This window comes from Mirounga leonina, unplaced genomic scaffold (assembly GCF_011800145.1).
Source record: "Mirounga leonina isolate KUSES-001 unplaced genomic scaffold, KU_Mleo_1.0 Mir_53, whole genome shotgun sequence".
NCBI lineage: Eukaryota > Metazoa > Chordata > Mammalia > Carnivora > Phocidae > Mirounga > Mirounga leonina.
This window is the reverse complement of record NW_023270807.1, coordinates 10,032,344-10,291,034: the sequence shown is the minus strand read 5'-3', so window position 1 is coordinate 10,291,034 and position 258,691 is coordinate 10,032,344. Positions and strand designations below refer to the sequence as shown.

The 258,691-nt window shown below is 48.8% G+C and overlaps 13 protein-coding genes and 1 long non-coding RNA gene across 42 annotated transcripts; 7 read left to right on the top strand and 7 right to left on the bottom strand.

Moving 5' to 3' along the window:
• Positions 1–16,117: 16,117 nt before the first annotated feature.
• Positions 16,118–33,714, bottom strand: LOC118001031. 2 transcript variants are annotated; one of them, XR_004676612.1, is made up of 4 exons: positions 33,633–33,714; positions 30,710–30,978; positions 16,416–16,642; positions 16,118–16,232 (listed from the first exon to the last, which is right to left on the bottom strand). It is a non-coding gene; the product is annotated as an uncharacterized LOC118001031 (long non-coding RNA). The 2 variants fall into 2 exon arrangements; XR_004676613.1 differs by having other exon boundaries at positions 16,541–16,642.
• Positions 33,715–33,754: 40 nt separating this feature from the next.
• Positions 33,755–49,621, top strand: MRPS18A (mitochondrial ribosomal protein S18A). 2 transcript variants are annotated; one of them, XM_034990473.1, is made up of 6 exons: positions 33,755–33,890; positions 40,911–40,942; positions 43,340–43,447; positions 45,814–45,937; positions 46,179–46,248; positions 49,221–49,621. In XM_034990473.1, the coding sequence occupies exons 1-6, from the start codon at positions 33,779–33,781 to the stop codon at positions 49,363–49,365; spliced, it is 591 nt and encodes a 196-aa protein (XP_034846364.1). In that variant the 5' UTR covers positions 33,755–33,778; the 3' UTR covers positions 49,366–49,621. The 2 variants fall into 2 exon arrangements, with proteins under 2 accessions (XP_034846364.1, XP_034846365.1); XM_034990474.1 differs by lacking the exon at positions 43,340–43,447.
• Positions 39,402–63,390, bottom strand: RSPH9 (radial spoke head component 9). Of its 2 annotated transcripts, none has more exons than XM_034990472.1 (5): positions 62,756–63,390; positions 59,565–59,730; positions 57,429–57,558; positions 56,803–56,949; positions 39,402–40,073 (listed from the first exon to the last, which is right to left on the bottom strand). In XM_034990472.1, exons 1-5 carry the CDS (start codon positions 62,980–62,982, stop codon positions 40,054–40,056), a joined length of 690 nt encoding a protein of 229 aa, XP_034846363.1. In that variant the 5' UTR covers positions 62,983–63,390; the 3' UTR covers positions 39,402–40,053. The 2 variants fall into 2 exon arrangements, with proteins under 2 accessions (XP_034846363.1, XP_034846362.1); XM_034990471.1 differs by lacking the exon at positions 39,402–40,073 and adding an exon at positions 49,866–50,217 and having other exon boundaries at positions 62,756–63,384.
• LOC118000660 lies at positions 50,289–53,700 on the top strand. The gene has a single exon (XM_034990469.1). The coding sequence runs from the start codon at positions 52,041–52,043 to the stop codon at positions 52,977–52,979; it is 939 nt and encodes a 312-aa protein (XP_034846360.1). The 5' UTR covers positions 50,289–52,040; the 3' UTR covers positions 52,980–53,700.
• Positions 63,391–65,258: 1,868 nt separating the features above from the next.
• Positions 65,259–69,420, bottom strand: MAD2L1BP (MAD2L1 binding protein). The gene is made up of 3 exons (XM_034991061.1): positions 69,279–69,420; positions 68,497–68,762; positions 65,259–66,462 (listed from the first exon to the last, which is right to left on the bottom strand). The coding sequence occupies exons 1-3, from the start codon at positions 69,322–69,324 to the stop codon at positions 65,950–65,952; spliced, it is 825 nt and encodes a 274-aa protein (XP_034846952.1). The 5' UTR covers positions 69,325–69,420; the 3' UTR covers positions 65,259–65,949.
• Positions 69,421–73,177: 3,757 nt separating this feature from the next.
• GTPBP2 (GTP binding protein 2) lies at positions 73,178–81,769 on the top strand. 2 transcript variants are annotated; one of them, XM_034990569.1, is made up of 12 exons: positions 73,178–73,390; positions 75,147–75,173; positions 75,461–75,645; positions 75,996–76,104; positions 76,285–76,482; positions 76,782–76,956; positions 77,115–77,334; positions 77,751–77,886; positions 78,024–78,082; positions 78,632–78,803; positions 79,212–79,376; positions 79,612–81,769. In XM_034990569.1, the coding sequence occupies exons 1-12, from the start codon at positions 73,205–73,207 to the stop codon at positions 79,786–79,788; spliced, it is 1,809 nt and encodes a 602-aa protein (XP_034846460.1). In that variant the 5' UTR covers positions 73,178–73,204; the 3' UTR covers positions 79,789–81,769. The 2 variants fall into 2 exon arrangements, with proteins under 2 accessions (XP_034846460.1, XP_034846461.1); XM_034990570.1 differs by lacking the exon at positions 76,285–76,482.
• Positions 81,770–84,252: 2,483 nt separating this feature from the next.
• On the bottom strand, positions 84,253–117,545 carry POLH (DNA polymerase eta). 4 transcript variants are annotated; one of them, XM_034991184.1, is made up of 11 exons: positions 117,285–117,545; positions 111,667–111,807; positions 111,298–111,432; positions 108,453–108,670; positions 94,258–94,427; positions 92,892–92,995; positions 91,310–91,429; positions 90,620–90,743; positions 90,008–90,100; positions 87,422–87,591; positions 84,253–85,645 (listed from the first exon to the last, which is right to left on the bottom strand). In XM_034991184.1, exons 2-11 carry the CDS (start codon positions 111,801–111,803, stop codon positions 84,751–84,753), a joined length of 2,166 nt encoding a protein of 721 aa, XP_034847075.1. In that variant the 5' UTR covers positions 111,804–111,807; positions 117,285–117,545; the 3' UTR covers positions 84,253–84,750. The 4 variants fall into 4 exon arrangements, with proteins under 4 accessions (XP_034847075.1, XP_034847076.1, XP_034847079.1 ...); XM_034991185.1 differs by having other exon boundaries at positions 90,035–90,100; positions 117,285–117,543; XM_034991186.1 differs by lacking the exon at positions 84,253–85,645 and having other exon boundaries at positions 87,340–87,591; positions 117,285–117,544.
• A 147-nt stretch (positions 117,546–117,692) lies between these two features.
• On the top strand, positions 117,693–168,372 carry XPO5 (exportin 5). Of its 2 annotated transcripts, XM_034991181.1 has the most exons (32): positions 117,693–117,968; positions 119,397–119,518; positions 120,426–120,498; positions 121,426–121,563; positions 121,703–121,885; positions 125,366–125,392; positions 125,794–125,979; positions 126,828–126,904; positions 130,308–130,407; positions 131,618–131,701; positions 132,421–132,546; positions 134,169–134,259; positions 135,662–135,790; positions 137,126–137,244; positions 141,034–141,189; positions 142,551–142,592; positions 142,922–143,011; positions 143,752–143,951; positions 144,506–144,605; positions 145,449–145,630; positions 159,516–159,616; positions 161,572–161,668; positions 162,427–162,563; positions 163,438–163,535; positions 164,117–164,163; positions 164,568–164,665; positions 165,717–165,779; positions 166,557–166,639; positions 167,104–167,211; positions 167,345–167,482; positions 167,670–167,834; positions 168,214–168,372. In XM_034991181.1, the coding sequence occupies exons 1-32, from the start codon at positions 117,864–117,866 to the stop codon at positions 168,349–168,351; spliced, it is 3,603 nt and encodes a 1,200-aa protein (XP_034847072.1). In that variant the 5' UTR covers positions 117,693–117,863; the 3' UTR covers positions 168,352–168,372. The 2 variants fall into 2 exon arrangements, with proteins under 2 accessions (XP_034847072.1, XP_034847074.1); XM_034991183.1 differs by lacking the exon at positions 125,366–125,392.
• Positions 168,373–170,616: 2,244 nt separating this feature from the next.
• On the bottom strand, positions 170,617–174,636 carry POLR1C (RNA polymerase I and III subunit C). Its single transcript, XM_034991190.1, has 9 exons — positions 174,444–174,636; positions 174,259–174,330; positions 172,711–172,818; positions 172,337–172,469; positions 171,923–172,042; positions 171,682–171,834; positions 171,354–171,503; positions 171,119–171,235; positions 170,617–170,970 (listed from the first exon to the last, which is right to left on the bottom strand). The coding sequence occupies exons 1-9, from the start codon at positions 174,510–174,512 to the stop codon at positions 170,852–170,854; spliced, it is 1,041 nt and encodes a 346-aa protein (XP_034847081.1). The 5' UTR covers positions 174,513–174,636; the 3' UTR covers positions 170,617–170,851.
• A 51-nt stretch (positions 174,637–174,687) lies between these two features.
• On the top strand, positions 174,688–178,880 carry YIPF3 (Yip1 domain family member 3). Its single transcript, XM_034991189.1, has 9 exons — positions 174,688–174,905; positions 175,534–175,731; positions 175,912–176,018; positions 177,116–177,161; positions 177,300–177,392; positions 177,544–177,675; positions 177,887–178,000; positions 178,173–178,296; positions 178,393–178,880. The coding sequence occupies exons 1-9, from the start codon at positions 174,825–174,827 to the stop codon at positions 178,539–178,541; spliced, it is 1,044 nt and encodes a 347-aa protein (XP_034847080.1). The 5' UTR covers positions 174,688–174,824; the 3' UTR covers positions 178,542–178,880.
• A 1,988-nt stretch (positions 178,881–180,868) lies between these two features.
• LRRC73 (leucine rich repeat containing 73) lies at positions 180,869–183,699 on the top strand. Its single transcript, XM_034990802.1, has 6 exons — positions 180,869–181,140; positions 181,770–181,930; positions 182,255–182,377; positions 182,768–182,868; positions 183,015–183,225; positions 183,372–183,699. Exons 1-6 carry the CDS (start codon positions 180,869–180,871, stop codon positions 183,440–183,442), a joined length of 939 nt encoding a protein of 312 aa, XP_034846693.1. The 3' UTR covers positions 183,443–183,699.
• A 447-nt stretch (positions 183,700–184,146) lies between these two features.
• TJAP1 (tight junction associated protein 1) lies at positions 184,147–208,577 on the bottom strand. 18 transcript variants are annotated; one of them, XM_034990431.1, is made up of 14 exons: positions 208,523–208,577; positions 207,928–208,020; positions 205,335–205,454; positions 198,863–199,726; positions 198,642–198,770; positions 191,854–191,951; positions 190,994–191,119; positions 189,150–189,178; positions 188,261–188,422; positions 187,948–188,014; positions 187,665–187,694; positions 186,783–186,890; positions 186,597–186,680; positions 184,147–185,926 (listed from the first exon to the last, which is right to left on the bottom strand). In XM_034990431.1, exons 7-14 carry the CDS (start codon positions 191,090–191,092, stop codon positions 184,829–184,831), a joined length of 1,677 nt encoding a protein of 558 aa, XP_034846322.1. In that variant the 5' UTR covers positions 191,093–191,119; positions 191,854–191,951; positions 198,642–198,770; positions 198,863–199,726; positions 205,335–205,454; positions 207,928–208,020; positions 208,523–208,577; the 3' UTR covers positions 184,147–184,828. The 18 variants fall into 18 exon arrangements, with proteins under 18 accessions (XP_034846322.1, XP_034846324.1, XP_034846319.1 ...); XM_034990433.1 differs by lacking the exon at positions 208,523–208,577 and adding an exon at positions 208,187–208,341 and having other exon boundaries at positions 207,928–208,069; XM_034990428.1 differs by lacking the exon at positions 208,523–208,577 and adding an exon at positions 208,187–208,341.
• An 18,307-nt stretch (positions 208,578–226,884) lies between these two features.
• DLK2 (delta like non-canonical Notch ligand 2) lies at positions 226,885–231,577 on the top strand. The gene is made up of 6 exons (XM_034990413.1): positions 226,885–227,004; positions 227,504–227,634; positions 227,903–227,966; positions 228,999–229,129; positions 229,591–229,735; positions 230,663–231,577. Exons 1-6 carry the CDS (start codon positions 226,901–226,903, stop codon positions 231,396–231,398), a joined length of 1,311 nt encoding a protein of 436 aa, XP_034846304.1. The 5' UTR covers positions 226,885–226,900; the 3' UTR covers positions 231,399–231,577.
• Positions 231,454–250,969, bottom strand: ABCC10 (ATP binding cassette subfamily C member 10). 4 transcript variants are annotated; one of them, XM_034990409.1, is made up of 22 exons: positions 250,821–250,969; positions 250,283–250,454; positions 247,030–248,248; positions 245,306–245,533; positions 244,555–244,711; positions 244,172–244,281; positions 242,823–242,902; positions 242,006–242,177; positions 240,767–240,865; positions 239,972–240,161; positions 239,139–239,216; positions 238,808–239,002; positions 238,216–238,369; positions 237,848–238,037; positions 235,638–235,981; positions 235,178–235,347; positions 234,525–234,685; positions 233,960–234,213; positions 232,829–232,974; positions 232,633–232,730; positions 232,284–232,396; positions 231,455–231,984 (listed from the first exon to the last, which is right to left on the bottom strand). In XM_034990409.1, exons 2-22 carry the CDS (start codon positions 250,441–250,443, stop codon positions 231,831–231,833), a joined length of 4,473 nt encoding a protein of 1,490 aa, XP_034846300.1. In that variant the 5' UTR covers positions 250,444–250,454; positions 250,821–250,969; the 3' UTR covers positions 231,455–231,830. The 4 variants fall into 4 exon arrangements, 3 of the variants coding, with proteins under 3 accessions (XP_034846302.1, XP_034846300.1, XP_034846301.1); XM_034990410.1 differs by lacking the exon at positions 250,821–250,969 and adding an exon at positions 250,703–250,792; XM_034990411.1 differs by lacking the exon at positions 250,821–250,969 and having other exon boundaries at positions 231,454–231,984; positions 247,156–248,248; positions 250,283–250,629.
• Positions 250,970–258,691: the final 7,722 nt, after the last annotated feature.

The window sequence follows — 258,691 nt, the reverse complement described above, 5'->3', positions numbered from 1 at the left end:
TGAGATAGAGAGCATGAGAGGGGGGAGGGTCAGAGGGAGAAGCAGACTCCCTGCTGAGCAGGGAGCCCGACGCAGGACTCGATCCTGGGACTCCAGGATCATGACCCGAGCCGAAGGCAGTCGCTTAACCAACTGAGCCACCCAGGTGCCCCAGAGTCTCAATTTATTTTAGACGAAGTACATGCCTTCAGTGAAAGTGGCTCAGAGGGAGATGACTCCGCCCCCTAGCTCCAGGGGGAATCACATGATTCAAGCCCGTCCACTCAGAGCACCGAATCGCCCTGGCTATAGTGATTGGTTCAGGAAGGACATATGACCCAAACCAGGCCAATAAAGCTAGTCCTGGGAGTTCACTGGGGGAGTCACTGGTTTTCCACTAGGAGTTGCTAACTGGGTATGTGTCTAGCAGGATCTCCCAGGAGTGCTGCCCGAGGAGATGATGCCTGAGAAGAGAGCTTAGAGACCAGGAGAGCAGAGACCAGACCTGATGACATATTCGCACTGTGCCAAAGACAGGTCCACCCCTAGACTTTTCAGTGATCATGAGCCAGTAAATTACTTTTATGTTGTTCTTGTCTTAAGCACGTATGAGTTGGGTTCCTTCCTTTGAAACAGAGATCTAGCAAAAGCTCCCCACCATTGTTAATCATTGCTAACAACTGTGTCTCCTTCTTGCCTTTTCCTCCTATGCTTATTTAGACATACTGGACATTTTTTAAATAAAAATTGACACCACTGGATACTCCTTCCTTCAAGATAGACTCTTTTGCTTATTTTTGTGAAACCTCACTCTCCCAGCTTTTCTCGGGCCCCTCTGAAGTCCTGTCCGGCTCATTTTCCTTTGCTGGCTCCTCTTTGTTTTCAAGTAACAGAAACCAACCCCTGGCATTTACAAGCCAAAAAAATTTTTAAAGAATTTATTGGAAAAATATTGAGGAACTAGCTAGGGAATTGGCTGGAAGGCTAGAATACCTCGCTTGGAAATGGGACAGAAATTACTTGGCTGAACTCCAAAGGCGTCTTCCATGCTAGCGTCAGGTGCTCAAGATGCCCGGTCCCAGGAGAGAGTCTGTCCAGCTGAGCTTAAGGTCACATGGCTTCCCCTGGGCCATCCCATGGAGGTGAGAGGGAGGGTCTGGCGGAACAGGTCTCTAAGGATCCTTCCAAACTCTGGAGTGGGAGAACGGATCATCTGATTTATCATTCCACAAGATGGTGGAAAGACAACGCTCCAAAAGGGAACCAGAGACCAGAAGACCACAAAATGCGGGTGAACATCTTCCCTGGGTTCTTGGGATTGTGCCCTAGGTGTTTTCTCTTCTCTACACTGCTCCCTGGGCCTTCTCATTCCCTCGCATATTGGCTGCAGTTGCCACTGATATGCCAACCATTCCCAGTATAGACCTGTCTCTTGTGTAATGATGAGCCTCCCTCATGGATAGCTCACAGGAGCTTCAACTCAATGGGTCTAACCCGGAACTTGTCCTGATCACCAAATCTGCTCCTTCTTCAAGGTCCCTTAGATCAGCAAATGCAATCACCAGTCAGCTGACCACACCAGGAACAGGGAGTCACTGAGTCATTCTCAATGCCTGCTTAACAGGCTTCTAACATGGCAACCCTCTTTCTGACACTCTCGTCTTTATCACCCCCATATTTCACCCAGCTAATTCCTTGTGGCATAGACTTTTATCCATCAACTCCTCTTCTTCTTTACTAAGAGAACTGATGATCTGTAGCTAGATCCATGGCTGCCCATAAAGACAAATTCCCCAGCCTCCTTTCTAGCTAAGTATATAACCAAGCTCTGGACAGTGGTATATAAGTAGAAGTGATGTGTGCTACTGACTAAGATATGGCCTTAAAAGAAGGAGCATGCCTTCTCCCTCTTCTTTTCTCCTCCCCACTGACTGGACTGTGGGCATAATGACTGGAGTTGGAGCAGCCATTTTGGGCCATGAGATGAAAGCTGTGTATTTGAGAATGGCAGAGTGACATCATTAGATAGAAGAAACCTGAGTTCCTGATGGTTATGGAGATGCCCTACCAGACCTGGAGTACCTAGCTCTGGCTTCATTTATGTGAGAGATAAATAAACTTTTACCTTGTTTACCCCCACCATTATTTGTGGAATTCTTCTGTCACTCACAGCTGAACCTGACCCTAACACACTGTTCTCATTCTACAAGTCTCAGCTTAAATGTCATTTCCTCAGGGAAGTTTTCTCCAGTCACAAAGACTCAGATAGGATGAACTGTTATAAATTCTCGTAGCATAGCATCCTGTAGTTCTCTCTAATACTTTTCAAATTTGTATCAAAGTCAACTGTTTGTATAGTAATCAGTATATTGTCTTTCTCTCTACTTGAACACAATTTCCAAGGGGGCAGGAACTGAATCTTTTCATCACTAAATCCTTGGTTCCTAATACAGTGCCTGGAAAAAGGCAGTCACTGATGAAATGAATGGATGAATGACCTTAATAGTATAAATGAGATTATTGCCCATTTCACAAGTCTCTGGAGTTGCTTGCCATAACAGATTAACGCACCCAGATCCAACTCCTCAAGCTCACCAGCTTCTCTAATGAAGTCTACTCCCCTACATAGAAATTTGCCCTCCCCTGCCTCCATCCCAGCCTCTGTGACTCTACTTCTCTTTCCCTTAAAGAGGTGATCATCTGGGATCATCTGTTCAAGTTGGCCCTAACAGGTCTCAGAATTCCAGCTCGGCAAACAGGTTATTGTCTTGCAAGAAGCCTCCTCCAGCGAGGAGGAAGATGGCACCCACCATCCTCCTCCCACTCAGGCACCGGCCCAAGTAGCTGTCTAAAGAAAGGGGTTCCAGGGCCTGGTACATCTGTTGTGGGGCCTGCTGTCTCCAGCTCCCACTCTTGCTGCTTGCTCTGGTGCCCCCAGATCTTCTCTGATCTCCAGACCCGCGAAAAGTCCTTCTCTCCACCTCTGATCTCCACCTCTGGTGATCCTCCAAAGGCATGAAGGTGTGTCTCAGTGATAAAGTATAGAGAGTAAGGAATGAAGAACTGGTTTGAGCTCCTTAGGGCAGAACTCAAGCTGTATCCATCCCTGTCTTCTCACACCCGGCAAGTTACCTGGCCCATAGGGGACACTTAGCAAACATCTACTGGATAAATAGATAAAGGCTTTCCAGGGTGGGGTTTGGAAGGGAAGAAAGGGCTTAGTGCATGAGGAGGATAATTTGAGGTGCTGCTCGGGAGGTGCTCTGAGGACTGGAGGAGAGGGGATGGAAGGGTAGTGAGAACTAAGGGCTGACCCTATCGCTCCCACTGCCTTTGTGGGGGTGAGCACAGGCAGGGAAAGCCAGAGGGAGTCCAGGGCTGGTAGGAACTGGATGCCAGCAGACCCTCTTCCTGCCCCCACCCCACACCCAGATGGGGTCTGGGTAAGTGAGCAAATTTGACTATTGTCTCTGATCTGAGACACTGCTGCACCTCTTGACAGAGAAGAATTGAAGAGCGGCTGCCACACGGACACACAAGAGTTGTCCAGACACACGGGTCTTTCAGGCCATTGTCTTCTCCCCACCCTGGAGTAGAGAAGAGCATAAGCTCTGGAGTTCAGACAGACTAGGCACAAATCCCAGGCTCACTTCTCAACACTATAACTTCAGAAAACATTGGAACCTATCTGTGCCTCAGTTTCCTCTACTGTAAAATACAGATAACAGTAATTATACTAATCTCACAGAGATGTTGGGTGACTAAATGAGTCGAAATGCACTTGGAAAGGGACTGATATGTAGTAAGTGCCCCATAAACACCTGCTGTCACTATTGTGTGGACCTCAAAAGGTCCTCCTGATCTGCCAAGGTCTTTCCTAACCCAGCAAAAAGCCTTCCCCTGAGGAGTGATTTGCAGTGGCAAGTGGGCAGTGGCTCAGCCACACCCACTTCCCAGGGTTAGGGGCAAGCCGTGGCCCCTCCCCAGTGTTCACTGACCCCACCCTCCAATCCCGTCTCTGGGACTCCGTGGCCCCTCAGCCCCTCCAGTCGCCAGCCTGTCTGCCGGCCTCTCACGCCTGATGCAGAGATAAATGCATCCCACGATAGTATTGTTTCTCACTTCCAGAAGCTCTCAAGCGCAATCCTAGAGGGTAGGATTAGCCAGGCATTTGGACAGTTCAGGGGTTTGGAAGGATGGAGAGAGGCTGTTCTCAGAGTCGGTCAGTCCCATCCTTAAAGGTGGTGGAAGTGGCTGGGCATGCAGGGAAGGGGCAAGGGGAGCAGCTGTGGCCTGAGCTTCTGGAATATTCTGCCACACCCCCCACCACACACAGACACACACGCGCACACACACACACACTTGGCCTAAGGTGGAAGGAAGGGCTGCACAGCTGAGTAGAGAAATGGGACATCCTTCTCTCATAGTCCATTCTCTCCCTGCCCCCAGCTCAGAGCTATCTGGTTCAGGTACTCCCTCGGGTGGCTGAACTGAATAGCCAGGTGTCTCTGGGGAGAGAAACTCAGAGCCCATAGCACCAGGGGCCTGTGAGGAGGAGGCAGGCAGAGGAGAGGGGAATCTAGGGGAAGGAGCATCAAGACGTGCTTACTTCATCATTTTTGATAGGGTCAGCCTGGGGAGAGAGGCCTTCTTCCCCTCCCAGCCAGGGCAGGCCCCCTCCTCCTGACCCTGCTCCCCCATGCTCCCAGTACAGCCACTCGCATGACCTCACTGCCATGGCCAGGCCAGGCAGGTGGCCAGGAGCCAGGGACCCGCCAAAATCCATGTCCCCAGAGACGCGCACGAGCCAGGCAGGGCCTAGATGTGTCACTCAGACAACCTCCACCCGCTGAACCCACGCCTGTGAAGACAGCCTGTCCGGCTAAGTGTTTACTCCAGCCAGGCAGGCTCTCCTCCTCTCTCAACAAGCCTGGACTCAGAGCAGTCCTTCACTCCCGATCACAGCTGTCAGCCAGACACATCCTGACTCTGACTTCCCTCCCCTGCTAACTGCTGCTCAAGCTGCCCCATCACAGCACATCCCCGCCGAGTTCCCTGCCCCACCTCCAGCCTCTCCATTACCTCACGCGGCAGAGGCAGTCATGGTGGTGGTGGCAGGGTAGAGCGGAAGTAATGGAGGTGATGACCCGGAAGCAGCAGTGCTGCCTCTGAGAGTGGTTCTAGAAGTTCCGGTGGTCGTGATGGGGATGGAGGTGGTGGTGATGGAGGGGTTGGCGATGGCAGCAGCAGCGGGAATGAGGCGAGCGAGTAGGGGCCGGTGTCTCCCTCCCGTCCCTAAGGCTCAGGGACGTGAACAGACCCTCAGGAGTGTCCCCGAGGGCTACAGCAGCCGCGGTGAATAGAGATTGTCCGGTTACCGAAGGCCCCAGAATAATGGGGTAATGACCCTTTGCCCTGTTCCACGGTGAGGCCTACTCGGCTCCCCTCCTGGACCTCTGGAGGCCATCCCCTGCCACGTGAAGCACGTATCATCTGACCCAGAAACGGCTGAGGCTCCCCTCGAGAGAAAGTGGGACGAGGCCAGGCTTGCGAGACAGAGGATGCAGTGCTGGAATCCCAGCTATTAGAAAACAAACCTGGGTCTGAACCTCACCAAAGAATGGGAACCATAATTCTTCTTGGCAGGATCATTGTAAGGTCTGAGATAAGCATCTTTAAAAGTGCCTGGCACAGAATAGTAGCACATTAAATAATAAATCTTTTTCATTCTGTTTTCCAGGCCTTTCTTAGCGAGCTTTGGTATACCCACCCACCCCCAACCCTTTTCCCATATGCACCCCCCCATACTAGTTTGCTGGAACTGCTATAGCAAATTGCCACAAATCTGGTGGCTTGAAATAACAGAAATGTACCCGCTTGTACTTCTGGAAGCCAGAAGTCTGAAATCAAGGTGTCAGCACAGTGGTGCTCCCTCCGAAGGCTCTAGAGGGAGAATCCTTCCTTGTCTCTTCCAGCTTCCAGTGGCTCAAGGCGTTCCCTGGCTCGGAGCTCCAACCTCGGCCCCTGTCTTCATGTGGCTCTTCTTCACATGGCCTTCTCCCCTGGGTTTCTGTATGTTCTTTTCCTGTTTCTTATAAGGATTCTTGCACTAGATTGAGGGCCCGCCCTAATCCAGCATGATCTCATCTCAATCCTTACCTTCATTACATCTGCAAAGACCCTATTTCCAAGTAAGATCAGACTCTGAGGTTTCGGGTGGATATAACTTTGGGGGGGGGGGACTATTCAACCCACTACACACACCTCTCACCTCTGAGTGAGCCAAACCTAATTCCCCCACCCCTGCTCCCACCTGGCACAGTCATGGCCCCTGTCCCTCTCTCCCTCCCCAAGCCTACTCCTGGACACCCCTGCCCCACCCCCACCTCCGTAGCAGCCCAGGTCCTCAGGTCCTGTGCCCCGGGCTCCCTGGTGCCACGCGTGCATGCCTGTATGCATGTCTACAGACTCTTTCTCACTTGGCGGTGACAAAGGGGGATTCTAGGCTTGAGTCGGAGTCCGCAGGGGCCTCACTGCTCGGAAATGCTTCTTCCTCTCCCCCTGGCAGCTGTTTGGCTTGGCGGGGTCCCAACTGGCAGGCTGTGCAGCCAAGGAGCCCTGGGGGGCAGGGGGAGGGAATGGTGAGGGGAAGGCAGGCCCTGGGAGCTGAGCCAATCACGGGCCTCCCTGCTGGCCAGCTCCAGCCCCCTCACTCCTGGTTCTCCTCCTCCCTGCTCTCCCATCCTCCCCATCTGACAAAGGGGAATTCTGGAGACCCTCCACCGCCCGCCCCAGCCAAGGAGAAGACGTGCTGAAGGGGAGCAACAACTGGCAAAGCTGGAAACACACACACAGGGAAAGAGCAATGACGGACCCTGGGGCTTTGCTCAGGGGGGCTCCGGGTCCTCTTTGAGGCCAGCCTAGGACAACCTGGATGCCTTCCAACCTTGGGACACCCTGTCCCCTGCTTCTTCCACGTTCCTGAAATCTGTTCTTAGTGCCCCCTTCTAGGGCACTTACTTTCTCCTTCTGGGGCCCCTCTGAACCCCCAAACCCTTGCCAATGTTTCCAAATCAGTCCTCTCTTCAGATAAGCGAGAATGAAAATGATGCCCCCCCACCCCGGCCCCTAGCAGGTCCTACAACCTTTTTTTCTTTACCACTGATGGAAAAACAGTAAAGAAACACGCAGGGAGGGACGCAGTACACTGAGCCTGGGTTTTAGGATCTAACTGGCCCGGCTTGATGTCGCAGCCCTGCCACTTAACACCTGCGTAAACCTGGACAGGTAATTCAGCCTCTCCGAGCCTTGATTTCCTCTCATAAAAACGGGGGTACTCACAGCTAACTTGCAAGTTGCACGGCTAAAATGGCATAGCTTCTGAAGCAAAGAAGGTGTCCTCTAAATGGTAAGAAGGGACGGCATGCCAGGCAACGCCTTACATGTTTTGCATAGATTGTGACATTTCACCCCTAATCATAACCTCAAGAAGTAGGAACCACTGCATGGCTAAAGGAGCTGGGCGGTTTACCTTGAGAGTCGGAGCTGGTGAGCGGCTGAGCAGGGACGCTGCCCTCCAAGCCGCTGAGCTCTGTGCGTCCACCACAGGCAGGGTAACCAAGGTGGACAGGGTTGGTACTAACACTGTTAGGGAAAAGGTGTGTTTTGTGTACGTTTCGGATGGCAACTGCGAGAAGTTTTATACTTATTTGGGCTTCATTTTACACTTACTTGGGCTTCGTTAAAAAAAAAAAATAACCTTTTAACCCAATTATTTCCCTTGATTTGCTAGCTTCAGAGAAGAGATCCAAATGTTCGACGAGTGCTGAAGGTTCGGTGTTGGCATGGCTGGTGCTGGCCGTGCTGCTGTGGTCCTGTTGGAGATGAACCGTGGCATCAGAGGGCACCCTCGCCTTGTCTGTCTAGACCCAGAGATGTCACCGTTCCTGGTTCTTTGTCACCGCTTAATTGGTGTTGATTGGAAACTCTTCCTGAAATGGGGCAGAGCTGCTTAGTTGTCTTTTCCATGTAACTTAAGCATAGCGGTATAAATAAAATAATAGTTGGATGTTTAAAAAAAAAAAAAAAAACCCACCAGGCCGCAGGAGCAGCCAGCCGCAGGGGCTTTCCCATGGGCCCCTGCAGGTGCAGCATGGAGGGCTCCCTCACGCTGCACACATGGGTGTGCATGCCCTTTTCCAGGAGGGGATCTGCCCAGCTGCCTTGGTAACTCTGAAGTCCTGGCCATGGAGGCCAGCCCATCCTGGCCTCCCAGTCACGGCAGGAGACCATTGGACTGGAGGCTCCCTTGGCTCACATGCCCTGGCACATCTGGAAGCTGTTAGCTCCCATCCCTTCTCCCACTCCCCCCTCCCTGCTCCAGCTGTTCTTGATGGCTAATTCCGGGAAGTACCCCTCGGTCGAGGATGCTTGCAGAGGACAGGGTGGGAGGAGGGGGGGGTCCTCACCACTGTTTTGGTAGGTGGGAGGGAGGTGGGCAGGCCGCAGAGGGTTCATGTGAGTCACCCAGAAGAGCCGGTCTCCTCCTCCCCTGGCCCTGCCGGACAGCTGGTAGGGTTACTAGGGGTTGAGTAATGAGGAGGGAAAGACAGGGAGGAGGCAGGGGCAAGTGTGGAGGGAGACCAGGGAGCGGAGACTGCGAGAATGTTTCTGCCGGAAGAGATTGCCAAAGGGTCATCTGATAGTGTCCATCCCCCCTGCTGCCTGGGGTTCTCGATGTCCACGTGGTGTGGTGGAGAGAAGGCAGGCTTTGTGGTTGAGCAGAGCTGGGTCACAAGCCCAGCTACATCACTATTGGTCTATGTGATCTTGAGCAAGGTCCTTATTCTCTCCAGGCCTGAGCAGCCTCAGCTAGGCAAGGGAGGGATGGCACCTCCCCGGCAGGCAGAAGGGTTTGGTGGTCTGGCCGGCACTTACAAGCACTCCCTCCCTCCTCTCTAAGAGCTGCTGTTAGCTGCTCAGGACACCTTCCCCTCGCTCGCTCCCCGCCCCACTTTCTCAAGTCTCACTCTCTAGTGCCTCCACCCCACACCTGGACCTGCTATGGAAGACACGCCCTCCCCAGGTGGAGTCTGACCCTCCCTCCTCTCTGCTCAGCTCTGCCCTCCTCGCTTCCTAAACTTGCGGAAGATGCCCCCCTGAAGGAGACTGCCTCTACCCCCAGCACCTGCGGCCTTAGGGAAGCTATTGAACATCTCTCTGAGACTGTATCCCAGGGGTTAAATGTCATCACTGTGCAAAGATGCCTCCTTATACGCTTCTGCGTGCCATCTTCACAGCAATTCTGGAAGATGGGTTTCTCAGCCACCCTCTTATAGATGTGGAGGGAAGGGCAAATATAGCATTCATCGAAGGCTTCCTGCACACCAGGCCACGTGCTGAGCCTGAAAGAAAAGCCGAGGAAATCCTATAGCCTCCCCTTAGAACATATGTGTCTTCAAAAGCCGAGGACTGGTTAATAGCTCCTACAGGTAAAACTGTAAAGGGGCAGTGCCCCCAGGCAGCCAAAAAGCCTGCCGCTCATCATCTTGGCTGGGACACTCAGAGAACGGTCACTCAGTCCCCAACCCAAGGAACCGTTGTCAGCTGCAGTTGGATGGCCCCCATACCCCCTTCCAGAGTGGTTCCCCTTCTTGTTGCCCCACAAGCCCCAATCCATCTGATGACTGGTGTGCAGGAGCTGATCCAAGTTGGTTCTTCAGTATATTTTCGCTACCATCTGAGAGCTAAATGCTTTATGGCTGCTATCTCATTCGAGCCCCCACAACAACCCCCAAAATGAGTATTACTGCACCAATCTTGCCAAGGAGGAAACCAAGCCTTAGAGAGAGGGCCACCGCATCTGCTGTGGGGTCTCAGTCTGTGGGAACAGCACCCTCCGTGCCTGGCAGCGGCCCGCACAAGTGCTGAAGGACAGACTCAGGTCCATTCATAGCAAAGGATTCTAGGCCTGAATAATCAACTGCCTATGCCTCAGCACCACCAGGTGCCCACCGGACTGCTCAAAACCCACATGTCCAAAACCAAACCTCTGACCTTGCCCTCTAGTGGCCCTTCACGCACAGCTTCCCCACCACAACGAATAGCAACTCCATCCTTCCAACCCCCTGGGCCAGAAATCTTGGAGCAACCACTGACACACGTCCCCAAGATCTCACCTTCAATCATCCGAAAGCCTTGTCAGCTCTACCTTCAAAATATATTCAGACCCAGCACTCCCAAACTCTGCTCGCACCAACCTGCCATCTCCGCTCCCTGGATCACTTCAATGGCCTCTCACAGGTCGCCCTTCTTCTGCCGTTGGGCCCTACAGTCTACACAGTAACCTGAGTTAGAGTTGACCTTTTAAAGCCAACCTCATCCCTCTGCTCAACACCTTCCAGTGTTATTTCCCACTCAGAGCAAAAGCCAGGGCCTCACAATGGGTTCCAGGACCCACCGCATCTGACCTCTGCCCTCTCCCCGCAACTCTTCCTTCCGCTCCAGCCCCACTGGCCTCAAACACTCTGGATACACTCCTGCCTCAGGGCCTTTGCTTCAACTGTTTTCCTTCCCCCAGATTTCCCCATGGCTCCCTCCTTTAATCATAAATCTCACCTCAATTAGGCCAACTCTGACCAAGCTATTTTTTTCTGTAACCACTCCTCCCTCAATACTCTCAATCTTCTCCTCTTATCCTATTCAACTTGATGTCCAAAGACTTTATTGGTTTCTAATATACCTTATGATTTACTTATTTTTATATTTTCTTCTTTATTGTCTCTCTTGCCCACTAGAATGTCAGCTCCATGCCGGCAGGCAAATCTGTTTTGTTCACTGCTGCATCCCAAGTACCTAGAACTATGGTTGGCACATAGTAGGTGCTTAATGAATATTTCTTGAATGAATGAGACAACTGAGCTGATATATATATCCTCAAGATACCTTTGGCACAGCACATCTTAGGAGATTCTTTTGGTCAATGCTTTTGGAGGGCTGCCATGTGTCAGCTCCTGTGCTAAGTAAGTCTAGGAAAGTGATCAGGGACAGATGTAATCCCTGCTCTGGAGACTCTTTACCCAGAAGAGGATACAAGTATACCTCTGCTATCTCTAGCAACGGGCTGTTGCAGGGGGAAGGGCGGTCATTCAACTTAATGCAAATAGTAATCATTGAGCACACAACATATGGTTGTGTGGCTTAGACAAGTTTTACTTTGCCCTTAAAATACATTTCACAATTGAAAACACCTTTGCATCCATATCTCCTGAGATCCTCACTATCATTACCACCATATCACCCCCACATTCTTCCTTCCATCTTGCTTGCCTGCCTGCCTGCCTGCCTTCTCTCTTTCCTTTCTGCCAGAACACTTCCTTAGTACCTGCTCCTTCCATGACACAGCAAGGTAGGGTGGTAGGCTGCCCATGTGGTTCCAGAATCCCAGGAGATTTAGAACCACACCCATGACAATTTCAACAAGACCAAGCTGTTAGATAAGGAACAGGACAAGCTATAGCCCCCCAGAGCAGGTAGGCTTGATCAAAGATACAGCGAGTTCTCATGGAGAAAGTAGATCTGAGCCAGATCTTTTAAAAAAGGATTTTCAGATATTCCAACACCGAAGGGAGGAAGGAAAAGGATGCCCAGTGAAAGGCACAGCTTGAACAAAGTCTTGGAGAAAAGAATGAGCCTGGCATAAAGGGCATGAATCTGGTTGCACCAGCAAGGTCATTTGAGGAGTGGTGGGATTCAAGAAGCACCTCACCCAAATGATGAATGGGCAGGTCAGCAGGTCAACTGTGCAGCTGGATTTTGTAGCACGGATGGTATGTAGCTGGACAAAGCACCAACTCTGCATTCATGCAGACCTGGGTTCAAATCCTGCCACGCCCCTTGGAAAAGTCACTTCTCCGTCTTGGATTTCTTACCTCTAAAATAAGATAATTCCCAGGTCATGCAGAATTTGAAGATTAAGTGAGATGATATATATGAAAACCTCTGGCTTAGCACTTTGTAGATGCTTTTTAAAAATGTTTATTGAATCTGAGAAAATTAAGGCAGTGGGTGTGAACCACTCATTCAAGAAGTTTAGTCATGAAAAGAGGGAAACATATTGCACAATGGTCACAGAGTTCAGAGCAGGGTTAAGAGAGCCTTTTTTTTTTTTTTAAGCTGAGGAAGACCTGTGGGTGTTTGAAAGCTGAGAGGGTGGGTGCTGCCAAAAGACAGGCTGGCTGGTGATGAAAATGCTCTAAAACTGATTGTGGAGATGGTTGTACAACTCTGCGACTAGACTAAAACCACTGGATTGTCACTTTCAGTGGGTGAACTGTATGGCATGTGAATGACATCTCAATAGACCTTTAAAAAAAAAAGAAGGCAGGATAGATAGAACCGCGAGCTCCTTTGGGAGTCAGGAAGGGGGGTGCTCAGCAGGGGCCAGACTTAGAGAACAGAGGGGATGCAGGGTTCCTCCAAAACCCAGTGGCAGGCTGGAGGACTTACTCATCACTTGCACGGGCGTTAATGAGTGCCTACTAAGTGCCAAGTGCTGTGGTGGGGGCTGGGAGACTCAGCTGCCCTCGAGTTGCTCACAACACTTGGGCGAGTCCAACATGAGCAGAGCTATGGAAGGGCACACGGAGCATGTTGGGAGCAGGAAGAACAGGCGGAAGCAGAGATGGGGTGGTCGCCCTGCTACCATCACAGTCTTCACCAACCAGAATGGGCTTGATTTCTCAATCACAGATAGACTCGCAGGCGAGCTCAGAGCTGCAGACAGACAGATGCTTGGGCTGTGACTGGGGAGCAGGGATCAGCAAGGTGGGGAGATCCACAGCCTAACTAGGAGAGTTGTTAGAAGTGCCCCATTGTGGAAGAGGTCAGAGAGTCCTGAAGCTATCATCTCCAACCCCCAAGTCACTTCCATTAGACCTCGATGGGGGGCGGGGGGGCGCTGAGAACATCAGGAGTCTTCACGGTGTTGTACACTGTTCTAACCTGCACGTGGTTTCTTTACTTCCTTGAGTGAATGCCTCCCACCCCCAAAACCACTGTAGGGCCTGCTCATGTGGTAAAGTGATACCACTGATGATAGGTGCAGAGAGAGGGACCTGGTAGGTTTGGGGACAGGGCAAGGAGCCAGTTTGGGCCACAGAGAAGCCACCAAATGGACAAACCACAGTTGGAAGAGCACTGAGAGTCAGATATATCTCTTGAATCAATAGTAAGGGTCTTCGGGACACACCCCGGACCCACCTGTAATGTCAGGTATTCAACATGACCCCAAGCACCAGGACGTCCTCTTGACCGCCACCCAGAATGAATCACAGCCTTTCTCTTCATCCCCACAGAGCCACACCCCTGCTGGCCCTCTCCCTACACCGCCCTGCTCCCCAGTACATCAGGCAAACTGAGGCAGTGTGCTGGAGAGACGGTCCTAAAAGGGGTCGTGGATTCTAGACCCCCAGGCTCTGCCCTCAACTTGCTGTGGAGCACCTGCTCTGGGCTCAGTCTCCTCACCTGTGTAAGAGGTAGAATGTGTGACGCTTCAGAGCCTGGGCTCCCCACCAGACTCCCGGGTCTTGATTTCCGGCTCTTCACTCACTAGTTTTGTGAACCTGGGACTGTTATGTATCCACTTTGTGTCTCACTTCCTTTATCTGAAGCGGGGATAGTGGTAGCATCCACCTCAAAGTTTAGTGTGAGGATTTAATGGGTTAATCAGCACAAACACTTGGAATGCTGCCTGGCACAGAGGAAGGGCTCAATAAATATTAGGTATTTGTGTTATTATGACCATAAGGGAGGAGTGCTCAGTGGTCTCCAAGGGCCCTTCTAGCTCCAGTATTCAACCTGTACTATCATATTTGGCTACATTTCTAATTATGTGACCATTATTTGAGTAACCCAGGCATCTCAAATCCGAATGCTTGCTTGACCTTGGGCCTCCTTGATTTACCTTTTCCCATGACATCCTGGAGGAAGCCTCGCGCCCCCTTCCACACATTGTGGGGAGTCAGAGCCCTTCCTAGCATCTTTGAGGGCTGGGCATGGGGCGTCCTCTCACACCTTTCCTCGTGAAGCCCTCTGCCTCGTGAAGCCCTCTGCCGTGCAGCTACTTAGATCCACTCCTAAGCCTCACCAGGCCCACGTCTGTGTGGCTGACTTTCCTGAAGATTCAAGGGTACAAGGGGAAATTATGGCACAGAGCAGGAAGTGACTTGACCATGGAGGTGCGACAGTAGGACTCTGGGTAAATAAACCTCTGTACACAAACCCAGTGGAGCACAGCATAGCTGTCAGAAAACCAGAAAGCCCTGCTGCTCCCGGGCTGATCACTAAGGAAATGCAAAGCTAAGCAAATGCTGAGTAAATACAGAGTGAGGTGCAGGGTCCTGTGAATGACATATTTGCAAAAGAAAGGGGGAAAAGCAGGAAGGAAAATATGTTTACATAGAGTTGCCCTATATACATAGAAGATCTCCAGGAAGCCACATGAGAAACTGGCGGTAAGCTTAATGGCCCAGGGGCAGGGGTGGAGGGAGAGCTTTCATTGTGCGTATACACCTCTGTGTGCTTCATTTTTTTTTTTTTTAAGATTTTATTTATTTATTTGAGAGAGAGAACACAAGCAGGGTGAGGGGCAGAGGGAGAAGCAGACCCCCCGCTGAGCAGGAAGGCTGGGGCTCCATCCCAGGACTCCGAGATCATGGCCTGAGCCACCCAGGCACCCCCGTGCACTTAACTTTTTGAAATATGCAAACATATTCCCTACTAACAAAAAACAATTTTTTAAAAATTGAGATGAGACTTCTCCCTGGAGATTTCTTTGCTGGTCCTCACCCACTGGCCCTCTTTGGAGGACCCTACCCCCAGCGCTCTCCTCCCAGCTGCCCCAGACGTGACAGTTTTCTGAACACCTCAGGTCATGCGAAACTTTCACTCTCCTTCACCTCATCTTCACCCACTCAGGCCATTCCTTTCTCACCCAAGGGGCCCATTGCTGTGTGTTCCCCACAAAAGAACCACTTCCCTAACATGAAACATAGCACATTTCTAGAAAGCCGAAAGAGCAGCTACTTCTGCATTAAACGGCCCTTTCGTTTCTTTGCCGGATCTGTTTTGGTGCCAGCCTCCCATCTGGACTGTGAGTTTCTGGAGGGCAGGCACCTGTCTCGTCCACCCTTAACCCCCGAATCACAGGTGCTTGCATGCACACCACGTCAAGTCTCCGGGAAGACAGCTGCTGTGGAATAAGAACAGCTCACCTTTTTTGAGCATTTTACTACGTGCTGGGTACTCCTCTACATGCTTTTCATGCATTAACTCCTTCAATCTTCGCAATGACAGCCTTACTATCATTCCCATTGTATAGACAAGAAAACTGAGACACAGAAGATTGAGGGACTTGCCCGACATCACAGCTAATAGGTGGCAGAGCTGGGATCTGAACCCAGTCTGAGCCCAGAATATATGCTCCCAATTATTCAAATTGTCTCACGTGGCCACAATATAAGCCACACTATCCAGCCCAGCCACTGCACAAATGAGATGGGGAGGGTGGAGCCCAGCCAGAGCTTGGGACTGAGAAGTGGGGGAAGGCCTTATGGAGACTCCCTCCAGAGACTTTTTTTTAAAGATTTTATTTATTTATTTATTTGAGAGAGAGCAAGAGTGAGAGAGCACAAGCGGGGCGGGGAGCAGCAAGAGGCAGAGGGAGAAGCAGGCTCCTGGCTGAGCAGGGAGCCCCATGAGGGGCTTGATCCCAGGACCCTGGGATCATGACCTGAGCCGAAGGCAGATGTTTAATCGCCTGCGCCACCCACACACCCCCAGAGACTTTTTTTTTAAAGATTTTATTTATTTATTTTAGAGAGAGCATGGGGGGAGGGGCAGAGAGAGGGAGGGAGAGAGAGAATCTCAAGCAGACTCCCCGCCGAGTGTGGAGCCCAACTCAGGGCTCCATCTCACAACCCTGAGATCACGAAATCACGAGTCAGACGCTTAATCGCCTGCGCCACTCAGGCACCCCTCCAGAGACTTCCAAAGGAAAGGGCAGACCGCTCTCAGTCCAGGCCTGCTGGAAGCAGTAAGCTGGACAAGATCACCTTCCAAGATTTTCACCGTCTTCTGGCTCTCACCTACGCCGAGAGCCTTAACAGCAGAAGTCTACGGGTGGCGTCCCTCACTGGGTCCAGCATGGAGCCACTGCCAATGCCAGAGGTTCAAGGTAGGGAGCAGGGCAGCTCCTGAAGAAAGACAAATATTGATCTGACCCCAAATCCCTGCTTAGCCGTCAGAGGCCCCCGGTGAGGCTATCGGGAAGCAGGCAAAGGGCAGAAAAAGGCAGGGCCTTTCCAGCTCCCAAAGGGCCAACCCCAAAGGGGCCTGGCCCCCTTCCCCACTGCCCGTGCTCCCAAGTGTGTGCTCACAGAAGTCCTGGCCCAAGCATAGGTGCTCCCACGTCCCCTGAGGGTGCAACAAGCCTCAGCTGTGCAGGTACAAGGTACCAGTGAGTCCACGGGCCAGCAAATCCACCCATCTATCCGTTCTTCACCTCACAAACTTTCACTGAGCTCACGAAGCCGCAAGCCCCACGCCGGGCACCAGAGACACAGGCCCACTTAGCAGTTACCCTTCTGGTGGACAAAAGCAGCACCTGAATGAGGAAGCACAATAATTAAATAATCCGTGAGCCCAGTTGATGGAAGAGTCAGCAAAGGATTCTTAAAAGAGGCAACATTTGTACGGAACCTTAAAAGAAAAGTGAATGAGGGCAGGGGGGCAGGGGCGGGCATGAGCTTTCCAGGCCTCGGCCAGAGCCCACCTCTCCCCGGACAGAATATGTTTCCTGTTGTGGGAGACTGTGGGTCATCTGGGCTGACTGGCATATGAAGTCCAAGAAGTACAGCCACAGATGAGGGATGGAGAGAGGAGGGAGACAGAAGGCTGGGCACCACACAGGCCCCTGCAGGGCCCCAGGCTCACGCTGCAAGGGCCAGAGAAGCACGGAGGCATAGTAAGCAAGAGAGTGACGTGGTCTTCTTTCTGGCTTAGAAAGACCATGCTGGCAGGGCGAAGAAGGATCTGAAGGAGAGAACTCTGGGCCTTGTCGGTCAACGTCATGGTCTGCAAGCCCCTCCTGCCCTTTGTACCAAACAAGACTCTGTCTACATGTTTTACATGTTAAGGGAAGGGAAAGGGTGATGACCTCCTGCATGGCTGGTCCAGACACTGCCCTAGGCCCCAAAGATGTGCAATGCTGGATCCAGCTAGCCCCCACTAGTATCAGCTGTAACCCCAGCAGGGGCACAGAGGAGAGTAAGAGAGAGCCTTTCATGGGGGAGGCGGGGCCCGAAAATAAGGTTAGAGATTTAAAATGGCAGCAAACTTTTATGGAGTGCTTAGCGTATGCTAGTCACCGTCTCGAGGCTTCATACATATTAATCCTATGAAGTAAGTTCTATTCACTGTCCCCATGTTGCAAAACAAAGCAAGTAGAGCAAAGAAAGTTCCCACGCTGTCTCCCATGCAGATTCAAACCCAGAGTCTGGCTCTTTTTGGTTATTCAATAAACGCTTACTGAATATCTACTATGTGCCAGGCACTGTCTAAACACTTATTACACAGTAGTGGGTAAGTAGTCAATTCACAAATGGGCCATGTAGTCAACAACTAGGCTGCACTACCTCCCCGAGGTTGCACTTATCTAGAACGGTCATTCTCCAACTTGGCTATAAATACGAATCACTTGAGGATCATCTAAAAATCCTGATGCTCAGGCCACAAACTACGCCAAATAAATCAGCATCTCTGAGGCTGAAAACAAGTCAAGAGTAGTTTTTAAAGCTCTCCAAAGGGCAGTTTGAGAACCAGTGATGTGGACCAAACCCTTTATAACCCAGGGAGGAGAACGGCCCAAGGTCACACAGCAAGGCAGCAGCTAACCTGTCTTCCAGGGCCCAGGGCAGGCCTCCGTCTTCCAGGGCCCAGGGCAGGCCTCCATCTGCCGGGGCCCCAGCCCCCACCCTGCATGTTGCCGTGGGAACTGAGCTGACCCACTGCTACTCCCACACGGACCTTGGAGTTCTTGGCTCAAGGCTGGCTCAGAGGAAGGAATCCAGGACAGGCTGACAGAGCCCAGAGCCCCCTCACCCCAATATGCTCTCCTACAAGCAGCCCCTTAGGCTGGATACCTTAGGGTAGAGCCCAGCCTGGAAATTCTCTAGACCAGGATGCCAGCCTGGATTTCAAGGGCCCTCAGGGAGACTGGGGGAGGTAGGGGTGGGGGTGGGGAGATGATGAGTGGGACTTGGGGCAGGGACATCAAGGAGAGACATGCTATAGTCACAGGGGAGAGCTGGGGGTGGGGATGGATGATGACTGCCCTGACCCCACCCTGTGGGGCCCCAGGACTCCCCACTCCCTCCGCTCCCCACCCTCCTAATGACGCACTGACCCGTGCCCTCCACCTCACTGCCCTCACCCTTGATGGGGAGGCAACAACAGAAATGCCGGCAGCCTGAAGGCTATCAGATGCTCTTTCATTCTGGGGTCTGCCTGGGCTTCTTCATAGGTCCATCCAGGGCCCCACAGGGTCCTGTGTCCAGGCTGCCCTGTCTGGGGCAGGAGGATGGAGCCTCTCACTGGGAAGAGGGTCGGGGACAGAGTCTGTCCTTCATGGGGCTGCAGGACTGGTAATAATACCCTGAGACTCCTTCTTGAAGTCCATTATCAACACAGTGCAGTGAAAGGCCATGGCTAGAAGCATGGACAGGTACTGGTCCTCGCTCCCCCTTTCTCTGCCTTGAGCAAACTGGCTTCTCAGAGCCTCAATTTCTTCATCCATAAAACAGAATAGTTGCCACCTGGCAAGTACTTGTGATAATTAAGTGATTAAGTCTGCACACTTCTGAGTGTATAGCAAGCAAGCAATACAAGGTAGCCTTTTATCATAAAAAAATAAAAGCCGATTTGTACACCTGTGTTCACAGCAGCATTAGTCACAACAGTTAAAACGTGGGAGCACCCCCAATGTCCGTGATGGATGAATGGAGGAGCAAAATGTGGTCTACACACAACGGAATATTACTCGGCCTTCCAAAGGAAGGAAATCCTAACCTACACCGCAACATGGATGAACTTTGCGGACATTATGCTAAGTGGAATAAGCCAGGCACAAAAAGACAAATTGTACTGTGTGACTCCCCTCATATGAGGTACTTGGAGTAATCAACATCATAGAGACAGAAAGTAGAACATACTCACCAGGGACCGAGAGGAAAACAGAATGGGGAATTAGTATTTACAGGGAGGGAGTTTGAGTTTTATAAGATGAAAAGATTTCTGGGGATGGATGGTGGTGATGGTTGCACAGGATCAAGAATGTATTTGAGGGCACCTGGGTGGCTCAGTTGGTTAAGCGACTGCCTTCGGCTCAGGTCATGATCCCAGGGTCCTGGGATCGAGCCCCGCATCTGGCTCCCTGCTCAGTGGGGAGCCTGCTTCTCCCTCTCCCACTCCCCCTGCTTGTGTTCCCTCTGGGTCTTTCTCTGTCAAATAAATAAATAAAATCTTAAAAAAAAAAAAAGAAGAATGTATTTGATACAGCTGAGCTTTACACTCAGCTGTGACATTTTATGTTATGCATACTTTACCACAATAAAGCAAAACATGGGGGAAAAACATTCAAAGTCAAACTTGGTCATACAGCTGAGGACAGGCCTGAGGGAGGCTACTCCCAGGGAAGAGCAGACACGTGGCCCTCTCTTTGGGCCTCCCCTTCTGAGATAAGATACAGCAGGACAGATGCACAATGAATGAGCCCAGGATTTACACCACTAATAAACAGGAAGTAATAGATGGGTTTAAATATTTACACAGCATGCAGGCTTCTGGGTGGGGACATGATCAGGGAGGGCAGAGAGGAAGGGATAGGAGCCAGAAGGACAATGGAAGGCTCGGTAAAAAATGGGGGTTGAAGTTGCCCACCGGTGTTTCAAGCACACCCAGGAAAAGAGGGACAGCGACAGGAGGGGAAACCCCTGTCCAGGCTCAGGGGAGTGTGACAGAAGCCTGGGTCCTGCTGCCCCTTCCCTCCACGGAGAACCTTGTTTACTCTGCGAGGCTGGAAGAGAATGTAATCAAATTATGACTCGTTATTCTAAATTACTGTCTCTAGTGGGGAAGGCAGGCAGGCAGGGCTCCTGGAAGGGGAAACAAGTTGTTTTCCAGGACACTGTTTGCTCACTCTCCAGCTCCCTCTGTCCCCAAGCCCTTTCCCTCCCTTTCTGCCTCCCCACCCCACCCCACCCCCCCAATCCTGGCCACTCCCTCCCTCCTTCCTGGGCTCTGCTCCCTATGCCCCCAGCTCCTGGGCAGACTCAGGGCAAGGGGAACTCAGCCGGTGCCCACAGGAATATCCCGTACCCCAGGACTACCTAACCAGCCAAACAGAATTTTTCCAGCCCCTCCCGCCTCCCAACCAGAGAGAACAAATACAATCTATTTCTAGATGGCAGGTCACTGGATTGACTAGGACTCTGACTCTAACTGGCTACTACTCACTTTAAGCAAGTCATTTGTCCTATCTAGAGCTGGGAGGTCATTCCAGAGAGGGGAACACCCTCTGCTGCCACTTCCTGCCTCCCAGGCCTGGGATGAGACAAGGGGGGACTCCACCATCAGAGACCCTGGGAGCCTAGGAGCCTGAGGTGGATGATACACACAGGCCTTCAAGGGCAAGGGCAGGGGGAGCCAGGGGTCAGAGAATGGCCCCGTGCCCTTCCCCCGCCCCCAGACCCCAGGACCAAGCTGGCCTGGAAGGCATGAGTTCCATGCTCCCCACCCCCACCCCAGGGAGAATCCCATCTATCTCCCTCCTCTGCTCAGGGCAAAAGAGAGGAGGGGAGCAGGACACAGGTCCCACTGAAAGGTCAGATGGGCTAGAAAGGGAAAAGGAAAGAAAGCAGTCTCCCTTTCCCTCTGCTCGGTGCCTTCCAGCCACCCAGAGGAGTGAGCAGAGTTTGGCTCCACTTCCTCCCCTGGGTTCTCACGTTCCAAGGCTGGCAGCTGTATGGTGATAAATACAACCAAAAATCTTCTCAGGGGTCAAAAGGAAACTGTGAGCAAAGGGGAAAAGTGGCATTTTTTCCAAACATCAAGTCATATTTTTTGAAGATTTTATTTATTTGTCAGAGAGAGCGAGCCAGCACAAGCAGGGGGAGCGGCAGGCAGAGGGAGGAGCAGGCTCCCTGCCCGATGTGGGGCTCCATCCCAGGACCCTGGGATCATGACCTGAGCCAAAGGCAGATGCTTAACCCGACTGAGCCATCCAGGCGTCCCCCAAACATCAAGTTATGAGAGATCTCCCTCTTTCATTCTCATTCTCTTCATCTCACACACACACACACACACACACACACACACCAGCCATGCACAGAGAACATACCACGTGGTTATGAGTATCCGTGTCACAGATAAAATCTAGTTTATATTCTTTTATTATTAATACCCTTAACTTTAATAAATTCACCCTGAAACTGTCAGATCCAAAGCTCACCCAGAAGTTGCCACAAGCCAGGAAGGACAATACTGAGGGAGGGTTGTGACCCTGGGCCCCAGAGTCTTCTCATCTCCCGCACCACCCTCCCACCTCACCCAAAGACAGCCTTCCCGGAAAGGCTTCTGCAGGAACAGCAGGGCCAGAGTGCAGGAAAAGAGGAGAAAGCTTGCTCCACTGGCTCCCAGTCTCTCCCCTCTGCCCATCCTAGCCCCGGCGACAGAAAAGCAATGGAAGGACATTAGCTCTCGAGTGATGGAACCACAAAGTTAGAGATGAGCTCAGAGACTTTCTACCTGACCTCATTCTTCAGAGGAGGTCACTGGAGTCGACAGTGGTCCAGGGACACGCCCCAGGTCACACAGCCGGTGAGGGGCAGACCTATCACGGAGACTCAGGTCTCCTGACTCTAATTCTCAGCGGTGACCCCCAGGGGTTCTCCAGCCGCTTCCTTCTTCCCCTCCCACCACCAGGGTCTTCATCAGCTCGGCCTGCTGCTGGGTGGGTTCACACACAGACATTCCTTTCTCACAGTTCTGGGGGCTGGGAAGCCCAACATCAAGGTGCCAAAAGATTTGGCTCTTGGTGAGGGTCTGCTTCTTGACTTGCAGATGGCTTCATTCTCACCAGGTCTTCCCAAGACAGAGGGAGGAAGCTCTGGTGCCTCTTCCTCTTCTTATAAGGGCACTAACGTGAACACTGGGGCTCCACATTCCTGACTCATCTAAACCTAATCACCTCCCAAAGGCCCCTACCTCCTAATACCATCATACTGGGGGGTTAGCACTCCAACATATAAATTGGGAGGGAAAAGGTGGAATACAAAAATTCAGTCCCGGACAACCACTCTGTGACTTTTGTCCCCTGCCAGGCCTTTCCAGGACTCTGAGGAAAACCATTCCAAATAGTAGAGCTCCCCAGGGGCCCCTGCCAGCTGGTCCCTCAGGCAGCCCCCCTCTCATCTCGATGCCCATCCCCAGCCTGGGACCCTAGTGACCTCCTGGCCCTTGGATAATGCCCACAGTAAACCAGAGAAAGCCAGAGATTAGGGGAGGACATGGAAATCACCTCTGGATTCAGAGCAGGCCTTTTAGGCAGAGTTCCGGCCACAGCTGGAACCTGGCCCACCCTCAGCCCATGCCACCTGCTAACACCCCAGACATCATTTTTTTATGAGAGGAGAAACTGAGCCTCAGCAAGGTGAAAGGACTGGTCCGGGCTGACCCAGTTGGTCAGCCGCAGTTCTAGAGCCCCCAGCTCTTCCATTCTGGGGTAGATGCCATGAGGCCCTGTTCAGACCCCATTTCAAGATAAAGGACCTATTTTTCCAGCTGCTTAGAGGGCAGCAGGCCGAAAGCCCTGAGCTGCCAACTCCTGTGGAGAATGTCTAGCGGAAAGGGACCTACATCCAATGGCTCATCATCATTCGAATACAAAGACCTGGCCGTCTTGGGGTGCCTGGGTGGCTCAATCAGTTGAGTGTCTGACTTCGGCTTGGGTCATGATCTCAGGGTCCTGGGATGGGGACCCCACATCGGGCTCTGTGCTCAGCGGGGAGTCTGCTCCCCCTCTCCCTCTCATCCTCTCTCTCTAATAAATACAATCTTAAAAAAAAAAAAAAAAAAAAGACCTGGCCCTCTTGTCCCTACGTGAGACAATCCTGAAGGGTCATCCCAGCTTCAGAGCTCCCTGTAGGAGGCTGGGACATTTCACTGAGACCTCATTGCAGCTTGCCCCCTCCCTCTGTCTGATCCTCCTTCCTTCCCTCCCTTTAGCAAACATGGGTCCTAAGAGCACTCCCTAAAAAACCCATTGCGTGCTAACCTCTGCCTCAGAGTCCACTTCTAAGAAGCCCAATCTGCAACATACTCTGAAGTCAGGGTGCTTTCCATTGTTCTGAGAGACCCTGCACCTTACTTAGGAAAATAACCTTACCCAAAGAAAGACAAAAAATAAACAGCTCCATGGGAACATGAAAGATGGCTCCTGACCCTGGCAGAAGTCAGAAGGAAAAGCAAATCCACCAGCTGACAGTCACGGTATTACATGAAGGCTCTAGACACTTGTAAAGACCTGCTATGGGCTCAGCTGGCCGGGGGAGCACAGTGTGGAATGCGAGCATTTTGGCAGCATGATGACCATGGGGGTAAGTGTGAAGTTAGTCAGCAATTAGCCCACCAGACATGAGATACCACATTCTCCCTCAATCTTGGGCACATTGACAGATGTAGGGTGTTGAGATGGGGGGCACCAAAAGCCCAGTTATATCCTCTACAGATCACAGAACATCTGGGGCACTGAGCCCCACTGAAGGATCCACATTTTTAAGGAAGATACTGACCAGCCTCAGCCGCACACCAGGGTCTGGAACTTATGAGAGAAAAACAGAATTTAAGGGTGATAGGACCAAAACTGACTTGGATGCCAGTGTTGTCTTCTAAAAATGTAAATACTATAGTGTAGAAAAGAGAGGGCATAGGGAGACCCGGCAGGTATAAGTCACAGATGGGTGGATGTGGGCTGTCCAAAAATGGAGCCGGTCACCTTACCTAGCAGTGTGTTCCCCATGGGCTGGAAATGCCCTCTTCAAGCACCTCAGGGATTATGGTCACGGCACAGGCTAGTTGCCTAAGATCCATCCCACCCTTCTTCCTCAGCGTGTAAGAACACCTCTGATTTTGAGCTGTGCGTGTGGCTGCCCAAAATTAAGGCATCTCTCAGAAGCTCTCACCGCTGAGTATAGCTATAGAACTAAGTTCTGGCAATACAAGGGATATAAGCTGAAGTGCGTGCAACTTCCAGGAGGCATCTTTAAAGGATAGCAAGTCGGGCCGTTCTTCATTCATTTCTCCTTTCTGCTCCCTAGACTGTATGGGCAGAGTGGCTGGCGCTCAAGCAGTCTTCTAGAACTTACGAGATGGCAGAGCAACAAGCTAGACAAAGCCTGGGTCTCTCTCTCCAGAGTCCTTTGCATCTTATTTAAGTCACTGCTCTTGGGGGTTTTCCTCATGCATAGCTCACCCGAATCCTAACTAACACAGTTACTGTGACAAATGGGTGACCATTGACTAATTTTTCTGTCCAGCATTTTCCCTTAATCTTGAAACAGTACTCCCCCTTCTTTGGGGAAACATATCCTCTTTTGCCTTTTCTGCAGCTTCTCCATAGCATTCCCCTGGGGCCTGCCAATCTTAGGATCTCCACCCTGTCCCAAGCCTAGGAACCACCAGCAGCCTTACAGAGAGAAGGAGTGAATAATGGCACAATGCAGAGAGAAATAGAGACATGAGAGAAGGGGAGGATGGGCCCCATGTTTCTGAGTTTCTGGCTCCAGTTGCCCTGAGGCCCCACGGAACCCTGCCTGTCCTGGGTTGGTTATAAGAAGTAGCAAATGGGGGCGCTTGGGTGGCTCAATTGATTAAGCAGTTAAGCACCTGCCTTCGGCTCAGGTCATGATCCCGGGGTCCTGGGATCGAGCCCCACATCGGGCTCCCTGCTCAGTGGGGAGCCTGCTTCTCCCCTTCCCTCTGCCACTCCCCCTGCTTGTGCTTGCTCTCTCCCTCTTTCTCTCTCTGTATCAAATAAATAAAATCTTAAAAAAAAAAAAAGGTAGCAAATGTCCTCCTGTAAGTTTGATGACTCACTTACAGCCCAGAGAGTCCTGGCTCGTGTGGAATAGCGTGGAATCAAGTCACCAGAGGTAGGAGCAGCCTAGCACTGGAGGGGCGGGTAGGCAAGAGAGAATACCCAGAAAGCTCAGATACAGGAAATCTGGGGAGGAAGGAGGGGAGAAGTGGGCCGGGCCTTGAAAGAAGGGAAGGCACCCCTGAAGAGGAACATAGTGACAGTAAGGGGACTGGGGGGGGGGGCGCCTGGGTGGCTTAGTCGTTAAGCGTCTGCCTTCGGCTCAGGTCATGATCCCAGGGTCCTGGGATCGAGCCCCGCATCGGGCTCCCTGCTCCACGGGAAGCCTGCTTCTCCCTCTCCCACTCCCCCTGCTTGTGTTCCCTCTCTCGCTGTGTCTCTCTCTGTCAAATAAATAAAATCTTTAAAAAAAAGGGGGGGGGACTGGAGGGGTGGGGAATGGGCACAGGGGAGGCTTTGAGAGTCCCTGTGGGAAAAGAGAGGGAAGACGGAGAGGGGGGGCCACCTCGAGGAAGGCCCTTTGTGTGAAGCTGGGACTTTACTTCCCTTGGTCAGCAATTCTCAGATGTTAGTATTCCAGGACTTCTTTAAAAATGCAGATTCAGAAGCCAGTTGCAAGCGACAAGATGCCATCAAGCCGGGAAGAGACCAGGCGTGTTTGGGAAAATTAGACGGGGACAGCCAAGTAGATTGGAAAGGGAGGCACAGGGCAAGGGGCAAGGCAAACGGAGGTACTGGAAAAATGACAGAAATGGAGATGGTGAGGAAATCAGGAGGTAACTTTGAAATGTGCAAAATGTATGAAAACTTTGGCGATTGGATGGGGACAGTAGATGGTGACTCTGTGAGCCACAGGGAGACTGAGAGAAGTGCTGATAGTTATCAGGAAGGCGGCGGTGGCCTCACTTAGACATGGTGCACATTTATGCTCCTTCAGAAGAACCAAATAGAAATCTCTATAGAGAGTTGGAGACAGGCTGGAGCTCAGGCTGGAGCAGGGCAATGGATTTCGGACTTACCAGCGTCAAGGTTGAGAGCCAAAGGGTCAAAATGAGTGAGATCTCTGAATGGCAGCAAAAAGGGGAGGAGGAAGCTGAAGACCAGACACTCTCACTCTGTGTCTTTATGGAATCAGAATTTTAGAACTAGATGGGACTCCTTACTGAGGGGGAAACTTAGGCCCACAGAGCATTACTGACTTAAGGTGGCCAGTGGGTAGAGCAGAGCCTCATTTTCAGGCTGCAGCTCTTCCATTTTACTTTTGTATGTGTCCCTCATGTGCAAGCAGGGGACAACATCTGCCTAGGGTGCCATTTTGTCCCTATTCACAAAAATATGCCAATAGCTCCAAAGTGCTCTAAGAGGTAAAAATCTCCCCCCCTTATGTAAGAATTGGATTCAGGCACCCAGAGAAAGCAATCTGACGAGTTCCTTAACCTGACAGGGATGTGAAGACCCTTTCCAAAGGGGCACCCAGCCCTCTGCACAAAGGTCTAGCCACAGCCAGGATGACTTAATTTGCGAGGACACGGAGTTGAGCGGGTGGCACTGACCCCAACCATTGGCTGAAGCTAGAGTGAGGCTAATGCCAGGTGAGCTCTGGGGGTCCCTACCAGGGTGCACTTGCTTGGAGAGGACTCTGGCCTGTGCCTGGGGAATACACACAAAGGGCATGGCAGCCTCTCTCTCCTTCAGCAGTTTTGTCTGGGGCCTCCCTTCCTCTGGCCTCACTTTCCTGAAAGGTTTTGAAGGCCCCTAAAGCCACCTCTCACCAATTTCACTTCTCTTTCATATATCCCCCCTCCCTCCAGCTGTTGTTCTGGCAGCAGCATGCCCTAGTGATCCAGCATAGAAACGAATCCATTTTGCCCTTGTATGGTACGTTGAAGTTATATGATTTTTCTGAACATATTTTATTTTACTAATAAAAAATGCTTTTTAAAAAGGGGGGGAGGGGGCGCCTGGGTGGCTCAGTTGGTTAAGTGACTGCCTTCGGCTCAGGTCATGATCCTGGAGTCCCGGGATCGAGTCCCGCATCGGGCTCCCTGCCCGGCAGGGAGTCTGCTTCTCCCTCTGACCCTCCTCCCTCTCATGCTCTCTGTCTCTCATTCTCTCTGTCTCAAATAAATAAATAAAATCTTTAAAAATAAATAAATAAAAATAAAAAGGGGGGGAGGAAGCAAATAGATCCCAGGGCAATCATCCAGTTCACATGTTTTTTTGTCAGACAAGAGCTTCTACCCCTGAGAGTCTCCCCTGGTGCATGTAATCATTTGTTTGCAAAAGGCACACAGTAGCTGTTCAGTGGATACTTGCTGGCCCAATGAATCCATGAACAAATGAGGGGATAAGATGAATAACTTGGACAGAATAAAAGTCCCAGCAAGGAAGAGGAGCAACTCTTGAAAAACCGATGGAAAACCCTGAATTGCCCAGGACTCTAGACATAGCCTAGTTGTTTCCAGGCCCATTGAGTCAAACAGGGCATGCCTGTAGAGAGGCCACCACCAAGCAAGGGGTTCTTTGCCCAAGGTCTCCTCACCCGCCCCCATTCATACCTGTTTGGAGGCAGCAGCCCTGCCAGACCAGCAAGAAACTGCCCTTTTTTAAAGGTCACCGGAAACACAGGTGAGCAGCCAGGCGAGCCCAAAGCAAGCAGTCCCTGGCTGTCCCCCGCAACCTCTCACGCTCTCCGTTGAGGTGTTGTCCCTTCCCTCAACTGCACAAAGCCAGTTGGGGAGGAGGGGCAGCTGCTGCAGATGAAACCAGACCCTTCTTGGGAGGCTCACAGCCTGGGCTCCTGGCCTGGGCAGGGCAGGCCACGTGTTGTTATGGTTGAGTCAACTAGCTGGGAATCAGCAGGGGTTTGTAAGGAAACCACATTAATTAGGAGAAAGCAAACATGACAGTCATTCACTCTGTCAGCCTTTTCCCCTGGCTTCTCTTGCAGCCCCCTCCCACCCTGGTCTCTAGCAGATCAGCTGCCTCCACCTTCCCGCGCCTTTTCACTGCCTCTGTCATTCACAGGGAACATCTGTGTGGCTCTTGGCTCTGACCCATTCTTCCTGGGCGAGGTAGGAGGAAGGCTGGAAGAGCGTCTTCATCCACAGCTCAGACCAGAACTTCCTCAGCCCCGAAGCCATAGACAGGCTGATCCACCCATGGCTTCCCAGTTTCTTGTCTTTGCTCTGGCCCCAGCTGGCTGGCCTGGTGGCTGGGAGCAAGTCTCTAGACCAGACTGTTTCTGCTGCTAGTTTAAGTTTCTCTTGGCAAAATGAGCATTTCTGGTCTCATCCCTTGTGAATGTTTCCCCAAACATCTTCATTAGGAGTTTATTGGGGATGTGAGCTATCTCCAGAGTTAAGATATAGGATCCAGGACAAGTAATGGACAAAAGAAGGAAGATTTCCCTGGCAGATGGGGTGGAAGCAAGGGGGCTGGGCTCCTCAGAAGAAGGGATGGATAGGAAATTTTGTCAAGCTAAGGAGTGGCTGGTTCAGCAGCCTCCCTTCTCTCATCTCCATGTATCCCAGGGTCACTGCTGCTCTTCAGGGTCCAGAACTGCTAATGTAGATGCACACAGCTCGCCCCAGGCACCAGAGTGACTCTGCCAACAGCCCCAGAGACTCTGGCTCTTGAAAAGACCCTTCCTTTGCACAGCAGCTATCATTCTGCAGCCCCCAGAGAAGGGCCCTCACTCCCTCTTATTCCACAGCACGGTTTTACTTTAAAAAAAAAAAAAAATCCAGGGGCGCCTGGGTGGCTCAGTCTTTAAGCGTCTGCCTTCGGCACAGGTCATGATCCCAGGGTCCTGGGATCGAGCCCCGCATCGGGCTCCCTGCTCAGTGGGGAGTCTGCTTCTCCCTCTTTTACTCCCCCTGCTTGTGTTCCCTCTCTCGCTGTGTCTCTCTCTGTCAAATAAATGAATAAAATCTTTAAAAAATTAAAAATTGAAATTAAAATTAAAAAAAAAAAATCCATGGGCGCCTGGGTGGCTCAGTCAGTTAAGCATCCAACCCCTAGTTTTGGCTCAGGTCATGATCTCAGGGTCATGGGATCAAGCCTTGAGTCTGGCTCCATGCTCAGTGCAGAGTCTGCTTGAGATTCTCTCGCTCACTCCCTCTCCCTTCTCCCCCACCCCTCCTTGAGCTCTCTCTCTCTCTCTCTCTCTCAAATAAATAAATAAAATCTTTTTAAAAAATTCCATAACACACCCAACTGGGAACGGGGTATGTAAGACTCACTGATGAAATAGAAAATACTATTTTTGGAATAGGGAGATAGGTCTTAGAAAATATGTTTGAAGTAAAAGCAACTTAAATTCCTAGCAACTGGGGATATGACACTTCCAGACAATGAAATAGTATACAGCCATTTAAAATAATGCTAAGGGACAGAAAAAGAGACCAAATAGAAACTCCAGAAACAGATCTAAACCAGATAAAATGCAATGAGGGAATATGTGATGTTTTTAATAAATGGTGCCAGGTCAGTTAAATATTCCTAAAAAAAAAAAATGAACCTTAATCCCAATCTCAGATCATATAATAAAACAATTCTAGGTGAGTTTTGATCTAATTAAAAGGTAAAACAATACAGTTTTTGGAAAAAAAATAGAACATCTTCATGATTTTGAAAAGGAAAAAATTTAAATAAGAAACCAAAGGGGCACCTGCTGGCTCAGTTGTTAGTGTGTGACTCTTGATCTCTGCGTCATGAGTTCGAGCCCCAAGTTAGGCATGGAGCCTATTTAAAATACCAAAAATGCCAACCACAAAAGAAAAAACTGATAAATTACACTATATTAAACAATTTAAGGGGTGCCTGGGTGGCTCAGCTGGTTAAGCGTCTGCCGTCAGCTCAGGTCATGATCCCAGGGTCCTGGGATCAAGCCCCACATTGGGCTCCCTGCTCAGCAGGGAGTCTGCTTCTCCCTCTGCCCCTCCCCACTGCTCATGCTCTCACTCACTCTCTCTCTCAAATAAATTAATAAAATCTTTTAAAAAATTTAAAATACTGCTCATCAAAACAATATATTACAGAAGGCAACTCAGCAAGGAAGATGACATTTGCTGTACTTATATCCAACAAAGGACAAGTATCCAGAATATATAAAGAACTTCTACAATCAATAAGAAAAATACAGGCAGGGGTGCCTGGGTGGCTCAGTCGGTTAAGCATCTGCCTTCGGCTCAGGTCATGATCTCAGGGTTGTGGGATCAAGTTCTGCATTGGGCTTCTTGCTCAGCAGGGAGTCTGCTCCTCCCTCCTCCTGCTGTTCCTCCTGCTTTACACCCTCTCCCCCCCCCCATTACAAAAAAATAAATAAAATCTTGAAAAAAAATCACTTCATTGAAAAAAAAATAAAGGGAACCCAATATAAAATGGGCCAAAGACTTGAACAGACATTTTACAAAAGAAAGTATCTAAAGGACATAAACATATGACAAATGATTCATCTTCATTAGGCATCAGAGAAATGTAAATTAAATACACAATGAAGTCCTATGACATACTCACCAGGATGGCCAAGATGAAAAGCACAAAAAATATCAAATATTGATAAAGCTGTGGAGCAACAAGAACTCTTATACACAACTGGTACCAAATAAACTGTTTGGCAGTATCTACTATCTAGTATCTAAGTACATATATACCCTATGATCCAACAGTTCCACTGCTAGATATATTCCTGAGGGATGTCTGTTCTTGTGTTCACCAAAAATCATACAGAAGAGTGTTCATCGCAGCACAATTTATAGTAGTCCCAACTGGAAAGTATCCAAATCCTATTAACAAGAGAAAGGATAAATTGTAGTATAACCACACTGGAACATTATATAGCAATGAGAATGCATAAATAACAAGTACACATAACAATATGGGTGAATCCCACTCATGTTGTTGATGAGTAGATGAAAGCAGACACAAAAGAGCACATGCTATGTAGATTCTATTTATACAAAGTTCAAATGCAGGAAAAAGTAAATTATGATGCCAAAAATTAGGATAATGATTACCCTTGAAGAGGGGATAATGTCTGGAAGGGGACACCACGGGGTCTTCTGAATTGCTATTAATGTTCTACTTGGTGGTGTGGATAGTGTATTCCCTTTGTGAAAATTCATCAAGCTGCACACTGATAATTTGTGTACTTTCTTATACAGGTTATTCTTTGTCTAAAAAAAATTTTTTTTTATTTTTTTTAAGGTTTTTATTTGACAGAGAGATAGAGAGAGAGCACAGGTAGGCTGAGCGGCAGGCAAAAGGAGAGGGAGAAGTGGGCTCTCTGCTGAGCAGGGAGCCCGACACGGGGCTCGATCCCAGGACCCTGGGATCGTGACCTGAGCTGAAGGCAGCTGCTTAACTGACTGAGCCACCCAGGTGCCCCTAAAAAAAATTTTTTTTAAGCTAGTCTCCTGAGCAAAATCTGGTCTCAAAGAATTTTTTTTCATGTAGGGACTAATAATAAATAGGTTCAGAAAAATAAGATATTGCAAAGTATTATTTCAGTATTATTTCATTTTGCTAAATGTAAATAATGTTTAACTCTGGATTATGGATGATATATATTTACTTTTTACTTTACTGTTTTATTTTTTCTACAGTAATCACATTACTTGTCATTGTATAAAATATAAGTTGTTTCTTAAAATAAAATTTGATTATAATAAGTCAGGATAAGATAATGAAGAGAGGGTTGGCACTCAAATACTTTAGCTCATTGTGTCCAAAATAAGCTCTGGGTGGAAGCTCTCTTACTGCCCTGGTTGCTACTGGATCATCAGAAGCTGGGGACTTGTAAAGAAACAGGGGATATGGTATAAGCAGGAAGGGCTCAAGGTCATCATACAGAAGGAAAGTGGAAGCTATAGGAAAAGCCAAGGCTTTCCTGATCCTGGCCAGGACATCTTGAAAAATACCCCCCCAAAACCCTCTCCACGACTCCTAATTCATGTGTCTGTCTCATTCACCCATACTGATCTTTCTCTCCAGGATCTGCCTTTGCTGAATGTGATGTTTTATGGTAACCCGATGCCATATTTCTACTGTTTTCCTTGTCTATGGCGATTATCACTCAAGCGCCCCATAGAGCAGCTGTTCTGCATCTCCTTAGTCCACCAGGGTGACAGTCCCAACTGGAAGATGGGCTCCTTCCCTCCCCTTTATCAGGAAACATTTAATACTCTGCCATTTATTTTTATTTTTTTTTTAAGATTTTATTTATTTGCGAGAGAGAGAATGAGAGACAGAGAGCATGAGAGGGAGGAGGGTTAGAGGGAGAAGCAGGCTCTCTGCTGAGCAGGGAGCCCGATGCGGGACTCGATCCTGGGACTCCAGGATCATGACCTGAGCCGAAGGCAGTCGCTTAACCAACTGAGCCACCCAGGCGCCCAATACTCTGCCATTTAATGAGCCTGATTTTTCCATCTATGAGTCAGGGTAGGATAACTAGAAAATCCCCCTTCAGGTTTATTTTGGAGGGTGGAAAAGAATATCCTATTCACCAAGTGGAAGAATTGAGCTGTGTATATTTCTTATGTAGCTCTAGGGGAGCATCCTATATATCCTGCAAATCCAAAAGAGGAAAAACTGGGCAGTTGTGTTTTCTTTATAGCACTACAAGCTTCTCATTATGAAAGTACATCAAACTTATGAAAAGTACCTAGCACGAGAGCCATCTCAGTAATTGCCTTATTAATTAGCTTTTGTTTATTGAGCACTTAGGTCTTATCTAATCTTCACAACCCTATGAGATAGATTCTACTCATTCATTGCACTTATTGTGTTTCAGCACTGCTGAAGATATAAGTCAACAAAAAAACAGTATTTCTGCCTTCATGGAGTTTACAGTCTGGTGAAGAGACACGTATTATACAAATAGAGGTAAAACCCCATTATGCCAAGTACTAAAATGGAGAGTTATCTGGTGCTGAGAGCCAGTAACAGGGAGGTTAAGGAAGACTCTAATGTGGAAGTGAATTTTGAGCTGAGCTCTGAGAAATAAGGAGTTTAGCAGGTGGCCAAAGAGCATGTAGAGGAAATAGCTATGCAAAGGCCCTGGGGCCAAAGGTAAGTGTTAGGTATAGGAGAATGAAAGACAAGTGTGTTTGGGGGGGGTGGGGAGGACACAGATTGGTGGAGAAGTTAGGAATTAATTCTATCCCAGGTCTGCCTGATACCTGACGTTCCAGAACTAGAGTCCTAACAATCTCAAACTCTACTGTACAGGTCTAGTCTTAGCCATAAGAGGCAGAAAATCCACATCTGACCTGAAGAAAAAGCTTTTAAGTAAATAGGGGTGGTGTATGTGATTTTACAAAGGAAGCCTGTGAGGGTACGAAAGCGACCTGACACTTCGAGGACCCGCAGACGGGAGCCAGAACACCTGCCCTAGACCCTCAGAACGAAGCACAGGCTAAACACAAATCTCTAGGCTTACCCCTCCGTGGGACAGACTACGGAAGACGAAGCGCGAGAGTATCCGAGCCAGAAGCCCACAGCCGCACACTTCCTGCTCACCACTGCGGCTGCGCGCGCGCCGTTCCGGAAGCGGAAGTGCACAAGAGGTCACCGTTGGTTTTCAAGATGGCGGCCCTCAATGTGCTGGTGTATCCCTCTGGACGGCTGCTCCGAGGGCTCCTGGCTGGCCCGATCGCGACCAGCTGGGCTCGGCTTCCAGCTCGCGGGTTCAGGGAAGGTTAGTCCTGGGTCCCGGTTATCTCCCAAGGTTGAGGAAAAGATCAGTGGAGTTTGCTTTCTCCAGCCCCCGTGTGCTCCCCTCCCTCCCTTTCCTTCGCGCGGTTCTGAAACCCGGGAGATGCTGGCGCTCCCGGGGTGCTTGAAAGCCCTTTCCAGACCTTGATGCTATTGTCTTGACCTCCCACCGCTCGCGAGTGTTCTTACTGGTGGGGGCGGGGAAGGACGGAAAGAAAGCCCTGCTTAGTTAGCAGGGGCAGGAAGAAACCTGGCCCGGGATTCAGAAAAGTTTTTGGTAAAGGTTAGCGTGTTAGTTTTGCTTTCCGTATTCTCTCAGCCGCCGCCTCCTTTGTTAAAAAAAAAAAATCCCTGGACCATGAGAGAAGGACATGTGGCTATCCTTCTCAGGGCCTCCCTTTCCAGTTTCTCATCTGAAAATGCTGTGCTCTGATGGCGTCTTTTTCTGCCCCGGCCCCTAGTCTCCCAGAGAGGTGGAAGCTAAGGTGGAAAAGCCATCGAACAGCTGAAACAGACAAATGCTGTATGGTGGTTCTCCTTTTCATTAATCTTAAGCCTTGAAAGGCAGCCTGATTATAGCCTTGAACTGGGAGCTTACTGAAGGCCAGATACTGTACTTCAGACTGTCAAAGGATTCTGGAAAAAGAGAAAATTCAGCCCTTTTCCTGAGAAGTTGGGTTCTAAAGAGATGATATGTATACTGTCCAATAAATGCAAGTTAGGTATTTACATGATTAACTACAGGGAGATTTGGTTACCAGAAACAGAAACCCAATTGGAAGTTTTAATGAGGGGAATGTGTCTTGAACGGGCTTTTTTTTTTTTTTTTTTTAAGATTTTATTTATTTGACAGAGAGACAGCGAGAGAGGGAATACAAGCAGGTGGCAGTGGGAGAGGGAGAAGCAGGCTTCCCGCTGAGCGGGGAGCCCGATGCGGGCCTCGATCCCAGGATCCTGGGATCATGACCTGAGCCGAAGGCAGACGCTTAACGACTGAGCCACCCAGGCGCCCCTGAACGGGCTTTTAAAAGGATGGAATCTCATCCTCGCAAAGAGTGAAAAGGTCTGTCAGGACGCAGCCTTCCTTTGTGCACTGCTGGAAGCCAGAATGGATGAATGATGTGCAAAAGAAGTGATGTGGGTTTGTTTGTTTTTAAGATTCTGCCATGGTATTGGCCAGCGTATCCTTTAAAGTTGAGAGGTGCCGAGAGGAAAAGAGTGATCATTGTTGTCAGAGGGAGCAGAAAAGTCCAAAGAGAGGAACCTAAAGAGGAGTCCATTGGATGTGTCTCAGAAAGAAAGCTGTTTTGGCTTTCAAACAGCAGTGGCAGACAGGGCTCCTTGTAGGCCCAGGCACAGCCCAACCAGCTGGACTCGACCTCCATCTGGCAGATTCAGGGGAAGGGAGGGCTGGATCCCAGTTTGGGGAAATCAAAGAGATATTTCATGAAGAAATGAAAATAGGTATATTAGAAGAATTTAGCTATGAAGGGAAGATGGAACATATAGTAGAAAGAACGACAAAATCCAGATACTGCCTGGTTAATATTAGATAAGCTAATCCATTAATAAAGAAAGGTACCAAAGAGATCATGCTGATGATAGGAAGGACATGGTAAGATGTTTCATCTATACCCTGCTGCAAAGTAAGCATATACCCTTAACATTTTTGAGGGTGTCTCCGAAGTGTCAAGCTCTAATAGCTGTAATTTACATATCCATTGTGAAATTCAGAGTTGAAAACAGTTCTTTGCTATGTTCCCAGAGAATGGGGAAGAGGAATAGTTTTTGTTTGTTTGTTTGTTTGTTTGTTTACAAAAGAACATTTGAGATTGGAATTTTTTCAGTTGGAGATTTTGTGAAATGATGGACTGTATGGTCAGATGGGTCTTTGAACTTCTTTCCATAAATACCTGGGTTGGTAACTCTTCTGTTACTTGCTGTCAGACCTAAAAGCTAAATAATTGAATTGATGTGATCTTACATGAAGGCAGTACTGTATTCTTTATTCTGCTTGAGAACCACCTGTCTTCAAAGCCTTTAAATGAAAAAACTTTGTCTTGATATACTACCTTCTATGTGTAAGGTGTAAAATATTAAATATGTAGTTAATTTTGACTGCCCGGTCCCGGCTGGTATATTTGACACCCAAACAATATTGTACACACAGAATTTAAAGTTGTGGGCAGGAAACTGGATGTTTGCTGAAAATATTCAAGAGTATCAAATAGCATTACTTAATTTTAGTCAGAGTTTATGAGCACCCAGCATTCCATGCTCTTGCCTGTAGAGACTCTCAGGCTAAAGCAATGGTTCTCAGTTGGGGGGCAGTTTTGTCCCCCGGGAACATCTGGCAATGTCTAGAAGCATTTTTGGTTGTCACAACTGGTACTCCTGGCATCTGGTGGGTAGAGGCCAGGGATGCTGCTCAACATCTTACAGTGCCCAGGACGTCCCCCCCCCCCCCCGCCCCCAAACAAAGGACCACCTGGCCTGAAACGTCAGTTGTGCTGCTATTGAGAAAGCCTGGTTGAAAGTTTGATAAGAGGGACACACAAAAGCAAGAAGGATAGTGGAAGGAACAAAAGTGAAGGAAGACAAAAATGGAAATTGGGGTTTAGTCTGTGCCTGCTGCAAGCACTGTGCTAGGTTTTCCACATACATGTATTCCGTCTTCTCAACAGTCTTTAAAGGCAGATATTACTGACAAATTACTGAAGAAATCTGGCCCAGAGGAGTTCAGTAGCTGCCCCGGATCACCCAGCTAGTAAGTGGTGGCATTGGAAGTAGAACCAGCACTCCTCCCTCTCCACCACCAAGACTGCCATGGTACGCCATGGGAGAGCTGCCCTGTGGTTCTCCCACCTGAAAGCTTTCATCATTTAACTTGCTGAAGACGGTGTAGTGCTTTCTATGGGAAAGATTGTGTTAGAGCTCATTCCTGCCTTCTCACTCTTGGGAAGGAAATGTATTTAAAACAAAAACACATGTGACTCTGAATTAACAGGGCACATCTATCGGAAACTAGTGCAGAGCGTGTTGAAATGAGTAAAGGCTGAAGGGAATTTTCTTCATCTCTTCCAGTTGGCTGAGGGGCTTTCTGGAGGACCTAGCATTTCAGACAAGGACGCACCTGGCAGGATGGGCAGCCCTGTAGCTAAAAGCTTTGAGAGGGGAGTGTGTGAGTTGGGGACTTCAAAGACTTCAAGGGACATAGTCCAGAGGAACCTGCTAGTGGAAAAAGCCTAGTGCAGAGGGACATTCCCTCAGAGGTCCAGGGGAAAGAACCGGTTAGATGACTGGAGAATCAGAAAACTTGAGTAGTAGAATTAAAGATGAACAGAGGGAAGTGGGGAAGGAGTTTGAGAAAAGTAGTCAACGGCCGGAAGTGCAGCCACATGTCCCAAACACACACTCCACTCTCTGGTCCTCCGCCAAGACTTGTGAGTGGTGCCTTTTAGCCATCAGTGACTCTGTTCTGTCATTCTCTGCTTGGTACTTGGTTTCCATGGATCCTTTCCAAGAAGGACTTGGTTTCTGGGCACTTCCTATAGCAGCGCCCTCCACATCATTCATGAGTCCTGCCTTTCTCCTTCTCGAAACAGTTGGGTCTTGGTACTGCTGCATTTCACTGTGTGTGTGTTTGTGTGGCCCTCGAGGTCCTTCTGCGCTCACTACGATCTCAGCCCAGCACTGTTTGCTCTAGACTGTTACAATTCAGTTATCTTGGACTCCATCCTAAGCGAGTATTTATTGAAGTACTCAAAGGACCTCTTTACGAGGCGTAGACTTTTATTGTACTGAAGTTCCCATACTTGGTTTCGTTCCCTTTTCTCCTCTAGGGTAAAGACTGTCTTCCTATTCTGTTGTAGCCCTCCCAGTGGGTGGGGCCGGGCTGTACTCCCTGGGGGCTCAGCAAATGTGTTGTCTCATGTGGGACGGGTTATTTGATGTGTATGAGAGAAGTGCCAGTCTTAGAAGATTTGGCCCCTAACTCCAGTTTAGAAACTCCAGTTTTGTGTTTTTCCTTAGTTTACATCATAATAGCCATATTTCAGAACACAAGGGTGATTCCACCTTTTTCTAAACAAGTTGTCTGTCAGTACCTAAATGTCTTAGTCCAGTTTTTCATGGTTACCCCCATCTTGAGTGGTGAGGAGGCCAGGGACAAAATGGATCTCAGGTTTGGTTTGGTTTGGTTTTGACCTGTTTTTGTATGCACACTGGAAAGCAAAACTATTTTGATTCCTATCTCCTGTTTTCAGAGGCTTAAAATCTAGGGCCTTCTTGAGGTTCCACCCAGGCCTCCTGCCCCTGCACTGAGACACCGCCCTGATCACTCTCAATCTTGTAAGAGTTCTCAGGTCATTCTTTCTGGTTTGACAAATTGTCTGTAGTAGATAAGCATCTGCCTATTGTCTTACCCCCTGGCATATAGTAAGATGATTCACTGGCTCAGGGTTGCCGTGTGGGGAGCTGGCAAACAGTGGAGGTGGCCATAAGCTTTGATCTCTTTTCCAGGGGCCAATGGAATGACTTCAGGGTTTGGTTCTTTGCCGGGAGTGATGTGTGTTTTGTTAGATTTGTTTACCTCATGGTTAGGACCCAAGTGCCTCCACAGAGAGGGGAACCACATGTTTATCCGCTTTTTGTTTCAGGCCCTCTTCTCCTGCTGGCTCAAGTGGTACCAGGAATGTGTCTCTCCTTTTGTTTCCTCCCCGAATTCTTAGAAACTTCCCCCTCACCTGTTGCCGCCTAGATTTGGTTGCCTTCCATCCCTCTCCCAGGTTGGTTTTTTGCAAATTTTCCGGGGTGCCTGGAAGCCCCGCTGAGCTGGGGCTCTGCCCTGCTTCTGCTCCTGCACGTCTGTAGGTTGACATATTCCAGTGACTGTCCCCCCGCAGCTGTGCAGGCCTCCCAACTGAGCACCAGGCTGAGTCTCACCCACATCCCGTTTAGGCTGGTCTGCGTTCCGAACAAGTAGATCCGTGTGTGGGGTGACGCATTTTCTTTTACAGGGAGAAAACTAGTTTGTCTTTGAATTGATTAGTTAACTACAGTGTTCTGGAGAAAGCCTCAGGGCCTTTCTGGCCATCGTGGCTTCTTTGTGTGTATCTGGAGTTGGAACACTGAGGGGCTCTCAGGTTGGTTGTTTTGGAGTAATGAGGCTTTATGAATGGCCTTGCGCAGAAAACAAATGGGGGACAATTCCAGGCAGTCTGTGTCCAATTAGGTGTTGGTCACAGAGCTCAGTGATCACAGATGCTGCCAAGGGCCTCCGGTTGGGTTAGAGTTGCCTCACTTTTTTCTTAGACATTCATTCTCTTTCTCTCTTTTTACTGTTTATTTTTTATTGCAGAAGCAGTACATGTTTATTTTAAAAACTTCAGAAAATCCAGGCAGGCATAAAGAACAAAGTAAAAATCACGTACTGCCACCACCTAGAGCATTACCATTTAGGTACCAGCATTACCATTTAGGTACACATGTTTGATTGTATGTGTGCTTATGAATATATTTCCAGGAAAAGGTCCATAACTTTCACTAGATTCTTAACATTAAGAATCTTAGGCTCTTTCTTTTTTTAAGATTTGTTTATTTATTTTTAGAGAGAGAGAGCATAGGGGGAGGGGCAGAGGGAGAGAGAGAATCTCAAGCAGATTCCCCGCCGAGCATAGAGCCAGACGCAGGGCTCGATCTCACGACCCCGAGATCATGACCTGAGCCAAAACCAAGAGTCCGACGCTCCACCAACTGAGCCACCCAGGCCCCCCGGAACCTTAGGCTCTTTCTAAGCTGCACTACTTCTTGCCTCGCTGAAGCTGAGTAAAACTACTTGTGGGAGCCCGGCTGCTGTTTCGATATGGTGTTTGTACGTAAGGAGACAGTTTGCAGTCTAGCTCTGCAGACCAAGGTTTTGTGTAGCAGTGATTAGCAGTCAGAAGGGGCCGTGCTGACCGTTTCACGGTCTTGGTGCTAGCTCGCATTGACTGAGCATCTGCTGCGTGCTGGTTCCCACGCTAACCGCAGTGGCTCCTCTCTTTCTAAAGACCCTGGAGAACAAGGGGGAAGGAAGCTCCAAGAACTTGGTTTGATTATATTGGCCAAACGTGCGCCATTGGCTTGGTTCTTCCTTGGAATATTCTTCAAGTTGTCATTCTGTATCCTGGTGAAATAAGCGAGGAAATACATACAGCCTGAGGGATGTGTGCGACTTACCGCCCTGCCCTTGAGTTCTCCTCCGGGCAGAGCGCTGAGGGAGCCCCCCTCCGTTTGCACTTGCAGCGCTCTCCTGAGAACTCAGCCCAGGCGGCGTCTGCAGGCCCCTCTCCCCCACCCCTGCCCCCACCTGCTCCCACGTACATGCGTAGCACAGTGCACCCTGCACGAGCCGCGTGCAGAAGGGCAGAGGATTTAACTCACACAGCTGCCTCTTAGAGCTTTAGCACGGCTCCCCGAGAGCCAGGTTCTGTGGGTGAGCTGCTCTCACTCCTTATCTGCCCTGGGGCCACTGGAGCAGCCTTAGTTCAAGCCTGTATCAGAGACTGCACATTCTTCAGGGTCAGAAGCCATGTTTGTGTGATTCTCGTCATGAAAGGACACACGCAATGGGTACTTTTGAAGGTCTTTTAGATGCTTCCACTCCCACCCAGCCTAACTCTGAGGTCATTATTGCTAGCCACGGGAGGGCAGGATCTTGCCAATTCCCTTGGTTTAGAACCAAGATGAATCTTGGCTTAGAAAGACAAAAACAGTGTAGAGACCCTTAATCCCAGAGAGATGGTATTACTTGGGCATCTAGGCTTGCCCCCACCCAGCCTCGAGGGCATAGAGCCTTGGCACTTGGAGAGGAACCCCGCACGCTTTCTTTCCCAGGTGGGGACCGTGGGAGAGTGCAGACTGAAGGCTCCGATTTTCTGCATGTGTAGAATTTGAGCTGTTATTTGAAACTCCCTGTTCCTTATTAAATGGCTGACCTGATTTTTCCCCTTTATCTCTGTAGTGGTGGAGATCCAAGAAGGGAAGACGACTACAGTAAGTATCATCAAATTGGCCACTTACAACCTCTGTAACTCTTGGAGCTGCCGGGGGGCAGAGAGGGGGGAGGAGGAAGGCCAACCCAAACTGGACTCCTGGCATCAGGAGCAGCTCCCTCTGTCACCATAAATCCCACAGTCTAACGTTTTTCAAGCTGTGTGCTGTCATGTGGTTGAATCAGGAACAGTCATCGCGCCTGGACTGAGGCATCCGTTGTTTGATTAAAGTGGCCTTTTGTATGATAAGGAAGGTCTCAGAGGTCTTTGGTGGGGATAAATCAGTTTTCCAAAGGAGAAACCAAGGCAGTGGTGAGAGTAGAGAGCCCAAGTAAGTTGACCCATGGCCGGGAGCCTGGACCAAACTACTTCTTAAGTGATGCCATTAAAAGGTGACACTCTCTGGGCCCTGGGCTCACTGGCTGGCACCCTGGCTTGTCTGTTGGTTAAAAAGCTAGAATGATTCTTCATCCACCTACTCCCCCCTTTCCCTTGTTGGGCCCATCTCACCTCCCTTCCTCGGGGAGTCATGGGGCCTAGATTATCCTATAATCCCTGAAAGACAACGTTGTTTTCACATGGCCTTCCATGCTTCCAGGAAATCTCAGCCACTCCACGGAGCTCCCAGAAGCCTCCGTAACTTCCATGTCAACCAGGGATTTAACCCTTCTGGCAGCCAGCCAAGCTCGGTCCTCCCCCCAAAGCAGTCTTAACCCCAGGACGAGCCCTTAGGGTTCCCTCTTTGAGTCTTCCCCAGAATACTCCTCAGCCTTTTCACTGCTTAGCCTCAAAACGGTTCTTTTTAGGGGGCCCCCATCCCCTTTGGGCACCTCTTTTGGTTCCCTTATTCAAAGCCAAAACAAGCATTCACCCTAGGAACTCCATGCTGGTGGAGAAAAATATATCTGCCTTTTGAGTATGGAGTGTTTCTCATGTGAGGCGTCAGTCTGCTATTTGCAAAATGAACATGGAGACATCGTGGCACCGTGAGACCCACTGGGGGAGGGAAGGCCATCCGTGCCTCCAGGGAGAGCTATCGCTGCAGCTAACCGGGCATTGTTCACTCTTTGGGGTCTCACTTTCTTCATCTATAACATAAGATCATGAATCCTCCTTCACGAGGTCTTGGGGGTGAAATGAGGTGATACGTTTGAACCGTTATTAGCACAGAGCCAGGCATGCAATGGGGAGTCAATAAATGTTAGCCCTGTCCCCCGCCAGGCCCACCGTAACCCCCTCCCAAGACCCAGCGTGCACCTCCACATTTTCCCTAGTGCACTTCTCCGTTTCTGGCATGGCTGCGGTGGCCTTGGCAGAAAGTCAAGTAGCAGGACCCTGCACAGCCCCCTTTCCCTTTTGCCAGTTTCTCCCCCAGGAGACAGTATTACTTCCCTCCCAAAGCCTCAGACCTGTCCCAACTTCCCTCTCATAATCCCTGGCCTCAATCAGCAAGGCTTTCTAAACTCCCCCTCTTGTAATCAGAGCCGCCTCCCAGATCATTGGCTTCTTGCACTTGGTAATTCCAAGGCTGTGTCACAGGATACAGAGCAATGGCGGAGGTCATTGCACACGTGGCCTCAGCAGGATTTGAAAGGTGGCATCCAAAATGATAAAAGTGAGGAGGGCAGGCAGATATATCTTCCCATGTGTGTTTCTAAAAGCGAGCAAGGAAGCAGGCATGCACATGGTACCTGCTTGGAAGGGCGTAGAGTGGGCTCTCTCAGCCTCGAAGCTGCTGGCCTTTGGGGCTGGCTAGGGCTTTGTCGTGGGAGGTAGCATGGTTAGCAGCTTCCCTGCTGGATGCCCGGCGCACCCCATCCCCCAGCCGTGACAGTCAGAAATGTCTCCGACATCGTCCAGTGTCTGCCGGGGGGAGGCGGGAGGTGGCAAAATCCTGCCTGGTTGGGAACCACTGCTATAGACTGGCCTCTGTCACGTGAAGCTGGAAAGGGCAGTTTCCTCTGAGAAGGACATGGTATGTGGGATGGGAGGGAGACTTTTCACTGTGTATCCCTGCACCGTTGGAAACTTTCTACCTTGTGCAGGTATTACTTTTTTCCAGAGCGGGAAGGATAATGTTCTGGTGTTTTGTTTTGTTTTTGAGGAAGGAAAGGTAGCATTCAGCTGATAGAACAAACCACTGCCTCTTGCCCCCAGCATTGTCTAATTGCCACGACGCTTGCATGCCACCAGGTCACGGCTCTGTGGCCACCCCGAGGTCCAGTATGCAATGGCTGCAGAACCACTGCCGCAGGGGAGGCGGAGAGACCTATTAGCCACTCCCACAGAGGCCCCCACAGATGAACTCTCCCCGGCATCTCACCATTTGGGGGACTGCTCAAGGATCTGAGGCTCCACATGCCCTCTCCCTCACTGGCTGTCTTTCTCTTCCTCCTAGATCGAAGGCCGGTTAACGGGGACTCCCAAGGAAAGCCCAAACCCCCCTAACCCCTCTGGCCAGTGCCCCATCTGCCGGTGGAACCTGAAGCACAAGTATGGCTATGAGGTGAGCTGAGCTGCGCGCAGACGCCGGCTCTGCATGTCGTGGAGGTTGCAGTCCCTGGTTCACTTCAGCGGCTTCCCCACCCCCCAGCCACTGCTGCATCTCAACCCCGGCTGCCCCAGGGAGCTTTAAAATCCTCCTCGGGCCCCACCCGCAGACACTGACTGCTCTTGGTCTGGATGGAGCCTGGCCATCATTCATTTGTAAAGCTCCCCAGGTGATTCGACAGTGCCGCCAGGGTTGAGAGTCACTAATCCAGATCATGGCGCTGGTTGCATGCAGTTCAGACCACCAGGGCCCTGTAACCCCGTCTTGCAGGGTGTGTTCCCAATGGATGGAATCAGGCTCTGGATTTGGCTTTCCTCCTTTTATAAGGAGGGTATATTTGGAGAGTCCTCACTGTGACCTGAGGACACATTACTGTCTCCCTCCATACTGAAGCTACAGAGACTCCTGTTTGCTCCAGCTCCTGTTCTCTCTGTTCTCTCCACGGAAAGATGCTGATGGTGACTAAGAATGGGAACCCCCACAGTGCAGGCTCTGTGTCAGGCACTGTGGTACGCATTTACAGGCCCTCATTCACTTGGTTTTCACAATATCCCTATGAAGTAGGTACTGTTTTCATCCTTGATTTCCAGACGAGGAACTTCGAGGCATGAAAAGTTGATGAACTTGCCTCAGATCACCCAGCTAATATCAGAGCCAGGCTATAAACTCCAGGGATACAAAACCCAGGCAGAGCCTACTATCCTGACGACTGCTCTCCATCCTCGCTAGAAACAGGGTGGGCTTGGGGGAAGGACGCAGACCTAGAGAAATCCATACTTGTCCTTCAGGGTTCTATTGGTGACATTAAGCACCCTATTTTTAGGTTTCAGGTGATTAGGCTCTGGGCCAGTTTGACCTGCAAGTTGTCCCTGTACCGCTCTGTGGAATGGGATGACTAAAGGCAGAGGTCCCGGTCAGGTGGTGGGAGCAGGAGCGGCCACATGCCCATGGGATCCGAACAGAATGACCCAACTAATCTCCTGGGCTGGGAGCCTTGGCTCCGGGCCACCAGGCGGGGAGGAGGGTGCTCCTTTCACTCTGCTCCCAGCCCGTCTGCTCATGGCTGCCCGGACTAATAGGAAACCTATAGGCCACAGGACAGTGTTCACAGCTTCTTGTGACATAGAAGTTAGGTGGGGTCGTGGCCCCACTTAGAATCCCAGCTGAAGATGGGGAAGTGAAGTCCACACCTGCCTAACCACCATGGGGCACTCCTTCTACCAGCCATTTCCAGGAAATGGACTTGGCTGTGTTTATCCAACAGACGAAATCCAATCCCCCCCGAGGTAAAGGCTACAGTTGTTTTCCTTTTACCCCTTTCCACTCAGGACACCGTTAGCCTGAGCTGCACAAAGCTGTCAGCTTGCTTGGCAGCCTACGGTGGGGGGCTGGGGCTGCGGGCCCAGTTTATTAGTACTGGATAATCCAATCCAAGTTCTTTTCACCAGATTCTAAAGATTACAGGGGTGGGAATTGGGGGCCCGGGTCCCTCAGGAGCTGTCCAGTGATTAAAACAAATCTGCGGTTATACAGCGAGGCGCCTGCCAGGGCAGCAGATCGGTTTGTGGGACAGGACTGCGAAGGTGGGCGGGGCCCCCCTCTCCTTGGGGAAGCCGTGGCTTTTGTTTAACCCCCTCAGCCACCCTATGAAAGCTGGAAGGGGAAGTGGTCTCTTGGCTTGATTTTGGCTGTGTTTATCCTTGTGCCCTCGACTCGTCCAAAGCAGTCTGATGGTCCAGAGGAAGCCGGAGAATCCATTCACATCTGGCCACGGGGGCTTAGAAGATGTGGCTCTTAACTTCACCACCCCGATCCTCTCCTCCCCAGCTCGTACACTGCCTGCACTTGCAGGGGAACTGCAGAGGTGGAGGGGCTGTCTGTGTGGATTCTGGCCTGTAGGCTATAGGGGTAGAAACCGTAGTGGTTTTTCCCCCTTGTGTGGAAATCTATGACACGCCCCCTACCTCGCCCAAGGGGAATAACAGGCCTTTCATTACCAGGAGAGATGCTGCCCGTGCTCTAAAGATGAACGCTTTTTGAAGAGTTTCTGTTCTGTAATCTCTCAAAGATTCTCATGGAGATGCTGGGAGCCCTTGGGGTTGGAAAATCTTACCAACTTGGGATTTAGGTTTTGTTAGGGCAAAAATAGACCAGTGTGCAAAAGCTCTGTGTAGAGGGTGTGGTCCCTGGTTGGTTCCCGAGGGAGACATCAACCCCTTGGGGTGCTGGGGTAGGACGGCCTCCCCTGTAAGCCACGAGGCCCTGGTGCCCCGTTTCAGACGCCCACCGGCTGGCTGACTGCAGTTTTCCGTTTCCCCTAGGATGTTCTGCTGCTCAGTCAGTTCCTCCGGCCTTGTGGAGGCATGCTGCCTCGAAGGATCACAGGCCTGTGCCAGGAAGAACACCGTAAGATTGAGGAGTGCGTGAAGATGGCCCACCGAGCAGGTAGAAGGCCCTCTCGGGGTGAAGAGGAGGGCAGAGGGCTACAGGCGCCATCCCCCCATCCCACCCCTTGCCGGCTGCCCCCTGGTCCAGCCCCTCCTGGAAGAGATAGGAACATCCAGAGTCTTCGCTGTACTCACCCCCCCAGTGCCAGCCTCCCACTCCCCTTGGGCTTTCCATCTACCCCTGAGAGCTGCAGAGGGAGCTGCAAGACCATCCCATACGTGCTCTTGTCTCTACTCAGGTCTCTTCCCAAATCACAGGCCTCAGCTTCCTGAAGGATTTGTTCCGAAGAGCAAACCCCAACTCAACCGGTAAGCAAAGCCAGGTATCGCCACCCAGAGCATTCTGCAGGCCCTCAGCTCTCACTGGCTGGAGCTCGTCCCACAGCCCAGGAAAGCTAGAGTGCTCCCTTGGCTGTCTGTTCCATCCCTCCCCGCGTGAGCACCCACCCCCTTCAGTCCCAGCACTGCTGGGTGGATCCTGTGCACACTTCTGTGCGTCTCCCCTGCTGGCCTCAGACTCTCTCCTCTTCCCTTCCCGGCTGGGCACTTGGCACAGGGGCACGAAGGGTAAGAAGGTCTGCCGGTTGGGCATTAGAATGTGCTAATCCCCGGTTTATGACATCATACTGGGTTGCTATGGGAATGTCAGAGCACTTCTACAAACTTTTCAGTATCCCAGCACGGGGTTATTAAAGGGCAAAATGAGGCCTTAGAAAGGGGAGGGCTCTTTGGGGTAGAGCCACCGCACAGAGCTGTGCCCGTCTCGCACTGCAGAACTTCAACCTCCATAGCGCTCCCTAGGGTCGTGCGGTTAATCTGCACAGCTGCCCCGGAGCGGGCTGGGAGGTCCTGGGCTTTTGTAGAGTGGAGGAACGCCCCCAGACCCTGGCATCAGTCAGTCTGCCTTCCAGCCAAAGCAGGGGGCCCCCTCTGGTGTAGGAGCAGATTCCCATCTCACCCTCAAACAGCCGTCCTGCCGTGAGCTCCCTGTCCCCCCGGCCCGGCCCCAACAAGACCACACTCATGTCCTCCCAGATCTGCAATAGCCCCTGCTCAAGAGTAGATCCAGGTCTATAAAATTGATTCTGGTCTTGTCTTCTTGTTCGCCCTGTCAACGGCCCCTCCCCTCTTCGGTCTGTCCAGCTACTACTGTAACTGCTCTCTCTAGGGGACCCAAGATGGCTGAAGCAGGGCAAGACAGCGCCTCCGCAGCCAACCTCCAAGGCTGATCCCCAACAAAATGCAGGCACGGAGGGTGGGGGGCCAGGCAAGTCCAGCTTCGGATGGCTGGACTGGGGGTGCAGGGCCAGAGCTGGGTCTTCACTGACACCTCGCCAGCACCCTGGCCCCATGCCCATCTCCACCTGAACCTCCCACATGGCTAGCTGGGCCATCTGCCAGCAACCTGGGGGAGCAGGACATATTAACCTCTTCCTGTCTTTCCCGCTTGTGCTCTGGACCATTGGAAGTTGAGCCCACCCTCCCTTCTGACTTATAAAGAGACAGCAGCAGGCCTAAGGACATAATCCATCCTGCCCTCAGGCCTTTGAAGCAAGGCCAGGCTCCCTCCCATATATCCGGTGTCCTTTAACGTGACACAGGATTGATGATGTGTGGGGGCTCTTGGGTTGCAAAAGGCCACTCTAGGGGGGAGGGGGAGTCCTGGCTACGAAGGAGTGTGATTCTCTTGCATCACGGGACTTTATGATTCCATCCAGAGGTCCTTGAGCTGCCGTGGACCGGCCCAGGCTCCGCTGGGCCCTAGGGAGCCACACTTCCTCCTTTCCCTGCCCCTTCAGGAGAGGTATGAAGGAGCCTTGGTTCTTCCTAGAGCTGGAGGGTTGCCCCGAGAGCTAACTGGAGGCCACTAACCACCGCCCCCTCCCCCCCCAGCTGGCTGTTTTGGGTGGCACAGCCATCAGGCCCAGGGCTAGCTGAAGCCCAGCTTCCCTCCGCTCTCTCCGGGGCAGGGGGAAAACAGCCTGAGGGCAGCAGCTTTGGACAAGCTGGTCAGCCTCAGGCTCTCCCGGGGTCTTTGATCCCACTGCGCGTTTCTTTTAGGGAGCCTGCTCCCGCTCTCTGTTTCTTCCCCCACCCCCTCTGAAAACTGGGAGATGCTGGCTCAGGGGCCTGCCAGGTGCTCCCCTCACTTCACCTTCACCTTCACGCTTCTGTTAGCCCGGCACCACCATAGAGAAGCCAGCCGTCGGCCCCACCCACCGCACAGAGGCCTCCCTGTTAGGGGGCATTGACACAGTACACGTGGAGAGCACCCCCTCCCTGCCCACCTCATACTTGGAATGTAGGCTAGCACTTCCCACAGCTTTTTACTTCCTCGCAGAGCTCCTTTGCTCCTTTCCCCTTTGCTCAGGACTAAGAGCAGGAAACCAAGGTCCAGGGAAGGGGAGCTCAGTTGAAATATGTAAATCAGTAATCATTTTTTTTAGTTTTATCTAAAAATTCTCAACCAAGGTGATTAATTTTTTAAATGAAAAAGTCTCTCATGCGAGGGTCTCTAGCGGCTGCTGGGTTGAGCCCCAGCCTAGAATGGAGGCAGGAGAGGAGCCTGGCTTTGCCATAGCTGAGCTTTGAGGACGAAGGGTGGGCCTCTCTGGACAGGATCCAAATTGCATTCTGGATGGAGTAAACCCCAGTCCCAGCCGGCATGAGCCACTTTTCCGGGAACTGTCAGGGCCCTGGCCATCCCCAAAGGAGGCCAAAGGACTGTGGGCGGCAGCCATCTTTCCCCACCCCCCTCCTACTTACAGGAACCTTCCTGGGCTAGGTCTGTACCACGGGCCCTCACCCTTGGCTCCCATTATGAGGGTGAGGGGCAGGGGCCCTACACCAGTGATGGCCGCCCAGGGGAGCTCCTGGAAGGCTGGGGTGACAGAGTGAGCCAAGTGGGGAAGAGGGAAGGATCTCTCCAGGCCTTACATCAGCCTCTCCTCTCCCCATGACTGAGGCCAGAGAGGAATGATCTGCTTTCTGGGCAGCCTCTTCCTCCGCCTCCCCCAGCAAGTATACACACAAACATTGACAACTCATAAAGATCAAGGGAGCGCGTGGCCCTGGGCTGCCTGACCCTGGCCACACACGCTTGCGGCCGCAAGAGCCCAGCCCATCTGTTTACGGCACACTCAGCCATTGCTCCCAGGAAAAGCCCCTGCTCCTTGAGAAGGGAAACTGGTGAACGGCTTTGGCCCGAGGAGACGCGACCCATTGTCCCAGCTGCAGCATGCACCCCCCAGCCCTCACAGCCACCTCCCTACCCTCCACAGGTACCTCACGCGCTGGTCTCCACGCTCTGTCAAGCCCATCTATAATAAAGGCCACCGCTGGAACAAAGTGCGCATGGCCGTGGGGTCACCCCTCCTGAAAGACAACGTCTCCTACTCAAGAAAGCCTCTGATGCTGTATCACTGACTGGGAGCAGGGCTCCCGGAGAACGTGACCAGAGTGCCCGCACTCCAGCCCCATCCCGCCACGGCGGCCCAGCTCCTCCGGCAGGTGCAAGAGGCGGTGGGACCGACTTCAGTGTCCCCAGCCCGCCTGGCAACAGCACCGGGAAGATGGCTGGGTCCCTGAGCAGCAGCGGTGGTCTCATGACCGCCGTGGGCCGTGTTCAGTGCGGGGGAACAGGACTTCTCCCCAATGTCATAAACCAGGCTCATGGACTCTTGCCGCTGGGTGTGTGCTTGCTGCCTGGGAAGTGCAGGGGGCCTGAGCCCATTTCTAGCCAGTTCTTGAGCACTGAGTCACTCATTTCTTGTGATAGGCCACATGAATGCCACCAGACGAAGTTTCCAGGCCAAGTGGGTTCCCATGCCCTGTGTTGACAAGCCCTCAGCTCTTCAGCTTCCTCCGAGGACTCCTGGCTGTCCCCGCCTCCCCCAGCCCCTTCCACCCACCATCATCTCCCTCATGAGCACATTCCAGCCCTCCACTGCTTGCTCTAGAGCTGGGTCCTCTGGCACAGCGGCCTGTCCTCAGAGCCTGGACACCAGACGGGGTCAGAGGTGTGGAGAAGCAGTGGGACAGAACAAACAGACCAAATTCACAGCCATTTATGAAAGTAACATTTAGACTCTAATACACTCCCCCTGGCCGGCCCCTGCTACAGCATAAAGGGGAGGTCTATGTTCTTCTCGCCAGTGCCCACGTAGATCGAGCCACAGCTCTTGGTGCGGGGAGCATGGAAGAAGGTGAGGCCTGGCCAGAGTAAGCTGCGCAGCACCACCAGGGCGTTGCCCCTCTCCATCTGGATGCTCCAGGACCCTGCGAGGAGGCGGACAGGAGGGGAGGCCTGGGTGCTACGGTTCCACTGGGAAAGGGAAGACAATTTAATTATCCGGCACTTTACTCCTCCTGATTGCCTTTTAGCCGTTTCACTGCTCATTAAAACCACTTCCAGAGGGAGGGCAAAGGAAATGAAAAGAGGTGAAGCCCACCCCGCTTCATTTTGTTCCTGTCAGCAAGGCTAGTTAAAGGTTGAATGGGGGAGGAAGCGGGAGTCCACAGGCCGGAGAGATGGGGCCCGGCTAGGAGAGGCTCTCTCCAGGCTTCCCCACTCAATACGAGGGGCAGCCCGTCATTGGTGACCTGCAGTCCTGACGCAGTTTGCCCTTCTTGCCCCTTTACTCTCTCGTCCCCAGTCCCAGAAGCCTCTGCTCTGAGATGGATTAGACCTGACCAGGGGCGCACAGAAGTTGAGCTGTTTCAGGCCTCCCAACTCAATAGCCCGACCTGGCAGCCGGTGGACTGGGAGCCATGCTTGGCAGGAGGGGACTTGGGCTGCAGCTAATGAGCCTTTGTCCATGCTGGGTTCTGCCCTGGATTTTTGCTCCCCAGACAGGAGCAGCCCAGCCTGGGGCTGAGTTGTGCAGCCATGAGGACTTGGCGGGAAGGGCCTGATCCGGCTCCAGAACCAAGGGAGGGAGACCCTGTGTGGGAGGAAGGAGCCTGGGAAAATCGCCTCTGGATGCAGATCTGGAGCTTCTATTCCCCTGCGCACTGAGGCCTCTCCCCAGCCCAGCCGCAGCTCTGCTCCAGGCCCTGCCAGAAAGGCAAAGGCTTTGAAGGTTTTGGTGTTGGAACAGCCAGTGATGTGCCGAGGCCTTCATCCGCTGCCAGCTCAGCCCGGCTGCTTGGCTCCCACCACCCCAGCTTCCCACAGGCCTCCTCCCGCCATGGCCCACCCTGGTCACTCCACACCCAACAGCCTCACGGCTCTGTCCCCACCCATCAGGGGCCACCCTGCATCTGAGAGACCTGACCCCTAGGCGCCCTGGGGCCCCATAGCAGCTCAGTCCTGCTCAGGGTGCCACCACCTGCCCGGGTCAAAGCCAGAGCTTTCCAGGTGCATGTAGGTCAGCCGGCACCAAGTGCCACCACCACCTGTTCGGGAGAAGGTGCAGTGGAAGCCACAGTGTGGCCTTCATCCCGCTCCCAGGCCCACACAGTGCCGGCCAGATGGCATCGAGAGAGAAGAGGGCCCCTGGGTTACCAGAGCTCTGGCTGGGACACTGGGAAGAGGGGGCCCTTTCCTGGCCAGAGAAGAGGGTAGTGTTTCCCCTGGCTCCTACAACTTTCCTCTCTGAGCACCTGAGGTCCTCCACCTCCCAGACCTGCCCTCAGAGTTCTAGAGGCCCTAGCCTGCTGCTTTCCCAGTCGCTCGTTACAGAAAACAGATTGCCTGGGGGGAATGGGAGTGAGGGTGTGACAGAACAAAGTGTCCCCAGTGCATGGCATTCAGCTTTTGGCCAGAAGAACAGACCCCAGGAAGGTACGTTCCCAACCCCCCCCCCACCATCCAGTCACTCCCACCAGTGCCCAGAGCATCATCTGGGGACAGTCCCTGCCCTCGGAGCCCACAGCCACACAGCTCTCTTGAACTGAAAGCAGGTCAGGCTCTGCCTCACTTCCCTCTGCCCACCCAGGAGGGCAGCTTACAACCTGCCTGGGCCCAAATGCCCTGAAAGAAACGAAACCCTGGAGGCCTCACTCTCAAGTTCACAGTCACCAGCACCTTGGCACACCCTGGCGAGGGCTGACCTTCCCTCGCACAACCTTGGCCACCTCCTACCTCCTGCCTCCAGTAGATGAAGGGGCCCAGACTGAGCAGGGCCCCCCCAGCCCCCACCGAGAGCAAGGGGGAGCTGGCAGGGATGCCAGAGAAATGCAGTACCCCCACCGGGGCAAGGGGGCGCGCCAAGCAGGCTGAAGGGTGCTGGCGGCGGATGGAAGTGGCATGTGAGGGGCCGGCCAGCCAGCAGCACTGCCTCCCTCCCTCCCTCGCATTCCTGTCACACTCCTGTCCTCCTCTCCTTGTCCCTGGCTCAGCTGGTCGCCCAGGAAACACACACACGCGCACAGACCTTCAACGTGCCAGGAGTCACGTAGCGTCTACCTGGAGAGCCCGGCACTCACTGTCACCTTCACCCACTTGTATTGCAATTGCTGGAAAGGCCGGGCCCAGCCACTGCCACCGCCTCCTCTCAGACTCCAGGGGAAGCAGCCTCCTGTGGCCTTGGTCTCTCCTAAGTCTCCCCAAAACTTCCCTCCTGCCCTCTGGCAGCCACTCTTCTCTTAACGAGCTGTGTTTTGAGGATGTGGTGGGGGGCAAGCAGGTAAATCAGGGATGGAGCCTCTTGTCAGGAAGTCCTCCTGGGTTGCGTGGGCCCCAGGGGTCTCATAGGGCTAGTGGAAGCCTCAGGCTAGCTTCAGGCAGGCATGCGCATCATGATTACATTCGCGTGCCCTCCTGGAAGAAACGCAACAAAGCTCTGAGATGGCGTTTGAGGGAGAGAGTGGGCCAGACTGGGGGTCGGGGCTCTCCAGCCACAGCAGATGATTTTACACTTTGTCTTCAGACCAGCCCCACACAACTGGTCACACACACAGAAATGGCCATCGGTCACTTCTCTCAGGGTGGTCACTCCCCCCTCCCCCCACCAGGGCCACAAGTTATGGTCAAATCCCCTGATGGAAGAGTGCCCTACTCGATGGGCAAGGCCGGGCCTCCTGGTCCAGAAGGCTAAGCACCTGTCAGCCAGGCTTCCAAGGGCCTGGGTGGGAGGAGCCACCTGCACACACCCCCAAGAGAAAGCTGATCTGCCACGGTGTTCCCTTCCTGTTTCCAGTGTTCCTGACTCCCCCGTCGCCCGCCTCCTCCTCACCAGGCCGGCAGGCAGGCCCCATGCTGCCCTCTGCTGCCTGAACTGGGCATTGCTGCCTGGGTCCGGAATGCGGCAGCCGCGCAGCCCCGGGGGCCGGCGGTTCCTGAGATCCGTGGGCTCCAGCCCCTGAGTGGAGTAAGGAGAGAGCCTCTGCCCTCCAGCCCCCCACACCCGGCTCTGCTTCCCAGGACACCAGTGACCTTGTTCGTGAGGCACCTTCTATTTCACATTTCCACTTCCCATCCTGTTTCATGTGATCTTCCCAAACCTCTGTGAGGCAAGGGCAGTGTCTGGTGGGCGAGGGCATCCTGCTGCCTGGCACGCAGTACCTGCTCAGTGGCCATCTGCTGAGGAGCACTGAACGGAGTGCTGCCTAGAAATCTGGCCCGACCTGGTGCTCCATCTGCCTCAGCTGACTGCAGACAGGCTCAGAGAACTCCTGGCTGGCCCTTCGTCCACCAGGATGATGGTTCTGCCCCCACAGCTACCCACTCCCACAAAACTCTGCAGACCCCAGGGCAAGGCAGGATGGCTCAGGAAGGCATTGGTGGTAGTAGGCAACATCCCTCCCCATCCTGTCTGCAACCATGGCTGGTCCAGGAACAAGCTGCTGAGTTGGCCTACCTCCACGCACACAGAGAACAGGAGTCCCCGGGGCAGGCCCAACCTAAACCATCCCTGCTAACAGGTGACCCAAAGTCCCCCTGAACAATTGCCTCTGTCCCAGAAAGGAAACAATTATCCTACCCGGGCAGAAAACGACTGTCAAATTCCACTCCTCCAGCCAGTGCTGGTGTCCCAGGGAACCCTTCCCTGGGATTTTGGCCCTACTTCGCAGCCAGGCCCATTGAGGCTGCTGTCTGCCTTGCAGGCAGCCTCCCAGCAGCTCTTTCTGCTCCTTCACTGGCAGGTAAGGAAGGGAGTCCGGAAGCAAAATCTGAGTGTGCGCTCTTCCCTGGACCACCCACACTTCCACCACCACCCCCCAACACCACAGCCCCAACCAGGTCATCATGAGGAAAAGCTGGGCCTGACTGCCTGGAGGTTTTCTGATAGTGGCTCTGGGAGGCAGGGAGCTGGAGGCCCAGAAGCTGTCATGTTCCCCAAGGTGAGGCCAGGAGCATCCCCCCTCAGGCCCACACACACAGATGCCAGGAGCCCTCAGCCACGAAGTCTCCAGCACTGAAGGCAAAGCCATACGCCAGGGCAGACTGAACCATCAGTTGATCCTTCAGCCCTGAGGCCCGCCGTATGGGCAGGATGTCTAGGGCCTCAGGCCACTGCAGCTCACCTAGCTCCCAGGCCCAGGTTCTTACCTCCTGATGAATTCACTTGCCGACTAGACACATCAGGGTGGCCCCAGCATCCTTTAGGAACATCTCCCAAATTTCCATAGCTTACAACCCCACCTGCAGGGAGAGACAGCTACCTCCTGTGTCCCCTTTATCCAAAATGAAAGGGCAGACAGGGTTGCTGGGGTTCCCTTAGGTAGACTTTGCTGGGTCCCCACACCCCATCTAGCTGGCTTTGGTCTTGGCTGCAAAGGCCCTAGCACACCCCTCCCTGCTCCCACCGCAGAGGATGAAGCTCCAAAGGGAAGGAGGCACTCTTGGGTCAGTCCCCTAGTCAGCCAGCACTGCGGAGGGAGTGCAGCATCCCTGGACCCTGGAGCATCCGGCTGCAGGTGAGCCCTGGAGCAGGGCTTTCCAGCCATGCCCAGATTCAGCAGAGCAGGGCTACAGCCCCCAGATTAGCAGTATGAAGAGGACTTTTCTCAGCCCGCCCCTCAGACCCTGGTGCTATGTCCCACCACCACAGTGTTGCTGGCTTCCTGTATCCACCAGGGATGTGCAGGCCACTCTGGCTTCCGGCCAGGCTGGGAGCACAGAGTTGGGGGAGATAACGGGAGTCTGGAAAGCGTGTCTTGTGGGGGAGAAGTGCCCCAGCCCCTACCAACCTTCTTTATCTCCCCTGCAGGTCCAGGAGGCCCGTGCTATGCTCAGGGAGGTTTGACTTGGGACCCCCATGTGGCAGAGGCCAGAGTGGCCATTCCTTGCTGGCAGCCCTTAGCCGCTTGGGACCATTGCCTGGCCCCTGGGGCACTGCAGGAGCCATGAAATGGCCTCCAGATCCCTACCTGGCCCCATTCCGTCCTTCTGTGCACCTTATTGTCACAGTTCCCACCACCTTGCTGTAGGCCTCCTACCCCTTGGCTTCCTCGGTCCTCTTGGCCTGCTCTGACTCCCCTCTAAGGCCTTTTTGCCACTAAAAATAACACTAGTAATAATGACTAATTTTCATTTGAGTCCTTACTATGTGGTAGGCCCTGCTAGAAACATCTTGTATATCCATTAACCCATTCCATTCTCAGAACAGCCCAATGAGGTGAAAAATACCATTATTCCCTTTTAGGAATGAGGGAATGGAGGCACAAGGAAAGTGGGGGGCCTGCCCTGGGATCACACAGCTAGCGAGTGGCAGATTTGGGATCCCAGCCAAGGCCGTCTGATGCCAGAGTCCCTGCCTCCGCCATCCCATCCCCTCCCCCTGGCTGGGAGTGCACATGCTCCCCAGAAGTGGTCCCCCTCATGGTGGGGGCAAAGATTGTCCTGCCGTCCCCACTGTCCACTGAAAAGGAAACACTCATCTACCTGACACCACAGTTCATGCCAGAGCCCTGGAGACTAAGGCTCACTGTGTCTGTCCTTGGTTTCACTGTCCGAGCCTGCTTCCTCACCTGTAAAACAGGGATGAAACAGTAGCACCCCCAGGGTGGCTGTGAGGGGGAACGTGAGATAAGGCATGGAGGGGGCTGAGCACAGCGCCCTGTGCACAGCAAGCAGGGCCATCACTCTCAGGAGTCGCCATTCCTGTCATTATCCTCATTAGCACGGCCGGCATCCATAGCGGGTCCCTGCAGTGCTCAGAAACCCCAAACGTGGGGAGGGAACGAGGCAGGGTGCTGTGTCAGCACCCAGGGCCTCGGCCCCACTTGCCCAGAGCCTGGCACCTGTTCTGGCAGACAGCCTCCAAGCAAGAGCGTCTTCCCAGGACACACACTTCTCTATGGCACAGCTCGGGGGAAGAAAATGGGGTCCCTGGGACCCCACCCCCCAACTGCTGGGGGTGTGCCTGGGCCGGCTGGGCCCTGAAAGACCTCTGAGGCTGCACGTTTTAAGATTAAAACCTACCATGCACATAGCGGGAAGCAAATGTACAGAACTCATTTCCTTAGCAGGTGGTTTGCCCTTCCGTCGCTCAGCACCCACTCCCCGAGCACCGGCTACGTGCCGAGCACTGGATCTATCCCCAAAACTGACAGTTAGGATAGACGTGTGGCTAGTATTTGCAGGGATGTTTTCAGCGATGTTTGGGAGAGGATCCCCAGCCTGCCTCCTTCAAGACTGGTATGGAAATCAAGAGAGGCACTGAGAGACTTCCTGTGTGTGGAATCACATGGAAGACAGTGCCTCCTTTTGTCTGAAGACATGTACCAACTGTTTATTATGAGCTGAGCCCTGGATTGGGCCCTGGGGAAGCCCCCACCCTCAGAGAACCCCAGTGAACCACCAGTTCCCACTCGGGCCCTTGGTTCCAATCTCAGAGGAGAATGGCAGGTGGCATGACCCACTGCTCTGACCTGGAGGCAGATCCAATGTCCTCCAAGTCATAGGTAGGCTATTACCTTTGGGGATGTCATGCTCTAAGGAGTCCATGAAGTCCAGGGAGGGGTCCAGGTCAGCCTTCTCAAGCAAGGTCTTGTTCTTCAGCTCAACAGGCTCCCTGAAGTGGAAGTAGGAACTAAGCTTCTTGGCTTCAGATAAGGACAGTCCTAAAAAGAGGTGGTAGGTAGGAAGGGATGGTCGTGCCCAAACCCCACAGCCTCCCTTTCTCCCTGCATGAGGACCACATGGAGAGGCCTGCAAAGGACTCAGTCAGATACTGACAGAACTAAAGGGAGAAAAAGGAGTTGTGTTTTGTCAGCCCAGCCTTGCTCCAGACCCTGCAATGAGAAGACACCAAAGAGGAAGAAGGTGGGAAAGGCAGGGAGCCCAGATGGCCAAGCCCTGGGACCCAGATGGCCAAATGCTCTCCTACCCTCAGGCAGAAAAGAGTCAGGGTCCAGTGACTGGGCAGCCCATGCCAACCCACCAATGCCAGGCCATGGAGCACATCCTCCCAAGTGATATGGCCACAGCTGGTCTTTCTCTGAGGAAGTGGGACCGGTTCCCCAGGACTCCCAGAAATGTGTCTGACTATGCTTGGGAAGAGATGCCCTCCTGCCCTTGAGAGGGGCCCTGGAGACCTCACCTTCAAAGGTCCGATTGACGTGGGTAGGTCCAAAAGGGGTCTTAAAAAGGGCTCCTCGGGGGATGACTGCCACAGCCTTGTCAATCTGGTCAATGACAGACACCAAGCGGGTCTCTTCCTTGATCTGGACCTGAGGAGACAGGAGACAAGCCAACCTGCAAGAGTGCTGTGCCCACTCACCCCTGGTGCAAGGGCCCTCTGCATGACCACCTGACCTGGATCACCACCACGTAGATGCCAAGACCATGGAAAATCACGTTGGGCAAGCCCTCGCCTTTCCTCCTCTCAAGATTCCCTCTCTCACTCCCTCCCTTCCTTCTCTTCCTTCATTCCTCTCTCTTTTAAACTGGTAATATATACTGATGGTGCAATATTTAAAACTACAAAAAAAAAAAAAAAATAGCAGTCTCTCTCACCCCATCCCTGACCCTCCAACTGCCCTCATCGGAGGCAACCACTGTTAATGGTTTTTTATGTACTCTTCCAGAAACATACCATCCTATCATCATATGTAAATGTTGCTTATTTTGCCTTTTTAAAATATAAACGCAATCCTGATCACTGTAGAATATTTAGGTAATATAGAAATAGTTTATAATATACTCCACAAAGAATTAAAACCATTCATCATCCACCTCCTAAAGATAATCACTAATAACATATTGGCATACTTCCTTCTATTCTCTTTTCTGTGCATATATTTAAAATAAGAGTCTCAGTTCATATAGTTTCAGATCCTATGCTTTGACTTAACACCTCTCAAGCACCACCCCATATTATAACATTTTCACGCGGATGAAATTGGTTACAATCAATATCAAGGGCAACCCTGAATAAAAGGACTTCGCAGCAATGTCTAGAGAAAAGCAGCACTTGACAGGGAAAACGTGTCACCAGAGGCCCTGAGAGTCACTCCGCCACCTATTTCCCAGGAGCTGCCCACTGGAATTTTTACACATTAGATGGAAACGAATGCTTTACACATGCCTAGCCCAGGGCCTTCACATAGGTTGCTTCATTTAACCTGTACAAGATTATGAAGTAGATATAATTATCCCATTGTTTGAGAAAATACACCTCAGGGAGGTCGAGTTTGTCAGGTGGGGTGGGGGAGAGGGGTGGGGACGGAAGTTGAGGCATCATAGGCCTCGACTGAGACTTTTGGCCTCACCCAGGTTCAAGGGCACAGGCTGTGCTTTGAACTCCAGGTTTGTCTAGTTTCAAAATTTGCACTCCGTATTTTTTGACCCAGCAGTTCCATTTCTAGGAACTGAAACTTCAGAGAGCATACACACGTTGGAAGTGACACCACATACAAGGTCATTTGGTGTGGCACTACCTGTCAGAGCTACAACTCGGAGACGTCATGCATTTCCACGACGAAGACACTGGTCCGACTGTGGGATATTCACACACAGTAAAAACAATAGGGGAGGCTCTTTAGAGTACTGACATAGAAAGAGCTCCAAAACATATTAGGTGAGAAAAGCAAGATGCAGAACTGTGTGCGTAACGTCTGCCATTTGTTTTGTCTTAAGATCAAAAGAGACTATGTAGAGGTCAGGTATTTGCTGAGGCTTGTATTTGCATCAAATATCTCTGGGAGTAGAGCTTCTGAAACTTTAATGTGTATTCGAATCCCCTGGGACTATGTTAAAAATTCCGATCCCGATACCAGCTGGAGAGTGTGCATTTCTAACTCCCAGGCCGTGGTGATGCTTCTGATCCAGACAGCACTTTGCGTAGCAAGACGTGGGCATGCACACACGTGCAAAATGGGTTACGTTAATGTCCCCCAAAAAGAGGACCTGGGGGACTGGCAGACAGGGATGAGAGGGGCACTTTGCTAAATTCCTCTTTGTGCCTTCAAATTGCAAATCATGTGGATATATTATCCAGTAAAATAAAAACTGATAGATACAAGAGCCTGTGCACATCCCATTACCCCATAGCACAACACAGACCCCCTCCCCCAGCCCCTGCCCAGAGCCAGGCTCCCGACAGAGCGGCCCGTCCACTCTCCACCCTGTCACACAGGAGCTGTGTGGCTTTATGCTATTGTCCCCGTAATTTCTATTGGGCTGGGCTTTGGATGGCCCAGGCTCTCTCTGTCCTCCTGCTCTCGTCTTCACTCACCACTACTTCTTCTTCAAAGACCTTTTCACCCTCACTCATCTTCTGCAGCTCGGTGTGTTCATATTCATGCGAGGGGTCCCCCATGAAGCGGCCCTTCACCACAGACGTCTGCAGCACCATATCCTCCGTGGCCGGGGGCAAGAGGCTCCACTCCATGCAGTTCAGGCTGCCAATGACATCCCCATGATCCTGGTTTCCAGGCTTCCTGCCACCACCCCTTCTCTTGAGGATGAAGCCCAAGAAAAATGTTGGGAGTCACACCTCTCCCCTTCCAAGGCCTAAGTGCCTATGGTGCACCCTACCCCCGTGTGTGAGGCAAATTCAAATTTATTTCATAAAAAGTCAAGGTCACAAAAGCTTTGTAAATACCAAAATTCCAAAAAGCTTTTTCCTAGATAACTGCACTGTGAAATTCCTGATGAGCTTCTAGAAGCTGAACTTTCCTCAATTAAAAGCGCTTCTGTTTTGGTAGGCCCCAAATTCATGCTCCGCCTGCCTACTGAGCCAACAGCATGGCCACATTCCCCCATTTCTCAGGAAAGCCGGTCCCAGGCTCCAGGACCTGTCCTCTGAGGTCTCCAGCACTGACCAGCCCAGTCCCTTCTTCCCCACTCCTGCCAGGAGAGGGCATCCCCCCACTCCTCTCTAACCCACTCAGCCTGTTGGGGTAGGCCTGCTCACCTTTCCACCCTTCTAGAACTCTCCACGGGCTCCTTTCTCAACATCAAAACTTCTCAGCTTTCTAAAACAACAGCCCTGAAAGGCATGCCCTGCTAGAAAATAGTCTTTTCCCGTCCCTCACTCCTCTCCTCCAGTTCTAAACAATAATCTCAGAACAACTGGCCCCGTGGAAGCCTTTCTTCCCCTCACCTTCACTCTGCCCATTACACGGTCAGTTCTGCCCCTGCCACCCCACAAAACTGCTTAGGAGGACATCCTCAGGACCTAAAAACCAACAAATGCATCTCCCTTCTCTCTCCTCCACTGCCCTAAGCATTCCCAGGGATCTATTCTCACCCCTCTTTTCTCTCTGCAGGCTGGCCCACCTGACTCCCAAGGCCCTAGCTACTGCCTAGTTGGTATCCAGAACCCAACCACCTCTCACCACCTCCACTGCCCCCTGCTGGTCCAAGCCCCTATCTACTCTTACCTAGATACAACGGTAACCTCCTAACTGGTCTCCCCAAATCCATACCTGCTCCCCTTTCAGTCTAGTTCCCACCCAGCTGCCAGATCATGTCTCTGTGTAGAAGCTTCCAAAGACTTCCCATTGAGCCAAGTCCTTGCAATGCCCCACAAAGCCCTCTGGTCCCTTACCTCTCTGACCTCATGTCCTATAATGTTCCCTCCTCTCCAGCCACACTAGACTCTAAGGGTTTCGACCAACACTAAGTACACATCTGCCTCAGGGCCTTTGCACTTGCCTGGAATTCTCTTCCCTCAGATGAACACAGAGCTCACTCAGTTGCTTCAGGTCTCTTCACATATGTTACCTTATCAGAGAGACTATCTCTGACCATCCTATTTAAAACAGTACCGCATCCTGTATTCTCTAGATCTGCGATCTTTGTGTTTATTTATTGTCTCCCCTCCCCCCCACCCCCACACACTATAATACAGACTCCATGAAGACAAGGACTTTGTCTCATTTACCACTGAATTCCTCGTGCCTGGATCAATGCCTGGCACATCGTAGGTGCTGAAGAAATAAAAACTTATGGAATAAAATGAGTCCCAAATCTCTATCTTCAGTCCAGATGTTTTGTCTGGACTCTGGGTTTGTACTTTAATATGCCTCCTTATGACCCTGCCCCGCCCCCCAGAGTCACCTCATACCAAGTTCAATGAGGCTTCCTGAATTCTGTTCCAGTGAGTGGCACTAGGACTAACCCAGCCGCCTTAGCTTCTCCACCTCTCCCATTCAGGCCCAAGTCTGGCCAGTGCCACCACTTATATCTTTCCAACCCATCCCCTGACCTACAGTCCCTCAGCTACCTCTCCCTTGCAGTCTCCTTCATTTGGACACTGCAACAGTCTCCTGGATGCTCACCCACTTCAGGCTGGCCTGAGCAGGCTCTTCTTGCTTAAGGCCCCTGAATGGCTCTCCAGCTCTCCATAGCCCCTGAACAAATCCCCAGACTCTCCATCCAGTCTACGTAACACCCTGGCCTGCCATTGTCAGGTTTACCTACCTGCAGTTCTCCCAAACACTCCAAGCCCACTCCAGCCAAGTTTGCAGAACTCTTCCCTCTAACTGGCATGCCTTTCCCCCACACCTTCCTGGGGAACTCCGGATCAACTTTCAGATCTCTCTTAGCAATTTTTATTTCATTGCTCTCTAGAAGGCCCCCCTCGGTCCCCCTTTGCATACCCCTCTATCCTGGGATTAACACTTTGCTTTAATTGCTGGGTTACATATCGGTCTTCCTTCCTAGGATGTGAATAACCTGGAGACAGGTGAGTCTTAGCCATCTTTGTAACCCCAAGTCTACAAAGAATGCCTCCAATCAATGTTGGATTGATGCATGGACAGATAAATGAAGTCTCCAACTCCCTGCGGCTCGAATGGCTTGTTTTGTAAGGTGGTGAGCTTCCCGACGTCGCTGGGGGTAGTCAAGAAAGAGGCGGGGTGGCCTTGCAGGGAAGGTAGCGTCTGGGGAATTTCCCCCAGTTCTAAATCCCTCCTCTCCCTTTCTGCATTCGTTCTCTACTTCCTAGAGCGCCTCCTTTTGTGAGCCAACTCCTCCACCGAAGATACTTCTGGACCCGCTTCCAAACAGCACCTTTAGGGCTTCTGACCCTTCTCCAAGCTGTGCTCTTCAGAATGCCAGGCCTGCACCCGGCGTCTACTCCAGGTCCCCATTCTTCGGGACCTTTCACCTTGCTCCGCCTCCGTTCTTGACCCTGCCTGTATTATAAGCCCACCTACGTCCAAATTTCTCTTCCCCCGCCCCTGCTCCGCGATGTTCTCAGGTCCCGGCCCCTTAATCCTCACCAGCTTAGTTGCGTCCCCGGCCCCGCCCCCTGGGCCCTTCTCCAATTGGGTCTCCCCAGACCCTGTCCACCCGCCGCCCGGAGCCCGTCGGCCCCACCCCTTTCGAGTCCTACCACGCCCACCCCTTCCCGGCCGCCCGGTGGCGCCCCCTTCAGGAGCCAGGGACCGCCGCGGCCTGCTAGGGCGTCGCCTCAACCTGTAGAGAGTCTTGCGTGGTGCGAGCTGGTCCTCACTCAGGCCCTGCGCGATGTAGTAATCGGCGACGAGGCCGAGGATGCGGCCCCAGAAGAGGACCCGATCGTAGCGGTAGTCGCGCTTCACCAGCGTAAGGGAGGTGAGCAGCGAGGCCCGACGGTCGGGGCTGAGGCCCTGCCCGCTGCCGGACGCCAGCTCCAGCGACAGCAGGAGGCTCTCCGCGTCCATTGCGCCCACGGCTCTGATCAACGCCCGCCAGGTTGCCTGGAGAAGCTGTCTCCATGGAGACCTAAAGCTCTGCCCTTCCGTCGGGCAGGAAGGATTCCACCCACCCGGCCGCCCCCGGCCCCGCCCTCCCGGAACCTCAGGCCCGCCCTGCTCCCGACACAGCCCTTCCTTCCCCAAGTCAGGGCACACACTGGCTCCTGTCCTCGGTCCTTCCCGCGTTGGGGACCGCACGTGTTCTGCTGTCACGGTAACGGCGTGGTTTCCCCTAACATAGGTAGCCTACCGTGTGGGATTGAAGGTCCCCAGTTCCATGGATATTTTTGCCTTTTCTGAGCCTTTCCAAGAGTTGAAAAATTGAGTCCTCACCGTATATGCAATGAGGGCTTGGGAAGAAAAATAACCCAACAGTAACGTTAGCTGTATTATTTCACTCCAGTTGTGTCCCTTCTTGGCCTCAGAATTGTGTGAAGAAAAGAATTTGAGATCTTGGCTCTAACAGTCTAGGAATCTAAGACAATTAACCCCCACCCCAAGCCAGGTCCTACAGAGTGGGGGGGGGGTCCATCGTTCCATTCTCCTCAGTCTTCATGAGATGTCTCTCTTCACCCCTTCCATAGGACTATTCCACCCAAGTGACAAATGGAGACCTAGGCACTGGGGCAAGGCCCACACCTTGGGGGAGCAGGGTGTGAAGAGAAGTACAAAAAGGATGACATCACCTGCCACCTACATTTAGCTACCTCGGCCCTACAACTGTTGCTTTTAGGCCCAAATGGTAGCAACATAGAAAAGGCCAGAACCCTACTGCAGCTGGGGCTTTTCACTCCCTGGGTTAGAGACTACGTCACATCCAACTCCAGAGTCCCCAGCCAAGGTCAAACAGGTGAACAGATGCCTCAGCAAGCCTGTTGTCAAGGAAAGAGATGGGATGTGTTGAATTTTTTAAGATTTTATTTATTTATTTGAGAGAGGGAGAGAGAGAGAAACAGAGAGAGGGCATGAGCAGGGGGAGAGGGAGAGGGAGAAGCAGACTCCCTAGTGAGCAGGGAGCCCAACAGCCTGTTGTTAATATTAACTGACCTTTTCATTTCTGGATTCCTTTGGAGAGGACTCATGCAATCAGAATGATGTGGTCCCCCGTGCCAAGCCAAGAGAGAAATAAGTGTCTAAATTACCCAGATAATTACTTTGTTTTGATTATCTGGGCATTGCTTATGAAGGCTTTTACAATTTGAGGGAGCTGACTTGGCCTAAGGTGTTTTCCATCTCAGAACAATCTGTAACTCCCTTGTCCAAAACTCTTCCTCCCCGTAGAGTCCTCACCCTGTCCATTCCCAAGTAGGATATGGCCCCAGTTCCTCTTTTGTAATGCAGTATCCTCAAACCAAAAACCAGCTGAAATTCTAACTGGTGGAATATGCTTCAAGTGGTCACAGCACCAAAAATCACCCAAACCTTTTGTCCTCACTGATTCCAGATGTACTAACCACTTATTACCGGCAGCTTCCTTGTCAGGAACCATGGTCTGAAGCCAGGGAAGGGAGTCCTGCAGATTTCCAATGCTACCACCTTTGGCAGAGTGAGCCTGCTTATTTCAGAGTAAAACCACACAGGCCATACAGCACAATGTACAGTACTCAGCCTCTGGAGCCGGGTGGACTGGGTTAGAATCCAGGTTTCACCACATAGGCAAGTTATTCTATTTCCCAACCCTCATCTGTAAGATGGGAACAACACATACTATGGAAGGTTGTTACATGAGACCATGTATGTAAAGTGCTTAAAACAGAGTGTAAAATTTAAACCATGTTTTATGTTTTCTTACCATAAAACATTCTTCGTAAAACATAAAAAATAGTATATATTTATACTGTCCCCATTTACACACATACACACACACACACACACACACAAACCTGCCTATCTCCAACACTCTGTCTTCAACTTGCTTCTAAGAAACAAGCAGGTGTTCTCAGGGACAAAGAGCATCAATGCTTAGCAGTCAGGATGGCAACAAGCCAGAGAAGAGCAAAGATCAGGATGGCCAAGTCAGAGGCACAGCTGAGGGGAAGTGCTGCAGGTGGGAGAGTGGGGTGTGCCTAAGGACAGTGTGGCCAACAGGGACTGCCCGCGGCCACCAGACGACGGCAATGCAGACAGGGTAGGCAGAACCCCCGAAGGGACAGCTGGCCTCGGGAGCTGTTCTCGCGGGTTTGCAGCTTTGCAAAGGCCCTCTCAGTTTTCCTTTCTCAGCCCAATCTCTCAGCCCCTTTTCCCCTGTGTGACCTTTGGCACATATCGTAATGATCACAAAAACCCCTATGTGGCAAGGAAAGGAGGTCAGGCTAGCGGGTAGCTGATGAGGACTCTAGTCCCAACTCTGACATCAAAGTGTTACAGAACCTTAGCCAAGTCCCTTCACTTCCCAGATGGGCCTAGGGCTGATGAAGAGAAAGAACCATCAGTAAAAAAAAAAAAAAAAATCCTAGAAGCCCTGAAGCATAAGAGGCCAAGGAGAAAGACAAAATAATCTTAACCCTGGACATCTTTAAGCCAAGAGTTACAGGATAATTTAATGCAAATCCATTCATTTTTTTTATATTCAACTTCATTATGTCCCTAGTGAAAATTCTGAAAGACCACAGCAAAAAGCGTAATAGGGCCACTTCCATAAGAGTGCCTGTGGGCCCACATTTGCTTTCCAACCCGAACAGAAATGCCTGACCCAGCACCTTCTGGGAAAACCAACCTTCGATTCAAAGAGATGTGTTCAGTGATAATTATGACAGCCACAGCCACAAAACCAGCCCACCAGGAAGTCTAAGGAGGGGAGGCAGGCAGCTGGAAGGACAGAACATTCCTCTCACCAGGAAGCAACTCCAGCTCCAAGCAAGAGATGGGTGACTTGATGCCACAGGGGCAAAGATCATTTAAGCCATTGTGTTCACGATGAAGAAGCACCCCCATTCACTCATGGAAGCCTTTAAGTGTCACCGGTGCCTGGAACCAAATGTAATCCTCCCAGGCCGTGGCTGGGATAGAGGGTCTGCCACAGGACAGGGTCACAGTCAGTTTGTGGCCACGGGTGGGCACTCGGTAGTTGAGCTTGGGTCGAAACCAATCTTCTCCACAGTCCCGGTGCCCCTGTGCCATGACAATGGTGCCCATGAGCGGAGGAGCCTGGAGCTCACTGAAGGCATCAGCCATGAAAATGGCTCGGAAGAGGCGGCGCAAACAAGCTGCTGTGCTCAGGCTCTGGTCCATGCTGTTGGGGGCCAAGCGGGACAAGTCAAGCTCGTAGAACTCCTTGGGACTTAAGGCACTGCCACCAAGGAGGATAAGCACGCGGGGTACTAATGTCCGGGCAAAGAAACCCTCCAGATGGCTGAGGACACTCTCCAGTTCTGCCAGGGCTTGTTGGCATTTCCTGCTGCTCACCTCAGCGGTGGCCCGAGCTTTCTTCTTCATCGCATCTTCGGCCTGTGAGGACAAAGACCAGTGAAAGGGAAGGACGAGATGGGGGAAGCTAATGCCCTTTGAATAACCCTGTGGGGATGCAGTATACTTCTGGGACTGGGTTTCCATGGCCATGACACTGGGTTTTTATCAGAGGGCAATATACTTAAAAAGGAAAATGCATTCTTTGTACAAAATCATACCTTTCCCATGCTCAGAACAGCAAAGACAGTACTCTGAAGCAGGAGGGCATCCAGAAATAAGCAACTAAAATAGTCAAGGAGATTTGGTGGCATGGCAGGTGGCAAACTTTGCTGTGCCATTAGTGACAACAGGAAATGAGGATAATCTGGATTAATAAAGGTGATTCTGGAGTTGGTCTTCCAGTTAAATGTGGAAAATTAAACACATGCTTATTTGTGGTCCCATCTAAAATACTACTAAATGAGATAAAAAGGAAGGGAGGGAGGGGAGAAAGAAAGGGAACTCCCAAGGGCAAAGAGAACTGGGAAGCAGACAAAGGTAACCACAATTTCTGGAAAAGAGAAGGCAGATGGAAGAATTCAAGGGAGCTGAATACCAAGTGCTAAAAGAGGGAACCCCCCATGAAAAGCAAACCGATTCACACTGCAGAACCCCAGAAGGGCTCAGGAATTGACAATTTAGGTACCACAGAAGAATGAACAGAGAGGAACTGAGTGAAAACCCATGTGAGGACCCTTAGATCATCTCCCAATTTCCTCCACCCAGTCTTCTCCAGAGAGAAGACTTTCCATACTGATGTTTTGGGAGTCCTCCAAAGAGACCACTAGGTTCCTACCCAATATCCTCAGAGTGAAGTCTATAGCTCACAAGGCCCAGCCATGCACACAGAGCTTTCATTAATTTATTCTTAAATATTCATCAGACACAGAATAAAAGCCTCTAACATGAAAGTCAGAGACCAAAACAAATAGGAAACTGAGAAACTGAACAGAGTAAAAATTCAAAAATACAATAATGAATATCCTCAAGTAAGAGAAGATCATATAGACATGAAACAACAGGATGGTATAAAAAAGAAACATGGAAAAAATTAGAAAGAGCTCTTAAGACTATGATCACAGGGGCACCTGGGTGGCTCAGTTAGTTAAGTGTCTGCCTTTGGCTCAGGTCAGGATCCCAGGGTTCTGGGACTGAGCCCCATGTCAGGCTCCCTGTTCAGCGGGGGTCTGCTTCTCCCTCTGCCCCTCCCCCACCCCGACTCATTCTCTCTCTGTCTCAAATAAATAATCTTTTTTTTTTTGAAGATTTTATTTATTTATTTGACAGAGAGAGGGAGAGCAGGAACACAAGCAGGGGGAGTGGAAAAGGGAGGAGCAGACCCCCACTGAGCAGGGAGCCCGATGCAGGGCTGATCCTAGGACCCTGGGATCACGACCCAAGCCGAAGGCAGACAGACACTTAATAACTGAGCCACCCAGGCACCCCATAAATAAAAAATCTTAAAAAAAAAAAAAAGATTATGATTGCCAAAGAAAATTATAAAAGTGTTAGAATATAAAGTCAAGGAAGTCCCCCAGTAAGTAAAACATAAAAATAAAGATGGGGGGTGCCTGGGTGGCTCAGTCAGTTAAGCGTCTCCCTTGGGCTCAGGTCATGATTCCAGGGTCCTGGGATCAAGCCCTGCACGGGGCTCCCTGCTCAGTGGGAGGCCTGCTTCTCCCTCTGCCTGCCGCTCCCCCTGCTTGTGCTCTATCAAATAAATAAAATCTTAAAAAAACCCCACAAAGACAAAGGGATGAACATCTGGGGAGAAAAGACATTAAAATTAAAAGGTCAGTTCATCAAGTCCAAATGCAACACAATAGCAGTTTCAGAAAAAGAAAATGAGAAAATGCTGGAGGGTTAGACTATCAAAGACTAGGGTGGGGAGAAACTAAAGCCATGCAGCTGAAACACATTCCTTACAGCTGTTGAGGCTGACAGGGGCTGAAGATTCCTCAGAACCCCCTTTCACCTGCCTACCGTGTACAGTCACAGTCTCCTCACCAGCTTTCTCCCAAAGCCTGTGCCTACCTGCGTAGAAGGTTTTCGATAGAAGTGCTTAAGCTGTTCATAGGGCAGAGGCAGTTGTTGGCGCTGGTACATGATATGCTTTAGAAGTTCACAAGTAAACCGACAGCAGCCTTCCTGGCTCACAGGCCCGGGAAACACCACTGGCACCATGCAGTCTCTGGGGCGAAAGGGCTCCGAAAGGTTGGGAGGTTCTTGAGTAGAGGTAGTCTCAAGTAGTTCTATCTGGGGGGCGTGGGTTTCCTCTGACTTCTCATACCATTCCAAATCTAGTAGGTGCGCAGAGGGACAGAAGAGAGACAAAAAATTTAAAAGCCAGTCAGTCTTCTCATTCCCCTGTACTGGGGAGGGGACAGCCCGACACATTCCCTCCGCAAACTCCTTGAGGGTGGTGGCGGGGAGATTCCAGACCCCAGTCGCCTAAGATGATTTCAGTGACGGCTGGATGGGGAATGGGAATGGGGGAGGGAGAATTTCGGACGCCGTGACTAGGGCTCCGCTCAGAAAGTGGAGGCCCTAACCCGGGGAAATTCGTTTACACTAAGAGTAATCAAGCGGGATCCAGAACGCCGCGGAGAGGAAGACAGAGTAGGGACGAACCAATGGGATCCAGGACCGAGGGGGCGATGGAGTACCTGGAGCCGAGCGGGAGCCAGGAGGGACGCCGGCAAATGGGGGCAAGGAAGACGGGCCAGAGAAAGGGTCATGGACTCAAAGACTGGATAGCGGCGGTAGGGAAGAAACAGGTCCCCAAGGCTCCCCGAGCTCCGAAGCCCAGGCCTTACCAGGTACTGCAGGCCGGCACAGCACTTCCGGCTCCGGAGCCGCCATCACGACCTCCTCCCGCTGCTCCGTGCGGTTTGAATAGGCGCCTCGCGGGGTATCATGGGAAGCCCTTGCCTCCACTTCCGGCTCGACTGGGACGAGTGGGGGCGCGGCGCCGCCGCAGTGGTGGAAGCTGGGCGGGGTTGGGATTTGAGCCCGGTGCTCTCTCCGAACAGTCCTGCACGGGTTCCGCCGAGCCCTTCCCCCACAGGGAACCCACGCTCTCTCAGCCACTGAGGTCTGCCTTCCAGAGGACACTCATCCTCACGCACCCATTCTCTCCTGCGTTCACTCTTCGCTGTGCACCTACTTCGTGCCAGGCCCTGTCCTAGGTGCTGGAGCCTCTGGCAAACAAGCAGAAGGCGGTTGCTGTCCTAAGGGGTTTGCTGCCTAGAAATACGATACCATGTGATGAATTATATACCGTGGGGTGTGCACGGGCTGTGGATAGAAGAACCGGCCACCTAAGCTAGCGGGGTGGTCCCAGAGGAAATGTGCCCAGGAAACTGTGACCTATAGGATGAGTAAAAGTAAAGAGGAGGGCTTAGGTATCCTGGAGACCTTGAGAGACAAGAGCATCCTCCATTCAAGGAATGAAAAGAGTTCAAGGGCGCCTGGGTGGCTCAGTAGGTTGAGTGAGGGACTCTTGATTTGGGCTCAGGTCATGATCTCAGGGTCAGGACATTAGCTCTGCAAGGGGCTCTGCGCTCAGTGCCAGAGTCTGCTTGAGATTCTCTCCCTCTCCCTCTGCTCCTCACCCACTCACGCTCTCTCTCTCTAAATAAATAAAAAAATTTTAAAAAGGAAAGAAAAGAGTTCAAATTATAAAGAGTTAAGGCTGTGGCAGACGAACAGGATCCAGATCATGGTAAAGCTTTACATGAGCTTTACTCAGCGCCCCAAATAAATCTTTTTTAAAAATGGATTGAAGGGGTGCCTGGGTGGTTCAGTCGGTTAAGTGTCTGCCTTTGGCTCAGGTCCTGATCCCAGGATCCTGGGATCAAGCCCCGAGTCAGGCTCTCTGCTCAGCAGGGAGCCTGCTTCTCCCTCTTCCTTTGTGCCTCCCCTCCACTTGTGCTCACTCTATCTCTCTCTATCTCTCAAATAAATAAATAAAATCTTTTAAAAAATACAATGGATTGGGGCATCTGGGTGGCTCAGTTCGTTAAGCGACTGCCTTTGGTTCAGGTCATGATCCTGGAGTCCCAAGATCGAGTCCCACACTGGACTCCCTGCTCGGCAGGGAGTCTGCTTCTCCCTCTGACCCTCCCCCCTTTCGTGCTCTCTCTCTCAAATAAATAAATTTTTTAAAAATAATAAAATGGATTAAAGATCTAAACATAAAAATAAACCTCCAAACTCCTTGAAGAAAATATTGGGGAATAATTCATAATCTAGCAGTGGGGTTACCCTAGGCATGACACAAAACCAAGAAAGTATAAATGGAAAGATTGCTACTTTGAATTTATTTTTAAATTTTTTTTATTTTTTATTTCATTATTTATTTGTCAGAGAGAGAGAACAAGCAGGTGGTGTGGCAGGCAGGGGGATTGGCAGGCAGAGGGAGAAGCAGGCTCCCCGCTGAGCAAGAAGCCCAACTCGGGACTCAATCCCAGGACCCTGAGATCATGACCCGAGCCGAAGGCAGACGCTTAACCAACTGAGCCACCCACGTGTCCCTGAATTTAAAACTTATGTAAAGGTACTCTACACAAAGAATAAATGACTAATTATATACCAGGAAAAATTGTGTGTGTGTGTGTGTGTGTGTGTAATCCCATAGCCAAACACCTCATAAGCAACCCCTCCAGGAAGCCAAACACATCTACTACCTTCTATCTCCCAGGACCCTGATCTCCTCCTAGACAGTCATCCCTGTTTAGTCTACTCCTCTGCCAGCCTTCACTCCTGTCCGTGGTAAGCTAGGATTCAAGAATGGGATATCAGAATAGGTTATCCCCTCCCATTTCTTAGAAGAAATTCTCCACTTAGGAGAAAAGAGGATTGGGATGGACGAAGTGAAATTTTGTATGTTGGGTCATTGAAAGACACAAGGAGATGAGAGGATGAGTGTTATCAGGCAAGTGCAGCAGGCCCTGGTTATCAAGGGAACACAGAGTTGGTGGTGGTGAGAATGTTGGGGGAATAGTCTTGGCTCTCCCTTCCAACTTCCATCCTTCTTGCGATCTCTTACTGAATTCCTCAGTCTCAGCCTCTAAATAGCAGTTTTCCTGGCAGGGTCGTGCCCCTGGCTGGAGTTGACCTCTGCAGCATTACCTTCCTTTCGCTGAATAGGGTCGAAAAGAGAGAAATCATGCGTGCTTTCAACCACTGAAGACCGCAAAATTGGCTGGATCTGCTGGGCCCTTTTGCAGATTTTGGTCCTTCTGCTTCCATGGCTTTGGGGAGTTATGCCTTGTGGAGAGCAACTGAATGATAAGTAACCCACCTCCCTCCTTGTAGTCTTGAGGGGAAGCCATGGACTCCACGAGGTCTGAACCCCTGAAAGGATCACCAGAGGTAAGTCACTGTTGCGGCTTCTAGTTTTCCAAGGAAAACTGAGACCTGGAGGGAAGGGTCGTTTTATTTCCTGGCTGTGTGAGAGCATCTCGATGTTTGTGAAAGAGGGGAAGTGGACATAGGGTGAATGGTGAATCATGGGACAGCCATGGGGCTAGGAATTGAACCCTGGCGTCCTGACTCCCAGCCCGGCAACACTAATTGCTTCTCCACTCTGCCTTTCCAGTGTCTTGTGCGCTGGTTTTCTGTCGCTGAGTGTTTATTCTTTGCCGACTGCAAGAGCCCTAAAGAGCAAGAGAGATGGCTTGGCGAGAAAGTCAAAAGTCAGTAATCCCGGGCCCTTGGCCAAGTTTCTATTGCCAGCCACTTCTCCCAGCCACAGCCCTAGCAGTGGCTGACGTAACCCGAGCCCCAGCCCCGCCCCAAGTAGGGGCCAGGCGCCTCCTACCGGCCTGGCTATTTTAAAACTAAACTCGCAGTGCCGGGATTGGTTCGGCTTCAAAACAAAGGGGAGGGGTAATACTCGCTAAGGGCATCCTTGTAGCCCTCGGGCTGCAAGGCTGGTTTATAGGTTCGGGCCTCGTGTTGGTGGCACCGCGGTGTCTCGGGTTGCTAAAACCAGCCCCCGGAGGGTACCAGCCTGGTAATAAAGTAGTGACTACTGGGTAAAGGTGGCATAATCATCGCAACAATAACAGCCGTAATTAGGCTAACCACCATCTGCCTCCGCCCTGGCATTCGCCCTGACTCACCCCGACGGCACGCCAGCTGTCGGGGAAGAAACTGAGGCAGGGGCGGAGCCAGCCGGCTGGAGGGACCAGTCGCCCTGAATTTTGCAGCTCTCCAGGTCCAAAACCTGTTGTCTGGGATCTCGCTAAGGGGCCAAACCAAGGAGTGCAAAGCTTGATTCTGATGTAAGCTCTCCACCTCGGGTGACTGCCCCACCCCCAGGCTGCGGGTCCCTAATCTTTTCCCCCAAGGAGGCCCGAGGAAAAGACCCGCTCAGAGCAAGGAGATTGGGAATCAGACTACAGCTCCCCTAGGCCTTTGCGTGCAAAGGCGCACTCCTTGCCTACGCCCCGAAGTCTCGCCGCGGCCCCTTGAGCTGCAATGCCTCCTGGGAATTGTAGGGCATCGGCAGCTCATTTAGGGGAGGTCCCAGGCTTGAGGACTCTATCTCCCGTGGTGCCCCGCGGCTGTTTCTGACGCGACCCCGGGCCAGAGAAGGGCGGGGGCGTGGCCTGCGGAGGGCCCCACCCCGCTCTCCTCTGGCTGGCCCGACGCGGCGGTGGCAGTAGGGGCGGCGGCGGCGGTGGCGGTGGCGGTGGGGGGGAGGGGCCGGGCGGGGGGCTGGTGGCAGCGGCGGATGGACTCGCGGGTATCGGAGCTGTTCGGCGGCTGCTGCCGGCCCGGAGGGGGCCCGGCCGTGGGCGGAACCCTTAAGGCTAGGGGGGCCGGCGGCAGCAGCGGCTGCGGGGGCCCAAAGGGGAAAAAGAAGAACGGAAGGAACAGAGGGGGCAAAGCCAACAATCCTCCGTACTTGCCCCCCGAGGTGAGCCCCATGAGAAGTGGCGGGTGAGGAGAGGAAATCACTCTTTCCGGTCCTGGGACTCCAGGGAGGCGGAGCAGAGGGAATTGATACCCCCTTCCGGTGTCAGAACACTGTGGGGAGAAGGGAACCCTTCCTTCCGGTCCCAGGACCCCTGGGAGGACTTTCCTTCTGGTGTCAGGACCCCAGGGAGGAAGATTGGGGAGGGAGGATTTCTGGAAGAGGATTCTGATCCAGTAACCTCAGGAGGAGAAGTGGCGAAAGGGTATCCCACTTTCATCCCCTTGGAGAAAGCAAAGTAGAATGCCCTGGCTTCATCCTTCTGCAACAGAAGGGAGACTGCATCCTGGGATGAGAAGGCAGCAGAGTTTTCTAAACTTGTTCCACAGGGGAGGAGGGGAGTACTGGGGAAAAGAGCAATATGTTCCGCCTCTGTCCCTGAGTACACATATACACACGCATAAAAGCAGACAACAGTCAGGCTTAAGTCCTCTTGCCCTTTGTCCTATGAGGAAGTGGGGATGGCTTCCTGCCCCATCTATCCCTAAGGCAGAGAATAACTGCTGTTTTGTCCCTCTTAGGAAAGGAGGACCCAGGGGAAAGAGCCTAAGCCAGTGGTTATCAAACTTTAGCATGTATCAGAATCACCTGGATTGCTGCCTCACCCCTGGAGTTTCTGATTCAGTAGGTCAGAGGTGGGCCTGATACTCCGCATTTCTTACAAGTTCCCAGGCAGCGCTAATGCTCCTGGTCCTGGGATCACACTTTGAGAACCATTGGCCTAGACCGTCATCCTTGTACCACTTTTCTGAAGCCACCCATCCTAATTCTTCACCTTTAGCAAAATGATAAAAAGGAAGATCTTTGTTAATGGGACAAGATCTCCCTTTTACTCCGTGAGGTAGAGATTGTGGGTGAAGACCTGTTAAGAGCCTGGAAGTCAGAGGGCCTTGAAGAGATGGAATGATGACAGGAAGGGAAAAAGAAAAATGGCCAGGGAGGAGGAGTGCCAAAATGCAGGACAGGCACAGGAAGCAAATCTCTTATCCTGTTGCACCCTAGAGGGGAAGGCTCAGGCAACAGGTTGCTTCTGTGGTGGGTCACCTGATAGAGGGAAGATGTAGAGGAGGTTGTGTGGGTGGATTCAGGATTTCATCTCATCTGAAGCATGTGAATCTGGTTTGTGGAGTCTGTCCCCTTTATTGCATTTCCTGAGTTTCTTCTCTTCATCTCAGCCCCAGCTTTGGAGCCCTGCCCCTCATTTTACCTGGGCTAGTCTCTCATCAGGCTTATAGTGACCAGCGCTGAGCTCACCCTTTGGCCCTGGTCCAGAACCTCTTGCAGACTCTTACGCTTGGTGACATCAGCTGAGAGGGGTGGGCCGGAAGGAATGGTGTCTCCCAGACCAGTGGCAGAGAATGACCTCAGCAACCTGAACACAGGAAATCTGGACTTCTGGGGACAACAGTTTGAGGCCCCAGGGAGAAGGAAGGGGTGATCTTGCATCTAGGAAGAGTATACCACCAGTAATCAAAGAAAGGAGGGACTAGGTTTTTGTTTCTGGCTCACATGGGTGACTCACTGTATTCTTAGAGGCCTTCAGAGAGGTCCATTGGGAGTGAGTAGAGGGTTTGTGTCTAAGCAGGTGCCACTGAGGTTCCTGCTCTCTCAAGTTAGCTGCCTGGGCCCCAGCAGGAATCAGAAGGAAGTAGAAGTTGGTCAGGACAGTGTGTCAGAACTGCTTTCTGTTTCTTTTCAGGCTGAAGATGGAAACATCGAATATAAAGTGAGTCTTAGGCTGGGGAGGGGCAGGTTGTCCTTGCTGGTATGGGGTGATTTTTTTCTGAGATCCCCCCAACCCCATGATGTATAGCAATTTAGGGAAATGATTCAGGGTAAAGGCTCCATACCTCATTCTGTTGGAGGGGGACTCACTGTTTGAGGAGACCAGGGATGAGGGGCTTTAAGTGGGAAGGAAAGGTCCTAGTCCTTACAGCAGGACAGGTGGGAGCATGTGGGTTTAGGAGGAGCATCTCTGACTTGATTTTCTTATGACACCTCACCTGTCCTAAGCTGAAGCTGGTGAATCCATCCCAGTACCGCTTTGAGCACCTGGTGACACAGATGAAGTGGCGGCTCCAGGAGGGCCGCGGTGAGGCTGTCTACCAGATTGGGGTAGAGGACAATGGGCTGCTGGTGGGGCTGGCTGAGGAGGAGATGCGGGCATCCCTCAAGACCCTGCACCGGATGGCAGAGAAGTATGCTTCCCAATCCCTATTCTCTTTACCTAACTGGAGAGGACCTGTGAATACCCAGTCACCTTGGGCCTGAGGGGCCAACGCGGGACTTCCTTCTGCTGCCTGCTCTTGACAAAGGGCTGAAGTGGGAAGGGCTAGTGTTCTGGGTTCCTCCATGTTGGACCGAGGCTTTTTTGCTCCTTGATTTAAGATTTGTGTGTTTAAAAGGATGTGGGATAGGCTGGAGGGCGGTAGGAAGCGAAGTCGCGTGTTGGGAGGTGTTGAAAGGCCATTTGGTCCAGAGCCAGGTTGGAAGGTGGGGGGCAGGAGAGTCCAGGTGAAATGTGGCAGCCGTGGCCTTGCTCTGACAGGGTCGGGGCAGATATCACTGTTCTCCGGGAGCGGGAAGTGGATTATGACAGCGACATGCCCCGGAAGATTACCGAAGTGCTGGTACGAAAGGTCCCTGACAACCAACAGGTGAGCATACACCCTTCCCTTACCTCTCACACCCTTGCTCCCCAGGAGGGTCACTGGCCTGGGAACCTGGGGGCGTCCAGGTCATTATTTGGTCCCCAGGGAGTGTCACTGCCCTTAACCCACCTGTCCGTGGAGAGACGTAAGGGATTGGAGCCCTTACCTCTCGCAATTCATCCACAGTTCCTAGACCTCCGTGTGGCCGTCCTGGGCAATGTGGACTCAGGGAAGTCGACTCTGCTTGGAGTCCTGACCCAGGGAGAGCTGGACAATGGGCGGGGCCGGGCTCGGCTCAACCTTTTCCGCCACCTGCATGAGATTCAGTCTGGCCGAACCTCCAGCATCAGCTTCGAGATCCTGGGCTTTAACAGCAAGGGAGAGGTGCATGCAATCAGCGGGACCCAGTGGGGCCAGACTCTGAGGATGGGATGGTAGTGGTGAAGGACAGAGCCCGAGGACAGAGCCCAAGGGCAGACTTTTTGGAGTAGTGTAGAAGACCCTGAGGGCAGGGAACAAGCTCTGTCTCCTTAGAAAACAAATGGGGAATCAGCTGAGTTATATCAGATACGGGGCTCAGGGGTAGGAGGCAGGGTCACCCAGTGACTGGTTTAGGTCCTGGCGACTCTTAAAGGGTTGGGGAGGCTGACAGGGGGCACTGAGAGCCCTGGGCTCTGGGCCAGGTGGTGAATTACAGTGACTCACGGACGGCAGAAGAGATCTGTGAAAGCAGCTCCAAGATGATCACGTTCATCGACCTGGCAGGCCACCACAAGTACCTACACACTACCATCTTCGGCCTCACCTCCTACTGCCCCGACTGCGCCCTGCTGCTCGTCAGTGCTAACACTGGGATTGGTACGGGGCAGGGGGGCAGGGACGGGGCTGGTGGGGGGTGCTGACTCTCCTACCCTGAGTCTCCTCGAATCCGGGAGTCAGACGAACTCTCCTGTCCCCCCTGCGCCCTCCCACATTCTCACCCCTCTCCTGCTGCCCGCCTTCCTTCTCTGAGGCAGCTGGCACCACAAGGGAGCATCTGGGGCTGGCCTTGGCCCTGAAAGTGCCCTTCTTCATCGTGGTCAGCAAGGTGGACCTGTGTGCCAAGACCACAGTGGAGAGGACAGTACGCCAACTAGAGCGGGTCCTCAAGCAGCCTGGCTGCCACAAAGTCCCCATGCTGGTCACCTCCGAGGATGACGCTGTCACTGCGGCTCAGCAGTTCGCCCAGTCACCCAAGTAAGCTTTCCTCACTCCAGAGCCCTGATCATGGGGAAGGCTGCCGCGTGGCGTCCCACCCCAGGACAAGACCAGTTCTGGCTCAGTTCTGTGTTTTTTCCGGTTGGGATTGTGGGAGGGAGTCTGCTAGCCAGCCTGGAGGCTTGCTGGTGCCTGGGATGCAGGAGACAAAGTGCTATGCCAGGCATTCGCTGTCTCCCTTGGGCTTCGGGGTGAGCCTTGTGAGCCACATTCCTTGGCTGGCTCACAGAGAAAGGACTCAGAGCTCCTGACAAGGTCAGCAGATAGGAGAGAGGTGCCCCTGCCCACTCCCCCCCACCCCCGCCCCAGAAGCTCCCCATTGCATGCAGGGAGCTCTAGCCTCTGCTTCCTATTAGAAGCTTCCTCATCTGTCCATTCCATGCCTCCCTCTACAGCGTCACTCCTATCTTCACGCTGTCCAGCGTATCTGGAGAGAGTCTGGACCTGCTTAAAGTCTTTCTGAATATCTTGCCACCACTCACCAACAGCAAAGAGCAGGAGGAACTCATGCAGCAGCTGACGGAATTTCAGGTAATTTGCCACCTGAACGGGCAGTGAGTTGGAGAACTGGGAGGGACTAATTCTGACCGAGCCCTGAGCCTGTTTCAAGATTTTGGACTTGCCAGCCCTACTTGGCTGGCTGTTGATAGCGTTTTCTTTGGCCTCAGGTGGACGAAATCTACACAGTACCGGAGGTGGGGACAGTTGTTGGAGGGACACTTTCCAGGTGAGTTGCTTTGCTTGCTCCCCATCCCCTCCAGCCCTCACATACCCATACACTCCATCATGGCCTTAAGGAGACCTTGGAGTTGTACAGACCGATCTAAACGACGTGCTTGTTTCCGGATTGGGCTTTCACCATGAGAAGAGCTGGAGAAGCCTAGTCTGTTGACTCAGGAGGGAAGAACTAGTATTGCCGCTAACTAGAAATCTCCAGGCTCCTGAGGGAGAAGTGTGGGTCTTGAGCCCCAGTTGTATTCACCTGACATCATTTCCACATAGGGAAATGAGAGATCCCTTAAGGCTTTTTTCAAAGCAGAGGGTGTGTTTAGTGTCAAAGCTGCAGATACCTCTCACCATCACTACTGGCCTTTCCAGGTATTAGCCGTTAGAGTCTGAAGCTTGAACTGGGGCCTCCTCCCCTGCGCCCCACCCCGCAACCGAGGGAGTCAGCTTAGAAGGGAAAGAATGTTCTGGGTGACCCTCGCAGAGAAGGAGGCTGTTGGGGGTAGGGGGTGCTAAACTGACACCGTGCCACCTGCCCTCTGGGCCGCAGTGGGATTTGCCGTGAGGGGGACCAGCTGGTGGTGGGCCCCACGGATGATGGCTGCTTCCTGGAGCTGAGAGTGTGCAGCATCCAGCGCAACCGCTCTGCCTGTCGTGTGCTGCGAGCTGGTCAGGCTGCTACGTTGGCCCTCGGGGACTTTGACCGTGCACTTCTTCGCAAGGTAAGGTGGGAGGATGGGTTGGAGAGGGAACCCAAAGAGAAGTGCCTGGGAGACTGACTGCTTGAATGAGAAGCACCTAAGATGCTTCAGAGGAACTCAAAGGAAATAGTCTCTAACCCAAGAAGGTGGTTACATAGACTGTATGAAAAAGGCTTGGAATACTGAGAATACTTAAATATGGATCATTGTCGTCCAGGAGCCTAGAAATACTAAGCATTAGAAGGATTAGAGGACATGGCAGGGATGAGGAAGAGTTCTAAGTGGAGAGTTTTGAATATTGTCTTCTAAGGTCTTTGTGTTCGAAGTCCTAGAGGAAGAGGTTCAGGAGCTGGAGAGGGTGTGACGGTGGTGGGGGAGGGAGAGACTAATGCCAGGTCTGCCCTTGGTCTGGGGGCTGTGCCTCCGCAGGGCATGGTGATGGTGAGCCCCGAGATGAATCCTACCATCTGCTCAGTGTTCGAGGCAGAGATAGTCCTACTGTTCCATGCCACCACGTTCCGGCGAGGCTTCCAGGTGACAGTACACGTGGGCAATGTACGTCAGACAGCAGTGGTGGAAAAGATCCATGCCAAGGTGAGAGGGACCCAGCCGTGCCGTTTTTCCAGGGAAAAGTTAGAATTCTTGTGCCTCCAGAAAGGAAGGAGGCCTGACCCCAGACTCACAGAGAACTCCCTGATCCCACAAAGGGGACAGAGCCCCACTCTGGGTGGGTAGAAGCCTGATAGGCCCCTGAGGGTGGAGAGCCAAGGCTCGTAGAGAATGGGATGGGAGGCACTGTCCAGGACGAGTGATGGCGTATCTGCTGCAGGACAAGCTGCGGACAGGGGAGAAGGCAGTGGTACGTTTCCGCTTCCTGAAACACCCAGAGTACCTGAAGGTGGGCGCCAAGCTGCTGTTCCGGGAGGGTGTCACCAAGGGCATCGGCCATGTCACCGATGTACAAGCCATTGCAGCAGGAGAGGCCCAGGCCAACATGGGCTTCTGAACTCCTCCAGGCAGGCACAGCTCCATTGCTGTCCCTACAATACATGAGGTGACTTCTGGCCATGCTGCCCACTGTTGGCGGCTCTGTGTGTTAATAGGCAAGGGAGAGACCGGTGCTCTCTGCCCCATGCTCCCTGCCACCTTTCTGGAGAGGTGCCAAGCTCGGTGTGGCCAGGGAGGGGCAGTCCTGAGGGAGAAGACAGGAGAATTCAGGGCAGTGCTCAGCAGCTGTGTGCCCACCTGGTTGGCTCATCAACCCTGGCAACCCCATGGCCTGTCTGCTGGAGGGAGCTGACCACCGCCACCTTGGCCCCACTGTCGAGACTGAGCATGATTTGCCGGTGTGGTCCCTGCACTTCAGGAATTGTCACAACAACTGGGGGTGGTCCTCGAAAGCACTCCTTTTTCTATACCTCTTCTCAAGGCCATGTAAGTTGCCCATCTCTACTTGACTGTGGACAAAAGACATTTGCTCCTGGCCATCTGGTGGCCCAGGGTCTGAAGAAATGGCACAGGGACAGAGCTCCCACCTTGTGCTGAGACATGAGGTCTGTTCCTCAGCTTTGTCTCCTTTCCCTTCTTCACTCAAGGGCCATTTCCCATTTCTCTGCTCATAGGCCCCACAGGTGCTATTTGTCGTGCTGGCCCAGGCGTGGGGCTGCCAAGCTCAGGTTTGGCATACCGAAGGTCAGCTGCATGTCAATCAGTCTTGTCCCCTCCTCTGCAGTGATTTGTTGGTTTTAATGCTGGATCAAACAGTGTTTTACTTTCCCAGACGAGTGACTGGGGACCTGACCCACAGCTCCTCATCCTGCCACCCTTTCCCCCCCCTTCCTGCTCCCATGTAAGTCCTCCCTCTGTTGCAGGGAACCTAGAGGAAAGGGAAAGATGTTGCCATATTTCCTACTCTTAGGGCATGGACTCCCTCCTTTCCCTTTGTTAATGTCCTGGGTTCCCCGGACTCAGGGATTTGTTGGTTCAGGTTTCTCTGCATATATGTGTGTGTGTGTATATCTATATATATACACACACACACATATACACACACACACATATATACATATATATATATATTTAAATACACACATATATATTGTACAGAATAAAAAATGTTTTATTGAATACACTGTGCTTATGCTTAAGATACGGGCTCAGCTTCCAGAGCTAGATTCCTCTTCAGGATCAGACAAGTGAAACCCTAACACTGCTGAGCCCTGAATGGGGAAGGAACCCATCTGGTGTCTCATTCACCATTCTTCCTTTCCTCTCCCTCCCATGCGGATCAGTGTTCTGGTATCGTGACCTGGCTATTCTGGCCTATTTGCATAGTTCTCAAGTGAGCAGAATAGAAAGTGAAACTGCCGCCTTTTCAGCTGAGATAGGTAACCACGCCCCCTGCCGAGGTCACAGTGGTGAGGAGACCGCTCCGTGCCTGTCAGAGGTTTGGAGATTAGTGTGCCAGCTACTTAATGAAGAATGGATCTTAGAGTCTTGGCAATCTGGCCCTCGGACTTTCCCTAGCAATGCAAAATAGCCTGAAGTGAAGTTTACGTAGCCTAAACTGGCTTCTTGGAGCTCTGAGGGCCACCCAGCGAAACCTTAGTCCTTTCTTCCTGTTTCTGTGTTCAGAGTACCTGTCATGTTTTATAGGACTGCGTTTTGAGTACTGATCCTTACAAAAGAAATTTGATGATAAATGTGGCCCAAGGTCCCATGAGGCATTCTGTCTACAGGGTTTTTTGTTTGTTTGTTTTTAAGAGGGAGAGTGCGTGCCAGCGAGCAGCCGGGTTGGTGTTGGGTGGGCGGGTGGACAGAAAGAGAGAAAATCTCCCAAGCTGGGCCTGACACAGGGCTTGATCTCAAGACCCCAAGATCATGACGTGAGCTAAAATCAAGAGCGGGAAGCTGAACCGACTGAGCCACGCAGGCGCCCCCATCTCCAGGGTATTAAAGTAATAGCTTCCCTAACTATTCAAGCTCTGCTGTTTTTAAAAAATATCACTGGCTTAACTTGCTACCGTAAGAAGCCTGTGGTTGAAGAACTTCCTCTTCCTCCTGTGTTGGGGACTAAGAGCTATTTACTTCCTTCTGTGCAGTTGCTGATAAACAGCTCAGAGAGTAGGTTGTATTCAGCGAAAACGTACTATAGCTTTCACCCAACGCTGACTTTTGCATGTCTGTCTGCTGTCCCCTCCACAGGCTAATTGTCAGTATGCTGGGGCAGGGTTGGCATTTCCAAGAAAACAGAAGGTGTGCTCCTGGTATGGTCGTGACTAGTTACCCATTCCCCCCGTCTTGGCCTCTAGAAGTCCAATGAAACCCGAGTTTCTACCACATTGCTTTTCTATATGACTCTTTCCAATCAAAGTGTTCAAAAGTTGTTCCACTTAATCTGTATAGTACCCGAAGGAGAGTATTGCTTCATTTTAGGGTTGTTTTTTTTTACTTTTCACTGGATTAAGAAAGGAAATTTTAGAAAATGATCTCAGTACTTTTTTAAAGATTTTATTCATTTATTTGTCAGAGAGAGCGAGCGAGCACACACAAGCCGGGGGGCGGGGGGCAGGCAGAGGGAGAAGCAGGTGGGACTCGATCCCAGGACCAAGGGATCATGACCTGAGCCGAAGGCAGGCGCTTTTACCGACTGAGCCACCCAGGTGTCCCATGATATCAGTATTTAGTAAAACATCTTCAGGAACCAGTGAGCTATACCTTGCTACGTTAATGGAACATTTAGGAGGATAAAAAGATGTGTAAAGCAGCCCCTCCCACCACACCAGTGGCATGTACATTTTTACTCCCAGTTCCAGTAATCATCTAAAATTATTTACTACGTATTTTTCATCCAGTGAATCTCAAGCACCTATTATGTGCAAGGCAGTGTGAAGAATTCTTGCCCTCAAGAAACTACAAATCTAGTAGGAAAGGGCCATGTACACAGTATTCAACTGCTACAAGAGGAAAATATTTTTGAAGGAAGAAGTAATTTTCTGCTACACTCAGCGTTTTTCAAATGCTGCCCCCTTCTTCAAACTAAATACAGACCCCCCCAATTTATAAATAAGTTTGAAAAGCAGTTCGTTTGTGTATTATGTATGAGAGGAGGGATACGTACACCATTCTTCCTACTCACTTCCCCTAACACCACCTAGTTCAGTTCATCTTCAGTTGGGTTCTCTGTGTAACACAAGGTTTCCCATATCAAAAAAGCTGATTTTCCACATAGAAGAATGCAGATTAAGAATACAGTACTATAAACACGGATAAGTGCAGAAAGCTACAATAAACCCTAAGCTAAATATTCAAACATCAGAAGGGAAGACAGGAACATGCCAGTGACCCTGAAAGCCAAGCACTACCTCTTAAGTTTGTACTTTAGGGTTTAAGGAAATGTCATTGCCCTCTACAAACCTGGCTGGCCACGCCATCTTCTAGATCAGTATTTCTCAAACACCCTGGAGAATCCTGTTAATATACAGATTCTGATTCAGTAGGAATGGGGGTAAGATTGAGACAATTTTTTTTTTTAAAGATTTTATTATTCGACAGAGAGAGAGACAGTGAGAGAGGGAACACAAGCAGGGGAGTGGGAGAGGGAGAAGCAGGCTTCCGGCTGAGCAGGAGCCCAATGTGGGGCTCGCTCCCAGGACCCTGGGATCGTGACCAGAGCTGAAGGCAGACGCTTAACGACTGAGCCACCCAGGCGCCCCAAGGCTGAGACAATTTCTTTTTTTTTTAAAGATTTTATTTATTTTATGTATTTTTAAAGATTTTATTTGAGAGAGAGCACATGAGAGGGGCGAGGGTCAGAGGGAGAAGCAGACCCCCTGCTGAGCAGGGAGCCCGATGCGGGACTCGATCCCGGGACTCCAGGATCATGACCTGGGCCGAAGGCAGTCGCTTAACCAACTGAGCCACCCAGGCGCCCGAGACAGTTTCTAACAAGTTCCCTGATGACCCTGATGCTGCTGTTCCTCAAAATCACACTCAGCCTAGGAAGATTCTAGAGATGATCTCGTTCTGAGCATGACTTACCCAATCTAAACAGAGTTCCTGAACTGGTCCATTAACAATCTCATTCTACACTAGACCAAATGCAAGAGGTAGAAGGGCCGGTGGCTAAAACTGTGGCCATAACAGGATTTACTTGTTTGAAATGCGGTATTTATTGAGCAGCTTCTGTGTACAGAGCGCTACCCTAAACTAGTTACCACTTTAGGGTTTCAGGTCTTCACCTCATGTTCTCAAACCTCACATTTCGGTCAAAGCATTATCTGAACTGCCCCCATCACAGAGCTTGGGGAAAATTTTTTTTTTTTTTAAAGATTTTTTTTTTCTTTTTAAGATTTTATTTATTTGAGAGAGAGAGAATGAGAGACAGAGAGCATGAGAGGGAGGAGGGTCAGAGGGAGAAGCAGACTCCCTGCCGAGCAGGGAGCCCGATGCGGGACTCAATCCAGGGACTCCAGGATCATGACCTGAGCCGAAGGCAGTCGCTTAACCGACTGAGCCACCCAGGCGCGCCCGCTTGGAGAAAATTTTTTAAAAAAAACGTTTTTTTCTCAGTTCCTATTTTGTGCCGTCTTTAAGCCACGTACTTTAAATACACTGTCCTTAATCTCCCATAATCTGTAAGGTTTATCAGTTGTACAGATAAGGAAAGTGCCTCTCCTAGGCTTCGAGGCCCACACATTTGTACTCTGACACTGCCTCCCTAAACTCTGATGATTAAAAACTCAAAGCAGTGATATCTGCAAGATAAGTTAGTTTTTACATCTCTGTCAGCAATGGAATTGGGATCCATGCATGTGAAGAGATGGGAGTTTTAACTCCGCATCTAACTGGATTATTTCTCTTACTAAAAATTTCATAAAGTTACAGATTTCCTTGCGAAGTGAGCATATTTCCATCTCCTAGTTTCCAGGTAAAATATTAAAACCCTGCAACAAGCCTGAGGGCAGCACTAGTGTGTTAATGGCTTAAAAAATGATTCCAATGTCCGCATGCCCTCAGGCCTAGGGCGTTTATTACTGGAGGCTGAAGGGCTCTTGGGATTTCTTTTGCTTTGAGGAGAACCGGCAGGAACAGCCTGTGAGTTTGAGGAGTGGGGCTGCAAAAAGGATTTCTGCAACTCCAGTGCAAAATGATAGTCCATATGTTCTGGCATCTCCCAGACAGGTACCAGAGAGCCACACTTCTCACAGGGCACTTGGTCCTCAGCTGCCATAGGACTTGGGGTAGTAGTTGATTTCTGAGCCACCTCCAGAGCAGAGCTGGAAGTTAGAGAAGCAAGCCTGCTTGGGCTGTTCTGGGCCAAATCCATCTCTGTAGGAGTTGTTTTAGAGGATCCTAGCTTCAATGCTGCTTGACAGACAGGGGTGCAGTCTGGATACTCTGCTGGAAGACAGTTTGTTAACTCTTCACGGCTGGACTGTGGATTTTGTGGAGTGAAGAAAACTGAAGGATTATTAAGCTGTTTCTGCTTTAGAAGTAGACTCTTCAGCTTAAAGAAGGGCTCAGTTCCCGTAGTATGACTGGTTTGGAAAGGTAAGGAGGGCTTGGATGGTGAATTGCTCATGGGGGCCTGGGTAGTGGCAGTAAGAGATGACAGTGAAGTTTCTTTGACTTTCTGCTTTTCTGCAGCTTTTTGGAAGAATGATTCCAGAGAAGTGGTTGCTCTCTTAGTGGCTGTCACTGCTGGGCCACATCCCTGGGTCTTAGCTTCTGGACTGGTAACTGGCACCTTTGGCAGGGAACTTGGGTCATTGCTCAAGAAGGTGGTGATGTCTGTGCAAGATGAAGGGGCAGGGGCGGAGAATTTGGTAGCGCAGAGAAAGAGCATTGTGAGGGGAGGGGACCTATACAGAAAGTAAAGGAACAAGATTAGCACTAGGTCACATATGCAGTTTGTAAATGACTGGGATTATGATTCTGCCACAAGAGGAAACTATTACTGCAGTGTTCTTAAATATTAGGGCATCAGATTAGTACAGATTCAGTAGACCTGGAATACGCAGAGAATATGCCTTCCTAACAAGTTCCTAGGTGATGCTGATATTGCTGGCTTAGGACCACATCTTGAGAACTGCTGACTTGGTGAACACCTAACCACGTCAGACATACACAAAATGGATCCCCTGACAGCTAGGTATTCATAAGGTACATCAGAAGATACATAAGAGCAGTTATAATTTAGGACTGAGGCAAGAAATGTTAGTCAGGGCAACAAAAAAACTTTAGAATATTTAGATTGGGAATTCTCTTGAAAAAAACCCTGTTAACCCCATTCTGTTTTTAAAGAGGGCACCACCATTATAACCCTCATTCTGACAGACTTGCAACTCGAATTTCTAGAGAATGAAATCCCACAACTGGAATGACCTAACCTAGTCTCAGAAACATTTCAAGAAATTCCTGCCATAGAGTTACTCGTTATGTCTAATTACTCAAATAATTTTCACATGAGTTGAATTTCAGATGATAAAACATGCTTTTATATACAGATTAGTCTCTCGATAAGGTAAAGAGTAAATGCCGTTTTAAAACTGTTACGACAGTATCTCACTATCCCCTGGTTTCATGCTTTTGGACACTCTTATAATCAGATCATTTTGATGCTTCCTGTCAACAGATTTCACATTCCCGATAAATTATTAGAGTCTGTCAATTTATAAGGCTTCATATGAACACAGTATCATATTTATCTTTTAGTTCAATGAAACTGTTCAATATTTGAAAATAAACACATATACCAGGAAGTAAAAGTTAAATAAACTATTCCACACAAAGAACAAAGATTCCAGCTTTAGAGACCCCATCATATTGTAGGTCTGCACATACAGTAGTACCCACAGAGTTAGATAAGCAATAACTTAGGTGTTCAATGAATATTTATTTATTTATTTGTAGTTGACACAATGTCACATTAGTTTCAGGTTAAATTTTATTTTTTATAATCTTCAGTATAGATCTATAAGTAAACAACCAATTTATGTTTCTCACATAATTATATTTCCATTGTGAATTAGGAATACTTTTTTCAATGTAACAGGCTATGTTAAATAAAGGATTCCCATACTGAAAATCATTAATATCTGAGCAATAAATAAACATATTCCAATGATATATTTGGTTATTTTTCATTACCAAATGAAGTGAAATTTAATATGACATTCGGTATTATGCCAGTGGAGCTTGTAATTGGGTTGGGATGTTAGATTGAGATTATCAATAAATACAGGTCGCTTTCATTATCAAGGAAGATAGTTTTAAGATAGAACAATCAAGTGTTGAGAGAGAAGTTCCCAAGTGTATCCTTGAAACTTGACTTCCATACTCACACATGCAATTGGTTGTTCCCTCTGATTGCAGCAAAGGTAGGGATAATATTGGTTTACTTTGCCTCTGAAACCCATCCCTCAGAACTGGAATGCACCAAATGTCAGCACAGAAGCTGTAGTTGAGCTGCCTTATTTCTGGTGTTTCTGTTGTGTTCTGCCATTCCTCTCTGGGATAGGTCCTCCTAGCAAGAGTCACCAAGAACCTACCCCAGCTGGAAAGCTATGTACCCACGAATTTTAGACCAAGTCAGGGTTCAAGTGTCTTCTAAGAAGACAGGCTAGAATTCAACTCACCAGTCAGTTTTGATTCCTGAGGTGTTACAGTTCCTGATGACAGCAAACGCATCATGGCTCATCTTGTGAGCATCATAGAGGGTAAGGGCACAGCAGCGGCGCACGCTGCTGAGACGTTTGTCTCCTTGTACACGAATGCTCACAGCCAACTGGGTGGCCACCCTGTCATTCTGTGGGTATAAAAGGATTGAGACCAGAACTAAAGTTCTTGTGAGCATCTGGATTTTATATATACTGAACTCGTGTGAGAGGAAATTAAGAACCAGGGTGACAGAATGGTTTGGAAATAATCACCCTTAATTAATACTTTAAACAGTGATATGACAAGGATCTTATACATCCAGAATTACTTTTGGCATAAAGTCCTTTTAAGCTTAAAGACAGATCAATTTCCAGGGATCCTTACTGTGTTGCATTAGATACAAAGTGGGAGGAAAAGCCCCACTTTAAGGCTTTTAAAGCCTTATGAAGCCTTATAAAGATAAATGAGGACAGAGCGACACCTAGTGAGCAAAGGCAAGTAGGCCCATAACAACTGGGATCCTCTCCCTCTTTATGTGGCCCACCAAAGAACAAACATTCACCACCACCAATTCAGCTAACAAGGGGCAAACAGGTAGTTGTGGATGATTTCTGACAGTGTACAGTTGACTTGTAGGACTCCTAGATGTGGAAACACGAGAGAACATACCAAACAATACCATCAGGAAAGTGAAAAAACCCTCAGAATGGGAGAAAATATTTGCAAATGATTTGTCTGACAAGGGACTTACACCCAGAATATAGAGAGAACTCTAAAAACTCAGTGATGAAGACACAAATAAACCACTTCAAAAATGGGCAAAGAATCTTGACAAATTTCTTCAAAGAAGATAAGAAAATGGCCAATAAGCACCTGAAAACCATATGCACTCGTCTGCTAAAATAAGAAAGGGGCAGTAACAAGGACATAGTGAAATTAAACCCTTTTTACATCGCTGGGAATGTAACATAGTACAGCAACAGTCTGGTAGTTCTTCAAAATGCTAAATATAGTTACCATGTGAACCAGCAATTCTAATCCTAGGCATATACCCAAGAGAAAGGAAACATGTCTACACAAATATCTGTACATGGATGTTCACAGCAACACTGTTCATAATAGCCAAAAAGTGGAAACAACTCAAATATCCATTCACTGATGAATGGATAAACAAACTATGGCATATCCATACAAGAGAATATTATTCATTCATAAAAGGAAAAAAGATACTGAAACATGTTACAATATGAGTGAGTCTTGAAACTATTGTTAACCAAAAGATCTGAAGCCAGCCAAAAGGCCACATATTGCCTTAGTCCACTTACACGGAATGTCCAGAATAGTAAGTCTATGAAGACAAAGCACACTAGCAGTTGCCTAGAACGGGGAAACTGCTAATGGGTATAGGATTTCTTTTCTGGGTGATGAAAATGTTCTTGATTGTGGAATGGTTGAAACAATTCTGGAATATACTAAGTTCAAACTACTAGCTGTATACTGTAAATGGGTGAATTTTATGGTATGTAAAATATATACTAATAAAGCTATTTTTTAAAGTTTTTTTAAAAATTTACTTATTTGAGAGAGAGAACGAGAGAGATGGAGAGGAGAAGGGGCTCGATCCCAGGACCCCAGGATCATGACCTGAGCTGAACGCAGATGCTTAACTGAATCAGCCACCCAGGCACCCCAATAAAGCTATTTTTTTTTTAAGGAAAGGATAAACTAATCATCAGATGTCAAATCTTTGACTTCATACTCTATCTCTAAAACTGCCAGTAATTTTCTGTCACTTGGACTATATTTAAATTGCAATAATTTACAGTCTAATCCCTGAATGCCCTTTTTAATGGCTCTGTATTCTGATGAAGATCCACCAGATCTTCATCAGATTGCAGGGGGGTTTAGATAAGAAATATACAAAAGAGTAGAGGCAAATAGTAATGAGGGGGATGAGGTAGTCATATGTTCACAGTTCTAGGCTTTCAAAGATCATGTTGAGGTTTTTGGTTTTTTTTTTTTAAAGATTTATTTATTTATTTAACAGAGAGAGAGAGAGAGAGAGAGAGCACAAGCAGGCAGAGCGGCAGACAGAGGGAGAGGGAGAAGCAGGCTCTCTGCCGAGCAGGGAGCCGGATGCGGGGCTCGATCCCAGACGCTGGGATCATGACCTGAGCCGAAGGCAGCCACTTAACCGACTGAGCCACCCAGGTGCCCCGATCATGTTGAGTTTTATGGGAGTTCTATGGAAGAAGATAAAAGATTTCTCAAAATTTCCCAGTCTAGGGGTGCCTGGGTGGCTCAGTCATTATGCCTCTGCCTTCAGCTCAGGTCATGATCCCAGAGTCCTGGGATCGAGCCCCACATCGGGCTCCCTGCTCCGCGGGAAGCCTGCTTCTTCCTCTCCCACTCCCCTTGCTTGTGTTCCCTCTCTCGCTGTGTCTCTGTCAAATTTAAAAATATATATATTAAAAAAAAATTTCCTAATCTGGGATCTTTTTGTATCTTTGTCTCTACTCCTCTTTCAGGTAATTAACAACTGGTAATTAAATCCCAAAGCTCACCCCAAGAATAAAGAAAGAAAATCTTACATCATTTCGGTCCTTGGTTAGTCTCTCCTCTAGTTCATGGGCTAATTGCAAAAGCCACCATTGGACCTAAAAAAATGTTGAGACTTTAATCTTTCATTTAAAAGTTCTAGGTTTGTTATAATACTAGATGGAGGATTTGTTCAGTTCTCCCACAAATATAAGTGTACAATAAAATCTCCCCCATAACCAAGGGATCACCAGATTATAGAAATTTTCTGACCTGCTCTAGCTCAAGATTTTCATTTTCTTTTCTGGCTGGCATGCCATCAGGTGAACTTCAGGCATGTTTCAGCTCTGAGAAAAAAGGACACACACAAACTTGGGGCATAATATCCCAGGCCTTCCAAGTTACCACCTACTCAAAAACTGAGTAATTCCATTTCGAACTTCAGTTAGTTCCATTTTATTTCTTTTTGGGTGGAAAAAATAATAAATCAAGCTCCATTTTCAACACACACAAAAAAAGACCTTCATACTTCACAACCGAAAGGTCCCATCTAACTTATTAAACTTTCTGCAGTTATCAAAACCTATCCACTAACCCCTGTAAAAGAGGCAATGTTCTCGTCAAGAATGCCTGCCTACCTGTTCGCAAGTAGCCAGGGCCGTCTTTCCTGGGAAGTTCTTGCCACAGCCAATGGTTTTAGGTAGTTTCCTGGGTTTAACTGGATCATGTTCAATCCCACGGCACATGGCATATAGCCAAGATCTAATAAAAGCAGCAAAAAAACTTTAAGGTGAAAGCAAACGCTTATTTTTGTTAAAATAAAATACCTACCTTGCGCTACCCTTTTATCTCCTTCATGGAAAAGGAAAAATATGTCCAAAATTAAGTATACTTCACCTCTGACAGAATCCCTGCCCTTCCCAAATAATTCTAGTGCAATATATTGCCAAGGAGAGGAACACCTGGTTATGCTTTTTAAAGTCAAGTCATCATTTGTATTTTTGGAAAAGTGCCAAGCAAACCACTGATTCATATCCCCAAGTTTTTTGGTACTTACTTAAAAAGATTTTAAGGGAATTATCAGCATTTTAGCACACAAAAATGATGTATATACCCAAGCCTATCAACCTATTTAGGTAAATGAAAAACTACTCTAGACTGACAGGCCACAGTGATTTAATATTTTAAAGCAAAAGGACCAATGATATTACCTCGAGGAACGAATGTTAACTTAAAGATAGGTCTAAATTTTACTGGGTGCTTTTGTCCATATTTGAATTTAGCATCTCCATAAAGGTTATGATTGAAAAGTATTAGGAATCACTTACCCATTCTTCTCCCCAAAATGACTCTGAAGCTGGGATTCAGTGAACTGAGTCAGTTCACCCATGTATTCCACCCCCAGGATTTCAATGACAGAGGCACCTAGCTTTCCTCCAAGATTACGGCTAACAAAAGAGATAAAGAATTTATAGGTCACATCATAAATATCTGGTTAGCAGCAGACATAAGAAATTTTGCTTGTGTAAATAGCTCTCCAGAGGATTCTGGGAAAATGAGAGTCAGTCCTGTAAACTATTAATTTTCTAGTATAAGACTGAATGATTCTGGAAATTCAAATACTCTGGGAGTTAGGACCTGGGAAGATTAACAATAGCATAAACAAAAGGTTAAAGTCATTGATTAGGGGCACCTGGGTGGCTCAGTCGTTAAGCGTCTGCCTTTGGCTCAGGTCCTGATCCCAGAGTCCTGGGATCAAGCCTGGAGTTGGGCTCTCTGCTCAGTGGGGAGGCCTGCTTCTCCCTCTGCCTGCCGCTCCCCCTGCTTGTGCTCTCTCTCTGTCAAATAAATAAAATCTTAAAAAAAAAAAAACAAGAATATAATAATAATTCTTAAGCTTGGCCCTTGAAGCTTCCTTTAATCTGTCATCAACCTACCTTTTCAGTCCTATTTCTAGCACATATCTTCTTCATTTTGGTCCAGTTAAACTAGTTTATGTCCCAGCTCACTGAAAATACCTTATACTTTTCCCCCCTTTGTGTTCAAAACATTATTGAAATCAGAATTGCTCATCAATTCTCATCTGACAAGACAAAATCTCATGTCTTTTTCATAAATCCTCAGATTTCTCTTCTATGAACTCTGATAACTACCCGTACAACTCATTTAGCAACTACTCATGTACAGTCTTTTTTTTTCCAAGATTTTATTTATTTGACAGTAATAGAGCCAGAGAGTACAAGCCGGGGGAGGAGGGACTGGCAGAGGGAGAGGGAGAAGCAGCCCCCCCACCAGCTGAGCAGGGAGGCCCCATGTGGGCTAGATGTGGGGCTGGAATCATTACCTGAGCCGAAGGCAGACGCTTAACCAACTGAGCCACCCAGGCGCCTCACTCACGTACAGTCTTGATAGCACTTTTACTGTTGCTTTCAACTGTTACATCTTGTCCCTTCCACGATATTATACACCCTTGCCAAGGACCCACATTGGTATGCACAGCCTAGTTATTCATTTTATTTGGCTTTTTCTCTCACAGCTAGTTTGGGAGCAGTTCAGCAGCCCTGAACACCTTGATATCATATTAGAAGAAAAATAGGAAGTAAAATCTCCATTTGTTTTGTTATTTAGTAACAGACATGAATAAAAAGGCTAGAGGGAAATTAAATATACAGCTAAAAACCAGTTCATTTTTAAAATTCAGGATTAAGCAACTTCCACAGATAATACAGAATTGAAGGTTCATTAGGAAAAAAAGTCTCTGTGTTTTTCAAAATCTCCTGTGTTATCTCCCTTCTACTTTCCTGGCTACCTACTTTTCCTGGCTCCAGTCTTTCATAAGGAACAGAAAAAACCAGAGAGTGCCCTCACAAAGTATATGAGTGAAACTGAAGGTACTCCCTGAATACTTACATTTTGCTAATAGGCATTTGGCTGAAGAGCTGTGGGACTGACCCATGTGAGACCAGGGTCTGGTGGTTGGGCTTGTTTAGTCCACAGGCCAGTTTTGCCAGGACCTGGAGTATGGAAAGCATAAAAACTTCATTACTGACAACCTCACCCCCACAGAGAGTTGGTGAATATTAACACACACAAACAAACACAGGCACAGCTTAAGGGCTGTAACTAATGGTTTCCACATTAAAACCAAAAACAAAACCAGAAACTCAAGATCTCTAAAACGTGGTATCCCACAACATCCTCAGTGGAAACTATGACCCATTATCAGCATCCTCCTTATTCTTTCCACATCTTCTATTCTCAGTTTTCCTTTAGTTATTTTTTCCATCCCCATCTATTCCTTAAGGTTCTCCCACTTCAAGAGGGTAAAAAGCCTAGAGAAGCTGCAGAAGAAACTTCTATAAGATGCATTTCTTAGCATGTCCATATAAAAATGCTGAAACCAACCTGTTTTACCCTACTCCATTTATTTATATTTCTTGATTAATGGTTAGTCCATTTTGAGTCCTGGATTTAACACAGTTTACCATAATTTAAGTTTCTGTGATACGAGATTGGACTCAAAACCATCCTCCAATAGCAAACATCTTATGCTAGAAACGAGACTTCAAAATTAAAAAAAAAAAAACCTTAAATCCTTGAGAACTCTTTTGAAAGAATAGGTGCTTCAGTGGTATCATTTCACAAATTATAATTGGTAGGAAAAGTATAAAATCATCCTTTAAATTCACTGGAGAGATTCTCTGGAACTTCTACTAGGCAATATTTAGTCTCATTTAAACTACTACAGTGGGACTTTAGTTTCCCCTCCCTTCACCCAATCAGAAAAATATTCTAAAACTCTGTGGGATAGTTTGGCAATTGGAGGAAGGGGGAAAAGGCAGTAACCAGGAATAATCAGCCACTGCCCAATTATTGAGCCTAGTCAGAAGGGGACGAAGATCCCAGACCCTCACTGTACTTTAATAAGAAAACCAGTTATTCTGCCCCTGGATTATTGACAATTGTCTGTATTCCCTAAATCAAAATAGTGGTCCAAATTAATAAAATTTTATTATTCCATCTTTCTTATTCCTCATTAGAAAGGAGGGAATAGGCAAAAGCCTAAAATACTCAGGCAATACCACAAAGGTAGTGAGATAATACTAGGATATTCAGCAAGTGAAAAGAAATAGGTTTGTATATAAAATTCAAAGATTAACATTAACCTCCTTTCTATAGATAGTTCAGTCATTAAGGAAATATTTTGGATACAACTATATAGATAAGCATTTTCTGCAGATTTTTCAGATTGCTTCTTAGGAAAGTACATGTTCACCTTATTGTGTGAAATTCCAGCTGAACACTGAAAGCCTGTCTCCTTCTCTATGGCTGCTCTCATTTCCTCCACAATCACAGCTCCAACAGTGAGCTGCAGGTCTGGAGAGGTGGTGTTATCAATCTGAAGAGACTCAAGCCATTGAAATAAGCCTCGTTTTCGCATCTCCTCTGAAAAAATTGAAAGGTTGTATTTAGACATTTTTTTAAAGTCAGGATTTTGTGTTATCTAATACAGAAATGCTTCCTTTTCACAGTACTTTAGATATGTACATTTTCTTTTTTTTTTTAAGATTTTATTTATTTATTTGACAGAGAGATATAAGAGCACAAGCAGAGGGAATGGCAGAGGGAGAAGGAGAAGCAGGCTCTGCACTGAGCAGGGAGCCTGATGCGGGACTCGATCCCAAGACCCTGGGATCATGACCTGAGCCGAAGGCAGACGCTTAACATCTGAGCCACCCAGGCGCCCCGTTTTTTTTTTTTTTTTTTTCCTTTTTATTTAAGAGAGAGAGACAGGGAGTGGGGAGAGGGAGACACAGAGGAAGAAGCAGTCTCCCCACTGAGCATGGAGGCAGATGTGGGGCTCAGTCCCAGGACCCCAAGATCACGACCTAAGCCAAAGTCAGACACAACCAACTGAGCCATCCAGGTGCCCTGATATGTACGTTTTCAGACACAAAAAAAATGGCAGTTGCTTAGACTTCTAGGTACTCAGAAGGGAGATCCATTTCTCCTTCCTATCAATTCTAGCAGCCTTAGCTTCAGCATAGGCTGAAACTTACAATATGCAACAAATATTTTATATATTGTCTTTCATGATCGATGATTTTAAAGTATATCTGTTTTCTCTCTCTGGTTCTCGGGAACTTTCTTCCTCCAACTTTCCCTTGTAACTCCCCCCACCCACAAGAATTCTGTTATTCAATTAGAAAATATTCAGAATTAACTCACGCTTCAAAATAAATGTATTTATATATTTTTAGAGACTGGGTCTCCTGGTGAGTAGCTAAAATTCTGGTGAGACACTAGTTTTACTCTTTTTTATTTTTTTAAGACTTTATTTATTTATTTGACAGAGACAGCGAGAGAGGGAACACAAGCAGGGGGAGTGGGAGAGGGAAAAGCAGGCTTCCCGCTGAGCAGGGAGCCTGATGTAGGGCTCCATCCCAGGACCCCGGGATCATGACCTGAGCCGAAGGCAGACGCTTAACGACTGAGCCACCCAGGTGCCCCTAGTTTTATTCTCCTGACAAGCTATTGAAATTAGATATAGCTTTGGACTCAGGGCCTTGAAAATATCTTACTATCCAATTTAGAACTAGTCAGTTTTGAAAAAGCCTAAAAAATGATTATAAAGCAAGGGAGGTAGGTATATAGAAAATCTAGACATGTTGGTTTAAAGAGACAGTAATGAGGTATGAACAAGGCAAGAAAATACACCAAATTATTGTGGAGAGGTACAGTGAGGATTCCCATACATAGAAGAGGAAGATGAGCACATAGAAGTATTTTCCAACTCTTGGGCGCCTGGGTGGCTCAGATGGTTAAGCGTCTGCCTTCGGCTCAGGTCATGATCTCAGGGTCCTGGGATCGAGCCCCGCATCGGGCTCCCTGCTCCTTGGGAGCCTGCTTCTCCCTCTGCCTCTCTCTCTCTCTCTGTCTCTCATGAATAAATAAATAAAATCTTAAAAAAAAAAAAAGAAGTATTTTCCAACTCTAGATGAGTGCTGCTTCTCTCCTTTGCTGGCTTATCTTCTTCCTTTAACACTCTAGCAGATACTGAGCAACATTCTCTTATCTGCATATACGCTTTTTTCTCTTGGTGAACTGGTACTGGCTTACGTTTCAGTTTGCTTATGCTGAGTACACACAAATCTTAATCTCTATTCTCAAACTCTTAAACTCTAATCCCTTATCTCTACCTCCCCACAGAATACCTCTTCTTGAATTTTTCATTATAGTTTCAAACTATAGTTCACTATGCTTTCTAAACATAAAGAAAATCAATCTTTATTATGTTCCTTCTCAAATATTCTCTTTCCCAAACAACTCCCTATTTCTTTCTTTTTTTAAAAGTAGGCTCCACGCCCAGCATGGAGCCCAACACAGGGCTTGAACTCAGAACCCTGAGATCAAGACCTGAGCTGAGATCAAAAGTTGGATGCTTAACCAACCAAGCCACCTAGGTGCCCCACAACTCCCTATTTCTAGTAAAGGTTTGAAATTCAAATAATATTGGCTTCCTTTCTCTCATTCCCATTTAGTCAACAAAACCCACTTCAAAGTATTTCATATATCCATTGCAATCCACCCTATTTTGTTCAGCTTTTCTTCATTCCTGCCCAGACCACCTTAACTCCTAAACTACCCTCTCTCTGAATGCATTTTACATAATGCCCATGAATGAAATATTCTCAAATACCAATGTCATCCATCTTATCCCCTGTTCAAAACTGATGTTAGGGCGCCTGGGTGGCTCAGTGGTTAAGTGTCTGCCTTCAGCTCAGGTCATGATCCCAGGGTCCTGGGATCGAGTCCTGCACTGGGCTCCTTGCTTGGCAGGGAGCCTGCTTCTCCCTCTCCCTCTGCCTGCCGCTCCTCACTGCTTGTGCTCTAATAAATAAAATCTTAAAAAAGTAAAACTGGTGTTAGCTCTCTCACACCTGTAGAATAAAGTACCAACTCTATAAACTGGCATTGAAGACCATCTGGCCTTTTCAATTCATGTTCCACTAATCTCAAATTTGTTATATCCTTACAATTTCCTGAACATATGATGTCTCAACTTTAAGACATCACTTATTCTATTTCCCTGCTCTTATTTAACTCTGACCTCCCCTTTGCTTAAATAAATATTATTTATACTTTAGGGCTTATTCAAGCCTCATCTATCATGTGGTCTTCTCCAACTAGTCTAGCTAACTTTGGGGCGCTCCCATTGAAGTCCTTTAGCTCTTATCTGTAACACGTACAGCGTAATTGTTAAAAGAATATTCTGTAGTCAGTGTTCAAATATTGACTTTACCACTATGTGACTTTGAACAAGTTCCATAATTCTCTAAGTTTTAGTTTCATGGTCTATGACATGAGCTTGAGTACTGTATCTCATTCAATTATTGTGAGGAATTATATATATAATGTGTGTGTGTATGTGCATATGTGTGTGTGTATATTCTTATATAAAGCTCCTTAGCACAATGCCTTGCATATATTAACAACAGTAAATATAACACCCTTCTTTTCTTTTCTTTTTTTTTTTTTTTTAAGATTTTATTTATTTGACAGAGAGAGACACAGCGAGAGACGGAACACAAGCAGGGGGAGTGGGAGAGGGAGAAGCAGGCTTCCCGCCGAGCAGGGAGCCCGATGTGGGGCTTGATCCCAGGACCCTGGGATCATGACGTGAGCCGAAGGCAGACGCTTAACGACTGAGCCACCCAGGCGCCCCAACACCCTTCTTTTAAAGCCACTTATTATTTATTAGGTTTGGGAAACAAAAAAAACATGAATTTATTGAAATTGTGGGGTTTGGGGGGCACTTTTCCCAACTACTAGAGCTAAATTTTCTCTGCTTTAGATTTCTTCATTATTGCTTTCCCAGATTAAGTAATGTTACAATCCTGCTACTCTATATCCAGGTCAGTTGAACAGGTCCACAAAAGATAAGCAACATTTCTTTGTTTCCTTCTCTAGTTGATAAGAAGAATCTATACTATTTTGGTTTTTCTCTGATACACCGAAGGGGACTAGAGGGAGAAGATTCCGGCAGTTTTTGGTGTAAAATGCCCAATAGAAGTGAGAGACTTCCCTTTTCATATTGAATTATCTGAGTAGCTTTGTGGAAACCAACTGACCAAAAAATGTGGTAATCTATTTGTGTACTTTCTATTCTGTACCATGGATCTGTCTCATCTTATACCAATACACTGCCCTAGTTACTATAAATTTATAGTTAAATCATTTTTTTTTTAAGTAGGCACCACACCCAGCGTGGAGCCCAACATGGGGCTTGAACTTGACCCTGAGATCAAGACCTCAGCTGAGATCAGGAGTTGGACACTTAACCAACTGAGCCACCCAGGTGCCCCATAAATTTACAATTAAATCTTAAAACCAGATAGTGTTTAAGTCTTCTAACTTAGTTCTTTTTCAAAGTTGTTTGGCTATCCCACATCTTTTGCATTTCCATACAAATTTTCAAGTCAGTTTGGCAAATTCTACAAAATCTTGCTGAGTCTAGAAGGGAATGCAATGAATCTTAGGTCAATCTGGGGCAACTTGAGCTCTAATAACATTTAGTCTTTTGATCCATAAGCATGGTATGGCTCTCCATTTATTTCATCTTTTTTAATTTCTCAGGAATGTTTCAGTTTTTGTTTTTTGGTGGTTTTTTTTGAGAGAAAGAGAATGAGAGAGAACACAAGTGAGGTGAGGAGTAGAGGGCAAGGTAGACATCCCGCTGAGCAGGGAGCCTGAAGCGGGGCTCGATCCTGGGACTCCAGGATCATGACCTGAGCTGAAGGCAGCCGCTTAACTGACTGAGCCACCAGGCGACCTTGTTTTATAGTTTTTACGGAACCAGTTTTTCATATATGTATGTGTATATATATATAAATATATTTCACATATATTTCTCTAATAAGTTCATGATTGTAATGCTATTGCAAATAATATGTCTTTTTAAATTTCAATTTCCCGTTTTAAATTTTAGTGTGTAGAAATGCTATTGATTTTTGCATACTGACTTCGTCCCCTACAACCTTGCTAATCTAACTTACTGCATTTTTTGGCGGGGGGCAGGGGGCAAGGGTAGATTCCTTAGGATTTTCTACAAACATGATCATTTCACCTGCAAACAACGTTTACTTCTTCCTTCACATCTGAATATCTTTTATTTCCCCTTCTGTTCTGATTGCAGTCTTGTACCTCCAGTACAATGATGAACAGAACTGGCATAAGAGAGAGCATTGATGAGTTGTGCCAAAGCTTTGGGGTTAAACTGATAAACCTCTAGCTATAGTCCACAATTCCAGGTACCATAACTACAAAAGAGAAGTTACTGTACTGGTAATATGTGTGCCCTCCTCTATGCTATGAGCTGATTAGTGTCTTCCAAGCTACCTCTCGTTGGCAGAATTTGGTCCCCATTTTTTTTGCTGGCTGTCAGCAGAGGGCAACTCTCAAGAGCCTAGCCATGGGGGCCTTCTCCAAAGGCCCTCTCAGAATATGGCAGCTTACTTCTTCAAAGCCAACAGGGGGTCCCTCCAACCCCCCCCAACTCTCATCTTTAACAATGATTTATAATTTCTTATACAACTACACAGCTGCTTCATGTCCTAGGCATTTAGAAGATGCTCATTGGGGCGCCTGGGTGGCTCAGTCATTAAGCATCTGCCTTCGGCTCACATCATGATCCCGGAGTCCTGGGATCGAGCCCCGCATCGGGCTCCCTGCTCGGCGGGAAGCCTGCTTCTCCCTCTCCCACTCCCCCTGCTTATGTTCCCTCTCTCGCTGTTGTCTCTCTCTGTCAAATAAATAAATAAAATCTTTAAAAAAAAAAAAGATGATGCTCATTATATGCTTAGAAAGAAATAAATTAAGAGCAAAGGGAGGAGATAACTAAGGAGTTCCTTAGCTGATACGAACTACTTACAAAATGGCCCTGAAAGGAAAGTTTTCACTCTGGCAGTTTTTGAGTATTATTTTTAAGTAATCCTACCACTTAAAGCTTTCCACACACATAACTATTTCAGAAACAGAAAATAAGCTGCAAACACAGTATGGCTGATCAGGATTGCCAGGTTTGTATTAAGAGGCAGGAGAGCAAAGTTGAACAGAAACTTCAGGATCAAAACATCACAAATACCTGGCTTCCTTACAGGTTTGAAATATGTCACATCCATGAAAAATAATTTCTGGAAGATTATACACACTTAGATCAGCTAATTTGTTATCGGTTTTTTTGGTTGCACACATCATATGAAGACCCAGGAATATAATATGAAATATCATACACCATTTACTAGGCATTGCACTGTTTTGAACACTATCAATAAAAAGATGGTTTACTCCATCTGGAAACTTAATACTTAAACTGGACACACTAAAGCAATATTTACATAAGACATACAGAAATAAGACTTCTTTATAAACCTCTGCATTTTTAATAAAAATGTACATAGGTAAAAAAAATCAATGTAGAAGAAAGAGGAGCATGTCCATTTGAGTTGAGGTAACATTTGCCAACAGTGAAGGTATGTACCATAATCTTTGCCACAGAGCTCTTTGACAATGAGTTGCAGCCAAAAATACCAATGTAATGTGTAGTAACAGTTCTTATTCTGAGGTATGTGGTTTTCAGAGGGTCTGTGAATCTCCTGAAAACTGCCCACAAAACTGTCTAATGTGTAGATATGTGTTTTTCTGAGGCAAGCAAGGGTCCATAGTTTTCAAAAAATTTTCAAAAGGGGATACAGCCCTCAAAAAACCCTTAAAGAACCAATGATTTTAAAGCATTATAAAACCAATTCCAAGTGTTTTAAAGCATTAGACACACAGTAAAATGTAGTACACAAGACTAAGACCAAAGAAAAACCTTCTTTATTCCTTTTTTTTTTTTTTAAATTTGAGATAGAACGTGCAAAAGAGAGAGCACAAGTTGGGGTGCAGAGGGAGAGGGAGAAGCAGGCTCCCTGCTGAGCAGGGAGCCCGATGTGGGGCTCAATCCCAGGATCCTGAGATCATGACCTGAGCTGAAGGCAGATGCTTTTTTTTCCCCAGATTTTATTTATTTACAAGAGAGAGCACACACACATGAGCAAGGGGGAGGGGCAGAAGCATAGGGATTCTTCTGGGACCCTGGGATCATGACCTGAGCTGAAGCCAGACACTTAACCAACTGAGCCACCCAGGCGCCCCTGATCATTACACTTCTGACTCTGGTCCCAGACTAATAAAAGAAAATCATGACATATTTCATCACCAAATGTTTATGTATTATAACTGCCTCCTTTAAGTGGCACTTTTTTTTTTTTTAAGATTTTATTTATTTGCGAGAGAGAATGAGAGACAGTGAGCATGAGAGGGAGGAGGGTCAGAGGAAGAAGCAGACTCCCTGCTGAGCAGGGAGCCCGATGTGGGACTCGATCCTGGGACTCCAGGATCATGACCTGAGCCGAAGGCAGTCGCTTAACCAATTGAGCCACCCAGGTGCCCTGTTTTTTTTTTCTTTAAGATTTTATTTATTTGACAGAGAGAGACACAGTGAAAGAGGAACACAAGCAGGGGAGTGAGAGAGGGAGAAGCAGGCTCTCTGCTGAGCAAGCAGCCCCATGCAGGGCTCAATCCCAGGACCCTAGGATCATGACCTGAGCTGAAGGCAGACTCCCTATCAACTGAGCCACCCAGGTGCCCCTAAGTGGCACATTTTTATTGTCCACTGTATTTTCCTGAAAGAACTGAAGGATTTGCAGCCTCCAGCTTGATAAACTCCGCTATATCAGGATCAGAGAATAAAATAATTCCTCAATTGTCTTTCTCAGAAGCTTCCCTGGGCAGTTCTACTACTACCCTTCAACACATTAAAGGCATATCATGCAACTGTTCAATGGCAAAAGGATACTTTACATCTTACATCTTATTTTAAAACATGGAACCCATGGGAAATTTACCACTTTAACTAGAAGTAAGCTAAACTCTCTCTGAGCTTTTTCTAGACAAATCTTCATTGTTTCTACAAGTAATAACAGATTGCCTTAAGGTTCCCCCCCATAAGAAGTTAACTTGCTACAGGTTGGTATCCAGATAGTTTCCTTTTGGTTAATAGCCAGTGTGCAAAACTTTTTTACTGAAAAAGCACTTCTGAATAAGAACAATGTTACAGAATAATAGCTCTAAAAGTACATGTTACAAACGAAGAGGAGATACACTGTTTTGAAGACAGCCTTTATGAAAAGTACTAGAAAATGTCTAGGAAAAACTGTAGATACCCTGTTAAAAAGCCTCTAACTGCCAAGTTCTTTGCTCTGAGAGATCCAGCTGAATTCCAGTTTCATAATATTTGATTAAAAAAATTTAAGACCCGGGGTGCCTGGGTGGCTCAGATGGCTAGGTGTCTGTCTTTGGCTCAGGTCATGATCCCAGGGTCCTGGGATTGAGCCCCACATTGGGCTTCTGGCTCAGTGGGGAGCCCACTTCTCCCTCTCCCTCTGCCTCTCCCCCTGCTTATGCTCTATCTCTGTGTCTCAAATGAATCAGTAAAAAAATCTTTAAAAAAAAATTTAAGACCCAGATTCTCTTAGATCTGGTATCTAGAACTATTATAAACTAGTATTACCACAAAAGCAAAATTTTTGTTGCCCTAATTTTAAGAAAATATTTTTAACCATCAAGTACACTTACTAAAAGCATTTTCATGCAGATTACAGGATACCTTGTTTTATTGTGCCTTGCTTCAATGTGCTTTTATAAACTGAAGATTTGTGTCAACCCTGCATGAAGTAAATCTATTGGCACCATTTTCCCAATAGCATTTGCTCACTTTGTATCTCTATGTTACATTTTGTTAATCCTCACAATATCTCAAGCCTTTTCATTATTGTTATATTTGTTATGGTGATCTGTGATCAGTGATTACAACTTGCTGAAAGCTCAGGTGGTTAGCATTTTTTAGCACAAAGTTTTTTTAAAATTAAGGTATGTACTTTTAAAGACATAACACTATGGTGCCTGGATGGCTCAGTCGGTTAAGCGTCCAACTCTTGATCTCAGGGTCATAAGCTCAAGCCCTGTGTTGGGCTCCACATTGGGCGTGAAGCCTACTTATAAACAAATAAATAAATAACACTATTGTACACTTAATAAGACTACAGTGTAGTATAAACATAACTTCTATATGCACTAGGAAACCAAAAAATTAACCTGATTAACTTTACTGAGATATTTCCTTTATTGTGGATTGTCGGTAACCAAACCTGAAATATCTCTGAGGTATGCCTATGTATCACAAGTTTTTGTCAGGTAGGTAAAGTAAAAATTGCTTCTCGGCCTTTTGGCTAAGATCAAGTGTAGGTAGGTAAAGTAAAGATGAACTTATAAAAAAAAAAAATCACTTATCATTCCCCTACACATCAATAACCAAGCATAAAATAAAATAAAGTTAAAAAATAGCAATAAAAAATTAAAGCATCTAGGAACTAACACAACACATGAATGCATTAGACCTTTGTAAAAAAAAAAAAGTAAAGCTTTAATAAATATATAGTAATTGGACACTCACATAATAAGGAATTTTGATCCCCATTTCACACCCTATAGACACATACACAATGGATTGTAAATCTAAATGTGAAAAGCAAAACAATAAAGCTTCTAAAAAAAGACAGCAGAATTGCTTCGTAACCTTGAGGTAGGTAAGTACTTCTTAAATAGCACATAAAAAATGCTATCCATAAAGAAAAGATACATGGACCAAATTAAAATTAAGAACCTCTATTCATCAGAAGCCACCAGTAAGAGAATGAGAAACAAGGCAATGACCAGAAGATATTTGCAATACATATATTAATAAAGGATTCATTTCCAGACTATACAAAGAAGTCCTACAGATGAATGAGACAAGATAATCCAACAACAAAAAAATGGGCAAAAGATTTAAATAGGTACTTAATGAAAGAAGATATCAAAATGGTGAATAAACTTACAAAAGGTGCTCAACTTCATTAAGACCAGCGACAAACAAACTAAAACCAGTGACATCACTACACACCCATCAAAATGGCTAAAATGCAAAAGAGGAAAAAAGCAAGTGCTGAAAAGGATGTGAAACAACTGGAACTTTTATATATGCTACTAGTGGGATTATAAATTGGTACAACCATTTTGGAAAACTGTTTGGCAGTACCTACTAAAGCTGACTATAAGCAAACTAAAACTGGTTTTAGGAAATCTTACAATTGAACACTTCTAATCATATACCCAACAGAAATGCATACATTTGTTCACCAAAGATATTTATAAGAATGTTCATAGCAGCACTATTCTTAGTAGCCCCAAATTGGAAACAACCCAAATATCCAACAGCAGTAGGAATGATAATTTGTGGTATATTCATGTAATGCAATACTACACAGTAATGAGAATAAACAAACTCAACTATATACAACAGAATGGATGAATCTCACAAAGACAGTGTTGACCAAATGAAGCCAGACTTAAATATACACTGAATGATTTCAATTTTATAAAGTTCAAAAATAAGCTAAATAGAAATCAGGACAGTGGTTACTGTAGAATGGGAAGAGGAATGGATAGTGACTGGAAATGTAGGCAGGTGTTCCTTCTAAGGTTCTGGTTTTGTTTTTTGATTTGGGTGGTTCTTAAAAAGGTGGGTTTACTTTGTGAAAATTAGTTATGGCATACAATTGCGATTTGTACACTTATGTGTATTATATCAAATAAAGGTGTAGATGAGAAAGAGAAAGGCAAATATACTGGATTACAGATCTCAGAAAAAGTAAAAATACTACAACAGCTAAAACTTTTTAGCTTAAAAAAAAAAAATTAAAAGGGACACAAATGAAGACCTAAAAATTGGTGATATGTTTATGGATGGCATAAATTAACATTGAGATAACTATCCTCTCTGGGGTTGCCTGGGTGGCTTAGTTGGTTGAGTCTGACTCTTGATCTCAACTCAGGTCTTGATATCAGGATCGTGAGTTTAAACCTCGTGCTGGGCTCCACACGGCATAGAGCCTACTTATATAAAAAAAAAAAAGATAACTATCCTCTGTAATATATAAATTCAATGTGATCTCATCACAATTTTTTGAGGAGTTCAGCTAATGTATTCTAATATGCACACTAAGCAACAAAGGCACATATATAGCTAAGACAATTTTGAACAACAAAAGCAGAGGGGAGTCCTTAACCAAATATACTACAAACAGTAATAAAAAAAAGTGTGTTTCTGGAGCAGGAGCAGACAGACAAATGGGATACTACAGAAATTGACCCAGGGGCGCCTGGGTGGCTCAGTCATTAAGAGTTTGCCTTCAGCTCAGGTATGAGCCTGGGGTCCTGGGATCGAGCCCCGCATCAGGCTCCCTGCTCGGTGGGAAGCCTGCTTCTCCCTCTCCCACTCCCCCTACTTGTGTTCCTTCTCTTGCTTTGTCTCTGTCAAATAAATAAATAAAATCTTAAAAAAAAAAAAAAGAAAAAAGAAATTGACCCAGTTATATTTTATATGTGAAGTCGGGAATGAATTATTTAATAAGTAATTGTTTGGAAGACAGGCTCTATAATTGTAAGAACATTAAAAAATAAAAATAGTAAGAATAAGATTTTATTTATAAACTCAAATAAAAAGGTGAACTCCACATAGTCAAAAAAACCTAAAAATAAATTGTAAGGCAAATAAAAGAAAGTGTAGAAAAAGGTCTTAATGAACTTCTAGTAGAAATGGATGTCTAAAACAAGATTCAAAATGCATAAACCATTAGGTGAAAAATTGATGGACTAAAAGAATTTTGTTCAACAAAGTATAGCATAAACAAAGTTTGTGGATTACAGATTTGGGAGAAGATATTTGCAATGTCAAAAATAGAAAAGGGACTAATAACTGCAATATAAAAGGAACTCCTGCAAAACAAAAAAGGCAGGAAATCCAACGATAAATTGGGTAAAGATTATAAATAAACAATTGACAAAAGTAGAAACTCAATTAGCTAACAAGTATATGAAGAAATGCTCAACTTCAATTGGTAAATAGAGAAATATAAATTTAAACAAACCAAAAACAAGAAATACCAAATCACAGACCTGTACCCCTGAAACAAATAATATATTTTATGTTAAAAAAAAAAAAAAAAAAAACAATACAGGAACCAACTTGAAGGGAAGGCATTGCAAAATTCAGGCCAAATTGAGCATTGAAATTAATAATAGTAATAATGGATTGTAACCCAATGAATAAGATAAGTTGTGAGTTCATTAAATAAATCAATGGATAAAAAAACCAAACATGAAATACCACTTTATAGCCATCACATTGAAAATATTTTTAAACATTAGAAAATAGCAATTGCTGGTGAGGATATGAGGGCAACAGGAATTCTTGTGTACTTCAGGAGTAGGGTAACTGTTACAGCCATTCTGGGAAATGATTTGGCAGTATTTAGTGAAACTAAGTATGTGTATGCCTTATGACCTAACAGTCCACTCCTAAAAACATTTCTCAGAGAAACCCCTGCATCGGTCCAAAAGAGGATGAATGAGGATATTTATCATATAAACAGTAAAAAAAAAAAAAAAAAAGTAACAAATGAGTGCATCACTAGTAGATTGGTCTGTAAACATGATAGGTCCATACCATGGATTACAATTAAAAGCAATCAATTACACATAAATACAACTACATGGGAAGATCTATAAAATCATCACTGAAGGAAAATTAAGAAAAAGAATGAGATCTACACTGTATGTTGACTATACTGGAATTAAAATTAAAAAAATAAAAAACAAGAATAAGGGCGCCTGGGTGGCTCAGTTGGTTAAGCGACTGCCTTCGGCTCAGGTCATGATCCTGGAGTCCTGGGATCGAGTCCCACGTCGGGCTCCCTGCTCAGCAGGGAGTCTGCTTCTCTCTCTGACCCTCCCCCCTCTCATGCTCTCTATCTCATTCTCTCTCTCAAATAAATAAATAAAATCTTAAAAAAAAAACAAAAACAAAAAAACAAGAATAAGATCTATAACACAGTACTGTCTTTTTAATTAAAAAGCACAAATTTTAAAAGCACATACACAAAGCAACACTGTACAATTTGTAAAGACATACACATTTAAAAAGATACACCAAACACATCAGTGGGTGCCAGAAGCTGGGTTGGGTAGGGAGGGAGTGGGGGGAAATCACTATGAAGGGGAAAGGAAAATAAATAAAATGAGAGAGGCATTGCACAGTCCACTGATATTTTACTATATATACATTTTTATTTTTTTAAAGATTTTATTTATTTATTTGACAGAGACACAGTGAAAGAGGAAACACAAGTAGGGGGAGTGGGAGAGGGGGAAGCAGGCTTCCCGCAGAGCAGGGAGCCCGATGAGGGGCTCGATCCCAGGACCCTGGGATCATGACCTGAGCCGAAGGCAGACGCTTAACGACTGAGCCAGCCAGGCACCCCTACTGTATATTTTTTAAAAACATTTTTTATTTGAGAGAGAGAGAGAACACACAAGCGGGGGTGGGAGGAAAGAACGGGCAGAGGGAGAGGAAAAGGCAAGCTTCCCACTGAGCAGGGAGCCCTGCATGGGGCTTGATCCTAGGACTCCGGGATTATAACCTGAGTTGAAGGCAGACACTTAACTGACTGAGCCACCCAGGCGCCCCAATATTTAACTATAAATTGATCAGAAATTCTGAGTGACAACTCCCTATACTTGAGGTCCCCCTTAAAAAAACTTAAATGATGGGGGCGCCTGGGTGGCTCAGTGGTTAGGCGTCTGCCTTCGGCTCAGGTCATGATCCCAGGGTCCTGGGATTGAGCCCCGCATCGGGCTCCCTGCTCTGCGGGAAGCCTGCTTCTCCCTCTCCTGCTCCCCCTGCTTGTGCGCTCTCTCTTTCTGTCAAATAAATAAATAAAATCTTAAAAAAAACCAACTTAAATGATAAAGAAACCAAGTTACTGCATTATAAATTAACCTACAAATGACAGAAATGCTCAGTCTACTGATAACTCAAACCTGCTCTAGTTTAGGGCGCCTGGGTGGCTCATTCGTTAAGCGTCTGCCTTCGGCTCAGGTCATGATCCCAGGGTCCTGGGATCAAGCCCCGCATCGGGCTCCCTGCTCAGTGGGAAGCCTGCTTCTCCCTCTCCCACTCCTCCTGCTTGTGGTCCCTCTCTCGCTGTGTCTCTGTCAAATAAATAAATAAAATCTTAAAAAAAGAAAAAAAGAAAAACCTGCTCTAGTTTATATCTAAATAGAAACTTGATTTCATACAGATTTCACAGCTTCTCAACATCCATATGCCTGGAAACATAAGAGAATTTGTATATCCTTCCACACGAGTCCTTGTGATTCATTCAGGTTGTAGTTTAAGTTTCCTTTCAATCAATCCAAGAAGGATCAGCGTGACCAAGCAAAGCAGATTCCAAAGGCAGGAAGCAGAAGCATATGACGCTACGGAAGTACCTTTCTGATCAGTCCCTTCTGCTGTTGTAGGGCCTTGGGGCAACCCTTCAATGTAGGTGGTCGGCAACAGCTCAGCTGAGATAGGCTGACCTTGTAGCTTTTGTAGTCTCTCTCGTACAGCACTGGTCAGGTCTATATAAGCCTCATCAATGCTGCCACGTTCAATCCCAGCAAAACGAGACATTATCCCCATCACTTCCACACTGGCTTCCCGGTACCTAAAAAGTATAAGAATTATCGTATGTGTAAGCAATAAATGAAGGCAACATTGAGACTGTCAGCCCCCATCCCCTTCATCTCATAATGGAATCATATAAATAAACAGTGTAAGGTCTCCTTAAAGGGAGGAATGGCTGGGCAGAAATGAGGTAACCCAAATGAAGGGGTCAATGAACAGGCAAATGGTCAGTAACAGAAGCAAAGAAAAAGAAGAACCATGGAGGCAAACATGTTTAGTGACTCTAGCACTATGAAGGTGGAAAGCATCCAGACCATAAACATGTTTTTGTGGATCTCTCCAAAGAGGAAAGAAATGCTTCAAACTTGTTCAACTACATTTTACTAAGATCACCTATTCTTTTTGTTATTTTCATATATCCACTATGTATTTTCTACTTCTACTTTTGTCTTCAAATAAGACATAATTTACAGGAAACACGGCCCTGATTCATGAACCCAAGTATCTGGTCCCTTTCTCAAGACAGTACTTCTCACTATAAATTAACAAAGTGACATATGGATTTTATACTTCAGTCAACAGTGAGTTGGATCAATATGTGAGCTGGTTCTTGCTACATATATACACATACGCACACACACACATCCAACCAACTAAGTCCAATCACTTCACTTCTGGGTATACCAACATTCAAATAATCAAATTGAAGATAAATGCCTAGAATGTGGTGACAGCCTTCCCCAGGGGATACCAATTTCACCATAAACCTTCTATTTAAACCATAACAAGCAGCTCTTCTGGCTGTAGATAGCTAGTTTCCTATGGCAATATGTGCATATTTTCTTTGCTTTGAACCTGCTATGGAATTTAAAGTAAGTTCTTTGTTCCTGATAAATCTATCATAAAAATGGGAATATCTGCACCATTTCACAAAGACATCTATAAAAACTAGTATAATTATTGTTCTAAAACATCCTCAAAAGAATTAGAGAAATATTTGGCTTTTTTCCTTTTAATCATTATTTGTGCTGGAAAGAGGATAGTCAGACCTCAAAGGAAATAAAAGAGTACAAGCATGTGCAAGAGCATGAGAACATGATACACACACACACACACACACACACAGAGTGAGGAAAGAACACCTTATTGCAGTAGTTGGTGTTCCTTCACAGCCTCCTGGGCAAATTACTCCAAAGTATCTTAAGAATATTTGATAAAATGTATGTGTATACATTTCTGCAAATCATATTTTATAACTTGGTATCACAAGTTAATTATTAAAAAAATAATTTTAAATTGCCAGGTCTTAATAATTCTGGTCTATACACTAAAACTCCTAAATTTGGTAAACGGCTTTGTTCATTATTTGATGAAGATTTTTTTTTTAAATTTTTATTTATTTGTCAGAGAGAGAGAGAGACAGAACACAAGCAGGGAGAGTGGCATGCAAACGGAGAAGCAGGTTCCCTGCCAAGCAAGGAGCTCAATGTGGGACTCGATCCCAGAAACCTGGGATCATGACCTGAGCCAAAGGCAGATGCTTAACCAACTGAGCCACCCGGGTGTCCCATTTGATGAAGATTTTAAAAGGAAAATAAATGATCCAGTTTAAAGCATGCAGCTTTTCAAAATCATACTCGGAAGTCAACTATATTTCTGGGAAGTTACATTGTCTTTACCAGCATAAAATTCTATTCCCTAATGCAGTGTAGCATATGTCCATTAGCTGAGTTAATTTTACTTTAGGGTTAAGATACTAATCTTCAGTCAAATCTGTCTTCTCTTCTGACAATAACTCCAAGGTGAAGTTGCTTATGGCACACCACCTTTAGACTTGTAATTCATAGGTGAATTCTCAAGTCTTAAGTCAAATCATGATCCCTACCCACCACACTACATGGTAGAATATACTGTGAGAATGTGGCTACTGAAATCTAAAAAAACCCCTGAATCCTCAGTTTTCTATCTCCTAGCTGTGTGAACTTATATTATTTAACCTCTCTAAACTTGTTTCTTTGTGGAGGTGGGGGTGGGTAATACTAGAACCTATCTTACAATAATGTGAGATTTAAGAGATCTTGCCTATCGAGAGTTTGTACAGGCTGGCATAGGACAAATGCTCAATATATACTATTTATAAGGATTATTATAATGGCTGGAGCTTGTACTTAACCTCTAACTTAGCTATGCCCATATAGACTAATGTCCTACAATCTGGGGAGCGACAGCTCACTTCAAACACAGAGGTAATCTCCTTTGAGACTGTTCAGTTCTAACAAGTAATTCTAGATACTGCACTACAATGTCAGTTTGACTCATCCTTCTCTGGAAGAGCTTAGTTTCAGTCAATTTAATTACTTCAAACATTTCAGACTTTTGGCCTAAGAACATGGAAATTGGTATTAAGTTTTAACTCTAACACCAATTCTTAAACAATTAAGGAACTGAAAGGGTGTTAAGGGCAGCAATTGTTATAGGCTGTAATGACTCTGCACTGTTCCTGAAACATAGTACCAAATCTATTTTCATGTCAGAGAGTAAAGCTGGCTGTGCAAAGGAACTTTGTCCGGTGTTAATTATACAAAACAAATTTGAAACATCAGTTCCTAGGCTCACAGAATATTGTTTCCAATTCTTCCATTCCCCTAAACAATCTTTTCTTCTTACTTGGTGAGGTTAGCCTTCCCACGGGACTCACGAACTTGTACCAGTAGAAGATCTGGACATAACTTCTTAGCATCATCTGCCCACATGCTTCTAGCGACCCCAAATGCACGAGCTTCATAACTCACTGCAACTATTCTAAGGTTAGGGGAAAAAAAAGAGAAACAGAAAAATATTACACGATCACAAACAAAAATAACTAAAATTTAACTGAACGGGCTATAAACATAATAGTAGAAACTTTTTGGTCACAGATGCCACTATTCCATCTCAAACAGCACAGTTCAGAAATCTCAAAAACAGGACCTAACATACTGCCATGTATTCTTATAGAATAAAATAGCTGACAGTTACAATAACTATGATACATACCCACCACCCTTCCATGATTTGTACTGTACAACCGCACAAGGTTTATTCTTCAAATGAGGATTTTGCCGCTGTTCCACTTGAACAAAAAAACAGTCCATGTCCACTAGGGCAACTACCCGGTCCTGTCCAGTAGCCATTTTTCTGTAAGACAATATTTTATGGTCAGAAAAGACACCTAATCCAAAGTGCCAAGGAAAACTGTTATTTCTGTTCTTCCATTGTTGAATTATCATGAGCATGGATACTAACAAGAATGAAATAGGCATTTTCATATACTGCTGTTAGGAGAATAAATAAATAAATTGGTACAATTTTAGGAAGGTAGTAAAGCTTAGTCATCATGTCGCGTTAGTCTTCTCTAATCTGTGACAGTTCCTCAGTCTTCCCTATTTTTCATGACCTTGACACTTTTGAAGAGAACTAGTCCATTACTTTGAGAATCTCTCTCAATTTAGGCTTGTCCAATGTTCCCTCTTGATTAGATTAAGGCTATACATTTTTGGCAAGAATATTATGGAAGTGATGTACTCTTCTCAGTATATCATATTGAAGAGGTACATGACATCAAAATGTGTTATTACTCATGGTGTTAACCATGATCATTTGGTTGTGATAGTGTTTGCCAGGTTTCTCACTGTAAAGTTATTTTTACTTTTGTAATTGTTATCTCAGGGGAGATACTTTGAGATTATGCAAATATCCTGGTTTTCCTCAAACTTTCAACCATTAAGCACCTATCAGTGGGTCTCGCCTGTAACACTTTACAGTGTTCTAATGGTGATTTTCTATCCATTTATGTAAACTTTTTAAGACAAAAAAATACTACATACTATTCATATAAAAACATAGATAAAGGTATGGATGGTAGATTGGGAGAACAGACCTTATATACTTGATATCGGGCTCCCTGCTCGGCGAGAAGCCTGCTTCTCCCTCTCCCACTCCCCCTGCTTGTGTTCCCTCTCTCTGCCAAATAAAATTAAAAAAAAATTTTTTTTAAATAATAAAATAAATTTAAAAAGTGAATTATTATAAGGGTTTTTAAAAATAAGCTTTAATATCGGGATGCCTAGGTGGCTCAGTCGGTTAAATGTCTCCCTTTGGCTCGGGTCATGATTCCAGGGTCCTGGGATCAAGTCCCACATCCGGCTCCTTGCTCAGTGAGGAGCCTGCTTCTCCCTCTCCCTCTGCCTGCCGCTCCCCCTGCTTGTGTGCTCTCTCTCTGACAAATAAATAAAAATCTTATTAAAAAAATAAGCTTTAATACCAATAATGTATTTGTGTAAACAAAAATTTAATTTTCCTTCATTTGCTACGAAGAGTGTTTTCTTGAACTGCTGGTCTGCTCCTGATAAATTTTTCTTTACCTTTTTAAGTAATCTGCCTAGAAAACAAAAGATTCTGTTTCGTCAAAATAATTTCCTGTGCTTCATGTTATCAAGTCATTCATTATAGAAAACAGAGTCTTCTCTATTAAGAGCTAAAGTTTTTTTGTTTGTTTTTTTCACAACTATGTAACTTGCCATATTTGCTTGCAAAGTCTTTGTCACTTCGATTAAATGGACAACTAAGTATTGTTTCACAATGACCTGTGATCCTATTTAATCAAGGGGTTTCAACCTTTTTGTTATTTTTGACAACCTTCGCCAGAAACTACACTCAGCATCTCAATACCAAACAGCCATAGCTTTGTGGACTATGTGAGCACATGAGCTTTCTCTTCATTTATTTTGTGGATCCGATGGCAAAATGTGTCCTAAGGTATCAGAAAAGTTTAAGAGAGGTTATTTTTTAGGTCTGAGAATGCTCAAAAACTTTTCCATATAAACAAATGGTAACTGCTTTTTTGCTTTACACCACTTTGGTCTATGGGGTGCCTGGGTGGCTCAGTCGGTTAAGCATCTGCCTCAGGTCATGATCCCAGGGTCCTGGGATAGAGCCCTGAATGGGGCTCCCTGCTCAGCGGGGAGCCTGCTTATCCCTCTCCTCCCTGCTTGTGCTCTCTCTTGCTATCTCGGTCTCTCTCCCTCAAATAAATAAATAAATAAATTCTTAAAAAAAAAAGGAACGCTCTACTTTCAGATAGTGGGGTTAACCTGTATGGTACGTTAAATTATGTGGGAAGCAGTGTCAAATATGAAATAATGCTAAACCTTCTTTATGCATATCCTTGTATGGAAATACAAGTGTTCAAGAAACTATATGAAATTCCTAAAATTCTGATATATTATCTATCTTAATTCCAATTATCATTTTGAAAAGTTATCATTTTAAAATGTTATGTGTCACTTGGGGTGCCAGGGCTCAGTCGGTTAAGTGACTCTTGGTTTCAGCTCGGGTCATGATCTCAGGGTTGTGAGACTGGCCCCATGCTGGGCTCTGGGTGTGGAGTCTGCTTGGGATTCTCTCTCTCTCTCTCTCTCTGCCCCTCCCCCTCTCTAAAAAATGTTATGTGTCACAAAAATACCAAATTTCCTTGCCAAATGCATTATAATGAACTCTCAGGATCTTTAACTATGGACATTTTTAAGTCTTTTGTCATTTAGAGTTGTTTGCAAATGTGTTTCATCTTCAGAAATTCATGTAAAGGACACTGATAAGTACTCTAGAATACAGGTTCTGATAACTTTTAGATCATACCACTGAACTGGGTAAGAACTGACAGGACACTAATAGAGAAACTGATGGTTTCATAAAACTGTTAACAAAAAATCAACAAGAATTCCATGGGACTGAATGAACTGATGAGGATGATTATAATTTTTATGACTTTTTGTATGAAACATTGTTGGTTCTTAGCAATTTGGTAAAGTATCCTTTAGAGAACACAGATGAAACAATTACTTTTTCTCCCTACCTGATCCCTCCAGAACTAAAAAATGTCAGTGAATATTCTTATTTTCATGGGAATATAATTATCTGCATAATCTGTTCATCTTGTAACCAGACACAAAGGGAAACTGGTTATATTACCCAGACTTTCAGTGGAATGTCATATTTGAGAAAGACATACATAGATATAATAGTTAAGGAACTAAGGTTGACTTTATGGAGCCAATAAAGCCCCTTGAAAAATCAGCCTGCTACGTTGCTTACAGAGTTCCCAATAGCCTTCCTAAGGAAGGTCACTTCCTGGCAAGCCCAGGAACCTCAGGGTGTTTTAGGAACCTCAAGAGAGGAATTCACCTAAATTTATAGGTATTGGACAGGCTCAAACCTACTTATACCATATGGCTGAAGATGTTAAAATATTTCACAATATTACCCAAATCCTTGAACAGATTTCCAGGGCTAGCTAAATAGTCAGGATCACTGACCTATTTTCATGGCTGGACCCTTTCAAGTTTGGGACAATAGCTGGAGACTGGATTTCAAACTATGACCTGTATAATTATTTATATAAATATAACTTTTAACATACCAGCTATCCAGGTAGTTAATGTCCTCATCATTGACTCTGGCATCACAGGGTAGATTATTATGTAAACCCTGACAGTTGTTCTCCCCCACCCCTTTTTCATAAGGGAGATGCCTGATTTAAGCTTGGATTGCTGAGGCATCTGCTCCAAGATGACTATCTTGAATAAACACATAGCCAGCCAAATGACTAGATAAAGTGCCAGACCACCTCCCCCAGCTAAGACTCCTTTGTTTTAGAGTTCTTGGTTGATTTCAATAACTGGCCATTTTTTGGGTGCTTGGTTTTTTGTTTTCCATTTTCTCTCTTCCTGTACTTTAAATTCCCACTTTTTTTTTTTTTTAACGATTTTATTTGATTGAGAGAGGGGACGGGGGGCGGGGCGGACGGGGAGAAGAGAGGGAGAAGCAGACTCCCAACTGATCAGGGAGCCCCCTACAGGGCTCAATCCCAGGATCCCGAAATCATGACCTAAGTCAAAGCAGACACTTAACCGACTGAGCCACCCAGGCTGCCCCTCCTGCTCTTCTTTTTTAAATTCACTGATGAAACTCTTGATCGCCACCCTCAATCCCAGTAAAAGCAGAACCCCGGGCCTGTTCTAGCTTGCTCCCTCTCTACCTGTAACTGTGCTGTGTGCCCAACTGGTTTGTCTTGTAAGCTCCAGGGCTTGTAAGGAATAAACTTTTTTTTTTTCTTTCAAAGTTTCCTGCGAGTCACTGCTAAAGGGTGTCCTGCAATCATACTAAGAACCATAAGAACACTGGTTTGAAAAGAGATGTCTGTGGGAAGCTCACTGGAGCCCAGGTGAGTGCCCCCAAACATTTCTAACCCTAGCATTACGATCGCTAGGCTGAGATAGCACAAAACACATCCATACCAATTAAATTAGGATGTCTGGTAGTAGAAGCAAAATACCAATGCTACTTAAATATTATTTTATTTATTATTTTAAAGCCTTATTACTAATAGACCAAGAGAGCACAAAACAGGGTGTGACCTGGGCATTGTGATTTTTAAAAGCTCTCCAGGCAGTTCTAGTATGTAGCAGAGATTGGAAACAACTGACCTAAAGTAAATAAGATACTTATGGAAACACCAGTAATTCATGATTTAAATATGAGAAACATAGGTTATACAGTTGAGTAAGCACTGGACTGTATTAAAAAAGGTCAACAATTAACATTCACCTTGAGAAAAGTGGCAGGCAACTAAGAATGACAGAAGTTGCTGGAAAGAAAACAATGAATAAAAAATCTGAGTAATCAAGGCATTAATTCCTTATAAATTTCACTCACTGAAAACTGGAAGAATGTGTAACTTTAAACATTTGTAAGTTAAAACCATAACATGTCAGAAATCACCTTGCTTGAAAGGAAGTGGGTTTTGTGTTGCACTGGAACAGATAATACCAGAATAAAAACAGTAAACACATTTTCTCACACACATACACATACACCCACATCCACCCCACCACCACCACGGAAGTACCATGCTAGATGCAAATAGCAGAAATGTAGTTTGAATAGGAAGCAGTGATTTAAGTCCAAACATTTTACTGAGTAAACAAACACAAAACCCAATATGCAAACTTCAACAGATAATGAAGCTGCTGAAGTGTTCAATTTATGTATTATGCTGGAGAAAGCAAGAGCTTTTTTTTTTTTTTTAATTTTGTTTTTTTAAAGATTTATTTATTTATTTGAGAGAGCGAGAATGAGAGAGAGGAGGGTCAGAGGGAGAAGCAGGCTCCTCGCTGAGCAGGGAGCCCGATGTGGGACTCGATCCCAGGACTCCAGGATCATGACCGGAGCCGAAGGCAGTTGCTTAACCAACTGAGCCACCCAGGCGCCCGAAAGCAAGAGCTTTTTAAAGATGAAATAATGAAATACACTCGCTGCCAAAAACCCCCTTCCCGAATAAGGATTACACTGTTTTGAAGTCTTATCTGTAGCACTTCAAATGATCCAAACTGCACAAGCCTTCAATAATTATAATTATTCATCTAGCGAAAATGCCGTTTTCCCACAAGAAAATTCCTCTTAGGGGACCATACCGGGGCCTTACGTCTCAGTGAGCATACGTTTGTTTCACCGAATTTGGGTCCAACGTCACCACCAGCCACTGCTATAGCATAAAACCAATAGCCAAAATATTAAGTCTGAAAACAGCGATACCGAACGGTTCTAAATCCTCTTACCAATGTAGCAAGCACCTGGAGAAACTGCCAACCACGGACGCCAAAGATGCCGGGCTCGCTGTCCACTGGAAGATGAAGGGGTCCTGAATATCTGCCCCCTTTCCGGGACAGGACCAGTCGGTTTCGAGAGCTTTATTCCCCGTGCTGCCGGAGAAACGGACCAGAGGTCACGGACGACCCTTCACTGGGGAGCGGTCCGCACTACCCCACCGGTCTAGGGAGGTTTTACGCGCTCAGCGGCCAGCCCTCAGAATGTAGATTAGACAGCGCGCGCAGCAAAAAAAAGCCGTTGACGCGCCTGCGCACTGCTGCCCTTCCGTCCTCCGCTCCGCCCACTGAGAAGAAACCGTCATCCCGGAGCCGCCACTTCCGCGGGCGCGTGCGCAGTGGCGAGTCGGGCGCGTGCGCAACCCCCGATTCTTCCAGGCTGGAGCTTCTGCAGCTCACGCTCCTCCTCCCGCTCCCCACCCCCCAGCCAGCCGCGGCCCAGTACCAGCGTGTGGTCCCGCGAGGGGAGCGGTCGGTACCTCGTGCTCACGAGACGGCCGTGGTCCGCGCTCGTGGCGCGTGGCACTGGCCATGGCGATGGATCAAGTGAACGCGTTGTGTGAGCAGCTGGTGAAAGCGGTGACGGTCATGATGGACCCCAGCTCCACCCAGCGCTATCGGCTGGAAGCCCTCAAGGTAGACGGGGTCTGGCGCCCCGGGCCTGCCCCAAGACCCTCCCCCAACTCCAGCGGTCCCCCCGCAGCCCAAAGCCCTGCTGGTTTCCCGCCCACGCAGCCCTTGGACCTCCTACCGCAACCCCGGGGGGCCTTAGCCTTTCCCCTCCCCGCCCTCCGCGCCTCTTCTCACTCCGGGCTTTCTCTGCTAACCGCGCCTCCCCTTCTCTCGGGACTCTCCGGTTCCTTGCTGCTTCTCATCTTATTACCACTTCCCACTGCCCTCTCCTCTCCTTTCCCCACTTCTGTTCAGTCTTGCCCGCACCACAGCCGGATGCTTCTATTTTATTACCCCAAGCCCCACATCCCCTAGGCTTCCCGTGGCGCACGTGCCCATCACGTCCCCAACACCAGCTACATTCTTGACAGTCTCCCCTGCATTAAACGTTTCCTTGCACTCTCCTGACCCGTCCTAGTCGAGCTCCAGCCCCCCTAATGCCACTTTATTTACATTCTTACACCTCTCACTAATCCTCTTCTGTGTCTTGGGTTATTTCTGGGCTAATTCTCCCACACCCTCCCCCCATGTTCTTTTACTGTGTTCTATTCTCAGGCTATTTTGCGCAAAGATGAACTTCTGCCACTTACTTTGCATTTTAACAAGGGCACTTTGGTTTCCTGAAAGTAGTTTTCTTGAATCCGGATGCTCAGCTCCTGGGACTGACTCTTGTGTTGCAGTTTGGGAATGCTAATACAAATTGGGATGCTAATAAAATGTGAACTTATTCCCACATCAAACTATGTGTGTAGGATGTGAGAGATGACCATTAGGAAAAACACCTGTGCATATATATTTTTTAAAGTTTTTATTCAGTTAAGTGCTGTGTATGTTTTAAATGATGTAACTTTATAGAGTGAACATCATTTGGGGAAAACTTTACTTTTAAAAACACAGATGTCTGCCACAGGATTTGGAATGAGAAACAGTTGGGTTCTATTAGTTTGGTTTTTTGCTATAAAATATTAAAAATATACACAAAAGTAAAGGGAATAATACTACAATGATCTTGTATATACCCCTCACCTAAATTCAGGAGTTACAAAGATTTTGCCACATTTGCTTTATTCCTTCCCCCCACCTAACTTTTTTTAAAGCAAATCCTAGAAATTGTCATTTCATTCCTATATACTTCAGGGGTATATCTCTAACAAATGATTTTTTACTCCTTTAGGTCAGACTTTTTTCAACATTATTTGGCCATAGCATGGAAAATTTATAACTATCAAAGTGAAAGGAATGTTTATCAGTTCTTTACTCATATACTATTGGTCTAGATTCTGCAGTTTAAAAATATAGCTCAGGTTGGAGTTCCGTAAGATAAGTTTTTAAATTTTTTAATCCCCACTCTCTCTTGCCTCCTAAGGGAAATACTAACTTTTTTTGTTTCAGTTTTGTGAAGAGTTTAAAGAAAAGTGCCCTATCTGTGTCCCCTGTGGCTTGAGGTTGGCTGAGAAAACACAAATTGCCATCGTCAGACATTTTGGCCTTCAAATCCTGGAACACGTTGTCAAGTAAGGAGCTTTTGGACAGTACCACCGAAGTCTGTGAGAGAGCAAATCTTTATTTCTTATATAACTCATAGAGATAATCTTTAGGTGAGTAGAAAAGAACAATCTCCAAGAAGAAAGGAGTGATCCCCAAGAGATTATCACAGCCTCAAGAGTACTCTTATTTAAGACTTAACCTTCCTCTTTTTCAGTTTTTTCATCCATGTAAAATACATGGTACAGTCAAAGCATTCTACATATATTATCTGATAGTGGTTCAGTCAGTATTTATTGAGCTGCTACTATATGCCAGCAGATCTCAGTCTTTTTAGAATAATACAGTGTATAGGTAATAAATCTCTGGTTAGGCATTGTACTTTTAATTTTTTTTTTAAGTTTGAGTGTGTTCTTTCTCTGAATGGCGAATCTGAAGCAGGATTATATGAGAAAAACTGAAAACCCTTCCTAACTTGAGTCTCCTACCCCTAGCATTTATCAGAAGAATCAGCTTTTAAGACTTAGCCATAGTTTTTGTGTTCTGTGTTATTCATAAGCCAGCACCAGAAAAAGAGGAATTAGTGGTATCACCATTGTATTTTCTGAGAAGCAACTACATTTGTTGCAGTTGTCCCAGGTGTATATTTGCTTTTGACCTATCAGTAAAATCAAGAGGAAAAGCTAATCTGTGCACAAATCCTGTGTGAATATCAAATAGTGGACCACTTCCTATATAGAACTTTTTCCCAAGAATTTTTCTGTTGTTAGCATTTTAGTTGAATATAGAGTGTTCTTGTCCATTTTTTGAAGGGTACAAAATCAAAAGTACAATTTCTTGGTGAAATCACTAGCATAATATAACATAGAATCAAAGCTAGTCTCTTATGAAGACTTCTAATGTGGTTCTCTTGACCTTACACATTTTGGTGGCCAGGTTTCGGTGGAACAGCATGTCTCGATTGGAGAAGGTCTATCTGAAGAACAGTGTCATGGAGCTGATTGCAAATGTAAGGAATGATTGGTTGGAACACTTGTGTTTCAGAGGTAGTTTAGACTAAGGGTAACTTCTTTAGCATTTATGTAAAAACTAGGTCTACATAGGTCAAACAGCACGCTCAACAGGGCAGAGAAGATGAAACATTTTCAGCAAATGAACAAGATTATTAGATCTAAACTAGATTGCACTTTGCTGTTTGTTTCCTTTTATTCCAAACCGAATTACTGTATGATTTTAACAATACAAAATATGCAGTATGAATTAGTATCAGGAATTAGGATATGACTTTAAACATGCCTAAAATCCACAGCCTTTTTTCTTTTTTTTTTTACAAATGGCATGAAAAGTTGAATTCCCACCTTTTCCTCTCCAAAGTTGAGTGACTTTAATAGAAAAAAATCCCCTTCAAAACTATTTATCAATTTAGGATTTGTATTTTGCTGGTTCTTGGGAAACTTGATAGAAATCCTAATTAATTAATCTCGCTATCAAACTCCAGAAGAACAACGTCCCAGGAATAGTTTTTTTGGTCTTATAATGCTAGAACTATCGGTAAAATATTTAGTTTTGCTTCCCAAACTCTCTTATTTTATCAGCTTCTTATTGTCCTCCTTTCTGTACTCTTCTACTTTGGCGCTCTTACAAAATGAAATAGTCTGAGAGTCTCTTCAGTTTGTAAAGGAAAACAATGATGTCTTCCTTGCTCTGTGTGACAGTCACTTTATGCCACCCTTACTTAAGCTTTGAGTGAGGAAAATGGTTAGTGAGAATGCAGGACAAGTGACTCAGACCTGGAGAACAGGTTTGTTTACCCCGTTTAGTTTAAAAGCAAGCCTGCTGAGGAGTTGTGTACACTTTCACAGCACAGGGTTTTGGGTTTTTTAGGTTTCTTAAATTCAGTCTTACAAACCTCTTACTATCTCTTATTCTTTTTCAGGGAACACTGAATATTTTGGAAGAAGAGAACCATATTAAGGATGTTTTGTCTCGAATTGTAGTAGAAATGATCAAGCGGGAGTGGCCACAGCACTGGCCTGATATGCTAATAGAACTGGACACCCTTTCCAAACAAGGGGTATGAAATATAACTATATTAGTTCCGTTTATTTTGCGGGGCTGTTCTGGAGTTTGTTTTGTCAACAGAAAAGAGCTTTTGGGCATACCTATAGTGAAAAAGAAGTTTCAGTTTAATTAGCTTATTTCTATTGATGCAGGAAACACAGACAGAATTAGTGATGTTTATCCTTCTACGACTGGCAGAGGATGTAGTGACCTTTCAGACACTACCCCCTCAAAGAAGAAGGGATATCCAGCAAACATTAACCCAGAACATGGAAAAGATCTTCAGTTTTCTACTTAACACGCTTCAAGAAAATGTAAACAAGTACCGACAAGTGGTAAGGGCTACCCCACCTCCCAAAAGTTCTATTTTCTAATATGAGTGGTTTTGTTGTTTGTTTTTTTGAAGTTAAAATAATCTGTCAGCAAGGAATTAGGATGTCTAGTTCAGCAAAAGGAAACCATTTTATAAGCAAAAGAGAAACATGACAGGAAGAACTGGAACTAATTTTCCAAGAAACTCAGGTCAGTGAGTTCCCATGTTAAAAAAATAATCCTTTATAGTAAGAAACTTCTTAAAACAGTATAAAAATTGTTAATTCTTAATGTTTAAAGTATTTAAAACCCAGATTTCCGGTAGGTCAGGGTAGCATCCCTGTTAAATTTTGATGCCATATTTAGTCCCGGTCCCTTTTGCAGGAAATTGCCAGGTTTTATTTATCTTGACCACATGATTCTTGGTACAGATTTCCCCTGCTACCTGAAAGAAGAGCGTTCCCTTGAAATCTTTTGTAAGTCCAAATAGCATAGAATGAAGAAGAAATTACCATTAATTTATATGGAATAATTTCTGAACATTCCCACATCCAAAAAATAACCTCTCCTTAGCTTTTATGACACCTTAGGGACACATCTTGCTAACAGGCACACAAAATAAGTCAAGATAAAGCACAGATGCTCCCAGACACAGTTCAAAGCTATGGCAGTTCCATACTCAGATGCTGATTGTAGTTCCTGGGAAAGGAACTTAGTGGTACCTCTGTAAGGTCTTGCTGTAAAACAAATATTGAAAGCTATTTTCACTTTTTGCCTTTCTTTAAAGTAAAAGCAGAAAATCCTCCTCGGATTTCTTTCAGTTAAAGAAAACAGCTACTAATGTGGGTCTTGTGAAAAATCAAAGTTTCATAACACAAACTTACAAAAAGTGGGAAATACCTGTATTTTATTCTTCCTGGGAAGGTATTCTGCAGAAGAGGGCAAGCCAGATACTGTGTTTCCAACCATTGTCATTTTTAACAGAGAGCTTTCAGAAGAAAGCCATGTGAAAATTAATCTAGTACAGTAGTTCTCAGCAAGGGACAGTTTTGTCCCACGTGTTATCACAGCTGGGGGGTTGCTGCTGGCATCTAGTGGGTAGAGGCCAGGCATACTGCTAAACATTCTGTAACACACATAATTGTTCCTCTACAATAAAGAATTATCCAACCCAAATGCCAGTAGTATTGAGGTTGAAAAACCCTGATCTAAGGATGCCTGGGTGGCTCAGTCGGTTAAGCCATCCAACTCTTGATTTCAACTTAGGTCATGACCTCAGGGTCAGGAGATTGAGCCCCACATTGGGCACCTCACTGAACGTGGAGCCTGCTTAGGATTCTCTGTCTCCCTATCCCTCTGCCCCTCCTACCCCACCTAAAAAATAAAAGAAAAACCCTGATCTAGAATTCTTATATTCTTATACAAAATAGGATTAATTAAAATTAGTTATTTTTACACCCCTGGCAATTTTTTTTTTTAAAGATTTTATTTATTTGACAAGAGAGAGAGGGATCACAAGTAGGCAGAGTGGCAGGGAGAGGGAGAAGCAGGCTCCCTACTAAGCAGAGAGCCTGATGTGGGGCTCAGTCCCAGTACCCTGGGATCATGACCTGAGCCGAAGGCTGACGCTTAACTGACTGAGCCATCCAGGCGCCCCAGGCCCCTGGCAATTTTTAGAGAAGTATTAGATACTAACACAAATGATGGGAAGGTACTTTGAGCTGTTGGGGTGGGGAGAACTCAGAGTAAGTACCTAATATATGCCATATACTTGTTTGCACTTTGTGTGTTACTTAATCTTCAGAACAACCCTAAGAGTCAGAAAGTATAGTCTCCATTTTATGGATGAAGAAAACAAGGTCCAGAGAATAATTATTGAAGATCCCCTAGTAAATGGTTGTGGTGAACTTCAAGTCCCATTCTATAATGGCCTGTTTCCCCCAGAATATCTCCCCAAGATTTTTCAAAAGAAAATGTCAGGAAAATACTTGCACTTAAAAACTTAGGTGTATTGAGGGTGAAGGAGGTATTTTTTTTCCTTTTCACCTAGGAGATTTAATCTGTGGGAGAAGGGGGACAAATTATGACTCCTTAGATGCCCCAGCAGTCTAGCCAGCATGCCTGCGCAGGGCTGATGAGTGATGGTCTGAGACGTTAGAAACACATCCGCTGCAGTGTTTTTCTTTAGCCTCAGTTTCAGTTCCCTTCATCTGTTAAACCAGACTACCTCTTGTGTCCAAGACCAGAGCACACCAGGAGCTGTCTTGTGTACCTGGAACAACGTCTTTTGCTTGAGAAGTTGCATCCCTTCTTCCATTCCTTCTCTCCTTTCCTCCCTTCTCTCTTTCCATCTCAGCTTCTTACTCCCTTCCCTTCCCCTTCTCGCCTTCCATCCCTTCACCTTCCCAGTTGGGGTGGGGAGGGTAGGTTGAATGGTAAACGCGACAGGATGAGTAGGCTCGCTGTCCCTGTCCAGTGACCTGGGCCCTGGTCCAAGAGGACCTACAGGATCGGAGTGGGAGTGAAAAATTGTTGGAGAGGAAAGACTAGAATTGGCTCTTGTCACTTGGATTCCTTTTCCTTCTTGGACAGCATCAGTAGATGCTGGTGTGAGAGGGTTCTCCTCTCTGCCCATTAACACTTCTATCCCGTCACTGATGATGAAGACTTAATACTTGTCCTTTATTAACAAACGTATTTTTTTAAAGTTGAGAAGAGAAATTGTAGAACAAATCCTTTATAGTCCTAATGGCAGTGAGTTTTTCAGGTGCTTCAAAAGTTGTTATTCCTGCTTCTGTTCCCCTTTACTTGTCTTCAGGAGTTATTCTTCATTTTAATTTCAGAAGTTTTTTTGGAAAATAATAGTTTTGTACATGTAAATTATAAGCATTGTGTAGTATTTATGTAATTTAAAGTATAAGGGTAGAAATCAGTTATAATTGTACATTTACTGAATGGACATTATTTTTATCTATTCAGCATGTGATATTTTTGTGTGTGTGATTTTCCTGTGTTATGTCCATACATATATGGTCATAAATTATGTTCATTCAACTTTGTCTCACCTTTTTCCATTTATATTACATCATTTCAATATTCTTTTGCTAGTTATAATTTGTCTTTATTTGAATATGAAAAAATGCCCATACTTTGTTTTGAATTACATTTCTTTGATCCCTAGCAGTGTGGAGCCTTATTTATTCATCTGTTGTACTTTCTAAACAGTGTGCTTTGAAACTGTCTTTGTGGACTTAATGTTGCAACAAATTTGTGTAAGCTCTTTAGATACTAACTTTTTGTCATATTGCTAAAATTCAAATAACCTTTCCTTAGGGGAAATAGTAGCTAAATTTTCTTAATGCACTTGTATTCTTTTCCAAGGTTAAAAGTGGAGTCTGTATTTAAAATCATTATTCAAGGGACTTTATTAAGTGGGTGGAAAGTTACTTACATAGCCTTTTGCTCATTAAAAACATTGGATCCTTATACTTCTTTTCTTTCAGAAGACAGATAATTCTCAGGAGTCAAAGGTAAGAGCTCTTGTGGAGTTGGAAGGAGACTTCTTTGAGGCTTTCAGGTACAGAGATGCATATACCTAGTGGAGGGTAACCTCAGCCTTGGTTTAGATGATCACTGAGCAATGGTAGAAGGGAGTTAGAATTGCCGTATTTACAATTTATCAGAGGAGATGAAATGGCTACATGCGCCAGTATGATCTCATTGACAGACACTGAGAATGCTGTTGTTTGAGAAGTTGTGCATCAAAAGAAGACCTTTGAGTGCTCTGTCTGGCTGTTACATGAGTATGTTTTTTTTTTAAAAAAATTGTTTTCTTTTTAGAATTAGAGAATAGGAGGAGCTAAGGCATAACCACAGCCTCTTTGTCTGTTAGTGAGGACTTAATGATTGAAAGTTATTTCTTTTCACGCAGGCCCAAGCAAACTGTCGAGTAGGAGTCGCAGCGCTGAATACTCTAGCAGGCTACATTGACTGGGTGTCCATGAGTCATATCACTGCTGAAAACTGTAAGCTTTTAGAGATGCTCTGCCTGCTTCTGAATGAACAGGAACTTCAGTTGGGAGCAGCTGAGTGTCTTCTCATTGCAGTCAGCAGAAAAGTAAGTTACCACTTCAAATTGACTTTTATCCTCAGAGTCTCTACGGGGTATGTATGTGTGTCTAATTGTACGTTGTGGCAGAAAGACATTGGAAAGTTTGGGATTTATTTTTACCTGACACCAATTTAATTATCTGCCTCCAACCTCTTTGGACTGTAGTTTGCCTGTATTCTAGGGATCCATTGGCAGCATATACAGAGATGTGTTGGACTACCTTATTTTTGAAATCTCTATGAATCTTGGCACTTCACACTGAAGAAACAAGATGAAAGTAATACTAAAATTTGGGGCCCCTGGGTGGCTCAGTTGTTAAGCGTCTGCCTTCGGCTCAGGTCATGATCCCGGGGTCCTGGGATCGAACCCCGCATCGGGCTCCCTGCTCAGCGGGAAGCCTGCTTCTCCCTCTCCCACTCCCCCTGCTTGTGTTCCCTCTCTCGCTGTGCCTCTGTCAAATAAATAATAAAATCTTTAAAAAAAAGAAAGTAATACTAAAATTTAAAACTCAGTGTTATGTCAAAGAATCTTAGGTGGTAGCTACACTGGCTTTATATTGGCCTGGGCTAACAAATGGGACTGTGACTCTTTTCTCCATAGGAATATTATCTTTAGATGTAATTTACTTTGTTTTCATATCAGCATTATTGCCCAACACATTTAAAAATAGAAGAGAGAGAAATCCAGTTTTGATTTTAAAGAATCGGCCTTTTTTCCAGTGTTTAGTTTGCCCTGGGACTATGAGAGATTATGAAGTCAGTATATTTCATTATATAGGTATAGAAGATGTTAGTATTTGAAGGTTTTTAATAACAGAGTTTGTATTACCTGTGTTTCCCTAAAATTGATTCTAGGGCAAGTTGGAAGACCGGAAGCCCTTGATGGTCTTATTTGGGGATGTTGCCATGCATTATATACTCTCGGCTGCACAGTGAGTATCTACTCTTCTATGTGTTTTCTGGTTTCTTTGTCATTTCTATAGTTTATACCAATATATCTGAAGTTCCTATCTGAATATTGGCAGTCAGTTGACAGTGTTTTTAATTTGAAAGGCAGTCTTAAAGGAACTTTTTAACCTTTTTAAAGACTTTATGCTGGAAAGAAGTTCTGGCTGTTAACTCTATACCCAGTCACTTTCACAGTTTTCCCCATTCTTCCCAGACAGCTCATCTCCTTGATTCTGTTTGCTTCTGGTGATCCCCAAGCCTCCTAGTAGCGCTGGTGCCTAGGCCTGAGAATGCTCTGATCTTCTAGACCAGAGTCTGCCCCAGGGCCTGCCTTGACTGCAGAACTCCAGACGCTGCTCCCTCCTCTCCTGCTCAAAGTAATCAATGCCTAAAGTGCTGAGGCTCTTGGAAGCAGCAGGAATAGTGTGTTCGATGAGAAATGTATGCATGGGACCTGCAAACACATTCTGTGTCCTAAAATAATGGCTTCCACTTTCTTTCATTTTTAATTGCTTTGGAAAACACTTGACCATTTCCTGATAATGTGTTTCTTACTAGGAAGGCAGGTAGAACTGTACTACAAAGACAGTTAAAGCTGTCATAGCATCTTTTTTTTTTTTTTTGGATACTCTTCTCTTAGTCTCAGGGACAATTGAAAAGATGTGAGATACACATGTATTACTTAAAATCTCTTACTGTCCATTCCTACACAGCTTTTATGATGGCTTTCTTTTCTCTGCAGACTAGCTCTGTTTTTAAGGGATCCTTTTAATTAAATTCATAACATGTCTTTTGGATGGCCACTGTAGTTGACTGTTCCCCAGGTCCATTTCTTAGTTCCATAGAAACCATGACATTCACACTGAGGTGTCCCATCTCTGTTGTGTTACTTACTGGTACTGGTTAGTAAAGCTATGATTCGAATCAGGCAATCAGACTCGAGTCCTGCACTAGAAACTGTAATGCCGTATTATCCCTCAACATGGCTAGAGCCCCGGTCTTCTTACCCTGAGGCCCATGCTTTTTACATTATACTCTGCCTCAGGAACACAGCTAATATGAGTGCTGTACACACTAGTTATTACTAATTCTTACTAGTGTGAATAGTCCTGCATCATTTCAGGTCAGGTTTTGCCACCAAATAAGTTATTTTTTTTAATTTTTTTTTTTTTTAGGGATGCCTGGGTGGCTCAGTCAGTTAAGCATCTGCCTTCAGCTCAGGTCATGATGCCAGGGGCCTGGGATCGAGTCATGCATTGGGCTCCATGCTCAGCGGGGAGTCTGCTTCTCCTTCTGCCTCTGCCACTCCCCTGGCTTGTGCTTTCTCTCTCTGACAAATGAATAAATAAAATCTTAAAAAAAAAAAAAAGTTTTTTTTTATTTTTATGAGAGAGAGAGAGAGAGAGAGCGTGCATGCGCATGGTAGGAGAGGGGAGGAGCAGAGGGAGAAGCAGACATGAGCCAGGAGTCCAATGCGGGACTTGATCCCAGGACCTGGAGATCATGACCTGAGCCGAAGGTAGACACTTAACCGACTGAGCCACCCAAGCACCCCTTTTTTAAAGAGTTATTTGGATTCTAAAATAGTAACTAAGAAATTACACATCTGAACTAAATGACTTCGAGAAGTGACACACAAAGTTATGTTTTTATTTTTTTAAATTTTTTTAAAGATTTACATTTCTAAGAGCAATTTCAGGTTCACAGCAAAATTCAGCACAGGTGCAGAGCTTTCCCATGCTCCCCCCACATGCATAGCCTCTCTCATTAACAACATCCCCAACCAAAGTGGTACATTTGTTACAATTGATGAACCTACACTGACACATTATAATCATCCAAAGTCCATAGTTTACTTTAGGGTTCACTTCTTGGTGTTGTACATTCTGTGGGTTTCAACAAATGTACAATAACATGTATCATTACAGTATCTTACAGAGTATTTTTACTGCCCGAAAAATCCTCATTGCTCTGCCTATTCATCTCTCCTCTCTCACCCCAGCATCTGGCAACAACTGATCTGATCTTTTTACTTTCTCCGTAGTTTTGCGTTTTCCAGAATGTCATATAGTTGGAATCGTATAACCTTTTCAGATTGACTTCTTTCAGTTGGTAACATGCATTTAGAATTTTCCCATGTGTTTTTATGGCCTTGATAGCTCATTCCTTGTTAGCAGTGAATAATATCCCATTGTCTGGTTGTACCGGTTTATTCATTCACCTATCAAAAGACATCTTGGTTGTGCCTCCAAATTTTGCCAGTTATAAATAAAGCTGCAATAAACACCTAGATTTAACATGTTATAAACACGCAGGTCTTTGTGTGAACGTATTTTCAACTCCTTTGGGTAAATACTAAGAAGCATGATTGCTGGATTGTTAAGACTATGCTTAGTTTTGTAAGAAACTCAAATTGTCTTCAAAGTGGCTATACCATTTTGCATTCTCACCTGCAATGAATGAGAGTTCCTGTTGCTCCACATCCTCCATCACCATTTGGTGTTGTCTTTGGTCTGGATTCTGGCCATTCTAATAGGTGTGAAAGGTATCTTATTTGAATTTGCAATTTCCTGATGACATATAATGTGGAGCATCTTTTCATATGTTTATTTGTCATCTGTTTATCTTTGATGAGATGTCTGTTAAGCTTTTTGGCCTATGTTTTAATCAGGTTGTTTTCTTATTGTTGAGTTTTAAGGGTTCGTTACATATTTTGGATAACGGTCCTTTTTTAGATGTGACTTTTGCAGATATTTTCTCCCAGTCTGTGGCTTGTCTTTTCTTTCTCTTGATTATAGCCCTTTTTTTTTTTTAAGATTTTATTTATTTATTTGAGAGAGAGAGAATGAGAGAGAACACATGAGGGGGGGGGAGGGTCAGAGGGAGAAGCAGACTCCCTGCCGAGCAGGGAGCCCGATGTGGGACTCGATCCAGGGACTCCAGGATCATGACCTGAGCTGAAGGCAGTCGCTTAACCAACTGAGCCACCCAGGCGCCCGATTATAGCCCTTTTAATTTTGTCAGTGGTATAAGGAATTGTTACGTGCTTTCCTATGCATCTCTAAGTCCTCCCTGGGTATCAACAAATGCCTATAAGTATATGCATTGTTGTATGCAGTCATGCTTAGAGTTTACATTATTAATCCAAAATACTCAAGGACCATATAATGTGCAGAACTAGAGTGCTTCTTTGAGGGGTAAGATTGCATTGAACCCTGTTCCTCATATTGATCCTTCAGTGTTTGGTTTGAGTTTTTTTGGTTTTTTAATTTTAATAATCAACAGAAATTTGAATGTTGAAGCACAGACCACATACAGCTCCATTTGGTGGGAATCTTTTTGGTTCTCTTGATATGCAACTAATCATAGTATTTTTTCATCTTACAGGACTGCTGATGGAGGAGGCTTGGTAGAAAAACACTATGTCTTCCTGAAGAGACTCTGTCAGGTGTTGTGTGCTCTGGGCAATCAGCTGTGTGCATTACTGGTGAGCACTTACTTTCTGGAGAGTTTCAGGGCCATTTGAACAGAGCATTTAGAAAGTTATATTTGTATAATGAGTGGAACATGCCATTAATTTTAGCCTTGTGGAGCATTGCCCTACAGGTTATTTCATACAATTTTATAGATTAAGTTATTGTAACAGGGTTTGAATGATGTAAATTTCTTTTAACAAGTCAGTTATTGATGTTAACAGGAAACATCCACATCTGTTATTCCATAAAGTCAACATTACTATTCTTGTGAATTTTGGTACTTATAGAACATCAGTTTGCTGAATGCATTACCCTTTAGAGTCCTATTAGATCATGAAATATTATGTGTTTGAATAAAGAACCCTTTTCCCAAATTTAAAGGATTGTATTATTGATCATAAAAGAAAACTTTAGTGTGATTGACCTAGAAATACCTGTCTTTAGGGAAATATTTAATAACTCATAAGTTGAGAGATAGGACATTGCTACAGACATTTGCGTCTGATGTTATGCCTTTTTATGGTGGTTTGAATGGCTAGAGAGGATAGAGCTTCAGACATACGATATATACCATCAAATGGTTGTTTAATAGATTTGGTCACAGAGATATGAATAGACTAGGTGTGAAGAAATAATACAGATTTTTTCTTTCTGTGATTTCTGAAATGAATGCTCTTTTTCATTTTAGTATTTGACTACAGAATGAGTTTTAATGATGATGATTAAGGAGGTAAAGCACCTTTCCTCTTTTTAGCCCTTGAATTGATGCCTTCCTTAGGTCACAAGGAAGTATAAAGTCCTTTCAAAACTGAAATTTGTGAGGGTTTAAGTTCTGTACAGTTGACCCTTGAACGACACAGGTTTGAACTGCATGGGTCCACTTAGACACATATTTTTTGATAAATACATGCAGTTCTGTAAATGTATTTTCTTTCTTAGAATTTTCTTAATAACTTTTTTTTTTTAGCTTCCTTTATTGTAAGGACACAGTATATAATATATATACAAAATATGTGTTATGTGTTAATCAGTTTACATTATCAGTAAGGCCTCCGGTCTATAGGAGGCTGTTAAGTTTTGGGGGAATGAAAAGTTATATGTGGATTTTTGACCCTTAGCCCCCGTGTTCAAGAGTCAGCTGTGTTTGTTACCCTACTCCTCCCACTATCCTCTTCCACCCCCCATCAACGTCACTGATGTAGTGGTCTTTTTGTCCCTCAGGGTGTGGATTCTGATGTAGAAACACCAGCAAACTTTGGAAAATACCTGGAATCTTTCCTTGCTTTCACAACCCATCCAAGTCAGGTAAACGTTATGTAGGCAACATCTGAAAATTTTAGTTAGGTAAACCAAAATCAAGCAGTACGGCTTGAAATAATTAGCAGCTCAGTGTTTAAAATCCTGACTCTTAAGGCCCTAGGAAATAACTCTAGTGTGATTTCATTAAGAGAATTGTTGAGTCGTCTTCCTGAGCCAAGTGTTGCACCGTCTAGGTCAACAGCTTTTTCCCGCAGGTAATATTCTGCTGATAATCAGATATGAGGTGTGTCCTGGGTGATTTGCTACCAAAGGCATTTTAAATGCAGAAGTCTAATTGATTGTGTTATAAAATTAATTTCACACATTTCAGGTTTTCCTTGTAGTACCACCCTGAGATTCCCATATCCTTTTTTGCCCTTAAAGTGGTAGAGGGGTACCTGGCTGGCTCAGTCGGTAGAGCATGCAACTCTTTTTCTCCAGGTTGTTCGAGCCCTACATTGGGCATAGAGCTTACATAGAATAAAAAAGAAGAAAAAGTGGTAGAGCTCGGCTGACACTCCAGGAATTACACCTGACCCATAGTTTGTCTTAATAGGCAGTCATTACTGATAGAGTACAATATGGACAGTTTCAAAGTATTATAGAGATTTATTTCCATGAAAAAATATTGTTGATAATTGTTGAGCTAAGTAATAATCTTGGTTATATAAAATCCAAATCCTTAAACTGAGGTTTTTCTTTTTTTTTTCCCCCACCCCCTTTAGTTTCTACGTTCTTCAACTCAAATGACTTGGGGGGCCCTTTTCCGGCATGAGATCCTATCCCGTGACTCTTTGCTATTAGCAATAATACCAAAATATCTTCGTGCTTCTATGACTAACTTGGTCAAGGTAGGCAATGGGAATCAAAATGTGGAATGGAATGCCTGGGTGGCTTAGTCAGTTCAGCGTCTCGATTTCGGCTCAGGTCATGATCTTAGGGTTGTGGGATCGAGCTCCACATTGGGCTCTGCGCTCAACAGGGAGTCTGCTTGGGATTCTGTCTCTCCTGCCCCTTCCCCTGCTCACTTGCTCATTCTCTCTCAAATAAATCTTAAAAAACAAAACAGGGTGCCTGGGTGGCTCGGTCGGTTGGGTGGCTGCCTTCGGCTCAGGTCATGATCCCAGGGTCCTGGGATCGAGGCCCGCATCGGGCTCCCTGCTCGGCGGAGACCCTGCTTCTCCCTCTCCCTCTGTTTACCGCTCTGCCTACTTGTGCTCTCTCTCTATCTCTGTTAAATAAATAAATAAAAATCTTTAAAACAAAACAAAACATGGAATGTAGGTGAATACACATAATAAGACTTAGATTGGCATTACTGACAGCCCATTTTGGTCACCAAGATCCCATCGTTAGGCATATTATTCTCTTACTCACCAAGAAGAAGGCAGTCCAAACTGGTTATTATATACACTTTTTCATATTTTGGAGCACTTCTATACAAAGTACTGGGCTAAGTGCTAGGAAGAAGAACAAGAGCTGTGACCCATGACCATGCAGTGGGATAATGCTTTTCCCAGTTTAAAAGCAGGCAGGGTGGCGCCTGGGTGGCTCAGGTGGTTAGGCATCTGCCTTCGGCTCGGGTCATGATCTCAGGGTCCTGGGATCCAGCCCCACATCGGACTCCCTGCTCACTGGGGAGCCTGCTTCTCCTTCTCACTCCGCTACTCCCTCTGCTTGTGCTCTCTTGCTCTCTCCGTCAAATAAATAAATAAAATCTTAAAAAAAAAAGAACTTGGGTGCAGGAGCTCATGCATTTCAGTCTAATAATAATAATAATAAAAGCAGGCAGGGTGGAGCCAAGATTCCAAGATGAAGTCCTATGTGATTGTTTCTGAAGGTCTAGTGAGGGTCTGAAGGTGAGTGAGAAGGGAGGACAGAAAGTGGAAGCAAATTGCTCACCACTTCAGTAGAATTGCTTGTGAATTCCCTGAGATATGCTAAGGCCTCTTGTAGCTGACAGATGCTTAATCTTGATTTGTAAAAATCAGAGAATGGCACCTATATAAGGGTCCTCTTATTTCCTCAAGGAATACACCTAGCACTTGGCACCCTGTTCTCATTCTCTGCCATGGTCTTCAGGACTTTTTGAGTGGAACATGCAAAGTTCCATGCTTATTCCCAGGGTTCAGCATTGAAGGACACAGATCGTTCTCAATTCTCTCTTGGTTATTGCATGCTGTATTAGCATTTGGGACAGGTTTATACTCAGATACCGTAAACACAATCCAGAACTTAATTCTCCCTGAGGAATCTGGAGGAGAACATCAAATGAGTTTTCTCTTATCTACCACTCTCGGAATTATTGGAACTAGGAGAAAACTGTGGACTTGGGGTAGACCAGAAGCTTATAGAAGATCTCATGCAAACCCTTAACTCTTCTTAAATTAAAAAGTGCTTGAGCTCCTAGAGTTTAAACCTCTTTGGGTAGGTCTGTTTTTTTCCCCTACCCCAATTATCTTTCTCTTTGCAGATGGGCTTTCCTTCTAAAACAGACAGCCCTAGCTGTGAATACTCTCGGTTTGATTTTGATAGTGATGAGGACTTCAATGCTTTCTTCAACTGTAAGTGATAGTAGCCTGGAATTTCTGCCAGTCATCTGAGAATGGCATCTGGTATTAGGAATCATGGTGCCTGACCCTTAGGGTTCTATATCAAAGGGCCCAAGATCTGGACAAGCAGCCTGTTTAATCTCTAGTTTCACATTGCAGCAGGTACTGGGACAGCGCTCATTCCAAGTGTAGTATTCTCTCTTGTGCGTTGCATTACACGCACACACATGCATGCACACGTATGCAGCCTTTGGACTTTGGCGTTTTGGCATAGTAACTATATGTAAGGCACTTGAATTTTTTTATGCCTAGGATTAAATACTACCTTACCTTGCTGGTCTTCTAAAAAAGGAAAAACCCACATTTTGATAACCTAACTCTTTCTGGGTTTTTTGTAGTCTGGCTGGTCCCCCCCTTCCTTTTTTTTTTTTTAAATAACATCTTTATGAGATACAATTTGTTTACCACAGCATTCACTCATTTATAGTATACAGTTCAGTGGTTTTTTCTATTTTCAGAGTTGTGCAACTATTGCCACAATTTGCGGACATTTTCATGACCCCAAGAATCCCTGTCAGCCATCCCCAGTCCCCTCATCCCTCCCAGCTCCAGGCAAACCAGTATCCACTTTCTGTTTCTACATTTCACCTACTCTGAACATTTCATATAAACAGATTATACGATATATGGTCTCTTGTAACTGCCTTCTTTCACTTAGGGTTATGTCTTTAAAATTCACCCATATTGTGGCATGTATCAGTACTTTCTTTTTATTGCCAATATTTCATTGTATGGGCGTACCACATTTTATTCATCCATTTCATAAGTTGGATATTTGAGTTGTTTCTACTTCTTAGCTGTTGAGAATAATGCTGCTATTGGGGTGCATGGCTGGCTCAGTCGGAGTATACAGCTCTTGGTCTTGGAGTCATGAATTCAAGCTCCTCGTTGGGCCTAGAGCTTACTTCAAAAAAAAAAAAGGAATAATGCTGCTGTACCATTTATGTACAAGTTGAGTGGACAGACATGTTTTTATTTCTCTTGGGTATATGTCTGTATTTGATCATATAGTAATGTCACATTTAATGTTTTGAGGAACTGCCAGGCTGTTTTCCGCAGCAGCCACACTGTTAACATCTGCATCAACCTAATCTTTTATTAATTCCAACAGAAATGGGAGACCGCCTTTAGTTTGCCTCTTATAGGATTGATCTGGTAGGGCGGCTTGCAGAGATAATTTACTTTTAAAAATTTCTGAATTCGTTAATCTTTATTGAACATGTGTTACATTCAGAGCATAAATCTGCAGAACAGAGTTTCTTTGAACACTTTACTCCTGGGATGGATAAATGAATGAACATTAACTAAGTACCTCTTATCTGCCAGGTACTGATTTATGTCTTTCTCTTGGCAGCGTCCCGGGCCCAACAAGGAGAGGTAATGAGGTTAGCATGTCGTTTGGATCCTAAGACTAGCTTCCAGATGGCTGGGGAGTGGCTAAAGTATCAGCTGTCAACTTCTGTTGATACTGGATCCATGAACTGTAAGGTTTTTTTTATTTCTAAACATTAGTGAAGTATTATATCAAATATACATAGGAAATAAGCCTTGTAAGCCACACTTCAGAACAGCATGCTAATAAGCATTCGAAAATGATCTGTTTAAATTAGGGTAAAATCATGTCCCTGTCAGTCTTGCCTTCATTTTTCTTTCCTAACAGAATGAACCAGTTGCTCATTGTTGATTATATTACTTCACTGTTGGCACCATCTTATCAAATTGCATGTCTAGACTTTTTAAAGCTTTTCTACCAAATTCTCGCATAGAACCACTCCTAAACTTAGAAAGAATGCCTTGTTAGTCAGGCATTATAGGAGCACTACAGGGACTTTCTCTTTCACTCAGCCACCTCAAAGCCTTTGGAAATGCTGCTTTGTACAAAATCAAAATAACACTTCTGTACCAAATGCATAAGCCAGGTAACTTCTCTGTACTCCATGTCATCTGTCTATTGTCTTATTAATTAATGCATGCTGTGGGTGACAGGATTTAATAAAACAGGAGAAGGTATAAGTCACTCCTTTAGAAAGGTTCCATATTTATGGTCAGTTACCAGATACACTAGTTACTTGGCATTCATAGGATTTAACATTTTGTTTTGGGTATTCATAACTGACTCTAAAGGTCCATGGTATCTGGTAATTTGAATGTTTGTGGAGGCCCACATACGTTGCACCAAGGTAAAGCTAGTAAATGGGAGCACTATATGGAAGGAAGAAAAGTAATTCATAAATCTTTTTGCCTGTGCCTTGCTGTTTGAGTGATGTGCTTTGCTGATACTTACGAACTTGAAGGGTGGCACAGTTCTCTAGAACTTGGAGTTGTCATGAGGCTACTGGATATGAAGTAGCATTTTGTTATCTTATATCAGGTTTTGTTTCTGTTTTGTTTTGTTTTTTTTTTGGAAAGGATTCTTTATGGTCACAGATATCTTAATTATTTAGATTTTCATGGACAGGTTATAAAGGAGAGGAAGAGAGAGCTTAATTGATATTTGTCAATCGCCTGTGTTTCTTGATGCTTACGTGTGTATTCTCATTCAATATTCAGAATCGTTTTACAGGTAGGACTCACAGAGGGAGTTCTGACAGCTCATTGTTAGAGGTGGAGGCAGTATAGGCCCCTCATCTACTTTTAGTTCTTTTCTTTCCCCCAGACTGAGAGGGATTAGATTATCCTAGTTCTTCAACTGTGAACTTACGTGATCTCTAAGTCCCCACTAAGTCCGCATTGTCTCTCTGTATCTTCTGTGATCCTGCAGTTGTGTGTGTGTGTGTGTGTGTTTATATTTGTGTTTTAAAACCCTGTTCTCCTGCAGCTGGAACTGGAGAAGGCAGCCTCTGCTCCATCTTCTCATCTTCATTCGTGCAGTGGGAAGCCATGACTTTTTTTTTGGAAAGTGTGGTCAACCAGATGTTTCGGACACTAGATAAAGAAGTAAGTAACTGTTTCCTGTGCTCATTGCATAATGATTTTGATCTTTTTTTTTTTTTTTAAGATTTTATTTATTTATTTGACAGAGACACAGCACAAGAGGAGGGAACACAAGCAGAGGGGGAGTGGGAGAGGGAGAAGCAGGCTTCCCTCTGAGCAAGGAGCCCGATATGGGGCTCAATCCCAGGACCCTGGGATCATGACCTGAGCCGAAGGCAGATGCCCAACCAACTGAGCCACCCAGGCACCCCGATTTTGATCTTTTTAAAACTGACAGAGGGATGGGAAAATCTGTGGATGTGCGTCTCACAGAGGAGGAAATGGAAAATCAGAGAGGTTAAATAACATACTCAAGTTCAAATTGCAGGTTTGACTCTAAGCCTACAATGGTCAATATTCATTTTAAGCAGATAATAAGATAAGCCTGTTCATATAGTGAAGCACAGGTAGGACAACTTTTGCAGGGAGGACAGCAGTGGTAATCTTGAGTTGGAAAATCTTTGGAGGTGTTTGCCATTAAGCATCCTTTTCAGTTTATGGCAGATAGACCCAGTATTCATGTTAGCTGATCCATGTCCTCTTCCCTGAATAATCTGAATAAAGTGGTCTTGTTTTTGTATGCTTCATGTGACCTATTTGTGAGATATAGTGCTTTTTCTCACAAAAGGCATATTAACAAATTAGATCTTAGAGTCGCTAACTTCATCTGCCTGTATACTGATTTGAGTTTGAAATGATGGTATTCAGAGTTTGTTCCAAAATTTAGGTAGGAAATTCTACTTGGATCCTGCATTTTTTACTAAATGAGCCCTTTTTCAGGTTTAAGTGGGACTATCTAATCAAGAAAGCCCTTTATTGAATCAAGGGAAATGGCCCTGGGGTTTCTTTTCCTGGCATTTTTTAAGTTAGCTTGATAGATCCAGATACTTGGAAATGATGCTGTTGGAAAGCAAGAGAATGAAATGGTCAGGGTTTGTCAGGTGTTTGTCTTTAAAATGTACGAAAGGACTGGCAGTATTGCGGGGGGTGGGAGGTGCCTAGTTGGTTGTAGGCTGGATTGTATGATATGTCCTTGAATATGATGGTATTTGGTCAAAATGCAAAATATTAGTTAGTCAGAAAGTACAAAAAGTTTGGATTGTATATAAGAGAAAGATGTGGGCTGGAGACAAAGCAAAGGTAACAATTAGAAACTGAGTAGGAGTCAGAATAATTGGTGGGAGAAAAATAGTAGAACAAAATTCTTTTTTCCTCAGGAGAATCCTAGATTGTAGTATTTAGGCTTCTGTTAGTGACTTAAAGTAAACCTCTGACTCTCAAACCATTTTTCTTCACCAAAATTAAATAGGTCAGAATGAAGCGTTCCTAATGAATAGAAGTGAGTTTTTGGTGAATGTATATATGATGAAATTATTCACCACTTGTTAAGGAAGCTGTAACACTTTATATGTCCCAGGAGTGTGCAAGTGACAGAACTCAGCCTGTCACATTCCCACTTGCTGCTCTCAGTTTCTGACTCTGCATAGCATTGTCTAATCCAGCAGTCTTGCACACTGCTCACTCTGCACCCTCAATCCCCACCCTCACCCAGGGTCTGTCAGCAGCTCAGCTGGTAGCCTGTGAAAGAGTTTGACCCAAGAGGTTCTTTGGCTAAAAGAGGTTTTTGTTTTGTTTTGTTTTTAAGATGTTATTTATTTATTTGAGAAAGAAAGAAGGCACACACAGGGAGAGAGAGAAGCAGGCTCCCTGCTGAGCAGGAAGCCCGAGGCAGGGCTCAGTCCTAGGACCTTGGGATGGATCATGACCTGAGCCAAAGGCAGACACTTAACCGACTGAGCCACCCAGGCATCCCTAAAGATTTTATTTATTTGAGAGAAAGAGAGAGAGGGAGCATGAGTTGGGGGAGGGGCAGAGGGACAAGCAGAGTCCCCAATGAGCTGGGAGCCCAACATGGAGCTCGATCCCAGCCCTGAGATCATGACCTGCGCTGAAGTCAGACACTTAACCGACTGAGCCACCTAGGCGCCCACTAAGAGTTTTTTGAAAAGTCATTCCTCTCATTTGTAGTGGCATTAGCTGAGCTGCTAGCTTATATTTCCAGAAGACTTACTTTAACAATGGATTAATATAGGGAATAACTTTGGAGGGGGGGAAAAATCACATTTTGAAGAAGACGAGGATTGATTTGCCGCAGATAGCAAGATACGAAGGTACGATATTTTATAGGCAGTGTGGTACTGACATTAGATGCAGCTCACTGGGACAAAATAGCCCAGAAACAACCTGGAGCATATATAAGCATCCCAAAGAAATCAAGAAGGATTGGATCATTTAATAAATAGCATTAGGGAAAATTAACTGTTTGAGGAAAGGTCCCTGGGTCGAAAAATAATGGAAGTAATCACAAAAAAGTGAATGGGTTTAACTACTTTTTTAAAAAACATATCATAAAATAAACTTTGAAAGGCAAACTTGGAACAATATTTGCAATAAATATGATGGGATTAATATTCTTACTATAAAAACTTGTATTTTCTAAACAGTGCTTTTTGAGTACAATTGACATCACAACTTGGGAGACTAATTTGACGACATCTAGTTGAAGATGCCTAGCCTTATAACCCAGCAACTTCACTTCTAAGTCTGTACTCTGAAGAAACCCCTGCATATTGCAGCACTGAGCAACCAACATTCATTCATTTGAGCCAATGAAAACCTTAATAACCCTCCGTAGATTGTACAGAATAAATGATAATATGTTTATAGAGCAGTGAAAGGGAACTAGGATATACTATGAATAAGTATGAGTCTCATAAGCATGATGGTGACCCCAAACAGCAAGCTACAAAAGTAAACATACACAATTCTGTGTAACCAGGAATATGTACATATGTGGCAGAAGTATACAGAAATGATGGAGTCCTTGAAATCGTGAGCACCAAATTCAGGATAGTGGCCACCTCTAGGTCTGAAGAGGAGGGTACGTACACAAAGCAACCACTCTGTTGGTAACATTGTACATCTCAAAGTGGTCGCATGGAGAGTTAAAGTATTGCTTACACCTTTCTAAAGGTCTGGAATGTTTCACAATAAGTTTTTTTTCTTTATATGTAAATTAATTAAAACACTAGAATCTAGTGGAGAAAGAGACAAAAGATGAGATTTATATAGAGAAGAGAAACTAAAGTAATAAATAACTAAATAATAATTAAAGTTAATAAATACGAAAAAATTCAGTCCTCATTAGTAATTGAAGAAATGCAAATTTAAATAAACTCATTATTTAACTTACTGCAAAGATTTTAGGGAATAAACTCAAAATTGCTGCTGAGAACATGGTAAGAAGGGCATATATTGGTGGACAGAGAATCAATTGATATAGCCTGTAAAGAAGAAAAACAATTTGACTTAGAAATATTCATACCTTTTGATTCAGTAATTCCAGCTGTTGCTGTCCCCAAAAGTCTCTACCTCAAATGAAATAATGGAAAATGTAGCCAAAAAATTTTTGCAAAGATGTATTAGCACTATTGGTAATAGGTAAAGAACTAGTAACATTCTCAATTTCTAGTAGTAGGAAGAGCTACATCCTTAAGATGGCACATGGTAGCATCATTTAGGAAAAGTTTTAATAACATGGGGTAAGGGGCTTGGAATTTTCAGGTTAAAAAGCAGTATATAAAACCATATGTGGCAACCGTATTGCATATTTATAAACCAAATCCTAAAGGAAATTTTACCGAAAGTGCTCATCAGCCATGTCAACATCCTTTTTCATTGTCTGTATTATAGGCAGTTCCTGTTAATGATGGAATAGAGCTGTTGCAAATGGTCCTGAACTTTGACACCAAGGATCCTCTCATCCTGTCCTGTGTCCTCACTAATGTCTCAGCACTCTTTCCATTTGTCACCTACAGACCAGAGTTCCTGCCCCAGGTCTTCTCTAAGGTAAATTCCATCTCCTTTGTAAACTTTGGGTATTTTTGAACTAATTATTTTTTGTGATTGTTTTTGAGAGTCTTTGAGACAAGCTGTTAAACAGTCATTTATTCATTCATCAACTATTCAGTACTTAGAGTGGATTATTATCCTTCCTTACCCTACAGGCGTTCTGTTTGGAAATAAAATTACATAAACAGTTGTTGTACCCATGTGGCATTATAATTAATAGACGAGTATCCTGAGAAGTGGAAAAGAATACCTAAAGAGGGTATCAATGTGCTCTCAGTTTATTCGAAGGGGATTTGTAAAAGGAATGGTTAGTGTGGATCATTTTTGGGTTTCCAGTTTAGGTGAATAGTAGAGAACTACCTGAATGAAAATAATGGAATTGGTAAGAATGAGGAAGGAGGGAGGAGTTCAGTTTGGGAATACTACATTTGAAGTGTATGTAGAATATCTACGAGAAGATGCTTCATAATAAATTGGCTATTTGAGGTTAAAGGTCTAGAGTCTGGAAAATTACAATATTAAGGTGGCATCATCATAGAAGTGCCTAGAGCAGAGGTGAAGCCCTAGGAAAGAGGGTGATGTGTATGTAGAGTTGGACATGTGGTTCAAGCAGGGAACCCTGGGGATTATCATCATGGGGGGGGCGGGCAAAGAATGAGAATTCTCCAAAGAAGAATAAAGATATAGCCAGAGAAATGAGAAAATGTTGTGTTACAAAGGTCAGTAGAACTTCAAAAAGGTAGACTCATTTGTTGCAACAGGAATTCTTTAAGAACTGGGGAATATCTATTGGGTTTCTTTCTTTTTTTTTTTTTTAAGATTTTATTTATGAGAGAAAGAGTGCATGGGGGGAGGGGCAGAGGGAGGGAGAAGCAGACTTAGCAGGGAGCTCAACGAGGGGCTCATGACCTGAGATCATGACCTGAGCTGAAGGCAGACGCTTAACCAACTGAGCCACCCAGGCGTCTGTCCGTTGGGTTTCTTGATTAGACCTTTGTTAGAGTATAATTCTATCCTGGTGACTAGCGCAGTAGTCATGCTGTATTAGGTAAAAAAGTCTGTGAGAAGTGACACAGTGGAATCAGAGAGGGTATCACGATGGCTGAGTGTTCGGCTGATGGCTTGGATTGTTTGGGGATTCTGTGACCTCCGCCTTTGTAAAATATTTGATGGTAAAGTTGTGAATCTCAAGCCTCTTGTAGAGTTCTCTGAGAAAATGAGCATCTGAAACTTCGTAACACCAATTGAAAACCCTTTTGTTATTTTCGAGATTTTATTGGAAACTTGATGCAAGCTACTATTTAAAAGCATTTTATGCATTTGGTCCTGATGAGTGACTTTTTCTTTCTTACCCTTAGCTATTTTCATCTGTCACTTTTGAAACTGTTGAAGAAAGTAAGGTAAGACCATTAAATCAACCAACAAATCCTAACTTTTGGAGAGCAAAAGTATGAATGCCTAACACCTAAGTCTAGATTTTTTTTTTTATAGGTAAAAGGGGTTAGTAAAGGCAGGAGATGGTCACATGATACAGTGTTTTGTACCAGAGATATTCTAAGGCGAAAACAGTGAACATGTGGATTCATGGTGACTATAAGTGTCACTCCATTAAACTCCCACATTGTGAAAATTGTGAATTTGCCTCTGAAGGAAGTATTTTATGTGTTCTATGCAGCATCTGTAAATTTTATTAAAAGTGGCTCCAGGTTTGTTGACTATGTCTTCCCAGGCCCCCAGAACCCGGGCAGTGAGGAATGTGAGGAGACACGCTTGTTCCTCCATCATCAAGACTTGTCGTGACTACCCCCAGCTCGTACTGGTAAGCTGCTGGCCTCAAACCAGGTAGCCACTGAGACCTGTCAAGTTTAGTTACATTCCTCTGTAAATCCAGCCCTAATTATACCTCACATAAATAGAAAACTAGGAACTATAGCTTTACTTCAAATAAGCATTCTTGAGTTGATGCCTTCTTCCTCTCCTACTTAGTAGTGGAATTAAAAATGCAAATATATTCCTTCGAAATGAGTAGTTCTTTTCCATGTAGATGACCAAGTTTTTCCTGTCAGTATACACATCTTTCCTATGTGATGTTTACTGCCAAATGGTGTGCCTAATCTTGAGAGAAGCCAGATGCAAATCCCAACCTTTTTTGGAGGTTTCTATAGGAAATTTAGCACTATTCCAGATTAGAAGTTAGTCAAAAATTTCTTCTCTGAATACACAGCAGTTACGTGTCTCCTAACATATATAAACAAACGAATCTTTGTCTGTGAATATACTATAAAACTGAAATAGAAAAAAAGACCTGTTGTTTTCACAGTTGTAGCATGGGACAGTACAGTTACCCAAACACCCGAGACAAGAACCACCTTCTGCCTAAATTGCCTTACTTGTTTAGGCAAAAGAACAACATTCTAACTAAATGACTTAAGTGACAGTCTTATAGGCCTGACCTTCCTAGGAATGCCTTGATTCTCTCTCCACCTTCCTTGAGTGACCCACCTCTCCTTAAAAATCAGACCTTCACCACCTTTGGGTTTTTTTCTTTGTAATCTGCAGCCCAATTTTGACATGCTTTATAACCATGTGAAACAACTCCTCTCCAATGAGTTACTCTTGACACAAATGGAGAAGTGTGCCCTCATGGAAGCCCTGGTTCTCATTAGCAACCAGTTCAAGAACTACGAGCGTCAGAAGGTGTTCCTAGAGGAGCTGATGGCACCAGTGGCCAGCATCTGGCTTTCTGAAGACATGCACAGGTAGAGGAGAGCCTTTGCCCCAGACCCTCACTGCACTGGAGCACCCCTTCTGCATTTGAAGAGCTGCCCCGGGTGGCAGTGTAAGGATGTCAAGGTGTGACGGCCCCATCGTGACCTCTGAAGTTCTCCAAAAGCAGTCTTTTAGTCTAATCGCTGAGACTGTCATCTTGAGTTCCGAGGTGTAGGGAGAGGGAAGAAGTGAGTAGAGGTGGGCAGTACGGTTGGGAGGCCGCAGAGCGCTTGCAGTGTCTGTACTGTAGTGCCGGCCCGCGTAGACACATGAGCACGGCCAGCAGGGGCCACGCGAAGTAGGCGTCACACACTCACTGTGCCCATGTAGCATTCTCAAGCCTGCATCCTTTTTGCTAATGACATTTCAGAAGTGGGGAGAGAAGTTTCAGCCTTCACATGACAGCAGGCAGTAGGATTAAATTCCTCTCAGCCGTAACAAGTGCTCTTTGGGGCCAAATAATCATAGCTTTTAGCTTTTGTGGAAGAAACCCGTCTGTGCTTCGAATCATGGTATGACTCGTCTTTCCCACTCCAACCTTCAGAGTGCTGTCAGATGTTGATGCTTTTATTGCCTATGTGGGCGCCGATCGGAAGAGCTGTGACCCAGGCCCGGAGGATCCCTGTGGTCTAAACCGCGCACGAGTGAGTAAGCCTCTCCTGGGAGTGGGGCGCTGCTGTGGCCGCAGGTAGGAGTAGGGTGTTAACCATTTGTAGAGTCTCTTACAGATTTATGTTTTTCCTGCGTGCATGAGAAATCTGGGAGTCTCCACTTCCCTAAGTTTCTCCTTCCTTTTCTTTAGTTTTGAATTCTTGAGTTAGTTCCCACAGCAGAGCAGATGGTCTTTTCTTTGAAGTCATTATTTTGGCTTTAAGGATCCCCAAATAGCTCTGAACACTGAAGGTATAATGAGGAATTGGGTCAGCAGTGTGCGTCCTTCCTGCCACTGCTGTCTGGCATGTAGTGTCCTAAAGGTGGTCTAACTTGTAAACCTGAGATTCTTCAGTTCTGTGCTATTCAAATAAGCATTCTTCCTGGCTCCAGTATGGCAGAAGTCTTATTAATTAACCTGGCAAGTAGTAGGTTGGTTGAGAGTACCATGAGTGAGGATTATGGCAAGAGGTGTCAAGACAGGCTGGAGGGTCCAAGGTCAGCCAAAAACAAGACGAAATGTTGGCGGTCTAAGCACTTGGTTGTGAAGCAGCATCCAGGCCACCTTTTCCTTGGGATCCTGCAAGAGGGTCACTGCAGCCCTTGGAAGGACAGCTTCATGTAAAGGAAACTTAAAGAGCCTACCACTGATGCAGAAGATGGCAATGAAAGGACCCCTCTTAGACTGACCCTAAAAGAAGGAACAGGATGGGGTGGGGTCCTTTCCTTCTCTCTGGCCTGTGGTATCACATTTGCTATAACCTTGCATATGTGTAATAACACTTTTGATTTTTCTTCCTCTTTATGTTTACCTTTTGTTCTACGTTTTTCTGTAGATGAGCTTTTGTGTATATAGCATTCTGGGTGTTGTGAAACGAACTTGCTGGCCCACTGACCTAGAAGAAGCCAAAGCTGGGGGATTCGTGGTGGGTTATACGCCCAGTGGAAATCCAATCTTCCGTAACCCCTGCACAGAACAGATTCTGAAACTTCTTGACAATTTGCTTGCCCTTATAAGGTGAGTTGAAATAATGGTTTTCTGTTGTTTTATTTTTTTTACCTTAAGAATCTCAAAAGTGTAATCTGTTGATATTTCTTCAGGTCACAGTGGTTAGTAAATGAGGGATTAGTTCTTCTTTCTTTCTCGACTGGGGTCCCTTTTTTTAAAAATAACAGTAGTCCTCACTCGCGTTAAGTCTTGCATTCCAAGTGAACACATGACGGCTGATCCCCAAATGGCTTTTCTCATTTGGAGCCTCTTCTCTGTGTTCCTCTCCTACTTCCTTATACTTTATCCCTACTTTTTACTTTAGGTTTTATTTGTCCAAATTTTTGCCACTAAAGGAGTTGTTCATTGGGAGCAGGACAGTTGCTTTCTTAGTGGTGCTTCTCTGATATTCAGATGAGCTCATCTGAAGTTATCAATAACAACTCTACCCGCCAGTGGACCAAACATGCAGTGGCTGATCATGCCCAAGGAAGGCATGATACGTGTTCCACCTCCGTTTCCTAGGTCTTTAATTCTCAAAGCTGAGTCCTCAGACCAGCAGCAGCAATCACCTAAGAGCTTGTTTGAAATGCAGAGTCGGGACCCCACCCCAGACATACTAGGTCAGAATCTGCATTTTTAACAAGATCTCCACGTGGTTTGTGCTTACATTAAAGGTTCAGAGTCACTGTTAAAAATCACATGAACTAATGTATTCAAGTGGAAGTGGGCCAGGCCTACGCTTGTTCGTTACCTGAGGTGTTTGATGATTCAGGGACACGCTACAGAGAAGAGTAGGCAGTGGCTAGAATTCAGTTCTTAACTGGCCAAAGCAAGGTTTGATTCTTTTTTATTTCATTTATTTAATTTTTTTAAAGATTTTATTCATTTATTTTGAGAGTGAGCGAGCAGGGGAAGGGGCAGAAGGAGAGGGAGAAGCAGCCTCCCCGCAGAGCAGGGAGCCCAACTCGAGACTTCTTCCCGGGACCCTGGGATCATGACCTGGGCCGAAGGCAGGCACTTAACTGACTGAGCCACCCAGGTGCCCCTTGATTCTTAAGCTCTCAGTATTTCTGAGTTACAGGTTAGAGCTCTGTTCCAGTGGGTTTTGGCCTCTTACCCAGGGTGGAAGAGCAGCATCTCAACTGGGCGAACCAAATTACTCATGTCCCTGGGACACTGTACTAGAAGCAGACTCCCTAGATCATCAGCTTAAGAATCCAAGGGTTTAAGTTAAGGTTGACCAAACTGCAGAGCTGGAGTGTCTGAAAGAGTGGTCATTGGGGATCTGTGGAAAAGGGCCTTATTTTGTTCTGATTTCAAAAGGAAGAAAGACATTTCAATAAAGAAGTATGGTTTGCATATTGAGAGGGTAGTAAATATTAAGTCAAGAAAATTTTTGCTTCCATATTGATGTTTTTAAAACCAGAAGGTTCTTCTGTAGCTTAGAGAAAAGTGAAAGTGATGGAATCAGGTAGCAACATACTATCTTTTTAGGCTTGTGGCCAGAGTCCATGTGGTGGGAACCCAGACCCGGAAAGAAAGTTCATTCCTGGTTGGGCGAAACCACAAGAATATATGGTTGCCATCTTGTTACTTTTCTAAGAGTTCAGTGTTTTGGAAAATCCCGAAGTCAATCAGAAGATATTTTGAAAAATGTTCACCACAGTTATGGAGCAGTTTGATTCTTTGAATAATGTATGTCTGGAGCTATTAGAGTCTTGTCTTGTTTTTATAGTAACTTTTATCTTGAAGGATAATGTAAGGGCACAAATAGATCTAAGGAAGATCTGTGTCTCTGTCAAATAAATAAATAAAATCTTTAAAAAAAAATTAAAAAAAAAAAAAAGAATTGGTGGACTTTTCAATAGTTTCCAGCATTTTATTGTTACAGATAGTGCAGCCATGGTGCTGTTAGCATTCTTGTAAATGTCTTTTGGAGCATGCATAATTTCTTTTGGGTTGGAATAGAATCCTACATGTAAGAGTAGAATTCCTGGTTCATGAGGTATGCATATTTTCCGTTTTACAGATAGAACCAAATAGTTTTCTAAAGTGGTGTACTAATTTACATTCCCAGCAGTTGGGTATTGGAGCTGTGAGTTTTAACTCCTTGACAGATAGTCTGATAACTAACAAGCCACATGTGTCTGGCTATCAAGCACTTGAAATGTGACTAGTTTGAAATGAGATAAGCTGTAAGTGTCAAATACAATCAGATTTCAAAAACTTAGTACACAAAAGGAATATAAAATACCTTGTTAATAATTTTTATATTGATGTTGAAGTTTTTTGGGTTTTTTTGTTTGTTTTGCTGCATTGGGTTAAATAGAATTAATATAACCTGTTTTTGTTTTTTTAAGCTTGGCTGGCTAGAAGATTTTATTTATTTTATTTATTTTTTATTTTTTATTTTTTTTTATTTTTTTAAAGATTTTATTTATTTATTTGACACAGAGAGAGAGAGCGAGAGAGGGAACACAAGCAGGGGGAGTGGGAGAAGGAGAAGCAGGCTTCCTGCGGAGCAGGGAGCCCGATGTAGGGCTCGATCCCAGGACCCTGGGATCATGACCTGAGCCGAAGGCAGACGCTTAACGACTGAGCCACCCAGGCGCCCCTATTTTATTTATTTTTTAAAAGATTTTATTTATTTGAGAGAGAGAGTACGCAAACGCACGCACGTGCACTCACACAGGAGCAGGGGGAGGGGCAGAGAAGTGGACTCCCCGCCGAGCAGGGAACCAGACGCAGGGGCTCAATCCCAGGACCCTGGGATCATGACCTGAGCTGAAGGCAGACGCTTTACCGACTGAGCCATCCAGGCACCCCTGACTAGAAAATTTTAATTGGCTTATGTGGCCTATATTATATTTCTGTTGGATAATGTTCCTAGGGGGTCAGATGGAGGACAGATGTGGGGAGCAGAACTCGGGTTCTCAAGAGGTGCATTGTCATCATCGTCTGTTTAGAATGATAACAGCTTTTCTGTTAATTTGAAGTTTGTTACATTGTATCTGTATGTCCTCTATATATTTTATTGAAATCTTATATGTGTGAACTCTGGTTTAGCATAGTGATTATACTCAGCTGTTATTACTGAGAATATTTCACATAGGTACAGACCATGTAAAACTTGGAACTTTTATTACCTGGTTGTCTTTTTCTTTGCCGAGCAATAACTAGTTTTCTCTTAATGTGGAAGCACAGAACCCTGCCTTGCAGGTGTGTCAGGAAAGGTGATATTTTAGGAGCCTAAACATTAGTAGTTGTGGATGTCCCTGCTACAAGCTCCTGAGTAGAAATCAGAGATACTGAAACAATGTATACTCTGAGTCCTCCTGCCACTGCTTGTGAGTTAGAGAAAGAGCCCCAGGGTACCATCATCTTCTTGAGCAGGAGGAGAGGGGAGCCCAGAAGGAATACAAGATTCTGTTGTAGTGTCAGGGATGTTTGATGTGTTAACAATACCTGTTTTTTAAATTCATTAAATTATATCTTGAGGTCACAATCACACTTAATTAAAGGATAAAGAAACAGCTTGTCTGCTCCCTGTCAGATTTAAGACTGAATTTCTTCTCAGTAAGAACTGATTTTATCAGAGATCATTTCATAGTATTAGCCATCTTCCCAAACCACCAAGAAAGACTTAAATTAGAAACTAAAAAGATGGCAGGGGCGCCTGGGTGGCTCAAGTGTGGCTCAAGTCCCACATTGGGCTCCCTGCTCAGCGGGGAGTCTGCTTCTCCCTCTGCCTCTGCCCTACCCCCTGCTTGTGCACAGGTGCTCTCTCTCTCTGTCAAAAAAAGAAACTAAAAATAGATGGCAAATTGCAGTTTTTCAAAGTAAGTGGGTCCTTTTACCAATTCTTGGCCTCCACACAGCAGTGTAGGTAAAGGCTAAGGCAGAGTTTTGGATGGCCTCACAAAATAGGAGCAAACTGAATCCAACAGCATGATTAAGAGATTATACACCATGACAAGTGGGATTTAGCCCAGGGATGTAAGAGTACTTCAGCACATGAAAGTAAACTAGTGTAATACACCATATTAATAATTAGAACAAAGGAAAAAACCCACCTGATCATCTTAATTGACACAGAAAAGGCATTTGACAAAAATCTAAATTAAACACCCTTTGATGATAAAAACACTTTTAGCAAGCTATGAGTAGAAGGGAATTTGCTCAACATGAAAAATGATTCTTATGATAAATCCATAGCTTATATCCTACTCAGGGGTGAAAGATGGAGAGCTTTCCCCCTACCATTAGTAACATGACAAGGATGCCCAATTCCAGGGCGCCTGGGAGGCTCAGTCACTAAGCGTCTGCCTTCAGCTCAGGTCATGATCCCAGGGTCCTGGGATTGACTCCCGCATCGGGCTCCCTGCTCGGCGGGAAGCCTGCTTCTCCCTCTCCCACTCCCCCTGCTTGTGTTCGCTCTCTTGCTATGTCTCTCTCTGTCAAATAAATAAATAAATAAAATCTTTAAAAAACAAAAACACAAGATGCCCAATTCCACTGCTATTCGACATTGTGTATTGCAAGTCCCAGAGGGATAATTAAGGCAAGAAAAAGAAATAAAGGCGTCCAAATTGGAAAAGAAGTAAAACTATCTCCATTCACAAATGACATAGAAAATCCCCCAAACTCACAGAAAAAGATATTACTGGTAATAAGCAAATTTAACAAAGTTACAAGATACAAGATCAACATACAAAAATCAGTTGTTTTTGTACATTAGCAATGAATAATACCAGAAAAAAATGAAGAAAATAATTCCATTTATAATAGCATCAAAAGAATAAAGTATATAGGAATAAATTTAACCAAGGATAAGAAAGACTTATACACTGAGCACTACAAAACATTCCTGAAATTAAAAATAATCTAAAGGGAAAAGCATCCCATATTCATGAATTAGAAGATTTAATTTTGTTGAGATGGAAAACTACCCAAAGCAAACTACAGATTCAATGCAATCCCTACTAAAATTCCAATTTCCAATGGACTTTTTTGCAGAACTGGAAAAGTAGGGTTTTCAGATTAATATGGAATTGTAAGGAGCCTCAGAAAGCTAAAACAACCTTGAAAAAGAACAAAGTTAGGGGACTCAAACTTCTCAATCTCAACTCACTACAAAGCTACAGATATCAAGTTAATTTGGTGCTGCCATAAGGATAGTCATAGAGAGCCCAATCAAAAACCCAGTCAAAAGACTTGGATAGACATTTCTCCAAAGAAGATAGACAACTGACCAACAAGCCCATGAAAAAATGCTCATCATCATTAGACATTAGGGAAGTGCAAATAAAAACCAGGAGATCACTTCACACCCAAGAGAATGGTTATAATAAATAGTAATAATAATTTTTTAAGAAACAAAATTATGGGGTGCTTGGGTGGCTCAGTCAGTTAAGTGCTTGCCTTTGGCTCAGGTCATGATCTCAGGGTCCTGGGACTGAGCCCAGTATCTTCTCCCTCTCCCTCTACCCCTCCCCCCACTCGTGTTCTCGCTCACTCAAATAAATAAATAATCTTTAAAAAAGAAACAAAATTATGGGGCACCTGGGTGGCTCAGTCAGTTAATCGTCTGACTCTTGATTTCAGCTCAGGTCATAATCCCAGTCGTGAGAATGAGCCCTGTGTCATGCTCCATGCTGGGTGTGAAGCCTGCTTAAGATTCCTTCTCCCTCTATGCCTCACCACCTCCTGCCCCCCACCACCCCCAAAATTGTATAACTTGGCAAGGATGAGGAGAAACTGGAACCCTCGTACATTGCTGGTGAGGAACGTGAAATGGTTCAACTGCTATGGAAAAAAGAAAATGGTTAATTTTTCAGAAATTTAAATATAGAATTACCGGGCGCCTGGGTGGCTCAGATGGTTGAGCGTCTGCCTTCAGCTCAGGTCATGATCTCAGGGTCCTGGGATCGAGTCCCGCGTCAGGCTCCCTGCTCCTTGGGAGCCTGCTTCTCCCTCTGCCTCTCTCTCTATCTCTCATGAATAAATAAATAAAATCTTAAAAAAAAAAATTAAAAAAAAATATATATAGAATTACCACATGACCTAGCATTTCCACTCTTGCACGTATACCCGAAATAATTGCCAACAGGTACACAAATACTTGCTGACGAATGTTCTGCCTGCACTCTATCACAATAGCCAATCAGTTTAAACTCAGATATTCAGCCATAAGAAGGAATGAAGTATTGTTAACATGCTATAATGTAGAAGAACCTCAAAACCATTATGCTAAGTGAAAGATGCCAGACACAGAAGGCCACATATTGTATAATTCCATTTATGTGAAATATCTAGAATAGATAAATCCGTAGAGACAGTAAATTGGTGTTGCCAGAGCTGGAGGAAGGGAGAAATGGAGATTAACTGCTGCTACTTAACTGTTCCTACTTAATGACTATGGGGTGGGGGATGGAGGGTGTGACCTGCCGTTGGCCCTTGTCCTTCCCTGAACTTCCCTGAAGTTTCACATATTAAAAGTTGAGGGGCGCCTGGGTGGCTCAAACAGTTAAGCATCTGCCTTTGGCTCAGGTCATGATCCCAGGGTTCTGGGATCGAGTCCTGAATTGGGCTCCCTGCTTGGCGGGAAGCCTGCTTCTCCCTCTCCACCAGCTTGTATGCTCGCACGTGCGTGCACACTTTGTCTCTTTCACTGTCTCTTTCAAATCAATCTTTTTTAAAAAAAAAAAAGTTGAGCTGATGGTTGGACAACATTGTGATATCTTAAATAGCACTTTTTAAGATTTTATTTATTTATTTGAGGTATTTTCTCAAATCTCAGCCATTTTCTAAGGCTGCTTTATTTTAATATCAAAACTAGACTTTGTGTTTCTTCAATAAACATCAGTTCTTACTAACGTACAGCATTCTTGTGAAAACCAAATGAAATCATTGCTCTGAAAACCCTTTGTAAACCATAGGATAGCAGGTAAATCTTTGATGGCTTCATTAAATAGCCTTCAGGAGCATTGAGGAGAGAGCATTTAACTCTGATGGAGAGAATGGAGGGTCAGGTAACAATGGAGTTGAAGTCTGAAGGTTTATTAGCCAATTGAGGCAAAGAAGAGGAAAGGTGAGGGGAACAGCATGAGCAAAGGTGAGCAAGAGGATGGCACACTTAGAAACAAGGTGGGCGGGGCGCCTGGGTGGCTCAATCGGTTAGGCGACTGCCTTCGGCTCAGGTCATGATCCTGGAGTCCCGGGATCGAGTCCCGCATCGGGCTCCCTGCTCAGCGGGGAGTCTGCTTCTCCCTCTGACCCTCCCCCTCTCATGCTCTCTGTCTCTCATTCTCTCTCTCTCAAATAAATAAATAAAATCTTAAAAAAAAAAAAAAACAAGGTGGGGGTTGATACATATGCACACTAGGGTCATAGCCCTCTTCCTGTACCAAGGCAGGGGTAGAGAAGACTGCGTCCTTAGCTGTGACCTTGTGGTCGCTATTTAATTTATCTGAGCTCCCTGAGCCTAGATGTGGCCTAGCGTCACTAAGCCATGGGCATGGACACACACTAATAGCATTGTTGAGTTGCTGCTTGATGCAGTTGTGCCCCCAAGGTTGTGCTCACTTCCTAGAAGAGTAACACATAAGACTCTCCATTTTTTTTTTTAAGATTTTATTTCTAAGTAATCCCTACATCTGATGCGGGGCTTGAACTTTTACAAGCCCGAGATCAAGAGTCTCGGGCGCTACCCCCTGAGCCAGCCAGGCGCCCCCAGAAAGGTCTCTTAAAATCATTGGCAACTACTGTGCTGCAGCTACTCAAAGTAACAACCTTACTTGAGTTTCCTTTTTTCATCTGTTACATGGGGAGAATAAAGCTCACCAACCCCCAGAGGATTGTTGTGAACGAGACAAAGCTTGGAGGGGGCCTCCATAAGGCCCTGGTTTGCGCCGCCTCCTCACGTTAGCAAAGGCTAGTTGTTTGGTAACAATGTTCCGAAGTACGAGAACCCAGGTCAGGAAACTTAACACAGCCTTTTGGAATCACGGAGACGAGTGAATGAGAGAAGGTACAGTGTAATTTCAGGACTGTAGAAGGAAATAGGTTATGAATTCCCGTTAATTCCAGTGGGATACTGGTGAACAGTACAGAATGTGGTTTGGAATAAGAATATGCGTCATCTGATTCCCGAAAATGGTACATAGCCCTCCAGTTAAGAGTCAGGCCAGCTAAAAACAAAAAAAAAATCTAGTCCTAAAGTATGCTACTAATCAAAAAGGAATTTACTTTTATTCTTTGAAACACTTAAACAGATGAATGGCAAAATGCGTTTGCTTAGTTGTCAGTAAGACAAGGAGTTCATACCGTCTTCCACAGAGGAGGCAAAACTAGACATTGACAGTGCCAAAGAGGACAAGATAGGCATAAAAGCACTTGTAAACACAGATGTAGAAATTACAAATAAGAAATTACTAATCCAGGGGCGCCTGGGTGGCTCAGTTGGTGAAGTGTCTGCCTTCGGCTCAGGTCATGATCCCGGGGTCCTGGGATTGAGTCCCTCATCGGGCTCCTGGCTTGGCCGGGAGTCTGCTTCTCCCTCTCCCTCTGCCTCTCCCACTGCTCATGCTCTCTCTCTCTGACAAATAAATCTTTGGGAAAAAGAAAAGAAACTACCGATCCATCGTTAGATCTTAAAATAGTAACAGTAATTCCTTAACATCACCAAATGTCCCATCAGTGTGCAAATAGTACCAAAATATTTTAGGTGTTTTTTGTTTGTTTGTTTGACTCAGGATCCAAACTCGGTCTGTTCGTAGTGTTTGAGATGTCTTTGATGTCTAAATTTGTTAGTTGCCCTGTCTTCTTTTCAATTTATTTGGTGAAAAAACTAGGTTTGTACTTGTACGGTTTCCCCTAGTTTGGATTTTGCTGATTGCATCTCCATAGCACTGTTTAACTTAGTCTACTTTAGTTTATATTTCTTACAAATAATTAGATCTAGAGCAGGGGTTGGCAGGCCACAGCCCAAGGGCCAAGTATGGGTCTCTGCATATTTTATAAATAAAGTTTTATTGGAGCACGCCTTGCCCATTCATTCACTTATTGCCTATGGCTGCTATTGTGCTTCAGCAGCAGAGTGGCATATTCAGGAGAGAAAGCATATGGCTGGTTAAGTCTCCAATATATACTATCTGACTCCTGGTCTATAAAATTAATCTGATACTGGTCATTTTTTAGTAGAAATCTTTCCTAGGTGATGATGGGTTCAATGCAATGGTAAAAGTGTCCAGGTAGACTCTTGGGGTGTGTGTGACAGATTGATTTGGGACAGAAGTAATGACCGAAGTAATGTAAGTCAGTGAAAAAGAAAGCTAAATTATTTAACACATCATGCAGGGACAGTTGGCTCTCTCGGATGGGGTGGGGGGGAGTGGATTCCTTCCTGTCATCATACAGAAAAAGAAGTTTCAAATAGATTAATACACTAAAGATTCCTAGACTGTATTTATGGTATCAGGATAGTGAATGAGTTCTTAAGACACAAGAAGAACAAACCATGGTGAAGGTCAGTACGTTTGCGTTAAAACTAAAGCCCAGGAAGATGGCAGAGTAAGAAGCACTAGGAATCTGTCACCCCATCTAGATAACAGTTGTACTGGCAGAATCTGATTTTGGAACTCTGGAATCTTGAAGGCTTGCAACTTCCACAGGAAGACTTGAATGGTAAATTGTGGGTAATTCCAGTCAGTATGGGCTCTTAGCGCAGTAGCAGCTACCTAGCCCCCAGCCCCTTGGCAGGCAGCTGTGCACATGTTCCTGGAGCAGCTTGCACACAGCTTGTAGAAGCAGGGTGGGCAAAAAGGCCCCAGTTCACCAAATATTGGAGATCTGTGCTCTGATCACTGATTGCTACTTCTGATCACACCAGTGCAGACACGGACATTGTTGCAAGCCTCTTCCCCTCCTGCTGAAGTAACATTCAGGAGATTTAAAAGGTCATTTACCCCGTCCCCTTTCATTTTTCAACTTTTCCCCTTTTGTGAGCCAGACTAAAGTTTAGGGCATCTTTGGGCGCCTGGGTGACTCAGTCGTTAAGCGTCTGCCTTCGGCTCAGGTCATGATCCCAGGGTACTGGGATCGACTCCCGCATCAGGCTCCCTGCTTAGCGGGAAGCCTGCTTCTCTCTCTCTCCCACTCCCCCTGCTTGTGTTCCTGCTCTCGCTATCTCTCTCTCTGTCAAATAAATAAATAAAATCTTTAAAAAAATAAAGTTTAGGGCATTCCAGAACAACTGCATATATGGGGATAATTAAAAAGTGGTTGTGCATACCCAGGGAAAGGCTCAGAAAAGACCTGAGAAAACATTGAGTTTATACCTCAGTGGATCTTTGGCCCAGAGACAGCCTACAACAATCAAAAAAATCAGTATGGGGAAGAAGAATATGATTTTCAGAGTTACCACATCATTAGACTCAAATGTCCAGCGTTCAACGAAAAATCAGAAGGCATGCACAGAAAGTATGACCCATTCAAAGGAAAAAAATAAATCAACAGAAACTATCTCTGAAAAAGATCTAAATGTCAAGCCTACTAGAGAAAGACTTTATTTATTTTTAGAGCATTCGCGAGTGGGGTGGGGGTAGGGCAGAGGAAGAAGGAGAGATTTTTTTTTTTTTTTTAAGATTCCATTAATTTATTTGACAGCATAAGAAAGCCAGAGCAGCAGGGAAAGGGAGAAGCAGACTCCCCACTGAGCAGAGAGCCCAAGACGCTGGGGTCCATCCCAGGACTCTGGGATCACGGACTGAGTGGAAAGCAGATGCATAACTGACTGAGAGAGAAAGGGCGGGTGCGGGGGGGGGCGGATCTTAAGCAGGCTCCATGCTCAGTGCGACCCTGAGATCATGACCAGAGCCAAAATTAAGTCAGATGCCTAACCAACTGAACCACCCGGGCTCACCTAAACAAAGACTTTATTTTTTTTTTTTTTAAGATTTTATTTATTTATTAGAGTGAGGGGAGCGGAGAGAGAGAGAGAGGCAGGCTCCCTGCTGAGCAAGGAGCCCCATGCAGGGCTCAATCCTAGGACCCGGGATCATGACCTGAGCCAAAGGCAGACACTTAACCAACTGAGCCACCCAGGGATCCCTAGACAAAGATTTTAAAACAACCGTCTTAAAAATGCTCAAAGAACTAAAAGAAGATGTGGAGAAAGTCAAGAAAACAATGTGAACAAAATGGAAATATCTATAAAAGGAATAGAAAACCTAACAGGAAACCAAAAAGAAATTCTGGAGCTGAAAAAGTACAATAACTGAAATGAAAATTCACTAGAGGGATTCAAAGGCAGATTTCCAGAGCAGAAGAAAGTTAGTTCCTGGCTGCCTCAGTCAGAGGAGCATGTGACTCTTGATCTTGGAGTTGTGAGTTCAAGCCCCCCCATTGGGTGTAGAGATTACTAAAAATAAATAATTTTTTTTAAAGTCAAGATAGGACAATGGAAATTAATGAGGCTGACGAACAGAAAAAAAAGACTGAAGAGAAGGTAACAGCCTAAGGAGTATGCGGGTCACTATCAAGCAGACACTAATAAGAATTGTGGGAGTGCACTGTTGTGGGAATATAAAATGGGACAGCTGCTGCAAAGAACAGTTGGATAGTTCCTCAAAAAAATAAAAATATCATATGATCCAGCAATTCCAGTTCTGGGTTCTCAAAAGAATTGAAAGCAGGGTCTCAAGAGTTATTTATACACTCAAGTTCATAGCATCATTCATACTAGCTAAAACGTGGAAGCAGGGGTGCCTGGCTGGTTCAGTCGGAGGAGCATGGGCCTCTTGATCTCAGGATTGTGAGTTTGAGCCCCACATTGGGCATGGAGATTGCTTAAAAACCTTAAAAAAAAAAAAGTGGAAGCAACCCAAGTGTCCATTGATGGATGAATGTGATATTTACATACAGTAGAATATCTTTCAGCCTTTAAAAGGAAGACAGTTCTTCAGTATGCCACAACATGGATGAACCTTGAGGACAGTGTGCTAAATGATAATAAGCCAGTCACAGAAGGACAAATCCTGTAGGGTTTTACTTACACAAGATGCTGAATATGGTCACAATCCTAAAGTCAGAAGGTAAAATGGTGCTTGCCAGGATCTGGGGGAGGGAGGAATGGGATGCTACTGTTTAACAGGTAGAGAGTTGCAGTTTTATAAGACAAAAAATAGGGGATGGATAGTGGTGATGGTTGCACAACAGTCTGAGTGTATTTAGTACCACTGAACTGTACACTTAAAAGTGAGAAATTTTATGTTATATGTATTTTACCACAATGGAAAAAACGGGGCACAAAGCCTATTGGAAATATTAGTATAAGCAAGTCAGGCCACAGACTAGAAGACTTGTGCAGCACATGAGTTGCAAAGCACAAGTATCCAGCAATTCTACGTGTTTCTGTCCACCATAGAGAAACTCACACGTGTACACAAGAACTCTGCAGAAAAGCTCATTCCTAGAAGAGGGAACGAACTTACTAGCCCTCAGGGAGGTGGGGAGATTAACTAGAATTAATTAAGTGGCATTCTAAAAGTTGAAATGATTGTACTGATTGTACATGGTTAGATTTAAAAAAAAAAAGTGTTGAGTGTTTTTTAATTTAAATAAGCATGGTCTGAAATGATCTGTTCGGTGTGCATCTTAAATATTTAACCCTGCTGGTGTCTTTTTTGTAACTTTTGTATTTTGTACAATTTTTATTTTTTTGTAACTTTCCCTATGTTTGAAATGTTTTATAATTAACTTTTAAACGAAAAATAGGTAGTTACACTCTCTGGCTGTAGATTGTTGGTGGTGCCATTGCTGTGGGCAGGAGGAGGGGCTGATAGCTGTGGATGGCAGGTAGCTCAGGTCCGTAGTCATTGCTCCTTAGTTCTACACAGCCAGGGACTGCTCAGGTAAGGCATTTTGGTCTTCTGTTGGGAACTGTGACTCTTCTTCCAGGAGGCAGAAGCAACTGTCAGAGCATTGTAGGGTCCAGGCTCTTAGAATGAATACCAGACATCTGAAAGTGAGGGCATTTCATTACCCGCTGTGTTCCCCCGCCTGTGAAAGCACAGAGCCTCTGACATTTCCTCCTTTCTCACCAGCAATCTGCAAACTGGGAGTGCCCAGGCATTGTCTCACATTTAAGAGAATTTCCCTTTTGGGGTGCCTGGGTTGCTCAGTTGTTTGGGCATCTGATTCTTGGTTTCCCCTCAGGTCATGATCCTCAGGGTCGTGGGATCGAGCCCTGCATTGGGCTCTGCCCTGGGCTTTTGGAGTCGCCTTGGGATTCTCTCTCTCCATCTCTCTCTGCCCCTCGCCCCACTCGCATGCGTGGCATATACAGGCTCTCTCTCCCTCTCTTTAAGTAAGTCTTGGGGTGCCTGGGTTGCTCAGTCATTAAGCATCTGCCTTCAGCTCAGGTCATGATACCAGGGTCCTGGGATCGAGTCCTGAGTCGGGCTCCCTGCTCATCGGGGAGCCTGCTTCTCCCTCTGCCTCTGCTGCTCCCCCTGCTGTGCACGCTCTCTCTCTCTCGCTTGCTCTCTCACTCGCTCTCTCTGTGTCAAATAAATAAAATCTTTTAAAAAATTAAATTTTAAAAAAGTCTTTAAAAAAAAAAAAAGAATTTCCATTTCTGGCTTTAGATTGTGCTATCATCCAGCTGTCTCAGGATTTGCTTCTCATCTTGATGCTTTTAGGTGTTGAATACTATACAGCCAAATAGTCTATTCCCATTTCCAGGGAAACATTTAAGTATTTGTATCTTATTTTCTTTACCCTGTGGGGAGTAGTGTTGGCCAGGAGATCCATCTATGTGGATGTGTAGTATCACTGAATTATGGGATGAAACCCATTCTTTCCTTCTGCAGCTGACTAGGAAAAGTTCACATAGCATCCTTGTTTCTTGCAGAACTCACAATACTTTATATGCATCAGAAATGCTGGCCAAGATGGCAGAGCCTTTCACAAAGGCTCTGGATATGCTTGAAGCGGAGAAATCTGCAATTTTAGGTAAGAAATCTAACCTTCTTTTCTTTCCTTGAAGTTTACCTTAGCTCTAATGGACTCCCGCAACAGCGTTGGGGTACCCATGTCACCCGTCACCTCCTCCTCGCCTGGCACCACCTCAACTGCCTGTTTCTGTGTGGAGCTCCTACAGAGTCTCTAGGAACAAGTGCATTGACTTCATTATCTTGGGTCTTCCAAGGCAGTTGTTCCCCTCTGCCACCCCCCTCTGCACTGTTAACCCTTCCAGGTAGAGGGGTGTGTCAGAGCCTTTAGATGATAAATAAACGATGGTCTTTTTGACCTGAAGGATATTAGCAGACTTTTCCTGCTTTCACATATGAAAAAAAAAGTGGTAAGTCAGTTAAGCTCTTAAATAAATAAATCTTGGAGCACCTGGGTGGCTCAGTTGTTAAGCGTTTGCCTTTGGCTCAAGTCATGATCCCAGGGTCCTGGGATTGACTCCCACATTGGGCTCCTTGCTCCACGGGGAGCCTGCTTCTCCCTCTCCCACTCTCCCTGCTTGTGTTCCCTCTCTCGCTGTGTCTCTGCCAAATAAATAAATCTTAAAAGTAGTTAAGCTCAAATATCTTTAATTAGCAATATATTATATGTATATAATCAAAAATCTTAAAGGAATAGATTCTAAACCATGTTTCCCAGTTGTTACCTTGATTCGAATGCTGCTTTAACTCATTTTTCCCATTAGCAAATAATTATGCAATCCTGTGATATGTGCTGGGAAGGAAAGTGGCCATGTGTTTATTGGGAAACATCACCCATGTTGGAGAGGAGTCAGAGGACTGCCTCCTAGTAGAGACTTGAAGGATAAGTAGGAAGGAGCTCATCAGGTTGGGGGCAAGAGAAGATGTTGAGCCTTCTGGGCAGACAGAAAGGCAGGTACAAGATGCTGCGGCATGCAGGAAAGAGGTGTATCCAGGGAATAGAGGGGGATGTCCCACACGGCTGGAACACACAGAGCGAGGCAGTGGTCAGAAGTTAAAGCCAGAGACGTCCAGAGTTGCCTAAACCCTATACGCATCTCTGGAGCTTTGTGCTGGCTCACTATCACAGCCTCCACAGTATCTCTTCGTTCCCAGCCATAACCTCTGCCTGGGCCTGGCTGTGAGTAAGCAGGCCAGTGAGCATTCCTCGGCTGTGACATTCCTGAAAAGAAGGGTGTCAGTTGGCCTTGCTGGAGCTCGTGTCTGTCTGACTCGGCCTGCACGGTCCTGGGCCTTTTCCTTTTGGCATCAGTGCACTAAAGGTTACAGAAAATAATAAAAATAGAACTTCCAAGAAATGTCTTGCAATTACTATAAAAAATAGCTGTTGCTTCACCACCCATTCCCGCTCCCCTACCCTGCCATTCAGTTATTCAAATTAAACCAGGAATTCCTGCCATAGAAATAGATGTTCGCCCAAAACATACTAGAATGGACAAACAGTTCCCTCTGTCAGCTTCCAGCCATGAGCAAGACTTGAAATAGATCTTTTGGATCTTACAGATCTCTGTCATACTGTGATTAGTGGGTTTCATTATGATCTGTTTTACGTATTGGGCTTTTGCATAAAATGTTGCTTGAAAAAGAGGTTCCCCAACTTAAAAAGGGAGGGGGGCATCCCTGGTGCTTTATGGAGAGAGCATTTTGAGCTGTCACCGTGTGTTTTGGTACAAGTACCATCTGAAGAAACCCAGGCAAAAAGTTGGAGCGCCCAGGTCTGGCCTGAAGTCCTGCGTACTGAAATAGCTTCACCCTTTCCCTACCAAAACACTGTTGTAGCGGTCACCTCAAGGGGGGCTCTTAGCACCTCCATCTGGTAGAAGACATGGCCAGCTGCTTCGCATTTACGGCAGTTGTCACCCCCACCCCCAAAACTCACCTGCCTGCCGTAGGGTGTTGGCAGGTTAAGACCCTTGGCAGCAGAAGAGCATGTTCCCGACCCATCTCTCTCTCTAGGCTTACCTCAACCTCTCTTGGAACTGAATGACTCTCCTGTCTACAAAACGGTCTTGGAAAGAATGCAGCGTTTCTTCTGCACCCTCTATGAAAACTGGTAAGAAACCAATGCTGTTTCTCTCTAATCTCTTTTTAGGCACGCATAGTATAGGAATGCCATGGATAGGACTTCTGATGTAGAAGTCTAGTGTACAGGTAAGATGAGGCCAAAATTTGACAGGAAGCCAATGATCCTAGTATCACACCGAAATGAATTGGCTGGCTTTCTTGCATTTGCTTTTTTATAATTGTCATATGTGTCTCCGCCCTAGCCATGACTTGAGATTTTATGCCTAACTTGTCTGCTTCCGGTGCATAAAATGCTGAGACCACAGTGTAAGATCCAGTGAGTGAGGCTGCATTTTCTCAGAGCCCTCACTACTCAGCTACTTTGAATAGGACTCTGAAGGCCGCTAGCCAGACTTTGTCTTTGGGTCCTGGTTGTAGGATGGGGAGGTAACCGGCCCTCCCATAGCACACCACACCCCAGACATTGTCCTCACTCACCCAGTGCTCCAGTCAGCCAGGCTAACCAAAAGAGACTGTGTTGTAAATCCATATTGCTTATGAAGTAATGAAGGCTACTGTTGATCTTGGGTGCCAACATCTCTCTTTAAAAACATGCTAAATCTACTATCAAGTTCCCTTAAAGGCGGGTGAGGGGTGCGTTACTGATTGAGCTGAAGGTCTCTTACGAACCAAATGCAATTGCTTTTATAGCTGAGAAGTCTTAGCATAGGCTAGAAATTCCTGGGGCATTCGGGGCTGGCAGGGACAAAGGTGGGGTTTGTCACTGGCCGTGATTTTCCCTTACAGTTTCCATATTCTCGGGAAGGCGGGTCCTTCCATGCAGCAGGACTTCTACACTGTGGAGCACCTTGCTACTCAGCTCCTCAGCTCGGCCTTTGTCAACTTGAACAATATTCCTGACTACCGACTCAGACCCATGCTTCATATCCTTTCCAAAGTCCCTAGATAACCCAAAACCCAGAGGGCCGGAGGGTTGCAGACAGGAGCAGCTTTCAGGCACCAGAGGAGACAGAGCTGAGCAGGTGGAATAGATGGGATCATTTATCCAACTGTGTGATAACCACAGGAAGTGGACGAGAAGATTGGCGGAAATGCAGGAAAAACAGGAAGGCAGGCCAGCGGGGCTGGAAAGTGTTTTCCTTAGGGGTAAATCTTGATCATCCCACTTCTTGGAAATAGGAAAGATAAAGGTTTTTTTGGTTTTTTAATCTCTTCTACATCCTGTTGGGTGCTTCCTCTCATACTTCATTCTCATTTGGACTCTTTTTTTTTTCTTTCTTTAAATGTTTTTGAGAGTATCTTTCTTCCCTGAAGTTATAAGGAGACTAGCAAAGGAGAGTGTTCCTCCTCTTTTTTTCCTTCTGGGCAAATAAGTGTCTGTAATGTGCAGCCTAGTAGCCATTCTTGAGCAGCCCGGGGTTTTGGAAAAGAGATTGAAGATTTTTGTTTTTGTTTTTAAGATTTTATTGATTTATTAGAGAAAGAGAGAGCACAAGTGGTGGGGAGGGGCAGAGTGAGAGGGAGAAGCAGACTCCCTGCTGAGCAGGGAGCCCGATGCGGGACTCGATCCCAGGACCCTGGGATCATGACCTGAGCCGAAGGCAGATGCTTCACCGACTGAGCCACCCAGGAGCCCCGGATTTTTGTCTATTAACATAGAATGTCCTTGGCATCTTGCAGGTCCTTTGGGGGTTGACTCTGCCCATGGACATATCCTGCTACGTGGCAGGAGAGGGGTGCCTTAGAATGAGAGGGGTCTGTGCTCATGTGCTAAAACTTCTTAACCCACCGCCCCATGGGTCTTTGTGAAGCCTCTGGTGCTCTTCTGTCCCCCGGAGCACTACGAAGCCCTGGTGTCTCCAATCCTTGGACCTCTTTTCACCTACCTCCACATGGTAAGAGATTGGTCAGAAAAGGGAGCAAAGAGGACCCTCAGGCAGGTTGGCCTCTCATGAGTCTTGCAAGTCAGGAGTTCCTGAAAGTGTTGTCTCCTGGCCCTGTTCAGAGGTCCGTGCAGCGGTCCCAACACAGCAGGCTTTGCTTGCTGCAGCGGATTGAGCACCTCCCAAGAACTAAACTGGTTCAGTTGCCCATGAAGACCTGCAGACTCCAGTTCTGCTCCTGACCTCCAGTTAACTGAGGAGAGGTGGTCAGGGGAGTGCCTTCCCTGGGTCTCTTTCCCCGACTGTGGGATTAAGCAAAAGGACCAGCTAGGTGGAGAACAGTGTCCAGAGAGACCTGGGAATTCTAGAGTATCTTTGATTCTTTCCAAGCATAGGATACCCTGTCCTCGTCATGGGCATGGGAGAGGTTCTAGAAACCACATCTGCTGGTTTAACCTTGTGGGGCTTCCCAGGGCTCTGTCATTGAGACCTAGAATCCTCCTCGGCTCATTCTAATCATGAAGTGGACCTTAGATATTATCTGTTTCAACCTCCTCCCCACTATCAGCATTATATCCCTTTTGTTTTCCCAGAGGCTTTCCCAGAAATGGCAAGTCATCAACCAGAGGAGCCTGCTGTGGTAAGGAGCGTCTCATCTCTTGGTGGAAAACGCTGCCGTTCAGGGCTAGAAAGCAGCAGGTTATGGCCGTTCTCAGCCTAGATGGGAGCCTGCTTGTCTGTGACCGTTAGGCATACTCCGGTCAGGCCTTTATAGGAGGGATCTTCAGCTGCCTGAGGAGGGTGCTGAGACATCCTTACCCACTTTGGATTTTGATCCAGTACCTCTAGCCAACTGGATACAGTCAAGTAATAATGTCTGCCTCAGTGGATCATTGTTGTCCCATTCCCAGCATTTGTGTGGAATGTAGACCAAAGGAAGCCAGGAGAAGGAAGTGAGCACAGAGGGTCTGGTTAGGGTCACTGTTTTCCTTGTCCTTCCCTCTTTTGCACTCCCGTGGAACTTGGCCCCCTCCTTTCCTGCAGTGGGGAAGATGACACCACAGATGACAACCCAGAGTCTCAAGAGATGTTAGAAGAACAACTGGTGAGGATGTTAACCCGAGAAGTCATGGACCTAATCAGTAAGTGGCATGTGGGACGTAGGGGTAGTAGGGAAGACTTTTTCTGGAAAAAGAATTGGTTACTCACCCAATCCCATTAAGGCATGTTTACAGCATTACTGACAGATCGATTAAGAAATAATTAACTAGGGCGCCTGGGTGGCTCAGTTGGTTAAGCGACTGCCTTCGGCTCAGGTCATGATCCTGGAGTCCCTGGATCGAGTCCCGCATCGGGCTCCCTGCTCGGCAGGGAGTCTGCTTCTCCCTCTCCCACTCCCTGTTTGTGTTCCCTCTCTCGCTGTGTCTTTCTCTGTCAAATAAATAAAATCTTTAAAAAAAAAAAAAAAGAAATAATTAACTAGGTAGAAGTCAGGTAGTCCTTAAATCAACTTAAGGACATTCTATGAATTGTAAACTGTATTGTGTTTGTAAGACCAGAATATGCGGGAATGGTCTAAAATAGCAGGAGAAATTTGGATTAATGGTAGGAGTAACTTCCTAGTTTTGTCAAAATATAGGGGGGAAATTTTTTTTTTTTTAAAGATTTTATTTATTTATTTGACAGAGACACAGAGAGAGAGGGAACACAAGCAGGGGGAGTGGGAGAGGGAGAAGCAGGCTTCCCGCCGAGCAGGGAGTCCGATGCGGGGCTCGATCCAGGACCCTGGGGTCATGACCTGAGCCAGGCAGACGCTTAACGACTAAGCCACCCAGGCGCCCCCAAATAAGGAAAATTTTTAAAACTTGGGCATGAAGGTGGCTAATTTTCTTTTTTCTTTTTCGGTCATTTCATTTGTTTGCGATCCATAGCAGACCAAATCCATATCAGCCATTCTCTCCTGGTCACCTACTCTCAGAAAATTCTGTCATTTCCCTCTAGTTAATTGAACTTAAAGGGGACCAGAGCAGTCTGGTCAAACCTTTATTTCTGCTGATGAAGGTGATTTTGTGCCTGGACAGTGCCCCACTTTCCCCCATCTTCATCTGCCCTGAAGACCGTTTGGGATTTGTTGGCCAGAGGTGGCTGTTACCTGGTGGCAGTAAGCCCAGTAACCCCACTTTCTTGCTTTAGCCGTGTGCTGTGTTTCAAAGAGAAGCGCTGACCATGGTACTGCACCCCCTACAGATGGAGATGGTAAGTGAGCCTGCTGTGTGGCCCTCCCGAGGTCTGCCGTTAGACTCCGAAATACTGTCCCTTCTGTATCCAGGTCAGCTCGTGTAGAAATGGTTTCCCCAGCAGTCTGCGCTAGGGGAGATTTCCACATGGTTTCTCTCTCTGCTGGCCCTCTTGCTGTATTCCTCCAGCATACTCCCACCGGACTGCCTTTGCCCTTGCTGTTTCCTCCGCTAGAATAACTCTTCTCCCAGCTGTATCCATGGCCTGTCCCCTTGCCTCATCCACATGTCACCTCTGAAAGGTCTTCCATGACCAACTTAGAAAAACTAGCCACCCCAGCCAGCCACTCTGTGTTCCACCTTTGCTCTGTTTTTCTTCATAGCACTTAACACTGCCTGACATTGTTTTACTTCATGTATTCCCTGTTTCCCTAACTAGGATGTAAACTCCCATCAGGGAAGGGACTTCATCCTATTCCTGTTACATCCCCAGGAACTAAGTCAGTGCCTGCTACAGTGGGGTCTTCAAATACTTCAACCACAAAAGATCCTCAATGTTTGCAGCTTTTTGAGTAACTGTTCAGAGAATCTCCTGTTTCCCGCTATTTTTCAAACTTCAGCCAGGTGCATCTCTAGACCTGCCATGGGCAGGGGCTTCTGCGCCTCTCAGGCAGCTGGGGGGGCTGTCTCAGGACTGCTCCAAGTCAACCTGGGGTACTCAGCTTTCCCTTACGTGGTGGCCTGCTCTTCTCTGTTCCGAAAGGATGGAGCTTAACATTCTGCTCTCTGCTTACAGATGAAGAGATGATGGCCACAGAGGTCGCCCCCTCCACCATGACGGAGCTTACAGACCTGGGCAAATGTCTAATGAAGCATGAGGTGGGTAGAGGGGGCAGGGGAGGTTTTTCTGCTTTCCGGGTATGGCGCCAGCTTCCACTTTTCTCAGCCTGTGATGCCATCAAAGAATTCTTTTGGGTAATGCCACTTTATATGGGTTAAGTTCCTGGTTCCTAAAGCCCCCAGAAAACAGTGGGAAAGGTCAAGGTGTCTCCCATGCCGGCATGGGCAAAGGCTTTCAGAAAAACACACGGGCATGTTATGGTGTTCAGCGCGCCCCCCCCCCCGCCGGCCTGAGCTTGGTCTCCTTACACATAGGTTTTCTCTTCTGTATGGATTGTTTTTTCTTCTTTTTGACTGCCTGATACACAGGGAATAAGCTCGTCTTCAGTAGCTGCTTTTATCACGTTCCTGTTTACCTATGAAAACTCTAGCTCCTCGTGCATAGGCCTACTCAGAAAATTGTGTTCATTTTCTCATTGTAATCCTTCATCCTTTCCCGCTAGGATGTTTGTACGGCGCTATTAATTACAGCCTTCAATTCCCTTGCCTGGAAGGATACTCTGTCCTGCCAGAGGACGACCACCCAGCTCTGCTGGCCTCTGCTCAAACAAGTATGGTTAATCACCCCTTCTCCTCACCCCTTACGAGAGGCTGGGGCCATGAGGATTCATTCGGTTGGAAGAATTGGGTTGCTGGGGCTCTCTGAGGGTACCTCTTTGGCCCTGAGCACAGCTGTGTCCCCAGGTGCTGTCAGGGACACTGCTCGCAGATGCTGTCACGTGGCTTTTCACCAGCGTGTTGAAGGGCTTACAGACGCACGGGCAGCACGATGGCTGCATGGCTTCCCTGGTGCACCTGGCCTTCCAGATCTACGAGGCACTGGTGAGTCAGACAGCAGGGAGGCCGGGTGCGCTGCAGCTTCGGCCCTCGGGGCCTGCTCCTGGGCAGTGGGGCCGTCATAAAAGTCGGCAGCTGGTGCCGCCTGGGGACATGGGTGTGGCGGGGGATGGGAAAGGCGGCAGGGCCCCGCCTGCGCCATGGCGTAGTTTTATAGACCCCCACTCCACAGCGTCCCAGGTACCTGGAGATCAGAGCTGTGATGGAACAGATCCCGGACATACAGAAGGACTCTCTGGACCAGTTTGACTGCAAGCTGTTGAACCCCTCTCTGCAGAAAGTGGCTGACAAGCGCCGGAAGGACCAATTCAAACGCCTCATTGCTGGCTGCATCGGGGTAGGTCACGCGCCTCCCGTAATGCCTCCGCTAGTGCTCCCAACCGGCTGGACCCACCCTTGTGGTCTTCTTAGACCATGTGTCTGTGCAGACCAGAGACCAGCTGGAGTCATGCTCTTTCTTTTAATTTTTTTTAATAGATTTTATTTATTTATTTGTCAGAGAGAGAGAGAGAGAGCACAGGCAGAGGGAGAGGGAGAAGCAGGCTCCCCGTTGAGCAAGGAGCCCAATGTGTGGGACTCGATCCCAGGACCCTGGGATCATGACCTGAGCCGAAGGCAGATGCTGAACCGACTGAGCCACCCAGGTGTCCCAGTCATGATCTTTCAAACAACCCGCTACTCCGGGCCCAGCATCAATTCTTATTTGTTTTCCACAGAAACCCTTGGGAGAGCAGTTCCGAAAAGAAGTTCACATTAAGAATCTTCCCTCACTTTTCAAAAAAACGAAGCCAATGCTGGAGACGGAGGTGCTGGACAACGAGGAGGGTGGCCTGGCCACCATCTTTGAACCCTGAATCAAACTTTTGGGCATTCTTCCTCGGCCTTTATTGTCATCTCTTCTTCCCCTTCGTAGCTAATCTCTAGGCCCCTCTCCACTGCCACCTCACTTTGCACCACTGTCAGCCTGGAGAGAGATCCAGGTCTGGAGCTGGAGAGAGGGGGCCCAGTGCAGGGCAGAAGTAACAATACCTGAGGTATCAAGAAAGGGAGTTCATGCTCACACCATTCCGTCTGGATCTTCCAGCTATCTCCCCTTCTACTTGGAGTTTCAACTTTTCCAAGAAAGAAAAGCTAGAGCAGACTGGCCCTACTCCCCAAGCCCTCCAGCCCCCATGTAGCCATACACCCGTGTAGAGCGGTAACTCGGGGTGCTAACACCCAACGCTGCGACTAGCCAGGCTTGCACAGGGGCTCGGTCCGCACTGCTTGCGCCAGAGAGTTCCTCCTGGGCCGCTGCAAGTCCCACTGAGCCCCCTTACTGCTGGGCTGGCAGAGAACCTTCCCCGTCCCCCAGGGGCATGTCTGGGTCAGGTGCTGAGTGCTGAACTGAATGTGGCCAGTTCCCTCTCTTTGTTTTGAGCAAGAATCTGGTCACCTGATGGGATCCCCGCTACAGGCTGCCGCCAAGCTCTGGACGCAGTGTCAAGTGTAGTACCATCAGGGACCACAGCAGGGCCAGGATCTGGAGTGCTTTCTGACATCCCCTTAGAGTTCACACATATTCCCACGCATTCCATGCAGTCCCTCAGCGCGGTTTCCCCAGCCCCAGGATCCACTCAGGCATAAGAGCCACGGTACCCTATCTAGTGTCACGTGATGCCGTTGGCATCGGAGGATAACGTAGACCAGCTAGGCTCTGTCTGTGATGAGCAGCTAGCAAAGCCACTGGTCTCTTCTCGGACTAGTTGGGTCCAGGTGCCTTCAAAAATCTCATGGTCTTTCAGGTCCCTGGTCACTCTCATGGACCATTTCCAAAAGAAAAGAACATATGCCTTCCTGTCACAACCTGTATTGTGAGGCTTCACTCTGTTCTAGAGGTCACTGGATGGCCCTGTAGGCAGAGGGGACATGAATGCAGGACCCTAGCCTGGAGTCCCTGCTGGCCATAGACAGCCTTCCTCTGTACGGAAACCAGATTAGAGCGTCTGCGTTCTGTAGGAGGAGGCCTGTCATCCATGCAGCCCATTGACACGAGGGTTTCTGGGGGGTACTGAGCAGAACAGCCTGGGCGCAAGCTACAGCTGTGAGCTGGTGGCACCCGGGCAGGGTTGGAGAGAGGTGAGCCTGCGGAAACGGGACTTGGGGTCCTGTGGAGCGGTTTCTGTGGCACAGATTTGCCCCATGCCCTCTTCCTGAGCGGTGCTTTGGGCCGCTTCCTGTCCACTGTGAAGGCCGTCTCCAAGTAGGTCTCCCTGCAAACCCGATGGCTGCCTACTCCTCTCTGGTTGGGGCTGTGGAGGGCATAGTTGTATTTATTGTGCTGTAAGATTTTTAACATCCTGTGACTTCATGCTAGAGGTTTTCTATTGTTTATAGAACTTTTTGTAGAAACATTAACTCTAAAGCACATCTGCATGTCAGTAAAGATCTGTTTCATACAGAAAGGGCCCCATCTGCCTTTTTCAAACCAGTGACCTCTAGTGTCACTGCTCATGAGCATATCCTGCCAAGGGGACTGGACAGGAAGAGCTGTGACTGATGGACCAGCTTTCTCAAACAGTATGCCAGCCAGAAAAAGATTTCTATTCCCGACAGACCTAGACCAGGCCGCCCATACCACTCTCCCAGCGTCCTCTGTGGCCACTGGGCTGGACTCGGAGGGACTGTCCAAAGGGAAATGCTGCTGTTCCTTGTGGGATTTTTTTTTTTTTTAAGATCTTATTTTTAAGTAATCTCTACACCCAAGGTGGGGCTTGAATTTTACAATCTTGAGGTAAGCGTCACCTGCTCTACTGACTGAGCCAGCCAGGCACCCACCCTTGTGTGACACTTGATAGCAGGGTGACTTGGTGGCTGCGGACCATCCTTTTTCCTCAGACACTCCCTCTGATGATCCAGGAAATGGTAAGTGGCACACAGTAGCTTTCTGTGGTCCAGCTGAGCCCCCAGAAACCACCTCGATTTGACATTTCTCTTAAGGCTTCAGACGGACTTGGCCCTGACCTGCAGTGACACCTGAAGCCAGTGTTCCCAAGGGCTAAATAATGCCAAACCTCTTCTGAGGGGAGGCCCCGTATTTTTGGGGCTAAAACCCAGGAAGTAGTCTCTGACAAAAGCAGTTTTATTTTGGATGTGAATTTATTTACATGAAGGCCTTACGAAGGCACAAGGTGACGTTTTGTGGCACATTCAACAAAACGTATTGACTGAAAATAAGGCTAGAATTGTCCCAGAAAACCCAGGACCTCCAGTCACACCGGACTCTGGGGCAGTCCTGTGAGGGCAGGTCTGGCCCCGAAATCTTCAGCTTGGCTCAGGAGCAGCGCAGCCGTGCCGAGAAGTCCGGTGCAAACCTCAGTCCATCTGAACTGCATCCAGTTCATCCAAGAAGCGCCGGCACTTGCCCATCAGTACCTTGATGGCTTCGCTCACCAGCACGGCTGCCGGCAGCACCCCTGTTGACTCGACAGAGACTGGCAAGCAGAGGGACCCCTGAGCCTACGTGGGCCCGCACCGGCTCCCAGGCTACGTCCCTGCCTGCTTCCGACTGGGACTCCACGGGAGCTGTGGCACCACCCACCCGCCTGCGCACCCCCGCGCCGCCCCCAACCCGATACTCACAGATGTAGTGGTCGCGAACCCGAGCAAGTCGTACAAGCTTCTTCAGCTTCTCGTTCCGGAACACTTCCCTGCTGAAGGTATCTAGCCGGGGATTGGCAACTCTAGCCACCTTTTTACCTAATGAAGACAAACTATGTTCTCAGTACACGAGCCCCGAGCTTTTCTTTCTGCTGCCTTCACAGGAAATCTACTTTAGGTCCTGACCTGAATGCATCTGGCATCCCAGATGTCCTACCTTGGGCTTCTTGCACTTCAATGACCCCAGGTGAGAAGCACCGGCTCAGCTCCTCGGCTGCCTCCCCTTCCACAGGCTCAAGCAGGGTGATGTCCGGCAGGAGCCTGTAACTGGCTGTTGCCACAGGTGAAAACTTGGCATGATCTTTGCCTGGAGGGAAGACCGAAATCAGAGCCTGCGGGGACACCTTCACGTTAGACAAGCCTCTAAGAGCAGAGGCCCACTGGCTTTCTGCCTGTCAGGACCTCTCAGCTGAGCCCCTTAGTCACACCTCGCCCCAGTGTAGTCACACTACCCTCCTGCCCCAGGCAGCCCACAGGGTTCTTACCAATGCCCTTGACACAGTGCATGAGCAGGTCAATCTCCTGGCCAGGCCGCAGTTGGGCAATGAGGATATCATCGTGCACTGGTCTGATGGTGCCCTCTGGGAAGAGGTCTGCCTGATTCCCCAGGGGCACCCATGTCATGTGCCTGGTGTACACTGGAGAAAGCACAGCAGGAAAACCTCAGTCCTTAAAACTAGCACCCAGCAAGGAGTGGGCTTTCTTGCTCACCCTACCACTACTCACCTTTGTGGTTCACATAGAGTTCGTTGGGGTCGGAGGAGTCTTTAGCAGCATGGGGGTTCCGCGTGCACCTGACCTGAAGCCGAAACTGCAGGGTATCTATCTCTGTGCCTTCTTCATCTCCTGAACAAAAGATGGAAGTGGCAGCTCTTAAAGAACGACTGAATGTTTGGGCGCCAGGCACTACACTGCGTGCATTGCTCTACATTGACCATTTAATCCTCTGGACAAATTTCAGAAGGCCAAGGGCATGTGTTCACACAGATCCCAACAACTAATGTACCAAAACATTAGGAACTTGCTCACAGTCGTACAGTAGTCAATCCAGGATCTGAACAGAGGCTGCATGACTCTAGAATCAACTTCGGAAGAGAGCTGTTCCCATTTTGCCACAATTTCATTTTCTCAAACACTGACCTTGGTTCCGATACTCAAAAAGACGGGGATCAGCATGAATGGGAATGAGCCCCAAGCGATGAGCAAGGATCTCATCCTGAACAATGGATGTGTTGTTGTACACCAGGACCTTTTCCACAGCCATGGTTGGCACCTGCCCAAGAAAACAGAATCATTCAGCTACAGAGACCCTACAGACTCCCCATTTACTCCCACTTCCTGACATGGGGGGACCTCTTCCTTGATGAAAAGTTTATGAGGAATGAGCAGGAGGAATGCTCAGCAAAACTGCAAGAAAACCAAAGGAAAGGGGCAACTTGAGAATTCTCCAAGTGAGGTGATGACACAATTTCCCATGCAACTCCACCCTTGCCACTATGCCCACCGATAAATACCTCAGCTAATAAAATGCGTCGAAAAGCATTGGCAATGGCTGCATCAATTCCCACCATGTCGAACTCCAATGAGTTTTCATCCAGGTGCACCACATCCACACGGAAATTCTGCAGGGACAGAAAATGCACTACATGAAGCTTTCTCTCTGTGGAGTCAGTACCCCCCCCCCGGATATTCCCCCCCCCCCCCACGTGTTCTCACCCAAGAACCTCCCTTGGCCAGATGTCCCTCACAGAAGTTCCTTTCTCTCCCAATCCTTTATTGTAATAGTTTCTTGAAAAGTCTCCCTGTTTTTATCCTCTATTCATTTAAAATCCTCTGTGTTATGGCCTCCAGCCAGACCATCCAGAGACTGTTCCACTAGAGAACAGGCTTCCGTACTGCTTCATCTAGTTGACACTACTCAATCCTTATCTTACTAGACTCCTCTGTTGCATTCGGCATTGATAGAATCCCTCCATGTTCAAAGTCTGCCTTGGTTTCTGAGCACTAATCTTCTGGTTCTCTTCCTCTTCCTGAATCCTAAATTCACTATCTTCTACCCACTCCATAAACGTCACTATTTCCCAGATTTTTGTCTCTCTCCAAAGTGACCTCAATCACATTCATGGTTTTAACAACATGTACTGAAAACTTCCAAATTTATCTCACTTCTGATCTCATTTCAAACACACGTTCTACTAGCCTGCTAGATTTCTCCACATGCAGGAAACTTAGTGCAGCATCATTCCCCTTCCCCAGACCTATTTCTCATCAGTAAATGGCACCACCATCCATTAAAGAAGTTCCTCAAGCTAGGTCATTTTACACTCCCTCCTCACAGCCGCCATCAAAGCAATGACCAAATTACCTTCTATCTCCCCTTTGCTCTATTTTCCTGATTATAATCTTAGTTCATGCCTTCAACCTCCGCTCCTGTATGCAATCCTGTCACAAATCTGACTGCCCTATTTGATCTTTGATTCATTCTCTCCCAGCCATTACGGCTGCAAATCAGATCACATCTACTTCAGAGCTCTTCAAAAGCTCCCTATCAGTATTTAAGATGCACTTCTATCTTGCCTACCACTCATGCTAGCACTTTACATTCTAGCAATAATAAACTGCTAAGACATTCCCAGAACACAGTTTGCAAAGCCTTTATCATTTAGCTCCTAAGTCTTAGTTTCTCCTCCCCCCTCCCCTGTTCTCAAATTTTACTCATGGTTCAGGGCTCAATTCAGATGTCCTCTTCAGGAAGTAGATCTTCCAGACCGCTGCCCCGCTTTCCATTCTAGATTAAGTGCGTCTGCGGGATCACCCCACCCCTGATTGTCCTTATCGCTACGAACCACCTTTACCACATTATACTGAAATCATTTATGCGCGCTCTTCAACAAAACTAAACAGCTTGTTCGCCGAACAGAGCAAAAACCGTGTACACGGAGCTCCTAACACGTTGCTCAATAAACGATTTATAAACCGAGCGAACCCCAAGGGCTGCTTCCACGACACAAGCTGCTCAGATCACAGGGTCTGTTCCTAATACCCTCTCCAGCCCCACCCACCTTCTCGAAGCGGTCTTGGTCCCAGGCATCATCATAGCCCGAATAGTTACCGGGAAAGTCGGTGGTATGAACCTAGAGCAAAAAGAGACGAGTCTGTCTGCGAAGGGGCAGGTAGGACAAGCCCGCCCCAACTCATCCCTGTTCCACTCTCTTTTCTCTTCCCGAGCTCAAGGCCACAGGCTTACATTGCGAACCCCGAACTCCCCTAGAACCACGCGGGTCCGCATTTCTTGCACCGCCTGGGCTGCCGCCATCTTCAACACCTCCACGTGATTGGGGCAGCAAAACTGGCGCGTGCGTCCCAGCCGCCCTCTTCCGTCTCCGTGGCAACGCACCGCCTCCCAGATTCTTAAATATCGCGAGACTCTGTCCGTCCTCCGTCCACGTCCCCAGCTTCCGGAAGTCAGTTTTAGCCAAACATCCGGGTTTCTCCTTATTGCGTTCCGGCTGAACCCACCTCTCTTTCTCGACCCTAGACATCTCCGTCCCTCAGGCCCACGTCTCTCCCACACCTCCTCCGCGTGGGGAACTAGCGCGGGCTTCAGCGACGGGAGCCTTCGAGGGACATGGCAACTACGGCGGCGCCGGCCGGCGGCGCCCGAAGCGGGGCTGGCCCGGAATGGGGAGGGTTCGAAGAAAACATCCAGGTAATCGCCCCCAAGGCTCCGGCTGCTAGCAGCCCCAGGGCTGGCAGCCGTCCTGAAGTGTCGTGGGGACTCTCCCTGGGAGCTTGGAAGTCTGCTCCATTTGCAACACTTGTTCTCTCCTTTGTATCTTGGTGTACACGAAAGGCTGTGGGACTAGCGCTGACCTGAAAGGTCCAGACTGGTACTCCAGCCAGAGGGCCTCTGTCTCTGGGCCCGCCTGCTCTTGCTTTCGAGACAAGTTTGTTGATCGGGGTCAGGCGTGGCGAGGGAGTGGGCGGTATTCACTGGCACTGGCTAAAACCATGCTGTGTGCACAGCCTTATTTGGGGGATGGAAAAGACAAAGGAAATGGGCACTTTTGCGGCCCTCTGAGGATTTGATAGGGAAGGTAGCAGAAAGATATATATGCAAGACAGGGATTAGGTTTCCTAGGCTAGAAAAGGGGAAAAAGCCAGACAACCAAGGGTTCTGAGAACAAGTGAGAGGAAGAGAGCGGCATGATCTATGCAGATTCCAAGCCATATCCCCGGCAGTGGAAGAAGAAAGTCCCAAAAGCTGGGAGGAATACAGGAGGACATACGGATGGAGCAGAAAGATCCTGCACTCTAGAAGCCATTTGTCTTCACAGGGTGGGGGCTCAGCTGTCATTGACATGGAGAACATGGATGATACCTCAGGCTCCAGCTTCGAGGATATGGGTGAGCTGCATCAGCGACTGCGGGAGGAAGAAGTAGACGCTGATGCAGCCGCTGCTGAAGAAGAGGATGGGGATTTCCTGGGCATGAAGGGCTTTAAGGGACAGCTGAGCCGGCAGGTGGCGGATCAGGTAAGCAAGACTGAATCCATAGTAGGTGGGAAAGTATACCTAGGCAGGCCCCAAGTGCTGGAGTTGGTGAAGTTCACCCCACGTCGTCTAACCCAATAGAACTATGTAGAAGGCCAAGAGAAAAAAGAGCAACAGGGACTGTAGCCAAGAATCTCTCTCACAGTACCTACCTTCCTCCAGATGTGGCAGGCAGGGAAGAGACAAGCCTCCAGGGCCTTCAGCTTGTACGCCAACATTGACATCCTGAGACCCTACTTTGATGTGGAGCCGGCCCAGGTGCGAAGCAGGTGAGAATCCTTCTCCTGATAGAAGCTGCCCTAGTCCTTCGTCCAAACTACAACCAGCTACCAAGCCCTGAGGCTCCCTTTATCATTGCACCTGTCTCCCAGCTACACCATCGCTCTTACCAGTCATAGAACAGGACATGGCGGTAACACATTGCCTTCCTCCTCCTCTTTATCTAGCAGACTACTCTTGTTCCCTCAACACGCAGCTCAAATGTCACCTTCTCTGTTCCCCATTCCTCAACCCCCATCCCCAGTTTGTCCTTTCCTGGTGATCCTAGAGAACTCTCTGCTTTCCTCTAACAGATGACACCTCAGCAGTGCTGTACTCTCTTATTCTTGGGGCTGGTTCCCCAGAGACCGCCTCAAAAACAAGCTCTGTTTTATTTTTTATATTCCCAGCACCGGAACAGTCTCCAAACCAGAATATCAGTGCTTAGTTGTTGAATGACTTTTCGAGAAGTGGATCTGATTTTGGCTTGGTTCTTTGTTCATCCTTTAAGCAATGCTCATCAGACACCCAGTACCACTTAGCAGCTATTTATTGACCATTTGTTCTGTGCTGGGCACCGTAATGGTTCTGTCTCATGGAAGACAGAGAGTGAAGGTAGATGGGAGCCTTTTATTCTTTCCGTGTGGAATTTTTATACCACTTCAAGGCTGTTTTTCAAGAAAATGGTCAGCGGTGCTCTGAGGAGTGGTAAGCAGGAAGAGACAGGAGACACACTGGTTCCCTCAAGTAAGACCTTTCCCAGGGCTTCACCATCACAGCCCTGAATTCTGGGCATTCTCTGCTGAGGTTGGCCTGTCTTTTAAAGGGGAGCAGGTCAAATAGGTAAATCGTCAAGTGCTCTCCCAAGGCTCCAGGCAGGCTTTCTGAGTTCTCCGTGCGTGTCAGCACGGTATCAGAAGGTCGTCCTTCCTGGAAGCATTTTTAGGGACAGGGAAGTGATCTCCTCATTCCTTGTCTGTCTTTACCCCCCTCTTCTCCCTTTACCATCCAGCATGTTCTCTGGAGTTAGAGATGAATAGGATTCAGGCCCTCCAGAACCTCATAGCCTAGTGCCGCCTTGGCTCTCATCTCTCCTCTCCTCTCCCAGGCTCCTGGAGTCCATGATCCCGATCAAGATGGTCAACTTCCCCCAGGTGAATACCCAAGGTAGCATGTCTGGAAGACCAGGGGAGGCATGAGGGCAGAGGGTGGGGCCACCAGGCGAAGCCTAGGAAGACCTAAACAGAAGAGCCATTGTACCCTCCAGCCTGAATGAGTTGGTATGTTGACAGAAAATCGCAGGTGAACTCTATGGACCTCTCATGCTGGTCTTCACGCTGGTTGCCATTCTCCTCCATGGGATGAAGACATCTGACACCATTATCGTAAGCAGGACAAAGGACTTTGGGGGTGGCTGAACTAAATCGAAAGCTGCCCCAGGAGAGGATGGTGGAGTGAGGTAGAGGCGGCCCCTGAGGAAAGCCCTGGGGGAGGCTGAGAGGCCTCCCAGGACTAAGCAGAGCGTTCACCCCACAGCGAGAGGGCACCCTGATGGGCACAGCCATTGGCACCTGCTTCGGCTACTGGCTGGGCGTCTCGTCCTTCATTTACTTCCTCGCCTACCTGTGCAACGCCCAGATCACCATGCTCCAGATGCTGGCACTGCTGGTAAGAAGGAGTCCAGCATGGTGGCGGGCAAGGGTAATCTTAAAAAAAGAGGAGCTAGGCCTTGGTCTGCACCTCTCCTGGGGCCCCAGGGGCTGGAATGGGATGAGCTGGCCAGGGGATCATTTCTTTCTTAGGGTCCTCATGAGAGCTCAAAGGCCAGCCCAGCCTGAGTGATTTTAGTGATTTTCCTCTCCGCCCTTCTGTTTCCTAGGGCTATGGCCTCTTTGGGCACTGCATTGTCTTGTTCATCACCTACAACATCCACCTCCATGCCCTCTTCTACCTCTTCTGGTTGCTGGTGGGTGGGCTGTCTACCCTCCGCATGGTAAGCTGGGCAAGAGGGTTGCCAGGGGTGGGCTGACCTCCTGGGCACTTCAGGAAGACAGCCCATGGCTTGGGCCGAAGCCCACAGAGGGCTCTGAATGCTCTGGGCAGCAGTGTCTTCACACCGCTGCCTTTGGGGCTGGGCCCTCTGAGTCGTATTCCTGTGGCCCTAGGTGGCAGTGTTGGTGTCCCGGACTGTGGGCCCCACACAGCGGCTGCTGCTCTGTGGCACCCTGGCCGCCCTGCACATGCTCTTCCTGCTCTATCTGCACTTTGCCTACCACAAGGTGGTAGAGGGTGAGTGACAGGAGGGCCTGGGTGTGGGGGAGGGAAGCAGCCTCGGAGGGCAGCGCCAGGCCAGCTGTCGCTCACCTCCCGTCCTCTTGCTTTCAGGGATCCTGGACACGCTGGAGGGCCCCGACATCCCGCCCATGCAGAGGGTCCCCCGAGACATCCCTGCTGCGCTCCCTGCTGCTAGGCTCTCTGCCGCCGTGCTCAATGCCACGGCCAAGGCTGTCGCGGTGACCCTGCAGTCACACTGACCCCACCTGAGACCCTTGGCCGGCCCCCATTTCCCCATCTCCGGAGCAGAGGAAGATTAAAGAACAGTACTGAGGCCGTGTGTCTCTTCGATGGGGTCTGCAGCTGCCTCTGAGCTATAGCCGCTTAAGACAACTCCTTGTCGCCTGTGGGCCTTCTGGAGGGCGCAAGCCCTGGAACCTCTGGCCAGGACTGCAGGGCTCTGCAGCCAGTGCGGAAAGTGGCTCAGCTCCTCTGAGGCCCTCTCTCCACCTACTCCTTCCTCCCTCTTTATCTCCCCCACATTGTCTTGCTAAATATAGACTTGGTAATTAAAATACTGATTGAAGTTTGGAACTGCAGCTGCCCTTCCAGTGGTCCTCCTTGCCACCTTACTTCCTGTACACTTTCCTGTTCTCCTGTCACTGGCCGTAATGTCACGTGTTCTCTTCTTGATACCCTCATCCAGGCAGGATGAAGGTGGGACAGCCCAGACTACACTGAAAGCAGAGACGGAGTATGGAACCTGTCCCTGGGGGCAGGGGACACCCGTCCCACGGAGTGGCGGGGAGGCCTCAAACACAGGAACCATAAGTCTGATGGAGGAGAGCACCCAGCTTGAATGGGCTCAGCCTCGCTCTGGGGACACCAACGGAGCAATGACAATTGGTCAAAAACGCCCAGATTCAGCCCCATGCCGTTACAAGGCCGGGCCATTGCACAGGGATAATCTTCCTGTGGGAGCTCACATTTGAAGCTAAACTTGCCTGTGTCCTGGTTATACTGGGGCCAAAGGAACAAAGCGGTCATCAGTTTTCTCTGTCCTTCCTCTCCAAGAGGGCTGTTCACTCTTAAATCCATTTACTCTGCTCCACTTAAGAAGTCAGGTGGTTAATGAAATAGAACTTTTGATCTCCCTTCACTACGCTTATGTTTTGTTGTTTTTTTTTAATCCCCGTAAATCTGGGTCAGCATCTTTCCTCCTAGCAAAGGGCCTAAGAAAGACGTGCCCTTCATTTGTCCTGGGTGATCCGATGTTATGTGAGGACCCCACACCGTGTCACCAGTGGACGAAGGGCGAACAGCACTACCCGAACCGTGCAGTGTACCCTTCCTGAAAGTTCCAGGCCCATTAACAACGGCCGCCACCACTGCAGGTCGCTGATCCTAGCACCCCCTTCACGGGGCTACCCCAGTGTCCCATTGAGAGCCCCGAGGCATCTGCCGCCGGCACCTGGGGACGGGGTGGCACCAGCACCCTGCACCTACTTGCGTCTCACCTGCCCCAGGAACGCCTCGGGGTTCTTCCGCCCCGTGGCCCCCGGCACCTCCGCTGCGGGGCCGCCATCTTGGCGAGGGGCCCGCGGGGACGTCCTCCTGGGCGGGACCCCCCCCACGCCCCGCGCCCGCGCGCGCGCCGCGGTCCGCACCACGGGGCTCCAAGCCGGACGGGAGGCCGTGCGCGGGACGTAGGCGAAGACAGCGAGGGTCTGGCCCTCAGGAAGAGGGAACGACGGGAGAATGGGCCGAAGCAGCCGGGAACAGTCTCAAATGCCATCTCCACGCGACGTGCCTCCATTCTCCCCGCCACACCCCCTGCTCGTCCCCGGCCTCGACCCACTACCTACTTTCCGAGGACCGTGTGGGCCCACGCCCAGGGGAAGGGCGGCCCCCACCGCTCCGAACGCCGGCCGTGCGCAGACCCCCGAGCCGCGTGGCCTAGGCCGGGCAGGGGGCGGGGCGAGCGGCGTGACGCGGCCGTTGCCATGGGAACCCACCGCCCGCTCAGGCGCAGGAGCCGAAGCCCGAGCCGGAGCTGCCGCCCGCCGCCGGCTGTCCCGCTGCCCGCCCGCCCGTTTCGGGCTCTCCCTGCGGGGAGGTAGGGGACCGGGCTGGAGGAGGGGAGGGAGCAGATGCTGCCTCCGAGCCGAGACCGGTCCCGCACGTCCTGAGCCGAGGCCCCGCAGCCGCCGCCCCGACAGCGAGGAACGAGGACAAGCGCGGAAACAGCGCCCGCCTGGCCCCGGACCGCGCGCCCCGGCCCCCCGCCCAGACACGGACGGCACGGTCCGCCCCGGCCCCAGCGCCGCGCGGTCTCAGCCCGGCCGGCGACCTCGGCGCCTCCGCAACCCCCGCCGGCTCCGGCCAGGGCCCCGACGCTCTTCGCCGCCGCCGCCGCCGCCCCCGCCGCCGCCGCCGCCGCCGCCGCCCGCGCCTCTGCCACCGCCTCTGCCCCCGCTCCGTCCGCGACCCCTGCCCAGGCCCCGGCCCCAGCCCCGACCCCGCCCTCGGCCCCGCCAACCTCGGCCGCGGCCCGCGCCCCGGCCCCGGAGGCCCAGCCGTGGGTACGATGCTGCCCAGCTCCATCCAGATTTCGGGGGAGCCGCTGTCCGGCGCCGAGGTGCGGGACATCTGCCGTGGCCTGCGCGACAACGCCGTGCGCCTGCTCTCACTGCGCGGCTGCCGCCTCTGCGACCGCGACTTCGGCCGCATCTGCCGGGCCCTGGCCGGGGCCACGTCCCTGGCGCAGCTCAACCTTAACCTAGGCGTCGTGTCCAGTCCCGGCCGCATCAAGCAGCTGGCGGAGGCGCTGCGGACCAACCGCTCCATCCAGTCCCTCTTGTGAGTGCGCTCCTTGGCAAGGGGGTCCCGGGCACTGCAGCCCTCTTCACGCGCCCGCCGCCACCGCCTGTTCCCCCGGCACACCTTCCTGTAGCTGTCTCCGCACCAGCCTGTCTTCTCCCCTCTGGACACCGCCCCCTCCCTCTACCCATGCCTCCATGACACGCTTACCTCTGGACTTTGCACAAACGGCCCCACCCCAAATGAGATGGGGTACCCACCCCTTTCTGGCAGGGCACCTGTACCTCCCCACCTAATCACCGCCATTGACTTCTTGGGGGCAGCTCCCCCGGTCTCAAGCAGGAACTCCCCTGGGGACTAGACCCCTGCCCCTGCATTCTGCCCCCTGAAGAGTCCCCAATCCACCACCCACACACCCGTTCTCTTTGCTCTGTCCCGGATCCCAATCCCTGCCCCAGAAAAGGAACCAAATTCCCCTTCTACCTGTGTTTTTGGAATCTAGAATTTTCTTTCTCCCTTCCCAAGGCTTCTCCCTTCCCAAGGCTTCTCCCAAGTGCTGTGACAAGTGCCCTTCTCACCTCTAGGGCTCACATAAAGGAAGGGGCTGCATCCCCTACAGGTAGGGCTGATGACTGCAGTAACCTCTGCTCTCCCGTCTCACCCGCCAGCCTGCATGGGAGCCCCCTGACAGATGCGGGGCTGGCCTTGCTGAACCCGGCGCTGGCCCTCCACCCTGCCCTTGTGGCTCTGGACCTGGGGGACTGCATGCTGGGTGATGAAGCCATCAATCTCATCTGTGGCCTCCTCCCCCCAGATGGAGCCAAGTCAGGTGAGCAAGAGGCCCTGCTGAGGACACGGGCTGGTGTGGCCTTGATAAAAAGCTAGGTGCACAGGGCAGGGGGTGTGACCCAGAGCTGAGGGCTCTGACTGTGGGTGAGAATGCTTATCAGAAGGATTGGGGGCCGAGCAGAATGGAGACTCAGGCATCCAGCCTGCGGTGGGCAGGGGAAGGCAGGGGTCTCTCAGGGCCCGGGAGCTCTGTGGCGGGGCGGGGTGGCTCTCAGCCACCAGGGACACCCCAGAGATCCAGGGCAGGGGAGGGGCTTGAAGGGGCCTGACCTCCACCCTGGCTTGTCACTTTGATGCCGCCCAGGCTTGAAGGAGCTGACGCTGAGTGCCAACCCTGGCATCACCCCTAAGGGCTGGAGCCGCCTCGCGATTGCGGTGGCCCACAGCTCCCAGGTCCGCGTCCTCAACCTGGACTACAACCCCCTGGGTGAGACTCAAGGAAGCCCCCTGCGAGTCTCACCATCCCACCCCCATCCAAGAACTTGGGACCATTGTTTGCCATGGTAACCCCCCTCCCACTGGGGGAGGGAGAAGGGAGGGGGGATGTGGGAGGGAGTGGAGAAGCCACTTGTGTGGAGGACCAGACGAGCACCAGGTACCTGAAAGTATCCATCACCACCCCTGGGCCTGGCTTGCTTCACCCATTCCCTCCCCAGTCACGGTGCCCCCCCTCTCGGCCACCTACCAAATGTCAGCGTTTGCTGGCCCGAGGGTGGCATCTAGGGTCCTTAGGGCATGGGGGAGGCCGCGGGGAGGAAAGGTGAGCAGGCCGGCTCACGACTGCCCGTGACCGTGTGCACGTGTGCCGCCTGCCCAGGTGACCACGTGGCAGGGATGCTGGCTGTAGCTGTGGCCTCCAGCCGCACCTTAGAGGTCCTAGACTTGGAGGGCACGGGCCTTACCAACCAGTCAGCTCAGGTGAGACGTCTTTGTGCTGGCGGGCGGGGGGAAGGGGGCTAGAGGTGGGGGTGCAGGTGAGCCCACGTGTCTGTGGACATGGCGACGGGCTGGCAGGTTGCAGCCTTAACTGTGTTCGTCCTTTTGCGCCTTCTTCCCCACGTCAGACCCTGCTGGACATGGTAGAAAACTACCCCACGGCCTTGCGGAGCCTGGTGCTGGCTGAGAACAGCATTAGCCCAGAGCTGCAGCAACAGATCTGTGATCTGCTCTCCGAGGGAGAGGAGGAGGAGGAGTTGGCGGGAGGGGCCGGCGACACGCAGGAACCCGAGAGAGGGCGGGGGCCTGCTGCCCAGCCGTCCTGGATGTGCCCCGGTGGTAAGAGCCCCCGGGTCCGAGCAGAGCCAGGTCCGGAAGAGGCTTGGGACCAGGGAGGGTGCGTGTGCGAACCCCAGGCCGCCTCCCACTTGTGTCCCTGGTGGAGGAATGAATGGTGGTCTGAACGGCCCTCTGCCCTTCCACAGAATCCAGCTCTCAGATGGTGCTCATGACTTCAGGACTAGGCGACAGTCTGTTGGCCGAGACCGAGATGTGACTCTCCACTTGGGCCTCTGCACATCATGACATGTTGGCTCTGTCCCCAGCACCTTGCCCGGGATATCAGGGTCAGGCCCTGGGGGCCTGGGAGGGAGGTGGGGGTGCCGGGCGCTCTGGTAGCTCCCGGCAGTGATGGGAAGCTCTGGAAGCTGACTAAGCAACAGCCTTGGGCGCACTCGAACCCAAGGCAACGTCTCTGGACTTGTCAGCAGCTCTGGCTGCAACCCGCTGGCTCGGAACAGATTTTCTGAACAACCTGGCGTGTGGCTGTGGTCCCTGGGGGCGGGCAGCAGGGGAGGAATTGGAACCATTAGACGCTAGGGGGCAGTGCCACCCTACAGCCCAAGCTCCAGGCAGTATCCACCGGGCCCCAAACGTCAAACAGGTCTGGCTCAGGTCTCTGATTCGTAGGACCTGGGATTCTGGGGTGACACCTCACATAGGCCCCCAGAAGGATCATAACTAAGGTAGAGAGCTCACCTCCAGAGGTCAGACTGGACCCCGCCTCGAGGAGAGACTCGGGGGCCCTGCTGAGGTTACTTGAGGTACACCTTCTCCCACTGCCTGATGCTCTGTGGCCCCAGACACCCCAGGCAGGGCGTGGCGGGGAGGACTCATGAGCGAAGACCAGAACTTGGCTAGGACTAGGAACGCTCAAGAACGGGGAGGAGAGCGGCACAAGGAAAATCATTAATAGACAAATTAGGCCGTATCAGTAAAATAATTTTAATTTTAAAATAGTCATCGATGTGAAAACTTCCCAAAGCTGGGAGTAACAGTCTAGAGCCAAGGTTGGGAGGGGGCCAGGCCTCACCTAGAGCCCAGCTTGAGGCCCCTGAATCCCTCCCTCTCCTCCCTTCCAGAGGGAGGATGGACACAGCGGAGGCGAGCCCTGAGTGAGTCCTCTCGCCCATCCCCCAAGGGCCCCTTGAAGGCAACAGCTCGTGCAGAGGACTTGAGGGGAGGAAAGCAGGCGGAAAACAGAAATTAGAGGTTAATAATCCCAACGACGCCCCCCCGGCCCCCAGAAAACAAACAAGAAAACAATTTGGGGTATGAAAGGGAGATGGAGGATGAACACTGATGTAACAGATCCCTCAGCGCCCCAGAACAGCCCAATTTGGGCTGACCGGAAGAAGGGTCTTGAGCCCCAGCTGCAGGTTGCCTTTGGGGAGTACATATTCCAAGAAAAAAGGGAAAAACTACGAGGCAAGCTGGTGCCAGTCATAGTCAATGCAGCTAAAAGGCCCGGTGTGGCCGGCCCTGCCCCTGCCCCTGCCCCGCACAAGGAGCAGAGCTGAGCCCGCCTGAGGGAGGAGGGCTCCGGGGGCGGGGGGCCTCCCGCGGTCCCAGGGCAGCGGTGGCAGGAAGGCAAGCGGGGGCCCTAGTTGAGCAGGTTGCCCTGCTCCTGGGCCTGGGTCAGGCTGTCCTTGCGGTGCAGGTGGTGCACCCCCATCCTCTTGGGGCTGCGCTGGGGGCGGCTGGAGCTGGGGAGTGCCCAGGCCCTGCCCTCGGCGTGGGAAGCGACAGGCCCCTCCTCTGTGCCGTTATCACCGGGCAGCAGACTCCGGCGTTCTTCCTCAGGGCTGACGGGCAGGTTCAGCTCTTCCTCCTCCTCCCTGGGAGGGCCACAGTCAGCTTCCGTGGGCAGCAAAAGCCCACTCTCACCAGGTGGGGAAGAAGGTGCCAGAACCTCCTCATCTCTGTCAGTGGGGCTCAGAGCAAAATGGCGCTGCAGGTCAGGGAGTGCATCGCGTCCAAAGGCTGTGCGCTGGGTCACAGCGGCCGGGGGCGGGGTGCGGTCCACAAAGGCCCGCTGCCAGCTGGCGAGCAGGTCCTCCTCCGAGCCGGCAGAGCTGGCTGGGGCGCTGCGTGCCGGGGGGACAGGGCTGGGCTCGTGGCGGGGCGAGGCCTGGGCCGAGGCGGGGCTGCTGGGCACTGGGCTGGGGCGGGCCCGTTCCACGCCCTCCTCCACCAGGCTCAAGGAAATGGCCTGGCGGGTAGCGTAAGTGCAGTTGGGCAGGGGGCTGTTGCGGGGGATTCGCACCTTATCCTCAGAGAACTCTATTACCTTGCGGCCGGGATACAGCGCGTGTGGTGGGGACGGGGTGGGGTAGGGGCTCAGCTTCTCGAAGGCTGGCAGGGGCACCTCCTCCTCTGGGGAGGCCCCAGCAGTGCCCAGAGAGCGGCATTCTCCATTGGGTTGCGGCGGGGGGCTGCCAGGGGCCGGGGGACTGGCTGGGTCACCCGGGCCACCCCCACTCATGTCCACGTGCACAAAGACATCCTCAGCCAAGGGGCGCCCGGCACTGCCCGACTGCGCCGAATTGAGCAGCAGAGACTCCGGCTTCTCTAACACTCGGGCAATGACCGACGTGGGCACCACGGCCCCCGGGGCCAGGCTAGGGGCAGGGCCCGGGCCGGCAGCTTCTTGACCACTGTGCAGGTGTTTCCGGACCATGTCCTGGAGCTCACAGGGCAGCTGGGGCAAAAGAGCGGGAGAAGGGAAGAGAGACATGAAGGCTCCCAGCCTCAGAGCAGAAACAATGGCCCCCGCACCCGCCCGGGCAGCACCACGCGGGTCTCCCACCAGGCCGGGGGACAGCCTCATTTAACAGACCCTCTGACGCTCGGCAGGGGCGAACCGACTTGAAGAGTCTGAGCAACATACCCAGCATCGGGTCCCAGAGCCCTTAGGGCTCTCAAACGCCCCCTCAAACGCCCCCTCCCCCCACCTCAGCTGCGGCTTCGGCCCAAACCAGACGGAAGTCTGAGGGCGGGTACGGCCAGCGGCCTCGGGCCAGCCTCCGCTCCTTCCACACACCCCATCAGCCTCGGGCCCAGAGTTTGCCTCCTGGGGGAAGGCGGTCAGTTGGGCCTAATCCCCTCTCGATAGGCTTACAGCTGATGGCCACCCCCACCTTCCGGCACGGGACCCCGAAATGGGGCGCCTCCCTGTCTCTGTTCCAGAAATACCGCCCTAGCGATGGCCCCGACAGCGCACGCACACTGACCAGCGGCAGAGCTGACTGACTTGAGAGGAGACATGCAGGCGAGGGGAAGGCAAAGCAGAAAGGGGGAGTGGAGGCAGGGCAGAGTGAGGTATCAAACCCCGAGCGAGAGGAGTCCTAAGGGGACGCCGTTGGGCTCACATCGGCGAGCTTGTGGCTGCGGAAGTGGGACTTGTTGCACTGGAGGAGCTGCACAGCCAGGTTGCAGTCCAGCCGGTACCGCTCCTGCAGACACAGGCGGGGGTCACTGGGCAGCCGCGCTCCAGGCAGCGGGGCTGCGCCGGGCCGAGGCAGCCGCAGGCGGGAGGGGCCCCGTGGCGCACGTACGTTGAGTTCCTCCAGCTTGTTGATGGTGTTCTTGGCGTCCAGCAGCTTATTGGTCAGCTCCACGATCTCCCAGTCCAGCGTCTTCCTATCCATCTCAGCCTTCTTGATCTGAGGCACAAAACTCACGTGAGCCTCGCCCCGCCCCCGCCGGCCTTCCTCCCCTTCGCCTCCTCCCAGCCCAGAGACACGGGAAGCCACAGGTGCTGGGGCAGCCAAGGCAGATGGAACAGACAGACAATGGACAGACAGAAGGAGACCAGCCACCTCTCCTGTTCTCCGGGCTGGCTGTGGGGTGGGGGCTTTCTGAACAAGACCTGCTGCCACCGGGGCCCCAGACAGAGGCCGTACGAGAGCCGTCCATCAAGGGGCTCTACACAGCAGGTCAGGCAGCCTGAACTGAGAAGCAGTAAGTGTGCAAACCCAGGGGCCAAAGCCTACGCGTGGAGCGCTTTCCAGGCTCAGGCTAGGAAGAGGGAGGAGGGATGGGGCTGGGTGGCAGCTGGGGGCGCCTGTGAGATTATCTAGTTGAGCCAGGAGGGAGCAGCGGGCTCAGCAGCAGCCCTCTGATCTTCAGTTCAGGGACTGGCGCCCCTTCACCCCGCTCCCCGCCCCCCCCCCGCCCCCGGCCAAATGGCTTGGGCTTGTTGCCACCACAGCCGAGAAGCCGTGAGTGTTCAGTGGTGACATCAACCAGAACCTCTGCCCGAGCCAAGAGCCGGCTCCGCAGCTGTCCCCCAGGAGGGAGGCACTGTACCGAGCGGGCCTCACGTAAGGAGGAGGAAAGCAGGGGGCAGAGGCAAAGGGCCGGGGCCCCAGCAACCCCAGATCTCAGCTGAGGAGGAGGCCAGGGCAAGGGAGGAAACACACAAACTCAGACGCAACTGCAAAGATCCAGTTGTGGCTAAGAGAGGCCTGCCAGGAGAGGGCGGCGGCGGCGGCGGCAGCGTGAGGGGAAGACGGGAGAGAAGAGAAACAGTGTGAGCACTAACACAGTCCCGACTCGCACAGCACACACTGCGGTCCCCTGCCCGCCACTGTCCCGCCCCCGTCCCAAGCCCCAGGGCACAGTGGCACTCCCCAGGCAAGTCCCAGCCCCCTGCTATGCTGTGAGCACAGTGCCAGCCAAAGTGCCCCCATGCCCCACCCCCCGGCCCGGAGAGATTACCAGCGTGTGCAGCTTGTCCTCCAGCTCCTGGTTGGTCCTCTGAGAAGCCGTGTAGCTGTTCTGAAGCCTGTGGAGGAACACAAGGCCGACCCCTGGGTCAAGATCTGCTCCTCAGGCCCTCCTCAGCCCCTCCCTGATATGGGATGTGGGGGAGGTCATTCTCCTCCCAGGGCTTCGGTTTCCCCATCAGAATCAGATGATCTCTGAGGCCTCATCCCGCTAACCTCCAATGAACAGGGCAGGCGGGGTGTGTGTGTGTGTGTGTGCGCGCGAGTGTATGCGTGCATCGATGCCTGGCCCCTCGTTCCCACACCTGCGGAACTTGTCCTTAAACTTGTCCAGCTCCTCGCGGCTCTGGCCCAGCTCCAGCTCCAAGCAGTCCTGCCCGATCTCCAGCTCACGCTCCAGGGCCTCGGTGCGCCTGGTGGCCGAGGCCAGGCGCCGACGGAGCTCCTCATTCTCCTGCTGCAAGAGCCTGGCGGGGGGAGGGGTCAAGGACAGAGGGGCATCCACGTTAAGATGGGCCAGCCCTGGAACCCCAGGCTGGGCTCAAGAAGCTTGAAGGAGTAGGTATGACATGAGCACAGGCAGCGCGGGGCGGGGCAAGGGACTCCCTGAGAAGGAGTCTGAGTCTGGGGCAGCATACTCCATATGCCTGCTGGCCCTGGGAACACAGCCCGGCTTGGGGGCAGTGCGGGGGCCACTGAGAATGAGAAGACAGAACTGGCGTGGGGGTAAGACTCCCCCATCTGTCTCTGGTTACAGCCTAAGCCAGCCGGCCACCACGCCCTCCAGCTCCAGTTACCCCACCGCGCAATCAGGCTGCTCCATGATTAGTCTCTTAGAAACCCAGCCCGGCACTGACCTCCTTTCCAAAGGCCTGACGGGGCTGACAGAAAGGGCTGCAGGGAGGCAGCTGGTACAGGAGGACCAGGAGCTGGGGAAGGGCTCCTTGGCAAGAGCAGGCCCCTCCGAGCACCCACCTCCTCGGTTCCAGGTTCTCTTGGGAGCCCATGGAACAAAAACTCTTTCCAGAAGGAACATCCACATCAAGCCTCCTCCCAGAGTCCCTAAATACCCCACCCAACCTTTACTTCTACCTAATCCAATGAAAAGCCCCGGCGGTACCAACAGCCTTCCCTGGAGCTAAGAGGGAAGTGCTGAGGCAAGGCAGGGCAGGCTCTCGGGCAGCAGATACTCACTTCATCCTGTCCGCATCAGTCAGGGGTTCCTGGGCACAAAAGAATGGAAGCTTGAGGCTCAGCCCTAGACCACTGGCCCACACTGCTTGCCCACCCCCCAAAGAGCCCTGGAAAGGGCTATTTCTGAAGCCCAAACAATCTCACAGAAGTGGGCCCTGTTAGATGGAGGCAATCTGGACAAGCCTAGATCACTCTCTCCCATGCCAACCAGAAGGTTCGAGAACCCCTTCCAACATTCACCCTTACCCACACCACTTCCAACCCCTCTCGTAATTCTAGAGCAAGTTGCAAATGAGTCCTGGTACCCACGCTGCATTTCCCAGGGATAAAGAGAGCCTCCCAGCTGTTCCCTGGGCTCCTAGTGAGCCCTGCAGGCATGGCAGAGACCTTCCAGAGAAGTGAAGAAGCCAAGTGAGCTACAGTAGGGTTCTGAGCTCTGACAAAGCCCTCCTGGCCCCTGGAGGAAGATGGGGCAGAATCAGGTCCTTCCAGGGGCTCAGAAGGAACAAGAACATGGGTGAAAAAGCCTCTGGGGGTGCCTGGGTGGCTCAGTCGGTTAAGCGACTGCCTTCGGCTCAGGTCATGATCCTGGAGTCCCGGGATCGAGTCCCACATCGGGCTCCCTGCTCGGCGGGGAGTCTGCTTCTCCCTCTGACCCTCCCCCCTCTCATGTGCTCTGTCTCTCATTCTCTCTCTCAAATGAATAAATAAAATCTCTTAAAAAAAAAAAAAAGAAAAGAGCGAGCCTCTGGTCTAGTCCTGACTGAGAGGAGTGACATGTCTTACCCTTGTCCTGCTTGGAGCCTCCTGCCCCATCCTCCCGAAGCCCCCACGCTGGTCACAGCCCAAGAGCCAGAGCTCAGCCAGCCACAGAGCAGGGAAACGTCAAGGGCCCCACTCCAAATGGAGCCGACTGCTTCAGAATGCCGATCACAGGCCGGAAAATGAGGTGGGTGGCCCGACCCATGGGCTTCAGAGCCGAGGACCCCGGGATTTTATCCCATTCTACCACACTCTGCTTGTACTAACCTTGCTGAGCCTTAGTGTCCTCATCTACAAAACCAAGGGAATGCCCACAGGATGGCACCTAGCACAATACCTGGCCTTCTCACTGTATGTTCCCTGAACTGAAAACGGGCAAGTCCCGGCATCCCTGCCCTGAATTGGACCAGAGCGGACCATGGTACACCTGATGCTCAGCGGGTCCGGAGGCTCTCCTGAGTTCTGTAAACGTGCTCTATGCACGGCAACAGGGTGGGGACAAGCAGCCAGGTGAATTGACTGCAACACTCATGTCCTCCTGAGAGGAAACCGAATGAGGGAGGACAGCCAGTTTGGAGACTGTTTCACAGTGGCCCAAAGAAGGCCTCCTAAGAACCTAACACAGCTGCTGGCGGGGAGTGTGTCCTTCACAAATGTTAGCCAGACCAGGCAAAGCTGGAGGAAGGGCCGGACTTCCGGGGACAGCAAAGAACAGCTGGTCTGGTGGGAAGAAGCCGGAGCACCACCTCCTCCACACAGTCCCAGCCTCCCGCGTGTGAGGACCCTCAGTCTGGTGGGCTGCCTCTTGCAGGAAAAACAATACTGCCTGGGAGCATTTCCGTTGAGCCATAAAGACTCTGGGGTTCCCTGACGTGGGGACATGTGCTCACAGCCGTCCTGTAAGCCTCCACTGCCCCCACCAGCAGGGCTGCAGCTAGGAGCCCCCAAGCGTAAATCAGCAAAGCCACACTCACACCCCCACTCAGGGGCCCAGAAGTGCCCTCAGGTGGGAGACGTCAGTCAGACACCCAGCCTCAGGGGCGTGCAACTGCCAGCCAGGGTAGGAGTATAAGTCTTCTGACCTCCTGCTCCGGCCGGGATCCTGGAACCTCCAGCCGCAACTCCCGGTGCTCAGGGGGTGCCTTACGGTACGGTTTCTTAGCAGGTGCCGCACTGGTCATTCTGGGAGGTGAGGGCTCCTCAACCTGCTGTGGGGAAGCCAGGGAGGAGGAGGCTCAGAGAGTGGGCAAGAGGCCCCTGGACTGAGGGAAAAAGGCCAGTAAAAGGGACATATGTAGGAGCCACCAGGCACACAGACAGGCCTGGGCCATTGCTGGGGTCATTAGAAACCTGGACTCTGGTGTATCAGTGACCATGGGTCAGGGAAGTGCTGGAGGGGACAAGGGCCCAATGCGACCAGATGGGTGGGAAAGGCAGGGCCCACAGCTTGGGCACCAGAAGAGTGGACTACAGCCTAGGAGTGGGACAAGGTATCTAAGAGCAGCCCACTGTTCACCTCTGTGGGCTTACAAAAGTGCCTCAGAGGGAAAAATTGTTCCCTCTGCATCAGTCTCCTTAACTCTACACTGGGGATGAGGAGAGCACCAATTTCATAGACCTGTTGTGAAGATTACATAAGCCACTAACCACAGTTACCTGGTACTTAGGAGACGTTCCATATGTGTGAGCTCAGAAAAACCCCAGAAAGCAAACAAACAAAAACACCCCCAGTAACCAGAAAGTAAGGGTTTGAAGATGCTCCCCAACCCAGGCACCTTGGGGGGGGTCCTCCCAGCTTGAGAGTCCTGAAGGCCAAGCCTCTCTGGCCTCCACCACTCTCTTTTCACCAGCCCCCACCACGAGGGGCCACCTGCCTGCCCCCTGGCCCACCAGGCTCTCCGGAAGGGGGCCAAGGAGGGGTGCAGGCCCCCCAGGGACATACCGTCTGACTGTCGGCAGCTCTCTCTGTTCCGCTGTCCCACAGTTAGCCCTCGGCTCTCCGCATCCCGTGGCCCCTCCACTTCCTCTAGCCAACAGCTCCTGAAACCGGAGAAGGAAAGAAAGTGGAAACCAGGTGTCAGCTGCGGATCTCTCAGTGCCCTCAGCCGGCCTACCCAGTCCAGGACTGGGAAGCCCCCCAGGGAGAGCCAGGCAGAAAAGCCACGGCCCAGGGAATCTGGGGAAAGCAGCAGAGGCAGGAGAGGACCAGAAGCACGGGGCTCCTTTCTCCATGAAAGCGGCGGTCACAGGCCCAGACGACACACATGCACGTCTTGTATGTGCTCATGGCCTCAGCTTACCACATGCCTGATTCTGGAATAGGTCTGGTCCTGTCCTGTCCCTAACCTACCCCATATCTGTCCTGTTCATCTCCCAGGCCTCTCAGAGTCTGGAAACTAAGAGATCTGGGGAACCCGGCTTGCAGAAGAGAACACCAGGAAAAAGCCTAGTAGAGACTGAGAAGCTGCTGGGAAAAGTTCCTAGCAATGTTTCCAGGAGCCCAAAGACTACTTCCGTGTGTAACGGTTTTACACAGACTTTGCAATGAAGAAGGGTAGGCACAGGAGAGAAAAATCTGAAAAAGCAGCAGTTAGAGCAATGATTGAGCAATCTCAGCGAGGGTGATTTTGGGGTCCCCCATCTCTCTCACTTGCCCCCTCCCAGATCCCTGGCCACGTGTGAAGGGCTGTCACAACAGAGGGGAGAGCTAGTGGCATCTAGTGGGGAGAGGCCAGGGGTGCTGCTGAACATCCTGCCACACACAGGACAGCGCCCCACGATGAAGAATTATCAGCACACAATGTTGACAGCACCCAGGCTGAGAAACTCTGGTGCAGAAGGCCCAAGCCTGGGGAGCTGAGACACTGGGCTCCAGGCTGTGCTGCTTCTGACACCCCGCGTGGCCCCGGCTCAGTCCCTCACTGGTCTCTCTTCCACACACAGGGGACCAGACTGAGTGACCTGTGAGGCCCCCCGCGCGGGTTCTGGGCCTGCCGGGCTCTGCGCCCTCCTGTAATGAGCCGGGCCGCAGCATGGGGGCAGTAACCACCACAGGGACCAGTGGAGGCAGTAACCTTAGGTGGCTTCGGGCATAAGCAATCTTCCCGCCGCTATCCTCCTAAACAGAGCTGGGGGCTGAGGGAAGCCTTGCGGGCTAAAGCATGTGTTCCTGCTGCCGGGACATGCCCTGGCCGCAACTCCTGTCACATTCCAACAGAGCCTGGGGCAGGAAGAACGGTGAAGGGGTAGGGAGGGTGGGCAAGCAGGAGTGGCCTCCCTCCTCTGTCTGGGCAGCCTGGTCTCTGGTTGGGGTTCTGGGGGGAGCTGGGGCATGGCAGCAGGCACGAGCCGCCAACCTCCACCCCTTTGATGGTGAGGCGGACATGTCCCCACAGGGCACAAGCAGTGTGCTGTGTCGAGCTGACTCCTTGCACAGGAATCCGGGCGGGCCCAAAAGGACAGCACATTCCTGGGGTGTGGGGGAGCAAACAAGTCACCCCCGCAGGTTCCCCGGGGCTACCCCTCCTGCGGGCCGCAGGGTGTGAGCTCCTATGGCCTGGGGGAGAGGCCCAGAAAGTTCCAAGCCAGCCTGCATAGCTGGGTGCTGATAGTCTGAGGGTGTTAAGTGCGGGGTACATGAGTTAGAAAAGGCGACAGCCAGAGACGTGGAATAAGAGATACAGGAAGCCAAGAACCTCTACAAAATCCGGGGCGGGGGAGCTCCAGAGTTGGGCCTGCTCCCTTTCCCATCTGTACCCCCATCAGCTGAGCAGTCCCCTTCTCCCTGCAGGCCATGCTTCGGACCCCCTCGATTCTCAGCCTCTTTTCTTCCTTAGCCCTATTCTTGCTAATACCCACTCTGGCCTCTAGGTACCAGGACACTTGAATGGATGGCAGGCAGGCATGCAAGGAGCACACAGGCACGCTCAGGTACCTGGGGATCCTCCCTGAAGGAGAGTGGCCTTCACTCCATGCCCCGCAGCCCTAGCTCTACTTGTCACAGATCCTGCCTCACCCTGATGGCAAGTCTCTACTCCCTGGCCTCACACCACATAATCCCAGGGCTTTCCTGGCCAGATAACCTGGCTTGCTGAGGGACAGTGTGGAAGTGGCTATAGCAGGGAGATGGGGGAGTACTGCAAACACGACGCTCCGGGATGAATGGTGCCAGCAAGGGCAGGCAGTTATCTATCCTGGCCAGAGCCTACTCTTTCCATACACATCAGAGCCACAAGAAGGGAGCCACTCCCAACCGAGGAAACAGAAGGCAAGGCCCACTAGGGAAACAGTCGGCAAAAGAGCCTGCAGTGTCCCCAGCACAAGCCCAGGAGGGAGAGTCCGGCTCACTCTCACTCCCTGCCCCACATCCATAAACACCAGTACACATTGGGGCCCTAGCTCCAACTCCTGAGATGCGCTAAGTGCCCCAGATCCAGCCCACGGGGGCGGGGGGCGGGGGGGAAGAGCAGGGAGACAATTCCAGCACTGAACAGGAATGCAATGGGCCTGACAGGCCGCTGTCCTTGACTGGAAGCACAGCAAGGCAGGACAGACCCTGGAGGGAGAGCCATGCCAGGGACCCTGGAGAACAAAGCGAGAAGCAGCTAGACACCAGGCCCACAGCCAGGAGAAGCTAAAAGGTGAGCTGCAAGACAGCAGAGCAGTCCCACCGGCAAGACCCAAGCACCAGGTGCGGCCTCTACTGGCCACGTCTCTTTCACCCAAAGACTCCCATGTTGCCTTGGAGTGGTTTCAGCCCAAGGAGGGCTCCCAAACCCTTGTCAAGAAGAAGTCCCCAGGGAAAGCAGCTGGCTAACTCAGAATGGGATACGGGCCAGGATAAGCAAGCAAGCGGCCTTTGGGGTCTCTTGGCCTCTGGCTGCTGAGCTGGCTCCAGGACACCTCCAAGAAAATGGTCTTTTGGAAGGTCTAAAAATTGACCAAGAAGAATCCCACTCCCACCCCTCACCCCAAACTACCTGAGCTCCAAGGAACTTGGGGCAGAGGACTCGGGATGTGGGGCTACCAGATCACCCGCTGGGTCTGCACTACGACAGCTGTGCATGGGGAGAAAGGCTGAGGCTTAGGTGAAAACCTCTGGCTGACCCAGGTCAGCAGTGCCTGAGGGAGACACGCAGAGCAGCCTGGAGAAGGAAAAGCAAAGGGAAAGGGGCTCTCCTCAAGGCCCCCGCCCCCCCGAGCACCGCCTCCCCGTTCCTCCTCTGCATAGCATTCATTCTTCACTCACTCAAACTCCGTTCAGAGGAGAGCCTCCTCGGGCTCTGCTGGGGCGAAGAGGGGGGTGAGAGCTTCCTAATTGCCATGTTGCAATCTGCCAGTCAGTGCAGGCCGCCTGTTGCCGCCTGCCCTGTATTAAATACCTTCTCCCTGATTACAGCCCATGGGGCACGATTAGCTGCCTCCAGAGAACAAAGTCTACTTTCATTAGAAATGGGACTCAGCACGCACAGCAAACCTGCACTGTGAACCCACTGAACAGCTGAGCACAGAGTGTAGTCAGAGGCAGATATAAGGAAAAATGTGCGCCGGACGTTGACTGGGCAGAAGCCTTTAATCAAAGGACAAAAAAATTTGCCAAGCATCCCTTTTACCCAGGAGATGGGACTCACACCTGCTCCCTTTTGTGGGTAAGTGCCCGGATGTGACCCGGGGCTGCCACCATGGTCAGGGCTCACCGCTGCTAGAGATGGAGCAGGGTAAGGAGAAACCTTCAGAATTCAGATTTTCCCCAAACCATATATCCTCACTCCCACTCTCTGCAGACACCCACAGTAGGTGTCAGCAAGAAGGTTCAAGCCCAAGAGCTCAGGGCGCCCTCTCACTTCCTTCTGCCATCTTTTCTGTGGGTCTGCCCAGGGCAAAGTCAAAGGTTCAGGAGAAGGGAGGTCCGAGCCTCCAGCGTTGCCCCTACGGAAGGAGACAGGAGTGAAACCAAAATGGGTGTGGCTCCGTGGCTTTTCACACTTCAGTCTGCCCCCACGGAGGTCTCCAGCTGCCCAAGTCCTGCTCCACGACCTCACTCCACCCGCCCCAGTTCCCCTGCCTTACCCTAGGGAGCCCGGCTGCCTCCCCTGCTCCCCACATCACCCACACTCTGTAAGAAATTATGGCCCCAACAGTTTATCTGGGCTCAGACCATTTCCGAACCTACTGATATGCCTTTCTTCTCACAGCCGTCACCGATTCAAGCAAGTGAGGGACCATCAGGGAGGGGCCACACATCACCACAAAAATCATTAAAGCGCTTCCTAATTTACCTGAAGAAAGTCAAACAAAATCACTCAATTAGCAATCACTACCACTTTAAGAATGAAAGGAAACCGGCCCTTTTCCAGAACACTCCAGCTGTGTTTTATGCTGCCTTAATTCCCCTGTGGAACCCAGCACGACACAAATAAGTAACAAAAATAAACATAGGCCCTTCCTAAAGCCGCTCATCAATGGCTAAAACGTGAATGTCTGGTCACACAGGACCTAGTGCCTCCTCTGTGGGAATCATCCTCGGCTGTAAGCCCTGGATAGAGAGCCTGAACTCCGCGGGCCTGGAGGAAGCTGCGCCTTCGGGGGCAGGGCACGCTCCTGCCATACAAGCCTGGCTGCCTCTCAAGACTCTGAAATTCAGGGTCTGCATCCAACTGAGGCCCAAGAAACACGAACCATCACCCTGCAAGGGCCAGCCCTGTAGCCAGGCGACCCAGCAGAGGCCCTGGAGATTGCCTGCAAGGAGCCCCCCCCAACCACCATTAATACAGCCCCTCTCCCCCAGCACGGCGAGCCCACCCGACCAAAGCTGGCTGGGTTCAGCCCTCCCCCACATCGCCCCCCCACCCCGGGTGCCCCTCCTGCTTGCTGCCAACCCCCAGTTTCCGGCACGCAGCTGTTCCTGAGGTACATGAGCAAAGCCCTCAGCAATCCTGGGCGCGTGGCAGGCAAGCAGCCAGCAGAGCATGGGGTGGGGCCTGGGCAGGCTCTGCTCTGGGCCGATGACTAGGCTGGGAGATGCCAGGCTGTGCCCAGACCAGTCCTGCTGCCCCTCCAGCGGCCATGCCTGCCACCCCTCTGGGCAAGTACAACCTCACCCTCTTGGGCCAAGCTGCCTGCGGCCCTGACCTGGCCCCCTGCCTGCTCTAAGCGGTACCGACTGACAGGTTTTTAAAAAGTGGGTGGGAATTATTCTGCCTCAGAGTAAGCCTGAGGACTCCAAACTAGTGCTGGGGACCTTCGAGAGCTCAGCTGGCTCCCACCTGAGCAAATACCTCAAGTCTATCCAGCTGGCCTCTCACTCAAGCAAACACCTGACAGGAACAAAGGGACTGAAAACAACTATTGATGATGATCCAAGGAACCTCCCCTAAATAAAGAGAGGGACAAAAGTCCCCAAGATCAACCAGCACTTGACAGTCCCCATGCCATCGCCTAAGGAAAGGCAAGGTAAGGGCCGCTGCAGGCCCCTCTTGTTTTCCTGGTCAGAGCCCAGCCACCAGGCGCCCCTCCAGCTTGCTACTCCCGACTCAGGGTCCCTACACATCCAGGCAGCCCTTACACCCTCTCACACCCCATACTAGCAGGAAGCTCCCTGCTTCTCCCTCCTGGCCCAAGGGAAACAGCCCACCCAGAGGACCTTCGGATCCCAAGTCCCCCCCCCAGCCTAGGCAGTACTGCACGGACTCCAGAGGCTGGAGCCAGAGAGGCTGTCTAAGGAGCTTCCTGCGCAGAACACCAGGGAGCCCCGAGCAATCGGCCTTCCTGCTATCCCCAGAGCCCCCTTCTCCTTTCCAACCCTGGAAGAAGGGAGTCTGGCGGGAGCTTCTCTAAGGCAGGCTGATCACCAGTCTCCCAGTCTGAGGCCAAGGCCTCTCCCAGGCCCACTGTGCAGTCCAAAGCTAGGGCCCACCTGCCCTGGCAGAGGTGCCCTTCCAGCTCTTCTCGGTTAAAGTCCACCTGAAGCTCCACCCATGGAAGGCAGTGGGGGGCCAAACTCCACCCACTCCACCTACCAGAGCAATGGGTGCCATGAGCTACATCTCAGGTGAGTACCTGGTTCCAGACTCTACCTTTCAGCTTCACTCTCTGCCCAGGGAGTTTCCCACAACGAGGCCACGGTTTTCCTCAATCCCCCCCACCAACCTTAAGGAGAACCTTGCAGTTGATCCTAAATGATTATCCTGGGGTGAGAATAATGGGGACACCATTCAGTCTTCCCCACTTGACAAAGGGAAGCAACTATCCAGTCAAGAAGAAAACTCCCCTCCCACTCTGGCTGCATCTGTCTCTGAGGTGTGAAACAGAGCATGGTCACTGCGAGATAAGTCTCAAATTCCATAATGCTGAGAGCAGATTGAACAGAAACTCTAACCAATCGTTTCAAGGGAGAGCTAGGCAGCACGGTACTGACTGAGGGGAGCTTGGGGTCGGCAGAAGCCAGCAGCAGGCTGGCAGATGGGCAGGCGTCTGTGCATAGGAAATCCCCCTCTCTCGGCCTTAGAGAAGACACATATCCCCCCCGTGCACACACACACACACACACACACACCACAGCAAGGAGGCTGGGAAGATGGAGAGACAGCAGTGAGGGCAAGAGAACAGAGGAGGCATGAGGTAAGCTAAGGGGAGGAGGCAGCCAGGCTGGCTGGGGGAGGGTGGGGGGGTGACAAGAGGCACTGCTGGCGGTGCCCCCAGGGCAGGTTAGCTGGCCCAGGTCAGACTCACAGGGTTAGTGTCTTCTGCCCAACCAGCCAGCTCTCCTGGTTAGCACGGTTAGCGACAGACTCATGGCAGACGCCCTCCAGGCACTCCATATAAACAGACAGCTTGGTTGAGAGCAGCCCGACTCCGGAGCTGCAAAGAGAGAGCAGAAGGAATGCCAAGCTGCAAGATGCCTGAGGGTACACACTGGGCTCTTCTGACAGGGGAAGCTCCTCCAGACTTACCACTAGACCCTCGGGGGCCTTCTCCCATCCACAGATCAGGCCAGGCGGAAGGGCAGCACGCCCCCCGCCAACCAGTGAGTCCAGCTGGCTGGCCCCAGGTGACAGGGCCCTCTGGTTGGTCAGCGCAGAGAGGGGAGCTGTGGTGGAAGGGGGCACAGCTGCCAGAGGGCCGCTCCCCTGCCTTGCCTTCTCCCTGGACACCGCTGCCAGGCCGCACCACAGCTCCGAAAGCGGGGTTGTCAGAACAAAGCCGGCCACAGCTGCCGCGGCCACCCACCCCGGGCCTGAGTGAGCAGAGCCCACCCCGCCACCTCCCCCAGGCTCCGAGGCAAGGGGCCAGGAGAGGACTGGCGCGGGGATCAGAGGCCGCGACAAGAAGCGCATCGCAGGCACCATACAATGGGGCAGTGTGTGACCTGGCCCAGAGGTGGGCCAGCCGTGGGAAGGGGTGGCACGGTGCCACCTTTCAGTTTCTGACAGGCCAGGGGGATGGCACTTCCCAGGGAGCTGCCCCAGAGGAGCCCAGAGAGCAAGGATAAAGGCCATGCTGCAGCCAGGCTCCTCACGCACCCAGCAGTGACCATGCCACCCGCTCAGAACGAGCAGTGCCCAGAGAGGGAACAGCAGAAAACATCTCTCCCAAAGCCTCCAGAACCACCCTAGGGGAAGTGACCCCCTGTGGCTTAGAGATCTCAAGACAAATGGAGCCGCAGTGGTGGAGTCCCAGAAACCCCACAAGATGTGACCCCTGGAGTGGCAGGAGAGGAGACCTACAGCAAATATAGCAGCAAGTACTGCTTGTGCTGAGAGGGCACCATGTTGGCAAGGAAAAACCAGAAGGATTCCTCTTCTGTCTGGAAAGCCCTGTGGATGAAATGACGACTCAGGGTGGAGGGAGAACAGCGACCACCCTGGCACCACATGGGGGCCTGGTCCACCTCCCAAACCTAGGTTTATCATTCCCAACTGCCTAATCCCAGGGTTCCCCGTAGTACTCTGACAACAGCCCCAGAGCCCAAAAGGCCAAGGCCTGACCCCAGAGGGGGAGATGACCACCGAGAAGAGAGAACAACTCTTCCTATAGGCTCTGACCTCTTCCCTAGACTGCTAAGAATTCATGGCCATTGACAGGCTCCCTTTAGAATCCTCGCCCCCAAATAAAACCGAAAAACACCAGCCAGGTCTGGTTTGCTTTCAAAACACAGAGCAGCAAGTAACCTAGGTAAATCCAGGCGGATTTCAGAAACCAGGGACTGTCTGTGCGCTGAAGCAGAGGTTGAGAAATCAGGTGAGTTTACTCTCTTCCCAGCCGCAGAGCCCAGAAGCGCAGCGGGGAGAAACACCTATGAGGTGGAAGGGGTGGTGCCCACGCCATGTTGAGAACCATCCCAATTCCCACTCAGGGAACTCCTGCCAGACGACTTCATCGCAGCATAAAAAACCACCCCTCAGAGATAACCAGCAGGCCTGGTATGGCGAGAACCCTAGTAAAGATTCTCCGTCCCTCCCAAGGACCCAGCCCCAGAGGAAGCCCCTGAGCTGGGAAGGAGGCCCCAAAAGGGGCTGCCTGACCCCAGGGAAAGTGTTAGGTGAAGAGAGCAAGCTGAAGAACAGCATGGACTACAACTGAGTTGTGTTTTTAGCACAAGAGATACATGAGGAATGTCTAGAAGCACACAAAAGTGATTAGAAGGAAACAGGATAGTTCCCTGTCTCTAGGAAAGGGGCTTAGACTGGAGCAGTGGGGGAAGAAAGGAGGGGGGGGTCTTTTCACTTTTTCTTTTGCGTATGTTTCTGTATGGCTGGTATTTTATGCAAGGACACATATTATGCTTATGATGAAAACAGCATTCCTAGACAAACGGACAAAACCCCTCCGTGTGCACTGTGCTTTACCATCCTGGAAGCACTTGCCTTCCATTGTATGTCCTTTGATTCTTGTGGCCCAGTGAGGCCCACAGAACAGGTGGAGTTCTCCCATTCTGAAGGGACAGAGAAGACCAGTGGCTTGCCCAAGACCACAGACAGAACTGGGATAGAACTCTGTTTCCAATCCCAGGGCAAAGCATGGAAAGCAGCCTCCTCTAGGGAGCCACAGGAAAGCCCTGACGATTCTGCCCTGATGTAAAGGCCCTCCAAGGCTTCTGAGACTGAAGTCCGCGCAGGCTTACCTGGGAAGGTGCAGAGACCTGTTCAGTACCCCAAATGATAAACCCAGCGTTCTATGCTACTGTTAGCTGAGTGAGGCGCACGGCAAGGCCAGCACAGTCTAGACTGACTTCCCGGCCCCGCCCTCAGGGAGATCCCCCCACAGTTCACTGGGAAAGCAGAGCTCTTCACAAATGGGGGGCCGTGTCCTTTCCAGCTTCTAAAGGTCACCTCGCAGACAGCTGGCACTTACGAGATAGTAACTAACGAGAGGTCCCATTCTCACACTCACGGCCAGTGCAGGAGACTCAGCCCCTCTGAAGCCTAAATGTACACAGCCCAACCCCGTCTTGCTGGCCTCACCCCATCTCTCAAATCAGCTGAACATACGAAGCAGCTAACCAGCCCAAGACGCCATTGGCAAAGATATGCCACACTGCTCCGTGCACTCCCACACTGAGGGGCAAGGGGTAGAGCCCAGGGAAAACCCCATCATGTCACTTTCAGCTACTTGTCTCGTCCTTTTGACTCGTGTAAGCATTAACAACGTTGTCGTGGGTCCTGGCTGTGAGCAGGGAGCGCACCCAGACAATGAGCAATATGGCCAGAAAAGCAAGCAGGTTATGGGGCACTCACAGGAACTTAATGAGTAACAAAGAGGATGCCAGCAGTCAGACTTGTTGGAAGATGGTGGTTAGCAAGAAAATATACCGGTGTGTGCTTCACCTCTGCTTTTAACCTCTACTGCTGGCGTAGGGATGTGTTCCTAGAACATAAGAAGGCTAAAAAGGGAAACAGCTGAAGCCAAGCACCTGGAAGATCACTGAACCACATTAACTCAACTCTAGACAATAACTAGTAATGCTATTGCTAATTCTCTCACCTTTTGTTTACGCAGGACCTTGCTTCCTAAGAGTTCAGAGGATAGGTCCGACCTGCTTTCGTTTCAAGAAGGAAGGACCGGTTTGGGCCACACAGTAACCAGGACTGCTCAGCACCTACCACGGAGGGCCTCTAAGAAGCTTCCCGAGTTAAAAGATCTTGCCCCGAGTGGGAGAGAGACAGGTTAACAGCCACTTGCAAATACAGTTTGGTACATGCTTTGAGAGCCCAGAGGAGAGGCAGCTGGCTGGGGCAGGGGTTCAAGAACCAGACGAGAAGGCTGCCCTCCAAAAAACTCAAACCTATCTTCCTCATCTGGACTGTAAACTCAAACTGGAACACACCTGGCATTATACAATTAAGAGGTCTAGACTTCTGGAGACACATTCCTCGGGTGTTTGTTGGGAACTGGTGCCCTAAGAACTACCCCCATAAACTACACTAAAAACAAAAAGGCAAAGAAGGGACAGTGAACTCCCAGCTACCAGCCCTATTTCTGGGGAGCATCTGAGTTAAGCCCTGTTCCGTGACACAAGATCAAAACCCTAAGAAAACTAGGGCCAAGAAGTCCAGCTTCCTGAATGCCTAGATGTGTTCTATCAGCTTCACCCAATATTTCTCAATCCATAAAACACCAGGGAACATGAATCCTTAAACACCCCATCCAGTCATCCACAGCCTGAACTACATTACAAATCTACCACTTACCTACCCCCACCTATAGCCACCAAGGTCACCGCCAACCTCACGTAAAGGGGATCCATCAAAGGAGTCATTACAACACAAAAGATGGGGAGAAATATCAACTATTTTGCACAGGCTACTCATTGACGATGTCCCTAGTCTCAGCTTTTATATTGCTTCATTATAAAGAGACTCTTCCAATTTTACTCCCACCTCAAAAAGGCTCCTGGCTACCTGGCAGAGATCAAAAGGCTTATTCTGGCTTGAATAAAACAAAGCCTTTTTCTTATTCATTGTGTTTTCCAGAATGGCACTCATTTACTAAGCAAATATTAACTGAGTATCCTTCACATGACAGATGGCCTGCTACACACCATGAACTCATTATCTCTAATGCTCGATACTCCTACAAAAAAGATAATGTCACCCTCATTGTACAGGCGACAAGACCAAAAGTCCTACTAGCTAAGCAATTTGTCCAGAGTCACACAGCTGGTAAGTCGCAGAATCAAGATTCAACCAGGTCAGCCTTGCTCCAAAATCAGACTCTATCACCCCGCTCACCCCACTCCCAACTCCCCATCCGCCCCCCACCTCATCCCATGGTCAGGGAGGGTCTCTCCTCTACAGAGGGTCAGCTCAGTGAAAGAGGCCAGCAAGTAAACAGAGAAATCACCATAAAACATTGTAAATGCCAGAACTGAGGCTGCTCATTGGAAGACAATTCTCACAGCAGCTTGTAAGTCAGACTGAAATGGGGAGAGATTCCCCACCACATTTCATGCATTCTATATGCCCCACCGCATCATAAAGTGCCTATTCAGTGCCTTGCACTATCCTAAAGGGTAGAATACAATAATGATTAAGACATGGTCCCTGTTATCAGTGCACTTACAGTCACGGGAAAGTCAGACAAGTAAATAGACAATTACAACGCAGCCTAAGTCTTAACACAGAAGCACAGAGGAAAGGCACAAAAGGAGTGGGGACCCCAAATTAAGAGACATTTAAGCTGAGACCAAAGGACAAAGAGGTTGGGGGGGGCTCCTGAGTGGCTCAGTCGGTAGAGCATGCGACTCTTGATCTTGGGGTTGTAGTTCGAGCCCCACACTGGGTGTAGAGACTACTTAAAAATAAAATCTCTAAAATAAATAAATAAAGGACAAAGAGGTAGGTAAAGGGTGGAGGGGGCAGCGCATTCCAAACAGCAGGGCTGGCAAGTGCAAAGGCCCAGAAGCTACAGAGAATAAGCTCACAGAGCTGTTAATCTGTGGGGCGCCTGGGTGGCTCAGTTGGTTGGGCAGCTGCCTCCGGCTGCCGGAGGTCCTGGGATCAAGCCCCACTTTGGGCTCCCTGCTCAGCAGGGGAGTCTACTTCTCCCTCTCCTTCTGACCCTTCCCCCGCTTGTGCTCTCTCTCTCTCTCTCACTCTATGTCAAATAAATAAAATCTTAAAAAAAAAAAAAGAAGAGGCTGAATCCAGGTGAGAGACGAAGGCCGGGTTTACCCAGAGGTCCCTTGCTCTCAGAATATGGCGCTGAGGAAAAGGTGAAGGGATTAGATGCAAAGATTACACTTGAATAAGGTGTGTTAAGAGAAGAAATGGACTTTGTGAGGGCGCCTGGGTGGCTCAGTTGGTTAAGCGACTGCCTTCGGCTCAGGTCATGATCCTGGAGTCCCGGGATCGAGTCCCGCATCGGGCTCCCTGCTCGGCAGGGAGTCTGCTTCTCCCTCTCCCACTCCCCGTTTGTGTTCCCTCTCTCGCTGTGTCTTTCTCTGTCAAATAAATAAATAAATCTTAAAAAAAAAAAAAAAAAAAGAGAAGAAATGGACTTTGTGAACAACAAAACCAGAACAGTAAAGGCAGAGAACCGGATCCAAATCTATCAGCCCCAGCCTGCAGTTCAATCATCTGCTAAAAGGAGACCTGAATCCAGAAAGTCTAAGGACTTCTACCAAAACACAAAGGTGTACTTTATGGAGATGACACGTTTCAGCATGCTGACTGCAGCACAAATCGAGATAAAGTACATTATCCTGACAACATATGGCTCCTCAGTTAATGGCGGAGGGGAACAGACACTGACAGATACTAACTTTCAAAATCTCACATGCCACAAGTAGAAAAAGGTCATTCGAGGGCTGGCTCGGAATTCCCAGAAAGAGTCCTAAGTCCTGAGCCCCCTATTCCTCCGAAATCTGCTCAGACATCAGGCCCGTGCCTACTCTGATGGCAAGGTAGAGAGTCATTTACTAAAGAAAAAGATGGGCCCTGAGGGCGTGTTAAATAGACAGGACGTGACTCAGAAGGAGGGGAAGAGTGATTCTTAAGTGCAGGGCAAAGGAAAGCCAGTCAATCAAACCATGGGCACACCTCTGCCCCAAGCCTGCATGTGGGCCTCCGGCTTGGCTAAAGAGAAAGAGACTGGCAAGCGCCGAGCCACGACCTTCCTTGATAGACCACAGGAGCTTCCACAGGAGCTTCCGCAGAAGCACATCTGTCTTCCACTTTCCCCTCAAGCTGGAGGGCCGGCACTGCTTAAAATGCCACCTATTGTGGGTTTTTTGTGTAGTTTGCCACCTGCTATTTTTAAAACAAAGATGACATCCAGATTGTCTAAGAATTTAACACTATGGCTACTTCAGCTGTTCCTGTCAGTAATCAAAGTCAGAAATGAGCCTTTTATTTATATCTACATTAATACACACACACACCCTTAATGTATGCTAAGGGTGGATCTTCATGTCAGTCCACTCACCCAACCCAGGTCCAAGGTTTTCCAAAGGGCAGTCACCAAGCTGAATCATGAAGAGAGAGTCCAGATTTGGCTAACAGGGCAGTGGGCTCCCTCCCACAGTCCCTGCACCAGTTTTTATATCTGAGAAGGAGAGAGCTGTGATGAAGAGCTCAGCTTCTAAAACAGTTTTTAAATAAATCAAAAAAGTTTACTACAATCTAACCATCATGACAAACAAGAGATACAAATTGCCACTAGGCATATTCAATAAAGAGTTAATTTCATACCAAATCAAAAAAAAAAGGAAGCTCAATTGCTGAAGCCAGATAGTCTGAGTTCAAATCTCAGCTCTGCCCCTTACTAGCTGGGTGACCTTGAACAAATTAACCACTCTGTACCTCTATTTACTCATCTATAAAATGGGGACAATGGAAGTATTTGCTTGTAGGGTTGTTATAAAAATGAAATTGGGGCGCCTGGGTGGCTCAGTTGTTAAGCGTCTGCCTTCAGCTCAGGTCATGATCCCAGGGTCCTGGGATCGAGCCCCACACTGGTCTCCCTGCTCGGCAGGAAGCCTGCTTCTCCCTCTCCCACTCCCCCTGCTTGTGTTCCTGCTCTCGCTATCTCTCTGTCAAATAAATAAATGAAATCTTTTTAAAAATTTAAATTAGTTAATACATTTAAAGCACTTACAACAGTGCCAGACACAGAATGTGCTCAATAAGCACTACTATTGTTATAGCTCAACTACAAAGATAACTCTAAAACCTCACAACTTCAAACAGGAAATCATGGGCATTTTAACATCAGTTTAAACAGTTTAACGAAGATGTTCTCACTACATGCAAAATCTATACTATTCAAAAGCTGCGCCTATCTCTCTAACATCAAGACAGAAGCTCAAACCAGTACAGGGCCTCCACAGAGAGACACCAGGTTCAGTCATGAAGAAGTCAGTGCTGAGATCTGACCAGCACAGTAACACCAATTATGTATGGAGTGTCAGTCACTGTTCTAAATACATCAATGTATTAATTTATTTAACCCTCACAACAACCTTATGAGATGGGTACTCTTACCATCTCCGTTTGAGTGATGAGAAAGCTGAGGCAAAGAGAGCTATACAATTTCTAAAGGTCACAGAGCTACAAATAGCAAAGCCAGAATTTGAACTAGGAATTCTGGCTCCAGAATCAGTGCTCTTAACCCCTATGTGTGCTCCCCACACTGCCCTTGCTGATCACAACTCTAAGGAGGCATCCACAAACTGTCCTCAGGAAGAGAAAGCTCCCAACCTTCTAGAGTCATAGCTAAATAACATCAGTTTTTCTGATACCTGAAGGTATTGAAGCTGGCCTAGTAACAGTGATTTGGGTTGGTCTATAACAAGCCTTTGGGGAGGGGCGCAGTCAGGGAGCAGGAGATGGTTGTGAGGAGTCCTAGATCAAACTAGACCTCCCAATCCAATCATGGAGTAGAGGCCAGTCATGAAACAAGCTTCTGTAAAAAGCCTGCCCCCAAATCTGGCTTGCGCATAACCACAGGGCATCAAAGGCAGTGAGGACCGTATGCGCTGCACTTTGTGGCTCCAAACCCCTTTCCTTTTCTCTAACCCCAAATCCACTATCTCTTAAGCCATGCCGAGTTTGGTTAGTGAAACTGAGTATTATTATTATTTTTTATAAAGATTTTTTTTTTTTTTTTTGAGACAGAGAGAATGAGAGAGAGAGAGAGCACATGAGAGGGGGGAGGGTCAGAGGCAGAAGCAGGCTCCCTGCTCAGAGGGGAGCCTGCTTCTGCCTCTGCCTTTCTCTCTCGCTCTGTCTCTCATGAATAAAAAAAAAAAAAAAAAAAAAATGTGGTTGGACGGCGAGAATACAAAGGAAGAGAAGAAAGCTATTAGAAAAGGTGTACCACCCTGTCCTCCCATCACCACACTGATCCAGACTGTAAAGCAGTTCTCAAATATCAGGGATCTCAGAGACAGAGAGTGATACAATAAATATTCTCAGAGCCTTACACCAGTCAAGTCAACCCCTTACCATAAACTGATCTGGGTTTCTTCTCCCTAACCTCAACCTGCTTTTCCTCCTCCACTGACCCCACCTACCCACCAAATCCACAACCCCAAAGAAACACTAATGAGCCTTTCTTACCAAAAGAAAGCTCAAAAGAAGGAGACCTGCTGCAAGAGTGAATTCAGGAGTTGGGGACAGAATGCAGACTTTTTCTCATGACTCCCCCCATCTGTCACCCACAAATCTCTACTTCAGGTAGGATGCCAAACTGAAGATGTGATGGGGAGACCGAAAAAGATACAGTGAGCATGTAGGAAACTGCTTGTGACAGGGATGTGTTAAAGCACTTCCAGCCTCATCTCTAGGCCCTTGGCTGTGTTCACTTTTACAGGTGACGGCACACAAGGCTCAATGCTACACCCAATTCTCAAAAAGCTGTGTGCAATCTGAACAGAACACTAACTTACAGACCACAGGCAAAGGGCAACAGCTATAGAAGAGAGCCCTTTTCAGATTAAATGTTTCTCGGTATCACTCTGAGCCCATGCATCCTGCTTGCAGGGAGCATGCCAGCCTGTCATTGGAGGCCACCTTACCCGCTCTGGGGTTGAGCTCGGGCAAGTCGCTACCTCTTCTTTCCAAGCAGGTACTGTGATTTCTTCCAGTCCCTGGGGCCCCTGAGTCTTCAGCTGAAATTGGGGCAGATGCTATAGGAACTCTGGAAAGGCTGATCTAAGTCTGCAGAAGGGTCATCTGACGCTTTAGTTTCCTCCATACCAAACCTGCCCAGCATCCTCCAGGTCTCTCCGCCCCCCTCCCCACTATCCTCCTCCATGGGAAAGACCTCTTTCCTACCGGCCTAGTACAGTCGGGGCTCGGCCACAAGCTCCAGGCTTCTTTACTCTCGGTTTAGAAATTCCTCTCCAATTTGTGACTGCTTTTCCAGGGCCTGCAAACCTACTTGTGCTCCCCCCGCCATGGACCCCTCCCCCAGGGCCGCCGCTGGATCCTAGGCCCCCTCCCCTCCGCCCCATCTCCCTCTTTTTTTCCCCCACCTCCAACCTTCCAACATCCCATTTCTTCTTCTTAACCCCGGAGCTAGTCCCTCCTCCGCCCCTACTCCGCGAAAGTGTCCCCACGATCCCCCCCAACTCTAGCCTCCCGGCCGACTACTCCAATCCCACAACAAACTTTCTGCCGCTGCCCGCTGCCTTCACGCCGCCATCTTGCCGCGGGGCAGGCCGGGTAGTGGCCACGGCCGCGGGAATCCCCACGCACCGGGCGCCGCGCGTCATCGGGGGCGTGGCTAGGGGCGTGGTTTCGGGTTGGGGAATTAGGGCACCGGGTAATTGAGGAAAGATGGGGATCTCCTAACAGCAGGGTTTGGAGGCCTGGCCGCTGGAGAAGGAACGAGGTGTCATGGGTAAGGCAAGAGCTGAAGAGTGAAGAAAGATTCTGGTACTAAAAGAAAGGAAGAGAGAGAGAGAGAAAAAGAAAAGAAAGAAAGAGAGAGAGAAAGAAAGAAAAGAAAGAAGAAAAGACAAGACAAGAATATAGTGGAATAGTGCTAGCAATGGTTCCCTGTCATCCAAAGGATAAAGGCAACTTCTCAGTTTGCCAAGCGGAGGTCCGTATGATCCCATCCTCTTCCACCTTCACCAGACTGATTTTCCACCTCCCCCAGAGATTTCAGGTTCCCAATTATCTTGTATTTTCAGGCCATCAGCCCTCAAAATGTCCAAGCCCTCTCCTCCCCTTTTATAATCAATTCCTGTGCCTCCTTCAGCCCTTAGCTCAAAATGTCACCTCCTCCAGAAAGCCTTCCCCAGGCCCAAGACTGGACTTGGTGCTCCTTTTGCTGGGCATCTCTAGGCACTTGCACATAACTTCATTGTAGCTATCCTATGCTATAATCATTTATTTAAATAGTGCATCCCTTGCTAAGCTGCTGCTCCTTCAGGGCAAAAACTGTCTGATTGCATGTTCATATTCTCTAGCAGGTGCCTGGCACACCATAAATGCTTAATGAATAAATAGCATGGCATCCTCCAATGCACTAAGCATACTTAGGGCTTTTAGGTTTGCTGTTCCCTGTGCCTGGAATGTTCTTCCCCCAGATATCACTCCCATTAGAGTCTCTGCTCAAATGTCACTATGTTAGAGAAGGTTTCCTTGGCCACTCTGTCCAAAACAGCATCCCCAGTCACTCACCCTTACCCTGATTTAATGTTTCCTTTTACAGTACTCATCATTATCTGATATTTGTTTATTGACCATCTCCCACTACAGTGCAGACTCCAGAGATCTAGGACTTTTTCTCATTCATCTCTGTCTCCCCATGTCTAAAATAATGCCAGGCATAGTAGGTGCTTGATAAACATTTATTGAATGAATAAATGGCATGGAGATGAATGATAGAGGAATTTTGGAATATAGTGGTGGGGAAGAGGGGTTGAAAATACTACAGAATAGGGAAATGCATTGGTGGAAGTTATAGGCCCCCAGGGCCAGAGTTGGCCCTCTCAGGACTGGTAGCAAAGACAGAAGCCAGGCCCAGCAAAGGAGGGAGTAGAATGAGAGCTGGGTGGAACTCTGGAGGTGGGCACTAAGGGAGCAGAGCCCTCCTGGGAAAGCCATTGTTCAGGTAGAGGGAATGGGCTGGGCTGGAGGCCGACGTTTACTCAGATCTAAAGACAACATCCACCCCGAGCCCAGGCCTCTCTTGGCCAGATGGTTCCGGAGAAGCCTTAGCATCTGTTCCTCTGTAAATTATCCAGTGCTCCCTCCTGCCTGTCCTCTCTGGTGACAGCTGGAACAATTGCCCAGGAATTCCATCTGCTCTCCTGTCCTTCTCCCTTCCACAGCTCATCAACATTTCAGAACGGAGAGGTATCCCATTTCCCTGGGGTTAGGGATGGGAGCTGGGTCTGTCTCTTGGTGGAGCTGGCCTCAAGCCCTCACTTCTCCACCAACACATACAAATAAAACCTTGGCAGAGATTCCCAGGGTCAGTCATCTTTATTTGCCATCCTGTCCATGCGTTTCAATCTCATACAACTTTTTTAATTGTTAATTTAATAAAATCAAACTAAATGAATCAATCATATTAGTTCTTGCAGAGCTTAAAATAAGGGCTCCCAATCATTACACATCTCCACGTGGTTCCCCTTGAGTTGCCCATACAGTACTTTCAAAATGTGACATTCATTATGCTGTAAGAGCACAAACTCAGATTTTTTTTGAAATATGACTTACCATTTACTAAAAGAAATTTGTGTGAGAAAGAAATGAGGGAGATGGCTTTCTTTTCTAAATACATATAACCTTCAGATCCCCTCTCTATGTTTCCAGAAATTGTTTTGGGATCCCCAGCAGGATCACAGGCCTATGGACTCTCAGGTAAACAAACTTATGGTATATAAATTTGAAAAGTGATCTAAGCTTATATTTTTTAAACAGAAAAATTATCAGTAAACATAAACATACTTTTTTTTAAAGAGAGATTTTTTTTTTAATTTAGTGTTGGGGGAGACAGGGAGGGGCAGAGGGAGAGAGAGAGAGAGAATCTTAAGCAGGCTCCATGCCCAGGTGAAGCCCAATGCAGGGCTCGATCTCACAACACTGAGCCTAAATCAAGAATCGGATGCTTAACCAAATGAGCGACCCAGGCATCCCAACATAAACATACCTTTGAAAAGAAAGGGAGTCACAGTCCTCCAGAGCTTTAAGCTTTTAGGATATGTGAGATTAAGTTCTTTTTGAATGAAAGATGAAGAGGCTTGTTTACCTCATCACTCCTCGCTCCGTGGGTGTAAAAATGCACATGTGTAAGCCTATATATTCATTAGGCCACAATTACATCTTTGTTCACCATCACTTAAGAGACCTGTGAAGAAGGGACAAAGATTAAAGACCCCTTCTCATGGGGCACCTGGGTGGCTTAGTTGGTTGAGCATCCAATTCTTGATTTTGGCTCAGGTCCTGATCTTGGGGTCCTGGGATCAGGCCCTGCATCGGACTCTGTGCTCAACAGGGAGTCTGCTTCTTTCCCTGCCCCTCCCCATGCATGCTTGCTGGCTCTCTCTCTCTCAAATAAATAAATAAATCTTAAAAATAAATAGATAGATAGGTAGATAGATAGATAGACACCCCCTTCTAAGCTTTCAGGGTTTTACAAAGTAGATGCAATTTGCAGAAGAGTCAGTTTCACTACATTTTGATGACAGTTTTCATATGATTGTGCCTTGGTGTCCATGGGGCAGTGGGGATGCAGGTCCTACCTATACCAGCATGATCAAGTATTTCCCAGCACACAATCCACCTAGATCCAAGACCATTCTTTCACCTGATTTCATTTATGTAGACCTAGTCTCCCAGCTGGAATGAATGTATTAGTGTGTTCTGGGGTTGGCCTAACAGACTGCATAGGCAGAGGAGGGGCTTGGGCTAGAAGTGCCATCTTGGACAAAGACAGCAATTTGAGCTCCAGGTATTGGAGGAAACTGCTGGGGAAAGACTTAAAACTGTCTTGCACTCAGCCCCAGAGTCTTTTGAACTGTTCATCATGATAGCTAGAAGGGCCATTGGCCATATGCAGCTTCTTTGGTTGCAACTGACATTATGTACTAATAGTTTGAAGCCAGGAGGCTGCCTATATTCTTATTTATGACCCTGGGTGGACATGCTGGACCCTATTTATATGGTTCTTTGGAGAATGATTTCAAAACTTCAAGAGGTGGGGCACCTGGGTGGCTCAGTTGGTTAAGCAACTGCCTTCCGCTCAGGTCATGATCCTGGAGTCCCGCATTGGGCTCCCTCTGCTTCGCCCTCTGACCCTCCCCCCCTCATGTGATTTCTCTCTCTCTCAAATAAATAAATAAATCTTTAAAAAAAAAAAAAACTTCAAGAGGTGATAACTTAGTCTTCTTTCCAAGTTTAAATAATACATATTTCCTAATTCTTCTGTTAATAGAAATCCACAGGCGCCTGGGTGGCTCAGTTGGTTAAGCAACTGCCTTCGGCTCAGGTCATGATCCTGGAGTCCCTGGATCGAGTCCCGCATCGGGCTCCCTGCTCAGCAGGGAGTCTGCTTTGTCCTCTGCCCCTATCCCCTCTCATGTGTTCTCTCTGTCTCAAATAAATAAATAAAATCTTTAAAAAAAAAAAAAATAGAAATCCACAACTGCCACACTGGTGGATAAGCTTTTATTATATGTAAATGTCTTTTTCCTAACTCAAGATGTTGAATTTGATGGGAACCTAAGAAATGTCATTTTATTTTTTTAAAGATTTTATTTATTTATTTATTTGACAGAGAGCATACGCAAGCACACACACAAGCTGAGGGAGGGGCAGAGGGAGAGGGAGAGCAGGCCCCCCACCGAGCAGAGAACCCGATGCAATGTGAGGCTGGATCCCAGGACCCTGGGATCATGACCTGAGCCAAAGGTAGATGCCTAACCAGCTAAGCCACCCAGGTACCCCAGAAATATCATTTTAAAGATTTTGAAACTTGATGGGATCTTGTGTTCTTTAATATTCTTAAAGCCACTTAACTCTTGGAAAATACTTAATGAAGGCAGGAATTCAAATAAATATTTCTATACCCATATATGCAATAATGCTCTTAATAGCAGCATTATTACAATAGCCAGAGGTGGAAGCAACCCAAGTACCCATCAGTGGATAAATGAATAAATAAAATGTGGTATACACATACAAGGAATATTTTTCAGCCATAAAAAGAAAGGAAATTCTTTTTTTTTTTTAAGATTTTATTTATTTGACAGAGAGAGACACAGCAAGAGAGGGAACACAAGCAGGGGGAGTGGGAGAGGGAGAAGCAGGCGCCCGGCAGAGCAGGGAGCCAGATGCGGGGCTCGATCCCAGGACCCTGGCATCATGACCTGAGCCGAAGGCAGACGCTTAATGACTGAGACACCCAGGCGCCCCTAAAAAGGAAGGAAATTCTGACACATGCTACAACATGAATGAATCTTGAGGACGTTATGCTAAGTGCAATAAGCCAGTCAAAAAAGGGCAAGTACTATATGATTCTTCTCATATGAGGTAGTACCTAGAATAGTCAAATTCTTAGAGACTGAAAATAGAATGGTGGTTGCCAAGTGGTGGGGCAAAGGGGAATAGGGAGTTAGTGTTTAATGAGTACAGGGTTTAATGAAAAAGTTCTGGAGCTGGATATTAGTGATGGTTGCCCAACAACGTGAGTGTTGGTAATCAGTGTCAATGCCACTGAACTATACACTTTTTTTTTTTTTTTAAGAATTATTTATTTATTTGAGAGGGAGAGAGAGAGCAGGAGCAGGGGCAGAGGGAGAGGGACAAGCAGACTCTGCATTGAGCATGGAGCCTGACATGGGGCTCGATCCCAGGACCCTGAGATCATGATCTGAGCCGAAATCAAGAGTCGGACACTCAACCAACTGAGCCACCCAGGCGCCTCTGAACTGTACACTTAAAAATGATTCAAATGGTGTGACGCCTGGGTGGCTCCATCTTGTTTTCTGGCTTCTGGTGGAGTCTTATCTCTCCCAACTCTAAGGCAGGGACCCCCCTGGGGCAGACTTTAGGTCTCTCCCTTCAGACTTTGGGTACCCTGAGGTGCAATCCTGGGCCTCCCCTCTCAGACTTCAATTTTGAGTCCTGGGGAAGCTCAGAAAGTACAGAAGAAACAGCTTGTCTCCGTCTTCTGGATGGTACTGGGACCCATTTGTCAGGCCCTGCTTCACTCTGGGCCAGTAGGGGCTGGACAGTTCTGCAGCCCCCAGTCTCTTTGTTAAATTAGCACCTGAAACTTGGCCACTTCTCAACTAACCCCAAAGCACACAGTCAGTGTTGGCCTTGCCCAGCTTCTTCCCTTTCCATGAGCAAGTATCTCCTGGTGCCCCAAGCCTGGCATCCAAGGGCCTGAGACCTGGCACTCCAGCCCCTGAGGCACACAGTAGGCCCTACCAACACACACACACACACACACGAATCACACACACACGAATCACACACACATGAATCACACACAGCCAAAAGGTGAGGTACAATGGCTGGTAAGGATTTCAGCCATTGAGCAACTGATTCCAACTCCTTCTGTGAGGCTGGAGTGAGGGTGGAGGACAGGAAACAACCAAGGGGGAGGACATGCCTAAAGGCCCTGCTCTGGCAGAAAGTCTCGGTGGAAGGTGGCCTACTTGGACATGCTTGACTGCTTCTCTGTACCAGCTCAGCTCCCACTTGCAGCCTCCCCTTGATGGGCCGGCCAGACTGGCTTGGAGAGATGATAGCAGGACAAAACCATCAGGTAGCTGATTGGCCCTTAGCTGGTGAGGACTGGGACCAGGCCTGCATGCCCCTGGGTCTCCATGAAGTCCAGGCCCTGCAGGTGTGTCTGGTCCCCCTTAATCTGGAGTGTGTGGCAGTGAGTGGGTGTGCCTGCCCTACTAGTCTATGAGCTGTTTGAAGTCAGGGTCCAGCACTTTTTTTCATTCAGATTAATTCATTCACTCACTCAAAGAATGCTTATTTAGCTTCTGGGGTCCCCTCCTAACCTCTGACCACAGTGCTGACTATCATGCTAGGCTCCGACAGCGATGAGGAGAGATATTTGTTAGTGGGCCAATGAATGTGTGAATGAATGAGTGCCTACCCTTGCTCCCCAGTTTCTTGTCTCTGCACCCTCATTTTGTCTTGGTAATACACATAACTCATTGTTTGGAAAGGAGGCTAGGGAGAGAGGTGGGTAATGTGAGAACCCGCCCCTCAGGTGAGCGGCAGAGAGGCCGAGAAAGAGGAATCCATGTGCCTGGGGGCCCTGGAGGAGGGATTTATTGGCAGGTGCTCAGGAAAGAAATGCTAGGAAAGTGGGGAACCCCCACAGGCTTGGGAGAATGGGGTGTTCTAGAGCAGGAGTTTACCGTTCAGGTCTGGATCAAAGCCAGAAATGAACCTCATATGTCTATCAGCACCCCACCCAAAACAGAGGCCACTATTAAAGTAGGCTTAGGAGAACCCTAAAGTCATCAGGCTTCCTGCCCAATCCGCTGCCAAAGTCCTCCCTAAATTGTACCGTGAAGCAAAAATTAAAACTAAGAGTTAGCTAGCATCAGCCAGGGGGCTCTCACCACCACACAGCCCGTACCAGTCACTTCTCCCAAGGATAAGACAGTGTTTAAGAGCAGGGTCTCTGAAGTAGACTGCCTGGGTTCCTATCTTGGCTCTATCACTTAACTAGCTGCCTGGACATAGGCAAATGACTGAAGTTCTTTGTGCTTCAGTTTTCCTATCTATAAAACGGGTTAAGCATAGTACCTGCCTCACAGCGTTGTCGTGAGGCTCAAATGCATTCATGCACGTAAAGTACTTAGAACGGTGCCCGGTGCACGGGATACCCATCTATTTACCAGCAAGGCCCTTGGGGCTCAGAAAAGCTAGATGTCTCCCGAAGGTCACCCAGCTATGGATGATGGAGCAGTCTGTGGTACTCTTGCCTTGACATCACACATCCTGGAGAGAAGCAGGAGCGATCCTGGGCTGCTCTGAGCCAGGCAGTGAGTGGACAAGGGTGGAGTAAGAACATTCATCCTCAAGGCACCTTGGAGAATGGATGCATGGGAGAAAGGGGTGGGCCCGGACCCAAGGGACCACAAAGGAAATACTTGTCATGAGTCTGGCATAGTGAAGAAGATGTTGACAAGGCTGGGGCAGTGGGATAGAAAGCTCCCCAACAACTTTTGGGGAGCAGCAGGAACAGGGGAATGGGAAAGAGAGAGGAGTCAGGGATGGCCTCAAGGTTTCAAGCCTCAGTTACCCAGAGAATAGCGGGATCTCTGCCAGAAACAGGTGATTGGTCCTGAGGACTCTTGGAAATCCAAGCAGTGAGTCAAGCCCCTCTTTCTTGGAGGATTGTTAAATGGTGGAAGCAGTGTGTGTTAGAAGCTGTTTTGCAGAGACTAAATGCTGCCTGTTATGCCAAGGAGTTTCCACCCCTTGTAGTAGATGGATTCTCAAAGATACTGGGTCAGGGGCGCCTGGGTAGCTCAGTTGGTTGAGCATCCAACTCTAGATTTCGGTTCAGGTCATGATCTCAGGGTCCTAGGATCGAGCCCCATGTCAGGCTCCGGGCTCTGCGCTCAGCACGGCATCTGCGCTCCTCCCATTCTCTTTCTCTTTCTCAGATAAATAAATAAAATCTTAAAAAAAAAAAAAATACTGGATCAGAAGGGTGCCTGGCCAGCTCAGTCAGAGGAGCATGCAACTCTTGATCTAGGTGTTATGAGTTTGAGCCCCAAATTGGATGTAGAGATTACTTAAATAAATAAAACTAAAACAAAACAAACAAACAAAAAAAACAGTTGCTAAGAGACAAACTCAGCACAGCTCAGAACAGCCCAGTTCAACTTCCCATCATTGATCTAGTCACCAACCCCCTCCCTACTCCAGGGTAGGGAACAGACTTTACCAGGGACCTCCAAAGCCTCAGCAACCACTCACCCCAGGCCCTACTCTCCTGCCTCCGGTTAACACACCTACACTTTCACACACACTATCTCCTTCTCTCCTTACAGCAGCCCCAATGGGGGGTAAGGCTGGCACTATTCTCTGCATTTTACAGATACAAAAATGTTATGAGACTTTCTCAAAGGTCACACAGCCAATGTCAATCAGTGACCATATTCCAGATCCTGTTAATTTTACTTCAGTACACCACACCTCCACTTTAAGATATCTCAAGCAGATGGGGGACAGAGGCCCAGGGACATCCCTTGGCATCCAAGGGCATTAGCTTTCTCTCTGGGAGTAACAGAATGTTGGGATAATGACCTGGTATTAAGGAGGCAGTGAAAATGGACAGTTGGAGATGTGGCAACATTATGGATAAGCACTAAACATCAGGGTTGGAACAACTCTAAGAAACCATGGAATTAATGCCTAGTGTTTACTGGGGAAACTTAGGCCCAGAAAGAAGGGACTTGCCCACTGAATACTTCTGACACTTTGTCATCCCTTTGTTCCAGTTATTTATCATTGCACATAACAAATTACTTCAAAATTTAATGGTTTAAGACAACAATAATTTTTTATGTCCCAGATTCCCGTGGGTCAGGGATTTAGGAAGGGCTCAGCTGGGCAGTTCTTTTTTTAAAGATTTATTTATTTAGTTAAACACACACACAGAGCCTGACACAGGGCTCGATTCCGAGATCCCAAGATCCTGACCTGAGCAGAAATCAGGAGTCGGATGTTTAACCAACTGAGCCACCCAGGCTCCCCTACTGCAACAGCTTCTTTCTTAATGGGTTTTTATTATCATGTAGGAGCCGGGGTGATCCTGATAAAATAAGAAGCCAGCAAAATGTGATGTGGTGCACTAAATCCTAAATCAGATTCTGAAACAGAAAAAGATCATTAGTGAGGGGCGCCTGGGTGGCTCAGATGGTTAAGCACCTGCCTTCGGCTTGGATCATGATCCCAGAGTCCTGGGATTGAGCCCCACATCCGGCTCCTGGCTCAGCGGGGAGCCTGCTTCTCCCTCTGCCTCTCCCCCTGCTCCTGCTTTCTCTCTCTCTCTCTCTCTGTATCTCTGTGTCTTGAATGAATAAATAAAAAAATCTTAAAAAAAAAAGATCATTAGTGAAATAACAGGTGAAGTCTGAATTAAGTCTGGAGTTGAGTTTACACTAAGGTACCACTGTTGGCTTCTTCAGCTTGACAAATGTATCACAGTAACTGCTAACACTAGGGGAATCTGGGTGAAGGGTACATTCTTTATTATCTTTGCAGCTTTATTGTATATCTAAATTTATTTGAAAATAAAAAGTTTATTTAAAAGATGGAAGTTAGATTATGTCATATCTCTGTCAAAACCTTCCAGTGGATCCCATCTGGCTTTATCCCCTATACTCTCCCTGCTTTACTCTGTTCCAGCCAAACTCACCTCTGTGTTGATTATTGAACATCAAGCATATCCCCTGCCCCTGGATGTTTGCACTAGCTGTTTCCTCTGCCTGGAATGCTCTTACCCAGATCTTTTCATAGCTCACTCCCTTATTTTATTCAGTTCTCTGTTCAAGTTTCATTGTAGTAAAAAGAGGCCGCCCACCCTGATCATCCTATGTAATAATCCCACCCTCACTCTGGCAGATTTCCCTTATCCCACTTTATTTTTCTTTACAGCACTTTTCTCTACCTGATATACATATCTATTAGCATATATTTACATGTTGATAGGTTCCTTTCATTCCATGAGGACAAGGGCTTTGTTTTAAGATTTTCTTTTAAGGGCGCCTGGGTGGCTCAGTTGGTTAGGCGACTGCCTTCGGCTCAGGTCATGATCCTGGAGTCCCCGGATCGAGTCCCGCATCGGGCTCCCTGCTCGGCAGGGAGTCTGCTTCTCCCTCTGACCTTCCTCCCTCTCATGCTCTCTGTCTCTCATTCTCTCTCTCGCAAATAAATAAAATCTTAAAAAAAAAAAAAAAAGATTTTCTTTTAAGATTTTATTTATTTATTTGACAGAGAGAGAGAGTGCAGGCAGAGGGAGAGGGAGAAGCAGGCTCCCCGCAGAGCAGGGGGAGCCAGAAGCGGGACTCCAGCTGAAGGCAGATGCTTAACGACTGAGCCACCCAAGCGCCCCTGTTTTAAGATTTTTTTAAAAATAATTTCATTATTTGTTCCATAAGTACTACGTTACAAGATCTTTGTAGGTTTATCTATGTTTTAAGATTTTTTTAAGTTGTGGGCGCCTGGGTGGCTCAGTTGGTTAAGTGACTGCCTTCGGCTCAGGTCATGATCCCGTAGTCCAGGGATCGAGTCCCGCATCGGGCTCCCTGCTCGGCAGGGAGTCTGCTTCTCCCTCTGACCCTCCTCCCTCTCATGCTCTCTGTCTCTCATTCTCTCTGTCTCAAATAAATAAATAAAATCTTTTAAAAAAAAAGATTTTTTTAAAGTTGTTATTTATTTATTTAAGTAATCTCTACACCCAATGTAGGGCTCAAACTCACAATACCAAGATCAAGAGTTGCATGTTTTCTCGACTGAGCCAGCCAGGGGCCCCAGCTTTGTTTTGTTTACGGCTATAGGCAGCTCTTGATTTATCATGCCACATCTTGTAGTGTTTGGCACTGAATTTGCACTCTTATTTGTCTCAGTTTCTGTCTTTATTGAGATTTGAGTCTGTTTCATGGGCAGGAGGAAGGATTTTGGTTGATGGTGTGCTCACTGCTTTCTCATAACCTGGAAGAAGGAAAAACAAACTTTCTCTGGGCCAGGCCCTCCCCTAGCATCCTCACCACAGCCCTGCAGGACAGACATTACTATTATTTCAGTTTTATGGATGAGGGAGGAGAATTGAACAAGGGGTTAGGTGACTCCCCCAAGGTCACAGAGCTAGCAGATGATGAAGCCAGGGTTCAGACCCAGGCCTGCTTGCTCCCCTGCCATGCTATTGATCTAGGCAATTATGCATGGGGGGCGGCAGAGGGTATTTTCCAAAGATGGCTGCCATAGATCTCCCACCCCACATGCTCTTCTTCTAATGTGGCTTTGACACTCCTCCCGTCGAGAGGTAAGTTCTGTGTTCCCCTTCTTTGACCTCAGGCAGGCTTGTAACTGTGGTGGAAGGGATGCTCTGTGACTTCTGGGGTTGGGTCACAAAAGATGATCCAGGTTTGAAGTGATTCTCTTGAGACACTTGCCTTTGGAGACCGGAGCTGCCGTGTAATCCATGTGATCGCCCTGAGGTCACTGTGAGGAAGCCCAAACTAGCCCCAGTGGAGAGGCCACAGGGAGAAGACCTGAGACTGTGTGGAGAAAGAGAGAGGCCCAGGCAGCCCACGAGTGCTCCAGGTCCTACTGTTTCAACTCCAGCTGCTGACTGACTGAAGTTTTATTCATGAGGGACAAAGTCAGAACTGCTCAGCTGAGGGGCATCTGGGTGGTCAGTCGGTTAAGCATCTGACTCTCGGTTTCGGCTCAGGTCACATGATCTCAGGGTCGTGGGATTGAGCCCCGAGTCGGACTCCACACTTAGCATGGAGTCTGTGTGAGATTCTCTCTCTCTCCCTCTCCCTCCGCCCCTCCCCCAACTCGTGTGTGTGTGTGTGTGTGTGTGTGTGTGTGTGTAGAGTCTGCTTGTCCCTCTCCCTCTGCTCCTCCCCCTGTGCTCTCTCTCTCTCTCTCATAAATAAATAAATAAATAAATAAAATCTTTAAAGAAGAAGAAGCAGCTGTTGCAGTAGTCCAGGCAAGAGATGGTGGGGCTTGGACCAGATGTCAGAGGTCAGATTGTGAAATGTGGTCAAGTTCTGGATGAACTTGAAGGCAGAGCCAACAGGATTTGCAGGATGTGGGATGTGAGAGCAAAAGGAGAGGTAAGTACGATGCCAAGGACTTTGGTCTCAAACACTGAATAGATGAAATAGTCATTTACTGATCTCGGTAGACTGACATAGGAAGCCTCCTGTTTGAGGCTGGAAGTCAGGAGTTTGCATTTGGACAGGCTAAGTTCGAGTTGTCTGTTGGGCAGTCCAAGGGGAGGTGTCAAGTAGGCCGTCAGATACATGAGTCTGGATTTCAAGGAGAAATCCTGGCTGGAAACATGAACTCGGGAAATAGGAACTCAGCTTCTAGCTAGGCCTTAATTAGGACTCCATTAGGCTGAATGAGATCATGACCGGAGTGAGTGAAGGTAGAAAAGAGGTCTGAGGGTCAAGCCCTGAGGCTGTGGAAGAAGTTGGAAGGACGAAGAAAAAGCAAAGGAGACAGAAGGGGAAGCTGTTGAGGTAGGGGGAAAAGCCAGTGAAAAGCCACCTAGAAGCCCAGGTGACAGCTCTATCAGACGCAGCTTTACCCGGCCACCGGGCCACCGAGATGAGGACACTGACAAGTGTTATCCCGGTGGTAGGGGTGGGGTGAGAGGGTTCAAGAGAAAATGAGAGAAGAGGTAAAAGACAGCAAACGCAGACAAATATTTTTCAAGAGTTTTTAGTAAAGGGGAGCAGAGAAACGTAGCTGGAAGAGAATATGGGATTGAAGGAGGATATTTATTTTAAGATGGGCGAGAGGTTGCTGGAAATGATCCCATAGCAGACTGACAATGCGGCGGAGATGGGGAGAACTGGGGAGCCCTGTAGTTACACAGGGAGAAGGATAGAAACTAGTACCCACGTGGAGGGGCTCACCTCGGTAAGAACGCAGGCAGTGCATCTATGGTAACAGGAGGGAGGGCAGGGTTTATGGAAACAGCTGCATGTAGGCGATAGAAGCCCGTGGAAATTCTCTTCAGACTGCTTCTATTTTCTCCGTGAAGTTGGAAGCAAGACCACCAGCAGGGTGAGGAGAAAGGAGGAGTGGTTGGAGTTTGGAGGAGAGAGGAGAAGGTAAAGACAGCTTTCAGGGAGGGTGGGAGAATGCACAGAACTAAGGAAATGCAGGAGCGTTGGAGGTTAACGCAAAGGACCTTTGAGGGGCATGAATTTAAGGGGAGACAAGTCAGCCTGGAGACATGTTCTTTCCAGCCACGTTCAGCTACTTGGGTGCAGGCTGGAGAAGGCACAGGGATGGAATTTTGCCAGATGAATACAATGGGAGAAAGGGGCAAGGGACAGATGATAATAATAAATCATGGAATCAGAGCTGGGTCAGGAGGGAAGCCTGGGTGGGGAGAGGGGACCAACCAAAAGGAGGTAATATCAATGGAGAAGAGACAGGGCCAATTTATCCACTGGAGGCACCATGCCTGAGGCTCACGATATTTTTAGGAGCCCACAAAATGTGTTTTTTTTAATTAATTAATTACTTAATTAATTTGTCAGAGAGAATGAGAGAGAGCACACGCACAAGCAGGGGGAGCGGCAGGCAGAGGGAGAAGCAGGCTCCCCACTGAGCAAGGAGCCCGAACCGATGAGGGACTCGATCCCGGGACCCTGGGATCATGACCTGAGCCGAAGGCAGATGCTTAACCGATTTAGCCACCCAGGCGTCCTCCCACAAAATGTTTTAATTTTAATTTATTTTAAAATCAGAAGAAAAAGATGACTATAATAAAAATGAATATATAATATCAAATCCAGCCTGGATTGTATTCATCTCTTTACCAATGCGATTGTAAAATACAATTTCTTTGTAACTGATTTATTTTTGTTTTTTATTTTTTAAGTAGGCTCCATGCCCAATGCGGGGCTTGAGCTCATGAGTCGCATGCTCTACTGACTGAGTCAGCCAGGTGCCCCATAAAATATAATTTTCAATATCTTTTTACAGAGAGGCCCATGAAGATGAAGTGCCCAGAGCCCACAAAAATTATAATGTGGCCCTTAGAGTGATCCCAGTGGATCCAATTCAATATTTGCTAAATGTAATCTAAATCTAGAATTGTTTGAGTCCAGGTACTAGAGGGCATGGGCTGAAAACAAGAGTTGGTAATAAGAAAGTATGATACTTAAAATTGAGATTATGAAGTGCATGAAACTACTGAGAGTAACAAAGTTTTAGTGACCATCCTTCCCAATGGCGGAGAAGAAGAAATCAAGGAAAAGGGAAGCTGGTTTTTTTGTTTGTTTGTTTTTTAAGATTTTATTTATTTATTTGACAGAGAAAGACACAGCGAGAGAGGGAACACAAACGGGGAGTGGGAGAGGGAGAAGCAGACTCCCCGCCGAGCAGGGAGCCCGATGCAGGACTCGATCCCGGGACTCCAGGATCATGACCTGAGCCGAAGGCAGTCGCTTAACCAACTGAGCCACCCAGGCGCCTGGGAAGCTGGTTTTATCAGTCTATTGCCATGTTAACAAACTACTCCTAAATTGAGTGGCTTAAAACAACCACCATTCATCTGCTCATAGCTTGGTAATATGGGCTGGGCTCTGCTAAGCAATTCTTCCGCGGCTCTTGCCTAGGCTCATCCAGATGGCTGTGGTCATCTAGAAGCTTGACTGGGGCTGGGTAATAGGACCTCACGTGTCTGATGGTGGCTGGCCAGGGCACCTCAGCTCTCCTCCATGGGGCTTCTCGTCTTCCAGTAGGCCAGACCGGACTTCTTTATGTCATGAATTTTCTAAGAGGACAAAGGGGCAGAATGCAAGGTGTCTTGAGGTCCAGACTCTGGGGACTCACACAGTGTCATTTCTGCCACATTCTGTTACTCAAAGCAAGTCATAGGGACAGCCCAGATTCAAGGGGTTACAGAAACAGACTCCACTTCTTGCTGGCAGAAGTGGCAAAATCACTGCCAAGGGTCATGTGGGGCAGGAGCCAGTGTGACGACCATCTTTGCAAACAAACTGATCACGCATATTGGAAGAATTGCCTATGTGATACTAAATCATCAAGAATCACCAAGAATTTGAGGCAAGTGGGAGTAAAGAGTGACAACAAGCCAGGTGCTAAAATCTTCAAAGCATAAGGGAGGCGGGAGTGATGTAATCTGATGCCATCAACTCCCAGAGCTTCACATATCTACTGTTTCATCAGTGAATGCCAATGAATTTCATTAAGGAAAAGAACTGTTCATTTTTCACAACTTCTTTGACTCAGTCACTTATCAATTTAGACTCTATCTTAAGAAAGGAACCTAAATCATGGAAAAAAACTATAGGCATGAAAATCTGTGGCCCTACTATTTATCTGGAAGCCGTACCCCCAGGGCCTATGATGCTGTCTGGCACATAGTACTAGCACATGGGTGCTCAGTAAATATTTGTTGAATGAATTTATAATGGCAAAAACAGAAACAACCTAAATATCCAGTAGTGAGGGCTAGGTTAAAGAAAAATGATGGTCTATTGGGGCGCCTGGATGGCTCAGTCGTTAAGCGTCTGCCTTTGGCTCAGGTCATGATCCCAGGGTCCTGGGATCGAGCACCGCATCGAGCCCCGCATCGGGCTCCCTGCTCCACGGGAAGCCTGCTTCTCTCTTTCTCACTCCCCCTGCCTGTGTTCTCTCTCTCACTGTCTCTCTCTGTCAAATAAATAAAATCTATTAATGGAATGTCATGTCGCCATAAAAAAAACTATGCTGGAGGACCATCAATATATGACATACAGTTAAAAAAAAAAAAAGCAGGATAGGGCGCCTGGGTGGTTCAGTGGGTTGAGCGACCGACTCGTGATCTCAGGGTTGTGAGTTCAAATTCTGCATTGGGCTCCATGATGGGTGTGGAGCCTACTTTAAAAAAAAAAAGCAGGAGGGGCGCCTGGGTGGCTCAGACGTTAAGCGTCTGCTTTCGGCTCAGGTCATGATCCCAGGGTCCTGGGATCGAGTCCCACATCGGGCTCCCTGCTCTGCGGGAAGCCTGCTTCTCCCTCTCCCACTCTCCCTGCTTGTGTTCCCTCTCTCGCTGTGTCTCTCTCTGTCAAATAAATAAAATCTTAAAAAAAAAAAAGCAGGATACATTACAGGTACTATATAAAAACACCTGGACAGGAAAAGAGTTCAAAACAACAATAAGTGGTTTTATCATGCCAGGAGGATCATGAGTGATTTTTTCTTTTTATTTTATCCTAAACATTTTTTAATATTATTGAATTTCTTTTCTTTTTTTAAAAGATTGTATTTATTTATTTGAGAGAGAGAGCATGAGCGGTGGGGCAGAGGAAGAGGGACAAGCAGACTCCCTGCTCACAGGGAGCCCACGGTGGGGTAGGGGGTGGGTGGCTGGACCCCAGGACACCAACATCATGACCTGAGAGGAATGCAGACCCTTAACCAACTGAACCACCCAGGTGCCCCTGAATTTCTTCTACAATAATAAAAAAAAGTTGTACACACTCATTGTGGAAAAGGGGGAAATGCTGAAAAGCATCAATAAGAAAAAAAAAATAGGGGCTCAGTTGGTTGGACATTAGACTCTTGGTTTCTACTCAGGTCATGATCTCAGGGTCCTGGGATCAAGCCCTCCCCTTGGGCTCCTCATTCAGCCTGGAGTCTGCTTGAGGATTCTCTCTCCCTCCGCCCCTCCCCCCACTCACGTTCTCTCTCTCTCTCAAATAAATAAATAAATCTTTTTAAAAAGTCTATAATTCCATCATTCGGGAAAAAAAAATCACTGCCAACATTGAGATAGGTTTTTCTTTGTTCTTGCTCCCCTCCACACATACTTAACATATTCTTAGCTCTTTGGACATCTTCAGACTCAAAAGATGATTTTTAGTAGTCATATAGTGTTTACATACCATAATCTATTTGGCCTACAGTAATTTTGGACAGTATAGGTCGTTTGCAATATTTCATTAAACACACACACACACACACACAAAACAAAAAAACAACCAAACGAATGATCAGAGCCACGGCGTCACTCAAATTCAGAAAGCTCTTCAGAAAAGAGGTGATCAGAGTTTCGAACGGGGAAGTTGGCGAAGAGGTGGGGTGGGTGTGGCTGTTACGTCCAACCGCGGCTGCAAGAAAAATTAGTCCGCCCTTGTGTGTGTTGGTGGCGTCTGTAGGCAGCTGCTCTGCATGGGCCAGGGACCCCTCCTTCCAATGTTTTGAAATTAAAGATAGGGAACTCTTGATCTGAAGGACTCGAAGATGGGCAGTGGCATTCCTGCCCTCTGCCCTCTTGCCCTACGAGAACAAGAAATTGTTTCCTGTCCTTGTCTTGCACGGGTGTCTCTGAGCCATTAACCTGGAGGAGTAGTCCTGCCCCCCTCCCCTCCCCCCTCCCCCCAAACTCTCTCAGTCTGAGCTCTGGGTTTGGGCAATTGCCCATTAGCCTGAGATCAGGAACGGATGTGATCAGGGTACAGAAGTGGGAACCTGGGAGGTACATCTACAGAGTGGGGGGCGTTCCCAGTCCAGGGAGGTTTCCCAGTAGTGGTCGCAGAAAGGAATGGGTGGAAAAGACAGTCTTGACAGAGCGAGGGATGGGGCGGGGGGAGGCGGTGCCCCAGGCTGATCCTTAGATAGGCATGGGTCGATCCTGGAAGGCTGTGGATGGCAATGAAGAGAGAAAGAAGAGGAGGGCGTGGAGGAGGAGAGGAGCACACAGACGAAGCAGGTGATGTAGGATGTACAAATGGAGGAGGCGTGGGCTGGTGACAGGAGGAGGGCCTGGAGCCGCAAGGGTGCCCTGAGCGTGGTTGAGATATAAAAGAGAAGCGTAATGGGAAGCTGACTGGCGAGAGCAGAGGTGGGGCACAGGATGAGGGGCGCGGGTCAGGATAGCAGGGATGCAAGATGGGAGAATAACGGCTGTGCACATTTGGCCGGCACTTGGCAGTCGGCTCCCTTTTAGATTCCCCTAATTTCCTCCTTTCGTTGAAGAAAGCGAGGGTCGGAGGGGTTAGGTGGCAGCGGAGGGTGGGGGCCCCAGGGGGCGCCGGGGCGCGGGGGAACAGGCGAGCGCAGGGGCGAGGTGGGAGCCTTGCATCGCCGGGGTGGGGGGGGGGGGGGCGCCGGACGCGGGCGGGGGGGGGGCGGGCCGGCGGCAGCTCCGGGGGGGGGGGGCGGGCTCCGCCGGCACACGCCGCCCCTGGCAGGCGGCCTGAGCGCGCGCGAGGAGCCGCCGCCGCAGCCGCCGCTCGGGGTCGCCTTGAGCCCCAGATTCCCGAGCGCTCCGCTCGCATGGCAGCCGACTCGGCGCCGGTCCCCGCGCCCCGGCCCCACGGCGGAGCCCGTCGGATCCGGCCCCGCTCTGTGTCCCGGGGCGCGCTGCCTCCCAGCCCGAGGTGAGGACCGCGAGGGCTGGGGCGCGCGGGGCTAGGGGCGCTCTGGGGATTCCAGGCCGCGGCGACCGAGATGGGAAGGGGACGTGGGAGCATGTCCGGGAGGGTGGGGTGGGGGTGGGGGAGTCGAGGTTGGAGGCGGAGACTGCTCGCTGCCGGGAACCGGCCCCCGCGTCCCCTCCGTGCCCAAGGCCGCCTCTCGGCGCTGTCCCCATTCCCGCGGAGTCCTCCGTGCGGACTGCGTTCCCAGTCGGGGCCCCTCCAGCGCCTGGACCTCGTTCGGCGCTGCCCATCGTTCGCCTCCTTCCCACAGAGCCCGCTCCGGGGCTCCTGTCTCCAGTCCCCCCGCCTGCTCAGCCTTCCCCGCCTCCGCCCTCCCGCTGCCCCCACCTCCTTCTTCTGTCCCGACGCCCCTCTTCCCCCTCGGCTCCTGTCACTCGGAACCGGAATCCGTGCCACCATCTCCGGGTCCGGCCGCCTCCCAGCCTGTGCCGTCCCACAGGTGTCCGCACGTCCGGCCGTCCATCCGTCCGTCCCTCCTGGGGCCGGCGCTGACCATGCCCAGCAGCTGCCGCTGTCTGCATCTCGTGTGCCTGTTGTGCATCCTGGGGGCACCCGTTCAGCCTGCCCGAGGTGAGCGCGCCCCCGGGCTCAGGTCGCGGCCCTGCCCGGCCATCCTTCGCTAGCGCGTTGACCTCTGCCGGCCAGAGACGGCACTGCAGCCGCTCGACCCGCGGGGTTGACCAGACCCAAGGAGTCCCCTTGCAATGCGGAGTCTCTGTTCTGCCCTAGCCCGGAGCCGAGCCCAGCCAATGACTGAGACCCCGCATCCTCCGAGCCCCGTGTCTCAGGGAGCCGAACCCTGACCCGGGCTCACCCCTCCCACGTCAATCTCTTGCAGCGGATGACTGCAGCTCCCACTGTGACCTGGCCCACGGCTGCTGTGCGCCGGACGGCTCCTGCAGGTATCTCTCTCTCTCTCTCTCTCTCTCTCTCTCTCTCTCTCTCTCTCTCTCGTGCTCCCAAACCCTTTGCTGCCCATTTCCCAGCAGGTCCACACCCACAACCAGGTCAAGCCCCAGGGCAGAGTGTCTAGGGGATGAAGGCCCTGCCGTTTGCTCCCCATTCCCTCATGGCCACAGGGCAGACTGGCCAGCTTCTGCCCGGCCCCCAGTTCCCCTCTGCTTTGTCTCTCTTTTGCTTCTTCTTGCTTATGCCTCCCCACTCCCAACTCCTTTACTCTCCCAAGGCTGATCCAGGAATTCTGAAACGTTCCTCCTCAAGATACCAGGAGAAAGACCTGAAGCTTGAGAGAGTTTGGAGATTGGGGACCATGAGGAAAGGGGGAGATAAAAATATAAAGAGAATGGGTTTAGCTTGAGAAAGAAAGGCTGCGGGAGGGTTGCTGGGGAGACGCACTTACAAAAGAGGATCTTTCTTGATGAATTTGAGTAATTGACTCATGGGGTGGGGGTTGGGCAAATTCTGGAGCAGGAGAAAAGTGTGTCTGGACATTAGGGAAAGGAGCTGTCAGGGCAAGGTGCTGGAGGGGCCGGCTGTGTTTGGAACACTGAAATAGTTCAGGTCTTTGTCCTGGAATTAGGATGGGAAGAGGGTCCTTATGACCTTTCAAGGTCACTCTTTTTAAACTGGTTCTGAGCACCTCAGACATGCCAGGAATGGTACTGGGGTTATTTACAAATGTCATCTTAATTTCTTCCTCAACCCAGCCCAACCCAAACCATTACAGATGAGAACACTGAGGCCCGGAAAGGTTAGACAAAGCGCAGAACCAGGACTTGAATGCTGGTATCTGAGGGTCTGATTCCATGTGTACATCCTATGACCTTGGACAACCCTATACCTACCTGGAGTAGGCCTGCTTTCCCTTAGGGGTTCTCAGATGTCCTTCTGTTTTCTAGAAGCTCTGGTCTTGCCTCCTCCACTTCCTCAGATCCTCCTCCCCAGAGCCCCGCCCCTGTGCTTCTCCCCATCAGGTGTGACCCAGGCTGGGAAGGGCTGCACTGTGAGCGCTGTGTAAGAATGCCTGGCTGCCAGCACGGGACCTGCCACCAGCCCTGGCAGTGCATCTGTCATACTGGCTGGGCGGGCAAGTTCTGTGACAAAGGTAGGGGAGCAGAGAGGGTTGCTGTTGGGCTGGGGCCCCGTGTGCCTTGGGAGAACATCCATCCATATGTATCGAGCACCTAATGGGCCTGGCTTACACCCCCCAGTACATGGTATTTTATCCTTTTAGACGTCGTGCCTGTTACCTAAGTTGGTCCTCAACCTAATCCGGTGAGGTGGGCAAGGCATCTGCCAAAAACATACTCCTTTTACAGCTGTGGAAACTGAGACCCACAGACGAGATACAACCTGCCCAATAACGTTGAGGCCGACTGACCGTGCCAGGGCCAGGAGCCCCCTGACTCCAAGTCAGTGTTGTTGGTTTCCCCCGCTACACCATACACACTCTGGGTGGGTTTGTAGTACGGGTCATGCCCACAGAGCCGTGGGCGGGGCCTGGGGGGCAGGTCTGGCTGCCGGGTGTGAGGGACTCTCCTCGAGCCGTCCCCGTCTCCTCTGCAGATGAGCACATCTGTACCACGCAGACCCCCTGCCAGAATGGAGGCCAGTGCGTCTATGATGGTGGCGGCAAGTACCACTGTGTGTGCCCCCCAGGCTTCCACGGGCGTGACTGCGAGCGCAAGACTGGACCCTGTGAGCAGGCAGCGTGAGTACTGGCCCATGGGTGGGTGGGAGGGAGGTTATGGGAGAAGCTGGTGGCAGGAGAGGGAGGGAGTGTAGAGAGGGTGGTGGTGAAGAACTAGGTCTGAGGGTCAGAAGTCCCTCACGGGAGTACCCGATGACAAAACCCCAGCCTGCCAAAGTGTCCCTAGTTCAGGGTTTCTCAACTTTCTGGGTTATCATTTGAACCATTTCTCCAACAACAAAGATCTGTAGGAGCTGGAGGGGTACCGCATCAATGTGTGATTGCTCTGGGTGGGAAGGTGGGTGTGGGGAGGCTGAGCACCTAGGATTCCCCTCGTCCCCTCGGGAAAGCCGGCTTGAAGCTCCTAGAGACCGTCCACACAGCACCTTTCTGCCTCACTGTGAATTAGGAAACGGGGCTGGCAGGGCTGGACTTGTCCTTGTTTCAGCCTCAGGCTTGAGAGGCTTCGAGGAGAATAATAGCACACTTGCCTTTGAGCCCTGCCTTTGGGGCAGGCCCCGTGCTAACTGCCTGACATTGGACTATCTCACTTAACCCTCACAATTTGGGAAGCCAGGGGACTATTCTTATTCTCATTTTTTTTTTAAAGATTTATTTATTTATTTGAGAGAGAGAATGAGAGAGAGCACATGAGAGAGGGGAGGGTCAGAGGGAGAAGCAGACTCCCCGCTGAGCAGGGAGCCCGATGCGGGACTCGATCCAGGGACTCCAGGATCATGACCTGAGCCGAAGGCAGATGCTTCACTGACTGAGCCACCCAGGCGCCCCTTATTCTCATTTTTAAAACAAGGCGTTCAAGGCTCAGAGAGAGGAGCTCACGGCGACAAAGCCAGAAAGGGGTAGAAGGGCGGCAGTGGTCAGGATGCCAACCTGGGCTACCCTGAAGGTGCGAGCTGGCCTCAATGACCTCTTTCGCTCCCACTGCAGCTCCCCGTGCCGGAATGGCGGGCAGTGCCAGGACGACCAGGGCTTTGCTCTCAACTTCACCTGCCGCTGCTTGGCAGGCTTCGTGGGTGCCCGCTGTGAGGTCAATGTCGACGACTGTCTGATGCGGCCTTGTGCCAATGGCGCCACCTGCCTGGATGGCATAAACCGCTTCTCTTGCCTCTGCCCTGAGGGCTTTGCTGGACGCTTCTGCACCATCAACCTGGATGACTGTGCCAGCCGTCCTTGCCAGAGAGGGGCCCGCTGTCGGGACCGTGTCCACGACTTTGACTGTCTCTGCCCCAGTGGCTACGGTGGCAAGACTTGTGAGCTCATCTTACCGGTCCCAGACGCCGCCACCACAGCGGACATCCCCCCGGGGCCCACCCCGGCTGTGGTGGTACCTGCCACAGGGCCTGCCCCCCACAGCGTGGGGGCGGGTCTGCTGCGCATCTCAGTGAAGGAGGTGGTGCGGAGGCAAGAGGCGGGGCTAGGTGCGTCTAGCCTGGTGGCCGTGGTGGTGTTTGGGGCCCTCACTGCCGCCCTGGTCCTGTCCACCATGTTGCTGACCCTGAGGGCCTGGCGCCGGGGCGTCTGCCCCCCTGGACCCTGTTGCTGCCCTGCCCCACACTATGCCCCGGCACGCCAGGACCAGGAATGTCAGGTTAGCATGCTGCCGGCAGGGCTCCCCCTGTCGCCCGATCTGCCCCTGGAGCCTGGAAAGACCACAGCACTGTGATGGAGGTGGGGGCTTTCCAGCCCCCACCTTCACCTCCTCAGCTTCTCGGACTGGAGTAGGCCTTTTTCTGCCGCCCCATTCCTGGGGTACACACACAGAGGGACCTCAGCCTCACACCAGAAATATTATTTTTTTAATACATAGAATGTAAGATGGAAATTTTATCCAATAAAACTATGAACGTGCACCTGCCTGGAGTCCCAGCTGCGAGAGGGCCAGAGCGGAGGCCTGGTTCTGGAGAAGCCTCAGGACTCTGCCCCTCCCATGGTTTCCGAAGAAGAACCCAGGGTACCCTCTTCCCCTCTGGGGAGTGAGGGAGAGGTAGAGCCACAAAGGAGAATGTAAACCAGCAGCCGGCACCCCTGCGCCTGCTCAGGAGTGGCTAAGACAGAGGGGAGACCCCGTAGGACAGGGGGGTCGGGCTCAGGAGCCTCAGCGAGAGGAGTGGGATCCCTGCTGGCAGCTCTGCAGCAGCTGCTGGAACAGTGAGTGGGGCTGGCTGCGGAGCGCGGCGGGGGAGTCCAGCTCCACGACCCTCCCTGCCTGCAGCACCAGCACCCGGTCAGAGTTCAGGATCGTGTTGAGCCTGTGTGAGAGAGCGCAGTCAGTGCAGGGGGATGGAGGGCAAGGCCCTGAACAAGAAAGCTGACCTGCTCTTCCCTCTTCTCCCCCTGGACAGCACAGGACTGCCCCACAGGCTTTAGCCCCTGGCTCTGTGCCGGGGAAGACTGCAGATACCCGCAGACCTGGAGAACAAGGAGCTGAGATTCATCGGGGGTTGGAATCTCTAGAGCCATGACCCGTGGGGTCCCTGACAGGAAGGGAGGCTCTGGGTTCATGTCACCATAGCCCCTGATGAGATTCTCCCTCTGGACGCTTGCACACCTGTGGGCAATGGTCAGCACTGTCTTGTTGGCAAAACGTTTGCAGACGGTCTGCTGGAGCAGCTGGTCTGTCTTCTGGTCCACGCTCGCCGTGGCCTCATCGATACACAGGATCTGGAACATGTGGAGAGGGTTGGGGACAGGAAGGAGGAAGAGGGTTAGCCCTGACTCCTACCCAAGCACCAGCCCCCACCTCCTGGCCCGGCCCAGCCAGCCTACAACTCCCCACCTCCAGCTCTAAAAGGAAAACTAACTTAGTCCCCCGAAACCTCTCCCCAACCCACTTCTTCACCCTGACTATCCCCTGCCTTCTTCCTGGCCCTCTTGCATGTCCCTTCCTATTGCCTTACCTTGGCATCCGTGAGGAGAGCTCTAGCCAGACACAGCAGCTGCCTCTGCCCCAGGGATAAGCTCCGGCCCCCCTCGCTCAGCTCACCATCCAGACCACCTGCAAGGAACAGCGTCCTCACTCCCGGGGCCCCAGACCTCTCCCCGATCCCCTCCTGTTCCCTCTTGTCACCCTGCAGGGTAGGGCCTACTACTCACCCATGGACATAATCACGTCGCTCAGGTGACACTGCTCCAGGGCCTGCCACAGGGCCCCGTCCTCATGTAGGCCCTGGGGATCCAGGTTTTCCCGAACAGTCCCACTGAACAAAAAGGGTTCCTGGGGGATGACAGCCAGCTGGGATCTGGGGGGGGGGGGGGAGAGGAGGGGACAGGACATGGGGTCTAGAATGGAGATGTGGCCACTTCTGTTCTGAGCTCAGGTTTTTAGCAGGCATTTCCAGGAAAAGCTTGGGGGTAAGACCTGAACAAACCCCCCCCACACCGCTCCCCAGTTGGTCAGCCATGTATCTAGAACTGTGCCAGTGCTACGAGAAATATCAAAGACACCAAAGGCCTCGACTCTATCCTCAAAGAGCTCACATCTCACTGAGGTACAAAACACTGAGGTACAAAACAGGACGGGGCTAAACTGTGCGGGCCCAACTCCAGCAGCTGCTCGGGCAGCAGTAGCAAGGAATGACCGGAGCACGAGTGGGGAGGGGACACTTCAAGGTCAGAGGCGGGCCTGGAATTGGGTCCTGAGGAGCTATATGGTTGGGCTATAAGGTAAGGCCACCACAGGTAAGAAGGTAAGGCAGGAAGAGCAGGGCCGGGGCTTGGGATCAGCCATCGGCTTTAGGACAGAGCTGCCCCACCTCGTGCATGTCACGGGACTCAGCAAAAATGATACTAGGTAAACCTGGAGGTGGGGGTGGGGAGATGATTAGGCCCAGAAGAGGCCACCTGTGGCCGGGGGCAACCGGCCCAGGTCCCAAGCTGTCCCAAGCACGGCCTGCTGAGCCTCAGGGCTAAGGACATCAGTATGGGGCACTGCCCCTGGAAGACTCTGGTTCAGGAGGCAGTGACTGGCAGTCTCGAGCGGAGGCTGTGCGCTGGGAAGTATAAGGCAGAGCTGGGAAGGTGGGCCTGGGTCAGACTGCAGACCTTGAGACCACAGCTACGAGTCTGGACCTGGGCACTAGGAGCTTGCTGTCCTCACCTGCTTGTCCTGTCCTCCGTCCTGCCCCGGGGTTGGCCCTGGCCGCCCTGAGCTGATAGAAAGCCTTCCTAGCTGGACCTTCCTCCAAGGGCCAGCGGTCTGGTTCCCCTCCTCTCCCTCCCCCAGACCTGAGTTCAGACAGCTCCAGCTGGCTGGTGTCCACACCGTCCAGCAGCACTCGCCCCGAACTGGGTTCCAGCAGCCGGAAGAGCACCAACAACAGGGAAGACTTGCCAGAGCCAGTGCGGCCCACGATGCCCAGCTTCTCTCCGGGCTGCACACGGAAGGTCACCCCATCCAGGGCGTTCGGCAGCCCTGGCCGGTATACCAGCACCACATCCTGGAACTCCACACTCCCCTGGGTCAGCCAGCCGACGCCCAGCTGGTGGGGTCCGTGGAGGGGAGAGAGAGGGAGATGGGTGAGGAGGGGGAGGGGTGATGGGGAATGGGAAAGGGGGAGAAGAAGGAGAAAGGGCTGGCGCAAGAGGAAAGGGCACGTGTAGCAGAGGTGGGGCCCTCTTGACGGACACAGAGATGAGGGACACCGTGAAGAGGGTGGGATCACATGGTGACATGAGAGGAGCTGAGGAAGATAGTGAGGAGCAAAAGGAAAGGAACTAGGGGAGGCGGGGACTGTCAGGAGGGTCCTCTGGGGTTCTGGTGCCCCAGTCCGGGGCGGGGGTGCAGGCCTACCCGTGGCAGCTGGCCCTGGGGCTCTTGGGGCAGGTCACAGGAGTACTCCTCCAGCCGCTCGACGCTTACCAGCATGGTTTCTGTCTGTGTGAAGCTGCTCACCAGGCCCGAGAGCAGGCCCGTCAGGGACAGGGCATAGGACAACGACAGGCCCACCAGTCCTAGGGGAGAGAAGCACAAGCCGCTAGGGGATGCCTGGACACTGGGATGCATGTGGGCGCACGGGTGGAGCAGAACGGGAGAATTCCAAGCTGCGGACTGCGGGCATGTAAAGGAAGCCAGCAGAGAAGCAGGAAGACGCCCGGACCCAGAAGGGGACCACAGGAGGTGAGCCACAAGGGAGGGCAGTGGGCCTGGAGAGGCTTCGAGGGAAGGCAATGGAAGATGGGCCAGGCAGAGTGCTGGGGATGGGGCGGAGCAGGGGAGGGATGAAGATCGGAAGACCTGCTCTAGTCCCAGAGCCCCCACACCTGGCAAGTCTCTCCCCGGGACTCAGTTTCCTCAACTCTAAAATGGAGGCGATGACCATCACAACACATCCTCACAGGACCCCTGGGTGGGAGGTGAAAGGTTGCCGGGAGAGGGCAGGGAGAGGTCTGGGGCGGGGGGCTGACATGCTTCTGCGGTGAGAGTGAGGCTCCCCGGGGTGGCACCTGGGTCGGCGAGGCCCCGCTGGTGCTGCACCAGGGCAATGGCCGCGATGGCGCTGACCACCGTGGCCCCCATGAGCTGCAGCCGGATGTCCAGCCACTGCATGGTGGCGCCGGCGGCAAACTGGCACCTCTGGTTTAGCTCCAGCAGTCTCTGGTTCTCGTCCTCAAAGCTGCGAGAGGCCAGGAGGGGGGTGAGGCCGCTCCATCGCGACGCGGACCCACCCAGGCTCCTTCCCCGCAGAACGCGTCTCTCTTGGAGCTGATCCACCCCCCTGCGGCTGTCCAGAGGGGTCCAGAGGGGCCAGTGTTCTGCCTAGTCTCCCCTACCCCGTTTTTCTGTGTCCTTCCTCTGCCCCTAGGGCACGCATCCCCGCTTCCGTCCTCGGGAGCCCTGGGGCCCGGCCCCCTGTGCCCTTCTCCCCCCTGCCCCGGCTGCGGCGGGCAGGCAGACGTCACACACCTGCAGGCCGCCCCCGAGGCCCGGAGCACGGGGAGGCCAGCCAGGGTGTCGGCCAGGTGGCTGTAGAGGGGCGACAGGGTGAGGCTGCCGAGGCGCCGCAGCTCCCGCGAGGAGGCCCTGTAGTGGCGCTGCACGCCGTAGTAGGAGACGCTCAGGGGCGGCAGCAACAGCAGCAGCCAGGGCAGCCCGGCGCCCAGCACGGCCAGGAGGCCCAGCAGGCCGGCGGCGTTGGCCAGCAAGATGTTGAGCATGAAGGGCAGGCTGTCATCCGCACAGGCCACGTCTGAGGAGAAGCGGTTGAGGATGCGGCCGGTGGGCGTGGAGGCGAAGAAAGTCACTGGCGCCTGGGGGGGGCGGGGTGTGGTTGGGCAAGGGGCGGGCCCGGGGGCCGCCCCGGGGGGGGGGGGGGGGGGGGGGCGGGGGGGGAGAGGCCCAAAGTAGACAACAGGAGAGGAGGAAAGTGTCCCCAGAGGTTGGGGGCAGAGAGGAGGGGCTGGGGGCGCTAGAAAGGGAGACTATCCCAGGGCGGGAAAGATGGAGACTCTCCCATCCGTCTGGCCAGTGTTGACCCTGAGAGGCCATGCTGGCCATTCCTCTACCTCTGTGCTAGACAGGCCTACTCCCCTTTCCAGGGCAGGGAGCCAGTCTCTCTCCAGAAGAAGGGGACTTGAGGCCAGTGAGTGGGATTTAGTGGGAGGTCAGGAGGATCATTCCGATTGCCCATGGCCGGACAGCAGTCTCAGTCAGTATGATCTCATGGCTAAGCACTGGGGCTCTGGAATCAGACTGCCCCTCGGATTCTAGCCCTGCCACCTACTGGATGGGAGACCCCAGGCAAGGAGCTTCATCTCTTAAAGGCCACTGCTCCTCATCTCCACAACAGGGATAACAACACAACTGCAGCTCCCAGGCTGCTGGCAGGATTGAGAGCCACATATACGGCAGGCCGGTGCTTAGCACAGTCTGCCTGGCCCAGAGTTCAGGGCTCAGCAGGCACCAGCTGTTTAGATTGTTCCTCGGAGGGACCGTCTCAGAGAGAGCCAGTCTCCTTCCTCACCTTCTCCATCCCCCAGCTCTCCGCCTGTACTTGGGGAACAATCCTCTTAGGGCAGAGGACGAGGGCAAAGGACTTTTGGAAGCACCTCCTAATGCCAATTTATAAGAACTGAATTCCTTCACAGCCTGAAGAGGCCCTGGTCCTGGAGGAGAGGTGGAACAGTGGGCAGCTTGCTCCCTGACAGGCAACGGGAAGGTTCCCAGCCTGGCTCTCCACAGAACTAGCCTTGCCCAGGTCACCTACACTCTCAGAGCCTCAGTTTCCTTATTTGTAAAATGGGGATAACAGTACCTACCTCACAGGGTTCTTATGAGGCCCTGATAAGATAACGGGCAAGAGGGGCCCCTGGCCGGCTCAGTTGGTGGAGCACAGCTGATACTCTTGATCTTAGGGTTGTGAGTTCAAGCCCCACACTTGGTGTAGAGATTACTTAAAAAATAAAAATTAAAAAAAAAAAAAGGATAATGGACAAGAAAGGGCTTTATAATAACAACATCATTAACAATAATTGCTAATTGAGTATTTAGTGTGCCCGGCACTATCCTAAGTACTTTCCATGTACTAATTAATTTAATCCTCATAATAAGTCTATGGGGTCAGCAACAGACTAGACATGCACATGGCAACAGGGATGGATCTTAGAAACAGCCCCAAATAAAACTTGTAAGAAATGAATCAAAACACCGGCACACAAAACATAGGCATTTTGCAAAAACAAACAAACAAACAAACCCAAACACAAAGATACATACTAAACACACTTAGAATGGTTGCTTATCAAGGAAAGGAGGGGAAAAGGAAATAGGGTACGCAGATAAAAGGGAATGGATAAATAAAATTAAAAAGGGATCTTGCATGATCTAAGGGGGGTCCTGTGTCCCGTGAGTAAGAGGTGAGTAATTCAGGCCAGAACAGAAGTGACCCTGAGCAAGCTTCTCTTCTCCCCATTTTACAGATGAGAAAGCTACAGGCTTCAGGAGCTGGGTTTGAACCCAGGCAGCCGCTCCGCTCTCGGCCTCTCCAGGTCTCAAGCTGCCAAGTGCTGCACCCACCTGGGAGGGCTGTCTTCTCCTGAGGGCTAGGAGGTAGGGTGGGGGCCCCGATGGGGCTCAGGTGCTGGGAGGGCTCCCCCATGCCCCCCCCACCCCCTCACCATAAGGACTCGACACAGCAGGCGGCGATGCAGGGTGGCGGCCGCTTGGAGGGTGCCCGCTGCAAAGAGCGCTGCCCGGAGAAGCGTGCACAGGGAGTTGATGCCAGCAATGGCCGCGTAGACGGTGAGGTAGAAACGGATGTCGGAGGAGCCATTGGGGGCGGCTCTTGGCAGTGGGAACACTGAGGTGCTGGGGGGTGAGGAGGGGGCTGTGGATAACCAAAAGTAGGGCCCCCGGGGGTCCCTTCCCCTCCCCCACACCAGCTCTCCCCACCAGCAGACAGACCCCCTGGAACCCCAGCCCCCCCCAATCCCTGCCTGGCGACCCCTCCGAGGGCACCAGGCCTGCTCAAGCCCCAGCCACTCACTAGAGGCTTCCGGGGGAGAAGAGGAGCAGCTGGGCAGAGAGGAGCCCTGTGGATCCCGGGCTGGTGGGGGCTGGCGCCTCCTGGGAGCTATTCTTGTCGGCCTTCAGCTGGGAGATCCAGTGGGAGAGCCACCAGTCAGCAGCGTTCCTTGTGGCTGGGTGGGGATGGGGAGGGAAAAGCTGTGAGAGAGACTACTCATCCCTTTGTTCCATTCCAACAGCCCCTTCCTCTGTCCTTGACTCTGGCGTCTCGTCTTCTTCACCCGCCCTGGCCCTCCCCACCTTGCCACTCTCCCATGTCCTCCCATGCCCCTAGTGTGCACTTCTTTCCTGGGCCCATCACCCTTTAGCTCTGAGGAGTGCATGATCTGGAATTTGCAGAGTGGGAGCTAGCTGTGGGGGCCAACTGGAATATGGCTACAGAGCGCACCCCTTGGGTCCCTGGGACTCTCAGAATTGGCGGCTTGCCTCTCGTCCCAGCTGCTGCCCATGCCTGGGGAGGCTCAGGGCTTTGTGGCGATCAGTACAAGGCGATGGCTGTGACAGGGACCTAGGGCTGCGGTGGGATGAGGGGCTCGGGGGTTCACTCCTACCTTGCATGAGGAGCAACGAGAGGAGGACGGCTAGGGCCAGGCCCTGGCCCACGGCCCTCCAGTATGCTCGGTACACGTGGAAGGCCACGGCACCCTCCTTCTTGCTTTCCTCCTGCAGCAGGCGGCCACGCGTGTTCTCTTCCCCTCCCAGCCCTTCCTTTGCTTTCTCCAGGTCCCCAGCTGACTGCACTGTGGCTGTGAGGATGCGAGGAGAGGGCAGGGCTCTGATTAAGTTTGTGGGACGACAGCTCAGGGTTTCAGACAGACAGGAAAACGTATCTCTACGGTGTGGTGGTGAAGGGCAAGCCCTTTCCTCAGCCCTGAGCCATACCTGAGTCAGCCTCTTGTCCATCCTCAGCCCAGGCTTTGGGGACAGCCTGGACCAATGGCAAGATCTCAGAGGGAGGCCCTGGAAGGTAGCAGGGAGATCATCGGGAGCCTGTCCTGGGTATATACTATATACTCTGCCTTTCTCATTGAGTGTGCCAATCCACCTCCCATTCTCTTTGGACCCCTTCCCTGACCCTCCCTAGCAGGGCCCTGCCCCGGACCCCCAGACTCTGAGCAGGACCCTCAAGTCCATCCCTCTGTGTCTGCAGTCCAACCAGCTCAGACAGAACACGTTCACCCCATAAGGAGAGTCACAGCCACTCAAGAGCACTCTGTCCAGAGTCACCTCGTTACTGCAGAGCTTTCTCCTCATGCTTCACGACATTTCTAATGCTCTGGTGGAGGCTCATTTCCTCCTGTTTCTCTCCCAGCGAACTTGCAGAGTTATGTCCCTCTGCATATTAATCCATCAGCGGTGGGCTTTTTATTTTTGTTTGAATTTTTAATAAAAAGACTGTTCTAAACCTGACTGCTGTCTCTTCTCTAAGGACATCGCTGTTCCCGGAGACCCTGGGCCTCTGTGTTCCCAAAGCACCCAGTCACACAGCCCAAATCCCAGATCCCCTGGCATTTCACCAGTGTGCTCTTTTCTCTCCTCTCCGTGGCCTCACACCTATTCTTTGGAGGCAGGACAGGGTCTCCCGTGAGACAGGAGGACAGGGCCCAGGCCACACATGAAAGGGGTGGCAGAGTCTACCTCTGACAATTCAGAGTCACACCTGGGCAGACAGCCCCCTCCCTTGGCTGGGCTCCCACCCTGGCGGCCCCCATTACCGGCCCGAACAAGGCGCCCGGCCTCCATCAGCAGCACCACATCCGCCTTTGCCAGGTACTCGATCCGGTGAGTGCAGAGCAGCCTGGTGGTGTGGCTCAGCACTCCCAGGATGCACCTATGCAGCAGGTGGTTGGCCACGTCTGCATCCACAGCGGCCAGAGGGTCGTCGAGGAGATAGAGCTCCTTTTCCTAGGAAGAGGTGGGGACACCATGGGCACCAAGTCCCAGGTCCTCTGGTCAGAACCCAGACCTCTCCTAGGACACGATCTTGAGGCAGTCAGAGAAGACAGTTGAGAGGAACTCTGGGGGCCACCCCTAGAGCAGGAGAGAAGCAGGTGAGACTTGAGGGTGAACTTCCCTCCAGCCAAGCAAGGCCAGTGCTCAGCTTTACTGGGTCCCAGTGTTTCAAGTCACATATGTTTGTTTGTTTTTTTTTAAGATTTTATTTATTTATTTGAGAGAGAGAATGAGATAGAGAGAGCATGAGAGGGGGGAGGGTCAGAGGGAGAAGCAGACTCCCCGCCGAGCAGGGAGCCCGATGTGGGACTCGATCCCCAGGACTCTAGGATCATGACCTGAGCCGAAGGCAGTTGCTTAACCAACTGAGCCACCCAGGCGCCCTCAAGTCACATATGTTTTTTATAGGGTGTAATTCTGCCTCCAATCTGCAAAAGGGAGATGGGATGCCCAAGGGACCAACACCTCAGGAACATGAAGGGGGGAGGGAAAGAAACCAGATGCTGAGGAAAACATCCCTCCCTCCAAGACTGCAGACTCCCCCATTTTTAATTTACCTGGTAGACAGCACGAGCCAGGGCAATCCGGGCCCGCTGTCCCCCGCTGAGGGTCACACCCTTCTCCCCCACCTCTGTCTGGTCGCCAGCAGGCAGGATCTGATAGGACAGGCCCCCCCAGCATTGGTCAGTGGTCTTCCCAATACCTTCTACTCCATCCCTTTGCAGGGAAGAGGTGGAGGGGGTCAAGAGAGCCAGGGAGCTTGAGGAGAATGGACTTGAATTTGGGGTGAGCGAGCCACAGGGGATAATGTGTAATTCCAACAGTCCAATCCCCACGACAACCTTATGAAGTTGGTATTATTTCTCTTTCACAGATGAGACCAAAGTTCCGAGTGACTCCCTTGGTCCAGGTCGTTCCACAGCTAGTAAGCTGGCAGGACATGTAGATTCTTAACCACCCTGATACACTCACTACCCTGCCCTTCTAAAGGCCAGGATGAAGGTGGGCAAATCCAATGTGAAAGCTTTCATAGGTCTTTATACAAGGACTGTACCCCAAGCCTTCGTGTGGCCTCAGGAGTGGTTTCCTTAGTTCAGGGGGACCCACGCCAGCGGAAGCACCTCTGGTCTACCAGACTGTGAGTCCCCCTGAGGGAAAAGCTTGGTAATTCACCTCTTTTCTTAGTGCCTAGATCCGCTCCCAGTACCCGACAGGCATTTGAGAAATGCTTGCTGTAGAAACAAATGATACATGGGTATAGGGTACCCCATAGTCAAAGTAAGGCCCTCTTTTCCAGGGAAGTCCCACATTTACTTGGACAGGGCAGTGGTAAGGACAGTCCTACAGGGGGGATTGAGTGGGGAAGCCATGAGTAAGATCTGAAATCTCACCCCCCTAAATTTAGTACTCTGGACGTAGGGGATCTAATGGACTTGCCTAGAGTAACTTTGACTCTGAAGCCTCCCCAGTGGGAAGTGGGGGAGAGCCTCTTGAATCAGAACCACTAGCCCAACCTCCTTAGAGCTAAAGCCTCCGAGGGAACCCTAGCCTAGAGGCCTCAAGAGTTCCCCTAGCTGCTGTGTGGAACACCCCATCACCACCATCCCTCTGGGTCCTCCTCGGAAAGGGGAACCACGCACTGGACACTCTGGGAGGGCCAAGCCTGACGACAGCCAGTCTTAGGTTGATGGTGCCTGAGCAGAAGGAACCCCTTCCCAGGGAAGCGAGTCTCTGACTTGAGGTGTCAGGGGCACAGGGAAGCAGGCAGCCAGGAGGCCTCAGGGCCAGGTACTCACGCAGAGGTCATCACTGAGGGCGCAGGCCTCTAGCACTTCCTTGTACAGCTGGGCATCAAATGTCTTCCCAAAGAGAATGTTGTCTCGGATGGTAGCAAACTGGATCCAGGGTTCCTGGGTGGCCAGGCCAAAGCCTTTGGACAGCCCCCACACTGCCACCCGCCCACGCAGCCTGCAGAGAGCCAGGCCAGCAGCATGTGGGGGCCAGCTCCCAACGGGGTCCCTCCATAACCAGCCCCTGGCCTCCCAGAAGCCTCTCCAGACTGCTGTCTTCGATGTCAGGTCCCCCTTCATGTCACATGGGTCTCTGGATGGGCAGCCACTGGGGTTGAGGGGTCCTAACGAGGCTGGAGGCTCATTCTGGACTGGGAAGGGAAGAAATTGCTCTTTGGCTACGGGCAAGTGCCTTTCAGATCTGGATGTGTTCAGAAGCTCAGAGGAGGGCATGGCCGCCACCCCACACTCATTCATGCTCACTGTAAAGAAGGTCCTCCTTCATCCCTCTGCTCCTCCCTGGATCCCTCCCTGCATAACCACATTTTCTGAAAGAGGAGCTTTTGCGGGATGTTTCCATTTATTTCTGTACTCGCTATTATAGCACTCACAACCCTCTGGTGTGAGGATTATGATAACTCACTTTCTTGACTGCCTTCCCCTTTCCAGACTGAAAACTCTCCCAAGAAAGGGACAAGGTCTTGTTCATCTCTGACCCTTGGCATCCCTGGACCCTAAAACGGCATCCACCACATGGTAGGGGATAGGCAAGTGTTTGCTGAAGGTCAAAGCTGAGGACAGGGGGGCCCTAGAGGTTACTCACCTGTGGAGCTCCCCAGCAATGGCGGCCAGCAGCGAGCTCTTCCCACAGCCCACCTTCCCCACGATACCCACCAAGGCACCCTGCAAGGAAGCCAGACAGTAACATCAGGTCTCCCTCCTGAGGCCCTGGGCTGCCAATTCTTCCACAGAAGCTTCTCTCTGGGCCCCAGTTAGCCTGTAAGGAAAGAATTCTCCAGCCCACAAACTGAGCTGTACCTCATTGAGTGACACCATGTAGGACACAGAGAAGTACAGTGCTTTTCTAGAAACAGGTGGGGTTCTCAGAAGCTCTGTCTGTGATGCCCCCAGTCTGTCAGCCAGGATTGACCCATCTCCAAGGCGCAGCAGACCAAGTTGAGACCCTCCCCTGGGAATTCTCCCTCTTTCTGGCGGTAGCCTGTAAGTGGGAGGGCTCTCTGCAGTCACAGCTTCTGCTCAGTGGAGAGCAGGTCCACTGAAAGAGAAGTATGAGGCAGATACAGAGAAAAGCAGACAAAAGGAGAGCTCTTTGAGCTGTGTCCTGATTCTGGGCTGCTGCTGAGATCCAGCTGCATGCATGCCTTTGAATTCTGCAATTCATCTCTATATCCTTATTATAAATTCTTGTTTGCTTAAGCTAGCTCCAGTGGGTTTCTATGACTTATATCCAAAAAAGCCCCAACTGACAACATTAGTAAAATTCCTTTGAAAAATTCCAGCCTTGTCTTGCCTGAACTAAGAAGAAAAACAAAATATACAGCCCATGCCAAAAATGTGAGCCAAATGTGGTAGAGACGAGAGAATGCTGAGTTGAGCTGTGGGGCAAAGGGTTGGACAGGGGTCAGGGGAGAGGGAAAACTCAGGCCTGGGGTAAACACTGTCCTGCCAGGAATATTCTTTCACGTGTTTCTTTGACGATGTATGATGTATGGGGTGGTGTGAGTCACAGGGTGTGATCCCTTTTCAGCATGCTAAATAGAGGATTATCTACCCCGTTTGCAAAATCCTTCTCAGAAGAGGCTGCTGGGCCTTTCCCCTGGTCCCCAGCCTGGGGCAGATGCTGAATAAGCTCTGGGGTCTGTTCTGAACTTGCTGGCCTCGGAGGGGACAATGGAGAGACAGACGCACTTGTTGGCCTGGACGACGTGGATACAGTGGTCTAAAGACCAGGGAGAGAGTAGACGACTCTGAGAACACTGTGCTAAATGGGATGATGTCCAGAGAGGAGGGCAGAACCTGCTCACCAGAGCCCCTCCAGTCTTTCTCTCGGTACTTCGAGATGCAGGCCATCTAAGTATGATGGGCCCTGGGCGTGTTTATCTGTCACTGAGTCTGTAGCTCTCATTCACGTGGAGACTCTAACCAACAAACCTTCTTCACTTCGAGGTGACTGATGAAGGTCTCCTGGCTGCTCCCAACCGGGTCCCAGGAGAACAGGGCTTCATGCAGCTCCAACACTGTAGATGGATCTGTGGGGGGATCTGAAGAGGGAAAAAGCCACTTGACGTGGGCTTCTCAGGCACAACCTCCCTACTTGGGGAGGGTAAACCAGGAGCGTGTCGTTGGCTTGCCTGTCCTGTATCTACCGGTCCAGGGCTAAGTCAGCCTTTGTCCTGGTCTGAGGACTCTCCCCCACTTGCTCTGCCTGGATTCTGGGGCCTCTGGCTCTTCTTGCCAGCACCTGTGTACAGCACCCTAGGGGCTACAGCTCCCTCCTCACCTGTGCCGGGCTCTTCCCTCTAGCTCCCCATTACCTGGGCTATAGTAGACTTGGGGGCTGTGGTTGGGAAGGTCAAGGAAACGCTGGATCCGGTCCAAGGACACTTTGGCCTCCAGGAGGCCATTAATCACCCAAGGGAAGTTGTTGAGGGGAAGAATGAGCATGCGCACCAGTGCCAATGCCGTGAACACCTAAGTAGGGCAGAAGGGGGATGAAGCATCACCTGAAGCCCAGGAGCTATCTGAAGGCCTGTTCTATGAGTGGCCCTGGGGACAGGGGAGTGGAGGGAAGAATGGGGCAGCAGCAGAACTGAGGGGTTGGCAGGAAAATCCTTGGGTTAGAGATGGCAGAACCCTAGAAATTCCAGATGTTCCTCCAGAGATCCAGGTTGCCCCTCGATAAGCACACAGTCCGGGCGCATTCTGAGATTTCTGAAGTACAACCATCATCTGGTCCTGGCCAGAGCCAGCACTGGATCATGGATTTTTTTCCCCAAGGTCATCGAAATGAGGGTAAGGGGACCTAACATGGAGCCTGGGGCTAAAGTCGAGGAGGAAGGAACAGAGGGAAAAAAGGAATTCCTTCACAGAGGAAAGGGTTGTATATCCGAGGCCCCAGAAATTTCAGAGAATTCCACCTGGGTTGGGAAAGGTTAAGGCAGCCAGAGATCCTCCTTCCCAGCAGCCCCGGGGGCCTGAGCCCCCCTCCCGACTCCACTGCATTCCCCTTGCTGCTGCCTCTCCCCACACTTTCCTACAGCCATCCCCTCCTCTCCTGGCCCTCACCTTGGTGGCCGTGAGCTGGTGCCCCATGAGGACATAGGTGATGAAGATGACAATGGAGATGACAACTGGCAGGGCAGCCCACAGGTACACACAGGCTGCATCCAGGTATTTGATGACCCAGAGTCGCCCCAGTTCACGAGCTCGGCAGGCTTCTACTCGGGCCCCCAGCGCCTGCTCCCACCCGAAGAACTTGATGACCCGAATGCCACTCAGCAGCTCTGTTATGAGCTAGGGATGGAGACAAGAGAGCAGTGTGAAGTGGAGACCCTGCTACTGTGTGTCCATTCTCTGAGCGCCCAGATATTCTGTACTTCCCTAGCCCCCTCCCTTCTTCATCTCAGCCCTTTCTGGAAATCCTGCCCTCAAATCCCTTTCAGCCCTGAGTTGCTTCTCCTGCCAGTCTTCTACTTCTCCTCCATGTGTGCTCCTGAGCGGGGACCAAGTCAGAGCTGGAATCCCCCCACCTTCTTAGGAGAGGAAGTGGTAAAAATAAAGGAGGGTTACCACACTGGGGTAAAATCACTCCTTCCGTGAGATGAGGAACTAAGGACTCTTTCCCAAAGCCAGAAGCAAAGGGCACAGGAGCTAGTCGCCAGCCTGGCCCATGGCTTGGGTGGGATGGGAACTATTCCTGTAGGAGCATATAGGTGTAGGAGGCCCACACCACAGCCCAGGGTCAGACGAGTCCAGGCAAGATGGGCAAGGGCTAGAGGAACTCCTTGCATCCCCACATTCACACATCCCCAGCCCGCAAGCCAGCGAGGCACCGGGAGCCTAGTCTGTAGCTGTCGTGGGTAGGGGAAAAGGGCCCGGGCCATAACCAACTATGAGGGACCTGTTAGCACTCTGAGCTAGCCCCGTAAGAGGCTGACAACTATGCTGTGTGGATCGCCAGGCCTGCCATCCCCCAGTCACTGCAGAACCCAGAACGGACTCAGCTAGACCCTCAACACCTGCAGCTGGCCCAGGCAGACTGACCTACTCCCTTCCCCACAGCCCATCCCTTAGAGGTAGCTGGGGTTCTCCTAGGCCTCCCCATATGTGGCTATGAGATGGTCTCTGCCCTAGACGAAGAGGTAGAAGACTCGTTTCTGGGCACTAATACTAAAAGCCCATTTGGTCCCAGACAGGCTGCTTCCTACCTCCTAGGGCTGCTGCTTAGGGCTGCATGAGCTAATATTATAGTATTACAAATAGGCCACGTCTATTTAGTGCTTACTCTGTGCTGGCCCCATACCCAGAGTTACCTCATACCATCCTCACAACAACCCTATGAAGCAAGCTATTATTATGGTCATTTTCCCAGATGAGGAGACAGAGGCCCAAAGAGGTTAAGCGGCTTGTCTGAGGTAATTAAACTAGTAGGTAGAAGAGTTGGGATATGAACCCATGTCTTTCGGGTGCCTGGGTGGCTCAGTTGGTTAAGTGTCTGCCTTTGGCTCGGGTCATAATCCCAGGGTCCTGGGATGGAGCCCCGCATCGGGCTCCCTGCTCAGCGGGAGGCCTGCTTCTCCCTCTCCCACTCCCCCTGCTTGTGTCTCCCTCTGTCAAATAAATAAATAAAATCTTAAAAAAAAAAAAAAAAGAACCCATGTCTTTCTCCAGTCTGACCTCTTAACTTCTAGATCATGCTCACACCCTCGGGCACTGGGCATGGGAGGACCTAGGGACCAGGATGCTGGGTGGGGTCTCCGGATTGCTGAGGGACCCTAAGCAGCCCTCACCTTCACCCGCGCATCCTTGTGCTGTAGCATCTCCTGGTTGCTGGCCATGATGCGGGTGGCAATAACTTTGTTGACAGGGACCAGCAGCAGTGCCAGGATCAGACCACCCACGAAGGCCACACCCACCTGCTGGTGCAGCAGGTAGAGGGTGATGGCCAGCTGCAGGGGCAGGCCCCAGGCTTCGTGGAAGCTCCCAGCAAAGTTGAGCAGCCGCTCAGAGTCAGTGCCCAGTAGATTCAGGGCCTCCCCAGCAGGAGGGCGTCTGGGCCCCAGCTGTAAAGCCTTTCGGTACAGAACATTCAGCACAGTCCCCCGTGCCTGAAGCGTCACCTTCCGTATCTCATACCCATACTGATTCTGCAGCACAGCGCCCAGTATGGCCCCACCAGCTAGCCCCAGGGCATAGAGCAGTCCATTGCTCAGCGGCTCCTGCCCCTCCTCCAGGAAGCCCACCAGGAGGGAAAGCAGCAAGGGCCCCGAGAATCCCAGCATGGTCCCCACCAGCTTCAGTAGTCCAAGCGCCAGGTAGTGCCGGCCAAAGGCCTTATAGAGGGCCCTCCACAGCCGGGCCCCTTCCTGCCAGTGCTCCTGGAAGGCACGAGCCAGGTAGATTGGGTGCAGCCTGCGTGGGAGGCGGCAAGTGTCCTGGGGCTGCCGGAGCTCTCCACGGGCCCCTCGGGCCAGCAAGGGTGCCAGCCAGGCATAGGAAAAGCGTGACAGCCAACTCTCCCCATCTTCAGCTACCTCAGGCTCCTGTCCCTGAGACAGGAGGGGCTCTGGGGCCCAGGGCTCCCGGGGCCCCCCGGGGACTGCCCAGCCCAGTCCATAGGCCAAGAGCGCAGCCAGCTGCAGGATGAGAAGGCACAGGCGGGAGAGCGGTCCTGGGAGAAGCGGGGGCAGAAGTGTGCCTCGCTGGCAGTGCCACAGCAGGGTCAAAACCAGGGCTGGGGCCGGCAAGAAGGCAGCCAGAGCCATGGCCAGCGGTCCCCGGGAGTAGCCGCGGGCGGGATGAGCCAGTGCCCACAAGGCCAGGCAGTGGCTGGTCCAGGCCACCGCCGCCACCCCCCCTGCCAGCACTTCTAGCCCTACGGGCCCTGGGCCTGCCCCAGGTGGCAAAGTGACTGGAAGGAGGTCTAGCAATGGAAGGATGGAGAGCAGGAAGGAGGCTGTGAGTCGGAGGCGCCAGCCGGGACTGCAGTGCAGGATGTAACCTGGATTCCTAGGGACAAGGGGGCAAAAGAAAAGGAGGCACATAACGGCTGACTGAGGGCCAGACACACCTCTAATAACTCACTTACCTCAAGGTAATCAGCTCCTTTTCCTGCCTTTATACCTTATTTCTATCCCATTTTACCCTGAAATGCAGGACTTTTCCTCCAGGAAGTCTTCTTGGCACAACCTAATCTGTTTTCCAATCTACCCATACCATTTCTGATCATTCTTTTGCCACAGAAACTAACAATTTTTAGTTAAGGATGTCTGGAACGTGAAGACTAATTAGAAAAAAAAAAAAATCCTAAGTTTTCATACAGATAACAACCAAGAAATGAGTATTCATTTTTATAAAAGTATCTACCTAAAATAACCCTTAAATTCACCCAAGGCACTATTAGATGAATAAAAACTTGACTTATATATATGGCTTCTACACTCTAATACAATAGCCTAAATTTTATGAAGCCTCAAAATATTCTACTCTCTTTCCAACGGTTGTAGAAGGTGGTATAGATCATATTTGTGACTCCATTTGCTGAACAAAAACCTCTTTTTAGTTTTGTCTCTATCTTCTTGGCATGCAAAAAACGTTTTCAGTCAACAAAAGGGTGATCTGTCTACTTTAAAAATCAAGTACAGGATAATACACCTGCAGCAGTAAATATTAGAATGCTTTGAAGGCTTACATAATGAGAAGACTAAATCTATTGTTCCCTTTGTTGGCAGGGCTGGGGTACTGAAAAAGTTTAATCCTAAATTAGAATGCTTTGGATTTCCTCTAAAAAATCCAGTTAATCACAGTAATGTGGAGCGGTTCATACTGGGATAAAAGCTAACCTTTAAGAATCCTATTTCCTAAGATGTGGGGACAAAACATTGGGCCCTTGGAGGCCTCAAGTTGGCCATCAACCAGTCTTCTTATGCCCCTGGGTAAGGTTTCCTTCCCTCTCACATTTCATTTTCCTTATCAGTACAGTGAGCAGTGAGGAGTCTGGACCCAGAGCCCTCTCAGGTCCTTTCTTGTCTGAGATTCTGGATCTCTCTAACCATTTTCAGCAATGTACAAAAAGTCTGACAAGTGAAGTGCAAAAACCGCAATTTCTATTGATTATATGATGGTCTTTCTTGCCTGCTCCTTAGACTGTGGGTTCCCAGAAGCACTGTGTCTATTTTTAATAGATACTCCTCTGAGCAGGCTTTGGATGTCTATGCTAACTGATTAACCCTCCCTAGACTTCTGCCTCATTCTATGTAAAAGGCAAATCAGGATTCCCCCCAGACCAAGCAGATCCCAAGCTTCTCCTCCTCAAGGAAGGGATTCATCAGCCCCCTGATTCATCTTGGACAGGGACACATTCCGTCTATCAGACTAGGGACTCCAAAAGGCAGAGACTAGACTTCTCTCCTGCCTTGTCAGTAGCCAGAGTGAATAACTTCAGACGTATCTAGCCATACAGAAAATAAATACAAAATCAAGGTGAGTTTGATACTTGCACGGCAGAGCCCCAAACCTAGGAAGATTAAGGTTTTGGTTTTGCTCTTCTCTTCTACCTACTGCTTCCTTTCCAGCAGGGTACATATACTTCTCTTAGTCTAGGGAACACGGAGTTTTCATGGATGGAAGTGGTGAGAAACTGGTCCTACAACTACAACAGAAGCTATCCTTTCTGGCTAAAAAGATTGTTCACCCAATTTTGCCTCCAATCATGACAGTCGTGTTTGGGTATCTGAAAATCTACAGACGTGATGCTTTCTATCACGCATCCGGCCTTTAAAAATGTACCAGGCACTGCGCTATATGCTTTAATGCATTATCTGATTTAAACCTCCCAACAATGCTATGAGGCTCAGGGAAGATAGGTAACTCGACCCAAAACGGCTACGCTGCTGCAAGGTGCTAATTAATGCGCAGATTTTATTCTATTTTTGCCCCACTCCATAGACTTCACTATTCTGGTTACACTACCGCGGAAATGTGGGTTTCGGCTGAGGTCCGCAGGCACGCATGGACAGATGTCTTGCACCTGCTTCTACCCACCTCGGAGTGCCCCAGTGGCAGGCACTGAGCACGGCGAGGAGCGCATGGGGCAGGGCGCTGAGCACCAGCTGGGTGAAGCAGTGGCCCGTGGTGTCCCCCTCCCACACCGGCAGCGGCTGCAACACACTGGTCTCGCACAGCTGGGCCAGGAACCGCTCCATGGAGGCTTCACCTGAGAGGATAGCCGAGGGCGGAGGGAGGAAAGGGTCCTCCCAGAGAGGGAGGAATCCGTGCTCCCAACTGCGAGGTCCAGGTAGGGAGCCGGCACCCGGTGGGACGGAGTGGGGACGCAGACCAGGACGCCGGGCTGGTGTAGGCGGGCCCTGACAGCCGAGTCTCCCCGCCCCCAACCCCGCCCCCCGAACCGGCACCTCCCCTCGCTTGGGCCCCGAGGCCAGACCCCGCCCATTCTCGCGTTACCTCTAAGGGAAGTGCTTTGGCTTCCCGGAGCTGGCCGATTTCTGGACTGGTCACGTACGCGGCCTCGCTTCTCCCCCTCCCGCTGTGTTTCCGTCCCCAGAGATCCGGAACGTCTTACCTGAAGGAGCTGCTTGCCACCGGATCCCAAGATCCCGGGCACTGGCTGGTGGATGCAAAAGAGCCTGCTGCTGGGTTAGGGTGCTAGCCAGGCTCGCCTGGCACCCCCTACAGGCGGGATGACCTCTGAGGCACCGTTCGCCCCGCCCCTCCGCCGGGCTTCTGCGCGCGTGCGCACTTCTCTGCTGTACCCAAGGTCTCAAAGAGCCGGCGCGCCGGGGCTGGCGCTTCCTTGTGTTTCAGCGGGTTTATGCTATACTTTATTTGCATAGGAACTGATGTCAGCTCTAGGGCCACGTCATTTATACACGCTCAGGTAGAGTACTCGCTCCCATCTGTCTACTGTTAACTAGCAGGCACGTGCATTGCACTAAATTTTAAAGCTTACCGAACTGAGAAGCCAGACGTGCGTGCTACACGGACGGATAATGCCACTTGGGGACACTTAGGCCATGTCCTTCTTTTTTATTTATTTATTTATTTATTTATTTAAGACAGAGAATGAGAGAGAGCACATGAGAGGGGGGAGGGTCAGAGGGAGAAGCAGACTCCCCCCGCCGAGCAGGGAGCCCGATGTGGGACTCGATCCAGGGACTCCAGGATCATGACCTGAGCCGAAGGCAGTCGCTTAACCAACTGAGCCACCCAGGCGCCCCAGGCCATGTCCTTCTTTACTCCAAGGCTTCATGGCTTTGGGGAAATTACCTGACCTCTTTGAACTTCAGGGGTTTTTTTTGTCCGTGCAAAGTGGGCAATACCAATACCAAGATACTGATGAGAGAGTTGAATAAAATGTTTAGGGCAAGTGCCTTGCTGAGAGTAGTCCCACAATAAAATACATTTTAGAAAAGCAGTGGGAGGAACATAAACTTTGTAGTTAGATGGACCTGGCTTTAAATCCTGACCACCAATATTTAGCAGTGTGATCTTTGGCAAGTGGCTTCTTCATATTAGTTTTATTATCCGTTTATTGGACATGGTATTGGTACCTTAACGAAAGTATGTACAGCATCCTAAGAAAAATAGCTTAACAAACAACTATAATTATCGCATTTAATCTCAGTAAGAAACCTGGTATCTCTAATGTCAGGTATTAGTGTTCCTATTTTTACAAATTAAGAAATGTAGATTTGAACAGAAGCAAGGTAACCTTAGGCTTCTAGGAGCTACTGAATTGCCCACTGGGATTCCTGCGCTAAGAGCCATAGGAAATATTGTCACTGGGACAGATGAACAGACTCAGGTTGTAATAGATGCAGGAGCACTTGCTGTCTTTCCCAGCCTGCTAATGAACCCCCCAAACCAAGGAAGTTATGTAGACAATGTCAAACATCACAGCTGGTCGCCAGGACCAGATACAGCAAGCTGTGAATCATGGATTAGTCCCATTCCTTGTTGGTGTTCTCTCTAAGGCAGACTTTAAGACACCAAAGGAAGCTGTTTGGGCTGTGACCAACTATACAAGTAGCAGAATAGTTGAACAGATTGTATACCTCATTCATGGTGGCATAATAGAACCATAGATGAACCTCTTAACTGCAAAAGATACCAAATTATTCTGGTTATTCTGGATGCCATTTCAAACATCTTTCAGGCTGCTGAGAAATTAGGTGAAACTGGGAAACTAATGATTGAAGAATGTGGAGGTTTGGACAAAACTGAAGCTCTACAAAACCATGAAAATGAGCCTCTGTACGAAGCTTCGTTAAACTTGATTGAGAAGTACTGCTCTGTAGAGGGAGAGGAAGATCAGAATGTTGTGCCAGAAACACCTCTGAAGGCTATACGTTCCAGGTTCAGGATGGCATTCCTGGGACCTTTAACTTTTAGATGGTACAGCCGAGGCAGAAAGTTGTTTGTTGTGTACTCCATTTGGTAGAAGTTTGTCTTACTCTTTCTCTACTAGGAACTCTTTTTAAATGTGTTTTGTTACTGTAGCACTTTTTACAATGAAACTATACTTGACTAGTTCCAAACTGTGCAAACTATATGAAGCTCCTCCTCTCAGTGGGTTTCTTATTTCTATGTGGAATCTCCTATGTTGCAGTGTCCTGTAAATAAAGATTAGATTCCGAAAAAAAGAAAAGAAAAAAGAAATGTAGATTGGTGAGGCACCTGGGTTGCTCAGTCGATTAAGCGTCAGATTCTTGATTTCTGCTCAGGTCATGATCTCAAGGTCCTGAAATCGAGCCCTGAGTTGGGCTGTGCGCTGAGCATGGAGCCTGCCTAAGATTCTCTCGCTCCCCTCCCCCCCCACACAGGCTCTCTCTCTCTCTCTCTCTCTCTCTCTCTCTCTCTCTAAAAGAAGAAAGAGAGAGAGAAGGAAAGAAAGAAAGAAAATAACAAAATGTAGATTTGCATTTCGTAACTGCTAATAATTAATGGATCATTTAGGCAATGACCGTCAATGGCTGCTAACTCACAAAAAGAGAGACAACCAGACATTAGATGCCTCCTGGTGAAAAATAAAATATTCTTGTCAAAAAAAATCTAACTTGAATCAAGCCCCTCTATCTAATTATCTACTGGCAAGAAATACAGGAGACAGTTAAGCAATACTACAGGGCTATTTGCAAGTGAGCAGCTGTTTGCAAATTTACATTAGCCACTGGAGACAAATACATCATCCTATCCAGAGGTCTGAGCTAAAGGGTGTTTCATTGCCTCTCTCCAAGCAGGATGGGGTGAAGTTAAGTGTGGAGATCTAAGTGCCAGAGGACAAGAGGGCTCTTTAGAGAGGCCACTTCTAAAAAGAGGGTAAGAGGGACAGTTAACACTCCTGTTAAAGATTACTCCTCCTCTGCCACCTTCTGCCCCAACCCAGGGTCAACTAGGTGCTCAGGCACATTGGGAAAGCCCAAGTTCCCACTGCCCATCTGAAGAAGGTGGTGCAGAATTCGGCCCCCTCATTTTTTTTTTAAAGATTTTATTTATTTATTTGACAGAGAGAGACAAAGCAAGAGGGAACACAAGCAGGGGGAGTGGGAGAGGGAGAAGCAGGCTTCCTGCGGACCCAGGGATCATGGATCCTGGGATTATGACCTGAGCCAAAGGCAGTCGCTTAACAACTGGGCCACCCAGGCGCCCCAAAGCCCCCTCATTTGCATAACACTCTAATGCCCTAATTTTCAATAGGAAGTTTGGCAAAGGAGTCACACTACTGACAGGGTAATTTCTGACTGTTACAAACAACCAAATAATTTACATTTTCCCAGAACATAGAGGAGGAAAGATCATTTGAAACAAATAATTTCTCCAGTCCGTGTCATTTGACCCCTTAGTTTCAGCCAGTTTCCCAGAGAAATTTTACTCCATGGTTTCTAAAAAATGAGGCTAAAAGTATAAATTTGTCTTCTTCCTTACACTTTGGGGAGTTGTTGGTAAGTGGAGTGACCACCAGGTGCGAATACGAGGTGAAGAGAGAGAAGAGGAAGTCATTGGTCACTAGATAATTCACATTCCATAGGGAAAGGATGGCCAAATTCTCCAAAATCTGGATGGCTAAAGGAAGATTGTACAACTTTGAAAACTGACTTCACACTCATCCAGATCTGATGTGACCCGTCCACCTTAAAAATTAAACAAAGGTTATGGAGCAGTAAATGAGTTTATTCAGGAATAGCAGAGGAGATGCAATTCAGGACACCCAAATGATGGCGAACCCTAGGCACGTGCAGAGAACAGAGAAGGAGAGGGCCCTTTTATAGAGGAAAGGAGGAAGCTGGAAGGGGTGGTTTTGAACAGAAATCCACTGGAGGAAAATGAGCATTCGAAGTGGCTGCAGGTGAGGGCAGCTTGCTGTTGCTGGGCAGGGAGGAAAACTTCCTCTTCCTACTGAGCTGCAAGCTTCCGTGAGTCATGGTGCATGAGAGCCCCCGCTTCGTGGCTTCCCTATTCCGTTTCGAAGGAGGTTTCCTTTATTCATTTTCACAGAACTGAGCATGGGTGCCCAAGCACTCACAGAGATAGAGGGAGTGGGTGTGAGCAGATTCAGCTGAGTGCCTAGGAGGGGCTGGGAGGGAAGAGAATGCAGTAGAGGTACTTCTGAGGAATGAAGAAGAGCTTTCTCAGATGGTAGCTTCCCAAGGAAATAGGATCTGTCTCCCAGGTCCCCTCTTGGCTTACTTTCTCCTTGCTGCTTGCACTTTGCTCCACAGTTATCAGCAAGATGATTTGCTGGAGAGTAAGGGGGCAAGTGTGGCTACTGCTGAATCTGCGCAAGTTTCTTGCCTCACCCAGATGTTCATCCCACCCACATCTTCATGCCAGGTCACCATTTGAGAGGTCACTTGAGTGGTGCTAGTCTGAAGGCTTGGAAGGGAATAGGAACTAGGAAGGCAATAGGAACTAGGGCTGCCCAACCCACCGGTCATCGGCTTCTCTTTCCCAAAGATGACCTTTCATATAAATGAAATCATACAATATGTGGACTTTTGTGTCTGGCTTCTTTCACTTTGCGTAATGTTTTTGAGGCTCACCGGTGTTGTAGTATATATTGATAGTTCATTCTTCTTTTATTTATTTTTTAAAAGATTTGTTTATTATTTTAGAGGTGGGGGAGAGAGAGAGTAGGGTTGGGAGGGGAGAGGAAGAGAGAGAGAGAATCTCAAGCAGACTCTGCACTGAGCACAGAGCCTGATGCATGCTCAATCTCATGACCCTAAGATCACGACCTGAGCCAAACTAAGAGTTGGACACTTAATCAACTGTGCCACCCGGGCGCCCCCATTCTTTTTTTATAAAACAGCCTTATTGGGGCACCTAGGTGACTCAGATGGTTAAGCCTCTGCCTTTGGCTGGGGTCATGATTTCCAGGTCCTGGGATTGAGCTCTCAGTTCAGTGGGGAATCTGCTTCTCCCTCTCCTCTGCCTCTCCCCCTGCTTGTGCTCTGTCTCTTTCTCTCAAATGAATAAATAAAATCTTTAATGAAAAAAACTAGCCTTATTGAGAGAAAATTCACATAAACAATTCATTCAAATTGTACCACTTCAAGTGTACAATTCAGTGGTTTTGACTATATTCACATATATATTCAGTCATCACCACAGTGAACTTTAGAACATTTTCATCACCTCAAAAAGAAACACTTTAAATACCTAAAGTACTTAAGTAAACCCTAAAGTACCCTTTAGCTATCCATCTTTTATTCATCACCTCCTCTCACTGCCGCCCCCCCACCCCCCCGCCACCAGCCCTAATCTATCTGTCTGTATAGATTTACCTATTTTAGACTTTCAGGCACCATATATGTGAACTTTTGTGACTGACTTATTTTCACCTAGCATAATGTTTTCAGTGTTCATGCAAGTTGTAGCATGTATCAATACTTCATTCCTTACTTCCTTTTATTGTGGTAAAATGCACATATCATAGAATTTACCATTTTAAACATTTTAACTGTCCATACAGTTCAGTGGTATTAAGTATATTTACATTGTTGTCCAGCCATCACCACTATCTATCTATACTACTTTTTCCATCTTCCCAAACTGAAACTCTATACCTATTACATGCTAGTTCTGCATTCCTCCTCTCTCCAACCCCTGGCAGCCACTACTCTGTTTTCTCTCTATAAATTTGAATAGTCTAGGTATTTCATATAAGTGGAATCATACAAATTTGTCTTTTTGTAACTAGCCTATTCCACTTAACCTTTTTTTTTTTTTAACTTTCATTTCTGGGTTTTCATTGCAAGTGTATAAAAATATAATTTTTTAAAATATTGATCTTGGGACACCTGGCTGGCTCAGTCGGAAGAACATGTGACTCTTGATCTGAGGGTAGTAAGTTCGAGCCCCACTTTGGGCTTACTAGTAGAAGTTACTAAATAAATAATCCTTTAAAAAATACTCATCTTGTATCCTACAATCTTGCTGAACTAGTTTCTTAGTTATAATAATCTCTAGTGGATTCCTTGGATTTCTTATTTACACAGTCATGTCACCTGTAAATAGAGATAGTCTTCTTCCTTTCCAATTTGGATGCCTCTTATTTCTTTTTCTTGCCCAGTTGCCCTGGCTAGCCCCTCCAGTACAATGTTGAATAGAAGTGGTGAGAGCAGAGAGCCTAGTCTTGTTCCTGATCTTAGGGGTAAAGCATTCAGTCTTTCACCATTAAGTATGATATTAGCTGTGTGGGTTTGATTTTTTTTTTTTTTTTTTAATGCAGGGCTCGAACTCACAACCATGAGATCAAGACCTAAGCCAAGATCAAGAGTCAGACACTTAAGCAATTGAGCCACCCAGGCACCTCAGCTGTGTGTTTATAATAGAAGACCTTTATCAGGTTGAGGAAGTTCCCTTCTATTCCTGATTTGTTGAGTGTTTTTTAGCATGAAAGAGTGTTGGGTTCTGTCAAATTCTTCTTTGTATATTGAGATGATCATGTCATTTTTTTCTATTCTAGTAACAGAATGTATTACATGAATTGATTTTCAGCTGTTGAACCATCCTGGCATTGTAGTGCTTTCCTTTTTATTCCTGAATGGTATTCCATTGTATGGATATACCACATTTTGTATATCCATTCATCCATTGAAGAAAATTTGGGTTGTTTCCAGTTTGGGCTATTATGAATAACACTGCTATAAACGTTCATGTAAAAGTATTTGTGTGGACATAGGTTTTCATTTCTCTTGGGTAGATACTTAGTTGTGAAATTGCTAGATCTTAATGGTAAATTTATGTTTATCCTTTTAAGAAACTGATAGATTTTTCCAAAGTTGCTGTGCATTTTATATTCTCCGTGTCTGAGATTTCCTGTTTTTTCACATCTGGGCCAGCACTTTTTTTTTTTTTTAAGTTTTAAAAATACATTTATTTATTTTAGGAAGAGTGAGAGTGTGTGCTAGTGGGAGTGGGGCAGAGGGAGAGACTCTCAAGCAGACTCCTCGCTGAGCACAGAGCCCAGCACGGGGCTCTGTCCCATGACCCATTAGATCACAACCTGAGCTGAAACCAAAAGTTAGCACTCAACCGACTGAGCCACCCAGGCACCCCAGCTTAGTTTTAAAATTATTAATAATAACATTTCTTTTTAGATTTTTACAGATTAAAGATATTAATTAAAGATACTTAGGGACATATGAAAAAGTACAAAAATACATGATCGATATCTAAAATTCCATTTCATAGAGATAACCATTGCGAATTTCCTCTTCATGGGCCAGCACTTTTAATTGTTTCTCTTTTGAATTTTAGTCATTCCAGTGGTGCAAAATGGTATCTCATTGTGGCTTCTTTTTTATTCATTGTGTTTTTGTTTTTGTTTTTTAAGATTTTATTTATTTGACAGAGAGAGACACAGCACGAGAGGGAACACAAGCAGGGGAAGTGGGAGAGGGAGAAGCAGGCTTCTTGTGGAGCAGGGAGCCTGATGCAGGGCTCGATCCCAGGACCCTGGGACCATGACCTGAGCCAAAGGCAGCCGCTTAACGACTGAGCCACCCAGGTGCCCCTCAACTGCTTATTTTCATGTGCTTTTTAGCCATTCATATATCTTCTTTGGTGAAATGTGTATTGAATTCTTTTGCCCATTTTTAAATTGTGTTGTTTTGACAAGACCTATATTTTAATGGCATTGTATGGTGACAGATGGTAGCTACACTTGTGGTCAGCATAGAATAATATATCGACTTGTGGAATCACTATGTTGTGTATCTGAGACTAATGTAACATTATGTGTCAACCATACTTCAACAATAATAATAAAAAGAAAGAATGTACATGTTGGATATGGTATGGTAAAGTCAGTACAGCCATAGGAGGAGAGGAGAATGAGGCTTGAGAGGAAGAATTTTTTTTTCTTAAGTAGGCTCCATGCCCATTGTGGGTCTCTTGAGATCAAGAGTCACATGCTCTACTGACTGAGCC

Coding starts and splice junctions, on each gene's coding strand:
- MRPS18A (XM_034990473.1), top strand. CDS start 33,779: ATGGCGGCCCTCAATGTGCTGGTGTATCCCTCTGGACGGCTGCTCCGA. Junction 43,448..45,813: donor AGCACAAGTATGGCTATGAG/GTGAGCTGAGCT, acceptor CGTTTCCCCTAG/GATGTTCTGCTGCTCAGTCA. Junction 45,938..46,178: donor GAAGATGGCCCACCGAGCAG/GTAGAAGGCCCT, acceptor GTCTCTACTCAG/GTCTCTTCCCAAATCACAGG.
- LOC118000660 (XM_034990469.1), top strand. CDS start 52,041: ATGAAGGGGCCCAGACTGAGCAGGGCCCCCCCAGCCCCCACCGAGAGC.
- RSPH9 (XM_034990471.1), bottom strand. CDS start 62,982: ATGGACGCGGAGAGCCTCCTGCTGTCGCTGGAGCTGGCGTCCGGCAGC. Junction 57,559..59,564: donor TCTTTGAAGAAGAAGTAGTG/GTGAGTGAAGAC, acceptor CTGTCTCCTCAG/GTCCAGATCAAGGAAGAGAC. Junction 56,950..57,428: donor CGTCAATCGGACCTTTGAAG/GTGAGGTCTCCA, acceptor ACCTCTTTTTAG/GACTGTCCTTATCTGAAGCC.
- MAD2L1BP (XM_034991061.1), bottom strand. CDS start 69,324: ATGGCGGCTCCGGAGCCGGAAGTGCTGTGCCGGCCTGCAGTACCTG. Junction 68,763..69,278: donor GTGCCGGCCTGCAGTACCTG/GTAAGGCCTGGG, acceptor CGCACCTACTAG/ATTTGGAATGGTATGAGAAG. Junction 66,463..68,496: donor ATCGAAAACCTTCTACGCAG/GTAGGCACAGGC, acceptor TTGTCCTCACAG/GCCGAAGATGCGATGAAGAA.
- GTPBP2 (XM_034990569.1), top strand. CDS start 73,205: ATGGACTCGCGGGTATCGGAGCTGTTCGGCGGCTGCTGCCGGCCCGGA. Junction 75,646..75,995: donor CTGCACCGGATGGCAGAGAA/GTATGCTTCCCA, acceptor TTGCTCTGACAG/GGTCGGGGCAGATATCACTG. Junction 76,483..76,781: donor GCTTTAACAGCAAGGGAGAG/GTGCATGCAATC, acceptor GCTCTGGGCCAG/GTGGTGAATTACAGTGACTC.
- POLH (XM_034991184.1), bottom strand. CDS start 111,803: ATGGCTACTGGACAGGACCGGGTAGTTGCCCTAGTGGACATGGACTGT. Junction 90,744..91,309: donor CATTTTGGGGAGAAGAATGG/GTAAGTGATTCC, acceptor TGCTTTTATTAG/ATCTTGGCTATATGCCATGT. Junction 90,101..90,619: donor CCCTGGCTACTTGCGAACAG/GTAGGCAGGCAT, acceptor ACATTTTTTTAG/GTCCAATGGTGGCTTTTGCA.
- XPO5 (XM_034991181.1), top strand. CDS start 117,864: ATGGCGATGGATCAAGTGAACGCGTTGTGTGAGCAGCTGGTGAAAGCG. Junction 117,969..119,396: donor ATCGGCTGGAAGCCCTCAAG/GTAGACGGGGTC, acceptor TTTTTGTTTCAG/TTTTGTGAAGAGTTTAAAGA. Junction 165,780..166,556: donor ACCCCCTACAGATGGAGATG/GTAAGTGAGCCT, acceptor CTCTGCTTACAG/ATGAAGAGATGATGGCCACA.
- POLR1C (XM_034991190.1), bottom strand. CDS start 174,512: ATGGCGGCAGCCCAGGCGGTGCAAGAAATGCGGACCCGCGTGGTTCTA. Junction 171,835..171,922: donor ACTCTATGTGAACCACAAAG/GTGAGTAGTGGT, acceptor TGCTTTCTCCAG/TGTACACCAGGCACATGACA. Junction 171,504..171,681: donor GCACTGTGTCAAGGGCATTG/GTAAGAACCCTG, acceptor TCTTCCCTCCAG/GCAAAGATCATGCCAAGTTT.
- YIPF3 (XM_034991189.1), top strand. CDS start 174,825: ATGGCAACTACGGCGGCGCCGGCCGGCGGCGCCCGAAGCGGGGCTGGC. Junction 174,906..175,533: donor GGTTCGAAGAAAACATCCAG/GTAATCGCCCCC, acceptor TTGTCTTCACAG/GGTGGGGGCTCAGCTGTCAT. Junction 178,001..178,172: donor GGCTGTCTACCCTCCGCATG/GTAAGCTGGGCA, acceptor CTGTGGCCCTAG/GTGGCAGTGTTGGTGTCCCG.
- LRRC73 (XM_034990802.1), top strand. CDS start 180,869: ATGCTGCCCAGCTCCATCCAGATTTCGGGGGAGCCGCTGTCCGGCGCC. Junction 182,869..183,014: donor TTACCAACCAGTCAGCTCAG/GTGAGACGTCTT, acceptor TCCCCACGTCAG/ACCCTGCTGGACATGGTAGA. Junction 183,226..183,371: donor GTCCTGGATGTGCCCCGGTG/GTAAGAGCCCCC, acceptor GCCCTTCCACAG/AATCCAGCTCTCAGATGGTG.
- TJAP1 (XM_034990431.1), bottom strand. CDS start 191,092: ATGACCAGTGCGGCACCTGCTAAGAAACCGTACCGTAAGGCACCCCCT. Junction 187,695..187,947: donor AGGACAAGCTGCACACGCTG/GTAATCTCTCCG, acceptor CTCTCCTGGCAG/GCCTCTCTTAGCCACAACTG. Junction 185,927..186,596: donor GCAGCCACAAGCTCGCCGAT/GTGAGCCCAACG, acceptor CTTTTGCCCCAG/CTGCCCTGTGAGCTCCAGGA.
- DLK2 (XM_034990413.1), top strand. CDS start 226,901: ATGGCAGCCGACTCGGCGCCGGTCCCCGCGCCCCGGCCCCACGGCGGA. Junction 227,967..228,998: donor GCGCCGGACGGCTCCTGCAG/GTATCTCTCTCT, acceptor TCTCCCCATCAG/GTGTGACCCAGGCTGGGAAG. Junction 229,130..229,590: donor GGGCAAGTTCTGTGACAAAG/GTAGGGGAGCAG, acceptor TCTCCTCTGCAG/ATGAGCACATCTGTACCACG.
- ABCC10 (XM_034990409.1), bottom strand. CDS start 250,443: ATGGAGCGGTTCCTGGCCCAGCTGTGCGAGACCAGTGTGTTGCAGCCG. Junction 242,178..242,822: donor ATTGCTGGGGAGCTCCACAG/GTGAGTAACCTC, acceptor GGCTCTCTGCAG/GCTGCGTGGGCGGGTGGCAG. Junction 238,038..238,215: donor TTCTCCCCCGGAAGCCTCTA/GTGAGTGGCTGG, acceptor CTCACCCCCCAG/CACCTCAGTGTTCCCACTGC.